Below are 207,622 nucleotides of genomic sequence, written 5' to 3'. Positions count from 1 at the left end.
GTTTACCACTTCTTTTTTTTTAATACCGGCAATAATTTGAGTTCTTTGGACAGTAAGTAGAGAGGGAGGGATCTCACTGTAGAAGGTGTGAGGGCAACTCTCAGTTATTAGCTAAGTGTGAATAAATAAATTTGACTTCTGCAGCTGTGCCATACTGTCAGTATGGAATCACAGCAGGACTAAACTAATCAGTTTTCCAGAAGCCAGCAGCACTTTTTCCCCAGTTCTTCACTACTGAAGCAGCGTACCATGAGGAAACCTCCCAGATTTCTCTCAAACAAGTGCCTTCTCCAGCATGTTGGTAAACTCATTAAATACAACATTTCTTTCTTAACTAGAGGATGCAGAAGCCTCAGAACTCTGGCAAACAACATCTGTCCCTTCCAGTAACAGACCTCTGGAAAGTGGACTCTCTGGGAGCACATCATAAGGAGAGAGATGTCCTTTGAACAGGCCACTCAAATAATTTACAGCTTTATTAATGACATCCAAGATGCTGAAGCACACCAACCTGTATGCTGGACCTGAAATTCCTCAAGTGGCAAAACTTGCAGGAGTTGGTGGAGGCACCTTTATTTCAAAGTATAACAAAACATGGGGAAAATCCACTAAAGAGACACAAAGTGGGGACAAAATCTGAAGGATCAAGGCCACAAAGCAGTTTTGTGAAGTGCTCGAGACCCCTTGCTCGTTCAACACAAGCCACTCTGGAGGCACCTGGTGGGGACGGCAAAGCCCAACGACACTGAGGGGCTGCTACCGCCTCTGGCAGCGGGAGCGAGGGGAAGGGCGATACCGGGAAGCTTCTCGTTCCTGCTGATGCGGCCACCTGCCCGCGGCTGCTCCGAACTTGTGCGGGGCACAGGAGAGGGGAGAGCGCGACTTCAGAGGGCGAAAATCACAGAGCACGTGGGTGAGTTGATTTCCAGCCGGCAGCGCGGGGATCCCCACCCCGCGGGGCTCCTTCCCACCGTGTCCACTGCCTCCCGCCGCCGCCATTGCAGGTGCGGCTCCCTCGGGCACCGCGCCCCGCGGCGCTCCCGGCTCTGAGGGTTCCGCCTCCCTGCCCGCCCTCGTCGTTCATTGGCAGGAATGCCCGTGGGGGCGGGGCCTCCGCGCAGAAGTTCACCGCCCATTGGCTGGCGGAGAGGAAGTGGGCGTGGCCCTCGGCTCCCCCGGCCCGGCCCGCCTTTCCCCGCCGCCTGTCATTGGCTGCCGAAGCGCTCCTGGGCGGGCGATCCCGGCTGCTCCCGCGTTCCCATTGGCGCCGGGCGCCAGTTCCGCCACGCTCTTCCCGGCTTCCGGCTTGCGGGGCGGGTGAGAGAGCCGGTCGGGACGCGGAGGAGGCCGGTGCTGCCCGTGCCTGTGGTTCTCCGAGCCGCCCAGCATGGGATGCGCGTGAGCCGCGGGTCTCTCTTCCTATGGGCGGCGGCGCCTGTGCCCGGGGCGGCCGCAGGTGCGTGCGCGGGGCTGGGGAGGGGTGGAACCGGGCACAGCGAGGCCGCGGCGTGAAGCCGCGCTCCCTCCCGGGCGGGTCTGGGGCAGCGGCCGCCGGCTGGGCAGCTCCTAGCGCCACGCGGCAAGTTCCCGGGAGAAGCCGTGTCTAGGGCTGAGGGCAGGTCCTGCTTTTGGCCTCGGGAGAGAGGAGTCACGAGCCCTCGTGTCACGGGCTTCCTCATTTCTGTGACCGCGCACTGGAACAGATTGCCGGGGGAGGTTGTGGAGTCTCCCTCACTGGAGCTATTCCAGAACCGTCTGGACACAACCCTGTGCCGTGTGCTCTAGGATGACCCTGCTTGGGCAGGGAAGCTGGACCAAGTGACCCACTGTGGTCCCATTCAGCCTTACCCATTCTGTGATTTCTGCGTTTCTAACCTTGTTTTGGTGCCCCGTGGCGAGCAGAGCCCCAGCTTAGCAGCTGTGAGCTGTCGCGGTGGACTCTGCAGGGCTGTGGGGAAATCATTAGGTTGAGTCAAATGTGTGTCTGTGTCCGCTCTGCAGGCAGGTGCTTATTTAATGGAGGGTCTGCCTTCCACCGGCGTCTGGAGCTTTACCAAAATCTGCAGCGCAAGAAGGCAGAGGGAAATTGTTGCACTGCTCTATTTGGCTAGTTTCATATGTGATTTTAGCATGAACCTGAAAGCCATATCTTACAGATTATTGTTGTTGTTGTTATTATTATCATCTTCATTACTGCCTCGTTGGTTGGATCTTACATAGGATGCCTCACTTTCCTCCTTCCCTCATGTAAAGGAAAGGAAGAAAGAAACTGTTCTCTGAAGTTGTGGTTTAGCATTATTAATGTCTTTCAGATTTTCAGCTAAAGGAGTACTGGAAAGATTATTATTAAGATTAAGGCGCTTGAACAAAGAGAGCCTGACTAATCCAGTGCCTCTTTCCTGCGAGCTCTTTGCATGAGAGCTGCAAAGATGATTGATTAGAGGCCTGATAAATAATTTTCTGCTGACTGGCTTCTCAGTGCAATGCAATAACAAACAGTGGATTATGTCTGAAGTTTACTCCAGAATTCAGCTCTGGCAACTAATTAATGTGCTCAGCAGCAAAACTTTTTGTGGTCTCAAGGTAAATTCAAAAAAGAGCCCCAAATTGGCCCAGTAAATGGTCTTTGGCTGTGCAAGAAATTCAGATTTAGTGTGTCTCTTGTGAACTGTGAGTTGTTTCTAGATTTCGACTTCTCCTTTTTGCAGTCAGGACTGAGGAAGTGGCTAATCATTGACTCCATGACCCTGAAGTTAGTTTGCAGGGGGCTGAAACAGTTAATCCTCCATGTTCTCTGTGGCATGTGTCCAGGATGTCACCACCTTGCCATACATCTGCCTTGCTGCTGGTCTTTATGGCCCTGGCTGTAGCGGGAGCTGAGCAGTCAGAAGAGAGGAGCTGTGATGTGATTGGTGATGAGAGCACTGAGTCACAGATGGAGAGAGCCCTGCTGAAGAAACTGGAGCCCCTGAGCCACATGAGGTACAGCACAACACCCTGCAGGCCTCGGGGCTGCACAGTGGGCCAAGGGGAGGGAAGGATTTGGGTCAGACTGCAGAATGGGCTCCCCTTTTAGTATTGTCTCTGACTGGCTTCCAGGTCTGAAGTGCTCACTGCTCTGGGTGTTCTTTGTAATCCACTGGGCTGTCTCTTCTGTCCTCTCCCTGCTGCAGGTTTAACGTGACTGTGGAGAAAGGCAAAACGGAAAACTACATCTACCATTTCAGGGTGTGCAGGGAGGTCAACAGCACCTCGCACGATTTTGGTGGCCTGGTGCAAACAGATAGACAGAATGGAAAGACCACAGTGATAGGAAGAATCAATGAAACCCAAGTCTTCAATGGAAGTATGATTCCACTCAATACTTTGCTTACTCAGTAGCTGCCTTTCGCCTCCTGATCTGGATTTGTAGCCTATATTGCTTCTCTCCTGGCAGGTGACTGGATCATGCTGATTTATAAAGGAGGTGATTCATATGGCAGGCACTGCAGTGGTGAGAAGAGGCGAGCTGTGATAATGATTTCTTGCAAGCGGGGAGTTACAGCGGTGAGTGACACCTGGGGTGAGAGAGCGTCATCAGGAGGCTGCCAGACCGATGGTTGGTTGTGAGCAGTTTGAGGGGGCAGCGAGCTGGCTTCCAGTGTCTGGTGCCCAGCTGCACCAACAGTGATAAAGCTGTCTCCTGGTCAAGTTCAGTGCATGTGGGCATGTTTTCACATGACTTCACTTTTCCAAAATTGCAGAGTTCATTCAGCATTATTTCTGAAGAGCGGGAAAAGGAGCAGGAGTGTTTCTACCTCTTTGAAATGGACAGTAGTGTGGCTTGTCCAGCTGAGAATTCCCACCTCAGTGTTGGCTCCATTCTACTGATCACGTGAGTCATTGTAAGAGCTGTTTGTGCCTGAGTCATAATCTCCAGTGCTATTTAGAAACATAGCAAATGCTATAGTAAGACTAAATAACCGCAGTATACTTTCCCATAGCCACCATTAGATGTTACTGGGCCTCTGAGCTTTTTGGACAAAAGCTCTTGCTCAAGGCATGATGCAGGGCTGGTCTGTTCCCAGAAAACGTTTTCCTTCATAGCTTACAGACAAGTGCACTGAAACATGGGGGATTTGACTTCCTAAAATTGTGTGATGGCTCTTTGCCAGAGCTGGGAACTCAGACCAGGAGTCTTGACTCATTTTCTGTGTTTGTGCTTAGAGGCACTACTTCACATAATGCTGCTAAAAGATTTATACAAGCAGATTGATAACTTGGGGACCTTTTATGGTCTGGTTTCTGTTTATAGCTCTGTTCTTGAGTGGTGTTCAGCTACTTGTTCCGATGCTAATATGAGGCAGGTAGCTGGCTCAGAAAAGACTAGCTATAGGATTTCCTCAGCTTTGATTTTCCTTTTTGGTTTTTTTTTTTTAAATTCTGCCTTCTAGGTTTGTGTCACTGATTGCAGTCTACATCATTGGTGGGTTCCTCTACCAGCGCCTTGTCGTGGGAGCAAAGGGCATGGAGCAGATTCCTCACTTTGCCTTCTGGCAAGATCTGGGCAATTTGGTGGCAGTGAGTGAAAATCCTTATATATTCTCAGCCTGGCCCATGTTAGGAGAAAATGGCATTGACTCTGTGTTTTGGGTAGACCTACCACCAGGGTGGAGTACCTTGAAGCAGAAAAAGAGGGTATCTGTTTCATTTTTCTTGAGTATTCCATTTTTGAATCCTTGCTGAGACCAATTCCCGACCTCTGTCCTGCAACTGCTACATAACAAACTAGAACATGTGCTCCTCAGGAGTTAGCACTTTCCAGGTAGAAATGTTCACCTGGGGACTGTGAAATGCTTACGTCTGACTGTGAAATCTTTCCTTGGTCAGTGCAGGCAATGCTATTTATCCTTCATACTTGCCTTGGCCTGATGTTGCTCCATACTGTTAATCAGTATGCCCAGAGCTTTCAAGACTGAGTAGGATGTTTTTATGCCAAGTTTTGGGGAGATGATTCAGGTAGCACAGGGATAGGCATAATCCCTTAGCAAAAGAGAAATCGCAGGAGCTGCTTTGCTTTGGATGCTGAGTCAACTGCAAACTGTTTGATGCTGGTGCCTGTGTCCTGTGCTCGTAGGATGGCTGTGACTTTGTGTGCCGATCCAAGCCTCGGAACGCACCAGCCGCGTACCGCGGCGTGGGGGATGACCAGTTGGGAGAGGAGTCAGAAGAACGGGATGACCACTTGCTGCCCATGTGATAGGCTTTCCACACCGAGATCTTTTCTCCCCGTCTCCCCAGTGCTTCTTTAGCCGGGTGCCTCCCAGCCAGTTCTCCTTCTCTCACTTCTGATTTTCTTTACACTGTTTGCTTCCGCTGTCTCCAGTGTGTCAAGTCCCATGGATGCCTCTGGATGTGAACAGCACTGGTTCCTAATGGCATGTCTTAGAAATATAATGCTGGCTTAGGTTTTAAAACTGCAGCAGAGCTGAGGGGAGAAGTGTTGACAGTTGAGCAGAAAACAGCAATATGAATGTTCAGCACTGAGCAGGAATTGGAGATGAATCACTAAGAGGAAAAAAGGGGCATGGATGGGTGCAGAAAGGGAAAAAGGCTATGGGTTAAAACATCTGACACTGTAAAAGGGATATTTTGTGTCTTTTTTTTTTTTTTTTTCCTAGGGTTTACAGAATCTGTAAGACACTGGAATATTTTTTCTTTGAATACATTTTCAGCTTTTCTAGTTTCTGCACTGCTATACAATTTCTGCCAGCATAACTGGCACAGAATGCTCTATGCCAGACTCTGGTGGTGAAGAGGCATTAGCACCTTTGCAGCCTTTTGTTTCCCTAATGGCAGGGCGGTGTGTATTTCTCAACAGTTTCCTTCAACAGCTGTAAAGGGATGCATGCCATCCTCTCAGACTGGAGAGGGGCAATGCTAAAAATCTATAGGAGTTAAATGGAGTCTCATGATTTCAGTCAAAATATTGACTCAGTCTTCTCAATCAGTGAGAAGCAAAAGGAAACTATTTTGCTGCTAAGGAAAAGGAACATTTGCTGAAACTGAAAGTGACATCAAGACAAAATGAGACAGGTAGCTGCCACTTGAGTTCTGACACAAGCTTCCAGCGGTGACTGCCCACACACCTCAGTCACTGTCAGCATTGTGATTTCATGCTCCAGAAGTTCCTTGTTTTGCAGAGGGTTTTCCTACGAAGTCGTCAGAATTTATTTTTATATCAAAGGAACCATGGAAGCCCGGGTTAAGAATGCTAACACATTAAGAACTGCATAAGGGACTCTTCCATGGTCAGCTTTCATAGATAACTGTCCCCTTAAGCATGGTGCAGGCCAGTCTTAAGACACTTGCCCTGTGCAGATGGTACTTAACATACTGCCACTGGCTGGGAGTGAGAAAGACCTTCTCTTTGGGCCCTGGTGAAAAGCAGGTACAGTTGAGTTGTAGACTTAATGGGAACCTTCAGGAACTTGGCACCGTGATTCTAAATTGCTTATTTGAGAGGCTAGACTGAGCAATCCCATTCTACCCTACTGTAAACCGGCAGAGAACTGCCCTCAGCCTGGGGGGCAGAGACTGTGAATAAGCAAGCCACTACTGTGTTAACAGCAGAGTACAGACAAGGTTCATGTATTCTTAAAACAGTGAGAGAAAAGGGGTGGCCCTGCTTTCTTTCTGGGTTTGGAGTGGGCAAGCAATTCCTGCTTTCTTTGACTTTTGTTACAGTCTCAAGCTTTCTCATAACATGGGAAAAGTAGGAAGTAAGTCTGTTTTTCATGGTGGTGTCTAAGGTAATTTTTTTTTGTACAAAATACAACTTTCAAAAATAAAGTGACCAAAAAAACTGGTGAAGTGTTGTGCTGATGTAACAAGAGCTTGCTTTGGAACCAGAGCATCTTTCTTACCCAAAAGTAAAACGTCCTTAATGCGTGGTGCCTTGTGCCTGAACTCGTGCCAGTGATGAACATGCTATTATTAGTTCATGGGTTTTGCTGCTACCTTGTTTCACTCCAGGTCCTCTAGGGCGTACAAGGGAAGGCTATCCACATCTTTCAAAACTGAAACTTCAGAAGCTCAGGTAGTTAGGGATGGATGGATTATACTCTAATTTTTGGAGCAGTGACAGAAGTAGCTTCGTGGTGAAGTTTGTACTTTCCAAACACTTGGTTGAAGTTTGGGTTCAGGACAGGGGTTAAAAAGCAGCCAGACCTGCAAAGCCTGATCAAGCATTTTTTTATTAAGAACACTGAACATGAAACGAAGAAGTGAAACCTTCCAATTTGACTGAAATAAAATCCAGTCCTCAGGAGTAACTGGTAACAGTGGCAGGCTACCTGCCTGCCTACCCTGCCAAGGGTCAAACTAAACAGGAGTTTTATCACACCCAGCCTGCTAAGGATAAAATGGTTTAAGGGCAGCCTTCCTCTGCTCATTTTTGATTCTAACCTCCTCCTCCCCTGCCCCCAGATTACATCAGACCAAACCGTGGTACCAGGGTACAAGTGAGCGTGGGCAGCTTCCTTTGGGCCTATTTGCATTCACAAAGCCTCAGAAGTCTTCTCAGATGAACAAGGGTGTCACAAAAGTGAGATTCAACAGTGCCCTTAAGACTAGGAAGCTGCTGCCACATTTTATCCATCTACTAAGCACTTTCCTTCCTCTTTTTCTAACGGGTCAATAAAGAGCCCATTTCAAAGATCTCTAATGTTTTCCTACCTATGCTATTAGGCTTTCTCCCATGCCACTACAGCTTTTCTGCAACAGTATGTGCTTAACACACAGAACCATCTTATGTTTCACTCAAATATTCATGTGAAACTTCTGAAAACAGAAAAGCTGAGATACATGGTTTATAACACCATCTTGCTTTCAGGTATTTGGCTCTACAGGGCACTTACCTCTTCACAGTTTGTGTAACTCCTTCAGGTATTTTGCCTGTTTGTTTGAAGCAGAGCTGCTTCTGGAAGAGAATAATTCTGCCCAGGTTTTCACCTTTGGCAATTTGGCTACAAAACTTCAGAATACCACATTTGGTCCTTAAAATAAAAAAAACCAAAAACCAACCAAAGAACCCCCAACCAAACCTGGAGGGGCTGAGTAGGAGAAACTCAGCCTGTAACATAAATTCTACGCTTTAGAAATGAGAAGTCACATTAAAAAATCAGTATTGAGTTGTTCTAGGGTGTGTGTTTGGTTCCTTGTAACTGAGAAAGAGAAATACTCGTTTTACAACACAACACAAAAAAAAAGCCTGAGGCAAGCAGTACAATCCTGCCAGCCTAAATTTTGTCCCATAAGCTCTCCTGAGGATAATGAAGACAGACACAAAAAGAAAATACAAACTGGTAAGAAAACACACAAAACAAAACTCCAGCCCCTTTCATGAAGAGCCTTGGTGCTTCTGGAGACTGCTTTGGATCTGTAAATTATGCTCTAGCACAATGGGAAGACAAACCTAGTGCTGCAAGGTTCCCTAATGTAAGACAATCCCCCTCCCCTTTGAGTTTCCCATCACTTTGTCATAAGTACTCAGGAAAAATCCTCTGGTTCTGAGAGGAGCACCTGGAGTGAATAGCTGCCACAACACTTTAGCTTTGCTGTCTCCTGTAGACATGCAGAGTGAAGACAAGACAGCTCCTATTGCCACAGGCCTTCAAGTTTGGTATGCATGCTGGAATGGCTATTAAACCAAGTTCATGAGCAGCCTAGGTACTTTTAAAAGTGGAAAAGCAGCAGCCCCTTTTGCTCAAATTCTTGTTTGTCACCTCTGTCACTTGTAATTTGCTAGTTCCCCTTCATAAAAGCCCCAAGCACAGGTGCTCCCAATGTCTACGTGGGGCCAGCTCTTCCTATGCCTTGAATTCTGGCAATGATATTCAAAGCTAAGATCTAGCAGACCTGCTGTGGCAAAAAGGGGTGAGGGCAGTTCCCTTTCAGCAGTCTTTTAAGACAGAGAGAGATCCCCTTAGTATCTTTATGTGGTATACAGGGGAGGCATATTCAAAATCAGGAAGAAGGAAAGTTGTTTAAAGGCCCCAGGTGGCAGTTTTCCTCAACCTTACTGTAGCACCATTAAGAGACCAAGAGATGGGCTTGTGCGTGGCAGTTTCAATCAGTTAAATTCCTTCTCATTCTTCTTGAATGCAAGACCACAGGGGACTGTCCCATTCTTCCCTACCCCAACAGGATGCTCCAAAACTGGCAGCTGCCCTGGGGTCAGAGCAAAAGTGAGACCTCTGGCTTCAGAGTTCTTAGGTCTCCTTGAGAACATTGATCTTGGCACAGATCTTGAGAGCTGGTCCCAGCTTGATGTTCATGGCACTCATGAGATGTTCCTCCTTCAGAAGCAACAGGGCCTGACCATCAATTTCCTGTGACCGAAATTCCTCAGCAATTTCCTGGCACCCTGTGAAGAAAACAAAAAAAAAAAAAAGCAGTGAGAAACACATATGCATTGGGCAGTCCCCTCATTCCTAATCTTTGCACCTCTGGCAGGTACAGAAAAGCAAGCTAGGACTCTAACCAACCCCTTTCCCCACTCTGGTCCACAGTCTCCTTGAGCACACAGGCTACTTGAGAATCCATCTCTATGATCTACCCCAATTCAGAAACATGTTCAAAAGCAGTAGGCACCACTGACACCATATTCTTCCCAGTCTCCCCATGCTACTGGATCACAGGAGTGTGCAGGAGAGGATCTTAACTTCACCTTGCAATGATGCAATGAACTCATACACTTCCTCCACACTCCAACGACTAGGATTGCTGGACAGGAAGACTGGGTTGATGCCATGTAGATCAGGGGTAGGTGGGGCCATATTAGAGTTAGCCAGGTCCCTCTCTCCATGACTGGCCCTTACTGACAGGGGTCCGGGAGATGTAGGGGACAGAGCTTCATCATAGCTGGAGTTATCAGAGCCTCGACTTGAGTCTTCCTGGCCCTACAAGCCCAAAAGAAAGAAAGAAAACAAAAGGGGTTTTGTCAGAAAGTCACAATTACAAGCTGCAAAACAAGACACTGGGAGCAGCAGAAGTTGTCCCCAACAGTCTGAAACAACTGTCTCGGCTGTTGGTTCAGGGGCAGCTGACACAAGAGCTCCCTCTCTTCCTCACATCAGAACCACAGCTCATTCAGTTCTTCCATAACCCAATTCAAGTCATTCCTGTGGAGGACTGCTAATCAAATGGGAAAAGTGGATTGTTTCCTGCCAAGGCTGTCAGTTGATCTCACTCACTGAGACCTTCAGGATGCACACAGGAGCGAACACAGAGTGCACAGAACAAGTACAAACGTAAATACACTTTTCCTGCACTCCAGGAGTGATGAGAACAGCTCCCTGTGCCTTGCGTATCAAGTGTGTCAGTGCGCACTTGGCACATCCTGCACGACTGCATCCACTGTGACAAAGTGGTACAGCCAGCAGGGACAAATTCTGCACAGACCTGCCTTGACAGGTCTGTGTCCTTACCCTGTGGCGCTTGCCCTGGATCTTTGTTCGAGCGATTTCGGAGCTGCTGCGCCGTGGTCCCCGCCGGCGCACACGGGCGTAGTTGGCTTCCTGGAATTCCTTCATCTTCTTTCTCTGCAGCCGAAACTGATGGCTGCAGCTGACATTGTACCTCAAGTAAGCAGAAGCAGAGCAGCAGTTAGAAAGTGGCAACTATCTAAACCTACTACTTCTCCTTGCTCTAGATGGGAGTAAGACTCCTTTTTACCATCAGGTTCTGTTCCTCCTCCTTCTAAGACTTCCCCTTGGAAGGAACCAGTCCAGACTTCTGACACAAGCAATATTTGGACATCAGAGTCTTGATCTAACATCTGAAGGGTCAATTAAGTCATTCCCCTGAGGGAAAAGAGACCCATAACAAGCACTCTGCTATCAACAGGAGGCAGCAATGACTAGCCTAACTTCTCCCCAGTTTTTTCCTCAATGCTCCCATGTGTCTTTGTCTAGTATGAATGCATCAGACAGCTACCAGTATGCATTTATTTAGTCAGTCAAATGTACATTTCTCTGAAGAGAGGTTCTTTACAGCCCCAGAATTTCCCCCTCCACACTTCATTTTCTGAGCAAGCCAGAAATCCTGTTTATACTCAGCATCACATCCACCTCTCCAGATCGAGAAGCATTTACAGATCATTTAGAGTGCTAAAGGATCTTTGTGGCCAGTACATGCCACAGAGGGAGGATCAGATGCACTGAAGTGTGGTACACTACTTGGAGAAGGGGCACATGCCCAGTTCCAGCAAATGTGTAGTCAGAGATAAGGAATATTACATCTTGCTGTTATTACCTTTTAGCACAGGTCATGGAACAAAACCTCTTGGAGCCACGGAACTGGGTTGCCGGGGCGTACTTCCCACAATATTCACACTTCAACAAGTTTGCCTTCTTGTCAAGCTCTAGTGAGATACAGAGACACACACCACTTGATGATCTGAACTGAAGCAGATCACACACCCCGTGATTCCCCATTGCACTGCTCTTCCTCTGAGCAGACAGATTCCAAGCACTATTTTCTACTGAATCTAGTAAGTAGTTAGCTTGGGGAAGAAACTGGGAAAAGCAAAGCACAAGCTCTGCTAATTAGGACCCCAGGATATTAAACAGAGCAGGTTTTTTTCCTGGTCAGTACCACTTCATGGAACAAGCAAAACATAGTGTATTCCTCACATTCTACAAGGCTGTGGGGGAAACCTCCACCACTGCACTCTCTGCTCTGTCCACACAGCCTTCACAGCCTTCAGTCATTACAGACAGGTACAGTTCAGAATCTCCTGCTTACTACTGATACAGGATGTGTTAGATGACATTTACAACAACAAAAAAAGCATTGTCGGTCTGCTGGCGCTCAAAAAAAGCCAGACCCTTGTTCCGCAGCTTGAGTCTCCAAGGAATTAGCAGGAAGAGATACAAGTCCATAATGTATAAAGTAAGTAATACAGAGCAGAAACTTTCAGTAACACTAGCTAGTCCTCCTGGTGCTGAAACTCACCCACGGAAGCACTATCCTCTCCCAGAGAATTGCTAGACAGGTTTTCATTCTGGCCAGAAGGAGCCTCTCCCTGCAGTGGTTTTTCAGATTCTTTCAGCAGCTGAGAACAACCCACCTGGATAGGGAGAGAATGAGTTGGACTCACTAGTAAAGGATTCCCTGTGTCCACCACCCTCTGCCAAGGAATGTGCAGCTCAAAATACAGCTCAGAAGAATCTTTCTGCCTAATAGGGAAGGAGAGATACTGAAAAAAGTCATTACAGCTTCCTGACTCACAGGCTTGGTGGTTCATTTAAAGATCCCCAAGCAGTATCTGCCTTGAATAACATCCAATTCCATGTGACTCCATTTCCCCTTATTTACTTCAACTTCACTTGCTGCCTGTTCAAAATGCATCTTTCCCTCAGAGAGAGGAGAGCCTCCTTACAATTCCTGCATTAATTATTGCTTTGGTGACTACTGGAGTAAGCAGTTGCTGTTGCTGTACTTGTTTTACTCCTTCAAACCCCTTCTCTTTAATGACACCTCTTAATGTCTTGCTTCATTCATGACACCTCCCTCCCCCCCTCCCTTCCTCTTCACTGTCTGTGTCTCAGGCTAAAAATGCTGAATTGGAATATGGGGAAAGATACTCCTATGCAAAGATGGAAGTACACCACCCTCCCAAGAAAGTGCTACACCACCTTCCCCCACAACAAAAAAATCCCTACTGGAAAGGGCTCTGCTCCCTCCTGGATGACAAAGCCTTCAATGATGTGTGTGAGGATCTGGGGCTTGACAATGGCTTGAGGAGGTTTGGAGTCTCCCATCTGACGTGACACCATTGCCAGGTTTGGGGTGGAAGCAGAGGTGGGGGTGACTGAGGCTCCTTCACTTGATGAGGCATTGGGAGTTGCAACGGCAGCAGTATCAGAATTATCTGGAAAGTTAACAGCACAGGAGTCAGTTACCTTTGCTCTGCCTACTGCAAATGAAATTCAAGATCAGGTCAATAGCACACACAATCAGAGCTCTCCTCTGTACCTCACCTCCAAGGCCACTCTTCTCCTCCATGTTTTTGGGGCTGTCTGTTACGGGAGAGGACCTGGCAGGCAGGAGTGCAGTGACACTGGGCGACTCCTCCTTCTCCTCCTCTGACTCTGCCTTGCGCTTTACTGCCAACGTCTGAGATTTGCCCTGCATGAATAAAGAGGAACACGTAAGCAGATAGAAAGCTCCAAAGCAAAGAACAAGCCAGATCAAAAACAAAAAAAAAAAAGATTCATCCTGCTCCATCATACTTGATTTCCAGCCTGGTTTCTTCTGGAGATGCCTCTAGCTCCTTCAGTACATACCTCAACTTGGGAGCATTTGCCTAGCAAGGAACAAAGCTTGAGAAGACTCACTACCACGCCACAGACTAGGATCTGGTGTCCCAAGCCATGTTGATACGTTGGCATAATACAAGGACACTGTGTAAACCTCAATGGATTATTGCAGGAAGAAATGGAATAGCATTCACCCAGCAGTTTCCAGGCTTTTGGATAAATCAGATCAGTTTCAATGGAGAGTCGATAGAGTAGGGCACACACATTCACCAAGAGCAGAACTGTCCTCCCGCTCTAAAAATCAGACAAATCCTGTGACACCTTCCTGAAGAAGCAGAGAGAATTTAGAAAGAGTCTCAGCAGCTGGCTAAGGAGGTGTTCAAGGCAAGGCTGGATGGAGCAACCCAGTCTACTGAAAAGGTGGTCCTGCCCATGGCAGGCATGTTGGAATTATATGATCTTTAAGGTTCTTTTTAATTCCAATTATTTATGACTCCATGATCTGAGCTGGCGAAGTGCTCTCCTCCCAGGGATTTAGGCCCTAGCTGGACAATTCATAACAGCATGGACAAGGCCTATAGAACATGAATTTCCTCTGCGTAGCCTGTTGCTAGAGGATCCTCTGAGGCCTAGAGTCAGTGGCTGGTACAACACACCAAGGGATCTGTAACCCAGAAGTACCCACACTGCAGCAGTTCATGAAAAACTGCAGCCTGTGGGAAAGACCCACACTGAAGAAAGACTTTATGAAGGACTGTATTCTTTGTGAAGGACTGTATCCCATGGGAGGGATTCCCCCATGCTAAAGCAAGGGAAATGCATGAGAGAGACACAAAACCTTATGAGCTGACCACAAATCCCATTTCCTGTCCTCCTGAACCATTCAGAGGGAGGAGGCAGATGAGTCAGGAGTGAAACTGAGCCTGTGAAAAAGGGGGGAGGTGTTTTTTGGATTTGTTCTTATTTCCAATTATCCTACACTAAATTGGCAGCAAATTAAATTAATTTCCATAACTGAGTTTGTTTTGCCCATGATGGTAATTGGCAAGCAATCACCACATCTTTATCTCAACCCACAAGCTTTTCACTGTATTTTTCTCCTCCTGTTGTGTTGTAAAGGGGGAGTAATAGAGCAGCAACTTGGTGGTCACCCAGCAGCCAGCCAAGGTCAACCCAACCCCACTGTTAAATGTGATACTCATGAGTATGTGATGTGGACACCTACTCCATTTGGGGCAGGCTCTGAGTCTCACCTATTAACTTCATGCAAGCCTTTGAATGATAATGTGTAAAAGAAATGCTTGTAGTCAGTAACCCCAGGGGTTGGATTGGAATTAGTGGTTTTGAGGGTAAAAAAGTCTCCACATCCCTTTCCCCAAACCCCTTACCCATCCCATCCCACTGACCTGGGCCTGGACTGCGATTGGTGTCCTAGGAATGAACAAAGAGAATCCATATGCTATTCTCCTTCTCAATGGTATCACTTACTGGCAACTGGACAGACTGCATGTAGAATGCTGCTGGCATCTGAGCCACAACTGGAGAGGAAGCTGGGCTCTTCACCATGTGGGCTGTGCCTTGAACTTGTGCCAAATTCACCCCTGTGGTGAGAGGGGGAGCTTCCTGTGAGGATGCTGGAGCTGAAGATGATGATGGGGAAGCAGCATGGGTTTGGGAAACAGGCTGGACTACAGCCGGCATTCCACGGGATGTGGGCACTGCTGCAGCGATCTGAGCCAAGCCCAGTGCTTGGGCCTGGCCTGAGCCCTGCTGCCGAGTGCCCACTACCTGCACGGGGATGTGTGGCGGAGGCTGCTGTGCTGCTGACATTTTGGCAGGCCCAAGCTGAGGGGGTTTGATGGGGGTGACCAGAGATTTTGACTGAATAGGAACAGGTGACTTGGTGGCTGGCTGGCACGGACTGTCCTGCTGGAGCTGTAAATGCTGTGGCTGGGACTGCAACATAGGTTGCACCACAAGGGTCTGTGCCTGCTGCTGGTTTTGGGGGGGAGCCTGCTGCTGCGGAGGCTGAGCTTGCTGCTGCTGCTGGGTCAGAGATGCTGCTTGCTGCTGTTGCTGCTGTTGAGCCAGCTGGAGATGGGTGGCTGTGTGGAGCAGCTGGGACTGGCGGTGCTGGAACTGCTGCTGGTGATGAATGGCTATCTGCTGCTGGATCACCACCTGCTTCTGCAGATGGATCTGCTGCTGCTGTTGGATCAGTGAGTGTGGCTGGATCTGCGTATATGTTGCTATACAAACACAGAGTAAGAAAAAACAGAGCATAAAAGTTAGCAACAGTGCAGCTGAGAACAACAACAAAAATAAGGCAGCCACTGCACTGGTTTGAGACATTAAACTACAAAATGACTGACAGCTTACTGGCAGAGGACATGAGGGACTAAATCAACTTCTTGTGCTAATAGAAAGGGATAACCCCTTGAGACAAGTGTCTGAGAGGACAGAAGCTGGGAGATGTGTTGGAAAACCTTTTACCACCAGGCTTTCAGATACCATTCTTGTGAAAGCCCAATGGTTTTGAAGGGAAAAAAAACAGGTGAGCGCTTACCTGAGCTGATCAGCGTCTGGCTGGGTGCTGGGGTAGCAGTCCTGGTGAGGTTCATGCCCACCGTTTGCTGTCCACCACTGTCCGTGTCACCCTTCTTTGCGGCTGCATTCTCTGTCTCCGTCTGGCTCCCCTGGCTGACAGTCACGGCCTGGGCAGCCGCCACTGGCAATGGCTGAACCACCCCTGTGCCTTTCCTCTGGCAACTGCCAGCGGCACCTGCCACGGAGCTCTGGCTCAATCCCATGGAGGGCTGGCTCCCACCACTGGCCACCACACCCCCGGAGACACCATTGCTGCCTGCTGCTCCCTGGCTCAGGTTGAGGGACTGGCCCGGCCCGCTGGAGGAGGCCTGGGCCACGGCCATGGTCTGGCCCGTGCTGGTGGCCTGCGGTAGGCCCGAAGCCTGGGAGCTTCCTGGCAGGGCTGTCTTCTGAGCAGAGCCTTGGAGCTGGGCATTAGTGGCAGAGGTCTGCTGGCTCCTCACAGCCAAGTTCTGCACCTAGAGACACACACACCAAACAGAATCCACTCGCTTTGTACACGGTACTTGCTGGGAGTGTGACCAAGTACGCGTAAGCAACATACTGCTGGGATGCAGGCTGAGTTGATGCCTCAAGTCTCATGTGAGGAGCTGCTAACACTACAGAGAAAAGCTCAGGCACAGCCCTCCCCAGGAAGCACATTATCCTGAACTCTCTCCTGCCTAATCTCAGATGGAAATTAAAGATCTCACGGCACTTGGTAAACAGGATTTGGGGACACAGTCTTTCTCCAAGGCATGAGACAGCCTCCTGACCCAGGCATTAATAGGACCCATCTTAGCATGGCTCTAAAAGCACTGAGATACCCCTTTAAAGACCAGTCATTCGTTTCCAATTTGTGTGCACCTGCCTCCCCCAGGCCCATGGATCTACCCCTTCCAATTTCACCAGTTCCTCTGTGTTTTGGTGCTGCCATCCTCTGTATTTACTTCACAACAATGAACCAACTGGATGAAGGAATACTACCTCTGGCAAAGACTCTTAATTGCAGAGTGACTGAAAACTACACAGAACTCAAGAGTTCTTTTCGCACAAGCACAACCAAGAAACTGTGAAGGTGGGACTGATCCAGCCTGTGCCCACCTCAGAAATTTCAAGCAGAAATTAATCTCATCTCTGGAGGCAAAAAACAAGCATGAAAACATGGTGGCAAAATCTCCTGCCTGCACAGGGACACAGGCTGGGGATAAAATAGCTCTAATCTGCTATACAGGGACAGTTTGAGACAAAGACAAGAGTGTGGTGTGGCAGAAGCAGGGGAAAGGGAGGACTCTGGGAGGGGAATCACTCACCTGGTCTGTGTCTGCATGGACCCCAGGAGACTGAGTGGGTGGCACCTCCTGCTGGACAGCAGCCACAGCCCCATTGGGCATCAGGATGAGTTGGGAGGCAAGAGGCACATTGCGGCCCAAGGTCCGGTTCACCTGCAACAGGTTCCCCAGCTGTGGCTGTTGAGGATAAGGTGATGTGGAATGAAAGGAATGAAGGTAGAAGAGAAAAAGAAAGACAAAAAAAACCACAAGCAAAGAGATTACAAAGGAACATTGGGCTGCAATGTCACACACTGCAAAGCCATCAACCCTCCCTGTACTGTAACACTGAACATAACCCTCCGAAGCAGGAAACAAGCACTCCTCTATCAAACATAGGCCTGGGCTAACTCTTCACAGACTGCCCAAGGCTGTATAACCAGAACTGGCTGAAAAACAGTGATAAAAGAACGTACATCCAAGATTAGTGCTGCTTAAAAAGAAGGGTATTAAAATCTGTATCTGAAGTCAACTGAAAAACAGAAAATATTTTGCAAGTAGGTAACCAAACCCCAGACTAACTCCATTGTCAAGCTTAACGCTTTCTACCTAGGTGCACTTCAAAGCAATTAAAAGGGTGACATTTGTTCACATTGACTTATTTCTCTAGGCTTACTTGAATTCTGATTTACACCGCTGAGCTCAGCAAGCAGTAGGAGAGTAACTTACCACATATCTGTTCCAGCACTGAACCAGAAGAGTAGCTTTATTTCTGTGAGCTACATTCAAGTCTAGGACATATATTTCACATTTACACTCTAGTGAGAAGTGCTATGGAACCTTTAACATCTATGCAGAGCAGAGACACACATGGTTGTTAACATTCTCACCTGAGCCACACAATACAACGCTCATCTACCTCAAAAGCTGAGCCCAGAGTCAAACTTGTGGTTTCAGGAATGAGAGCTTCCCCATCCCATTTTTAAATATACTGCAACATCCTTAATGCTAGGTTAGTCCGTAAGTGTTGGTAATCCCAAGCAGTGAAATTCGGTAGTGGCTGGTAAGTGGGGCCCATGGTCAGGACACGTTTTGATGCACATGGCTTACCCGAAGGTACATCTGTGCCTGTGACTGGTTGAGAGGCGGTGAGGTGGTGTTCCCGAGGAGCACAGACTGTGTCAGCGTGGTGGCGCTGGGGGAGCTCACGCTCTGGGACCGACTGATCAGCTGAGCAGCTGAGGTGGTGGCAAGGTTGATCTTAGAAGAGAAAAAAGCTTCAAATCACATATAAAGAGATGGAGGCCAAGAAATAAGTACAAATACACTTAGCGGGGTACAGTCAGAACAGACATTTTAGTTTTTTCCTGTATCCCACAGGGGACCAAGAAGAAGAAAGTTCTTCTCTTAGACGGCTTGTCCTAAAGGCTACACAATCTAAATTAGCCAAAGCCCTGGATACTGACCTCATTTGTATGCTGAGCTTGAGAATCACTGTTAGCATGCAACTGCAATAAGAGATCCAAAAAAATACATCATTTTCTCCAGCCTCCCAAGTAAAGGTAAAAAAACCCACAAAACCTTCTCTACCAACTCATCTACTCTCTGACCAAATCCAAGCTCCTCAACACTCACTACAAAACCAGACATCCTCTCAATCAACAAACTACTACTCTGCCTAAGACAAAAAGAACATTCCTTTTTGTCTCAAACCAGGACACTTTTCAAGCTGCTCACGACTCCTTCTTAGAAGTCCTGATCCTTTTCTAATCCATGACAACGTATCCCCAAAAGCCTCAGCAAACAGAGATCCATGTCTTCCTTTCCAGCTAAGAGGCCTCTCGCACTCAAAAACCTTATCTGGTAATGACAGCACCCCAAATCCTCAAAGTTGTCTGCATCTTGTTGTTTCCCAGCATTCTTAGAAGTCGTGTGCATCTTAAAAAGACAAGCAGGAGACAGAACAAGGTGGGGAGTGGGAGGGAGGCTTTGATATGTGTGTGAGGGAGCAGTTTTACTTACAGAAGCCTGCGTGGTGGTGGTCTGTTGCGAGGTGCTAGTGTTGGGGGAGCTGGCCTGTCTACTGGCCGCAATTGTAGCCTGCAAGAGAGATTGACAGGAAAATGAGTGCCTGAACAAACTTTTCAATCCAGCTCAATTATTTGGCTCTGTCAGAACACCTAGTCCCTTACCATCAGAGTGTATGATCTCCAGTCCTTCCACCCATGGGTACATGCACTACTCTTGCCCAGCTTATCATACTACACACTACAACCCTCACCCTGATGCCAAAATTCACTGTTAACACCCAGACGTTCCCTGCAATATTAGTAATTTGTTGGGCTAATTAGGCAGTTTAGTAGCAATGCAATGATAGCACTCCAAGTAACAAAATTCAGATTACAGAGCATATGGTTTGTGGAAGAACATAAATATTGAAAATTTCTTTATTTCCTCCTCTCTGCTGCCATGGGAATTCCCCTGCATGAGTTTAGTTGGTTTTGTAGCTAAGATTTGTGCAAAACCGATGAGAGGATTCTATTCCTTCTATACTATAAGACTGCAGTCAGGGATTTAGAGAACGATCACAATGCTAAGGAGTACAGCTACTGAGATACTGCTACACAAACAGAATGTATTCATGTCAAACATAATCCATTTTAAACTGATAATTAAGTCTAGTAGGTGAGCAAAGTTGACAAAGAAAAATAAATCACTCAACAATTATAGATCATAAAATACATTGATTTATATTGATCTGTATATGTCTCAATTAGAGACAACCTCCTGGTTGGACAGGTTTACCCTCTTGCTGGTGAAGAAAACATGAGCTACTAAGTTCCAAGTCAGAAATTTCAGAGAATGCTGCCTGAAATTTCATGCAAACACAGCCATTTATTCTCAGAGAAGTAACAACTCACTGTTCCCTTTAATCTAGTTTTTAAACACTACTGCATCCACTGCTGATTTAATCACACATCTTTTATTTAAAGAAGGTGCAGGGGGCAGTCACAGGCCCTGAAGTGCAAGTTCCTTGATGGGGATGCCAAATTTTATGTTCCCCTGCTCTGCACCTGAAAAACAAATGAATCTTCGCTTCAGGCTTCCAGCTGAGTAGCTGTTGGTATTAACTCTGAACAATGTGTTTAGGGACTCATTGTCTCATCTGGGATCAGGATGACTTGGTGCACAAGGCACTGTATAGAAAGAGAACCTCTGGATCTTCCCCAGAGAATGATCCAACTCCTCTCCTTCTGCCTCTTGGCAACTCACCTGCTGGACAGCAGCCAGGCTGTGAAGTTGGGCACTGTTAAACTGCTGCTGGAGCATAAACTGATGGAAGTACTGGGCTGCATTGGGCTGTCTCTGGAGTGCCTGCAGGGCCTAGATAAAGAAGAAAACCCAATTGTCAAAAATTGCATGCCGTTGAAATGTGATTGAAGAGAGCAATGAAGAAACAAGTAACAGCCATGAGAACATCCCCAGACCACATGAAAAAGCAGGCAGCAGATTAGCACATCCAAATCCGTAGTACAGTTACAAATTTGGCAACATACTGAATAACAGGTGTATTCCAGGACAGTGGGAATCACACTTGCAAGACTTTAATAAACTTCAGGAATCTGGGGATGGGCATGCTCACACAGGCAGACAAGTGTTCCCGTGTAGTTTGTGTATGGAGGGCATAGAGGAACTGGGATGGCAAACTGACTTACTCTACAACAGCAGGCTAAAACCAGTCTATTGGATCACAGTACAGATTAAATCTAGGAGGCTGGACGCTGAAAGAGTAACATATAAAACATGAAGCCTCAGCCTACAAGAACTAAACATCAGGTCTAGCGTGAAAATTTCTAAATCTGAAAACATAACAATCTTCTGAGCACGATCCCACCTTGACACACAACAACTCAGAGGAACAGAAAAGGGCTCACCACCACCTTCCAGTGATGCACTGCCATCCCAGAGCATACCCGTGTCTCACCTGTACTGCCTGTCGCTCATAGAGAGACATCTGTGAGATCTGAGGACGGGTGCTTCCTCCAGAACTGGAGCTCCCGCTGGTGGAGTTGGAGTTCTGCTCACTTTCGGTCTCCATGGCGACACGATCCCAGGAGCTCAGGCTGAGATGGACTCCAGATCCACACTGAAAGAATTGGAAACTAAGTCAGGCTACAGAAAGAACCGAACTGTATTTCACTACATTACACAGCTTTTGTACTAGAATATCTCAATACCAGGCTCCCTACACAGCTCTGCTACATGGCAGGGACCAGGGAAGCCAGGATTCTGAAATCACCCAGAAATCATACTCACAGTTTACATCTTTTATTACCACCATCAGGAATGTAATGCACATGGTCTCATATTTTTATTGCTATGCGATAGTTGGAAGCTACAGCATCCTGAACTCTTAAAAAGGTAGTGGAGTGAAGGACCAGCTGCAGCTCATTGAAACAATTCTGGTTACAGACCTGACTGCCACTCCTTTCAAGAGAGACTAGTGAATTGAGGCAAATTGCACTGTGCTTCCAGTCCTCCAATGCACTTTGGCAATTTCTGATCCTCTCTTCCTCCAGTCGCTCAGCTCCAATGCCCTACTGATACCACCTCGGTCCCTCTTCCTCCCAGTTTAGCCCCCAGCCCTCAACTCTTTCTTCTTCTGATCACACAAACCTTCCAGCTACTTGTTGCTCCCGACAGATCTTAACTTGAATATTAGACTAGAAACTGGCATCTGTGGTGGCAAGTTCCTTTCAGGAGGAACAGAATCAGAAGCAGAGCGGATGAAGTGTTCACTGGCAACAGTTGTGAGGCAAAAGCTGCTGAAGAGGCCATGCAGAACCAGGGAGATCTTCCAGCAGCAGAAAGATGAGTTGCAGTGAATTGCAGGACTGAGAAAGGACTGGAGAAGGCTTTCATCAGCCAAGAGGAAGAGAAGTGAGACTGAAGAGAGTGCTTAGCAGAAGAGTAACACATTGAGATGATCAGGGAGTTTCCTGCAGCAACATGAGCTACACAGAGAGTAGCAGCAGGAAGGGCTAGAGTCAGAAAAGGGAGCAAAAGTGATTATTCAACAGAATTCCACTGGAAAAAAACCCAAACAACCTGATCTTTTTAGAAGATTAAAACTCCATGTAAGATTTTAAAAAAAAATATTTCTGATAATCTTACTACCACTGACAGCCTATTTGTTTCCAAAGTACCGGCTGGTTCCCCTGTAGTGTATCTGAGACCTCTAAATGATACCCCTCTAAATGAGCTTCCAGGAGCTTGAGCGCCAGCACAGCCCCTTTATCTAGCCTAGCCCTTTTTAAATCCAGAGATTCTGAGCTTCATAGCCTTCACCAAACATTTTCCTGGCATATAAGTAAACAGACCAGTGCAGCAGAAAAGGAGGTGCAACAATAGGCTCAGCCAGACTACTTTATACATTCTGAAATGGTGTTAAGGGCAGCAGATGACTTTAAAGTAGGGCAACAGCATTAACACTGCAGAGAATGGGTTGCTAAATGAGGAACTGCTGCTTCAAACCTACTCCTCAAACTCTGGAAAACTCTTTAACTGGTAAGCAGAGTGCTGCTGCTCCAGTCTGGTCTTCCACATCCATCTGCCCTCAAGTCCTGCCCAGGCATCTCCCTGCTGATCCAAAACTGGCTTCCTGCACTGCTTCAGCAGTGGCCACCTTCTCCTCAACTGAGACACACCTCCTCCTAACTGGCCACTGCTGTCTTCAGGTACAACTCTATTTCAGCTAGAAACAGCTAGTCAATAAACCTACTTAGAATATAAAGCTCTTGGAAAAGCAACTGCCTCAAGGATCTTACCCCAGAGGGGAAAAATTAAATGAAGCCTGAAAATACACAAACTGAGAAGGGAGAGAATATAGACTTTTTGAGAGAAGGAAACTCTGGTGGATAAATAAAGCAGTTTGGGTGGGGTTAAAATGCATGTGATGCTCCACACATTACACCAAGTTCTCTACTAGCTCAGACGCCATCAGGTGACAATTTCCCTTGTCGACCCTCAACCTCCCCACGCAGATCCTCCTCATTCACCTCGCTTCTGGTGCTCATTAGATCAACTTGCTAACCGCAGAAAAGGTACCCTAAAACCCCATCTTCTCCCAGATCAGTGAGTTGAATTACCTTACTTCTAATGCCACAAGTGCCAGTGAGAGAGGGAAGGATATAACTAATGTTCACCTTAGCTACAGCAAATACCCTTACCCTCGACAGCTTCACCAGGAGAAACCAGGCTTCTGCCTTGGTGCTCTGCTCCACAACTAATCTGTGTTTCCTCAGCACCACCGATTCCTAAGATTTCCAGCATTTTTGAAAGCTCCATATTGAGCTAGATCTTGTTAAAATCAGGTCCTAGCACAAAGGGAATCTTACTGAAACACCTCAGGCATGAAGCATCGGAAAATTTTGGTCTCTGTGTAGGCAGAAAACCTTTTGGAGACACGGATAGAGAAGCGTACACTCCCTTTGCAGAAGGGCAGTAAGAATTTTAAGTCACTCACAGCAAGGAGAGTTATCCAGCAAAACCCTTTCCAAACACAAAAGCAAAAAAGGCACAGCATTTCCCCAAGCAAGTTCATCTAAGGATCTAAGTTCCATGTTAGTGTAATCCGATCCAAACACAGGCCATTTCCACACAAAATAGCAGAATTATACCCTTTCCCCTCCTCCAGCTGCATCTCCAAGCACCTTCCTCTTACAAAAATCTAGTGATCACTGGGCTATCACATCACTTGACTCAGCTCGCTGCTCCATGAGATGGATAACCTACTAAAAATTATTAAACCATGGATTTTCCAAACAAAAAAAAAAACCAACCCAGAGTTACAACATGGCCATTACGGGAAATTAACCTTCGAACAACAGTTAGAACTGCACTCCTAAAAGGCAGACACAGAAGGATACAAAAGCTTTTTAGCACCATGGCAGGAATGACCACACAGCAGAAAGGACGGGAAGGAGAAGGGAGAAAACTGGCTCAGGCAGCAGTACAAGCATGAGAACGTGGGCCAGTCCAGAGCCTAACCCACACTGCTGATCTCAGCACACACCGAGAACACCACAGATGCCCCATCTACAAGCTCCTGACCTTTCTCAAGCACAAGGACAGACAAGAGTCAAGCCAAACATTACTCTAATCACTGAGCACTAGGTAGGAGGTAGAAAAGTTTTACTTGCTCACCCCATCCATTCCCTCCGGGACACGACTGCTGCCTGCAGAACATTTCCTAACTTTTTAAGTGGTTTTGTCACTTCATCCTTGAGAAACTAAGTTAGGCAACACGTAAGATTTGCACGGGTTTACGTCACAGGTTTGGGGGAGAAAAATTAGCACCCGGGACTACAGCATACTCGCTGCTGTTACTATATGTTTCTACAACAGTTTCCAAGCCACACAAGCAGAGGTGTGGAACTGCCGGGACACGCTGACTCTGCTCTGGGATGCTCTGGAAGCAGCAGTGGGTGCGACGCTGGAGCACTGCAGGACCCGCGCACCACCTGGTCCCCACCCCTCGGTGCCCAGCCCGCCTTTCCCCGCCAAGCGCCTCGCCCGGCCGCCGGCGGGAGAGACGGAGGGAAGGATGGAAGAAGGGAAGGATGGAAGCGGACAGCACGGCGGCAGCCACCCAGGCCGCCGGCAACTCCGGCAGCAAAGTTCATCCGACACGGCGTGCGGGCGCCCTGCCCGCCCGTGCAGTGCCGTGCCGTGCCCGCAGCCCCGCCGCGGCGGGAGGCGGGATGCGCCGCAGGATGCCTGAAGCCGGGCGGCGGCTGCCCGGGCGCGGGAGCGGGGCTGCGCGGGGGAGCTGCCCGGGGCCGGGCCGGGCCGGGCAGACAATGGCTGCTCCGCCGCCGCTGTCAACTTCCATCCCGCGCCGGCCCCGGAGAACTCTCCCCGCCGCGGCCGCCCGCGCCCCGGGCCCCGCCTCACCTGCAGCCGCCACGGCTCTGCCCCGCTCCGCTCCGCTCCGCCGCCCCCCGCCCGCCCGCGGGACCCGCGCTGCCGCCGCACCGGAGCCCCCGCGCCGCCGCCGCCGCCGCCACCGCGCCCGACACGCCCCCCGCGCGCGGGCAGCCGGGCCCGGCCGAGCGGGCGGGGCGGGGCGGCAGCTCCGGTGTCGGGGCGGGCGGGGCCGGGGGCGGGACCTGGCGGCGGCTCCGGCGGGGCCGCGGTCTGGCGGGGCGGCCCCGGGGGGCGGGACTCGCGCCCGCTCCGCCCGCCCCCTCCGTATCCCTCTTTTTGGTCCCTTTTTTCCTTTTTTTGTTTTGATTTTTTTGTTGTTGGTTTTTTTTTTGGTTTTCTTTTTTAAATCTCGGCCTCCGGGGCTCCCCCGGCGCTCCGTCACTTCCTCCCTCGAGGCGCTTCCGGGCACGTGGTGCCTTCCCTGGGCGCCGCTTGCCCGTTGCCCTGGTGACGGGAGCGGGAGCCTGGCGGGACGCGGTCCGGAGCGGCGGGAACAGCGGGAGCGGCCGCCCCGCCCTGCTGGGCCTGCGGGGCGGGCACCGAGGCATCGCGGTGCTGATGAGAATCGCAGCCCGGGTGTTCGGCGGCCGCAGAGCGCTCTTCGCCAGCCTGAGCGTGTGTCCCCGGTGCCGGGGCTCGCTTCACCGTCCGTCCTTCTGGTGACTGATTAACCTTGTTAAACGTTAGTCGTTTTATGTATCACAGAATCAGTTAGGTTGGAAAAGACCTCTAAGATCATCGAGTCCAAGCTGTGACCGAACACCACCATGGCAACTAGACCATGGCACCGAGTGCCACATCCAGTCTTTCCTTAAACACGTCCAGGGACGGTGACTCCACCACCTCCGAGGGCAGCCCATTCCAATGTCTAATCACCCTTTCTATGAAGAAATTCCTCCTGTTGTCCAGCTTACACCTCCCCTGGCACAGCTAAAGACTATTGTCTTCTTGTCCTGTTCTAGTTGCCGGGGAGAAGAATGTAGGTTGTAAACTGTTTGTGTTGGTACCTGGAACAAGCTTTGATGAACAAACAGGACACAGCAGGAGGTTTTTCTGCCTTCATCGTGTAGAGAACATGTAGAGGTGCACAGTGGAAACCTTCATGAACAGGGTAAAGAAACCACAGTGCTAGAGCTTGCTGGCAACTGTTAGAAGAGAATCTGTGCTGTGTAGGCACTTGGACCTTGCTTCTCTTGATTACTCTCAAAGAGCATCCCTTTGTTGCCTGTCAGTTGCCTGGCTTAGGGTAAGAGTGGTTGATTATGGTAAACTTACGAATTTTTAACTGTAATGTCATTGTTAGATGTTAAGTGGAAAGGAACTATGTATGCACATAGTGACAGGACAAGGGGCAATGGCTCCAAAATGAAAAAGAGCAGGTTTATATGAGGTATTAGAAAGAAATTCTTTACTGTGAGGGTGGTGAGGCACTGGCACAGGTTGCCCAGAGAAGCTACGGATGTCCCATCCCTGGAGGTGTTCAAGTGCAGGTTGGATGGGGCTTTGATCCATCTGGTCTAGTGGAAGGCGTCCCTGTCCATGAGCTTAGGGTTTGGGACTAGATCATCTTTAATGTTCCTTCCAACCCAAAGCATTCTGTAATTTTATGATCAACGTATTTGTTTCTAAGAAAATGAGAAATGCCCATCGGGTCAGACCAGTGGCTCATCTTGCTGAGAGCAGGTGAGTTTCCTTTCAGAATGCCATCACGTGCATCAAGGACCAGCGGGATGAAGCAAAAGACAAACAGGAATGAGTCACACTCCATCTGCATGTACAGAGTGCAGAAGCTCAAGCACCACTGAGGCTATGAGCAGCATCAATACTCCTGCAAATGGCATTTTTGAGCTTCATGTTGCGAGAACGTTGCGTTCTGGCTCTGTAAGGACAGTGCTGGGCTATCAGTTCGCAGGAGAAAATTCCCATTATGAATTGCAGTCAATTCCCATTGACTTAGAATCACAGAATAATATTTGTTGCTGCCTGAAAAGCAGCAAAACACACCGAGGAGGGCATTTGGGCTGTTACCAAACATACTTGCTCTAAATACTGAGGGTTCTTTTTCAATTCAGATGGAAAACTGTCTGGCTGATTTTCAAGGAGATATTTAAGGTTATTCAAAACAAAAGGTCAGACAGGGAACAAAGAAACAATGACAAGGCAGGAAACCCAGCAAACAGTAATCCCTGTGAATCAACCACGCCTAAAAGCCACAACAACTGGATGAACGACTAAGCCATTTGTCCCTATTGCAAAACCCACTGAAGTGGATTCAAAGGAGGAAACTCTCTGGAATGTATGCAAACGAAGGGTAGTTACTGCAATAGGACTAGGGGAAAATACTGCAATAAAGAGGCTTTACAGGGGAGTACTTAGCAACTATAGGGGGATGTTGGAACCGATAAAGAGAATTTTAGGGTTTTCAAAACTGCACTGGTATGCTTGGGGTAAAAATCACAGGAGGGGAAATGGAGGGATCAAGGCGGATAAAACGGAGAGAAGGTAGGGATAAACAAAGCCAGTCAAATGCAATCAGTATGTTTGCACAAGTTTTGTATCTGATCATCACAGCCTGCATGACATTTTTAATAAATTATTTTAATTGTTTCCCGAGTTAGTATGCTCTTTGTTGTGTCCATGTGGTCTGTCTAGTCAGCAAGCAGGATGAAAGGTTTATAGGGCCAAAAACCCGAGACCTATGAAAGTGCATTTCTCTGAGTGCTGACCCTTAGGAACAGGGATCCTTAGACTCAGGCCACTGACACTGTGATTGTTGGCTATCTCTAAAGAATTGTCTCCCGTCAGCATCAACCTGTGCATGCATCTCCGCTGTGGACTCTCACACCACTCTGCTACTGCTGGGATGTGAAACAAGAAAGCTCTCATTCATCTCCATCTCATTCATGACCCAGGAAGAAAGGAAGCCACTGGACCTTTCAGTCCACCAGATTTATCCACCCTTAATACTTTTCAGGGAAAGCAGGTGCACCTGGCCAATATCTAAAGTCCATTCCCCTTGTTCTAATCCCACATCCAAGCACAGTAGTAGAAATGGTGGAGAATACCCCACAACCTGTTCCCTTTGGTATAGATTGGCTTTCCATTAGTTTGTCTATGAGCTTTTTGAACCTGATGACATTTTCGGCTTCCATAACTCCTGTAGCAGTAGGTTCTTATAGTATAAGGTACCTTTTTTATTTGTTTTAAATTGATTGCCAACTAGTTTTATCCCATGTGCCCAGTCTGCCATGGAAGGATTTGCTGAAGAGCATTCACTTTATCCATCACCTTCATTATTTTGGTAAATATGAGTATTTCATCTTCTCAACAAATTCTGCTCATCCTCACACCAAATGATGGGATTCCAGCCTTTTTAGTGTTTCCTGGTAAAGCACTTGTTCAATCCCATAATTGTTGCCACTGAGGATCATGCTGTGAATTGTAAGACTGGCTTAGAGGGTCTGGCTGGAAACCTGACAAATGCTTTGCCTATATATAAGGCAGAATTCATTTCATAGATGGCTCACACTTTAGGTGCAGATCTTCCACGCTCTGGGAAGAAGCAAGAAGCAGCCCATTTTCAATCCAATGATTTTTTTTTCCCCCCTATTCAAGCCCCTTTTAGAAAAGGTTAATTCCCTGGAGAAACGGCGTCTTGCAGAGCAAGCCACGGAGCGATGGTGACACTCAGTGGCCCTGCCAGAAAAATGCACCTTCCGAGTTCACGGGTTTTTTTCCAATTTATCGGGAAGACAGTGGTAGTAAATGAACCTTTTACACAGGTGAATAAACAGCACGTGGCATAAGCATGAGCCTGCATACTGTGCCGTACAGATTCACATAGTACAGGCATATAAACAGACATCTAGCCTATGTAACTGCACTTTCCTTCTTTCCCTTTCCCACACTCATTTACTCGCTTCAGTCTGGAAGTGAGACCATCACCTTCAGGTACCTCAGAAGGAAAACCCCATCTCTTGTGGTGGACTGTTCATTGTACAGACTACCTTTTTCATATATGGGTTTAAAATATGCCATTTATTTTTTATAAGAGTGCCCTAATAAGGTCAGAATCCATTTGGGGCCATCTTGTATGCTTACAGTCGTCCTCCTTTTAAAGGGGCCTACTTCCCACTCCTTTTAGGAGTTTCTCTTTGCAGAAGAATCCCTTTCTGTCTGAGATGCTGGTTACCAGATTGCCTGTTAGCTGTCTCCTGTACAATGCTCTTCTGGACTTTCTTTTTTTACAGGCTGAAGCAGCAAAACTTTGCAGGAAATTTCCCAGTTGCCTCCAGACCATTTGGGCAACCAAGACCCACACAGCAATTGTGGTGAGGTGGTGGAAGGAAGTCTCCTGGCCACCAGCCCTACCTTTCCTTACACATTGCAAAGGTTCCTTTCTTGCACTGGAAGGTATTTCTTATGAATGTCACCAAGAACAGGGAGCACTTTTCGACAGCCAGCAGAACTGAGCAAGCATCAGATTGCCCATCCAGCACAGACTAGCCACGTAATGCATTCCCTAATACTTAATTCAAGAGGCAAAGACCTCACTGACTTCTATTGTACATTTCTATCTTAAGGGAGCTTGCCACACAGCAGCTTTTTTTCAGCTCTCTGCTTTGCCAGCTTCCTCAGTCCCTCTCATCTGCATTTGAATAACATCAATCTGATTTGAAACCACAGCCTGGAAATATCTGTTTGTATTCATATTTCACACACTTGTTTTTCTCACTTATTTACCCCACACAGGTACAAGGTGCTGAGACTTCCTATCATCAGAAGCAGAGGAATCTTGGTGGGCCTGCTTCTATTGAGATCTAATTTCATGGCAATCTGATCCTATAAACTGTAAAGCAGACCCTTGGCACACATCCATTTAGATTTGGGAGAGCCCGGCTTATGGGCACAATGAGCACGCTGGGTTACAGGCATCAGGTTTTATTTACAGCCTCCCTATCTGAAGTTCAATAGATCAGAGGGCTTTGACCCAAAAGCTCTTTCAGTCCAGCCCAAATATCCAGAGGAAGAGACTTATCAGGAAAGCAACCAGGACAGGCAACAGCTCCCACTTTGCTCCCTTCGCAGAGCACCATCGAACAATCTCTTTTGACTCCTAAAATACCTTGGGAAGGGGCAATGCTAGGGGAACAATCCTTGGAGGCCTGCTCAGTCCCTTCTTATTTTTGCTTCCTTTAATTCAACCCTGTCCTCCTTTTTGTATCTGTTGCCCACAGAATGTATCACTTGGTTTCTCAGGTTTTCTACCTTCCCTAAATGCTTGTTAAGCACTGCTGGGAGACTTTTATTTTCCTTTTTTCCCTGTGTGGAAGAGCTGATTCTGCCTACTTTATGGACCAATTGTTCTGAATGGTCAGAGAAAAAATATATTTACTGTCTTTTTGCAAGCTGTGTTGATCAAGCAAAGGGCTACTACACAGGGATAACCCAAGCAATCCTTGTCACATGACCTGCTTCAATTTGTTCCTTTTTCCCCTTTTTTTCTTCCAAAGTACTTCCTCTTTAGAAGCATCATCATTGCTTCCCAAATTCCCAGCTCATCTTGTTCACTTTTTTCCATAGCCCCTGGGCTTGACTTCATACCTTACTTCATATTTTTGGCATGACTGTCCTGGTAATTTCTCTTTTGGCAATCAGCTCTGCAAAACTAGTACCCATTTTTTCTTATCTAGTATCCCCCTTTTCACAAGCGCTATCTTCCTAATGGCACTGCATATCCCGCTGAGCCATCTGCATACACTCTGTTGTCTTGTTGCATGTGTTGCATCCTGAAATTCCTCAGATTGTTGTCTTTTTTCAGTAGTGCCACAGGTAAGGATTAGTCATTTGGGTTAATGCCTTGACAGGATGGGGCTGGGTGTTGTTAAAGTCTAAATATGCAGTGAATTTGGAGGGACTGTTATATCGGTTTCATGCCCTCCCTTCAGAAGACTTTGCTGTACAGTCCCTTTCTGTCTGAATGAACTGGTCAAGTATTTCTTCCTTAGCATTCTCTTGCCTGTCCCTACTCTTTGGTTGTGACAGAAAAATGATTCACAGGGTCAGGTAGTAAACCAGATCAGGGTTAAAAGAGAGGGGGGTTTTTTGTGTGGAGATTGGTTGCAGATCAACTATTGTGTTAATTTAATTGAAAAGGGAGCTCAGAGATGGGACTTGGGGAAGAGAGAGAGTATAACCACTATGGTGACCAAATGCAAAGTATGTAACCGTGATGTGCGCAATGTTTCCCTCTTTTTCATGCACTGAAATCTTCATCGACTGTCAAGTCACTGCCTTCTTTCCAGGCTCCACATACTTTATTTCACTTGCTCCCAAACTAATGTGTATTAAGCCAGTTTTCACATAGAAACATAGGGCAAAGGAAATAGGGTGTTTCCAACACAGCAGGGAAGAGGAGAGCTGGAGCAGTGAAGTTTTCCCTATGGAGGCAGAAAATTCAGGTTGCAGAGGCAGAGCATACTAGGAGGAAACCTTCTTTGAGGCATCTGTGGTAAGAAAGAGGAAAGAAAAGGCAAAGTGCCTGATGAATTTTTAGGAAGGTGTCTGTGGACTGAGAGATCTTACGTGATGAGTTGCAACATCTTTTTATCATTGACACAGCCATTTCCAGTTGTACTTAGGTTTGGGATGCTGCAAGGACTGTATGGAAATGAAATAAAAGTAGATCATTTTAACCTTCCATGGTATGCTCAAGGCTTAGCCTACCTTGAGATTAACACCTGGGCTAGAAACTGTGCTTACAAGTAGTAAGTAGATCCCAATTCAACCTGCAGTCCAAGAAGGCTCTACATCACATGACAGGATTAAATGCAGAGCAGAGGTAGGATGCTTTGCCTGCTTACCACCAGTCCTCTGCTCTGTTCCAGCTGGAAGCCTGTTAACACTAACCTGAACTGCAAGGGAAAGCATATTCTCTTGCTGTGCGGTCATCTGTAGAAACAAAAGAGAAGGTAGGGCTGCATGGTAGGGTAGTGCCAAACTTCTTTCTCTGTAGCACAGCCATCCCACTACCTTAATGTTTCACTCTTCAGACTGTGAATGCAGGAACAAAGAAAGGTCTGTAGTGAGTCAGGCCAGCAATCTGCCTCCCCAACATGTATCCCATACAGCTATAAAAGACCACCTTATGCATTGTGATACCTTCTAAGGCAAGTACACTTTTTGTAAATAAAAAACCTTTCAGGAGCGTGTCCTGATAGCCTTGCCTATTTAGTGATAATCAGTATGTTCATGTCAGATAACATGTATGTACTAAGCACAAAAATTCTTGTACAGGATGAAATAGCAGAGGAAGAGCATATTAGGTGACAATATTTAGCTCTGTAATAGCTGGATTGAAAAGTGTCCTCCTTGCTATGGTGTGGAAGGGGCAACAAGAACAGAATTTAGTATACAACATATAGTGCTGCTTTCTAAATCGCCAGCAGCAGTTTTTCCATTTTGTTCTCAAATTTTAAAAATAAATAATTCTTAATGTTCCATCTGCTGTTTTGTCTCATACTGAGCACAGAATAATAAGAGAGGCTCAAAATATCATCAAGATCTCTCTTCTTTGTGCTGATAATTCACTTAGAGCTTTAAAGTGTAACAAATTATTTTCCTATTATTCTCTGAGACATGGCAGGACACAATGGATGGTAGGATTATTACACTATACATGAAATGCATACAACTAAATTCTGCCTTCTAGTGGCTCAGGGTAGCACTATGTAATACTGATTTCAAATAAATTCCTAACTATTCTCAAGAGAGCTAAAAAGCTGGAGAGAGAGCATGGCAAATTATCAGAGAATTCTTCTAGCTTGAAGCTAGAGGAAGAAAACAAACACAGTCGTTTGGAACACATAACACCCCACAACATAATCATAGTGCCAGGCAGCCTTGTCTCAAAAACTTTTCTAAACTGGTGGCTATTTGAATGTTGAACTTTTGAAGAGGAAACCCAAGCTTGAAGTGGCTGGAGGAAGTGCACTGGAATAAGGGAGTTAAGGGAATTAGGGTTACAGAATTATATCTGAGTAGGGGGTAAAATAGTTATTTTATGTCAATGTCAGTGAAATCTCACCTGGCTTATAGTAGTCATAGACATGCACTGTTGCAGCTTTCAGATTCTGCACTTCAATATCTTGTTCCACTGAGATGTTAAGCTTCAAAGAACTCTCACCCAGCTGGAGAGAAGAATGGAAGTGAGCAGAAATGCACTGATCATCTCAAAATCACCTGTATACTAACTTTACTCTTTCTGCATCAGAGGGTTTTTTTCCTATGTTTCTAGGTTCTTCCACCCTCTTCTTCTGTGAAAAGTTTAGCCTGCTTGACCAGCCTAGAGATTTGTATTTCTGGTCTGCGAAAGTCCCCATGCAAAACACTTCAGTTGCTACTACTTAAATGGGCAGTTCCCTCTGGTCTTCCTCTTACCTCCTCCAAGTAGATTGTGATTTTGTCTGGTTTTATCTCTGTCTTTTTCACGAGGGGTGCCTTCTCCAGCTGTATAGGAAGGCAAGAGATGAGCTTGGTTAACACCAGCTTATTTGCCTTCCCTGTTTCACAGCAGGTTTGGTATTTGTCAGTGAGCTACTGTTGTCAAAAGCACTTAGCCTAGTCTGGGGACTAGTCAGGTCTGCCTTCCTCAGCACTGAGGTTGTTGGGAGCACATCAAACCTTAGAAAATATTTTTCAGTTTTGTTACAAGTGTCCTTGGGCTGTGTTCCTACTTCCATCACTTGTAGGAAAGGGAAAACTTGTTGGTAGGAGGCTATGCTGGATCTTTCCAGCTATTGCGTGGAACACTGGAGCATGTCATTGTACAACTCCATGGGATTCAACACCACTTTATGGAATATCCCTAAAAATGGCACTGGTAACTGCAAAGGGGCCCAGTGCACCCCAGGTGATTCTAACTCGGTGCTTTTTCATCTTCTCTCTAATGTCTTACTGTGTATGCAATCCTCACTATGAACATGAAAAACTGCACAACCACTTGTGCAAGTGGAAAGTTGCCTTGTGAAATAGCCTGTTATATCTGCACTTGTAGTTACCATTCTCCATTCTCCAACAGTTCTTAAATGTTTGGATATTTCTGAGTGAGCTACATCTGGAAAATAGATTTTGATATCCTTAAGGAAAGCTGAAGGAAAAGTCTTACCTCTTTCACAGAGCTCTGCACAGGAATGAACCCTGACAGCATTTCAACCTCCACCAGGGCCATGTTACTCGTCCCACGGTCCCCTACATAACTGAAGGGGGTCAGGAGAGAAGCACATTAGATGTAGAAGGCAGCACAGCATTTCTAGGAGATACTAATGGACACTTCCAAACTTTGCCCTGCCCTACAGTGATAAGAAAGCTCAGCAGCATGCCTAACTGGTAGGACAAAGGGACAAAAAATGGTCCCCATCTACTCACTCAGTATGGAGACAGATTGTGCAGCAAATGTGTTACGGTTAATGTGGAAATAATATGCCTTCATGTTGCCCTCTGCTGTGGAAATTACCTTTGTTGTTACAGGCTGAGTGGCAACGTTGGTATTGTTCTCTTTCAGTAAGGACAGTAAGTCATGCAGAATATGGATCAAGACTCCCATCCTAGACAAATGCAGGCAAGTGAAATATGGATAGGGACTGGAGTTTCTGCTGTCTAGTTCCAGCAGAGGTTCACACTACAGAGGATGCATCTCAGGGCTGGTTTAGCCCATGATGCCAAGAGTCTCCCAACAAGGGAGCTCAGGTGCTGGTGCTCTGGGGACTGCTGAGCTTTTCTGTGCTGCCTGAGATAGTTGCTGTGGTTCTGCAAGACACTGGCAGCACATTGCCATGCTTCTCCAGGCCTTAATTTTCAGTTAACAATCTCCTTGGGATGTATAGAGAAGAAGAGAGTCATCCCTGTGTCTCTGATTCTACAGACAGGAGGCTTTCATGGGGTTCTAGTCATACAACTGGGTTCACACTTTTTTCCACTGAAGAAAGAGCCTCAAGGGATCCCATACCTGACAGACACATGGATATCAAACTCTTTCCTGACACCATCACATTCTCTTGGTACAGTTTCCACATCCAGGACAAAGACCTCTTCTGTTTTTGGTGGTGGGATGTTATAATACAAAGTGGTCTGGTGAGGGAGAAAACATCTCTGTGAAGTGCGCCAGAGTTCCCCTGAGTAAAGGACTACCTGTGCCTCCAGCTTTTAACAGATTGGTATCCAGTGCCTAACACAGTTGGACCCAAATGCACTTTCTGTTCAGAGATGTGCTGTTTAGCACATTGCATCAGATACACCTGCCAAATGCAACCCAAAACCTGGAGACTTAGCTATCTGTGATTCAAGGCCTCACTCAGTCTCATAAAAAAAAAGTTACTGTTAAGGTTCAAGGAAGCACATTAGCTAAAACACTGCCCCACAAGGAGAAAGAAGTCTAACTGTTATCCCTTGACATGCTAATAGTCAGTAGTTCTATGTGTCAAGGGGAAAATACTGGTAAAACAATTACAAACCCCTTAAGAATAAAAAATTAGAAGAAGACAAGTCAGCAGGAGGATGATCACACTCATCCAAAGAGCAGCGTAGGCCAATCTTCCTCCACCTGCCTGGTGACTGACTGCCTCCCCAGTGTGTGTTCATCAGATATCTTACGCTCTTTGACTACATGCAAGTGTAGCCAAGCAATATGGTTCTAGTTACCTCCTACATGCATTAACAATTAATAATTGTTGTGTCCCCTTTACTAGACACTGCTTGCAGATTCTCTGAACTGAAGTGATCCAGCAAAAGAGGTTTTCATAGGGAGTAATTTGAGTTCTTTGCTGCATGGATGGCTTACAAGTAGACCACTACCAAAACTGCCAGAAAAATAAGATGTATCCTCCTGACGGACCAGTTGTGTTGGTGTACTGGAATAAGAAGACCTTCTAATCTCTGCATGGGATAACAACCCCAAGAATGTTGTGTCAGAAGATATGCAGTGTCCAGCTGCTGTAGCAGTGACATCAACAACACACATTCAAAATAGAAGCATGTACTCCTGTGTCTCATTACTCCTGACTTCAGATCTACTTGTCTCTTAATAATGACAAGACTCTGTAGGATGGGACAGCAAAGCTGAGACATTTCTGAGAAGATACCAGAGATGGTTGCATGATACCAAGTCAACAAAGTACACCTGAGTACCTTCAAGTTTGACATGATTCTGCCTAGAAGGCAAAATCCTGCTCAGAACTTGAGGCTATATTGCGTGCTTAAAGCCAAACCTCACTTCAGTAGTCGGAGGCAAAACCTGAGAGGTCTGTTCCTTACCCATACACACCTGGACATAAACGCAGCCACTGCCCGTCGCTTGCACTGTGTAGGTCCCTGTGTCTGCAGGGAGAGATGCCTGATGCAGGACCAACTTGTTGTTCCTGAGCACATGGAACTCCAGTGGAGAAGCCCCCTTGCCTTTCACTACCACCTTGACATCTCTGATCTCCTGAGGAATCAGGGCTGCATACTGAGCGAGGGCCTGCAGGCTGACAACCGTGTCCTGAAGGGAGAGAGAGAGCCACTTTGCTGTGGGGCCATGCAGGACAAGACCCAGCACGCTTGTTCAGGGCCTGCAGAGAGAGCCACACTCCTCATGGCCCTGGTTCACCCTCTGACACAGGCAGGCTCTATCCCACTAAGTGCATAGGTAGGGTTTATGCCACAGGCAGCAGGATGATTTCTGTTCTTGCGAAGGCTGGGCTTAGCAGTGCCAGACAACCCTGGGTAACCCCAATTACACTACACTGACAAGAGTTTCTCCTGTTTCCCCAGAGCTCATATACCTTTGTCTGCAAAGGATGGGTCTAGAGTGACATGCACATGAGAGGTGCACATCACACCAGGCACAACATCCTTCTCTTTCCCCCATGATTTTCCCTGGTTTGTTACCTGTGTGGAAGCAAATCCTCCAAAGGCATTTCTTTGTCCACTGAGCCAGCGCACAAGCTTGCTCACCGAGGCTTCATTGAGTGACAAGTCTGGTTTGGAGATATGAGCCAGGATGATGTAGGCTACTGTCTCAATCATGGAAGAAGACTTTTCATCAGCAGATTGTGATGTCAGTAGCTGTGCTGATGGGAGAAGAAATATGTGGAAGAGAAGAACTGTAGATCCCTGTGTATATTCAAAGTTATGTGTCCAAGATTCAGCATTTTTGCTGTTTCTGCATTTGCCTAGCATAGAGTTTTCTGTATTTGCCTAGCATAGAATACCAGCCCCCTATGCTGAAAAGCTCTAGGACTCATTTCCAGTCACTTGTACCTATTGTACGAGAACTGCTCAGTCTTCGAGGGAGAATTGCAGTCAGGCTACTGGAGGAGAAAGACTACCCAACTTACTTTGCTGGCATCCTCACTGTGCAGTGCATAGTGAAGGGCAATTTAAGCAAGACCTGGGCTCCTACCTCAGGTCCAAGCTCACAAGCACTGAATACATCTGAGTCCAGCTGAATATTTTGCTGCACTGGTAGCAGAGGACTAACAAAAATTCAGCTAAGAATTTAGCTTAATTGTGCCAGGCTTAATTGTGTAGGCATCGTCTGCAATGGTACAAATGTGAAAACCTGAAATGCTTTTAAATTCAAAGTCAGTTTTCAGAACCTTCACTTTTGAAAGAAGAACCACCAATTCACTTGTTTGCATAATACCAGCCTCAAGACTTCAGAATTTAGCTAAGGTCCTCTACGGAGAACCTTCACTATGTTTATCACAGTGGAAAGTTTTTTCCTTGTTCCATGTGTATTATCATGGAGGCAGCTCTGAACAAGTACTGCACTCAATGTGTGCAATTCTACTCCTTCCAGTTTGCCCACTGGCTGTCCTGTGAAGCCAGCTAGCAGCTTGAGTGGCTATGCAGTGAGCAGCACTCAGCACTGGTAGCTGGTCAGGCTGGAAAATCCTCTCTCCCTTTGGTTTTTTTATGTTATTTTTCAGCCCCCAGTGTAGTTCACCATACTGCCAGAGAAGCAAATGTGGGGAAGAACTTACTTAAACCAACTTAGGTAATATTACCAACTGTTTAACCATAGGCTTAGGTGCTTTGAACACCCAGCCCAGCATCCTTACTCAGGACAGAAGTCCATTTTTTTCCCCAAGCTAATGAGACAAAAGGAAAAACCAAGCTCAGCAACACAGCAGTAAAGGTCCACCCACCCAAGGGCCCTGAGCTGAGTAGAGCAGCAATGGGGAAGCAGTCAAAAGGTTTGAATATTTCAAGTAAATGTCCTGACCAGCAGCTGAACAGACACGGTGAAACAAGTTTCCTCTGCAAGATCTGTTGTACTATGTACAGAATGCTGAAGAATTACAGGAACACCACGACACAAATAAGCATTTTAGCTGCACAAATTAAGCATGGATCACCTCTGCTGCTTTTGTTTAGAAATTGTTTCCTGGGTCTGAGAAAACTAGAGATTCTCAGAGCTGCAATAAATTATGATTTTCTGACACAAAAGCATATTTGAGAATAGCTAGATTTCCCAGAATACTGCAATTAAGTGCTATAGATATCAGACCTTGAACACAGTCATTATCTCTAGGACCCCAAAGCAACAACCTACCAGTTTCCTTCTCTACCATATCCAGGAGCTGCTTTCTCATCTCCATGTCCTTACTTAGTGTGAAGACATAAGACATCAAGGCCTTGACATAAAGGCTTGTCTCATCAAGTGTTACATTCCTAAGGCAATGTAAGGCATTATCCAACATGGTGTCCTGAAAAAGGAATCCAAACCAAGTGAATTTCCTCTGACCAAACAACATGTTGTTGTGAGCATCTGTCCCAGACACATCCTTGATGTATTTTAGTGCTAGCGTCTCTCCCAGGGCTGTGGAGCGCGAAGTAGAGTGATCAAAGCATCACTGACTGTGGGTTGAAAGCAAAGGTGTGCTGGACATATCATTGGGATAGGGGATTGCTAATACACTGGAGAATCCAGCTGTAGGAAGTGTCTGGTAACACACTGGCTCAGAACTGTCAGACCCGCGTGCTGTAGGTCTCGGATCCTGAAGGGTATGATGCTGCTTTTAGAACTGTACCATTAAGCCTGGAATATCAGTTCTCCTTTGCTAGAACAGTCTACACTTGTCTTGAAGATCATTGCTTTTATCTGGGGGGAGGGGGAGGCAGGACGATGCATACCTGAAAAGTAGTCTTTTTTTCCTCCTTTAGCTCTGTTTATCAGTTTAATGAAAACTATTGCCTCTCTCTGCAAGCCCTTTGTTATTTTCAGAGACAGTTGTTTCTCCTGAGATCAGCTGGGAAAAGCTAGTGCTCTGCTTTGCTGTAAATCAGGCCATTTATATTAAGAACTCCTCGCCGAGTTAAAAATTGCCGATTGAGCTTATTGTGTACCAAGGTGGGAATGACAGAATCCTTCACCAGCTCAAGCTGGGTACTCCCTGAAGCCCCCAGCCAGGGAAGAAATGAATGGTGGAGCATGCTCCCAAGCCCTGCAGGAGTTCAGGTGTGACTTACATTTCTCTCCAGATGGAGTTCCACCAGTGCAGCAGCAATATAGGCTGTTAATGAGATGGTATCATCCACACCGCCCTGCAGGCACACAGACCAGTCATCAGAAAAGGGCAAACCCAACCACTGCTTGCCTGTCATTGTACAGCCACTAAAACTGCATCTGAGAGAGTACAGCAACATGCTTCTAGGCATTCTTGGACAGGAAAGCACTCCAGGCTCACTTGCTGAATATTATGAAAGTTTGGTGTTGAGGGCAGTCTCAGCCATGTTGTTCACACAGCCTAGACATCCCTTCTCATAGAAGTGCATGAAGCAAACTGTTAAGCAGTTTATTTTATTAAATATGTTACAACTGTACTCTCGAACAAAGTTTTTATGATGCAGGATTTGCATACAAGAAGTTGTGCAAGTTTACATGTAATTCATCTGATTTTGAGAAACTACAGGTTGATATGTGTTAAACAGGCTTTCAGGAGCCTCTTTTCACCTCACCACATTCTTGGGGAAGTTCTGCTTACATCCTTAGATATGAGACAAGAATACATCTAAAATGAGAGGGGGAAATTGGGCTAAGATGCTAAGAAGCATCGTTCACACTGAATAGAGGAACCTTTGTAAGTGTGAGGCAGGTGGAGGTGCAAAACCTATTCCAAAAAGTTCTGTTCAGATAGAAAGCTTGAGCTGGGAAATCAGTGAGTCAGACAAGGATGAACAGTCCACATGTACAATCTGGTTTTATTTTGTACTGCATCCAAATTTTAGGAAAAAGATGTGTAACCCTTTGCTTTACTAATGTAGCAGCCTGGTTTTTTCATAAATCTGCCTTGTATTTAATGTGGGCAATTTTGCAATCTGACCAGTGTGGATTACTTGTACCTTTACAAAGGCAATGAACCCAAGTATGGCCATACTGCACACGCACTGCTCAGTACCTAGGGCATGTTCACCAAGAGTTTGGTGCATTTCCAGCTACACTGCAGGGATCATTTGGGGAATGCCAAGCTCCAGGAGAAGTCATTTTTGGGGCAGGGGAGGGACAACTGTGTCTTCAGACAATCCTATATTAGAGCACATAGAGTATTTTGCAGTGTAAAGAGAAAAGGGAGAATCCAGACAGGGTATTCTAGACAAGCACTAAAATATAAAAGTATTTCTCATTTCCCTGTGCCCTTGTAGAGCCTTGGCACAATTAGCTGTGTTGTCTTTTGTCTAGAGTAAAAATTAAGAAAGCCCAGCAGTGTCTAAAACCTCACACAGAGGAAATGACCGCTGATTTAGGCCATGTTCTTCATTCTGCTCTGGGAAGATGCCTTAGCTGTGCTAGGCCATGGGGACATTGCTTTGTGCAGTGGAAAAGCCTGAGGAAGCAACCCTATGCCTCACATTGTATTCCTCCTGCCCTCACTCCCATGTCTGGCAGCCATACCTTCAGGTCATTGTTGAAGAGCTTCCCCACACTCTGGAAGCAGCCACTGGGCAGCTGGTGCTTCTGCAGCCAGAGCAGAGCACTGTGCACGTGGTCCTTATCGATGTAAATGTGAGAGCTGGCTTGTCCAAAGGACCTGGCTACAAAAGCTGTCAGCCTGTGAGCAGAGCACAGAGGAATCCCATGTTACAGCCAGGAGATGGACCAGCAAGGATGACAGGTTTAGGATGGCAATAGCAATTCTGGTCACTCACCACGTGTTGCCCTGCTCATCACCTTTCCCAAAGGCGCTGTAGGAGCCATCGTCGTGTTTGTAGAGCAGCTGACGCTGGTAACCTGTGGCAACAGGATGTGGCTGACTGTGAGGACCTGTAGCATCTCAAACTGTATCCTTGCCACGGGAAGATGACTTCACAGCAAGAGGCTTTGCCAGGTCCTACAGTCAGAGCTGCTGAGACAAGCACACCACCCCCAGTTCCCCCTGCATCCCACAGCATCAGTGTGACAAGAAGCAGTTGAACAGCACCGCTGAAGTGTCCATGTGGCTGCTCTGCATTACTGGAGCTGTTTGGAGCAAGTGCTGTGGCTACCTGCCCTGCTGTTTGGCACAACGGCTACGTGCTCAGCCACCTCATGGCTCCCCATGTGCCAGGGAGCCCTCAGGGGTCTTGCCGGGAATAAAAAGAGCTGTAGGAGTGAGGAGCAAGGTTTTTCCTAGAGGGAACACAAATGAAACCCTGTTTGCTTTTCAGCTCTTCTCCTAGCCCTGTTGAGACTAAACAAAGCACTTTTTATGGGATGTACAGGAAGCAACAAGGACATGCCTTTGAACTCTGAGGGCAGAATGCTGTTAGCTCTCCCTCACCCCCCTCACGGCCTTACTGTTTACCCTTTGTCTTTCCTCTCTGCCACCACCATTCTCTTGGGTAGGCACCCCTCTTTCCAGATACATGTATCTGTTCTCAGTACATGCTTGCAGTACCAGAGAAAAAGTGGGAAAGAAAAGCAGTCAAATCCTGTCCAGGCAAGGAGGCTAGAAGGCTGAAATATGAGGCACATTGCAACATGAGACACAGACACTGGCACTATATTAAATTCAGATTACACTGGAGAGAATTGACATGCTCCCAAAATATGTTTTCTAAAACATGGGGAAACACTAAGCTACTGAACGCCTATCTATTCCCAAAGGCCACTCTTTATTCCATGTAACAGCAGCTGACGCCCTATTTTCACAAGGTGCTTCTGTCAGCCTTGGACTGATAAGGGAACAAACAGGCATCACATAACGATGGAAATCACTAATTATCTACGCCTTTCTCAGAAAAGCAGACTTAGTACCTCAATTATTGGCAGAGACAGAAGCCGTGCTTTCTTCAGAAACACACTTTTCTTTCCATGAGAAATTTCCCTTTCCTCTGTGATACCTTCCTTTGTCACAGCTCTGACAGTTGCTCCCACTCCTGCCCTTCAGCTCCCCACCAGACCCATGCCCCACACTCTTGATTTATAGCAGCTTCATTTTGCAGCAGAAGGAAGAAGGACAATGCTTACCTGTTGTCAGAAATTTCAGTGCTTTATTCTTAATTTCTGGGTTCAGTTGTTTAGTCTTATTCAGGTACTGGAGTATGAAGATGTTTGGTGCAAACTGGACCATGTTCTGTTCACCACAGCCAAAGGGCAATCTTAGCAGCTGGTCTAAATTTTGAAGTGCTGGACCCATGATGTCACCTTATATTTGAGAGGAGAGATGGGAGAAAGGAAAAGCACAGATGCCAAGCAGTGTGAAACAAAAGGACTGTTGCCTTCTCTAGACTCTACTGGGATCCTAAAAAAGAGCTAGTCCCTGACTGAACAGACCTGACTGAGATTTCTGGTGACTCCTCCTACATTAGGCCAGCACAGAAAGGGAAGCCATCGTGGTTTTGGGAGGAGAAAGGGGAGCTTGAGGGGGTCTGAAGAAAGGTAAAGAGAGCTGTCATTCCTGAGTGGGTACTAAGGTGGGAAAGGAATTGCAGAAGCAAAGTAGGTGGAAATCTGCAGGGATGGTTTTGGTTCACTTAGGCGGATGGCAGTGACAGAAGTCAGAGAGGATAACATGTTTTGTGCCTTCTCCTCCAGGCACTTGGGGATCACCTGGAATCATTCCTTATGCAAGGAATAAATATTGGAAAAGATTACTTGATCTACATTCCTGAGGCAAACATCACACCCCTTAGAGATGATCTCATGAGGAGCTGGGTCAATGCATCAGTAAGGCCGAAGTTTTGTGCAAGTTGTTTTCACTACAGACTCAAGAGCAGGGAAAGCCTTTCTCACCAATCACAGAGAACGTGACTCGGGCAGATCCCTCCAGCACTTCTGCAGGCAGAGTCAGGGAGAACTCCTCAGAGATGGTGTTATCTGAGGAAGGCAGAACCCAGGCATTTATCCCATGGAAGAAGCCATTCAGACAAGTGTAACATCCAAGACGACCCAGGCGAACCATAATGTGACATCAAATCACAGGAGCCACGACTTGCAAACAAATGCTTCAATACAGGAAATTTTGCCAGGTAAAACATTGACATGGACAAATTATAATGGTTGTTCTCCCAGACAGGGAGGGTACCACCAGTGCTTGCTCTCTGATTAATTCCCCCCCACTTCTGGGTATTTGCAGTAACCCTGTCCCTTCCATCCTGGTCTCATGATCAATGGCAGTCAGGAACTTTTGTCCCCTACCTGCAGGACAGAGAAAGATATTTTGGGTCTTCTCTTGTAGGACACCTCCTGGCTGCAGACAAGAGAAAGAGTAGTTCAGATAGGGACGACAGGAAAGGAAGTCACCCTGCCTTAGCAAGTTTGTCTGATGTCCAAGGAGGGGCTAAGCTTCCACTTAGCATCTTGCTGACTGCCCCAGGGGACAAACCCCTGTCCCCAGGGGTTCTCTACCCTGAGATGTGACCAACCTTCACGAGCAGAGGTTTTATCACGGCGTCTCTCCCTCCTTGCAAAGGTGTCACAGCAATCCTGTTACCACACAGACTGTGTGATTCTTCCGCCACGCTGCTCACGGTGACGTTCACTCTGCCTGCAGGGAGCACAAGGGCACATTGCTGAGCACTCGCAGCAGACAGCTGTATGTACGAGCATTAGGTCCAGACATGCAGACGCAGGCAGATTCCACCCCTCTTCCCAGGAGCTGCCACACATCCCTCTGCCCAGCCTCACCCAGCCTGGTCGCAGTCACGTTCCATACAAAGGTTTTTGCTTCATTGGCACAGAGGCAGCTGGTGAACTGGCAGCTTGGACAGGCATCCACCTTTAGTTCTGGGGTCTCTGTGAGGGTGGTGTGGACCTGAGTGTGGTTGGATGTACAAGCACACATTGGGTTCGTGTTAGTAACAGGCACTGCACCAAGCAGCAAATACCCTGGGTCATAAAATGCAAGAGGTTGTGCTTTAAGGCCCAGATGCCAGAATCTAGGGCTGCTGAGGAGCTCAGAGCTTGCCTTTGGGCTCAAGTTTTTGTTCTGACAGAGGCCATGTAACTGCGGGAACTCACTGGGGGGACCTCACCTGGATACAGTCCTTGAGGTAGTTGAAGACAGTGGCTTTTAGGCCGAAAGTCTCTCCTTGGATCACAGAGTATGGCAGAGATACATCCACAAAGAAAGGCTGGAAGACCCTAAGAGAGGTCAGAGGTGAGAAACCAAAGCCAGTATTGGCAACACAGAAGGTGTTGGCATTCCATTCTGTGATGGTGTCAGGTACAGCAACTTGGAGAGACGCTTGCCCATTGCCCCTACAGCAGGAAGAAGAAGAGGAGAACTTGCTCAGGAGCAGTCAGAATACTCCAGGAGTGTCCCTGGGGAAGGAAGGCAGAGGCTGTTACCAACCCGACAGAGACCAAATCCCAAATCCAGGTCTCTGGGAAAAGTGTCCGTGGTTTTGGCTTCTCCTTGTCAGCAGAGTGAGGTTCAGAATCGGCATGGATAGCACGGCCGCCTGGTAGAAATCAAGTGATACCTCAGAAAACAGCTTGTATAGCTACAGGTGAAACTAGCTCTTCATTCACAGGCAATCTAACACAAACCACAAATGTTTTGTGACACAGAACAAGAGTGGACAGGGCTGGTGTTTCAATGAGGATCAGTGTGGGTGTCTTTGGGGAACACAGATTTAGGGACACAGAGTTGGATAGAGTTTAGCCCCAGGCTCAGTCTGATGGATCCAAATTTGGCCTGGATCCAGGGGAGAGAGCATGCTAAAATGGAGTCACACTCCTTTAAATAATCTGTGAAAGTGCTAGCAGAGAGCACACTACATTTTCTATGAAAAACACTGAACACAGGGACACCAAGAAAACATGGAGATTTGAGCTTCTATCTGAGATTCATAAATCAGGTCCATTGAAATGGACACAAGCTTAGTTGTGTCCATACACTGACAAGAAATGCAGCAGGATGGGGGTCAGTTGTCTCAGCTGCAGGCTGGCCAGAACTGGGAGAGGGGAGCCCCTTCACTCAAGGAGATGGGCATGTCTGTTCCTTACCAACCAAATTGTCTTTTCTTAGATACATCTTTTTCTCAAAGTCTGGACGCACACAGGAAACAGGTTTCTTGATTCTAGTGTTGGTAAATATTTTCATGAGCAGTTTCTGGGAAAATAGTACAGACAGCAAATCATTGATAAATAAAAGGGAACAAGGAATGCTGAAACTATCTCATGATCATGGGTATCAAATGGGGGCTGGTGGCCAGTGGCAAAACACTTTTAAATGCTGCTTGTTTATATCTATATCCATAAACTTACAGACTCAGACTCTGACCAGTGCATAAGGAATGGAAACCAGATTCTGAGGAATACTGGGACCACTATTACTTCTCATACAAGTAGATTTCAACTAGATCTGCACTTCATAAGTCTGACCCTAGCAATGAGACATAATCTAAGGAATAACCATCAAGGAGACAGCACAGTAACTTGCCTTTTGAAGGGAATCAGGGCCTGTATCTGTATGGTAGAGTTCCATCAACTTAAGAAACCCATGCAATTCAGATTACACATTGGGTTGTTTTCAGTGTGTTGTTACTCTCTTGTCCTATTTTGAGGTGCTTCTACTTCCATATATTTTTTTAGAGAGCATTCTGCCAGAAGCAGCACTTCTTGCATTTCAGTTAGCAGACATGTTAACACTTTTCTGGCTATTGTGTTTGTTAGCACATTAGTTTATTTTGTTGTTTCTCTTGACAGTTAGGTATAAAGTCAAACTGTGAAAGACTTCCTTTTATTAAAACTGCTTTGAGGATGAGTAAGAAGACATTCAATGAAACACAGAGTAAAGTAGTTTGTAAATACAATAACAGCCAAGTGGTGATTGGTCAGAATACGGTGAGGTGCTCAGGTATTACTGCTATGTTCTTGCCACTCCCCCTTTGTAGTTACGGTAGCCTAAAGTAAATGTGTTCATTTTTACACTGTCTATCTTTGTCACATCAGGCGGTTTGTACTGTGCTTACTCAGCTTTCCCCATAGTCCCCAAATAAGCGTGGCTACACTGAACAACAAGGAACAGATGACTTCTTGTAGGCATTCAGGACGGCACATTGGAACTCACTAGCTCAGGAAAAGTTTAGAGGAGGTGTAGGCACTCACCTTAAACAGATTATAGACATCAGCCTCGCTTTGGTACCATGGTGCACCCATCCGAGCCTTTTTGTGGGGGCTGGGCTGCTGGGGCAGACAGGGATATGCCTCAAAGTCCTCCAAGTGGTAAGGCAAGCCTCGTCCTCCAACCGTGAAGCTGTCTTCAAAGACTTCCATATACAACTGCAATGGAGAAACAGAGGTCTTCAAAAGGAGCTGGCCAACAAGCATGTGTGGGGGTCAAACTGTTGGGTTGTAGCCCTCTATTACATATTGTAGAACTTTGCAGCTGAGGGAGTTGGCAGTGGCACAGCTTATACTAAAGGACATAACATAAAGGACATATACAGGCTAATATATACTAAAGGACATATATCCAAGGAATGGATGCAGACAAGCAGCTTTTAGTCTCCAAGACAGTTCAAGCCTTTCAACACTAGGGTGCAAAATTAGGATAAAATTGCATTGGCACATCTGACCCACATATTTAAGGATTACTACTTTAAATACCTGTCAGTAGATGATGCAAGTGCTCTGCACTAGGACAGCATCCCTATGAAAGGGAACACCAGATCACACTGTGGGCCTTATCAACAGGTGTAGTGTGTCCCCCTGGATTTGGTGAAGCTTCTTTGTAACATGCTGGACTGCTATAATTTAGCTTACAACTTTGCAGGGGCCATATACCTGTTTTATTATCTCTGGTACACATTGTGGATTTATGTTAGGATTTTCAATTTTTGCAGTATTTTTGCTCCAAGGTTTTAATTCATTCCTCTGAAACATACAGCTGCTTTAAGGTAAGTGCCTCCAACCCTTCTGATTCTCAGAATCCCCTTGGGTGCTGACAAAATACTGACCACTTTTCACCAGCCACTGTGTGCTCTGAGTGCTCTTCTCTAGCTACTGTTTTCTAAAGAACTTCTCAGAACCATTGATTATGGTTATAATTCAGCAGTGGTTGGGGCAGAGGGATAGGAGGACCCTGCCAGGGCAAAATTCCATTTTAAAGGCTTAACCTCGCTGGTTGGTGGAAGATGGTAGAGCAGAGATGTGGATGTGAGGAAAGCTGCTAAGCACCCTCTCTCCAAGCAGAAAGCACCAGCATCTCTTTGAAGCAGCTCTCCCTGCCTACCCCTGCAGTGCCGTGTAGCATCCACCACCCTTCAGGCAGAGGCTTACAGCACAGAGCCGATGATGAGGAGCATGACCACCCCGTAACTGCTCAGAAGAGGCTGAGGAAGGGGAATGGCAGGGCAGCCACCTAACACTGCAGCTGTCCTGGCATGTACTGTGGGCTTTCTCCCACCCATGCATGGAGGCAGAAGGCAGGCAGACATTAGGGGGTTGGACATGGCAGGCTGCACTGACTCTGTCTGCTGTTAGGGTTTGGTTGTTCTCCAGGAGGATGCTCTTGTCAACAGCTTGCACAGAGCACAGGGACCCTGGAGCAGCCTTGAGGTTGAGTCTGACTTTGGATCCCGGGACTTCCTCCTTGTGTGAGAATTCCAGCACCACCTGCAAAAGAAGACAGGATCTGGGGGCTTAGCCTTGGAAAGTGGGACCCTGAGACTCTTATATGTCTGGGTAGCAGAGGGAAAGACTTTGAATAAGGTAGGGAAGGGGGATGAGGTGCTGAATCAGGCCATCCTGGAAATCTTTTGGGAAGGTTGAAGAGGCTGCAGTGCACACAGCCCTAGTCAGAATTCCTCTACCACCACACATCCACCACCCTCTGATCCAGAACTACCACGGGGAGCTAAGCAGACAGGCTTCTCTTCTGTGTTAGGGAGTGTATGAGGGACAGTGTGTTCCCACGTCAGTAATGGAGAATGGGGGGAGGAAAGAGTTCAAATGGGACGTGGTTTAGTCCTTGAGCAAAGCTTGCCAGTTGGTGATGTGCAGAGCAGGACTAGGAATTCAAGGAGAAGGAGGTTATCTCTCTTGTTTCCCAGCCAAAAATACTGGGCATCTGGTTTTGCCAGCTTACACCATTTGGATGAGGATAAAACAGGACCAGGAACCACAGCAGACCATAGCATATCAATGATGCTATCACATTCCTTGTGTGATTTCTGCTCACCTTATGTCTAAAGCACTTTTCTACTTCAAACTGCTCCACATCAGCCACCACCTCTCCATCCGAGAAGATCGCATACACCAGAAGCTTGATGTCAGGCAGGAAGTCATTGCCAACAGGCAGAGTCAATGAGAAGGAGCCCTGCAGATCTGCACAAGGTAGCAGCAAGGAAGAGAGGGGCAACATCCGAACAAATCAGCTCATTGGAGTGGGACACATGTTAAGAATCAAAAGAGGAGACTTAATAATTTCTACCTGCAGGTAAGAACACCCCACACAGACAATGTCACAAATTAACAATAAAGCAAGCATACCACCCATTTCTTTCTCCAAAGGTACAAGTTAGCAGCAAAGTCCTAAGATTGGATATTAGATCAATTAGACAAGACAGAAGGAGGACAGTTGCCTAGAAAGACACTGAATTGAGAGGAGATTGTGTTGGTCTTAGGAGAAGGATCACCACTAAGAACTCAGTTCAACATTTCCCACCTGTGGATAAGAGTAACACCTGTAGACAGAGTCACTGGAGAGCGGTCAGTTTTCTGGGGTGTGTTATGGGGCACTTAATTTCTCATGTTTTTACTCACTCTCATGGTGGGTAATTGGCACCTTCTTCTCTCTGCTGAAAAGGATCTTGCCTTTTGCTATCACCTGAAGAGCAAAGAGAAACCCCATTCAAGGGTCTGAATTCTGAGAGCATGAGAAGAGTGTGAAAAGAATACAAGAAGAGAGAATGATGTCTGACAAATGTTGCCCCAGAAGTTCCTCCATCAGAGCATGATTTCCAGAGCTCTGCAGCAGAGATGGTGATGGTATAGCTGGGTAGGACTTGAGACGTGTTGGCTAGGCCATGAGAAGGTGTGGCTGCTTGGAAAGCCAGAGGTACATCTGAAGCTACAGGCAGCTGCTCTTAAGACCCAGCGAACTCAGATCTTTGCATTACTAGGATAGAGAACTTTTTGATTGTATGAGTGAATACAGTTCAGTAACCAAGATAGTCATAATCTCTTGGCTAGGCTGTAGTCCCACCCTTGCTATGACTCACTTTCTTGAAAGTGGACTTCATCAAAACACTATTACATAGCTCTGGTGTGCATCAAGGCCCTGTGCAAGGGCCTTTCAAGCTTTTCCCTGCACAGATACAGGTGGGGGGATGTCAGCTGCCCCAGAGATTGCCTCTTAGTTCTTAGACAGATTGCCCCAGACAGAGATGGACATCTGGGTCACACCTTCTGGGCAGAGTTCAGGCTAGCCCTCCACTGTCATCCACGTGAACATAAAGTAGGGCAAATGGCAGCCATCTATCGCCCAAGCTTAGGTCAAGACATGGATAACAAAGCAACACAGCTGGGGGCTACAAGCAGGTCCTGGAACTGGAAAGCAGGTGAAGGTTTAGGCAGAACAGAAGTCATAAACTGACTGTCTAGGAGTAGCTTTGCCCTTCCTTTGAGTATCTCTGTGCTCTGAGAAAAGGGTAAAATGCCAGTAAGCATAACCTTGCCCTGAGAATCAGCTCTCCTCTGTGCTCACCAAGTAGTAGAAATCAATGTGGTCTTCTCCAGGGCGGAGTTTATTCTGGGAAAGGATATAATCCACGTGCACTTCCTGCTCTTGATCACAGGACATCACATCATTCTTGGCCTTGATCTCAAGGAAGCTGTTGCTCTCAGAGTAAAAAGGTTTCAGCCAGTGGAAGCTGTCCTCTATTTTACTTTCAGGAGAAAATGGACTATCTTCAGTTGGAGGGGTGTAGGTACCCTTCAAGCACATAAACACAAGGTGGCAATAAAATTAGTATCAAGTGATGCAAGGGAACTTGTACACCTGCTGAAACCCTGTTATCACCTGAGCTGATGGCAGACTGCACACCTGTAGGCTAAAAGTCTCTTACAAGATTTTCTCTTACGAAGTTTTAGCAAAAATCTAAGCCTAGTAGATTTGACCACAATCTCATTTTTCCTCTTTTATCTTTTCATGGGACACACCCCACACCAGACAAAAGATTTTCAGTGGCTGATACTCACCCTCAGAGAAACCATCGTGCTGTTCCAGCTGGTGGTATCCAGTGTGAAGTGAGCTTCCCCCTTCTCATCTGTGAGGAGTGACAGACATGTCTCCTCATCATTGACGTCAATTATTAGATGGACTGTTTCATTTCTGAGGGGAGAATTTGCACTGTGGCAGAACATCTGTAAGGAAGAGGAGGAAGTAAATACCCTGTTGTGCCAGACTGAGGCATTGCCAGTGCTTAATATTAATTGCTTCTATCACTGGGTTCCCTCAGCCTTTCTAGCTTTCAGACCAGTTGGAAGGATCCAAATAAAAGTCCAATAAATACACAAAACCAACAATTTGAAGCTGTTCAGGACTTGAACAAAATGGTAATAGAGGCAAATGAGACACCTCTGTTGGGGGAAAAGGTGAATTCCTCAGATGCTGAGCTGCTTCTTGGACAATGCTGCAGGATCTTTGATGATCAGAAAGAGATTTTTCCCCAACAACTTAACACTTGCTGTTCCTTGTCCTCCATGCTGGGGTCAGTACTGGCCCAGGTGAAAGTGTTTCTAGCCCCAGGACAGCAGTCCTAGCATCACCCAGGGGACCTGAGTCAGAAATGACTGCCAGTGAACTGATATGCAAGTCTTTCGAGATTTCTGCCAAGTTACCATGAGCATTTATCCAAAGGGAATGTTACGTGCCTGCTGACGCCACCCCCGTCCCATATGCACAGACTAGATCCAGAAGCTGCTCCTGGGGAAGCCTCCAGAAACTGCAGCTGGCCCCAGAATTCCAGCCCAGGAAATACACTATGATAGGATGGGGAGAAAAAAATTTCTTCTACAGGAGGCTTCACTCCTAGTTTCTGGGTGCCAGCAGAGCAGCATTTACTTTCCTGGAGACTGTTGCTTTCTGCCTGCGAAAGGTTATATCTATGATGTATTCTCAGCAGAGAAGGGATCCATGAGTGTTACCTTCCCTGTGTATGGTATCCCACGTTTGTAGAATGGATGGAGGTTGATAAACTCTATAGATTTCATTATTGTTGCAACAGGAATTAGAACATTCTCCACAGAATGTGCTCCTGGGTGGGGAGATGAAAAATCTGTTGAATCCTAAGTAGTACTCTTAGGGAAGCAGAAGACAAAAAGGCACTTCAACACTACCTACAACATCTACAAGCTCTAAAATTAGGAGAGAAAATACATTCTTCTAGGATACGATTCCCTCAAGCTTTCTGGGCTTCCTCCTTCATGACATGACGCATTGTAGCCTATAAGTATTTATTTATATGTTTATTTGTTTATGTTTTTTGAAGATAAGGGGAAACTAGATGACTGTTTAGTTATAAACAGTCCGGCACCCTGGTGTCCAGGCAATCACTGAAAAGTTATACTCATGCTAAGGGAGGTGAACGGTGGAGAGGATTAGGAAATCTGGTGAAAACAGATGGAAGAGGTACTAGAATAGAGATTATTACCGTGACAGATTTGGGAACCTTCGAATTACTTTTTCAAAAGAAATTCCACTGCCACAGAAAGACCAAAACCAAAAATGTTGCCTGTGAAGAAGAGAATGCTCCACATATTATCCAGTACCTGTTCCATTTTCCACCAGTTTTCCTACTGCAATTACATGGCTGTCAGCTTCATTTATTTCCAGAGCTTCTGTCTTCACTGTGAAAGTAGCGCAGCCATCCTTATTTGTCTGCAGAGAGAGAGGAGAACAGAGAGAAAGAGCATGGTGTGAAGGAAGAGAAACTATTCCATAGATGCCAGGCAATCCTAAAGAAGTATTTCCAGATATTTTCGGAACAGAGGAAAGCTCACAAATCCTAACTGCAGAAACCCACCATGGATAGCTTAGGCAGAAAAGAAAATCAATATGCTTGGATTAAACAGTCACCAAAAAAAGTGGCAAAAAAAAAAAAAGTACTTAAGGCAAATCACATAAGGGTTAATTATGTCACAGACAAACTCAGGGGACTGGATTCAGCCCAAATCCCATAGCTGAGAGAGCATGAATTTCATTATGTGAGCTAAAGGTCTCCCTGAAATACTATGGCCCTGATGAATAAAGCCTGACAGTGTGGCTTTCCAGACATGACCATTCCTGTGACATGGCCATATTAAACACGGGCATCCTGCCAGGTACAGATGGTAAGAGCTTTGCCAAGCATTGAGGCAGAGCCCGGGTACAGGCAGTGCTTCTAGCCAGGCCTGTGAAGTGCTCCTCAGAACCTTCCAGGGCCTCTTACATGCCATGTGGAGCTGGCATTCAGCTGGTGTTTTGCACAGCTAAGACTGTACAGCATTCCAGCTGGAGTGCATTTTAAAAGATGTGGAGATCCAGCTAGATTTTTATATTCTGGCTCATTGCTGGCTGGTCTGACATTTAGAAATATTTTCCTGTGGCTCTCAGGCCAAAAGAGCTGCATCTGAAACCCGTGGGAAAAAAACAAATGTGAAGCTTAACCACAAATATATAATGGACACAGATGGGAAGAAAGTGTAACCAGCAGTGGACATAATTTCAGACCAGACACTAGCAAGCTTAAGGTGACCCATTGTGCAGGGATACAGCAAGAAACAGGGCATGGATCCACAGCCCATGTGATGCTCTGGTAGCCTGCTTATTGGTGGGAGTGGTCACAGGGCTGAATAGGCCAGTGATCTGAATAGCCCTCACCTGATGGAGTGATCTGAGTGCATCCAATATGATACAGACCCTTGGAAAAGGTGCCAGGCATCACTGCTTCCCATAGCTTACACCTTGTCCCAAAGTACAGAGTCAGGTATGCGCAGCTAGAGCAGTAAATCAAGCAACAGGGTTCCGGGAGGAGGAATCAATGGATCATGTCCAGCAACTGGGAAGACACCAGACTAAACAGGCTGGTGCCCATCTGAGGTGTATTGAGGCAGGTTAAGGGGGCAGAAACAATCCCAGCACATGGTACTCATTACTCTCCTATTTGTTCACCTACCCAGCTGTTTTGCTTCTGAATCGCAGAACTTCTAGCACTGTCTTCCATGGCCTGGGAGAATGTCATAACAGTAATTTCTACTTTCCCTTCAACAGGCTTCCCATAAGTATACCTATGTCAAAAGAGAGAAACATTCACCAAAAGACAGTCTGCTGATTGTCAGCAGAAATAGTGATCTAGGACACCTCCTATCCTCATCAGGGGAAGTGGAGCCTGGAGAGCTTTGAATTGTACCTTGTTTGCTCATGCTTTAAAATCATTTTGCATCCCTCTCCATCCACTATACCCAGCATCCTTAGTGTCCTTGAGTCTCACAGTAAGTGACCAGGTGTGAGAAGGAGCCCATTCCAGAGAGTGATCTGCCTCCCCAAGACACAGGATAATGCAAAAAGATCATACTGATGAGTGGAAGACCACTTCTAGTTTATGAGCACTCTGGAGGTGACGGTGGAGTCAAAGGGCAGAGATCACAACAGTATCATGTACTCACTTGCCACAGACCTCCAGCTGAAATTCCTCATCTGCTGTAGTGATATGTGGAGGGTGCTCAATCTTCATCTCAAATTTTTTCAGCACTGTATGGAAGAGAGTAAGATAAGGATGGAGGAAAAAAAGAATGGATGGTATAGATGAGTACGGACACTGACAGAAGTTGTGTTACATCTGCAGTCCAGATGAGGGAAAGACAGTGATGTCCCCAGTTCTTCATCACCATGCTGCAGTAGGGTTCCTCCCCCCAGCCACACCAGGCTGTGTGTGCTGCTACAACTGCATGTGGGACTGCTTTCTACTCCAGCTCAGTTAAGATTAAACACTTAAATGGCACACGGTTTTGTCTTTACCAATGCCAGTTAATGGGACCAATACATGATCCCACTTCCCATTATAGCAGCTGACTGGAATGGATGGCAAACCTGGCCTAGAAAAGGGTGACACAGACCCATCCATCCTTGTCCCCACTCTGTTGTTCTCCCAAGGCAAAAGGTGGGATGAACACGGCTGCATCACCCTGCTCTCTCCTCCAGCTACCCACACTGCTTTTCCCTCCCCTCTGATGTTCAAGCCTCACCGTATTCCTTAACAAAAAAGGTTTTTTGAGCCATGTGCTGCTGCACTGAGATGGTGTACTTCCCAAGGGATGCTTCGGAGGCCAGGGGGAAGGATAGATCCACAATGCCATGATTTGACTTTACATTCAGCCACTCAGCAATACGGTTGTATTCAGGATCCTGTTTGGGAAAGGACACGCAGAGCCACCAAGTCACGTTGGGAGCACATGTACCTGGCAGGTCCAGCCATACTCAGGCACAAGGAGGCACTACAAGGGCTTTACCTTGACCCAGTAGAGAGGACTCCAGATCACCAGGAGAGATACCTTCACTTCCCTCCAGTATTATTTTAGTAAGCTTTGGAATTACAAAGGCTGCCAACAACAGTAAAGCTACTGGGAAGTGACAACATCATAACAACCATGGGAAGGAGAAGCAGCTGTGCTGCATCTATTGAGTGCTTGTCCCTGTCTTCTGTGCTCTGTGCAGACAGGGCATTGGGCAAAGGTTCAGTACTGCCCTGTCTTTTGCTGAGCTACGTGCACCACAGAGCTACTGGTTTGAATGAAGAACCCAGGCTGACCATGTAGAAAAACCTTTGGCTGAACCTGAACTATAATCATATCCTTATGAATTTGCAGCACAACTCTGGGAGTGAAAGATCACAGTAGAAGAGACAGACATATCCCTTTGGTCACTTCTTTGTCACTTACTTGCAGCCATATCTGGGAATACTGTAAAAACAAGAAAAACACAACCTTAGTTTTGTAAAACACCATCCATGTGAACCAGTATAAAGAACTCTGCCTGACATGGGTCCCTGACCAGAAATGTCTGCCCCATCCAGACCCCGCAGTATGTCTCCTCCTCCCTCTGTGCCAGCTTACACTGGTCTTTCTCCAAATGACCAGTGATTAAGTGGTTTCCTCCAAAGATAATTTGTTCTTATGGTTTAACAGGCATGAAGGGAGATGTCTCTTTCATGAGCCTCTCAATGTGTCTCATGTTGAAGTTCCTACTTCCAGAAAGGCACAAGGTGATACTCACCTCATTTTTAATGACCTTAAGGTTCTCATTAAGGTTCACAATTCGAAATTTCACTGTAGATATGAAGAAAAACATAGTAAAGTATTCTGGCTGCAGCATGTCCTTCCACAAACCTCTTTCTCCTTTTCTGTGCTCCAGTATTCATGTCTCTCTGTTTACCTCAGAGATAGTCAGGTCTTTTCCTAAACAGCCTTCCCCAGCATCTCCCACCCCAGAGGGCTTTGTTTGGGAGGCTTATATGCAGCTGTGTGCTACAGAAACTCACTGCCTGTACGAGGAAAGATTACAAAGTTGGGGTAGACAGTGGGGTTGTCTGTAGTGGGGTCTGTCTGCAGTCCATAATATCGTGAAGACTGTGGGGTAATTCTCTGTAATTTTACAGCTTAGAACTGTCACTCTAGGTTTTACTCAAATATGAATGACAATCTTCAAAAAACAACTTGTCCAGTGTCCTGGAGAGTCCTGGCTTTCCCTTTAGGAGTCATTAGAGATATGACACCAAAACAACACCCAGGAGCAGGGGGCTGGGAATTTGGTGTAGCACAGCTTGGAGGGGAACATCCTGATTCAGAGTGTTCCTAGAAACATTGGATAATAGAGATCTGCTTTCTTCCATGTCCAACAACCTTAGCTTTCTGCACTCAGTGAAATCTTCCCACCAGGTGTGGCTGCTACCCTGGCCCTTCCCTCCCCATTTCCATATGCTGCCTTCTTGCCCTACCTGTTTCTCCAGGTTTGTATAAGCCCTTGTCTGTCTCTATCAGAGTTATATTCTTCTGAGGCTTGACCAGAACTTTCTTGTGACCCTCAAAGAGCACATTGTCTCCACTGTGGATCAGGACATGCAGAAAAACCACCTCCTCTGGCTGTCAGGTTAAAAAAAACCAACAAATTACCTCAGACTACAAAGAGCTTGAAAGACAACCAGAGGCACTTGTCCTTCCAAAACCTCCAGTGTCCCCCTCCTCCTTTCATCTCCTGTGATTTAAGTCTCCCATTTCCCTAGTCATAGTCTTCTTTTTGTTGTCCAGCTTCTTCATTCTTTTTTCTCTGCCTTTCTGCTTGTCGTATTTGCCTCTTTGTACGTTTCTTTTTCCTCTCTACTATCTTTCCCACCCTGCATCTCCAATATTAACATGGCTCAGGCACAGGAGAGGCTGAAGCCCTCTAATCTGTAAGAGGAGAGGCAGACAAGAGACATATCCTACCTGTGTCTTGGAATCATCTGTTTTCTTGGGAATTAGCATGAGGTCTGGCACCTAGGTTGATTGACACAAGGAAATGGAAAAAAATTCATCAGAGACTTTGCATCTTATCCCAGATATAAGACATCATCTCACTGTTAAAAAATCCCCAAACTTCAGAGTCCAAATTCTTCTGTATGATTCTGTAACCCACTTGTGATTCTAGGGAGAAGCAGCCACTGCCTTGTTCATGAACTTAGGAGTGAACTGACTGACATGTAATTCTCCCAGGTAACATAAATGTGAGAGTTTTATGGAACCAGGTAAGACCATAGGAAACTCAGATCTGGAGTAATGGGAGGTAGGATACTGATCAGGCAAACACAAGACATCTCAGCATCAGAAAGACTGAGCTCAGCAGGAGAAGGATTTTTGGGTGGTTTTTATTTTTTGCCAACAGCAGACTTCCTTGGCTTTCCAGAATCAGGACTTGCTCTCTCCTAAGGGCTGGCACCAAACTCTTGGTTAATCATTGTCATGCTGATGTAAAACCCAAAAGCTCCTACAGCCCCTCCTTGAATCCTGCTGAGTCTGCAGGACAGTCAGGGCATAGGCACAGTGACTTTGTGCAGTGCTGAGGAAGACAGGGGCAGTTTGTAGAGCCTCAGCACCACACACATCTCCATGGCTCTCCAGAAATGTAGCTGAGGGTTCTGTAGTCAGTGTGTCCAGATAAGCTAACTAGAGCCGTTAGCAATGCAGGAACTCAAGCCACTCCAGAAATACCCAGACTGTCTCAGTGAAATTCGGTTCATTGTGGGTTCAGCGCTGTCACAGCTAAATTCAAGCAAGCTCAATGTCTATGCAGACTGCAACTACATCTGGCAACGTAGATGCAGCTTTAGAGCAGAATGGTCCTCTTGGAGCCGAAGGGGAAAGCTCCTGAGGAAACAAGGATGAAAAGAAGGTACTCCCAATGCACTGACTTTTGCTGTGATATACAAGCATCTTTGGGGACAAAAAACTGAGTAAACTGAAAGTAAGTGTTCAGCACCATGCTTTAAATAGGATGAAATGCACTGATACAGATCAAAAGAAGAGATTTTTTTCTACACAGGAAAGATTCCCTACTTTCCTAGACTCCAGGACACTGTTGTATTTTGCCTGGCACTGGTAGGGAAATATACTTTACCTGCTTGGAACCTATGGCAAGGAAAAAGACAATGTACCCAGAGAAGTGCTGTGCTCTTGTATGAAGTGAAGGTGAAAGCATCCACTGCCAAATCAGTAGCCACATCTACACTCACCTGGAAAGTGATGCTCTGAAAAGTGCCTGGCTTCTCCACATCCTGCTCCACCAGTGTGTGATTCCGGGTTTCTGTCTGCAAGGTGACAGCCAGGTGGATGGCCTCAGTTAGGGAGCTGAAGTGAATGTAGAGCTTCTCCTCGTGGGACTGCTGAATGATAGCAGGGAACACCACCATATAGTGACTAGAAGAGAGCAGTACATGTTCAAAAACAAGTCAGAGGGCTGAGGTGGACAGGCCAGAATCCATCTCTGCTGCTTTCATGAAGAGGCAGACCAAGGACCTGAAGTGTCTGGAGGACTGCATTGAAGGAAGTTTAGCACTTTTAAGCTGCTTTCTAAACCAGAAAGGAGGAATATGCCCAGTGTGAACTCCCAATTTCTCTGTGTCACCACCTTGCCACCAGCCAGGATACAGCTGCCCATGCACAATGCTCCAGTTGCAAGTACACAGAGCAAGGCTGTGTGAGGAATGAAGCCAAAGACTCAATGGCTGAGGCATAAGGCTTCAGTCCTCACACAAGATTTCACCCCCACCAGCACCAGATGAACAGAGGCAAAACTCCTGTGGCCTCTGTAGCTCTGGGGTGTGTGCAGTGCAGTGCCTGCACAAGTCAGCACCAGGGGCTGCCCCTGCAGCGGTGCTCAATGCCCAGGACTCTGCAGGAGCTGCTTCTGCTCAGCCTCCCTGGGAACCAGGCCCCCACCATCCAGCTCTGTGATGCCAAAGAGTGCAGCCTATCAGCACCACCCTTCAATGACAGACCCTTCCACCAAGCCCCCCAAAATCAAAAGGAGAGAGCCTCACGGTTCCAGGCTTGCTGCAGCTGCCACTGGGAATAGGGCCAGGGCTAAGAGGAGCACTGGTGCTCCCATTGCTTGGGCTGGGACAGACAACTGACGAGATCACACTGGAGGAGAGGACTGCATGTACTGATGGGTTGGAGCAGTCCTAAATACCCCCCTCAGATACTCCTAGGTTCAAAGAGTAGGGGAGTTAACATCTGGAGAGAATATCTTTTCTAGGCTAATGACATTAGCTAATATTTACTTGCTCCCACCAGCAGCAGAGTGAAGGCCACATAGCACAGTTTTCCACCCACATTTACATTCAGGTGGTATTCCAGGTGCCAGGACACTGAGAAGGAATATATGGGAATACTTATCTCTAACTCAGGCTGAAGGGGACTTGGGAGAATCTCATCTCATCTGTGGCTGGTCTAGACCCTGGCTGTAGTATCTGATGAGAGCCAAATCTGCACATGAGCTATTGTTCTCAGCTTGTAAAAAGCAGCATTAGTGATCTTCCCCTCATCCAGTTGTTACTCAGAGCTTGGATTAAAAACCTTTCAAATCACCTCCATTCCATGCATCACTACCTCTGTCCACCCATCCATCCCAGCCATGTCTGGTCCTCCTGGGTACAGAATCTTTTCCAGGGCAGTTCCTGCTACTTACGCCAACTCCCCTCATAGTTCCACTGTAAGGCCTTTCCAAAGAAAGCATGACATTTTCAGTCCACACATATTTTATCAAATCTCTACTTTACATGTGCCCAAGCTGGATGCCCAGTCTTCTGACAGATTTCCCCAGCCATAAGGTGATTCTACACTGACATCACCCCCCCATCTCCTCCAGACTCTTCCTGGGCACTGCACCCTTGTGTTTCCATCTCCTGAGGGGCAGCAGTGAAGTGCACAGGGCTTGGATGAATTTGCCCTCTAGTTACAACCTCACTTGAAGGTGGATGTCCTCATTCTGTCCTGGCCCCAGCTGTGTTTTAGCAGAGCACAACCAAACGTACACAGCATAGAGAGAATTTGCCATCCACCCATGCCCTGCTCCCAGCTGAAGCAATCCCCTGGATTTACTTTGGCACAGTCTCCATGTGTGTGCTTAGCACCCACTCTCTCAGAGCACAGTCCGATGGAACAGGGGCACACCAGCCTTTAACCTAGCACTGACATTGCAGATAAACCTCAGGTTTAAAGCACTGCATGTCACTGATCTGGGAGCACATTTGATTCTCCAAAATTAAAATGGGGTTTAAGTTCAAGTCTAAACTAGTGAGACAAAAACCAGAAAGACAACTAAAAGATAATAAAATGCTAGGGAGGAATTCCAGGGAGGAATGGAGACACTGGCAGAGCTGCACGTGAAGCCCTGGACTGGTCCAGATGGAGGCTGCAGGTCAGGAGTGAAATATCAGTAAGAAGCAAATAATACCTAAGAAGATGTTCTGCAGAAGAAGAGCCATGGACAAAAATCCACTGACGTCACAACGAATTAATTTGTATCCAGAAGCTTCTGATGACATCCCAGTAAAGACACTTTTAAAAAAAATCGGGCCCCTGCACCAAATACAGTAACTAAGCACTCCTGCTCCCAGGGGTGCTGCATAGGGCAGACAAGCCCTCTCCCAGAGAAACACCAACAAGCCTTACAAAGTCTCGAGGCAGCTGCCTCTGGTTTGTAGGCAGTAAACACTGTCGCCACCCTTTTCTCCCGCCCACATTCCAGCCACGAGCAGCCTGATTTCCACCTTGGATTTGAAGCCAAGGGAGGAACGGGAGTCCAGTCACGGCAGGAGCTGCGTGCTCCTTCAGCTCCGGATGAGGGGAAGAAGGAAGACAGCAGAAGCAGGGGCGAATGGAGTACTGAGGAGTGGCTAAGCTTTCCTTGGAGGAATTCAGCCTGCAATCAGCTATGTGGAGGATCATTTTCCTGTGGGGCAGCATCCTTCTCCTGCCTAGCACGGCTGGAATGCCTGCAACGCTGTAAGAACTTCACTGCTTTGCAAATGTGCTCTGGTCTATAAAGGGATCCTGGTGGGGGGGCAGGTGGCAATATGACAGAAATGGGACAGAATCTTAAGGTGGGGCATGTTTTTCCAGAGGGGCATAATTTCTCATGTTCCCAAGGTTTCACTTGGTTTCCATGTGCCCTTTCCCCACATTGTCCCTGCTAACTGGCTCTTCCTTTAGTGCCTTTGATGTAGACCATGTATTTCAGCAAGGACTCAGGCGGAACAACTCTGCCAGCTTTCTGCATCAGCTTAATTCTGACCTGCCAATATCTCGTGTCTCCTACTGTGTTGCAGAATATGCTTCCTTTGGGCTAAGCTTTTCTTCCCAGAGTCATAGGTCACCATTTGATAGTTTAGCCAGCAAAGCTGAGTGCCTTTACAAACTGAGCAAGCATGAGCCCAAGTATCTGATAAGGATGCTTTTGGTAGAGCAGTGTGTTCGTTCAGGCTTGGCTGGCCATCTGCTCCCACCATGCCTTTTCTCAGACCTCTGGCACGGACAATTCCCAGCACAGCTTCTCTTCATATACTTTGTCAGGAATGCAGCTCCTGTTCCAGCAGGCACTGCTGTGATATCCTGGCTTGTGAACTTGTTCTTGCTTTTCTGAAGGCGTTTGCTTTTGCAGCCATGGCACAAGTGCAAACAGAAGCATGACTGTGCTTGAACAGTAGATGTTACAGTGAGAAATATGTCAGTGGGTTGTAGCTGGGTTCCCTCCTGCTGCATGTGGTGTGGCATGCACAAGCCTAGCTTTACAAAACTTATCCAGTGGGAGTATTTCCTCTAGGACATATTCCCGAGGCTGACAAGCTCCCACGCAAAGGATGCGCTTTGCTGCTGCCTGATCGCCACTTTTACCTTCAGCGTGAAGCTTTGCTTTATGGAAATACCACTTGCTTCAAAAGGTTGTCTGCTGTATTCCAATGTTTTTGTAGATTCATGATCCAGCCTGCATCTTGGGACCCTTGGATGACAGCCTCAGAGATGCTCTTTATTACTTTTATAGCTCAGAAGGCAAGGGCAAGGGATGAATTTTTAAAGGGGTGTAAGAAAATGTTCCAGAGTAAAGGATCATTAGGAGCAAGGGAGGTATGGGAGGTTCAAGCAGTGAGTTTTTAGTGCTCATCCCATCCTTTGGCGCAAGTGGCAGGAGGGAGGTGTCATGAGTCAGCTCAAATAGGAAAAACAAAATGTTGTTGGTACGTGTTTTGAGATCCTCAAGGCAGCTTGGCAGCACTCAAGTGTGACAGCACCCAGAGGCTCCTGGCCAGCAGGACTTTGGCTCCCTCTCGCCAGGGTGCTGAACTCCAGCTGAGAACTGCCAGCAGGTCACCTCCCTTCCTCCTGCTGTTCTCATCTTTCCAGGCCCTGTCCTCTGCTTCCGGCAAAACATGCTGCTGGCTGAGCCTGTCCAGAGGCAGTGAGTGGGAGGAGTCACTGATAAGAGTTTTGAAATGTGCTTGAATGTTGGCTTTTTGTTGGTCCTAGATGCTGCACTGCAGTAAAAGATGAAAACCACCAAACTGTGAACAGCTTTTCGGTGTTATGGACGCAGCTCAGAGTAGATGCAGAGATGGGAGAGCAAAGAGGACAAGAGTGTGAGCAGCTGAAGTGAAGGTGCTCACAAGTCTCTGTGTCTGGAAGATGAAGCTGGGACAGTGGGTCCCTCACATAGGGCATTGCTTCTGAGCCCAAGAGTAGGAGGAAAACCAGCCAACAAAATTGATGGTGATACATAGTTGTTCAGTGAAAATGCTGAAGACTCGGTGTAGTGGTTTGGTCCAAAATACTCATTACTGTTTATCTGCTGTGAGATAAGAATTAGGAGAAATGCAAAGCAGGCACCAAACTTGAAAGAATATAAAGAAGTTTATTAACAAACCTAAAAGAGAGAAAAAAAAAAAAATACCACCTTCAGAACTCTCCTCCTCCCCCCACCTTCCTCCCTTCTCCCACTGACAATGTAAAAAGACAACCCTTAAGATGTTCAGTCTGTTTACCACTTCCATAATAACTTTGTTCAGTCCATTTAGAAAGAGAAGTCTCTTCTTGCTCGTGCTATGAGAACATTATCACAACGAGACAGCCGCCCACTTCCAAATATCGTTCAGTCCATTTAGGAAGAGGAGTCTCTCTGCCTGCGTGTGAGTCCCTTCCCCCGACTTGCAGCTTTTCCCGCAACTGCTTTCGAGGATCCACTCTTGAAGTTTTTTGGGGTACAATTTTAAGGTTGAGCCCTTCAGAAACAAAAACAGAGGCCCTTCTCCTTCCCTGGGAGCAAAGGGTCTTCGTCATCTTCATCTTTAGGACTATCTCTGGGAGCATCTCTAGGGACTGAGGTTTTCTCCTTTCCCATTTGGAGCAAAAGTCCTCATCTGGTCCATCTCTCCCTGTCCAAACTTCTCATGAAATTACAGCTGCGTCAGCATCTGCCTATCTCAGCGCAGGTGCTTTTGCTTACGAGTTGAACACTCCACCCCCCATATCTTCATGAAATTACAATGGGATACTCTGATATATCATAGCTTCACAACAGAATTTCAGCTTTAAGCATCTCCTCTCTCTCTCTTCCCTCAGGTTTTCAGCTCTTCACAGCAGTAAAGGGGTTAATCTCACCTCAGCCTTGCAGCTTTGCAGCTGGAATGTTGAATTTTTCTTATCGAAGTGGAGAGGGGGGAGAGCCGAGCCGCTCCGGCTGCCCACGGCAAGGCAGTGGGGGGGGTTCCACGGCTGGAACAGGTCCATCGGCTCCAGGATGGCCGTGGCCCGGCCCGGCCTGGCCCAAGCAGGGGCCGGGCCCATTGGCCCCCGCACGGGGCCCGCAGCCACCTGTCCCAGCGCCAGAAACGAGAGAGAGCTTGGAGGGGGAGTTTGCCTATTCCTAAATGTGGATCACAGAGGTGATCACAACTTTAAGTGGCTTAGAGAATTGTCCATATTCAAACTGGCCAGCTGATAGGTTCTATCAGTTCCCAGAGGAAACTGTAAGCACCCCTTAGCAAGGACATCCCTTCCGGGACTATGCTTGCTAACCTATGACACTCGGGAAACCTGCAAGAGAGCCAAGCTGTTGCTGATCCCTTGGGTGATGTGGGGAGATCCCTTCACCTTATTTTCACTTTCAGTTTGTAAGGCAGTGACTTTATCTTTTCATACGTTCATGCAGCATACAGTGCCACGTCAGTGTTAATGTCTGCAGTACCCATAGATGAGAATGGTGTCACGTCCCACTGGTGTCATGACAGTGGAATGAAGAGACCAGAAGTCTCCTAGGAAGTACCTAAATACAGGTGAAAACCTGTCCTCTTAGAAAGTCAGTTTAACCTGATCTTTTTCTTTCTTTCTTTCTTTTTCAACAGAAACTATGTTGTGGCAATACCATCTCAGCTCTACTACCCCTTCTCAGAGACAGTGTGTCTCCAGCTCAGCAGAGAGCAAGCAGTCCCGATCCATGTGTCGGTCACCTTGCAAAGCAGAGCTGGGAATGAGACTCTGATCACTCAGTCCATCTCTCAGCTCCCCTTCTTTCATTGCACAAGCTTCCAGGTGAGGAATATGCTTTCAAGGGTTCTCACTAGGGTGGATATTGCATGAGTTCTGTTCTTGCTGGTCAGGAATGCAAAGGATTGTGTCTTCCCACGAGGATATCTTAATTAGCCAGTGAATCTTCTGCTTCAGCCTGCATAGGTCTGCCAATGTCTTTCCTGCTGTGTAGCCCCACTAATATTTTACTCTTCTAGAAAACTTTTTGAAATGTTCTGTGAAGTCTTTCAGGGCAAGAAGAACTGGAGCAACGCAAAAGTAATAACCTAATTGTTATTACAAAAACCCTGGGAATGAGATCCACCCTGAATGATGGTTGTAACTATACCTGCAGGTCCCTCCTCCTGTTGGAAACCCTGATGAAGTGGCTTTTGTTGTTATCACAGTTGTGGAAGGCAACTCAGAGTTCCAGAAGAAACAGAAAGTCCTAATCAAGCATGCAGACAAGAAGACTTTTATCCAGACAGACAAACCAGTGTACAAACCTGGACAGATTGGTATGGACAGAATGCCATGTCTTGTGAGAGAGAGTGGTCCTCAGGCCACAAAATGTGGGGTACTCTCTAGTCCTCTGAGCAGGACCTGCTCAGGGAGGGAGATGGGCCACAGGCTTCATCTTCCTTTTAGGCTTTGAGAGGTTTGGGAATATCTCTCTCCTATGTCAGCATGATGCATGCCACTGTGAACAGGAGTTGTGTGTTTTCCTTGATGTGTGAGAAAAGGTTTAGAAGCCACAGTGTTATACTCATGATTGTTCCAGTCAAAGCCATGACTCTCTGTCAGGGCCCTAAATCCCTCCCTTCCCCACAGACTTCCTCAGGTGAGGACTGCAGTCCTACAGGTCCCACCACTGCCCTGGCACAGCTCAGATCACCACAGGGTACATCTGTTTGCCCCATGCCTCTCCACACTTTCCCCTAGGATGACCTTCACTGCAGGCAAGACTGAGGGGCCCACCACAGGTCCACTGTCCAGAAAAATGCTGTTTCTCACCAGCACAGCCAGCCTTCCCGGAAAGCACCACACTGCCTCTCCTAACACTTTTTCTCTAGCAGGCTGCCAGCTCCTAGCAGGGCTTTGGGCATAGCCTAGGAGTGGATGGCTCTATCTGCTGCCCAAATCCTCTCAGTGAAGCACGTGTGCACATCTTTCTTAGCTATCTGTTCTTGTTATTTACTATAGAGAGACTTGATCTCATTTCAGCCAGTCCTGTTTTCCTTTTGCTTTATAGTCAAGCTGCGGATTGTGACCTTGGATCAGAACTTTATTGCCAGCAGTGAAACAGTAAGTCAAGAGGGAAGACACCTGAAGTCTGGAAATGTTATGGGCTGCCTGCATGTCTTCTAGATCAGTGCTTGGCCCAGCCAGGTTATGTGTACAGCTGGTCTCAGTGTTGCTTTTGGTGCTTACAAACAGAGCTCGGCACCACCTGCAACACAGGAGCTGCTCGTGATGTTGGGTTATGGGCAGTCCTGGGAATTGCTTAGAGAAGACTGATGGATGGTTGGGGGAAATAAAGAATACCAAGGAGGTGGATGGTAACTTACCTGAAAGCATCCCACCAGTAACTGTTTTTTCCTCCCCGCAGCAGCGCCTGGTGGAACTGAAGGTAAAGCTCCTACTTTATTGAAAGTGGTGAATTCTTCTCACCTTGGGGAAGACACAGGTTTGGAGATGGTGGTGGGGAAATATGGATGCAGAAAGTCAGTTACCTCAGAATGAATAGGAACAGTCCTTGGCTGCTTGCCTTTCCTTCCATGTCCAGAAAAGTTTGGCAGAGCAGTGTCACAACACTGATCACACAGGGATCCCTGCAGTAAATGATGGGTGCCACTGAAAACCAGTAAACCTTCCTAGAGTGGTCATTGGACTTATAGTCCCTGTAGCCTATGAATTGAAGACTTGTGAAGATCCTGAAGTTTCCTTAAGGAGACTTTTATATTTAGCATACAAAAACCAAAAGTTTGACCAGTTAGTGTTATGACTGTACAGCTAGAAACACTTCCTAAAGCAGCTTTCAGGCTGTTATTCTTAAAATCTGTTTGTCCAGTGTAATCACTGTGCTGAGGAAAGACACCTGATAGTGATGGTGGGGTTTGTAGTACCCATGCAGAGAAGTCAGAGTCCCAGCTAGCAATGGGCAGTAGTTAATGTATGGTGTGCATGCCATACCCAGCAAGGGATCATTATGTAAACACACGGTTTGTGAGACAGCTATGCAATACCTTGTGCCAACTTATGCAAACATAGCACTCTGATCCAGCTTCACCTTTTCAAACAGCAGTGCCCACTTGTCCCACATGAAGCACCCATCAACCCATGACAAAGCCCTTACTGGGCAGTGTGGCTGTACCCAGAGTTTTGCATCCTGCCCTCCCCAGAGCCAGCAGTGGGAGAACACTTTCCTTCATGACTGGGCCTCGGTGGTTCCCCTGCATGGAGTCCTGGCCTCATTTCCCCAGTTTTCCCTGGGGATTCAAGATATCAGTCCCTAGAAATCACTCCCCAGTAGCTTGTGCCTTAGGCAGAGTGTCTCCACAGTGACCTTGGAGGCTGTGCCAGCTTAGGTGACAACAGAGGTCTCTAAGAAGGACCACTTCTCTGTCTTAGTGAGACAGGCAGGCAGTAAACTACGGTTTTGCAGCAGTCAGAGATGGCAATGCCACCAGAGAACAATAATATGATGGATTTACTTTGTCAGTGAGACCAGGAGGAAAGTCCTTTCCTCATTGAGCTTGGACTCACCTGAGCACTGTAGCTGTGCCATAGACCTAGGCTCTCAGGACAAGAGAATATGTGGTCAGACCACACCCTGGTATCTTGGACATCCTTCAAAAGAGTGTTTTTGCACTGGAAAATAACTGCTCTCTACTCCCCCTGTGCAGGACCCCAAAGGGAACCGAATTGCACAGTGGCTGGATGTCACACCTGTGGGAGGCATTGTGGATCTGTCCTTCCCACTGGCTGCAGAAGCACCGGTTGGAGAGTACACCATCAAAATGCCTGACCTCACACGCACCTTCAGGGTAGAGGAGTATGGTAAGAGCCTCAGGAAGCTGATGGCAGCACAGAAAGGTGTATTTCCAGCCTCCAGGCCCCCCCTCACACAGAGCTGAGTGGGCCATGCAGCTGTGCTGATTGTGCTATCTCCTGGGAAGTGCAAGTGCCTGCCCATAGGGGTAACCATCGACCTTCACCCAGGCCCACCGGCTTTCTCCTCCCCCGTGTCCTGAGGATGGACTGAGGCAGTGTCCCACAGCTGTGTTCTGGGGAGGACACTCAAGCTGCTTACTCCCATCCCATTCTCCTGGCTGGGCTGCTGGTGTGTTCCTACCAGGCCCTGTGCTGGTAGTCACGGAACAAAAGCAGAGATTTTTTCTTTCTGCAAAAAAACACTTAGGAAGGATTGGAACAAATGAACTCTTTCTATTCTCACTGAATTATATTTCTCTTGCTTTCACACAGCGCTGCCCAAGTTCAGTGTTTCCATCCAGATGCCTCGGGTCATCACTATCCTAGAGGAAAACTTCCGTCTCCACGTCTGTGGCATGTGAGCTGACTTATCGTGGCAGAAGGTGCATTTTTACTGGTTTGGAAAATGCACAGCCATCAATCACTGAGCTCAAAATGGTCTCTGCCAACCCTATCTCCACCCCAAGAGCTGGTACCCTGGCATCCATTGCTAAGTAATTCTCCTGGACTCTCACCTTTGTCCGTATTCTCTCTCCCTACTGTCTCTGTGAGTCTGAAAGTGTGGTGGTGCATGTTCTCTACAGTACAGCACCTCTGCTGCATTTATTAGCGGCAGTGTTGTAGGAATCATGGCTCAGCTTGTGGCCAACACAATGTCCCCTAGCCCTGCCTGGTGGGACTAGTGTTGACTTGAAGAGAACTCGCCCACCGCTGCCCTCTGTCTCAATCTGATGAGGTCACTTGTATTTCTTGGCCTCCTCTTCTGCGCTGATGATCCATGGATAGTCTGCAGGCTGCTGGGCTGTACAGCTGCATACCACAGGCTAAAGCTGACCTTAGTCACTCTTGAGCCAGTGTTTTTGTGTGTGAATCCTCTGTGCTCCCTCTGCCAGGTACACCTATGGGAAAGCAGTCCAGGGTAGCGTGAAGGCTGTGGTGTGCCGGAAGCATATCCGCTATAGCCGGAAGTCTTCCAAAGCCAAGCGCAGTATTTGTAAGGATTACACTGGAGAGGTGAGCACGGGAGACACCCACTCCTCTTGCCAAAGGGAGGAACGAGGGCAAAGAGACTGTTTTGCCTTCACGGTTGCTTAACAAACACAATTTCACATTCCCAGACAGATGAGGATGGCTGCTTTTCCACTGAAGTGAATACTAAGATTTTCCACCGGAAGCATGGTGATAACTATGATTTCAACCTGGAGGCTGAGGCTTTCCTGAAAGAAAGTGGAACAGGTAGAAAAAAACTGATTCTATGCTTTGTGGAAAATCTTTTATTTTACACTCATAAAATATACTTGTCTTTGGGTTTTTAGCTGTAAGATCCCTTATGGATCTTTGTGTCTTCCCATCAAACCACTGGAGCTTTCAGCACTGGCTCCCATGAGGCCTAATGTTTGGAGGGCTGTGTCTTCCCTGGGAGCACCATGACAACATGAATGTTTTTAAGTATCATAACATGGGACATGTGAGTTCTCCCAGTTGCAGGATGGGCTTTACCAGTGTGCTTGCTCCTCTACAAGTTGCTGTGGACAGTCCAGCTCTGGCAGTCACTTTGTTTTGACAGAGATGGGCAAGAGCTGCTTTTTTTTGTGTTCTCATCACATTAAAAATGTGTACAGAGGTGGGCCATGCCAGGTTCTCTTGTTCTTAAACCATATTTTAGGACAGTCCATTGGAATGAGGAGTTTCTCAGAGCAAGTAGGGATAACCAAGGTCCTGACTGTCTACTGTTATTAGCTCCTCATTAGTTTTATCTCCACATCCCAGATAGGGAGATAAAGTTTCCTGTAAGGTTCCCTCTCTCACAAAATTCTGCAAAGCCTTCCTCACAAGAAAATGTTTTGCAGCCCCTTGCCAGAAGCAGTGACACACATTCTCTTAACAAGCAACTGCAGTGATTTCAGATGGGCACACAGGACAAGACAGCAGACTGCAAACTGACAGGGGAAAGGCAAGGAAAAATGTTGCCTTCTAGTGACTGCTGTGAGGAGGGAAGAAGACAAGAAGAGGACAATTACGAGTAGGACCATCTTAAAGTGGAAAAGTGTGTTTGAGAACTGTCTGACAGAGACCTCCTGACAGACTGCTGTCATTCTCTCATGTCAGAATGTAGGAGGCCCTATAGCTGAGTGTGTGTGTGTGTGTTAAATGACTCCTGAAGTTGCATGGAGAAACTACAATCCCCTGTGAGTGATAGTCCACCCCCTAACTGAGTTCATCCAATCTTGATGCCTGCTTGGACACATGGTACTCACCTGCATGTGCCTCCTCTCTTTCCCAGGGGTGGAGTTCAACACCACCGAAAACTGCAAGGTCACTTTTGATGTCACAACTCTCCAGTTCTGGGGGACAAGCAACTACTATCAGCAAGGAGCTCCCTATTATGGAAATGTGAGTGAAAAGGAAAGAAACATGGAAAACCCAGCAGCTGGGCCTAAGCAGGTTGTAGGCACAGAAGTGCCCAGAGGTCCCCTTGTTCTGAGCTGCCCAAAGCTGCCAGCACAATCCTCTGTCTCAGTCCCTCCTTTGACTTGTTTACCAAGAGGTTATCCAGATGAGATGGCTGCCGCATAAATGGGGAAGGGTTGGGGAAGTTAAAATTCACACTGAGAGTCCCTTTGTGGAGAGGGGGACTGGGACTCCTCCTGGGAGGTAGATTTTCAATCCTGTGGCCTCCAATTCTCAGACTGTTCTCTGCATCATTACAGCTGGAACTCAAAAGTGCCAATGGGACACACCTGAAGGGCAAGAAGGTGATTCTTACAGTGTCCTATGGGAGCAGGAAGCAGACCAAGACCTACCTCACAGATGACACTGGGATGGCCTCCTTTGTCTTAGAGACATCAGCATGGGACAACAGCAGTAAAGTTATACTGCAGGTTAGGAGCTGCTTACTGCAAACCAATCTGCTGCTAAGCAGGTAACTAGAATGTAAGGAGCTAAATAGGAATGTCACAGAGAGGGAATTGACAGAGAAAATTTGCCTCTGCTTTCCCATGAACAAAGAAGACTCTCTTGTCTGATTGTAGTGCTAGGTTTCTAATGCCTGTCCTGTCTAACTTGGAGGTCAAAGCACTTTGAGGCAAGCCCTGTCTCTGATATTACCAGAGGTATCTTGGATGATGGATTTTGACCTTGCTGTAAGTTCAAAAGATGTTAATGTTATACTCTAAGTACAGATAGGTCATATGTCAAAGTTGAGTAAGGCTACTGATCTTCAGTTGTCCCCTGCCACCTCTACGCTATGGATCAGGGAAAGTGCTGAAAGAAATACAGAACAGCATTGATGAGTGAAATACATCATCAGGGCAGATCCATTCTAATACTTTATCCACATATTCCATACAGAAGCAGAGTTGAAAGGTTTGATCCAGGGGCTAATAAGCCACTCTACACAGTCTAATGACCTGGCTTGCTCCCAGGGTAGCAGCAGCATTGCAGAATTTCAGACTTCAGCCAAAGCCCTAGTAGTATACAGCTCCCTGCTCCTGTTTAGACACCAGTTATCCCAGAGGGTGGTACAGCAGGCAGTGCCAAGCTCCACAGACAGAGACTGAACTTGGCATAGGTGGAAATAGACACTTTACCCTGAGATAGTTCAGAGCCCACTGCTCAGTCAGTCTTGGTTTTGGCATAGGGAGAGCTGCAAGAAATCCTCAGGCATTTTTTTCTGTGCCACAGGCAAAGTCCCAGCCGGAGGACTCGAGCGGTCGAAACGTGAAGGTGTCTTACGGCACTGCATCGCTCCCACTGAGGGCCTTCTACTCCTCCAGCCGCAGCTCTGTGAGGATCCAGCCGGTGCAGGCAGTGCCAGCCTGTGGGGACGTGCAGCAGGTCACCGTGCACTACCATGTACTCGCCACAGAGCTGGCCCACGGGGCTACCAGAGCACGCTTCTACCACCTGGTGAGTGCAGGGCAGCGCCAGCGAGGTCAGCTCTGCGCCGGGTCTGTGTCAGTACAACACCCTTTGCTGGCCCACAAACAGGGAGCAGAAGCACTCTCAACTCTTTGTTCTCTTCATTACCCTGTAGGTTATGGCCAGAGGGTCCCTTGTGCATCATGGCCAAACAACAGTGCTTCTTGATCCACCATCAGGTAAGAGCATCTAACTACCAGGAACAAATTAAGCACCTAACAAGAAAGTCCTTCCAGCCTAGATGGAGAATGAGAGAAAAGACATCTGAGACCAACAGAAAACCACAGAGCTGGCACAAAAACCCTATAGGAGATATGCTATCTTTTTTGTCTCTTAATTTCCTTTGGTTTTTTCCCTTCTGATCAAATGATGAAACTGTCAGAGTTGATCTGCCAAGCAGGAAACTATCAGAGACCTCCAAGGTAACTTACGGAATCTTTTTTTCTGGGCTCAAGCGGAAAGTCATTTCTCTTCCAAGCGCTCACTTTTGCCAAGACCCATTATGATGTCAAGTCACTGCTATAAAATGGTACTAACCTACATCCTGGTCTAGCTGTGGCCTCCCCAGAAGCAAGGCAGAATAGTTTTATCCAAGAAACTGTACAGAAGTATTACAGAGGAAGAGCATGTTCCTGCTGTAATCCTTGGATTGCAGACTTCCTCACATCTTCCTATATTTCTTCAATTTTTCCTTCTTCCTTCAGGTCAGTACAGTGGGGCTTTCAACATCACTCTGCCCATTGACCTCATTTCATCCATGGCTACCCTCTTTGTTTACATTGCCTTCCCTGAGGGACAAGTGGCAGCTGACACCTTTCGCCTGAAAGTCTCCAGCTGCTTCAGGAACCATGTAAGCAGTGCACAAAACATAAAGGGGCAGGTTGGCTGGAGGGTGGCTAATTATCTGCAAACTGGCAATAGATATCCAGCAGAATCCAATAACCACAGTTTCCCCTTTCCTTCATCTGTCAGTGCCTTCAGTTCCTCTTTCTTCTGCTGTTGCAGGTGAAGCTTGGCTTCTCAGATGCAGTGGCTCTCCCAGGATCGACTGTCCGTCTCCATTTGCAGGCTGCTCCAGGCTCCCTGTGCAGCATCCGCGCAGTAGATGAAAGTGTCCTGCTCCTGAGGCCAGAGGCTGAGCTGTCCAGGGATAGTGTGAGTCATTTCAGTGCTGACCCTTGCTGATTAATAAGGCATGGTGGATATACCAACAGGTACTCAAATGGGGACACAGCACAGCTTAATGAGAAAAAATGAAGGCCAACATCAAACACCAGCCAAAATTTCCAGTGTCTACAGAGGGATCTAATAGAATAAACCACTGTCATCCCCAGCTACAGCCCAAAGTCACATCCTTGTTAAACTTACAGTGCTTTGCCACAGTGGCAAGCAGAAGGCAAGAGACATCCACCTCCTGAACTGATTCATGATAGTGCTCTAAAAAAAGTCGTGTTAAAAAAAATGCCGAATGTGGGATAGGCTCCTCTTTGTTCCACACTTTGTTCCAGCTCACGTGAACCAGACAGTCCTTCCATTCACAGAGTGGACTCTAAGTGGTGTATTGGCAGTGGAAGGGTCCCATTTCTCCTCTAGACCTGGGTCTATGGACACCTGAATTGCTTCTTGAGACTGTCTTGGTGGATCCAGGATGTGCCTTCAGTGAGACAAGGAGCTGTCCAATGATTCATGCAGGGAAGGTGTCCTTAGTGTGTGCATTGAGTTCACAGGTACAGTTATTAAGCTAGAAGTGCCACAGCTATGCAGCCATACCCCAGAGTGGCTCATGTTCTTCTCTGGTGCTACGCATCCAAAATTTGGAGAGGCTCTCCATAAAACTCAAAACCCCTTGGGGCTGGGTTTTTGTGACAGGTGGGATCCAAGCTCGGCCTCTGAGGTCATAGGAAACATCTGGATAGAAATTAAAATCTCTCCACCTCTCATACTGACCTGTACTGTTTTCATTCTCTGTCTACAGGTGTATAATATGTTCAGCTATGCTCAGGAGCAGCTCAGCACCCTCACAGATGTCTACAGTGACTACTGCACTATCCACAAGGGCCCAGGAATCACTGATGCCTCTCAGACCACCCTTTCACCAGGAGCAAAGTCACCATTCATGTACAACAGATACTCTTATGCAGTGTCCCAGCCAGATGTTTATGAACTTCTGAAGGTAAATCTAATTTCCAGAAAGCCTGAAATACCGGAGCCGAGCACTGGGTAGCTTCACAGATTGTCTTTCCTATAAACTTCATGATCTGAATTTGCCAAACTTCTGAACTAAGAGGTCAATGACACTCTATGCTCCCAGCATGATAAATTCCCACTGATCAGGGAGATTCCTAGAACCCAGCTCCCCATTAGTCCCCTTTAGACTTTCTAGGGATTGGAAGCAGAGTGGATTATCAGCCTGTGTCAGAGAAGATTGGAGGTTGGAAAAGCAAAGCACCTGAGAGAAAAGGGGGACCTAGGGAAATGAGGGAAAGAATAGTAGAAAGGAATGGCAGTGAAGGATGAGAAAAGTCTGGGTCGGGGTGGGCATCAAACTGTGGTGCCAAAATAATGACTTTGTGTGCAGGCATGCACATGCAAGTGGTCACCCCCACAATCCTTTGGAACGAGGACCAGGCTCTGGGAGCAGGACAGTTCTGCATTCTCTCCCTGTATAAATTTGCAGGTTATGCTGAGGTGCAACAACACCCGTGGCTGATTTGGCAGAAGAGACAGACACACCACCCCCTCCACAAAATATACCTTCATTTCTTTCCCTTCTTTCCTCCAGAATGCAGGTCTAACATTTTTAACCAGCCTTAAAATCAAGTCTCCAATTGAGTGCCACACCCAGACCACTTTTGACTTCGACTACATGTGTACATCTCGATTTTTCCTGTTTCTTTGGAGATCACGGGTAACATATAGGCTGCACATGGGCAGCTGAACATGCAGCGTACTTAGGAGCTGGGGATGGCTTACAGACATGAGTGGGAGGTTGCACAGATGTGCTCCACAGGGAGAGGAGAGAGGCCCTGGCATGTGTGTGTGTCCAGTGCACTGGAGGGGCAGAGGGGTGGCTGCGGGGAAACAACCTGCTTGGAAGCTTCAGCTGGTGAGCAGGAATATGGTTAAGGGGGGAAATGGGGCATCTGTCTCAGAAAAGAAAATCCGTTTGTAAGACTAGGAAAGGTCTTTCTGGAAACCAGAGAGTGAGCCAAGATTGGCATTGGGCAGTATCTAGGCTTTCCTGCAGGGAGTGAGAGCAAAACTGTGAGCAGGTAAAATGTCTCATGGGGGAGAACACACATGCTGGAATCCCCCTGGTCTCCTGGGTTGTCTTGTGGAAGACAATAGTGAAGTAAGTTGAGGGCATCTGGGAGAGGATGAGGGGGTTTGGGGCGGGAGTGGGAGGGATGGAGAACTGGGCTTTTCCTGGCTGAACTCCTTCCTGGTTTCACAGTTGCTCTGCTTTGAATGAATGCTTGTATTCCCAATAGCTTTCGATGAGCTGGCAGTCTCAGAGAGCTTGTATCCAGAACTAGATGCTGCTGTTGAAGCTGCTGAGGCTGAGCACACTGAGCTGGGCAGCGAGTCAGCACCAGCACGTACCTGGTTCCCAGAGACATTCATCTGGACTCTGGTTCCCATCAAGTGAGTAATCATGGGCTGTGGCTCCACAGGCATACTGACTTTCTACCAGACACAGCAGAGGGAATGGGCAGGAGCAGAGACAGAGCATTATTGCCTTCTGTGCGTGAAAGAAAAGAGGGAGCTATGAAGAAGTGGATAAGGACAACAGAGTTTTGGTACAGTTCCTGTCTCTGCTTGAGATTTTCCAAATGCTTCTAGGAATTTAGCATCACAGACTCTTGCAGGATGTGAGAGGCCTCCACAGATCCATAGCTCAGCATTCTACACAAGGCAGGTCTGGTTAGATCAAGTTGTAGTTGCGCACTCTGTATCCCCAAGGATGGAGATTCCTCAAACTGTGTTTCAGTGTTTGACCATCCTCATGGTATTTTCTTAGGCCAGGTCAGAATCTCCCATGTTCCTACTGTATGTTACCTTTTATCCTATCAATATGCACCTCAGAAGAGACATGTTCCATTGTCCCCACACCTTCCCAATAGGAAATGTCACACTATGCTCCATGGCACAGAGCGGGTGTATAACGCAGACCCCTGTGAGCCCTGTGTGCTCACACAAAAGAAAAATTTCAGGTGCAACACTGCTCAGAAGCAAATTTTGGGTCGCATTTTCCTCTCAGTCATTCCTTGTCCACCTATTTGCTATCCTTCCCATACCTCTGTCCTACTTGCCAGGAATCCCCACACCTTCACACGCACTTCCATTTCATAGTCTGAATTTCTGCATTTTTCTTCCCAAGGGAAATCTTCCCAGGGTGTGAAAAAATTCTACTCTGTTTTCTCCTCAGTGATTCAGGGGCTGCTGAGCTAGCTGTCACAGTACCTGACAGTATCACAGACTGGAGAGCCATGACCTTCTGCACCTCGGAGAGCCATGGGTTGGGAATCTCAGAGCCCACCAGCCTGCGGAGCTTCAAGCCCTTCTTCGTGGAACCCACTTTGCCCTACTCTGTTTTCCATGGAGAGTCATTTCTCCTGAAAGTCAAAGTCTTCAGCTACCTGAAGCAGTGCATGGCGGTGAGTGACTCCCTCCAGGATGGTTTGGAACAGAGGAATGTGTGGAAACTACTTTACTAATAGAGCTCCAAACGAAGGGGCTGCCTTCTTAGGTATTGGAAAAGACACCAAAGAAGCTGTTCAATTTAATTCCACACAGAGCCATCACTGGCCAGTTTATCCCTCCCCAGAAGCTAAACCTTACATGATTGCATGTCCATGGGACACTGCTGGTGTCCCACAGATACTGCAAGAGGCCATCATCATACTCACCCCTGGCTTCTGGGATTGATTGTTATTTGAATCAAGGACCTGAATGGAAAAACGCAGCAGCAGCAGCTCTGTAACCTGAACCCCCTTTTGTTTCACCTCTAGCTCCAGCTTAGCCTAATGGACTCCAGGGATTTTGAATTTCTGCATGAAAATGTCAGATTCACTCTTTGCCTGTGCCCTGATTCAGCAAAAACATTTTCCTGGGATGTGAAGGCTACAAAATTAGGTAAGGGGTCAAGGGAGGAGCAGGAGTGGGAGGCACTGGCAGAGCTACTTGAGGAAGCTAGAGCTGGGCTGGAAGGGAGATGGCCTACTCTGCAAAACATGAGTGAGCAGCCCTAGGCTGAGCAAACTCAAATGTAGGCATAGATGTGCCAACCGGCCCCTTGATGCTTTGTTTTTTAGGGAAGGTGAATTTCACTGTCACTGCTGAGGTGATGGAGCGGGAAGATGTTTGCATGGAGCGTACAGCTGTTGTGCCAGAGTCTGGAGGGAAGGACACAGTGGTTAAACACCTGCTGGTGAAGGTCAGGCTGCACTGCAGGGTTCTGCTGAGGTTGGAGCTGGGTCAGGCTCAAAACTGGGTGGCTCTGGAAAGGAAGAATCAGCTGGGGAGGTGGGCACAATTCTCAGCAAGGCTGGTCAAGGAGTGATTCTAAGGGTAGATTGGACTGGAGCATGATCTCCTCCACTGGATGGGACAGAAATGTCAGAACTGCTTGCTGTCAGGGCAATGGGGTCAAAAGCCATCTAGCAGCCTAGAAACCTGCTTCCCAGTACAACTTCACTGTTGGCACAGATACCTCTGCTGTCTGTGTGAAGCCCTTTGCCATGGCCCACGAGGATGGGAAAGGTGCTTGCAGGAAGGTGGGGTGCTGCACAGCTGCTCTCTGATTTTACTGCTCTCTCTTCTAAGCTGACCAGCCTTTTCCCCACCAGGCAGAGGGGCAGATGGAGGAAAAGACCCACACCTCACTCCTGTGCCCTGAAGGTAGGTGCAGAGACTCCAGATACTGTCGTACTACCGAGGCCGTGCTTGTGCACAGAACGAGGAGATCAGATGGAAGCAGTGTGGTGTCTGAACAACTCTAGGACTATCTGGAGGAGTGTAGGGAGCAGAAAGTCAGGGATTTTGGAGCTTTTATGGGTAGGTAAAGCCATTCAGCCCTACCCAGTACTAAAAGCTCCTAGCTACATCAAGCCACAGTCTAACCGCATCACAGATCCTCATCAGTGGGTGGCTAGATGTCCATGTCATCCTCTCTTCTGAATGCTGATTCCACCCACTGATGAGGTGATCCCAGCCTTGTTTACACCACCTCCTGGCCTGTGACTCTGCCATCTCCCTTATGCCTGTTGTTCTGATGTTTTTGCCGTTTGCAGGAACTTCAGCTTCAGAGACAATCTCTTTCACTATGCCAGAGAACATCGTCCTTGGGTCAGAGAGAGCCCACATCTCTTTCTTAGGTGAGTTTTTAGAAGAGTCTTGGGAAGTAATACTTTTCCCTGCAGGACACATCTCTTCTGGTGCCACTGTGTCTTCTTTAGCAAACAGAGTAATAAGAGGGAATATGTACAGCAATACTGTCTTCCAGAGCAGTATCCCATCTCTCCTATACAAGTGGCACTGGATGGATGTATAATTTCACCAAGCCAAGGGAAAGACAGCCATGTACCATATCACTGTTCCTAGAGTCTGTAGACATCATGTGAGCAGTGGTGAACTGAGATCAGTCTTAGGAGGTTATCCAGAGAATCTGTGAGACCAGAATTGTTTTACATGCAAGAATATGTATGGCTCCCAAAGCCGTGGTTCTGTCTTACAGGTGACATTATGGGAACAGCACTGGACAACATAGATGAGCTTCTCCAGATGTCCAGTGGCTGTGGTGAGCAGAACATGGTTCATTTTGCCCCAAATGTCTTTATCACACGATACCTTGAAGAAACAGGACAGCTGACTCCAGAAATCAAACAGAAGGCAATTGGCTATCTGGAAAGCGGTGAGTGGATTTCTACTCGTTAAGCTGGTGATGTCCACGACAGTACTTGTGTGGTAGGAGCCTCAGCAGAGGCCTGGTGCTGAGCAGGATTTGTGCAGCATCACTTGCCTGACACCATGGTGATTACAGCAGTGTAAATCAGGCTACTGCGTGTCAGAGGAACAAGTGGTACATGGCACCCCTCTGCTAAATTCCTCAGAGATAATGCTCTCTGTAATGATCAGCAGGATTGGTGGGGCAGGTTGGCACCTGGAGAACATGACAGGCACACAGTATCTTCACTACCCCCAGCCTCTTCCCGCAGGATATCAGCGACAGCTCCTGTACAAGCACACGGATGGCTCATACAGTGCCTTTGGGGAAGGAAGTGAGCCAGGAAACACTTGGTAAGCAGCAATATCCAGACATGACTGGGCAACAACAGTGTGAATTGGTCAGGCTTGAGCTGGCTTGGATTTTGGTCTGGGGAAACTGAGGCGGTCTGAAGCTGTGGAGTTTTGAGCAGAAATTGCTCCTGAGACCTTTTGGAAAGTGTCGTGGTTTAAGCCCAGGTGGAAATTAAGCACCACACAGCTGCTTGCTCAACACCATTCTCATTCCAAATCCAAAACATGGCACTGGAACAGCTACTGGGAAGAAATTAACTCCACCCTAGCTGAAACCAGAGCAATATCCACCTCTTTTTCCATAACATTTATGTCATGCCAGGTTTCACACTCCCCAATATGCCATCACTTTCCCTATTTATCTGTTTCGATATGTATACATATCCTCTTAGTCTATGGAACACCTCTGCCAAATGTGACAATGAACTAACTTGAAGTACCCCTGTTGGATTGTTTGCGCTTGAGCACCCCAAACAAGATTGATTCTGAAAACTCAGCAGCAAAAGCACCTTCTTTACAGGTTTTTCAGAATGCTTTATGCCCGAACAGGGTGGGGAATGGGTCTGAGTGATCTCACTAAATGTCAACCCTCCAGGGCAACAAAGCATCCTGTTGAAATTAGCAGAGCTCTGAGGGGCTGGAGAATTGAATTTTTTCTCTCCTGCTGCAGATGGCTCTGAGCTCAAGCTTCATGAGCATCTAACTCATGTGCATTGCTTCCAGTTCTCCATCTGCACAGGGGCTTTGGCCTGCTGGTATTTCTACATGGATGATGTAGGAGAAGACACAGAGACTCCTGTCTCCTCTGGGAAACGTGCATCAAGCGGCAGTTCAGTTCTATTTCCTTCTTCCTTCCTTGGCTTTAGGCTTACTGCTCTTGTCCTGAAGACCTTCAGCCAAGCCCAGCACTTCATCCACATAGATGAACAAAATATAAAGGATGCTGCCAGTGCCCTGATTAAAAGTCAGACTCCATCTGGCTGCTTCAAGAGTGTGGGGAAACTCTTCAACAATGGTCTGATGGTATGACATGTCCTGGTGGTTCATTAGGTACCTCAGAGCTCCGTCGCTTTCTGGTCCAGCTTGGGTGCCAAGAACAAATGAACTCTGCTGCAGGAGGAAGGCTCTGAAGAGCCTTGGTGACACTCAGGGTTGCCTAGTTGTGGTGGCACTTTTACAAGTTATGAATGATGAAGGTTTGCATTTGACGATGTGCACATGGGAACTGAAGCAGTGCCTGCCCTACCTCAATCTCAAAAGCTAACACATGCCACCTTGCAGTGGGGTTGTGGGAACATCACTTTCTTCTGGCATTGAAATCCGCTACTGAAAATCTTACATTTGGGAGGGGAAAGGGGAATGTGCTCAGCAGAGGGAAGCAATCAGCTACCCAGAGGAGATTGGGAAACCCCGGCAGAGAAGTGCTCTGGTAAGCAGGACCTTTAAAAGTGGATACCAGTCCTGTCACTTCCTTAGGAGAAGGAATAGGACCAGCACTGTTGCCTGTGCTGGCTTTTACTAGGGGAGCAGAAGGCACTGGAAGATTTTCCCCTCTTCCTTCTCACAGCAGCCCTCTTCTGTGTTTTGTGGTGGCTGCAGGGTGCAGTGGAGGAAGGCCTGGGGCTGAGCTCTGTGATCGTGACAGCTCTCATACACTCAGGGATGCCTCACTCCGTGAGTATTGGCAGTAGGAGCGGGCTGTGTGCGCAGCCTCTCGCAGACAGTGCCTCCTGGGCTCTGCCTTTGTGCACTTGGGGGTTGTTATCCGTCATGTCCCTTTGTGTGCTGTCCCTCTTCCCACCCTCCTCTGCACGTGTGAAATCTGCATTCCCTTCCCAAACACCCTCCCCATAACAAGTGTGCTTTCAATTTTATCCTAGGACCCAGTTGTGGGGAAAGCTCTGAAATGTATAAGGGACCTGGTCAGTGCTGATACTGGCAGTCCCAACCTCTACAGCCTGGCACTGGCTGCAAATGCCTTTGCAGTGGCAGGTGACAAGGCGCTCAGGCAGAAAATCCTCAAAAGATTGGATAAGGCTGCCATAATATCAGGTACCAAAGACTCTGGGGCAGGAGGGAGGGCCACGGCAGAACTTTGTGGAAATCCCTGGGTTGAACAACCATGGGAATGGAGGGCAGGAGTTGGGGGGGTACTGCCAGAGCTTTGTGGGGAGTCCAAGGCTTGGCTGTCCAAGCCTCAGTTTGCCAAGGTGTCCCAGGTTATATCCACACTATGAGACTGTCTCTATGGATGATCTCACAGTCCTGGTGTCTGGCCTCACAGTCATCCAAACCATGGATTGGATATTTCATGGATATTATGGAGCTCCTCCCCAGCAGGCCTAGGGTTTTACTGGGAAAAGCAGGGTGTGGGGAGCAAATAGGGAGCTATGCACCCATGTATCATCCAACTGTATTGTGTCCAATGTACATGTTCATTTAGTGCCTATATACAGGGGCTAAGTAGAACTCCAGGGTCACTAGATACAGCTACATGCTCCATAAATGTTCCCACTCCACCTCTAGATGACCAAATATTCTGGAGTCAACAGTCCAAACAGGAAGAAGATTCCCTATCTTGGTATCGAGCTCCATCCGTTGATGTGGAATTGACATCTAGTATCCTCATGGCTCACCTTACAAAGTCAAGTTTGTCATCAGATGAAATCAAAAAGGCATCCCAGATTGTGTCTTGGCTCACTAAGCAGCAAAACCCATATGGAGGCTTTGCTTCAACGCAGGTAACCCCCTCGAGCCATCATCATCTTCAAATTGGATGCTAGTTTTTTGAGAGCAATGGGTTCTAACAGCCCATAGTAAAAAAAGAGTAAATTAGAAGAGGATGTATGGATTTACATGTCCTGGGAGTTATGGATAAGCCCACGCTAAAAGCCAAAGGGAAAAGCTCAACCCTTATTGTGCTATAGCTGCAGTATGAGGGAGGGAAAGACTAAGGACTGGGCATGCATAGGAAGCAGGAATCCTACTTTTCCTGATGTTTTTTCTCTTTCCTCAGGACACAGTTGTTGCTCTGGAAGCCCTAGCCCTGTATGCAACCACCATCTTCAGCAAGGATAGCCCTGATCTTCAGGTTTCTCTCACTTCCAAGGGGTTCAGCCAAAACTTCAGAGTAGACAAAAGCAATCGCCTCCTGCTACAGACAGTGGAGCTGCCAGCCATTGCCCAAGATTATACCCTGCGTGTGCAGGGCCACGGGTGTCTTTTCCTGCAGGTAAGTCCAGCCAGGAAGAAAAAGTTTGTCTGGTGAAAAGCCTTGAAAGCCAGTGGACATCTTACCTTGCTACTTAGCCAACAGTGAAAACAACCTGCTGCAATAACATGCAAGAATCTGGGCTTCAAAGCTGGTGGGGGTAACTGTGATCCAACAGGAAGGTAACAGCTATTCCCCAAATGAAGTCTGAGTCATCTCCACCTAGCCACAGCAGCTCCTCTCCTCCAAGAAATCCATCAGGAGCAGTGCACTCCTAGCAGAACCTCTGCTTCTGCTGCATAGTTTTCTCTTACACCAATACAAGACAGCAAACAGCAGCTTAGTCTAGATGAGGATACTCTCCAGCAAAAAAACCCTGCTATTCTCTGCCATCCAGCCTCTTTCTGTCCTGGCAGGCCGCCCTGAGGTACCACATCCCTCCCGTGAGGAGTGAGGCCACCTTTGCCATATCTGTGCAGACGGAGTGCACCGCACCCGACGCCACTCGGTTCCCTGTCACCATTCGTGCTCGGTAGGAGACACTCAGTTGCCCCTTTCCTCCCCTGTGCTGAGAGGCTTCTGGCACCACCAATCTCTTGATGGCAGGATTCCCCTTCACATGTGGGGTCCAAGTGCTGAGGTGACCCCACTCATTTTACTGTGCTCTCCCCAGCTGGGTGAGAGGCACAAGGCCCCAGAGGGGTGGCTCAGGCTGCAGTCCTGTCTTGTACCATGCCACTCACCACAAGTTCTCCCAAGGTCTGTGGGTCTCACCCCCTCCTAGGGTAAGGTCTCAAAACACTAATGATGTGAAGGTCCTGTGGGATGGACACATATTCCTAAGTGTTCCCTCCTCTGCTCCTGGTTGACTGTCACACCACTCTCCTGTGCTGTACTCCTGCCTGGCTTGGGACAGAACTGCCAAGAGAACAGGCATAGGATGTGATATTCCCTGCCATGCTTAAAGAAGGTAACACCAGGAGGCTTCCAAGGAACTTACTCTCCTTGGCTCAGCACAATTAAAAGCGAGATCAAGGGAAGCACAAAGATTTATTACTGTACAGAAACAGGTATGCTTGCAGGAGAAACACTGGAAAGAAAGGCACATTCCTCCACCTGAGTACCAAAGCTGGGCTGGAGTATCTGGAGATCATGGCTCAGAAAGTAACATTAGTGCTGTCCCCTGGGTTCCTGCTGCAGCTACACAGGGAACCGTGTGTCCACCAACATGGTCCTGATCCAAGTGGAGCTGCTGTCTGGATACAGCCCCGTGGCAGGTTCACTGGAAGAGGTGAGACCGTGAATTTGTGTCCAGCTGGGATGGGAACAGTGATGGATGTCCATCATGCAGGACTGTATGCTGCAATGTGATCATTCCTGTGGGCAGAGAAACAGGGTTATTTTCCTCCTAAGAAACCTTTATACCCAAAGTCTCTTCCAAGCTGCACCTTGCCTTTCCCTACATCAACAGATTCCCTGGCCGTGTAAATATTTTGCCCATACTCTCACAAGGACAAATGCCTCTGAATATTTCTGCTTTGTATTAAAGCCTTTCTGATCTTTCCCCCCTGTTTTCAGCTAAAGAAAATGCCTTTAGTGAAGAAAGTTGAAAGCAAAGCTGACCAAGTTGTTCTCTACCTGGAGGAAGTGAGTGTAATTTGGGCTAACGTCGTCATTAAAGGGGCTATGGACTGACAGATAGCTTTTACTCTTGTTTACTGGTTTCATTACTGTTTTAACTATCCAGAGCTGTTGTTCCTGCATACCAGCCACATTTGCTGATCTGGAGAAGTGTCAGTCTGCAGTTGTTCATCTGTAGAGCCACTTACCGGGCCACTTAACTTGAGTGAAACAAGACAAACTCTGATGTTAAGCCTACATCTGTTGGCACTGTTCAGAGACTATTAAAAGTCCATATATATGGTGCCTGATCAGGACTGGGGAGTAGTAATAAGATCCATCTAGTAAATCCAAGCAAGTCTGAAATCTTAGAAAGCTCTTAAGCAACCTGAATGCAGCAGGGGGCATACAAGATTGCTCCTGGATTTTGCTAAGATCATTTGAAACGAAACCAGATGGTTGTGTGAACAGAAGTGCTCACTTCACAGCCTCACGAATCAACAGATTAACGATCAGCTCTTTTTTGGTTCCCTGAATAGCTAAACAGCACCAGAAATGAGACCTGGAGTGTATTTAAAACTTCAGCATTTCTAAGGAGCGTTCCTGTGATTGTTCACCCTCAGTTTCTGTCAGCAAGCTGAGCTAAGCTGGCCCCATAGGGAGTGGGTTAGTGTCACGTGGATGCATTAGGCTAGCAGAGATGCTGCTTTCTCTATGTCTACAGCACAGAGCAGAAAGGCAATACAGAGAAATATTTCAGCTCAGGCTGCCAGGTAGCACAAGGTGCACCCCAGTCAACAGCAGGTCATGTAACTACTCCCCTGCAGCAGATGTTCATCCACAGCTTGTATTTGTCTGGTTCATGATGAGGGTTATGTGAGACTGGACAATAAGAGCTGATGTCACTGTGAATAAGAAAGAAGCCACTGAGGCAAGATGCATGAAGGAGCTCAGAGCAGATCGGGATGGGAAGGTGGGACTGGTGGGGAACACTAGCGCTCCTTTTAGGTACTTAATGCACACTGACTCTGTAGGTTTGAAGTTCCTCATGAGCAGAGTTAAATTTGTTGACCAAAAAGAGGAGATAGTCACATAATGGGAAGTAAAAGATATTTCTGAGATGTTCTAGAAAGCAGAACAGATCTGTTGCAGTGGTGAGGTCTCCAAAGAGCCTGAGTGCAATCAGGTGAAAGGGGTTGACTTACAGGACTTTATTTCTGTTTCTAATCTTTGCATTTCTTGGTCTTAGCTGACTAGACAGCCTCAAACCTACACTTTCCTGGTGGAGCAGGACATGCAAGTGAAGGATCATAAACCAGCTAATATCAAGATCTATGATTACTACATGCCAGGTGAGCTCAGATGCTGTACTGCAAAAACCACCCAAATGTACTTCTGGAAAGAAAATTTCTTTATTTCGTTGAGTCTAAGACAATACCATCCCTGACATGGTTATCTGACTGTTCCTTAGAAGCTCTGTAGGCATGAACTTAACCTGTTGGTTTTCAAAATGGTGGGTCCTTCTCTCTGAAGCTGGCATGTAGAACCACTCAAGGTCTGGCTCTCCCAATAAGAGTGGAGCAAGGAGCTGTCCTTTTGAACACTTACCTTGTGGGAGACAGCAAAGGCAGAAGAACCATAGCGAGGGGATGACTCAGAAGAGTAAGGGCCCCCTCAGAAGAATGACACCAAAACCAACTTGTCCTCTCTTCTGTGGGGTCCCAAGTGGGAAGAAAGGCTAGACACGTGTCAGGGATTGCTATTCCTTCAGAAAGTGAGGAATTCATAACCGTGATGGAGCTTTTTGGGACTTATGGCCTCCTGCCTTGGGTGAATCCTGACAAGCTGCAGAGTCATGGGCACACACCAGTGGTTTCATGTGTCAAGCAGGGGGGAGTTGTAGCCTGTAAACTTTGGGAACACCTCTCCTAGGAACAGTGGCACAATGCTGGATTGCTTTAGTAGGTTTTCGTCAACGTATCTCACTAGCACTTTTTTTCTTGTCTTCCAGAAGAAACTGCAGTGATGAGCTACAGTGTCCCGTGTGAGTGAGGTGAGGGCCCAACACCTCTTTTGTTATCACAGACATGGTCCTGAAGAATATAGAAAGGGAGGGAGATGCAGGCAAAGGCCCTTGGTCAAGAAACTTGCCAGACTGCAGGTCCAGGGTAGAAAGCAATTTGCAATGCCAAGCAAGGGTGAGTTCCTGTATCCCAGTGGTTAAACTGAGGGAGAGAGAACTGAAGTAGAAGATTTGATGTGACAAGATCATGACAGAGTTGGAGATACGTTCCAGAAAACAAGGGCTGCATATACCAAGCGCTATCACCAGACAGTGCTGGCACTTTGCATCAAATACACTTTATTCACATCACCACAGTTCCTTTTCCTGGCACTTTCCCTGTCGTTTCACATCCCTGCAGCCCTGTGCACACAACATGCCATGCTCACCCTTACTGCAGGGCCTGACTCCCTTTCAGTGCCAAGCCTTTGTCCATCTCAGCCTGGCTTCTGATCCACACTACGGAATGGACACCTGCCCATCCTCTTTCCAGGCTGAGCAAAGGCAAAGCTTAAGCTTGGCCAATGCCTGCCCCTGCTCCAAACTTTCCTTGCACCTGTGTGCTTTCCTGCCCACAGCCCACAAGACTGAGGAAAGCACCTGCTCCATTAATCACCTGTAGGGAGGCACACAGCCCTGTCTTCAGATGCCTGCCACAAGCCCCCACCTCAGTGGAGGTTCTGACATGGGCTTTGTATAGGTAAAGTGAGAGAGAACCTTAGGATCATAAAATATTCTGAGTTGGAAGGGACCTACAAGGATCATGGAGTCCAGCTCCTGTGCCTGCACAGGACACCTCAGAGTCACACCATGTGCCTGAGAGCATTGTCCAAATGCTTCTTGAACTCCATCAGGCTTGGTGCTGGGACCACTTCCTGGGGAAACCTGTTCCAGTGCCCAGCAACCCTCTGGGTGATAAGAGGCCTGACAGTACCATTTGGTCACAAGGTGCACAAAATGCCCCTGAGTTCCCAGTGGTTACTTTTAATACTTCAAGAACAAAGATTTTTTTTTTTTTTTTTTTTTTTTTTTTTTTTTTTTTTTATCCTTTGTTGTCTTCACAGGAACAGGGATAGATCCCTCCTCTGCAGTCTCTGTCCATCAGTCCTTTGTTACCCCTGCCAGCTGTCACCACATGGAGATATGAAGACAAGAGAAAATGCTTGGAATTTCCTGTTAGTTTCTGGAAGGCTCAGACTGTGCGTGGCATCTTATTAAAAGTAGGAGACTAGAACTGTCTGACTGAATGACTATTCAGGTTTACTGTTTTTCTCCTAAACCAGGAAAATTGCTTTTAAGAGCAGCTGGGAAAAATAAGTTCTCCACCTCTGCTCATGTGCAAATCTCTGCCCCTCCAGTTGAAGACATGCACAGGAGGAGGTAGAGCATCCACCACTGCTTCAAAAGAGAACTGCTCCATAGACCTAGACACAGATACTTCCTGTTTCTAGCTGGGCACATGCTCCCCACTGCTTACCATTCCCCTTCCTGTCTTTGCTTATATTCTGTATTTCCCACCCAAGACCCACCATTTCCTGATGCCATTGTTGGTATCACACAGGAACTTGCTGCCTACCTCAATTACAGACAGCTCTGTATTCAGCCAAGGCTCGCTCCTCTGCAAAAGGAAACGAGGAAGGTGATTGCACATGGATGCTCACAGAGAAGACCGCATGTCTTTTCCCAGCCAGAGAACCAGGAACTCAGCTCCCAACACCAGAGTAGCAGGAAATCTGCAACCCACCTGGCTGGTAGTAATCATAGATTTTGATGCTGGCTGGTTTCAGGTTCTTCACCCGAATTACTTGTTCCAGTTGCAGAATGAAAGTCTGAGATTCATCGTTGAGCTAGTGGAGATGGAAGGAAATTAGCAAGGAAGGAGAGAAAGAAGTCATAGCATCTTCATCTTCCCAGATTTGAATGTTTTCCTGAACTACATTTCTCTAATCCATTAGAGATTCTGGACTTTAAAATCGAGTATTGTGTGAGAAATAGCACTACTCTAATCCAATAACAATGAAACTGGGCAAGCTTCCTCTGCCCCCAATTCTACCAGTGCTCTTTTCTTACCTAGACCAGCCTCAGGCTTCTCACACAGCTCCTTGTCTTCTGATCTCTTGCTCTCACTGTGCCACACCAAATGCTTTTGTTCTCACTTACCTTCTCCAGATAAATGTAGACCACATTAGCTTTCACTTCTATTTTCTTAACAATGGTTCTGTTCTCCAGCTAGGATAGGAAAGAATGATAGAAGGAAATTTGTGAGGATTTTCTGTAAGGTTTCCTGACCTGAGGGACCCACTGTTTTAGTGAAAGGAAGGTGTAGAGCTGGGCTCCATGTGGAACTGTGCCTTTCTCATGCCTAAGGGCTTGAGTGGTTATGTCTTTGCTAGCCCCTCTTGGACATCCCTTGTGAGCATCTCAGGTGTGAACCACACTGACTCTGCCCAGGGCAGAGGAATCTCCCCCTCTGGGGACCAGAGGCTGTGTGGGTAGTACATATGACTGATACGTTGGTCAGCAAATGGGTGCAGGCACCAGTAGAGATTCTTGTTATTTCATCTCACTGAGTGTTCGACTGCTTTTAAACACCTGCATTGGGGCTGTGCAAATAATTAATCTTTCTGGTTTATGGTTTAATTGAAAAACAAAAAGAATCTTTTTAGCTAGAGCTAGAGTGTCTCTGAGAAATCCTGTCTGAGAATTTCTGACAAAGAAATCCTGGTGTTAGCACACCCAGCAGTACACTTTGTTTCTAGCTCAAGTCCAAATACTGTCAGTGGGAGAAGCTGAACCACCTCTGATCTCCTTTGTGGTGGCTGTAGGAAAACAACGAGTTTTGGTGCAATTGCAACAACAAAGGTCCCCTGCAAATTTAGCTCCTCCCAGCCTGAAATGATCAATTCCCAACAGGAGTAAGCAGGCAGGATCCATTTACCTGGGTAGTGCTGGGTTTTTTTATTCCAAAGTCCTTACCAGTATTCTGGATCTGGAAGTCATGATGAATCCAGACAGCAGGGAGACCTCTATGATCACCATGTTGGATGTGACTCTGCTCCCGATGTAGCTGGAAAAGAAAAAACAGACAGAGACTCGCTGAGGATAATGCCCTCTGAGCACCCCTTCCCTCCCCCACCACACCCTGAGCCAGGTACCCATCTGGGACTGAGGACACAGCAGCCACTGCTCCCTCTCGCAGGAGTTAGCCAGCACCTTCCCCCTCCAAGCCTTCCACCTGTCCGATTCACCCTCTGTCCTGTTCACCCCAAGGGTCAGGTCCCTCCATCAGAGCCCTGACACTCTTCTGGCTGCTGTCCCCAAGCTCACTCCATCTTGCTGGAGGAGGAAACAGCCCTTGGGGTCACCTGGCGAGGATGCGGACGGTGAGGACGCGCGGATTTGCCCGGCTACAATTGGTCAACTCTGTGCTGACACGCAGTGTGAAGATCAGAGCAGTCCATGGGGAAGGCTCGTGGTACCTCAGCACTGCCTGCAGGATAAGGGCCAGGAGCAGAACAGACAGGCCAGGCATGATCTCATGCAGGAGAAAAGAGGCAGAGTCCTCCTCTCTCTGCACTCATCCCCCCTGCTCACCTGAGCCAAGACACAGCTGCTGCCGTGGGCCTGCACCAGGAACTGTCCCGGGATCTCCACCAGTGCTGCCTGCTGCACCAGCAGCCGCTTCTGGCGGCTCACCTGGAAAGCCTTCCCAAAGGCCCTCTGGGACCTCACCCTCACGACTGCCTGGCCTGATGTGCTGAACGTCCTTGCTGCGTATTTCGCTAAGGCTTGCAAGGCAACAACTGTGTCCTAGAGAGGGAGAGACAGTCACTCCTCTGAAAGCATCAGCTGTAATGAACTGGCTTGGAACAGGAAGACCTCAAGAGGACTTGTGCTGCCAACCTAGGGTACAAAAGGATCCACTGCTTACCTGGGTGGAGGCAAAACCCCCGTAGGCATTTTGCTGCCGTATCAGCCATGCCACAATGGCAGCTGAAGTTGTCATGTCACCTGCGTGCACCCGTGGCTTGGAGAGGTATGCCAGGAGCACGTAGGCTGTCAGTTCTATGTCCACTGACTGAGTACCGGGCCAGAAGTCTGTTGAAGCTGGAGAGCTTGGCTTGGGACTCCAGTGGATTTGTCCTCCTGCAGAAGGAAAAGGAGCATGAAGGCTATTTAAGGAGGATGTCATTTGGGTTTCAGAGGAAACAAACCCCACAGTGCTTTCAGGGCTCTTTCAGTTCATTCCCTGTGCTCAGGCCAGGATTGCTTTCTTGAACTTATTCTCCAGGGCTTCAACTTGTTTTAGCTCACAGATTCCTACCTACTCCCTCAAAGGGATCTTGAAATCCTCCAGTCTGAGGAAACTATTTCTGATAAGCCATCCTCACACCTTGTGAAATAACTTATTGTGTTTTCAGTCACATAATGCAGTTACTGCACAAATACAAGGACTATGTATGAATACATATATCATTTTTGACTGCTGTGGCTGGGCATACATTAGTCCAGAATCCCAGCAGGCAGCACCTGATTTGATGGCCTGTTCCTCCAGTTTGTACAGCAGCTCCTGGGTTGTCTCATAGTCTCCAGCCAGGGCAAAGGCATAGGCCAGCAAAGCTTCTGTGTAGATGTTGGTGATGTTGGGAACCACCTTCTGCAGGCAGCGGAGAGTAGTCTGCATCAGCTTGCTCTGTGTTGGGAGGAGACACGTGCCAGACTCTGACAGGGGTGAAATAGGGGGCTGGGGAACTCATTCCAGGGAGCCACACTATGTCTTCCTGGTGTAGCTCCAGAGGAACCCCTTAAATTACAGACTGTTTTCAGAAAACAGGCAGTGCAGCCCCGGTGTGCACAGGGAGCCATTGCCACCAAGCACTACTGCACCAGGCCACTTTCACAGCACTCGCTCTTGCGAGGAATGACTTCATCATTTGGCCAAACATTGGCTCATTCCCAGAAGTTCCCTCCCTGTTTGTGGCCTGGAGAACACCAGAAACAAGCTGGTGTGTCCCCATGGTGGTGCCCAGGAGAGCAGGAGGGAGCAGGAGGGAGCTGAGCATGCTCACCTGCAGTGGCAGACCCATCTCGAGCAGTGCTGCAGCGACGTAGGCCCCCAGAGAGATTTCATCATCCGTGCTGCCCTGTGAAGGGAACGCATCTTTCACTTTTAAGGGGTGCTAGGAGGGCATACTCCTCAGAAGGAGAAGCATTCCTCTCATGTTTTCCCTCTCTTCAGGGCTGCAGAATCCAGTTGCACAGGTTGCAGAATGACTTTCTAGGATCCTTTGGGATCCCACAATCTTTTGCTGTCACAAATCTGTCCAGTCATTTCCCAGCAGCGCCACCTGCCCTGGCCCACCTTTACCTTTAGGGAGGAGTGAAAAAAGTTCCCTTTGGTGGCAAAGCAGCCACTGGGGAGCTGGTTTTGCTCTAGCCAGCGTAGGGCATCCCGGATGTTCTTGTGATCTACATAGATGTATTTTCTGGCTTGGCCAAAATTCTTGAGTACAAAAGCTGTCAACCTAGGAATAAAATGAGTTGTGAGAAAAAGAGGCAAACAAAAAAAAAGAGAAAGTCAGAAGTCTCCTGGTACTTGTCCCTGAAGTAGTGACATAGTGGGGGTGCAAAAAAGAGTAATTTTCATAAAGAAAGTCAATCTAAAAGTGGAAATGGCTCCTCTCCCTACCCCTGTCTCCACAGATATACTACTTATATACAACTTATGTACCTTACCCCATCATCTCACAGGTGAAAAACCTCCTACTCCTTCTATTTTTACCTGTTCCACTCCATCTCCCCCAAATAACTAGAAGTAATCTGTAATTCCCCATTTTCTTCCTCCCTTCCTTTCTCCATTCATCTCAGCCAGGCACCACAGGTACAAGCTGTGCCAAGGCAGCTCCTCTCCACTCACTGAGGAGAGGATTTTTTATTGCTCTCACCTGATTTTTTTCCAGCCATGTGTACCCATCTTGGCTGCCAGGTTACCAGCAGTGCAACCTGGTGTTGTCTGTGGGCCAACAGCAAGGGCATAGAGACAAACAAAAGACTTTTCATCCCCTGGGACCACATCTTTGCAGTTCCACTTTCCCAGAAACTCTGCTGCCCTGTCTGACTGCTTTTTCAAGTGGCTCAAGTACCTGAGACTCTCCCTGTTAGAGAGTTCCTGCTGTCTCAATCCAAAAGAGGGAACAAACATCCTGTCAGCTTTCTCAGGCAGTTTAGGTGCTCTGACCCAGACAGGAAAAATCAGAAATGAGGAATGTTTGCAGTGCTTACCAAGTGTTTCCTTCTCCATCGTTCTGCCCAAAGAAACTATAGGAGCCATCTCTGTGCCTATAAAGAAGCTGTGTCTGATACCCTGGGAGATGGGAACAGTGATTAATATGGCACAGGAACACAGATGCTGATGGAGTGAGTGCAAGGGCAAGAGTTACTGGTGTGTTGGACACAGAGGAAGGCAGAGGGGCAAGGTGGGTCTGTGGTACTCACCACTGCGCAGGAATCCTGTAGCCCTGTCCTTGATCTCAGGGCTCAGCTGCCTCGTCTTCTCCAGGTACTGCAGCACATAGACAACGGGGGCAAACAGCACCATGTTCTGCTCCCCACAGCCGTGGGGCATCTGCACCAGGTGGCCCAGGTTCTGCAGTGCCATCCCCATGAGGTCCCCTGTGCAAAGGTGTAAGAAACAAAGAAAGTCTGAGTATGATTTGAGGTGCCTTTTCAGCCAGGCAGGGGATAATAGTGCTTCATCTCAGCACAGGAGGAAGGCACTGGAGAAAGGAGGAAAGAGGACTAAACAACAGAGTGCAAGATGGAGAGTGGTGACTGTTTTGCCTCTTCCCAGCTTGGCATCATGACTTCGCTATGGAGTCTCTGCAGAACTTCCCCTTATCAGCTTTTGCATTCTAAAGAGCTCTAACTATAGCAAATACTGTTTGTAAAAGACTATGAGCAGAACTGCACCGGCTCAGTCTGTGTGATATAGACAAGCAAATATAACAGCACTCAGGGAAAGGTTGAAATGCTTCTGGTCTTTAGCCAGGCCTGTTCTACCTGGCCATATGTCAAGCATCAAAATGTGAGGAAGCCAGCAGAGGTGCTAGTCAGACAGTGTGAAGGTGTCCATATGTCCTCCAGCCAGTCAGAAAAGCCTTGTATTGTTTCCTCTGCTGGGGTTCTGTTGCACAATATTCATGGCTACTTGTGCCAGGCCTGGCTTCATACCAGCGCTGGCCTGCAATGCCAATAGGTTTATTTAATGGTAGGTATGGCCAGTCCCAGTCCCCTCTCCAAAGTGTTCTTTTGCAACTTTATAATGCTGGGAAAGATTTCTTCTCTCCAGGAGCTTCTGCTGTAGCAGTGAAATTTAACAGGGAGGCAAGATGGTTTTGAGCTTTACTGTTGGTATCTACACAGAAATAGCCAAGGTCCTAAAGTCCCAGTAAAAGTAAAGGCCTAGAGTCTTGGCTCCAAAGTCTAGGCTAGAAAAAGAAGGATTATCTCCTCAGCAGATTACTTTTACCATGAAAGCCTAAGTGCTAATCCAAAGTTCTGAAAGCTTGGTGTTTGCAGAGAACAGAAACACAGCATCCTCTCTTTTAGGCAGTTCCATGTCAAGTGGATCCTCTGACACCAGGTTAAGCCTTGCTCTTTGGTAACAGCAGTCTGTGAGCCCAGAGTAGAAGTCACTTACCTGTGATGGAAATGGAAGCTCTGGCAGATCCCTTTACTACATTGTCAGGGAGGCGAAGGGACAGGGGTTCTTCAGCCATGTTTCCTGGTAACAGTAGGATAAAAGGCGTAGCATGAAAAACCAAGCCAAAAGCTTCTAACTGGAGGGACAAGACTGGCCCAGGTACAGGGGACCCTGCCTACATCCTGCTCACACCCACTGTCCTGGTCATTGCACCAAGCTGCATTGCCTGGAAACTTTTCCGATTAGGACATACATGAGAGCTGCTGGTGGGGCTGAGGGCTCACCAAGCTTCACTTCAGCTCAATTCACTACCCTTCACAAGGCTCACAAGAATCACAGCTGGACGTCACTCAACAGGGGAACATCCTGGAGACACTTGCAATGCTGCAGGGACAGGATGAGAGGGCTGGAGCAGCTCTCACTGGTGCCTACCAAGCCCCAGGAACATCCAGAGACTGCAGTGTGGGAAGGAGGCTACAGAGCAGGATTTTGCCACTGATACTCAGTGGCAAATTCAGTAGGACAGCGCATGTGGGAGTAATATTTCTTGTTCTTTCCTGTCTAATAGGAAGTGAAATTTCCTATGTGAAAAATAATTTCAAAACTTTCTTTCATCAGACTTCCCACAGTTTAGTTCTACTCTCAGGTGTAGTTATTTCAGGCTGCAGAACCCATTCAGGCTGTGCACATACCTTGTCTCGGGCACATACCTCCTCTTGGGCACAGACGGGAGCTGTGAGACTTCTCCACTAACACACCCTCTGGCTGCCAGGGCAGAAATATGAACGTGGGACAGGAGAAACAAGAACACACATAAAATTCCCAAATGACAGCAACGTTTCAGAGCAAGTTCAAGTGTGAATTCAGAGGTCAGGGACTCCACCCTCCTCATTTTTGGCAGATCTGCCTGCTTCACTGCTCAAAGGATCAAGAGTAAGCCCGAGGGACAGGGCTCTCTGGCCAGTGAGCACATACAAAAGCTCAGGTACAGCATGAAAAGCAGGGAAAGGTACAGGGAGAAACACAGACGTGGGAATGCAGCTCTGAAAAAGAGTACTGCAAGAAAGGAACAGGCTTGGCTAGCTCCTGGGAGAAACAAAGTGAACTAAGCCACAGCTTTGGTATGCTATTTCTGGCCAAAATCTGAAGTGATAAAACCATTTAGCCCACCTCAGTCTGCCTTCCCCCTGGGGCAGGGATATCACAGACAGAGGTGAGCCTGTTCTCATACTGACCTGGACCAGCAAGCGTTTCGTCAGCGTGTGCCTCCCCCTCACAGCAGCTGGCAAGGGCTTCCTGCCCCCACACCGTGATGTGCTGTCCAGTACCTCTGTCCTCACTGTGATATTCAGAGTCCCTAGCAAATAAATTCCTTTTAGAATAGAGTCCTTTTCTGAAACCTGTGGCCAAACGGAGTAAACTTGCTTTAACCAACAGTGGTCTGAGATGCTTTGGGTTGTTGGTCTTCATGGCCTTGGTGGTTTGGCCAGTAAAGGTGAGCCAGCCAGTGCTGACTGCTTGTTCAGGCACCCTGAGCATGAAGGAACTTGGTACTGCCTCACCTGCAGTGACTTCACTGCACTGCAACATGACTGGAACAACAGAGGGTCCAGCAGCCCTCGGACCCAGCATACCCTTCCCATTGCATATGAAGCACAGGACCAGCAATACAAAGTTCCCCCACCCACATCCATGCAGCCTCTTCCTCCCCAGCTGACCCCACAGCCCTCTCTTCAGGAGTCCCCCATGCCACCCTTTCAGTTCCTGCCCCCTCTGATGAGTCTGTCTAAGAAGAGAGAAACAAAGCAAACATGATGGATTGCATGTTTGAACCATTAAGGTCAAACTTCAGGATTCAGAGGAGACACGGCTCTGCCAGCTTCTCTGGACCTCTCACTCTCTTTCACCTCAGTTTTAGGGTTCCCCATCACCAGTCCCTTTTTGCTGCCATACCCAGCTGGACTGCTGTCACATTCCACATGAAGGTCTTGGACTCCTCTGCACACAGACACTCCTTGTCCCTGCAAGTCTGACATGGCTCCACCTGGAAGTCTGAGGATTTAGCCAGGGCCACATGGATCTGAGGGAATGATAGATGCAGGTGAGTGACTGGGCAACTCAGGTGAGATGGCTTGGCACAACAAGCTCTAAAATTGGAGGGCACGGCCGGCCTGTCCCACACACAGAGGCACACACCTGTATGCACTGCTGCAGGTAGCTGAAGACAGTGGCCTTCATCAGGAAGGTCTCTCCAGGGATGACGGAATATGGCAGCATCACATCCACAAAGAAGGGCTGAACTGTTCTGAGGCTCATGGTCGGGGCAAGGCCAAAGCCCCTCCCAGCCAAGCAGAACATCTTGACTTTCCACTCTGCAGCAGCAGCAGGCGCTGTGACCAAGACATTCCTGCTGCCATTGGAGCTGAGAGGAAGAAAGAACTTGCATGAAGAGATTCATCTGCTAGTGGAGAGGGAAGGAGATGCAATGAGGAGTGCTCATGGCCCTGCTGAGGGAGGTGACACAGGTCCTCATGCTTGGATCAACCTCTGCTGTACTACCAAAGACTTTTGCTCCAGTGGCTCACAGCAAGGCAGCTCTCAGCAATTTCTTCCCTAGAGCCATAAACCCTCTTTAAATGCCATCAGTAATGGCTTTATGTCCTTCTCCTGAGCAAGACACTTGCCAAGCATTCCAGCTCTGTAAATTCACTCAATGCTCTGGAAAAGCAGCAGCACCATATCCCCCTGCATGCTGATTCATCAGTCTTAACCCAAGCACTGTGGCAACAAGGGCTACAGGTTTAGCTGGTGCACCCACCAAAATGAGAAGTTGGTAGGGTATACTCCAATGTGTGGTGGCTTGGTCTGGAAGTGTACAGCTGTTCTCTAAATCTGTGTACACTTCAGTTCTGCACCTCAAAGTCCTTCAGTGTGACATACTACAGATGCAGGGAAGAGCCACAGAATTCCCATGCAGAGGTCTCTTTACACCTATTTTACACAAACTCAAGTCAGCCAAGACTATATAACAAAGGGTCAGCCTTCTGTCCATTTGTAAAGTCGGGAATCACTTACCCAACAGAGTACACATTCCAGATCCAAGTTTCAGGGAAATAGTGGTGAAATCTTCTGTGAGTTGTGAATTGGGGTTGTTCCTCAGTGATTCTTTGGTCTTCTATCGAAGGCACCCCTGAAAGAAAGAATAAGGAGTCTCACCAGAGTGGGAGAGGTGAACCTTGCCAACCACAGACAGCCTAGCACTGGGACTGGAGGAAAAGCAAGCAGTGAGGGAGACATGAGAAGATTCTGGCAGAGGAAAGCACAAAGGAGTGGACTGATTCCACGGGAGAGATTAAAAATGAAGGGAAAAGAGAGTTGCAGCAGGAGAAGCAGCTTGCAGCGAGCCAGTTGCAAGGTTTCCAAGATTTGGTTAGACACAGCCCCTTCCTGACCTGACCCAGAGTTGTTGCTTAAGAGACTAAGGACCTTCAGAGAGCTGTTTCAACCAACACTTCTATAATTCTGTGAGTAATCATACTGTTTGCTTGCTGCACAAAACTCCCATTCCACTGCAAGCAATGGTTTCAATACAGGCTGGCGTGTGAGCCAGCTTAGTATTGATTATCGAGTGCAAACTGAGACATAGAGGAAGAACATGACTGTCTCTGTGGCCACAAGTGGGGATAGAAGCTGGGTCTGAGCACAGCCTGGGGAATGGGAATAGACACCGGGAGACAGATCCTGGCCCACACTTGGATTTGTCCATGAGAAAAGGGAGGGCCATCCTTTAATGTCAGGGAACATCCAGGTAGTGACATTCTTCATAGTGCTTTTTTACAGGGACTGGGTCACTCCTACTGTGTCTGGTGGACTGGGCAGATAGACTGTGACAGCAGCATCTGAAACTCCTAAGAGAGACAATATCCACCACCAGCAAACCCCAAAGATCAGAGGGCTCTGCCACCTGATGTGATCTCATGTCCCAGGTAGGCTCAAAGTGCAGCTCACCCATGATTGGTTTCCTATCCGCCCGACGAGAGCACTGAGAGGGCTTCTTGATTACAAGGTTTGAGAAGACTTTCAGTCCCATGTTCTGTTAGGAAAAGAGGGAGAGCAGGGAAGGCACAAGAGTGTCTGTGAGTGGGGAAGATTGACAACTGCTCTTCAAAATTACTCTGAAAACCATTGGGTTCAGGACAACCCAGTGCCCAGGCAGCCCAGAGCAGCACTGGCCCACACAGACACGGTGCTGAGGGAAGCATGGAGGAGATCTGCCCTAAAGACACCAAGGGGTCTGCCTGGGAACTGCCCAAAACAGAGGCAAAGAGCAGGCTAACAACTAAGCCATATCAAAGATCTGTGGTCTAATGTTTGGGATCATTCCCACATCTTTTCTCTAATACTGTAGACAGTACACAGCCCAGGACCTCATTCCTTGTCCCCATTCAAGTCTGAAAGAATGGAGCTTGATGGTCCAGGATTTCATCACCTTGCTTTGTGCATATGTGGAGGGAAATACACATATTCCTACTCATAATGGGATTGTACATCTCTTGAAACAACACAGCTCAGTTCAGGGCAGACAGCAGGGTCTGTCAGGAGGAGGCAAGGCCTTCTCAGACTGGAGAGAAAATATCTCAGATGCTCATAATTGCAACAGCTCTGGGAAACTTCATTAAGTGATTACCCGGAAGAGGTTAAAGATGTCAGGCTGGAAGGAATTCTGTGGCCTCCCTCGTAGCAGAGATGATGAGGACTGGGGCTGCACGCAGCGATCTGAATGCTCTTCTACTTGGGCAGGGTATCCACGTTGGTAGGCAGCAGGGAACAAACCATAGACCTAGGGAAACTCACAGGCAGGGAGGGATTGGGCAAGGAGCAGATACCTGCAGATGCTTCACTCCATCCTCTCCTAGCACACACATCAGTTCCTGTCCTCCCTAGGCAGGCCCTGCTTTCTCCTTCACACACAGACCTCCTCATTCATTGGCCTCCAGCTCCCCTTGCCACAGCCCCTGCCTGCCTCGCCCAGCTCACCCATCACTCCTGAGGCTTTGCCTGGTTGCACAGACACTCACCATTTGGCTGGTCAGCTCACTGTCTGGTCTGGTGAAGAATATGTTTTCATCCACTGCCAGGACTGCACACAGGGATCCAGGCACCGCCTGCAGCTGGAGCTGCACTGCTGACCCTGCGTGGGCTTCTTTATCTGGGAATCCTACCTTGACCTTCAGCAACACACCAGGAAAGGAATATGAAAGAGGTGTGAGGAGGCTGACAGACAGGTAACAGACAGAAAGAAGGAGGCCAGCTGGGGTCTCCCCTGCTCAGCCACTGCTATGAACAGAAGTCCCTGCTGAAGCTTTCCTGGTCCCTGGGCACTGTGCCGCAGATATCTCTTTCATCTCTTCTGCCCAGTTCTCTCTTGGAAGGATCTGAGGGTCTCCTTCCCCCAGGCCTCCTGACTCCTGCTCATCAGCTCTCCCCCAGCCACAGAGGTGTCTCACCTGGTTTTGGAAGCACAAGGCAACATCAAAACGGATGCTGTCAGCTGTGACCCCTCCGTTGGGGAAGATGGCATACACCACTAAGGAAGGCGATGGAGACAAGTCAGCAGTGAAAGTCAAAGGGATGGAGAACGAGCCCTTCAGCACTGGGGAAGGAAAGGCAAAGTGTTTTCATCATAGGCCCACCGAGACCTCCTGCCCTTCTTCTTTTTGTGCTGTATAATCGCACAATGTCAAACCAACTGCTGCTGCTGCACTGTCTGCCCTCTCTCTCCATTCTCTGATCCTATGTACTCCATCTTCCCCTACATCCTCCCCATCTCTCTTTCCATCATTGTTTCATTCTGTTCTTTTGCCCTCTTCCAGCTGCCACAATTGCTTCCTCAGCCTCCCTCCGTCCTGTTTGCTGACTGGTCTGGACCTATAGATTGAGGAAACTTTGGAGAAACTCCAGCAACTCTCATATTCAACCTAGAACCCAACTGGGTGCAACTTCTCTGCTAGGTTTCCCCTTCTCTGCTACGACTTACTGTTCAGTTTCCCAATCTGGATATTCCTCTGGCCCCTGACAACAATTCCAGACTTGCCAGTGACCTGCAGGAGGAGGGACATGGGATGAGCAGACTGCTGTTTGCCACCAGAGTGCATCCACACTTACCAATGTGCATCTTGCTCTCAAAAACAAAATAAAACCCCTGAAATTAACTGTGGGCTCAATCCAACCCCAGACTTCAGGAGATTTGCAGACACCACAGCTGGGAGGAGAAGCTTTAACACAGGAGATTCTGGTCTAGTCTGTTCATGAGGGCAATGGATGGGTAGTGGGTTCACTACAGATTTGTGAGTGACAGCTAAAATGTTTCTCATCTAGTAGGCTGGCCTCCAGACCAGACCAAAATCCATTTCCACTGAGCAGCTCTTTGATAACCAGAGTGAAAAAGGGATACCCCACCCAGTTTTAAAGGGAGAAGACATTTCCAGCTGCAGCCTTGGCAGAGGCTAAGGGGTGATGGGCTACGAAGACAGAAACCTCCTCCCATCCTTGGAGGTGACTGGACCCCCAGCACCAGCATCATGGTGTGGCTAGGCTGAGCCTTAGTGGGTGTAGCATCCACCCAGTTCCCTGAGAACAAGGTTTAGCTGTCAGCCCTCCAGGGATGACCTAAATTATATCCTCAAATTTTCATTGGGGTCTGGTCCTGTCAGTACAGCCCTTCCCCGCAGGTTATCTACTACCCTCACTCACATAATATGCAAAACTTATACGGCTGGTGTCTTCTCCCAGGTCATCCCTGCTGAGTGTGAAGGTCACCTGGACATTCTGCTTGAGCCCACAAGGCAGTGTTTCCGTGGGTGGGTGTATGTCCAGGAAGCTCTTGGTTGTGACATGGAAGGGCTGCAGGTGATGGTAAGCAGGTGAGTAACTGAAGTCAGTCCTTCGAGCAGTGCGCATGAGCTCCTCCAGTGTGAACCTCCCCTGAAAGGGCACCAGAGACACACAGAAATGAAGAGTTTCATGCTTCAGTGCTTTGTTAGGCTGTCATCAGCTTGGTTTGGGAAAGGCTGTTGGCTTGGTGCCTTCCAGCTGGCTCTGCGCAGAGCTGTGTGGTGAGCCCAGGCCTGTGCTGGCAGGGGGCTGCAGGGCAGGACCAGGGAGCAGAGGTAGAGCTCAAGGACTCGCACTTTCCCATATGCAGAGGTGGTGTTTACCTCCAAAGAGACTGATGAGCTGTTCCAGGCAGTTGTGTCGAGGTTGAATGATGCTATTCCACTGTCATCTGTGATGTACGTTTTGATAAACCGACGCCTCATGACCCTTATCACAAGAAAAACCTTCCTGTTTTTCATACCAGTTCCATAGTGATCCTGAACCTTAATCTGGTGACAACAGGGTGAGGCAGGAAAGCCAAAATCAGATATTTCTTCCAATGTCATACCCAAACCCTTCCTTTCTGACCAACATAGACCTTCCTGTGTAGGTCACCTACAGACTTCCGTCTGGCCCCAAGAAGACAGGAGAACTGTACAACTCCCCCATCTCCGAAGTGAAGCTGAGCATGGTTAAAATCTGTCTGCTCCAAAAGGTGTGTGTGACTAGAACACAAGGAACTTCTCTCCTAGCCAACAGCTGAGGCATCCTTGCATCCCAGCATCCCTACTGAGACACCACTCACTGCTCTCAGCAGATGCTGGAGCTGTAAACACAACAGGGAATCTGAAATGCAGCCACTGTAGCCACACTGTCAAGCAATGTGACACAGTGCAAGGAAAAGTACTCTGAGGAGCAGGAAATGCTTTGGGTCAGCTAGATTTACCAGATGCTATATTCCTTGGCAAATGACGGGGAGCAAAAAAGCAAGGGAAGAAAATCACCTTCCCCCTGTATGGTACTCCAGGGATGTAATATTCATTGGGTGTCTCAAATACTGCCCTTGCAGCTGTCCTGGAGATGAGGATTTGGCTGGAGGTGTTGATCTGCACCCCTGTTGGAATGCAGAGTGCAAGGGAAGCAGGATCAGTACCAGAGGTGAATACTGCACTCTAGTTTAATCTCACTTTGTTATTCCCAACCCCTTTTAGCAGAGTGTCTGAAACTTCCTTCCTAACACCAGCATTCTTCAAGGTTTGGAGGCTGCTGCTGTGGCAGCTCCTTCTTTAGTTAAGCTGTCTGCCAGCCTCTTTGTAGCGTCCTGGACCCAACACCACTCATCCAGCTCCCAGCCACTCCTCATCCTCCTGCTGCTGGCAGAGTAGCTCTCCATGCCCTGTGATGATCCCAGCAGCAGGAAGGAGGAGAGGGGGTGGTGTGCCCTCTCTGATCCTCAAACCCCTAGAACAGTTCCTCTTGCCCTTGTACCTTCCCTGCTGAGCCCCTGAGTACCTGTGCCCATCTCCAGGAGAGAGGCTTCTGCCTGAAGCTTGTTGTCTTCCTCGCTGGGAGTCAGATTGAAGACTGATGTGCTGACAGAAGGGGTGAAACATCCGTTGCTCGCTGTCTGCAGTAGGGAGTATAAGGTATTATTTGGGGCTCAGGAGAAGGGAAGGGCCAGAAGCATAAGGAATTAGTCATTCATAACTATCAGCTACAAATAATAATGCAGAACTCATAAAACACTGGAACATGTTCCCCAGGGAGGTGGTGGATGCTTCATCCCCAGAAACATTCAAGGTCAGACCGGACAGGGCTCTGAGCAGTTCATTCTGTTCACTCAGCCCCTGACACTCCACCCTGTGTGGTGCTTCTTTACTGCCCATATACCTTCCAGGATTTTACTCACAGGACCGCTGTATTCCCTACAGATGTCCTTGCTGGCATTCTGGGGCCACCTCCTTGCTTTCTGGCACACAGTGACACGCACGCTTCCTCGCACAGCTTTCCCATAGCTGTATCTGCAGGGAGAACACCAGGGGAGTCCCTGGACAGAAGCACTGTGTGCTTTGTCCAGCACATTGCTCCACACAGGTGCCTTTCATGATGAAGGTCTTAATGCAGCTGGCAAGCAGGCAGGCACAAATTAAAATACAGCACTTTGAGTGCTTGGGGAGTGCAATAGCGTGGTCTGACATCGAACAGATGCAGAAACAAAGCACAGACAGGAACAGACCCACACCCTCTGGACCTCTCCCACTTCTGGGCACTTGCTGTCCTGGAACTGTGAGCAGACTCAGAGAGTGGACATGATTTATCCACTCCGTGAAGATATTAGTTCAGGGGGAAAGCAGCAGAAACGTGTGTCCCTGCAGACAGCAACAGCAAATTGCAGTAACAGAGCCACAGAGTGACCTCAGACGTGCCTCGCTATGGGCTTATCTCATGATCAGGGCTCTTGTTTCCATCATCAGACCTGATCTGCTGATTTTTAGGTATTTCCTCTGCCTGCTTTGCTGCCTTTCCTTGCTTTGACTCCTCTCTGACTTGCCCTTTGAAGCAATGCTCTTGATGATATAAGTAAAAAGATTACATCTATGACCCATCCTGGTGATTCAGAGTGGTGTACTATTTGCTACTACAACCTCATATGATGTAATTGTAACTGCCCCAATTAATGAGAAATTATGTCAGACCAATCCATGGCAAAAGAGACACCAAAAGTCTCCACAGAATTCAGCCCCAAATACAAATGAGCTCACATGCTTTTGAGTGCTTTTGAGCTCATTGTCCTCCCTTCGCTGTGTTTACACTGTCAGAGGTCCTGCCCTCCTTCCCACCCTTATCTGCCCATTTTTTTGCTGATAACCACATAAGTAGAGAAATCTGTCTACTGCTTCTTAGAAGGCAGTAAGTTCAGTAGCATGTAAGTGAGAAGGAAAGGCATAAACTCCTAAAGAAATTCCAGCTCCTGCTCCTTTACCTCAGCAGATCTGTCCCATATCTGGTGTTTTTCCCCACATAAGATCTTTCAATGCTAGATAGACACAGCTTCCAAAGGAGGGTATCTCTTGCCTTGGACAAGTCTCCCTATAGCTGGATGTTCTCTCTCATGTGTGGCTCATGTACCTTTTCCACAAGGAGGAACCTATCAGTTTGACTCTTGAACTATTTGGGATTCTTCTAAAGGAACGGCCCTGTTTGACCCTTCTTGAGCCATCTCTCTTTGATAGAATGAAGACATATGGAAGGAGAGACAGAGTTTTGATGAGATCCTTCCTTTCCCCTGGACATTCTCCTTACCTGCCACACACTCGCAGGGGGAAGGTTTTGTCTGAAGCATAAATCTGAGCCGGTCCCTCGAAGAAAACGTCAAACTTTTGCAACACTGGAACAAAAACCTCAGAGTTATTCCATCAAGGGCAAAAGGCCACCTGGACACAGAAACACGAAAGGGAAGAGTGTGTTCCCATGAAGAAACACGTGAAACCAAAGAAAGAATTCCCCTTTTTTTTTCCCCCAATAGTCTTGCAGAGGTCTTTAGTGTATTCTAACTCTGTGCCAGAAGACACCCTCTCCAGGAATCTCCAGCATAACCTCCCTTGTGCTCATTTCTGATATTGCCCATAGATTTGTATTCAGTCGTAGCTCTCAGGCAGTAAATCCTATTTTACAGTATTTGACTGTACATTGTTATACAGACAGGCAAGCAACAAACAAGCAACTTCTTCCATCCCTTTCTTCATTCTCCTTACCACGTTCCTCCACCTTAAAGGTACTGGACTGGACTGAACCGGACTTAGAGGACTGGGCACTGATGGTGTAAGTCCCCAGGGAGAGCTCATCAGCCAACTGGAATGAGAGATCTGCAATGCCCTGTTTTGGTCTCACATCCAGCCACTGGCCAATGCGGTTTTGTTCTGGGTCCTGCAGTGCAAGGGAAGGAAAGAAGAGGCAGTCATCAGCAATGCCTGCTATTGTCTACCCAGAGCCCACTGGATTCAAAGGCATTTCAGAGATTTCAGAGGCTTTCACAGGCTGCTGCTGGTTTTAACCCAGATGGTGATGCTGGAGCACCAACAGAGGTGAACCCAACCCACCCAGGTTTACTCTGCTCTGTACAGCCATGGAAAAAGAAGGTATGGAAGGTCCTGACATTTAGACTCTCCAGTCTCCAGTAAAGATGAACTGTAAGAATTAGCTAAAGCCTGGCTGGCATTCCTGAATGTAGAAATGGATGAAGTTGAACCATTTGTATCACCAAGACTTGTTAACAAGAAGCATTTGGACAGAGAATGTGCATGCATAGAGCCTAAGAAAAGTAACTTGAACCAGTAAGGCAGCATCCTAGGTACTATCCATACTGAAATACCTTTCCTCATAACATCTGAGGAGTCTGGAACACCCACCTGGATTTCCACCATGGAGTACTGCAAAGCAAACAGACGGCACTGTCAAAAACTGGCATGACGTAGCAACCTGCAGGTAAACTTCTCCTACCCACCCAGCCCCTCTACTGTGACAAACATTATGGTACAAGAGGCTTGATCCTACTGAAAGGAGGACAATTGCTTTGAGATAGTAAGGGAAATGAGTAGCACAGAAATCTATGTTGTTTTGATTTGTTTTTTGATCCCTGAATTTTTAAGACGCGCTTTGATAGGTATCCTTTGATAGGTATTCTACAACCATGAAAGCTAGAATTCGCTATAACAAAATGGGCAAGAGTAGGAAGACTCTCAAATACCACCATCCCAAGTTCACAAACATTAAATGGCCTCAGTTTTGTAACATATATCCCAATAATTAGCAAAACTGCATCACCTATAGGAAGAATACTCCCCACACATTCTTTTAAAATCCCTGGCGTAGGAGGTAAGGCTGGGAGTTATGAATTAATGCTGACTGCAGCTGACAGTGACAGGGAGGGACAAGGAGGACACACTTCAGCCCTTCTAGGCCCATTAGTTCTCTGTTTGCTCTTATATCACTGCACATACCATCCAGGAGGCAGTACTGGTGAAGAACCCCTAATTTGGGAGCACAAAGCATAAGGAGACAGGAGCAAGGCTTGGGAGAGTAACCAGACTGTAAACATGCAATTGACATGTAATTTACATTATTCATCATTCTAAGCTTTCATACAAGTTATCAGAAGCAACTGTTTTCATTGAAATAAAAAAAAAAAAAAAAGAGTGCAGGTTAACCTGCTGGTGAACAGCATCAATATTAAATTCAACTCATCTAATTTACTAACTAGATATTATAGCTTTAATGCTGCAGTGCACTCAAGCCTTTATAATAGCTTTGGCTAAACATGACCTCTTTGAATTTTCATGACAGCATAATTAACAGTTACAATGTTGATTTGCTTATACTTACACACAGACATCAAGTATTTATGGTCAAATATGTACATGAACCAATTGTGTGGCAAGAGAGTAAATGTATGGTTTATACTCTATTATCTAATTAATATATTTGTATATTAATATACATATTCTTCCCTTGGGAGAGAAGAAGGGAGTGTTTGATCCTCAGACCTCACCAATAGCCCAAAAAAGAGGAAATTAAGTCAGCAATAAAGAAGCTGGAAGGATCTCTCCCTTTATTTTAGTCTAGAAGGATTTGATCCAACTCCCCTCATGCATGCCCCTCAGTATTTAATTGTCATGGCATGAGTTCCTGTTGGCTCTCCTTAAATTGCTTGAGGACTGAGGAGTGAAATAGCTATAGCTGCTGGCTGCAGATATAATTGCTTACTGGAGAATGGCACTAGCCTTGCAGTTTCCTGGCCACCACATATGCAAGTCTCTGGCAACTTCTCCCTCCCTTGACACGGGGACAAGGAGCTGCTGCCAGCAGCAAGTCAGTATAATTTGGTCATACTGTTTTCTCTCTTTTTTGTATGATCACTTCCTGTGTATCTTTCCCCACACTAATTAATTTTTCTCAAAATTTTGCAGCTCGCTTCAGGCTCTCCTGCCACCCTCAGGTGCCACACATTGCACAAGTCGCTGAGCTTTCCAGGGCTGCGGGAGGGGATCTTTGAGTCCGGTGAGGTCTGTACACAACTTTGTCTGATAATTATGCCCATGGCCAGCAACCCACAGACTGCTCCCCAGAAGCCCTGCCTGCTTTTTTGGCAAGGGCAGGAGCACTCAGCTAACTCAGCTAGCTGGGAATGCTGGCACACTCCCCAAATAGTGTCCAACCCTCCCATCAGCCAGAAGCCGTCCTATGAGAGCGACAGCAGAGCCATCAGCCAACAGGAATTGTTGTTCAAATTTGGTGCACTCGAGGGTTGGCATTGGCCACCCTGGGTGCTGGGAGACTGTCCCAGCCTCCCTGGCATGGGGCTGGTAGAGGAAGCAGAACCATCTGAAGCCTGGAGATTTCCTTGCCTCCACTTAGACAGGCTTTACCTTGCTGTTAACAGGAACAAAATCTTCAGTCAATGTCACAATCCTGAATTTCACTGGAGGGAGAAAATGGAGTAAAGCACATTACAGACAGAGCGCATTTGGGAACGGACTTGCTCCGTGCTTGTCTCACCCCAGAATCATAGCTCCACACCCAGCCCTAGTGGCAGCAGCCCCATGCCTGCTCTGCAGCCCCTCTTACCCTTTGCTCAGCCCTGCTCACCTCTGCTTGCCCCAAACGTGTGACAGCAGCACAGCTGCTTCACAATTTAGGGGTTTTCCCATGGGCTACACCCAGGGTTACCCTTACATTTCCTTATCTGCAGTGTAGGCAGACCAGTCCTACCTGGCCCCGGCCTGGAAGGCCATGTTCAGGTCTGCTCTCTCTTCCAAGCCAGCTCTGCTCCTAAACCATGTGAGAGCTCCCCTCCCAGTCCTCTCCTGCTGCTAAACCATGGGTCATGGATACCTCACTGCAGAAGGCAGAACTCCCCCGCTGTCCCCAAGGAGGCCACATAGCACAGAGCACCCAGCACAGCACAGGAAAGTGGGAACAAAGTCTGGGAGGGTCAAGGCAGGGCCACTGTCAGGGTGCTCCATGCTTTGCTCACCTGTCTGTCCTGGATTATAGATGGGTTTATCCACCTGAATGAAGGTGCCAGTTCCAGCCCTGCGGATAAGGACTTTCTTCTCTTCACTTGCACTGAAGTAGTGGCCATTGGAGATGTGCAGGTGCACAGTGGCCACCTCCTGGCTGCCTGCAGGTCGGGGCACCTAGGACACAAAAGAGGAGAGCCACTAGGTTAGCAGGCATCAGAGCAGTGCTGTCCTCGCTTTGACTGCCCTGCAAGGCCAGGCTCTTTGCCGTCTTACTCTGGAGGCCAGCACAGGGTGTCCCCTCAGTGGCTGAAGGCTGTGTCTGTGGAAGTGCAGGGAACAACACTTAGCAATTGGGATAGATCTTGGACAAGAGAAAAAATGAGTCTGTTCTGACACTGAAATTGTGCTTACTCCTTCATGGGGCCACTGTCAGAATCTGCATGGAGCAAGATGGAGAAGACTTAACTCAATGGAAGAAAAGGTCCATGGTGATGAGAAATCTGTTTCCTAGAGTGTGTGGGTCACAGAGACTTTGAAATCCCCTCTTATTCATCAGTGCAAACTAAGAAAATAAGGATCATGAGTTTGGCAAATCAGAAAGATTTGTGCTAAGCTTCTGTGCACACCCACCCATGTCTTTCTTAGTCCTCCAGCACATTTTCAAGCCCTTAAAGAAAATCTTGGAAGGAAGCAGACATGAGGGAAGCTGTCTGAGATGGGAGGTCTGACTCTTTCTGCATCACAGATCCACAAACAACATGCTGTGACAGTGCATCCTCCCCAGGGGAGAGAAAGAGCTGCACAACTGCCATTTGGGTGCTTCCAAGCTATCCATCCTCCTCAGATCTTTGGTGCCTGGCCAGGCAGCCTTCCCTCAGTGTGCCACCAAGATATCCCACAGGAAGAGTACCATGTGGACAGAAAAAGACAAGGAGCAAAGACACTGGGCTGCCACTAAACACTCCTCACTGATTTTGCATTCACTCCTTCCCATGCCCTCTTATCTTCTGTCTTCCTCATTCTCTATTTCTTTGGTGAGAGGCAAATGAGCACTCTGGGAGCTGCCAGCTAGGGGTCCCTGCCAAGAATGACTCTGACCTGAAATCTGGTGCACTCGAAGATCCAGTTGTTCCGGATGACCTTGCGGTAGAGGCTGAGGTTGCCAGATGGGTGCACAAGAGTTAAGCCCACACGAATTGGCTTTTCAACCCCACGGAGGTCCAAGCACACCCTCTGGGATGAGGGGTAGGGAAGGGCAGCTGGAATGATGATCAAGTACCTCCTGCAGTGGGGAAAAAAGATATCATCACATCCTGGGAGCCACCTCATCCACTCTGGGCACTAAAAGGCTGGCCTGAGAAAACAGGAGAGTTTGCCATCTCTCTGGGGCTAGGAGGTGCTGCTCTTCTTGAGTGACAGGGACAGATTACCAGAGTGAGAACCTTGCACAGGGGCGATGGAAGGCATAGAGTTCATTTCAGATAAATACAAAAGGAATACTTTCAGGTGGCAGAACAGGATTTGCCCTTCTTGCTTTGACATGGCTCCTCAACTGCCTTGACAGCAGACTGGTTCCTGCTCAACCACCCCTAGCCCTGCAGCCCTTTTCATTTGCCCTTCACTTTATCCTACACCTTTCCCTTCATCCTGCCTCATACTGCAGTCCCTCACTCTTCTTGTTCCCACCACCAGTGCTCACCTAATTCTTGTACTGCAGTGAGATCCATGAGAGAGGTTCCCATCTTCAGGAGGGCCCTGCATTCACAACAAGGCTTTGCACCCCACCCCATGTCCAGCCCTTCCAGGACGTGACTCACAGGGTCCCACACTCTCTCCCTGCTATCTTGGCCCCTCTCTCAGCATTCACAACTATCAATCACTAGGTTTTTAAATGGCACTTACGGTTGTGCCACTATCGCCAGGGTGTAGAGCAGGCAGCTCAGGAGGAAGGGAGTCCACATTTTCATGGGAGAACTCCAAAGGGGTGGATTCCTCTAGAGGGCTGGTCAGGAGAGAATGTAGGGTGCTGCTTCTCTCCTTCCAAAGTCTCCAGGACTCCTGCTGTTGTTGCTGTTTCTCCTAGGAAGCAGACAAGAAGCCCCAAGGTTTCCTTCCCTCCACTTCATTCCTACATTTATAGTGCCACAGGCACAGGGTTGTACCATCTAGGATATTCCCCAGCCAATCCAAGTCCTTTTGGACTCCAGCCTCACTGCTCTCCTGCTCCCCTGTGGATGGACCAGCATCATTCAGACAAATGTGCCTTTTATTTTGCTAACCAGCTGCCTGTTTCCTGTTCACTGCACTGCCCCTGCTCCTTGTGCCAGCTGCAGCCCAAGTCCCATTGTTTTGCCTCTGGCTGGATTGTCCCATGACCCCTTGGCGTGCGCACCCAGCTGGAGCTCACTGTGAACTCTTGTGGTCATACTGTCCCCAGGCTTTCTGAGCCTGCAGCACCCAAGGCAGGCCTCAGTCCTGAAATGGAGACTAGGCTTTGTACAAATTCAATGTGTATGCATAGTTCTCTGCTCCTTTGCAGAAGAGGAAAGCACAAGGAGCAGACAGAGCTAAAGTCCTCACCTTGCCTCTGCCCTACAGGTACTTCAGTTTGAAGAGAAAATTGAACAGCTGCAACTCACCCCAGCTGTATCACATTGCTCTGTGCTCCAGTTCAAGGCCAACCTGCTCACCCCCTCGCCAATGGAGGAAATGAGGGCTGAACATGGGTCAGGCAGGTCAAAATCTGCATGGCTGAAGTCCTACAGGATCTTCTCTAGCTACCAAAAGGCTGTGCTCGAGCCCTGGGTAATGGGAACATACACGATCTGGCTTGGGGTCTCCTCGTGCTAATTTTATCCTTGTTAGTCCACTGATTGCACTGAACTATTCCCTGAGTATCTTACCATAACTGAAAAGAAAATCTGGTTCTTGAAACTACTTATTCTCAAAATAAGTTCCTCTATTTTAGTATCAAGGACATTTCATATCAAAATGTGCCACTAACTTATTCTTCAGTACCAAACTGAACTCTTAAACATTTAGGGCCTAGTAATATTTTCCTTTGCTTTAGTACAGACTGACCATAACAGGAAAGTAGGCTTTGGGGCTTTCTTTTACCCATTTATGCACACACATACGTAACAGGCAGATACAAATCCTCCCTGTCTTTTCCCTCTCCCTGGGTTTTGTTCAGCTCAGAGCTGCTGGTGCCAGCAGTTGGGAGAAATGTGTACGTGCACCTGGACAAACAAGCAAGCGGGAACCGGAGCAAGAATGTGAATCATTCTCTGGCACCAAGCTGCCCTTCTTTCTCTCCATGGGTCTCAAAAAGTACAGGCAGTGCCTGTTGAACAATCCCAGCTGACATTTGTTTGTTCACAGTATATCCACAGCAGTGCCAGGGGACAGCCAGATCCCTCACAACAGCACAGGGGCTCACAATGGCAAAGGTATTGAGCATCCTGACTCCTACTGACTCCAGCAGCTGTTTTGTGAGAGCAGACATTTAAACACCTCTGAAGTTCTGGACTTAGCACTGATTGGAAAGCTACACCTTGAGCACTCAATCCAGTCTGACTCCCAGTGAAACAGAATTAAATAAATGTAGGAGCAACAGAAACACCGTGGCAGGCTTGGTGTGTGTGATTCATCTGCCTCAGTCCTATCTCCATCTCCCACTACCAGCACAGTGACCAGGAGGCACTGGGGAAGGGAGCACCTCTTAGTAGGGCTCTGCATCCCCTAGGACTTGTGACAGGGCACACAGTACCTGGCTGCTGTCCTGTACTAAGATGTTCCCCAGCCCACACGCCCATTCATCACCTGGCCCAGAGACAGGCAGGAGGCACATCAGTAGTGGATTTGTGTCCCCAGAGCCTGGCAGTTCTCAGTGCTCAAGCAGTGAGCTGATCATGAGCTAAACGGAAGGATGCACACCACCAAGCTCCAGGGTGAATCACCACAACCACTCGATTTTGTGAAGGATAAAAAATGACTGGGATGTTTGACATCTGCTGCTCGAAGCAGAGAAGGGGAAGTTTAGGCCAGAGAGAAATCAATGTGTTTTGTACAAAAATGTTTTTTTCCCCTGTCTTTAAATTCTCTTGGAAGACAGCCACCTCCTTCCAAATGCTCTCCAGTAGCCAGACATCACAGGTACTGCCATTTAAATCTCATAAAGAACATTTTGAAGGACACAGAAGAGGTGTTAAGAAAGTGGAATAGAAATTACAATGGATATTGAGTCCAAAGTGACACTGTGTAATTTTTACACAGTGTGTGTGTACACATACGCATAGGAGAAGCGAGGAGTTGTGTGTGAACTCCTTCTGCAACAATGGGCTCATGCATAAGCTACCCCTCATGGTGTCAGTAAGGGGTAGGTTGGATTCCCGTGTGTGTATGACCACCACAGCAGTTGTTTTCCCAATAAACCTCTGTTCTGGGGATTTTTCTCAGACTTGTGCTTTGCTAAGCCCTGCAAAACAGATTATAATAACATGGTGGCATTGGCAGTGATAGGTGGAGTCCCTCCCTCTTTGCTAGACTCCAAGCTCTAGCCAGTGGTGCTCTCCAAGTACCAGTACCAGCTGCAGGCCTAACTGGCTCCAGTTCTGCTTTTTGATATTAGCAAAGACAGACTTCACCAGAGGTAAAGGCAAGGGAGAGAGAAGACATTTGCAAAGGAAGCGGAAATATTTGCAGAGTGTTTTTAAAAAGTTTCAAAGAAAGTAATAAATATTCTGTTCTGCAGAGTTGAGACCTGCATTGCTCATGGACTACTGAGGAAATTGAATAAAGGGGGAGAGCTCCTTTTTAAACAAAGATGCAAGAGGAGAAAGTGACACCTGCAACGTCAGCTCAGCCACTTCTGGTGCTGCACAAGGTATTGCTACCACCCAACTGCTGTGCTGAGCTCATGCTTTCATTCTGGCCCTGTTAAACTGCACATGAAGCACAGGGCAGGCTGTCAGCAGCCTGTCTTGCTGGCAGATCTCCTCGGTGTGTTCACTCCAAACCAAAAGAACTTGAAATGCTCTTATCTTTGTCTCATGGACAGGACTTGTTGAGTCTTCAAGGTTACCCTGGAGCTTCATAGTTAGAATTTAAACACGTTTTCCAAATCCTTCCCTTTAAACCATCACAAATCCCACCCTTGTTGCAGATTATGGAGAGCTTTCAGGGCTGTAACCAAACTCTGACCCTCAACCTTCACCTGTCTTCCACACCTTCCACTCTAAAGCCTGCCTTTGTGCTTAACCATTGCACGCTTACAGCCAGCTCTAAGTCTGTGGAGATCTACCTGTTTAGACAGAGATATGTCACTGTCAAGCTAAAAGATCCATGATCACCACCACCTAAATCATGAGGTCTGATTTTAAAAAGCAATGATAGATGTTGAATTATCACATACCCTTTGATTGTTGAATTGCCTGTCCAGCTCCTTGTAATGTGACAAAGACCCTGCTCACTCGCTCATCAGCAGGGGATTCAACCCCAGGGCACCACCCCTTCCTGACAACTCATGTTTGAACTGTCCTGTGCAAGATCCAGCTCCACAGGAGGTGCAGAAACTAAAATCACTCCCTTTCTGCATTCTATGCCAGAAGGACAGAGCCAGTCTGTGAGATACACAGCAGGGTAGATTTACGTCCACATAAAGTGCACAGTCAGCCAAGACCTTATGGCTCAGCTACACCTGTGTGCAGTAGATGATGCTCAGAGGAATCAGTCTCCATGCAGGGCTCTGAGTTCTCACCCCATACTGGTGATGGCACAATGCTGCTGGAGGACAATCCAGTGCTGGAGGAAAGGAATGCCAGTGACACAGCTCAGATACAGAGTTTGCTTCTGCTCACTCCTCCCAGGTGAATGCTGTCACAGAGTCCAAACACACATCACAGTACCCAGATTTGTGATTTGTACTTTATTTTCATTCTTTTTACAAGCAAGAAAATACCTGGATTAAAACAATCAGAATTAATCAGACACCCCAAAGAATTCACCAGGTAATGGCTGTCAGGATGAGAAGCAGAGGTTAAGCTGGAGGTAGTCCTGAAATCCAATCTGAGACATGTCCCAGCACCAGTATCCCGAGCACTGAGATGTGACTTTCCAGGTGACACATCTCATTACACCAGGAGCAATAATACAGCACTCCCCCTGTCCAAGGGCATCTTGCACTAGTGGGATCCCTGTGAGCTGAAGCAGTGGACAGGAAGGAAGCAGTCCAAGTTCCTGGAGAAATGAGAGCAGAAGAGAGAGTAACCCAGAGAGCAAATAATATGACCCAAATTAGTAACTTTGGTATGCTAACAGCTAGGGAGCACAGGCTCTCAGTAAGGGCTCTAAAGGAAAGGGTTTCTCTGGTTTGATCCAGTATCCTCATTTTACCTCAGCCCCTCCCCAGAAAGAGAAACTCTCCATTCCCAAACATAGTAAGCTGAAACTAGTACCATGAATTCTGCTTAGGGAGTTTCAGATACAGTCCTAGATGAAGGGAACATGCTGAATCAGAGATACATAGGGCTCCAGGGGGACAGAGAGAGGTGGCTGGGGTGCAGAGGAAGCACACAAGGCTGCTGTATGGGGTCTGTACAGGGGGCTGAAGCAGGGATTTGCACCTACCTCAGACGCAGAAGACATTATAGTCAGCCAGGGCCTGCTCCTCTGCAACAGAACAGGACAGATCTAAGTTATCCTTGCACAGAGCCAAGTGCAAACACCCAGGCAGCCCTGGCACCCCATGGCTCCACACTGACCTGGGTTGTAGTAGTCATAGACCCTGACATGGCCTGGCTTCAGGTTGGTCACCTCAATCTCCTGCTCCAGATGCAGGACATAAGTGTCAGAGATATGGCTCAGCTGGGAAAGAAAATAAATGACAGTTCACTTATGAGCTGTTCTTTTTATTCCCCACCTGAATTTGATCCTACTAAATGACAATAATAATTCTGTAGACTCAAACACTGGACTTCAAGATGAATCTTGAGTATCCTGCTCTGCTAGCTCTGGTCCTGGATTCTCCCAACAACTCTGGCAGTGACCTCCACTCCTGCAGCTTCTCTAGCAGCACAGACATTACCTTGTCCAAGTAGATGGCAACACCTCCTTGTGTTTTCTCAGTTCTTCTCACAGAGTGCCCATGCTGCAGCTAGGACAGGAGAGCAGAGGAAGCAATTTAGTTTTGTCTTTTGAAAGGTAAGTGTGAGACATCCTGACAAGGTTTATCTAAGTTTAAGTGAGCAGATTCTCCTTCACTCACTTCCAAATGCATTTTGGACTCTTATCCCTTCAGGCTGATTTCCCTGCAGGGCCACTCAGCTCCTGCAAACCCCAAGGACAGGAGCCTAGGCTACTTAGCTGACAGGGACATGCTGAGCAGATTGGGCCAGCAGTATCACCATCCTCAAGACCCAAAGAAAGAGCCAACAGTATGTGTTCAAGTTTGTTGTGTGGCAGAGGGGAAGGGATGGTGAGATTGCTCAAGAGAGAGACAGGCAACACCTTCCTATGCAACCTTCCCCTCTCCTGGGGCATGGATGGTCCCACTGACACCACACCCCCATCCTGATTCCACACTTCTTACAGACATCCCGGATCCCGGAGCCAGGGTAAATCCAGTCAGTAGGGACACCTCCAGAATCACCATGTTGGAAGTGGATTTCTTCCCATTGTACCTGGGGGAGAAGATTAAAAAAATAGTCTCTCCCAGCTTCCCCTTCCCTCCACCACCATCCCCTCTGTGCAGTGCCCTGAGCCAGGCAGCCCAGCCAGGGGCCCAGGCAGTCACTGCTCCCTCTCACAGGGGCAGAGGATGGCTGCACTGCACTAAGCATCCCCAGTCTGAGCTGACTACTGCACTCCTCTCTCCAGCAGGAACTAAGGCTCTCCATCTGGCCCTCCTGCTGAAACTGCTGGTGCCTCCACTGCAGCCAAGAAGCACCCCGGGCTCTCCAGCCATGCCCAGCTTTCCTTCCCAAGTGGGACGAGATCTTTAGAGTCACCTGACATCAACATGCACAGTAACAGAGAGTGTATTGTCCTTGGTGCAATTGACTGGCTCAGTTTTCACTTGCAAGACAAAGGATGTTGAGTCTTGTGGAGAGGGTGTGTTGTACCTCAGCACCATCTGCAGGGAGAGACAAAAAGACAGACTAAGACAGGGATAATTAGTTCAATATAATCTATCACCGTTTTTTCCACTGGCTACTCTACTCCTCAAGATTGGAACGGACAAATGCACACTCATCCCAGTACCCCAAATAAAGGTCATTCAGATTGCAATCCTTCCATGGGCTCCTTCTCAAACTTTCAATTGTGACTGTGCAAGTCAGGCACACAGCAGTAAGGCCACTACAAAACATCTTCATCTTCCAGGACTCTTGAAAGCCGTGGAAGCATCATTGTCCTCATATTTGGACAGGTTCTGTCTCTGTTTCCTCCCACACACAGGGTTATTGCATTGGCACCAGGCTGAGATCAAAGCACACTTCCTTCCACAGAGGTGCAACAGAGAGTTTTGGTTTTTCCAAGATGAGGAGAGGAGGGTGGTCACAGCAGAGTGTGTGGGAACCTACCCGAGTAAAGACACAACAGCTGCCGTGGGCCTGCACCAAGAACTTGCCCGGAACCTCTGTCAGTGCCGCCTCCTGTACCAGCAGCCGGTTCCGGTAGGAGACTTGGAACTTCTTCCCAAAGCCTCCATGGGACCTCACCCTCACTTCTGCATCCCCTTGCGTGCTGTATGTCAGTGCTGCATACTTAGCCAATGCCTGCAAGGCCACTACTGTGTCCTGAAAAGGAAAACGCAATTACATGTGCAGCTCTGACATCCAAAGACACCTGAAATCGGCGTCCTGAGGACCTCCATATCCAAGGGCTCCTCTCCCCAAAGCATTTACACTCTCATACATTGTGTGCAGATCTCGCAGAGGTTCTTCCTCAAGAAACATCCCCTTCCCTGGCCATGAGTTACCTGTGTTGAGGCAAAGCCTCCATAGGCATTCTGCTGCCTGGTGAGCCAGGCCACGATGCCAGAGGCCGTGGTGAGGTCAGACTCTGTGACATTTGGCTTGGAGAGCAGGGCCTGGAGGATGTAGGCTGTCAGCTCCACATCCACAGACACAGGCTGTGACCAAGGGCTGGTGCTGGTTCTGGGCTTGGATGAGGTCTGACTCCAGTGAATCTGCCCATCTGGGAAAGGAAGGTAGTAGAGGGAATCTTGAGGGATATCAGGAAAGAAATCCTGTGGCCTAGCCGCCTAGACACAGTGGCTTGTATCTGCAGAGACCATTGGGTAAACACCTTTTGGCTGGGTCATCACATCACTGGGTCAGCTGAAAACCGATGTATTTTGCAATACCCAGCACTCCATATTCCACACCAAGGTGACATACAAAAACTAATACGCCAATAATCTGCATATGCATTACCTCCCAGTTGTCCAAATTCTGCATTGTCCTGTTTGCCAGGTCCACTTAACTACCTGATACTAGCTAGCTGTCCACTGGCCAGCCCTGAGGGTCAGAGACATGGGGCAGCTTGCTTTCCTCTCTGACATTTTACAGTCCCGCGCAGGAAAGCCCAGGTCTCCCAAACCCCAACCTCCACTTCAGGTACTGGAAAAGGGTAAGAGATTTGAAGGAAATCAGCACCCACCCCACAGTGCTGCCAGCACACGCCATGAGCTCATACACTGGATGTCTAAAAACTCTCTTTGGTGAAAGGCCTAGAGGGTAAGGCTCTGCTCCTCCCAAGCTGCAGGCAACAAAGCGCTCAGAAAGGTCACCAGTCCCTTCTCTGACGTTCCCCTGGCACTGAGGTCCCCGTACCTGCTCTGATCGCCTTTCGCTCAAGCACATCAAGGAGCTCTTGGGCGCGCTGAGAGTCCTTAGCCAGGGCGAAGGTGTAGGCCAGCAGGGCCTGGGTGTAAGTGCTGGCAGCCTTGGGGAGGGCAGGAGCGAGGCAGCCCAGAGCCCTGCGCACCACCGGGCTCTGCAGGAGAGAGGCACATGCTGCTGGTCACACACAAGCCCCTGCGAGGCAGGCAGACACTGCGACACCGAGAGAAGCATGCACTGGCACGTGCCAGCACGGAGAGCACCCCGCTCATTCACTCAGGGGACTCTGTGCACAGAGCTGCACTCTCTGCACCCATGCAGCACCACCAGCAGCATCTCCAGCCCTTGGTGCAAGGTGCTTGACAGACCTCCCCCCTGAGCTGGGTTTGGGCTTCAGCAAAGAGAGAGCATTTCAGTGCTCTCTCACTGAAATGAACACCTTTGCTGCTGGAATAGCATCGCCACGTCTTACTTTCCCAGTCCAAACACAACAGCGAAACCACACAACTGCAAGTGCGTACACACAGCCTGCTGAGCAGGGTGACTGTGTTTAATTCACCTTCACGGTGAATAATTGCACTAATGGTGAAAAAAAGGCCACCTGAAGGACAGCTATTGCCAGAAAGAAGGTTAATTTCCACCTGTCTTCCTTTTCTTGCCTAAGCGCACTGCTTTCAGTTCCACTGAAAAGCACTGCTTTTTCACTTTTCTGATTTCCAGAGAACTTCACTTCTTAGTGTCTACAACTGTGTTTCTCCATCAAGTTAATTGGTGTTTTACTTGCCAGTACCACAGCCTAGTAACTAGCTACAATCCTTAGCACTTGTAAGAGCTCCTTCTTGTTATTACCTAAGCGTGCAGATCCAGCTGCCCTACAGCACTGCTTTCCCAGACTTCTGCTTTTTTTGTGAAGCTAAACCCTCTTAGGAGTTACATTATGTCTATTTACTTGACGATTTACATGAGAGCAGCTCCACCCACCTCACAATCAGCCTTCAGCTGTGCGGGACCGGCAAGGGGATGGGAGGTGAGGGGAGCAGGAATGGACAGCTAATTCCTGGGAAATGGCCAACACAGTATCGAGCCGTGAAGTCCAATGGTCCCCAGCAGTTTAACCTCACCTTCTCCCCGGCAGCAATGTCCTCCTCAAGAGAGTGTTCTTCCTGAGAAGTTGTAAAATCTTCCTCACCCACTCTATTACTTTGCCCACAAGTCCCTCCAAGGTGCTCTGTTGCCTCCCCCAGTGTTACCACTAAGCTCTTTAGGATTCCGATCTTAAGGCAAGAGCATGGCAAAGAATCCCAGTATTTACCTCTGGTGTTTCTCCTGCCTCCAAGTATGCAGCAGTGATGTAGGCAGCCAAGGGGACTTCTCCATCTATGCCTCCCTAAAAAAAGCATAGACATCCAAAAAGCTGGGAAAGTTAAATAGGCAAATACTGAAGCTTTTTAGGAGAGGTCTCACCTATCCCAGGCTTGCTCCCTCACAAGAAAGCACAACAACATAGGAAAGTGAATTTAAACAATTACCAGCACATTTGGAAAGAACTGCTTGGTGTTGTCCTCCAAGGTGCACTGGCTCCTACCTTCATGTATGTGTGGAAAAGTTGGCCCACATTTTTGAAGCAACCACTGGGCAGCTGGTGGAATTCCAGCCAGGTGAGAGCAGCTTGGATAATCCGGTTGTCCAGATAAATGTATGGCTTAGCTTGGACAAAGCATTTAACCACAAATGCAGTCAGCCTGATTGAGAACAGAAAAAAAAGGCATGAAAGAAGGAAGAGAGAATCAGAGAGAGATCATGAAAGAGCAGGAAGAACGAGTGGAAAGAAAGAATCTAAGCAGAAGTTGAGGAAAAAGAAAAAAAGTGGGAGTTTGAAGCTGGTGGGTCTCTCTTTACCTATTGTGCTGTTTCTAATGTGCTGGTCCGAGGTCAGTTCATCCCAAGGACAGCTGCCTACCCATGGGATGCCCTAGTCCACAAAGCTTCTGGAACACTTTGGATCCAATAGGACAGCAAGGGTTTAATGCTGGAAGCAGAAAGCTGCCCACCTCCTGGCTGTCAGAGAGCAGGTAGACAGCAGGGAGAGAGCCCACAGCTTACCAAGTATTGCCATACTCATCCTTGATACCAAATTCACTATAGGAGCCATCAGGGTGCTGATACTGCAGCTGTATCTGGTACCCTGGGAAGCGGGATAGGACATGAGTGCTCACAGTGGTATTTGCAATGAAATCACTGTGAAGGAATGGGGTGGTTGAGTGCTCCAGGTGGAAGGGGAGTAGGCACCTGGGACTGTTGGACACAGAGGAAGGCAGAGGGGCAAGGTGGGTCTGTGGTACTCACCACTGCGCAGGAATCCTGTAGCCCTGTCCTTGATCTCAGGGCTCAGCTGCCTTGTCTTCTCCAGGTACTGCAGCACATAGACAACGGGGGCAAACAGCACCATGTTCTGCTCCCCACAGCCGTGGGGCATCTGCACCAGGTGGCCCAGGTTCTGCAGTGCCGTCCCCATGAGGTCCCCTGAGACAAAACGTAAGCACCCTGACCACCTCCTGGGCAGTAGGATTCACCTCCTCCTACCTGTGACCAGTTCCCAGCAGTGCACCAAGCTAGGTAGGCCCCAGCACAGCAGTGCGGGGACACCTCTGTCCTGCCACCTTACCAGTTCCACTGTGCCTCTCATATGAACTGTACCCATTCCCACCCTGGCAGGGAAGCTCATTAACACAACACTCTCTCCCTTGCTGAATGTTTTAGGTTGTCAGTAATCAGGAAACACAGCCACACGCATGGGAAGAGCATGGCAGTGGAGCCTTGGAAATCTCAGAAGGAGTGTGGGGGAGTTTGGGTTTGGGCTTTCCTAGGGCTAAACTCAGAGATATGGGATTTGCAAAGGTACTACCATAGCTTCATTCCTTACCGGTGACCGAGACGGTGGCTCTGACTGAACCTTCAACCACATTTACAGGCAGCACCAGGGACACAGACTCCTGTGCTGGACTCCCTGACACCAGTTGGATAAGATGTGGAGAGGACAAAAAGAAAGAGATTCTGATTAAAACAGCTTTCAAAATCCCCAGAAACTGTTCAAGGCTTCTGTGATAACTTCCCATTTTCCCGTCACAGAGGCTGTACATCACTTCAAAATCCATGTCCCGTTCCACCCTTAGCTTCCTCCATCCACCTCACGGTGACTGTGCTGTCCTAACAGCCTTCTTTATAAAGAAGATTTACTCCTGGAAACCCTCAGGGATCAAAGCCACCTGTTCTTCTCTACAGAAGTTACTCCATCTCGTTTTAGATTTCAGTTGCAGGCTTGTGTTCTCAATGCACCTCATGCTCTCAAAATCATCTGATGGCCCCATCATACACCATGAAATTCAATACAGGAACAGCAATCCTAAGCCATGTCCTCCAGCCTCACCATGTTCAGTAGTGTGGTTTTATTTCCACAGGTGAAAAAGGCCTCAAGCTGTCACATTAGCGCCAGGGATGTTGATGGAAAAAGACCAGACCTCCCCCCATCTTTGCCTAGGGAAAAGCCCTAGCTGGTACCACAATTGGAGTATGCTTCTGTAGCTTCATCATGTGGACAGAGAAAATAGTTCAACAAGTGGAAATACCCAGAAGGTGGTTAGGCAGGAAGAGGGGGATGAACAGGGTGAAAGAAGAAAACAATCCATCTACCTTTTTCAGGACACAGGATGGAGCTGTGAGCCTTTTCTACCAACACTCCCTCTGGCTGTTGGAGCACATAAAAGTAGCATTGTAATGAGCACCCAGGAGAGAAACGGGATTACAAGTGGATTAGAAGAAGGTATGTTCAGAATCCTGGTTTGGGGTGGACAGTCAACTGGAGTATCATCATTATCACACAAAAATGCAAATCATTTTCACTTCAGATCAGAAACCAGCATGCATTTTCAGAATATCCTAACTTCTGAATGCCTGTGAAAATGGTGCTGTAAGATTCATCAGAGAACTCAGGAGGCAAGGACATAAAAGAGTGTTTAAAGTTTTCTATGGTATGAAGTGGAGGACACCCCTCTACCTCTTATGTCCATCAGCTCTCACGGTCTGGCCCAGCTCAGGCCCTGAGATGATAATTACACATTTTGAATAGCAAGGGGTAACTCCCAAAATTAACATGCACAAAATTTGGGCTTTGCACAAAGCCTACTTTGAGGCTTAAGTAACAGAACAGCTTGACTGACCCGGACTTGAATGAGTTTGATGATTGTGTCTTTCTGTCCTTGTTTTGGGACGAATGGTATCTCTTCACCACAGAGCTCTTTGGTGGCCACAGCCTCTGTGCTAAGGCTGATGTTCATGAGCCCTGAAAATAACACACATTTAGGTGCATGACACCCTCTGAGGAAACACTTCCCATTAATACAACAGACATCACCTGCTGACAAGAAGAAATTGGATCACAGCCTTATACGTTCCTGTGCCTCCTAGCACAGGCTTGTGAGTAACCATGACCACAGGAAAAGTGCAAAGAAGTACTCTCTGGGTAACAGAGCTAACAGCTCCTCACTCTATGTCAGCCCTTACAAAACATCCCCACCTTGGTCCCACCCCTTCCCAGTTCCACCACCCCACCTTCCTGTGCTTCTCACCCAGTTGCTCAGCTGTGATATTCCACTGGAAGGTCTTGGCTTCCCCAGCACACAAGCAGCTGCTGTAGACACAGTCTTTGCATGGCTCCAGCTGGAAGTGTGCAAACTCCTCCAGGGTCACTTGGATCTGAAGGGGCAGCAGGGATGGCAATAAATAAACATGAACAACACAAAAAGGAAGCCTACTGAGGGTGGAAGCAGGGGCACAGCCTGAGGGGAATACACACAGATTGTTTGAACAGACAGGGATCAGGCTGGAAAAGCCAAAGCCCTGGCAACCTGGCCAGGGTTATCAAGGGCAACAAGTGTGTCTGTGTTTGTGCTTGGGATTGCCCCAACCCAGGTGCAGGACCTTGCACTTGGCCTTGCTGAACTTCATGGGGTTTGCACAGGCCCAGCTGTCAAGCCTGCCAAAGGTGCTTCCTTATTTCCCTTTTTAAAAATGGGGGTTATGTTTTCCCTTTTCCAGTCAGCGGGAATGTCACTGGACTGCCATGACTTCTGAAAGGGGATTTGGAACTGGATGATCTTTAAGGCCCCTTCCCCTGTAATTCTATGATCACAGGCCACAGGTGTCAGCCATGTCCCACTCTTCTTGCAGAGGCCATCAGGGCTCACCTACCTTCATGCATTGCTGCAGGTTGTTGAAGACTGTGGCCTTCAAGTTGAAGGTCTCACCCTGGACCACAGAAGATGGCAGTGGGAGCTCCACAAGAAAGGGCTTGGAAACAATCAGCCGGGAGGCTGGAGCAAATCCAAAGCCATTATGTCCTGTGCAGAACATTCCTGCTTTCCATTCTGTGATGGTGTCAGGCACAGTGACAGTGACACTCTTGTTCCCACTGGGACTGCAGAGAAGTAGATGGCGACAGAAGCGTTTAACTGAATGATGCTGTTCCACACCGGGTGACCTGCTCTGTGTCCTTCTCTGCAGAGCACCCCATCCCCTCACCTCAGCCTAACCCCTACTGAACTTACAGCCCTTTAGGGTTGCCAGAAAGTCCTTGTGGGGCAGGGACCCCTGCCTCAGGTGCTCATATCGACAGAACACTTGGGTCAATAGGTCACATGGCTGCAAGATGCCATCAATCACAGACAGCACTTGCCCTTTGCACGTCTAAAAATGGCTTACAGGTATCAGCAGTTTTATTCCTCTTGGCCTAGAGATGGAGAACCAGAAACCAGAAGAGCAACAGGACTAGCAGCAGTAGGGCTTAACAGATGAGGCTGATCCAGCCATTCACTGTCCTGTGAGACACTGACAGCTTAAAGCCCAACATGAGGGCAGGGCAGAGACTTGTCCTGTGCACATGTCACAGCTTTTGAGTGGAGCAGACTGTTCTGCAGCTGCCACCACACCCGACATAAAAAGCAGCCTTAGCTAAAGATACTGGTACTATTTGGCTTATTTTGTCATGCATGTACAGGAAGGCAATATACACAACACAGAAACCTTTTGGTGGCTCAGATCAGCCTGGTGAACAAGTCACAGAGGAAATAGCTGCTGCTGGGGATGAAGAGATGGATGTATTTGTGAGGACAGTGGAGGTGGGAGAGGGCAGATGTGGGAGGATCTGGCCTGAGCATTTCAGTCTTAAGAGAACAGACAAGAAAATCTTGAAGTCTCAGATGAAAAATCTCCAAAAGCTCTCTCAGCAGACCCTGTGTACACACTGAGCCTTTCTCACAGGACACAATTTTCAGTCCTATGAAGGACTTCTATGGACATCAGCTTCCCCTGGATACCATGATACATCTGTGAGCGCATTTGGGGAAATGCAAGCCCACAGGGCTACCAAAACCAGAGTGTAGGCAGTAAACTAAGCTGTTTTGCTGCACCTCACCAGCTTTCCTATCTTTCTATGCCAGACACCTCTCATGGACGGCCACCACTTCTAGTAGAAGCAAATGCCTTAAATGCATACATCAGCTCCAGTAACGAACAGCCTGACAGGTGTGAGCCCATGACATATGTCCTTAAGTTTCTTGCACAGATGCCTATGATCTAAACTCAATTGCCCCTGCTGCCACTCCCAGCCACACAAAATGACCCAGACTAAAGCCCCACTGCTCAGTTTACTCACCCCACAGAATACAAATCCCATAGCCAAGTTTGGGGGAAATGCTTGTGTACTTTCTCTTCAGCTGAAGAAAAAGGTGGAAACATAGTGGGCTGAAAGGTTGATGTCAGGTGCTCTGTTGGAAACAGCAAAGACCTAGTCACCACAGTGTCCTCGGGTCCTGGTTAAGAGCAGAGGAGCTCCAGCACAGCTCAGGCTGCAGCAAATTGAGTCAGCTCTTGGGAAGCATGGCAACAGAACAAAGGGTGCTGTCCCAAATTTTAAAATCTCTGGCCTCATTTCAAATGTCAGAGGTGCTTTGGGCTTTACTTGCATGTGGAGGCACCATGGGACAGGCAACCTTTCCCTCACTTCAGAGATAAAACCTGGGATCCAGACATCCCACTAACAGCCCTCACATCAGCCCAACAGGTTTAGGGACAGGAAACCTTCTTTCTCCTCCATTTGCACTTACAGCAAGCGCTGCCTCTTGGCTCAAACCCAGGACTGCTTTCACATGAAAGACTAAGCCTCCCATGTAAGAAGAAACAGCTGGCAAATGCTTACTGTTATACACTTTATGGGGCTGGGCAAACATCAACATGGGCCTGGAAATAAACATTCCTGTTTCCCGCAGCACAGTTGTCAGTGCAGTGGTTGGACACACTCTGGGTTTCTTGATATTGGTGTTGGACATAATTTTCAACCCCATTTCCTGTAGGAAAAAATTAATCACCAGAAGATTGTCCTCTCCTCTCTGCCCTCTGCCCTTGTGCCTTCCTGTCCCCTCACACAGTGGGGGCTTGGCTGTCCTCTGTGTTCTCTTGCTTCATTTTAAGAGGGAATAATTCAGATCCCCAGCAATGGGCAAACAAGGTCTTCTAAGGTAACTCATCTGGTCTGAGTCAGCCAAATATAGTCCTTTTCAAACACATGGTCATTTGGGTACTATGCCTTCTCAGCTTGCAGGGTGCAATTGCTCATGCTATGAAGATTAAACAATTTGTGTGAAATCCAATTAAAGTAATGAATAATCCTTGGCATCCTGAGTCATGCAACCCAAGTGTGGCAACCACACAAAGATTTTTCCTTATACATTTCAAGTCACTTATTCAAATAACAAGTGAGTTACAAGAGCCTAAACTGCACCTGTTCGCTATCCTATCTGCAGTGGCATCCCTTGGATATTGGTAAAGTCAGGGGCCACACTTCCCTCATGAATTATCTCAACCCACCCAATCAACCATTTTTACCCGGAATGCCGTAAACACATCAGGCTCATCAGAATTTAGGAACCTGCATGAACGATCATCTTCAGACACTTGGTGAGGATACCTGGAGTTATAAACAGATGAGAACAGCCCATAGATCTGGGAAAGCAAGAAAAAGAAAAAAAAAAAAAATCAGTGCAAATTAAACCTGGCATTCCCTTCCTCTCACACATCCAAGGGCTGTTTGAGTTGCCTCTGGCTACTGTGTATGAACATGTGCCAGAAAGCCCAGGATCGCTGACAGTCTTCCCAGGCCCTCCTCTGATAGTGCCCGCACAGAAGCTGTTTTACCACTGAGTGATGCTCAACCTCTTCCTCAGTCCCTAATCCCTGCCCATCCACACTGGGAGCGCTGCTGATCCCTCCGGGCCAGCCGTGCTTTGAGTTTCCTGGAGGTAAGCTCTGCACAGGTGCAGTGGCCTCCTTCCTGCCTCATTTTCAGTAGTGGAGGGAAGAATTCAGAGCAAGCTCACTCACCGAGTGGCTGCTCAGTTCTCTTCCTGGCTTCACCCAAAAGGCGCTTGGATCAGCAGCCCAGACAGCACACGTGGACCCAGGAGCTGCCTGCAGGCGAAGGCCGACCTGTGAGCCAGGAAGAGTCTCCAGCGCTGAGAAGCCGAGCTCCACCTGCATGGGAAGAATGCAGGCAATGCCTGAGTGACATTTCTGAGGGTGGCCCCCCTACCACTTCCCGAGCAGGGAAGGGACCTACATGAAGAGAGTTTCCAAAGACCTGCCTTGGACAGAGACCCAAGGAACCTCCCAAGGACCCCGAGAAGGTATTTTAAAACCACACAGAGGTTCTAACAGGAAAGATGGCAGAGGGGGAGCCATCAGTGTGCACATGGAGACATTCTCATGTCAGAGTGCTGTTCTCTCTTCTTTACCAGCAAACCAGCCAGCCATGGTCACACACCTCACACTTATGGAGCCCCTTCTTCCAGAGCCCCAGATCAAAAATAAGCCTAGTGCTTATCTCCAGGCTCTTTGTGGGATTGGACCCAGTTTCCTGAAACTCTTCCTGTTCTTGCTTGAATCTGACTGTCTGTGGCAGACGAACAGCTGTGGAGCTGTGAAACAGGGGTAATGCCCTCTCTGAAGTTCAACTTTGGAGTGCAAGACACAGCCAAGAAAGCAGATTCCCAGGGATGCCACAATGACCAGATGCACTCAGCCCTTTCTGGATGGCAGGTAAAATCCACTTCTTCCATCATCCACTTCCAGATGTCATCCCAACACCACATACTAACAATTCTAAGTGTCTGCTGCAGCACAACTGCAGCCCTGAGCTCTCCTGAGAACCACACGAATGACCTGTGCTGGGCTGGATTATCTCTGATCCTACCAGGCTGCAGTTGCCTATGGAGACAGACAGCAATTCTCTGCCTTTCCGAAACATTGCAGCAGCCCCCACAATGCTGAGCACACACTTGCTCCAAACAGCCCAGCACAGCTCACCAATCACAAACTGCAGCTCATGTGACAGCATCCCACACAGGATCAGCTGCACACAGCTACACAGCTCTCCTGTGTTGCAGCAGACACATTCAGGCACAGCCTCAGACACAAACCCTACCTTGTTTCTGAAACACTCCGAGATGCTGAAGATGGCAGAATCAGCAATGATTTTTCCGTTGCGGAAGATAACATAAACAACAAGTCTTGGAGCTGGGGCATAGGTCAAGCTGAACGTAAGAGGGATGGAGAAGAAGCCCTCCAGCACTAGATGGAGAAGAGAGGGAATAAGAGGAAGTAGATTTGGTAGTGAAAATAGAGTCTGATCAGCTTTGCCATTCTGCATGTGCCTGTTGAAATCCTTTCCTCCTTTACTGAAGTCTTTCAAGACCAAAGAGATTTCTGGAGACTACTGAAACAATCAATATATCTCTGGATCTGGATCCAAGACCAGCAAAAGAATTTTCTGTTTATTGCCTTGAGGACACAAAACAGTACTTTGGAGCTCAAGCTTGGCTCCACTAAGAGTGAGAGTGTCAGATGTCTTTCAAAGCCTCCTCTCACCCAACATCTCCCATCCCATCACCAGCAAAGAGGTGACCTTGTGCCAAAACACTTATAATTCAGGTTTTAAAAAACAAGAGCTGGAGAATTAGGCAACAGTGGGTGAACAGACATCAAAATTATAAGCTGTGGCATCCTAATGACCCACATTATTTGTAGACACAGCTGCATGGAAGGTAAGGCTACAGTTTCATGCTGCTTGCAGGAGCAGAAACAAAAGGAGACTTTGAAGACAACAGAGGATGAGTCTATGGGCTAGGAAATGCTGAATATTCTTCTCTTGGTACAGAGCAGGAGGGCAAAGGGAGCATAAAATCTGGAAAGGCACAGTGCTCTGAGGCAGCACACAAGTGGTGAGCCACCCCTATGTTGCAGGGAGGCTTATGCCACTTATCCAAATAAGAGTGGATGCCACAGACCACTGAGTTCTTGCTAGACATGGCACTGGGGAGTGCACTTACGCTGTGGCGGCCCAGCCCAAACAGTCTGCTGACCTGCGTGGACTATCCCTCTTTTCCCTGTGACCTAGGGAAGAGCACAGAAAGGGATAGTCACATAGCCTTTGAGATCACTATGATGATCAAAGTAACCCTGAACTTAAATGGGGAGATTAAATGGGGGTGGGGCAAGGGATATTGGCTTTATTTGCTCTCAGCTAGTAAGGAGAGCACAGGGATGCAGTGATGTGGGGGAGGACAGGTAAGGCCAGTACCTGCCCTGCACTTGTGCAGAGCCTAAAAGAAAGGTTCTGCCTTCCTTGCTATTACTGCAGTCCCAGAATTGAAATTGGGATCCAGCCCCATGGTGACTGGATGAACTCCCCATCCTGGCCTGAGCCAAATCTATTAAATATCAGGCTTGAACCTCTAAGAGATGCCGATTTGGGCCTTCAGCTGTCACCCACTAGCACTTCCCCAGAAACTCACAAAGTAGGAGAATATGACACGCTTGGGCCCATGTTCCAGGTCTTCCTCATAAATTCTGAAGTCCACCTGGACAGACTGCTTTTTGCCACAGGGCATCGTTTCTGGCACACGGGCAATAGAGAGGAAGCTCCTGCTGGTGCTGTAGAATGGACGTATGAAAAAAGAGGCTCTCTGGTAACTTAAATCAACTGTCCCAGGCTCTCTATCCGAATCTTGATGTAGGACACTTGCCTGGTGAGACAAAAAAACCAAACCAGTTAATTTCTCTAGTTAAGCAAGTCAGCTGCAAATCACTTTGGTACGATGATGTGAACAACACCAAAGGACAGGTCTCTGTGTGGAGGGCTCATGAGGAAAGCAACTGGGACCTGGAGAATGAGCTCTCAGAGGGAGACAAGATCCAGGACATGCTGAAGTTTTTTAGGTTTGAGTTACTGTCCCTCAGGAAGGAACAAGGAAGATGTCTGTGGGGCAGTAAATGGCTCTGACACGCACGCATACCCTTGCCACAAGACACACCCTTCCTCACTTACCTCCAGGGAGGCCAAGGTTCTATTCCAGGCAGATGTATCCAGGCTAAATGAAGCTGTCCCAGAGTCCCCAGTGATGTACTTCTGCCTAAATTGGTGCTCACCACAGTTTACTAAGAGGAGGACTTCTTTGTTCTTCAGTGCCTTGCCTTGGTAATCAATTACTTTCATCTGAGAACATCATGAGGAGCAAGAGAGGTACAGAAGAGTCCAATCAGCAGACAGAATTTCTGGCTTCCCCAATTCAGGGGCAGTGTTTCCAAGGACAAGATCACTCTTTCAGTCACTAACAATTTTATCAGCACTGCTACTGGTCCTGCCATATTACCACTTGCACTGCCATGTTCATTCACAGAATCACAGAATCACAGAATGGGTAAGGTTGGAAGGGGTCACAGTGGGTCATGTGGTCCACTCCACAGCAGGAGGCATCCTGGCTGCTGAAATTCCAAATGTTTGGGTTTGTGCCCCACATATTAATGCCTATAGCTGCTCCCCCTCATGGGTTATTTGGTAAATGGCAGTCTTGGGTGTTAATCTCACATCTTGCAATTCAAGAGTTTTGTGTCTGGGAGTCATTTGTGCCCTCCCAAGCCTCTGGCTAGAGACGAGGTCAGAAAAGACAGTAGGTAGCAATCACTGTGAAAGTATTGCTTACGCTCTCCCCTTCAAAGGACTGAAACTGGGAATTACCTTTCCTCTGTACATCTGTCCAGGGTGGTAGTAAGAATTCACATCATCAAACAAGGCCATCCCACCAATCCTGGAGATGAGTAATTTGTGGGAAGCATTGACCTGTATCTCTGAATGAAAGCAGCGAGACAGAAACATGAGAGAGGGAGCAAGAAAACCAAGCAGTCCTCAGCAATTTCCCTGCAGAGTGACCCCCTGGTAATACTGATGGACATGTTCAGCTGCACACACATTTCACATCACAATGGTGACCTGCCCAAGACTCTGGGTATCTGGTTTTCCTCCCACTTAACTTCTGGCTTTTAGAGAGCTTCATCATCTGACACCGCAGGCACTCTGAGTGAGTGTGTCATGCCATCAGGAGCTTCTGGCTCTGTCTCTATCTGTGAAGTTAGATAGCAGGCCCCAATGGGCTCAGAAGGCTCAGGTCCCTTGCTAGCCTGAAAGTCTCCAGTGCTTTTGGTAAGATTAGCACATCTTCACATGCCTCTTTCCAGGCATCAGAAATTCCAGAGTTACCTGTGGCATCCTCTACCAGCGAGGCCTCTGCAACTATGCTGTCCCGATAGTACCGAAAGTCTTGGCTGAAGGAGGACAGGCTCACATTTGTGAAGAAGCAGCCTGCCTCATCTGTCTGAAAGTACAAAGGGAAGAAACAAGGTGAGGCACTTGGGTTAGAAGTTACAGAAGTAGCACAGGAACAGTGGTGCAAAACCCCTGCTCTCAGAGAGCTTTGCCTTTTGGCATCGCAGCTCAGGATGTGGAGCAGGCACAGGATAAGAGGCCCAGTCACAATCATCAGACACAGCTGCTGAGAGGCAGCACCAGTAGCAGTGGCCAAGCAGCCAAATCAATGGGTTAACATCGCTATTATTTCAGCTAAATCACCCAGCAGCCTTGTCTTACCCTGAGGCTGAGCACAAATATCTCTGAATATGGTTCAGCTCTTCCTAAGCACCTCACCTGGTTGCTGAATTTGTGACAGAGATCAGGTTTGGAAGCACTGGGCAGGAACGGGGCTATCTTCTGACAAAGGCTCACGTGAACCATCCCCTGGACGCTTTTCCCACGGGTGTATCTGTTTGGGGGAGCAGAGAAAGGCAGAGACAGTCACACACAGTAGGAGAACTCATGGATTGTTTTGCACAGCCCCAGAGACCACTCACTGCCAGATAGTCACAGTATAGCACAAGAGTGGCAGCCATACAGCAGGCCCAGGAGTCCTGACCCAGTAAGCAGGGTCAAGCCAGGGCTCTGCAGTGATGGGGGATGATGGGAGATCTGATATCATTAGCACCAAACTAAATTATTTGAGGTAACTAGAGTGTTGCAGGTTCTGACTGCACTATACATCAGCATCACCTGCAATACACCCAGGATGTGCTGGAGGCATTCATCATCTTATTAGCAGAAACATGGGTGATTAAGAAAGTACCTTTTATTAAGAAATCACCTTTACATGGGGCTGCCTCTAGTGTTGTCCTTGGACTACACCTGAGGCAATTCCTTTTTGCCTCCCTCTAGTTTCCATTTGAACATAATCAGGAAAAGCTTCCCTTCATTTCCCATGAGCTTGTTCTTCAGGGAGATGAACACCAATTATCTGCCATGTCCTGTCCCACAAATGGGTGCTTGTCAAAGGGTAGGCTGTTCCCCCAGGTTTTGTTTGTAGAGGTTTGTGGAGTGTTTTTAGAAAAGAGTAGAGTATCAGAATGATAGTTACAGGAATGTTTTGTGTTGCCCCAGGGTGCAGACAGCTGCCATGGAAGATTCTGCCTTCCTGTACTGAAGTGTAGCAAACTTGCCCTTAGCTTCTCATGGTTACCCAGCCAGCCTGTGCACTTCAGGCCAGAAATTAACACATGGCCGTCCCTCCAGTCAGAGTCCTCACCTGCCACATACCCGGAGCGGGAAGGTTGTATCTAGTGCATAAATCTGATTTGGTGCCTCAAAGATCACTTCAAATTTTGGCAGCACTGGAAGAGAAAAACAGAGAACTGTAGGAAACACAGGCCAGGGACAGCCTTCACAGAGAATTAACATGAAGGCAGACTATGGTGGAATAAGGTGCAGGAAATAGAGAAGGAAGGTGGTGAGAAGGGGAAAGGGAAAATTTTCCATGTATCTTTAACAGATTTGTGTGTAGGCCCTGGATGATTTGCTCCTTCCCAAACTAAAACCAAACATGCCCATGTCCCTGCACTTTTGACAGCTGTTTTCAGAAGACTGGCCTCCCAACACAATTGATTAGGTAATAAAATTGAGGTGAGAGGGCACCAGACTTCATATTCTCTGGAAAAGTCCATCCTAAATTGCCTTGTTTTATCTGACTCCGAGATCCATAGGAATCAGCTGTGTCAAAGGTCTGGGGCCATGCACAACACTCTTCCCACACAGTGAGCCCAGGTCTCAAAATGGTCTCCTCTCCAGAGCTCAGCTCAGACTCTTTTCTATGACAGATGCTACTACTTTTCCCATTTGCTCCTAGGATGGCTAGCAAGGAATAAACACCCTGCTTCCTGGACCAGGAGTGCAAGGTCCTCTCTGCAGCTCAGACAAACCCCCACGTGCTCATACCATGCTCCTTAACAGAGAAGCTGCCGTAGGCTCTGGCACTGGTCACGTTGATGACGTACATTCCCAGCAGGGGCTCGTCACTCAGCTGGAAAGACAGGTCTGCAATGCCATCCTGAGGCACCACATTCTGCCACCGCTCTATCTGGTTGTTCTTAGGGTCCTGCACCCACAAGAAAGAAAGGGTTGCTCCAGCATCTCACTGATCCACATCCCATGGAAACTGAGCTTCAGGATTTCAGTGTTGTAGGCTACCAGGTTCTACAGCAAAGGAGTGAGGTTTGGTATAGACTGATCAGGAAATTTTGAAGACATGATAAGTGCTCGGATTCTGCTCCCAGCATCTGAGCCTTCTTCTGCACTTATTTAAATTCTGATCTTAAGGAAAGATTCTTCACAGTTCTAACTTTCTTTCATAAGTGTCTAAGTTATCTATTTATACTCTTGCAAGTCTAGAACAACAGATTTCTACTGAAATACCTGGGAGCATAACCTTAAGTAAGTGCATAAAAAAGAAGCTGAAAGCAGTATGTTAGTTTAAGAATCTAACATCTAACAACAAAAAAAGAAGGGCTACTATTCCTCTCAGAGGTCTGTAAAATCTACTGGAAATTGAATATGAACAGCTCAGTGAAGTGACTGCCATCACCATTACTCTAACATGAGATTTCAGCATCACTCACCTGGAGAAAAAGGGAAATCTGGGGAAGAAAAAAGGAAAAAAACATTAGAAGAGAGAAACACATGCCAGCACCACACACAAGGTTCTTCAGACTCAGAGCCCTCTCTGAAGGGTGTACAACTGGTAACTTGGAAACTTAAGAGCACTGACAACAATACAAAGTAAAACAAATGCCACTAAAAAGGAGAAATACCTGATGGGTTCATTACAGTAAGGTCTGAAGAAAGGGAAAGGAAAAACCAGTCTGGAGGTCACACAGCACTTGCTAATGACTTCCTGACAGAAAAACTCAGAAGTCACCACCCAAACACACCTAGCTCTGGTTCAGCTGCAGTCTTAAAGGGGTTACAGAGGTATAGGATCCCTTAATTTGGAAAGAACCTCTGAATCCAACATTCTGCTGAAACATGTCTTCCTGAGCAGATTGCTCATAGCCTTCTCCAGCAGGGTTCTGAACATGTCCAATGATGAAAATGCCTTCTCTGGACATGTTCCCATATTTTTGCAATGAACAGGTTAGTCCTAATGTCTAAGCAGCATTCCAGCTTGTTGGGGGCAGATTAAAAGCACCCTTCTCCACAAGAAGGAAAACCCGATTTACAAACTATTCACTCCCCCATGACACCATCACATCAGGAATCAATATGTCCCCTACTTGCAGCTGCGTGGCCATTCTACCAGGATGAGCAAGAGACATGCACACTTCTGCCACCGTCCTGAGCTGCCAGCTTTTACTGGAGTTACTGCTCCCCTCTGCATACTCATAAAGCCTACCAGGGATGAATGTGAAAAACTTGGAGCTTTGGCAGATGAGCAGGGTAGAAAGGAGGTAGGATCCGCGCATGGTCCAAGGCAGCCTCTTGCACAGCCCCCCAGGACTCGCTTACCGAATCATTGAGTGCGAGGAATTCCTCATCCAGAGTCACAATGCGAAATCTCACTGAAGGCAAGGAAATCAGGGAATATATTATCAGATCTCAGTTTTTCCCTACAGACCCCTTCTCGTCTGTTTCCCCAGCTCCTGTCTCCATCCTAGACACTCTTGTGGTAACATCTGACACGAACAATCCCACATGTAAGGTACCGTGGACATGGTTATCATTGCCTACTGCCTCCTGCAACTCCACAGCCATCACAAGCTGGACATTGCAAACACTGAAAACACCACTCAGCAAGAGACGTGGTCTCAAAGCCTTCCACGAGGACTGTTCATGCATTTCAGGGTATCACAGTCTTTCCATACAGTGCAGAAAGCCTGGGACCCACAGTGGCTCCCATTTGCATCTCACCTGTCTGCCCTGGTTCATAGATGGGCTTGTCTGTTTGGATGATGGTGCCATTCCTGGCCTTGCAGATCAGGACCTTTTTCTGCTCCTCGACATTGACCCCATCTCCTGTGATGGTCAGTTTGACAGTGGCAATCTCCTCTGTGCCATCAGCTGGAGGGGCAACCTGTACAGACAGAGAGAGCACACAGGCCCCAGGTAATCTTCTGAGAGTAAAGTGGAAGAGTTAACGAGTTTCTTCCCGCTATGCCAGGATGCTCCCAACAATCTCTGAAACCAGATCATACCCAGATCTCACACAGTCCTACATGAACAGCAGGAGGCCCTGCATGTCATGGAATCTGTCCTTTTTCCCACTGGTGACAAGCAAGCGCCTGACGCTTTTGAGTCTTCAGACTTGTTCAGGAAAATGGGCAGATGACAAGAAGGTGGGAGATGGTAGAGAGAATCAAAAGAGAGAGACTGAGCAGGAGACAGCCTCAAATGCTAGGCCTTCACAACGACCCAGCACTTAGAAGCAAGAAATCCAAAGTAGAAAACACAACCAGAAAGACTCTGGAAGCCAGAGACCCCAGCAGCCTCAGCACAGAATATACAATATAACAGATGGGATACTGCTTAGACATGTCTGCCTTATCCCAGATCTTTGCTAAGTTCTCACCAGCAATAAATAACCTCTAAGATGCTGTTTATGAACAACAAGCACATCCATTTCCATCCAACTAGTCTTCAGTAGCTCCCAAGAGCTGAGTTGCTGCCTGACTTCAGGTACTACAGAAACTGCAGTATGTCCTGCAAGACACCATTTCCCCAAGCTTTAGCTGTGAACCTGCAAAAGTCCTTCAGGAAGAGCTAAATCTGTTTCATCTGGTCTATAATGGAGGAGAAGGACACAGGTGGTATCCAGAACTCTGGTAGATTTTAACGAATGTAAATTCCATTTAAAAATTAGATTCAGAAAGGAAATTCAGTGCTAACCAACAGATACTGTGCTGGGCTATGCATCCCTAGGCACCACCCATTCCCCTTCCTGAAAGGCTCACACCAAGACAAAGTAGACACTATCCATGTCAGCCCTGGCTAGGGAGGAACACAAGCGTTTTCCTGAAGGGAAAATCAGCGATGGCATTAGCCTGGGGTGGCTCACCCAGAACTTAGTGCACAGGAAAGTCTTCTTCTTCTGGATGGTTTCTTGCATTAAGAGCTCCCATCCTGCAGAGCGCTGCAAGGCCAGATTCACTTGAATCTTTACGTCATGGCAGGTGATATGGAGGCAGGCAACCTGGGTGGATGGGTACCGGAGAGCTGCAGGGATCACCACCAGGTAATGTCTGTGGCACGGGATGACAGCAAAGGTGGTGTCAGTTTGAGGTCTCAAGAGGTGCAAGAAAGCTTCCCTGCCGTGGCCCACTACTGCAGAATCCCTCAGCAATGTGCCATGGCTTCCACCAACATTCAAAAGCAACAGTGAGCCCAGAAAAGTGGTTGCTTCGCTGAAACCTGAGAAGCAGTTTCTACTTGATTAGGTTAAATATAGCCCTATAATCTTTTTCAAACCCCTTACTCCAGTAATCTCCTGAACTCTCCAAAAACATCCCATGCAGCCTTCGGAAGAAGTGGTTTCATAACCTGGCAGTCTAGACACCAGTGATCTGATTTGGCATAGCAAGTGCTGAGCAAACACCTCTGGGCCTAAAAAGTCTCTTCTCTGACCTGGCAGTCCCCCAAAAAGCTGACTTGTATTGACCTGCAGGAGTCAAACTAAGGCACGGGAGGCAAAGTATATGACTCAGCTACTCCTTGGGGTGACCTGATAGAGCAGGAAGCATGAGAGCTGATGGCATGGGATGCGGTCCATCTAGCTAGTCTGATGCCTTCATGAAAGAGACTGAAACAGGAGTTCAGCATCACTCACAGTTGGTGAGAAGCAGCTGCAGCATGGAACAGAAGGCTCAGGAGGATGGCTATCCTCATCCTGGGGATTCTTGCTGCCCAGTCTCAAATGGCTCTCTTCCTCTGAAACATCTGAGGCTGTTTATGGGGGAGTAATTTCTTTCTAGAACAGCCTAAATGAAGAGGTGGGATGTGGGGAGGAACCAGCCTGTCCCCACCTCTCCCTCTCTCCTGAGATTCCACACAGGCAGCTGTAAGGATAAATATACTATGCCAAGTGCCCCTTAGCCAATAGCAGCCACTTTGGCTGCCATCCACCAGTTCAGGACATCCCCTCCTGCAAGGCTGCCATGGAGACACCTGACCAAATGGACTTCTCATGGCAAAAAAAACAGTGAGAACTTTGCTGATCAGTGACCCAGGCCAGGTCCTGATCACTTGTCACTTGCATCCCTTTGTTTCAGCTGGAGATGGATTGCTGCTGTGCAGCCTGCAGCAAGAGCTGCCCCCTGCACAGAGCAGTGTCCTCATTCGGGACAGAGCTCAGGAGCTCTGGATCAGATTAGGGGGATGTGGATCTCCTTAGGCTGCTTGGCTTGAGAATGGAGCGAATCCTTCTGAGTGTGTAAGGAAGTGCTGTAGCAACACAGCCACCAACCACTAATGAGCTGATGACTTTGCCTTGTGCTTCCCTGCATACAGTGAGAAAAATGGAAACAAATACTGGCCCACAGAGGTCTCCACCAGTGCCCCACAACACCCATTAGCCACAGCACCATCTGCAAGGAGGAGGCCTCAGGAATTGCTTCCAGTTCTTCATTATTCACGTCTGGGTGTAAAAGGTCTGGCATACAGGGATACGGCCTTTTGGTTCTGCTTTTGAACCTGAGGGTTGGGTTAAAACTTGCAAATTAAATATGTGGGACATTTTCTAAGCACTGATGGCAGACTGTACAGTGGGTAGACAATTGTCCTGTTTAACCAGTTTGGCCTTCAGAAAAGCACAGTCACCACATAAACTGCCTGCTGTGAGCAGTCCACGCACTACGTCTGAGTCTTGCATGAGACAGCATTAGTTAGCCTGGGCTGAAAAGTACGAGGGACTGTCCTAATAATACAGACAGCTACAGTTCTGTGCCTGGAAATATTTCCCAGTGCTGTTTAATAGTGCCAATGCAGCCTAAGCTTTCCATACCTGGGTCCCAACATGGTGTTACTCAAGCAGGCAGCCGGGATCTCTTAATCTGGCAAAAACAGCAGGATGCACAGAAATGTTCAGGTAATTCAGGATCCCTGTTCCCAGGGCTCTCCATAGTCTGTTCCCAGATGGAGTTGGGAAGACTGACATGCATCATGGGGGCTGCACATTATGTACAGGATGTTAGTGCTAGCTAGGACTGCCTTTGTCTCAAGCGAGCATCTCACTGCTCAGCTAATTGAGATAACTGTCTGGAGGCTGATAGAAATCAGTTCTGAGTTGGTCTAAATCACTGTTAGGCTCCCAGGCAAGGGAAACTAGACACTTTTTATTTCGATGAACACATTCTCCCCGTTCTTGTCTCTTTGCATCCTCCTCAAAGAAAGAGGTCAGGTTACTGAGAATGACGCTCACAGAACCACAGAATGGGTCACACTGGAAGGTACCACAGTGGATCATCTGGTCCAACCTCCCTGCTGAAGCTGATTCATCCCAGAGCACATGGCACAGGATTGTGTCCAGACAGTTCTCAAATACCTCCAGTGAGGGAGAATCCACAACTTCTCTGGGCAGCCTGTTCCAGTGCTCGGTCACCTGCACAGTGAAGAAGTTATTCCTCATATTCAGGTGGAACTTCCTGTGCATCAGTTTCTGCCCATTGCCTCGTGTCTTATTGCTCAGCACCACTGAAAAGACTCTGCCAGGCCAACTTACAATTTTTTTGTATAAAACCAGATTTCCCTGCAAAAAGCGTGAGCCAGATCTATCAGAAATCACAGCCAGAGAGGTCCAGATGCTGGCAGATTTCTGGCAGGAGCTGCACCTACTGGGCCAGCACCGGGGAGATCTCCCTGACCCTGTCCCACCATGCCCTCCTACCGTGTTTGCCCAGGTGTGCTCCCTATTCCTTGTTTAGCTTTGGCAAACCTGGCTTTTGGTCACATGAACATACATTTGAAGGATCTGCATCGAAGGAAGTGACTGACAGCTGCACAGGTGTCACAAACCCAGACAAAATCTCTGCAACAGAGAAAGCAAAGCAAGGTTGTGCAGCATTTCTAGCTCTTCATTTTCTTTGTCTAAATAGACTCCAAGAAGGCCTTTGTGACAGTGTTGAGCCAAGAGACCCGTGGGGAGTAAGGGATTTGCTCCTCCTGAAAACACACTTCAGCTGGAGCAAAGGACATAGTGCACGCTGGCAATGCAAAACCATACAGATACCTCTTCTCCACAGTTAAAACCTGAACCAAAAACTGAAAAGGAAGCAGAGAAGTCTTAGTAAAGGTCACACATACGATGAATGGATGACATTGTCTGTGATTCAGAATGAGGACAAGGACCGTGGAAATCACTCCTGTGTTTTAATATCTTTGAAGAAAATAAAAAGGCAGTAGTCTCAATGAACTTCATGAGAACAGTACCGGAGAAGTACCGATGTCTGCAGAGCACTTTGACGGGAACAGAGAGGAGGAAGTCCTCACTTTCTTTGAAGAATCACATCTGTTAGAGAGCCTGTAGTGCAGAGTAATTCATCAAAGCAACTGAATCACTCTTCATTCTCCTCTAGACACTCATCATGAACTTCATACAGGCCTTGGGCCTCGTCTGTTGTTGCCTTCTTTCCTTTCCAATCACAAACTTCATGCTCCTAATCACTGACACTTCCAGCTTGCCTCTTACACACACCTACACCCACTCTGTAGCTGCTGTGTAGCATTTTCAAACACAGTGAGATTTGTTATCCTTGTGTTCTGAAGTAAACCTTTACATTAGCAATATTTCATAGTCCATGTAAGGTTCATTAAAAATCTGTCAGGCCCTAGTGATTCTGCAACCTGACTAGCATCTATAACATAATGGAATCCCTTTAAAGAATCTCTCTACAATGGCAAAGTAGACTGCTGCACCCTCTTTCTGCTGCCTTGACAGCAGATTTGTCCATTGCACCAAAACCAAGCAAGGAGTTGAGAACACACCTGGACAAACACAGCAGAAGGAGCAGGAACTGACTGGGTCAGAAAGTTTGAAGGAAACATAGTGTAAACTGTTCTATGCCTCTCTCAATGCTTGGCCCCTACACCAAGATCATTCAAAGAGCTGCAAATCTTACTAATTTTTTTTCCCAGCCTTTAGACTGTAGGCTTTAATTTCTTTAGCTGGAATTCAGATTGGGCAAACTTCAAAATGATGCCCAAGGAAGTTTGGAAACTGTCATAAGAAGGTGCTCAAACCACAGGCAAGCCATGGATCTCTCTTCAAAGGACACATGTGAACCCTGAGACCTGTAACTTTGCACACTTCTCACAAAAGGGCTCAATAACTAGTGCACCAGCTAACACTCAGAAAATCCTCACATGCCATTGGAAGAGTCTATCCTCTTCTGAGCCTTCTCGGCCCAATACCAAACCCCTGGCTCTCACTTCACCTCTCTTACTCACCCCACCAAACAGAGGAAATCTCAGCAGCACTCCGGGCATAGTGACTTCTCTTAACCATGACATCCTGACTTGTAAATTCAAATCTCATCATCAAGTAGATAAGCACTCATAGAAGTTGAAAACTGTTTACAAATTGATAAACTGCCTCAACCAAAACCACAAAGATTTCCAGATCTGAACACAGTGGCTTAGGAATAATCTCTAGCGTTAACAAAGAATCAAAACCCAAACCAGAGCCAAGTGGTAAAGTTTGGGGTCCTGCATAAAGCCAGTTCCACCTTGAATAACTGTGGTGATGCTTTACCTGTAGTGTATTTGTGGGCACATTTGTCAAGTCTTAGGCTAGATTCTTAATTTTGACCAAGCCATTTACTTTCTCAGTTAAGTGGCAACTTTGATTACAACCAAGGAACTCCTTCTCAGTGGAAGAACCAAACAAAACTCATTTTCTGTGGGAATAGTTCTAGCAATCTGAGCTGAGACATTGCACAGAAGAAACCAGACCCCAGGATAAAGGTCTGCAGGACTAAAGATTAAATGCAATTAAATGCAACTAAAAATGCAATTTTACAAGCTCAGATTCAGACCTTAGAACCAGTTTTCCATGTTCACTTGCATTATTCACTACCCTGGTGACACCTAGTGACACCCCACCTGGAGTGCTGCATCCAGTTCTGGGGCCACTGGTACAGGAATGCCATTCATCTCTTGGTGTGAGTCCAGAGGAGGCCACCTGGTTGTCCAGAGGACTGGAGCACCTCTCCTGTGCAGACAGGCTGAGAGAGTTGGGGATGTTCAGCCTGGAGAAGAGAAGGCTCCAGAGAGACCTTAGAGCAGCCTCCCAGTACGTAACTGGAGCTTATAAGAAAGGTGGAGAGAGACTTTCTAGCAGGGCCTGGAGTGGCAGCCTGTCATGGGTTAGCTACACAGCCCTAGGGGCAAAGTTTTAAACTGAAAGACGGTAGATTTAGTTTGGATATAAGGAATAAATTATTTACCATGCGGGTGGTGAGACACTGTTTCCTTTTAGAATACAGTCAAGTAATTACAGTAAAAAGGTTAATAAAGCCCTACATGTTTACTACAAGGTCTTATATATAGACTAGTGAGCAAGTAAAAGTCAGTGGTGAATGTCCAGAAGTTACAAAAGTGTTCAGCCAGTTTTTAACAAGAGAGGTCTGTACATGCCTCCACAGAATATTTCCTTTTTTTTCCTGTCTATTCACCTGGTTCGAAGTACTGACTAGCTTATTCAAACTGAAAAAACCTTTGGGGACTGCAAAAGCATGGAAATTGCTTTTGCCCTCCATATCTGCAAATAGGAACTGGTTGTGAGGAGCTAAGCTCTATGATTTCTGAAACACTGAGGAACACATTGACCAGAAAAAGAGAGAGAAAAAAATCAATCAGTTAATTATTTTTTGAGAGATAAATCTTGCCTTGTTTAAATTGAATCCATGTAAATGTCAAATATGTTTAGACAAGCTTACTTTCAATGAATCCAAAACATCCAAGGTAGCTTTACTTAATGACAAATTTTAGGTGCTGGGGGATTTGTGCAGTAATTGAAGTCTAGATTCCATTAATCTGTACAGGAATGAATTGTGGAATGAAGAAACAATTATATTTATCTCATTATATTCTTGTCATGAAAAACTACAAAAAGTGAATACTCTAGAACATTAACCTGGCAGGGCTGATCAAACATGCACAGCCACAGCACACACTTCTGGATAGCAAAAATAGGTTTAAAAAGCAACGTTGACAATATTTGCTCAGTGTATACTGGTTACCAGCTCAAAAGAAGATGGAATTGATTAAATAAAGGCGTCTTTATTTGTTCATTGAAATCTATTTAATCAAATAATTTGTAGCACTTCAATTGGCATCAGTTGACCTCGGAAACATTGCAGTTGTGACTCCAGCTCTTTTCCCAGCACTGAGACCTGCTGTCTGTTGGTGAGGGACTTGGAACAGAGTAAGAAGAGGAAAGAGGGATGGAGAGAAAGAACTTCAGGGCTAGGGCAAAGAGAGGAGGAAGTCAGAGGCTAATCAGCCAGATCTAACATTATTCCCTCCTAGAGTCCTTCCCCAGATTCCTCAGTTATGCCCTCTAATTTGGAGGCATTCCTGCATTCAAAAGGATGCAGTGTCCTTTACTTTAGAAGCAACTTTCCATACTTCCAACATCCTTCTCAAGGTCAGCGAGTTTCTGAAGATCTACAACAAGCTTGTCATTCCCACTACTTGGAAAAGAAGTGCAGTACGTGTTCAGTTGAAAACTCCCCTCATTGAAAATCTTTCACATTCCTTCATCCTCTATTAATGCCATGAAAAACACAACGAGATCAGACAGCAAGAACTGAAGTAGCAGAGAAATGCGCCTGGGGATGAGTGCAAAGGTCACAGCTAGTTACTATGCCTGGAAGAAAAGGAGAACCAACAGCACAAAGGGGTGGAGAGATGCTGTGGAACAGGAGGACAGTTGCCTATATCCAATGACCACCTCCAGGGCTGTCTGAACTAATCACAGAGCACAAAAGCTGCAGTCAAGACCAGTTTTGCCATTGCCCACAGCATCTTGGCTTTGGCCACCACTGCCTCATGCACAAGTCCCCCACACACTTCTCACAAAGAAGTGATCCACAGGGTCAGTGTTATAATCCATCCACACCCCCTTCTCTGGCACAGGCCAGCACCCAATGCAGGCCCCTGGCTTTGAGGTATCTCCTGGGGTGCTGCACTATGTCTGTTGGTGTAAATAGCTCCTCTGGTAGTAGGGACTGATTGTCCCCAGCTCATACACATGATCCTTATGTGCAAACTCCTCTTGAAAATTAAATAGAGGAAAAGAAATAAAGACAGATACACCACTATGCAGAGAGAGCTTGACTTACTCAGTGTGAGATTCATCTTGGCCATCTCTAAGCATGTAATTCTGAACTAATTCTTTAGGTTCCCTTTTCAGTTAGTGGGGAGAGACACACAGAGTCCATTTCTAGAGTGAGATGACTCAACTCTGAAGATAACCTTCCAGGTCCACAGGCTGGCTTCTCATCCGAACCTTGGATTTGCCTTCTCAGGTGTCAAAGGGACCCAGCAAGGTTTGTGGGCTCCAGCATTAGCATTTGGGAATACAGAGGAAATGGCCCAGGAAAGTGCAGAGACTGAGGCAGTAAGCGCTTGGGGATGTGCCCTGCACAGGGTAGGAAGAATAGACACTCAGTACCCCACCTGTCAGTCAGAAGAGCCCCTTAGCTGCTCCCCCGTGACATCGGGATTGTTTCTCTGCCACCCAGTAGCAATGCCATGGAAACAACGTCTCCACTGAGGTACCACACCTGTGTCACCTTTCTGCCTGGGCCACCATCCTTCATCACCACTGTGCCTCTGAGCAGGGAGGCCTGGAAAGAGACAGAGAGGTGAGAGGGGGGAACCATCCCCCCAGGGCACCTGTCTACACATGCTCCGGTCCTTGGCCTTCTGTGACACTATGGCAGTGACTAGCTATTCCTTGTAGGCAAAAACCCATGGCAAATGGAATGAGAGGAGGAGGCTTTTGCTCCCCCTCTCCTCTGTTTCTACCTTACGAAGAACAGGAAAGAGAGGGTGAAACTGGAGAGGGAAAAGCGTATCTACTGGAGTAGTTCTATCAAAAGGTTCTCAGCACAAGACTGGTTGTGGCTTTTCAAAACCCCTGCTACCGTCCCCCCCCAAAAGTCATACGAAATCACAAAAATGTCCAGCTTTTCTCTCCTTTAGTCCCTTTGGCTACAGTACCCATGGAGGGAAAGCCCATGGTTTTTGTGGTTCCCATATCACATTATAACCACATACCTACACCCACAGGGCACCCACTGTATCCTCAGCCGCTGAACTGAAGAACAATACGTGATCACTCAAACCAAGCTGCCAGCCTCCTTCCCTGCCTCCTCCCGCTGTATTCCCTATGCCTTTGCTACACTTTTGCCATCAGACCTTTCATCCAACATCTATCCAAAGCTGTAAAGTACTTGAGGTAGGAAAAATTCCTGAATCTCACCAGGTAGGTGCTCTCAGCAGACCAAGCTCTGTCTAAAACTCACCAGCGCAGTAGAACAGCTCCTGTGCTGTGGCTGCTGTCCCCACTGAGCCTGAAGCAGCAGAAGATCACAGGTGTCAGGTTTGATAGTTCATTTACTCGAGATTTAACAGACAGCTCAAAGGTACTGATTGCCTCACCTAGGAAACATGGTTACAAGATCCCTCACAGCACAATGCCCTGGGATCTCTCCCAGGTACCTGGATTTGAGGGAAAGCAGATTGTCACCAGGAATCAATTCGATCTGGCCTTACAGCTCCAACTTTGCAAGTATGCCAGTTTGATCGTGGAGAAGCCAGGGCACAGTTTGCACAGTTTTTTGTCACTTTTAGGCCCCGCGTGGGGCAGGAGTGAGACAGACTGAAGCCTTTTCAGATGCTAATCGCTCCCACAAAGGCAGCAAGATAACAGGGGAAGAAAACAGTAAACAGTGAAGCAGCTGGATGAACAGCTCTTTTAGCCAGAGGAAAGCAGTTACGGGAATGAGGCTGTTCAAAGGGGAGGCTGCAAAAAGTTGAGAGGGAACAGAGGAAACAATTCTCCACTGCTCACAAAGAGCCTTTGCTGAAGATTATCTACAGATTTAAATTTTGAAAGGTCTACTGCTTGCTGAGATTCAGATAGTAAAAGTAAAATTCTGTTTTATCGGTGCGTGAAGGTTATTTTCTATTCATCTGCATTATGGTAGGTGTTACAGTAGCCTGGAAGCTCCAGGAGTCCAGCAAAAGTTGTTTATGTCCCTCTTTTGGCATGCTGAATGTATGCATATGCTTAGACCTAAGATTTCCTTTGTGGCTTTTTTTAAGTCTTCTTGCATATTTGCACAGCACTGTAACCTTAAACTACCACTACTGCAATTTTCCAGTCGCAAATATTTGGAAATCAAGATGTTGGAGTTAATAACAGGGAAGCTCCTCTTTCAACACACTTTGCCCACAGCGAATGAACCAAGGAACACAAGTTTCAGGAATGTTATATTTCTATGTATTGATAAGCCCATACCAACATACTTTGCTTTTCCTGACCTTGCATATAGGTAGAGTGATTTCTGGGAAGTAGCTCAAGAACCAGTTTTTAGTCCCACTGCAAGGCTGACAGACACAGTCCCCACCAGCTGTTGGATGTTGGGGGTTTGTATAAAAAAAAAAGCTTACAAATAGTTATATGAGACTTTCTCTTTACTTTTTAGCTACTCCTACTAGATTCTCTCAGCCAAACAAACCTCTGAAAATGGTTGTACTCTCCTCACTGGCATCCTAATTCCATACTGTGTTCCCAGTGTGTCTCCAGGCATCTTGTAAAATACCAAGAATGTCTGTCTAGCCTAAATGATCTCTTTTGTTTCAACTCGGTGTACAGGGACGTGGCATTCAGGCCCTTAGGACATTAGAGTTGCCATGAAACCACATTTCACAATATAATTTATTTTAACATGCAAGCAGCTCTGGCAGAGCTGCCTGAGGATTTCCAGTTTAAAGTGAGGAAGGACAGTGAGGAGCACAGATAAAAATCAGAAAGGCTAGAGAGGGAAAGATGAAGATTATACCTATTTACAACACATTTGTCTTTTGTTTGCCTTGACATGATTATACCTTCATAAAAAGAACATGAATTTCAAGGACAGGGAAGCAGAATCACAACCTAGAAAATGTATGAAAGTTGTTAAAATCAAGGCAGCAGAAAAATGTTTAGAGTAAAGCTGAACAGGCAGAGTAGGTAAAGCTGAAGGATGATGGCAAGTTCAGGCAGAACAACAAGAAGTCCTATTTAAGGATAGGACTTCTTAGCAATACTGGTAAGAGCAATAAAAGCCATTAAGAAAACTGCCCCTTCATTATCTGAGAAGCAGACCCTATCCTGAAGTTTTTGAAAAACATTTGAGTCGAAGTGTGGTCCACTCAAAGAACCTCATGTGGTTTATGACAGGTCCCCAAGCCCACATACCAGGAGCAGTAGATGGGATGTTTTGCTTACAGCATAACCCATACACTCTGCTCTTTGCACATCTTCTTCCCTGATCTGCCTTTTCTCGTTCTCTAATGTTTTACCCTTTGCCTTCTCTGTCTCCAGATCTCCTTAGGAGACAAATCTGGCAGGCAACAGGTAGAATAAAGTTTCTGACAAACTGGGATTCCAAGAACCTCCACTGAGGACTTAATCTCATATTTTAAGGCAAGAGTCCCACAATGACTGCAAATAAACTCTGGGACCTTGATATCAATTTCCCAGGGCTTTTCCAGCATATGCAGGGAACTGTGGCTCAGTGACAGATATCTGGTCTTACATGTTCAGTCCCCAGCATCTCCAGGTGGTCTTTGCTCTGAAGCTCTGTTCACAGCAATTGTAATGGCCATAGGAGAGAGCTGGAAGTGCTTAAACTCTTGGCTATTTGCATTTAACACCTTGTCTCCACAAAGTAAAACACCCAAAAAGGGGAGGGAAAAAGGCCACACTGACCCTTCTAAGAGATCTTTCATATATACTTACCTGCCTTCAGTCATAGGTAAAAGACAGAGTTTCGTTACTGCCATGGTACTTGTAACTGGCATCACTGTCCTCCCTTGTGATGTCTAAAAGCTGAATATTCCTAAGGACAGGTAATTTCTTGAGTAGTTTTCCTTAATTCAGAGAACCTAAGTTCATTGCTTTTCATTCAAAACTTTGTCTGGAACTAACTATTGCTCATTTTACAGTTTAATTTCAGTTGGGACTTAGAAATTACAAAGGCGTGCTCAGAAATTGCAGACAACAGATTTGGAAGACAGACAACTCTGAAGGCAAAGCACTTCTCTGCCTCAAAGCAAAATGAGATCAGCTGCAGACAAATAATGAGATGTTGAATCAATTAACAAGAACAAAAGATGTTTTTGAAGTCAGACAACAACATCAGATAATAAAAAGCAAGGGAGCATTTTACTATAGAAATCTTTACTAGGCTTTTAGAATCCTCTTTCTCCTCGTCTATGGCCTAAGCAAAATACCTGGCACTTGGGATTTCTGCCCAGAGCTGGCTCCACTCAAATTCTGAAATGTGGATAACCTGGAACTGTTGGGCAGTTTGCTCCCTAGGAAACATCTGCTTTCCAGAGCAAAGGAATGTCACTAATATAGTTATGCCTTACAGGCAAACATGCCCTCTTTCTCAAGGGCTGAGCAGTTACTTCTTCAGAAGGGATTACCTAAGCAGGCCATGATTGTGGCTGCAACGTTTGCTTCTGGGTAAACTTGGGGTTCATTCCACATGTGCAATAACCATAAAGTGTGTTTGCACACATGCAGGCCATGCAAAACCTGTTTCTTACACAGGCCAGAAATGACTTGAGAATCCAGGTTAACTCTAAGCAAAACTGTAGCACCTCATTAAGGGTCATTCTCTTCACTGTAACCAGCTGGTTTCAGCTGCAGTTACTGGTCCTGGGTTACATTCTCCAGGGCTGAGTATTCCTTCCACCAAATACTTTGAATGCTTCTGCCACAAAGTGCACACTTTCCCAAGCAGGAATGTAGGGAACTGTAATGTTGAATTTCAGCATCAAAATTTTCTGGTGATCCTTCTTTATACCTGGCTCCCATTGGAACTGCAGCTTGGAAACAAGCACAGGCTCACTCAGAACGTGCTGGAGTTTAAGAGGTTGCTGAAGCCCCTCTGCTAGTGCTGACTAACCCACCACATGTACCATCCCCACACAGCAACTTGGCAAATTCCTTCCTAGCGCTCCAAAAGTGAGGACAGATGTAGCTTCAACAACAAGAAGCAAATGCTTGCGCTGAGACAGGTATTGGCCTTGTCTGCTCACAACATTCACTTCCTTCCCTGTGTTACCATTCAGTAAGTGAAAGGCAAATGATGCCTAGCTGCAGAAGTGCCAAAAGCAGCACCCAGAGGCACACAAAAGGGATGGATGACTGCAGGACGGCCTGCAAGCAGTGACTGTGAATGGCCAGACTTGGCCACAGAACTCTCTAAGAACCAGAACCAGCAGGAGTGAGACTGCAGGGAAAGCAGGGAAATAAATTATTGGGAAGTTCATATATACAGCTAGAAGCCAAGAAAGAGAAAACCATTCGAAGGTGGGGGACAAGGTGGAATATGGCAGAGCTCTCAGCCCAGAAACCAGTGAGAATAGGGAAATAATCACTCAGAACCACTTCTATGTTCAGCTACAAGTTCTCAAGCATCTGCAGATACACAGGAGCTGCACACACAGCAGCTTAGATATATTTCTGCATCAAGGATAATGTGTACCCAACATACTTTTGTGTCCCACTCCCAAGCAGTAAGTGTTGGGGAAGTAACCTACAGTAAGGAGCAGAATAACCCCTTCTGTCTTCACTTAATTTCTTATTTTTCTAGAATATTAAAGTCACAGGCAAAGTATAAGAAGATGTGTCAAGGGATTTTCACTTGCCAAAAACCAGTAACAGATCAGTAAGTCTTGGAATTCAAAAACAAAACTTTTTTTTTTTTTTTTGTGGATCCCACTTACAGTAATGAGCTAGAGCCTGGGTTTGGCAGTGCACTGAGTTGGGAGATCACCTGAATACCACTCTCCCTACAACTAGTAGGTAAATGCTTGCAGCAGCTGTGGAAACTGCTTAGGGGGCCATGCTGTGGAAAATTCAGCTTGCTTATAGCATAAGCTATTCCAACTGAATCTGTCTGTTGGCCTTTGATCCAAATTTTCTGTGCTGTCAAAAGAAGGTATAATCAAAGAACCTGCTAAGGGATCTCATTTTGTTTGAGTCTTTGGGCTTAGAATGTCAATTTACAACGGTGTGACACTTTTGCTTAATTTCAGGATAATTAAGCTCATTGGAAAAAAACTCAACTAAAGAAAACAAACTCAAAAGCAAAGGCATTCCTAAGTCTTGATCATCATAAACGTCTGGCACCATTTTTTTTAGATAAATGTGGGTTTATGTTTCATGGCTCTGAATGGAATACTTTGGAAACTTTGATTTTGACATACAGTTTGTAACTTTGCAAGCTGAAATAATAGTCACTAAAAAGTCATATTCATTAATAAATAATAGACTGAAGAAGAAAATAGCAGTTTGAACAATGGTTTTGTGAAGGGTTGAAAGACCTGAAGTGCTACAGGGATGAAATTTTCCTGGCTTGGTCTGAGACACTGGATTCATATTGCACTGGTAAGCAGCAGGCAGATATTGCTATCAAATGCAACTCTCTCCTACTGTAAAATAGGTTCGAACAATGACAAACACTCTGAAGCAACTGAATGTGAAGATTGTCTAAAGCACTTTCTTTTTCAGCTTTGAAAAATATTTCCACTTAACAGTTCTGGCAGAGAAGAGCTCTGCTGTTTACATTCTCTAAGTATCTGTAAAACAATCTTGTTTTCATAGATGGCACTCAGGAATACTCCACACTGCCAGCTGAGGAATACCAGTCTTGATGGAACAGTAATTCTAAATTCTGCAACACATTATCATTTTGAGTAGCAGTAATGACTCCTGGTGATTGTGTGGACAGAGAACACAGGGTGGTATGGACAGGCTCTCAGGGTAAAACTGAAATTGATACCACTGAGCACTGTCTTCTCTACTCTTTCCCTGAACCTCACTTATACTGAGAGATGCTGTGTATCAGCTAAGGAAACCTCTGAAGTATTGCTATTGAGCTATTCTGTTAAGGAGAACAAAAGGAAGGCAATCTGCGTTGTCTTTGGTCACACGGAGGCCCACCTTGGAGGAGGTAAGTATTTATGGAATACTCAGGATATTATAGGTGCTTTAGGATCCACTTCGAAAACCATCTCAAATTAATCTCAGGTTGTACTGTTGCTGAATTTGTAGAATTAACCTTTTCAGCAAGGGCATGATCTTAGATAACCTAAAGCTGATGATCAAAATACACCTGCAGAGATGATTGGTGGAATACGCAGGCTGTCTTGCTTAGATGGTCTGCCAACAGCCTGCCCGCCCTGCAGAGATGCACAGCCAGTGAATTTCCTGGATCTATGATATTCAGATCTCAAAACACATTAGCTCCCTAACTTAGATAGTTTAATTCCCTGTGCTTGCTTGATGCTGTCAGATAGTCCAGGCTCTTACACACAGTGGGGTTTGTTTTTTCAGAAAGCCATCTGTATTCTGGGCTGCACTGCAAAAGCAGTGTGGGCAGCAGGTCGAGTGAGTAGATTCTCCCCCTCTACTCCACTCTTATGAAACCCCACCTGGAGTGCTGCATCCATCTCTGGTACCCCCAGCATAAGAAGGATGTGCACCTCCTAGTCCAGAGTCCAAAGAAGGCCACAAAGCTGATCAGGGGTCTTGAGAACCTCTGCTATGAAGACAGGCCAAGAGAGTTTGGATTGTTCAGCCTGGAGAATAAAAGGCTCCAAAGAGACCTTAGAGCCCCCTCCAGTACCTAGCAGTGCCACAAGAGAGCTAGAGAGGAACTTTTTACAAGTGATAGTATACAGTGACAGCACAAGAGGGAATGGCTTTAAACCAAAAGAGATCAGGTTTAGATTAAATATTAGGAAGAAACTATTTACTGTGAGTATGGTGAGACACTGGAAGAGGACAAGGGTCAAAGTTTTAAACTGAAATAGGGTAGATTTAAATTGGATATAAGGAATAAAATCTTCATGATGAGGACAAGTCTAAATGTTTCTTGGGATTATGAGGAAGCAGCAGCTTCAGAAGCTTGGTTTTGAGGAAAAAAACTATCAGCAGTATTAACTCCACACCAGCAGAGGGAAACACAGCCTCAAGAAAACTAACTCACCCTCTTGGGAGATTTTTCCACCCATCACATCCACTGAAATGGACTGATTTAGCGAGGGATAAATTAGACCCGTTGTAACGTGGTAGATATGCCATCTTGTTTCCTGTATTTACTATGTACACCAACAGAAATAAGTAAAACAGATCTCTGCTTTGAGATGTATCTGTTAATGTGTGATTCAGTCATCTTAGGCTTGGTTTTTTCCATGTTCGTGTTTCCTACTCTCCGTTAAGTCCAAAGCGCACTTGGCAAAATAAGATCGAAGTCCAGCACGGTTAGAAGTGACTTAGGGATGTTGGAATTCACCTCTTTCACCTTGGCAGATGTCATTCGAACACCAGTCATTGGTAGGTGCCTGTGACAAAACCACATCTGGAAACGGACATGATTGGCAGCTCTTCTGACACACCAGTGAGAAAAACAAACCCTTGTGGCCCACACCCTCTCTATGCCAAAGACAAGTGCAGGGTTAGGATAGGTTTTATCAGAAGTTCAGTGACAGGGGAGCATTGCTGTCCTGAGGAGGTGTATCCAAAACTCTGGGAGGGTTTCCAAAACTAATGGGGAAGATAGGAATTGTAGAAAAAGCTTCCAAGAGTAGGATTGCATATGAGAATGAATTTCACCTCTCTGAAAGCGCTTCACCATTCTGGGCTCACAACATCTGCTTCCAAATCCCTCCAAACCAGCTTGCTTCTCATAATCACTGTTCCAGCTCCTAAGGGTTACATCTGTTAAAGGACACTTCCAAAAACATGTAATTAAAAGATGCTGAACTCCTCCAGGCAACCAAAGCAACACATTATTACCTGCTTGCCAACTCTATACAAACAAAACAAGGCACCACAGTGTGTTCTGCTCCAAGGGACACTGAATGCAGTGACATTAAACACCGACCATGTGGGCTAAAGGAAAGAGATGGAAATTTAATCAAAAGTTGATGGCTGTGACTAGTAATTCTGCAAGATTTGGATGCCTTAAGAACATGTTCAAAAATGGGTCTGCACAGTGTCCTCAATGCTAAATTCCTGTGGCTGCATCCTTGCTTTTGTTGCTGGCATCTTCAGCTGCACACAGCTCACTGGGGGCTCCCTATGTGACAAACAAAACTGCACCTAAGCCTGGGCAGGTGGGTCCCTGCTGCCCTTCCTGTCAGTGCACAGTTGTTTGAGAACAAACATTTCTACCTGCAAATGTGGTGTAACACTGGCAGTAATTCCCAACAAGAAGGTGAAAAACAGGATGCATGCAAAGAATAGTGGCCAGCCAACAGACAGAACCTTGGTTGTTTTTCATCTCTTTCCATCCAATGGACTCTGCAGCATAATGGACAGCTGTCACTGCACCACAGATGCGTTACAACTAGTAGCTACTGACATGCTCTTTTCCTGTGTCCTGTCACCTTGTCATTTCCTTTGGCTATTTGCCTTCCAGAGTTGGCTCATCTTTTGGTACAGTCTACAGCAACACATGTTCAATGCCACCTTCATCTCAATGAGTGACTAAACTTCCAACGAAACACAGCTAACTCAGATGGTGTAAAAATCAGCAGGGGCTCCACACCAGTGATGCCAAACTGCCTTGCACAAAGGGACATTAACCACAGCCCATGAAACTGAGCAGAAAAATGCAATTCTGTGCCCCCTCCCCATCGTTCCAGGCAACATAACAGACACACAGATATCTTAAAAACAATGGCCAATCTCAAGACCCCAATTTGGTTGCAGGAGAGAAATCTGTAACAGTTAAAAGTGGTCGACCTTGGAAATAAAAGCAAAAAAGCCACCTACCAAATCACAATGCAAAAGGGTGTATCAGTAGAGCAATGGGAAGAATAGGAATAGAGTTTAGAGAGGAAAGCATCATTAGGAACCCCTCTTATCCTTTTGCTACTACACCAAACAGTCATCTGTATCTAACCAAGGCTGTTAGACTCCTTTAACATCTCCCACCCAAAGTGACTCCATGTGACAACTGATGATATCAGAACCAGTGGTGTTATAACACAAAGTTACACACACAACCCTAACTAAATCTGGAAATTTAGATATTGAAAACGCTTTTCTTTCCCTCCCTCTACTGGGCCTCCTCTCCTGTTGCAGGGGATGCTTGTTCCAGAGTGAAGTCTCACAACTGGGCTGCAATTCTTCATTTCCACTCACTGCTCACAAACTAAGCTGTTTTCAAAATACATGAGCTGTTAATAAGACTGGGCTAAGACGAGAGATCCCCAATCCAAGCCACAGAAATATTCAAGCTGCAGAGAGCACTTTGAACGATTTTGAGAGGACGTCTTCCCTCAATCTTACCTTGCATATAGGACCACAGAAAGCTGTGCAGAGGCATGTTACCAGGAAGATTAAGCGCATATTCTCCCCTGGAACACAGCACTGTCCACAAGGCTGGAAAGAAGGACTAGAAAACCGTGGAGGTTGGTTTTTCATTTCTCCAAAAGCCCAACTTCTTCACACTGCCTCATCCCCATGGAGATGTCACCTCGTGTCCATTAGTGACATCACAGCTGTAAGGAATACTGTCCCTTCCTTCCCTGCTTCCTCCTGCTTCATACTGTTAGAGACAAGTGCTATTACTGCTAAGCTGCTGAACATGGATGGTTATCAGAGATGCTAGAGAGCAATCCCAATCTTTTCCCTTGGAAGATCACTATCTCTTTCTTTTTCTCCTGAATCTTGAGGGCTGTAGGGAAGAAGCAGCAGGTATATTACAGACAGCTCTGGCAGCTGCTATATATGTTCTCTAGGAAGAAAAAGATGGGCAGAACTAGAAGGAAGACTTTTGCCTTCATTAGAAATCATCAGAAGTGTGGTTATAAAAAATACAAATCATTTTTTAAATTAAAATGCTGAGAAAAATATGGAGGCGTACTTCATTTCTGACAGAAACTCTTCCTAATGTGTTTAACAGGATTTTGGACCCCAGTACTACTTACTCAACTCCCTTCCACCAACTGGGATAGTAGATGCAAAGCAGATCAGGGCAAACATTCAGGAGACCAAGGAGTTTGCCTGAATCTCAGCACCAGGCATGTAAAAAGCACAGAAGAGCACAGCAGCAGTGACCCAGTGATCGTCAATCTCCCTGACTGGCCCATGTCTAGGCTGAAGTGCTCAAGCCAGGAAGCAGTGTAGGGCTGAGCTTATCAGCCTGTGCTATGCTGACTGGCCTGGGCACCACCAGCTAAACTAAGGGGGTCAGTGCAGGAGAAAGAAGCCCACAGTGACAGCCTCTCTCCCAAGGATTCCACCCTTGAGGCTTTTGAAGTGACCTGGTTGTTGCACTGCATGCTCTCCCTTCTCAACATTACTATGGCAGCAGGGCAGCCTCCAAAGCACTGTGTCTGGAAAAATACTGAAGCGATGACAACACGGGATGAGGGAATCACAGAGATGATGATGTGATGTCTGGTTCCAAACCTAGATTTTGCAGAACACCTAGAGGTAAATGCACAGTGATAAACCAAGTTGTCTAGACAGGGAAAGAGTGGATTGGAGAAGCAACTAAGGTGATACGGCGAAATATAAGGAAAATGACCCAGAAAAATAAAAAGACAGTGGTCAAGACATAGCTCTCTGTTTACATCATGCACAACTGGGAATGCAGGCCAGACAAGTTACAGAGGTTTTCCAGATCTAATGCTGAACAAAATTACAACCTCTCTCCAAGTTTGGCCTCAATACAAATATACCCCACCCCAAGATCTCATCACACTAAGCAAAGCAGAGTTTCAAGTACTGTTTCTGTAGCTGGCACAACAGTGCAATTCCAATTAATAGGAAATGCAGGCATGCAAAAGGAACTGTTTATACTCTGTAATCATCACAGCACAGGTCAGTATTATCACCGCAAAACTATTATTACTCTGTTTTCACTATACTGTACAATACCAAAATTGTGTATGAATATCCAATTACTATTTAATTGTTGATACCCACTATTTAAATTCAAAAGAAGATAAGAAAGACAAAGGAAAGCAAAACTTAACATGACACCAACAGATTCTTGACCACAGCTCTTGAATTTAAGTGAGGTACATGAAGAGATGGATTGCAGAACCAATCCCTCTCAACAAAGACAGTTAAATGAGTGCAAAAGCCAGGAACTGTCTCCTCAGTATTGCAATTTGCTAACTTTCACTCACTACAAAGATGTTACACAGTGACAAACTTCTTTTAATTTCTATTTTACTTCTAACACATTTAGGGCCGAGAAATACCAAAAAGAAACGTAGCAACAGAACGTTTCTCACTCTGAAAAAAGGAAAACACACTTTTAGAGTAATACAAAGAATGGTTATCTTTAATAGACACTGAGTAAGAAATATTCTTAGGGTACCATATGCGTGTGTGCTTGGGACAAGGACAAGTAGGGCCTGTTAAGAGCAAAAACAAGACCAGGGAAAAAAAAAAGAAAAAAGACTATGAAGGCATGAGGAGCAAACTTGAGGAAGCAGAACAGAGAACACTGCTGAACACCCACAGAAAAAAAAAGAGAACTGAAATACAGACAGGGCCTGGAAGCAGCTTAGCACGATGGGATATATGAAACTAAGGAATTTAGAAAGTTCTCAGCTATTCTACTTTTTAAACATGAAATATTAAGGCAGAGAAGCACTTAGGGAAGCATCAGCATGTGCATCAGCGCACGAACAAGCACTGAACCACAAGAGATGAAATGGCCACTACTGTGTGGGGACAGCCTGCTTACAGAGGTACCAGAGGCACCGTGTGACACACAGATCTGCAAAAAAACCAACCATAAACTGCAGCTATGGGAGCAAAGGCATAGCTGCAGACAGGCTACCAGCCACATTCCTCAGTTACATTCACATGTAAATTACTAGAACAAGCACAAAGAAAACAGGAATCAAAATTTACATGAAATTAATATCCATGAAATGAACAGGAAGAATGACAAGGATAAGAGGTGTTTAGTGATAATATACCAACTCAGCATCTTGCTTCTCTTTTTTGCTTCACTTTTGTAAATTTGTACAAATTTCAAGTAGGCACATTATGGAAATACCATCAGTATGTGTCTAATTCTTTACAGTGCTTCACTAACAACAAACCAAGAGAGCCATGTGCAAGATCTATAACCTAGGTTTTAAAGACTAGCTCTCTTCAGAAAAAATAGACAGGAAGAATGCACATCCCCATGTCTGTAACAAGTCTTGCCACTATGGCTTCAAAATCCAAAGGCGCATTATCTCTGATAGGTCAACCAAGTTGCATCTCTTTCTCTAGCAGTCACCAAAGTGACTATGAAGTATAGCATGATCAGTATGGTGATTTCACTTTTAAAACTCAGGAGACTTGTATCGTCAGTGACTCAGATGAACTCATAACATGACTGATAAAACCAAAGGCCTGATGCTAAAGTTTACAAGGAATTTGGGAAGATTATTCATGTCAATATAAAGCATTTAGAACTCTTAGGAATTAAATTCCTGGAGGGAAAAAACAGGTTAACAAAGTGAAAAATATCCAGCAGCTTTGGCTTAATATCTTAATATCTTCTGGCTTAGCTGCAGCTTTGACACAAGATCAACAGGCTTCTGAAGTTCACCAGCCCCTCAAGAAAGGGGAGATGGTGCAAAAGGTACCAAAAAGAATCTCACACTCTCATGAATAACAATTCAACTCTTTTATTCAATTCTCCAAGTTAGTAGGACAGGGATCATGACTATTAAGGCCACATGTGGACATCACTCCATTGCACATCATTGCTGATCCATCCTTTCTTCCCTTCATTGCGAAGGAGGCATTATCAAAACGCTAAGTGTTCCCATGAGAAGCAAGAGAAGACCTCCTGCTGCTGTAGAAAAACCTAAAGAAATAAACCATTGAAGAAGTTAGTCTTTGCTCTAAAATACGAACATCAGAAATGCAAGCAGGTATCATAAAAAAAGATCTCTGTATCCACCACCTATCTGGCTTCCTTGATAGCTGCATCACAGACACACCAAGGACTGAGCCATGAGTACCAAACTCCTCTTCTGACCTTGGAAAAGGCCTTTCCAGGTCAAGGAGTGAGATGCAGTGAAGGTTGTGTTCTAAAAATAAAATCTAATTCCTGTTACCTTTCCAGTGGATAGAGTCAATCTCTGCACCTGGTGATCCAGCATCTTTCACACGCATTAGATTCCTGTGGAAATATTTCATGTGGAGGAAAAATTGTGTAAAAGTTTAGCAAAGTCAAACTGCAGACTTTTCCTGCCTAGTTCTCCCACTGACAAAGCTTCAGTATTTGCCATCCAGTAAGACAAGCACTCCTAAATCACATTCCAACTGCACTACCCCTCCCATATAATGTTGTAAAGATGGGTGGGCAGGGTAACCATAACATTTGTGGTGTTTCTCTTGCCTTGTGTTTGTCAGATGCATGGGAAAATATATACACAAGCACACCAAGCTTCCCCCTAAAACTCACGAAATACAAGTTTCAGGCATAATGCACAATACCACTGAACAGAAAGAATCCAGAGAATAAAGACTACCAGGCAGCGCTTTGCACAGTAGCAGTGAGGAGGGAAAACTGCCCACACCCTCTTGGACAAACCACGCTTCTTATAAATGAAATATTTAGAGATATGAAATATATACAGTTGCACAGTCAGTGTGACATTCCCATTCTTCATCAAGGTACACTGAAACATTCATCTGGACTCCTGGCCTCCCACTACATTGGTATGACAGAACCGAAAGGATACCTGTGCATACAGCTACTGCTTAGTCTTCTTTCTCTGCTTCAGAGCACCTTCCTGTTCAGTCCATGTAACACCACGGACAGTTTTCACCTCTCCAGTTCCTCTCTCCCCAAAATGTAAGTATTTTATGACACAGATAAACTAAGCACCACAGAAGCTCAGCAGTGTCACTGCTTCCAGGAAATCTGCATAGAAGAAATGCATGACTGGCAAAAGAGGTAGCAACAACTGGGTTACTGGCTTATGTAAGATGGATCTTTCCACCCTCTCTATCAAGAAATGCTAATTTGAACAAGAGGGACTGTCCTGATAAATTCTAGAAATCAGCATGTATGCCTGGAAATTTACAAATATGATAAATTGTTTATTATTTAATTTTATATATTACAACAATGAATAAGATTCAGGTTGGACATGAGGAATTTCTTCACAGAAGGGTTGTCAAGCATTGGAACGGGCCACCCACAGAGGTGGTGGAGTCACCATCCCTGGAGATGTTTAAGGGAAGACTGGATGTGGCTCTCAGTGCCATGGTCTACCTGACAAGATGGTGCTCGTTCAAAGGTTGGGACCTGATGATCTCAGAGGTCTGTTCCAACCTAAATGATACTGATTCTGTCAAATTAGGTTTTTGCTGTTAGAACACTTTATTGAAAAAAAATTCCAATGGCCTCTAGTAAAACATTTCTTTTTCATTCCTGTATTAAAAACCTCAATTATATTGCAATTTGTCTAACACAAAAATGCTTTCTTAGCTATTGTACTTCCTACAGAAATGGATAACAGAATGATACATTTAACTGCCCAAACACACTTCCCTCCTTCCAAATAAACAAAAAATATCTATTACCCTAAGACAGAATACTGTACATAGATGCATACAGCAACCTGCCTCCAAATAAAAAAGCAGACACACAGAAATTCACATAAATCTTTTATATGCCCTCCATGCACAGACTTGGCAGAGCTTAATACACTGACATATTACTATGCAGACTCTGTATATTCTAGTAACACTTGTACTGTTTCTAAAGGGAACAAAGGAGGGATGCAGAAATACCTTGAAAATGCCTTGCATGGGTGCAATGTGAATGTTAACTTTTTTATCAGCCTAATCCATCACCTACTATTCACTCAGCATGAGGAACCTGTCCATTCCCCCCTTTCATAAACACATCACCCCTTGCCTGCCCATGGAAGTCTATGACAAGAATGGAAAATAATCTGCCTTCTTCAAATCTCTACCACATCAAAGTTGCAGAAAACAGGATGCTTTGGTATGTCACATCTAAAAGAAAAAAAAACAAAACCAAAACTCTTTTGTACTGACAGCCACATGGAGAACCATGGAGGATCTGAAAGTGTTCTAAATGCCTTCTTGTCCATAACAAAGAAAAATAAAATTCTTTCCTGACCAGTTGACTAAGTCACCTTGGTCTCTAGTTGTTAAAAAAAGCTCACATACATTTATATGCCTCTATCTCCTACCATGCTGAGAAGCAGCAGTTAGAGGTGTATTGGGGCAAACAAGCCCATGCTCAGGGCCAGAGGAACACTCTTCCTCCCAAATGTTACTGTCATGTAAACTCAGCGCAGTAACTCTTTTAATCCACATGACCACCCGTTCAAGTAGGCAGGTGCTACAGTTAGTGTATCAGTGGAACTTACAGGTCTCCTCCCTGAGATCCAGTTTGCAAAGGCATATATTATGTGCAGAAAGTCTGCTGAGATTCCTCCTTACAGCAACAGTTGGGAATGCTCAAGATCAGCAGAAGCTGTTTTCCTGTCTCATCTCTTGTCTCTGATGACAGACTGACATAGGCTTCAGACTCCTTTGCCTCTACTATCAGAAATTATTTCTCTTCATTACATCTCCAGCCTGACTGGATTGAAAACCCTTTCTCTGTGAGCTTCATCTCACATACAGGTTTTGCTCATTATTATATTTAACAAGATTCTAATCAATTCTCCATCCAAAATATTTTCCACTTTGCACATGCTGTCATACAGTGAATGCATTTCATGCATTCATTCCTTTCAGTTTGTAAAAATTCAGTTCTGGGATTTCCAGCCTGTGGTCCACAGAATACTTTCAAAGGCTGTATGATAACTAAGAAGCTAATGAGAAAAGCACACCAGTTGTCCACAGGCCTAAGTGGTACCTGATGTGCACTGGAGACTATTTAGTTGCCTGGATATCAAAATTCAGATCCAGCTTAGTTCCTGTATGTAAGTGTTGTTCCTGATTTCAATTTGGAATTTATCAACTAATACCTAGCTGTAAATGAAGTAGAAACATTTGTGAAAATACAAAAGCTACCACTGTATTCTTCATATCGGTATATATTCTGACACAATTTCTTCTTCCCAATTCACTTGGACATGTTTCTCCCTATTTTCAGCTGATCCAGATTCAAACTTCTCCTATGTCAAACAGTTTGTCAGTGCTTCCATATCCTGCTGTTCTCTCCTCTTATTTTCTTTTCAGAAGGAGAAGTCATCCTACTAGAGAGTCAGCATTTTCATCTCTAGTAGAATTACTTAAAATGGAGGTTTTGTTACGGTGGAACATCCTGATGACATCTGCAAGAATAAGTATTTATGGTGTCTACATCTGTGGTCTCCAAAGGGGAGCCCACGTTCCCCAGGGAACATTGCAACACAATCCATAAGGCTGCAGGGTGAAAATGGTTTTTTCACTGTTAATAAATACAGTTAAGTAAGTGTTTCAAAAATAGTCTTCATTTCATCTTTTTCTGATCCTTTTTTAACTTCTTGAGTTTATGTAAGTTTTACAATGTACGTAGTAATACACATATGTAACTTGTAAAAAATATTTATTGGGGTGTACGCTCAAAATGTTTTTTTCTGATAGGGATGTGCAATCAAAGAAGTTTTAGAGCCATTTGTCTAGAGAACTGAAGAGGTGGCTAAAACTACCAACTCTTAACCACTAAGTCAGAAACATATAATTTGTATTTCCCACTTCCAAAAATTATTTTAACTGTGGTGATTTGCATGTTTTTTCCTACCTTGAGATTTAGGAAATCTCCATAAATAACACTGTTCTTTATCATCATGGCATTTCTAAGGCATATATATATATATATGTTTCTCTTGAAGTAGAAAAAAAAGCAGTTGGGCTCTCAGCCTATAAGGCTGATCACTGGCTGACAGTAAGGATGCTTTTTACCTTCATAAAATAAAATTCCATAGGACTGCAGAATCTTCCTCATTTACTTCTTGGTTTTTAAGTTAGGTGACAATAAACATTTCACCAATGGCACAACTATGATCAGTCTTCCTGTGGAGCAGAGAATGATTGGGCTAGATAAATTCCTTTCAGCCTTATTTCCCAGTACTCTCAGTATGTGGCAATTTTGGTGAACTCTAATTTTTAAGATACGTACTGTGCCTTATAAAGGCAGAGGGGAAACTGGAATGTTGAATTAATGATAAGAATTAGGACATCAGGCAACCAAACACCAACTGAGATAGATCAATGTGCCTCTTGTATTAAAGGCTGTCTTTCGATGGTCAGAATTCTGTAAATCAGACTCACCATTCAAAGGGACAGTTCAGGGACTCTGCCTCTCTTCTCCGTTCCCCTTACTCCAGTTAGTATTTTGCAATCCATTTCTCCCCGTACTGGAGGTTTCTCAGGTCACAGTCATGAGTTTCTTCTGCTGCTGCTGCTGCTGCTGCCACCTACCAGTTTAATTACTCTGTTGCAGCAGAAGGGCATATAGAAGAAGTTCTTGTTCAGCATGCACATAATCATCATCCCTTGTCTAAGAAGTCATGGCCTATTCAAGTTCTACATTTCCCCATACACTAGGCAAAGCACTGGGCACAACCAAGATCAATACAAGGCTTTGAAAGCCATTCCATAAAGAGGAAAGACCATGATCTGTAAAACCACCTTTCAAGCAACACTAAATATTAAAACATTAACTACTGCAGAATGCAGTAAATTTTGGTCAACTCTCCCCACCAAAGATCAATTGCAGACTCTGCAAAGAACTAGTACTGTATTTCTTTCAAGAAAATCTTAATAGAATATGTATCTAAAATCAGGTTAGAAATGCAAAACTGTGATCCAACACAAATTAATTAATAAATCTGAGGAAAAGAAATTCTTATTTTTGGACATTATTACAAACCCCAAAGACACCCAACCACATGCCTGAAAGTGTAACACCCGTGTCCTATAGCAGCTGATGCACAAAAATATACACAAATAAAGGAATAGGCCTGCCCAATGCTGAGACGCAAGAAGTGGGTGTGTCTGAAAGGAAAAAGCATTGGAAACATAAGTATAACAGGTTTGTAAAATTACCTTGCAAGTAAAATTTAAGACACAAATTATACACTCAATTATACCAGTGAAATTGGATATCACTCCACTGACTTTCACAGAGTGATTCCAGGTTTATCTCAGTGTAATTGAGAGCAAAATTTGGCTCTATAATTATTCCCTCCCACCTTAATTTGAGCTGCAATTTATTATATTGCTGGTAATATCTGGTAATATAAACTGAGACTATGAAAATAGACTATTTTATGATGGTATAGAGGAGTAATTCATGTACACAGAGAAATAATCTGAAACAAGTGCTAATTCTTTACAGATGTCATGGGAAATATAATACTGCATCAGGAAACTTGGAAGCCTGTTTGTAGGCTCACATTCTTCAACTTGGAATGGTATTCCAATTGTCTGATATTTTACCTCTGAGTAAAATACAAGATTCTCCCCCTTATATTAAGTAAAAAAATATTAAGTACCCAGTACTTTCACATTGTTTGAGATTAAGGGAGAGAGTTACCAGAGAAGGATAAAATGTACAAGTGCTTTGATATAGCAGTAAGGGCAAGATAAAATGTGTCACCCCATCCTCCACCAACAGAAATAATCAGCCCAACAGTCTTTTTCTTCAGCACACTTATTCGTCCATCTGTCCTCTTTACAAGATCCTGCTCTATTGAATTTTAATAGATTTAACATTCTTAGTACTAGTTTTTCACTCCTATCAACTACTTGCTTCTGCAGTTATATTTTATGTTCACTTAGCAAATGGAAAGTAACATATCTTTCAAAAATCTAAGCTAAAATAGTACACTTGAAGACAAACTATCTAGAATTGATAGAGGAAGTGGAATTAATGTATTACAAATCTATCCCTCATACAGTTGCACGGGGGACTCACTTTTCTCTCACCTGAGTAAAGCAAAGCACAATGACAGTTTTCTTAAAGTCAACAAGTATAAGGAAGGGAAATAAGGAAGTAAAGCAGGATTTTCTCTAAATCCGGTTAAAGAAATCATTCAACAAGTATCACCAAAATGAACTGATGGGAAGAAAGGAAGGCAGACAAGTTAGCAAACTTACAAAGGTTAGAGTAAGAGCAGAAAAGTGTCAATTTACCTGACAACAGGTCGGGTTTGGATGTCACCAAACTGCTGCGTTTACCATTTTACCCGCTTGCATTACTGGGGGGAAAAGTTTAGGAAGGAACATTCGCAAGGATTTTTCATAAGCTCTCACTCGTGCCATCGGAAAGGGGAGAAGGGGTTTTCTCTGCATTGTTTGACTTTTTTGGCTCCTGAAAAGTTTTGCAAAGAACAGTAACAAAGTGTGAACTGTTAGAACACATTTCTGTAAAAAAAGGGAGAATAAGTCACCCAAAATAGCGCAACAACAAATCCCACCCGAAATCCGCGCATCTAATTTGTGTCATTGTTTTAAACAAATAAACAAAACAAAAGCTTTTCAACTCAAATTAGAAACATGAAAGGCTTGGAGACTTCCAACAGCAGGCCAAGATCCACCATCAGAATGCTCCAAAAGTCACCCTCAAAGGTTAAGAAAGATTTAAAGAAATAAAACAAAGGAAAAGGCAGCAAACACCTGGTTATAAATCCTGCAGTGTTCAGTTTAAAACAATTCCTAGAACAGTGAAAAACTTAAAAATTAAAAAAGACAGTAGCAACAGAAGTTACCTGTCCGAGCACCTACTATTCCATAGAGAGAACAGGAGTGGGTCGTGTGTCTCACACCAGCCATAAAGCCCATAAACCTTCTCAAAAAGAGTGAGCCATGAGAAAGATACTGTACATGCGATCTGTTTTCAAAGTCCCTCTAAGCCCTTACGGTCCCTTATGTATTTAACTGACAGATTTTTGCAATGAGGGAATTTAGCAAGCGTCACTGGTTTCATTTGTTGGATTTTGTAGTCCGGTATAACATCTGAAGAAGTATCTCCTTTGCGTCTGACATACCCAGATGTTCCAGAGGTTATTTCCTGAGTAAATATCACATGGCAAAGATAGCACACGATGTGGGAGAAAATGCTTCAAGAGTGACCGTCAGCTCAGAACAAAAAACGTAACAGTCAATGTAAGCATCAAGCATTGACACTGTTTTACAGATGAGGTGTTGTAACATTAAAAGAAAAGATTTTATAAAACACATTAAAGCATTAAATACAAGGATTAAGATACAATCCATACATTGACAGCAAGACATCAATTACAAACACAGTAAGTTGAACAGAAGAAAATCTCCAGTGTTACAAAGAACAAAATTTCATCAGGTGTAGCTTAAGAAACTTACTCTTGCAAACAAGAGTTTCTAACTGGCTCTTTCAAACTTTAAAATACACAAAAATAGTTGTATCACCATCAGCTGTACTGGCACTACTGTAATCCACCACTATGTTGACCATTTTTCCAGCACATGCTTCCAAACCCACATATGGAGGTAGTGTTAGTGAAACTGTATGGAAGTTTAGCATGTGATTTTCAGCAGAAGGAACTGAAGAAAATAAAGTGTATACAGCTGACATCTGCGGAGTTCACCTTCAATGGGAAACACTGCCATGGGCTAGCTTTGTTGGTGTTTTTTCCTTTAAGTAAAAACAAGACACCTCCTTTGCATCCCCAGGCCATTCTTTGCATTTCACTCTTCCAGGAGCAATGGGTAAGTAGGGAGTAAATAAAATGAGACAAGTGTGCCCGTTTGTACAAATGAACCCTCAAGCAAGGTTTTCATGCAGCATCAGTACCCAATGTCCAAACAAACGTACATGATGTTTCAAATCCTGTCTCCCTCTGTGACCACTATGCATAGACTTATCTCCAAACTAGTAATGGAAGAACCAAGCAGAGGAGCAACTTATCAGAAGGGAGTCAAACTGCAAATCTCTCAATCCACTTCATCTTTTAAAAAAATCTTATGTTTACTTCACAAATTTTTCAACTGTGAGGTGTTACCTAGACATTCTCAAAGGGTGCTAGAAATGTAAGATTCCTGTGAGCTACAAGATACTATGGGGACTCAAAAAACAATCCAGAACATTCAGTTAACAACTCTTTCCTCTAAAAGATGTTTCCTGTGATAGAAACGCAAAGGCCCCAGTATACCAACCAGCACATGTTTACTCCCTGCTGTTATTCCACATGTGCTCAATGTATGTCACAGCTAAAAAGGGAAGGATTGATCCTATCAGCCTCTCAAGGAGTGCAGGCACCTACCAGTAAACAGGAAGAGACAAAAAAAGAATAAACAAAAAAAAAAAAAAAAAAAAAGAGCCACCCTCCACCCCAAATTCCCCTTGGATAAACAAGCAAGGGAATTAGAGCTCTTAGAAGATACAGTTTACTGCTCAGTGACTAGAGAATTAGGTTACTTTCATGTTCTGTTGTTCTGTAACTCTTCATGGAAGTTGAAGACCTTTATATTCTTCAGGTATAACCTGTGCGCTTGAAGGCTCAGTAAGAAGGATTTGAAAATACCTTTACTGCTGAAGATCCTTTTTTTGCTGGACCAGCTGGTCCACTCTCCTGCTTAACACCAACAGTCAACCTTTCACTTGATTTTAATAATAATATTTAATTCTACAAAAAAAAAAAAAAGCCATTTTATTACATTCCTTTTAAAATAAAAAAACCAAACTGTACAAAGAAGCATGATCAAACCTCCATAAAGCAGGTTAATACTGTTCTGTTTATTGCCTCTTGAAGACTCTCTGCATAGTGTCCGTGAGTTGTGTTTAAGGTCCAAGTGAAGGTAAAACAGCAGAGCAGCAGAGAGGTGAGGAAGGGCCACAGAGGTGGGCAGTGCAGAACCTCAGAGGGTACATGGGACATGCTCCATTAAAGTATCCAGAAAACAGCAGCATTGCACACACACAACCCCCCTCCAAACAAACCTATTTTCACAAGATGATTTTTCAGTTGTAAACGTTTTACTTTTTGTTTTTAAAAAAGAGGCTTATCTTTATATATATATTTATATATATATATATAGTTCCAGGGCTTTATGAACCCCGAGAATAAGAGGGGAATGAAAAGGGAGAAGGAGGAGGAAAAGGAGGAGGAAGACAGGGACTGAAAAATGGACTCAGTATCTGTTTTGGTTATCTGTTTTCCAAACCAGCTCAAGTCTAATGAGAAAATGCACAGCCAGAAGGATTAAGGAAAATCAGGAAGTCTGGAAAAAAATTAGGAGCTAAACAGCCAACACCCTCAAAAAAATAAAGCAAAACAATTGCGCACACACAAACACACACGAGTGTGTGCACTCACACCAAAAACATGTAAGGGTCCAGGATCAATCCCTTAATTGTTTGTGGAGCTAGGTTATTTTTTTTTCTTCTTCTTTTTTTTTGACTCTGGCTGAGCTTTTTTTTTTTTCCTTCTTTTTTTCTTTTTTTTTGTCTTTTTTAAATCTGCCACGTTTCCCAAAGCTAAGAACCGAGTATTTCTCCCCAGTTGTACTCTTTGGATTTATGCCAACATCGGTTTTTATGTTCAGTGGGGAAAAAGTAAGCCTGGTAAGTATTGTATGAACTGCAGCTTTATTCTAAAGTTCCTCTGGATGACTAATCACTTTTAACCAGCTCTTCCCTCCTCCACACCTTACCACATTCCTCCCTCCAAAAAAGGCAAAAAATAAAAACAAACAAACAACCCCCCCACCAATGTACAGGCTATAACTCAGTGTTTTCTTAACAAACAGTCTGCGGTGTTTTCACTTTGGCCACTGTTAAAGATGCAGGCATAGAGAAGGGAGTGTTGGACTAGCATGTATTAAAGAAAAAGGAACATTAACATTGCAGATCTCTCTCAGAAAGACTAAAACACTAACAAATACAAGTCGATGCACGTTTGCTTTAAACTAGTGTAATTCTTTTTCACATTAGATTAAACATCATTTTGTATACCAAACATTACAGTGCTGTTTATCTCCTCCAACCATGCAAAAAATAGTTAAAAACGTGCCACTTCTGCCCACAAATAGAGTATGACCAATTCCCCTACATACCCTCTAAAAGCAGCATTTGAAATGAGAAAAACAGAAGTACTAATATCCTCCTTTAAAAGCTTGATAAAGAAATTTAGACAAAGCTGCCACTTAATACAAAGGTGGTACAATTTACAGATTTTTACAGAAAGTTCACATTAAGTCAACTGACAGTTCTCTCAGCCTCATCATTTGAAAGGCCATATCCTGCAAGGTCAGAAAGTGATGACTTTAAAAGGATCCTGAACTTACAGCTCCCATCTACAAGAGCAGGAACAGTAGGTGTCCAGGAATTTTGAAATACTTGGTATTTAACACCTTCAACTCACATAAAGAATTTGAGGCACTCAGCAATTTACAGGATCAAGCCTTACAGAGGTAGAAGAGACTTAACTGGTGCAGTAATTCACAGAAGTTTCTAGAGAGCTGCCAGACAACTTTCTGAAAATCTTCAAGTGTGAATCACGTTTCAATGCTTGCCTGTGAAGACACATGAACTGCAGTATATCTGGGGACCAAAGCAGCATCCAAATAAAATTGCCGCTTGGTTGTGAACTTGTGAGCATCTCCACTGTAAAACTGATGAAGAATGAAGACAATTTAACATTCCGCAAAAGATTAGGGACAGCAATCACAGCACGTGTGCTTTTTACTTTTGCTCTCTTGACTGACACACTCACCCCCCTTTCCTCATTCCTCTGAGCGTCTCTGATAAACAGCATTGCAAGTTGGTTTAAAAAAAAAATTTACAAGAGAGAGTTCTGTTGGTCACCTATTTACACGTGGCATCACTCCACAAGGAGCTTGATCTCATTGGCTAATAGCTGGTTCATGTTGAAGAGAGCCCCCGGGAGCTTGGTGAGCAACTCTCTCTCCGTGGTCTCAGGGTCGCTGTCGACAGAGCTGGAGCTAGCACTCATGTTGTCGACAGCGGCCCCAGCTGGAGGGCCCAGCTCTGGCTCGCTAGTCTCGCTGGCCGTGGACACCACGGAGAGCAAGGACATGCGCCGCGTCAAGCGGCCGGGGGCCAGCAGGGAAGCGGCATAGTCCGCTATGATACCAGCTACGTCTAAATTACAAGCCTTGTCAAAGGCAATGAAACCTACATTTGCATTGGCCTCGCAGACGTAGAATGAACCGTCGTCCTTCATCAGCAGGTCAATGCCGCACACGTCCATCCCCAGGATGTTTGACACTTGGACTGCCAACTGCTTGCCTTGTTCGCTCAGCGAGCACATCATTCCTACACCACCTGGAAAAAGTGAAAACAACTTGCTGTCTGCACTCAGGTCACAGGTGACTGACATCCTTCTCCATTGGTCAGTGCTTTTCAGTTAGGAAGCTTCAAAGTCAGCCTGCGAGCACACTGCTGATGACTTAGACAGGAGCCTCCTTTCCACAGTGACTACTAATGAACTTGATGCCACACCAGGATTTCAAAAGATTCTGACCTGCTTTTGGCAGGTCAAGATTATGACTTGTTTAAAAACAGTTAAGCAATGACTTTTTAGTCAAGAAAAAATACACATTTTTATGATCCCAGGATATTAAAAAAATAAACTAACAAACCACCCTTGCTCCTTCTCAGGTAGAGGCTTTCCTTACATGCTTGTAGGTGATCACAAGAAATATTTCAGCAAAACTAAACCTAGAGCTCTTGATAAGATTACAGCTCTAACTGTAGATATAATTGAGGGGGATGGGGATTAAGACATCATCTGCTCACATCCCTCTCAACTTGCTATCACAGGTTACTGTCTCTAAAGCAAGAATTAGGGAACATTTGTCTCTGAACCTCATCAGGTCAGGTTCACAGTTCATCATCTAGGTATTAACAGGCTCACACTTCATCTATCACAATACTTAAGTTTAAAAATAACCCATGCAATAACAAACAAAAAAAAAACCATTTAGCAGAAAAATCTTTCAGGCTGTATTTCCTCTGCATCAAGTAGTAACTAAAACCTCTTAGGCATTTTGACTAACCAAAACTGCATTACACATGAACACTTTTATCCCATCCCTGCTCAGGTTCAGTGTAGTTTCAGCCAGGCACCCTCAAGCGTCCTTCCTCCTTTTACCCTCAGAAACCCTCATGGTCCAACACCCAAAGCTACGCAGGATCTCAGTTCTCAGTAACCTCCTCTTTCTCCCAGATATGGGCTTTGGGGGAAGAGGTAGCAGGGAGGAACCTGACACACTTAAGGCAGCACAGAAGATGCACAGTGCAATGCAACCATTTACTGCCTTCAACAGTTTCCTCTCTTAACATTTTTTCTACCCTCTTGCCAACTGACTGCCTCCTCCACCTCCCGTAAGTCTTGCTTTCTGTCTTCCTTCATTTTCTGTTCCTCTTAACAGGATGAAACAAACGATAACATGGCATTAGCATCAAACTGCCATTACCACATCAGATGCTCCATTTGTGTTCTAGAACTTTCCCCTGCTTGTCATCCATCCTATCCACCTAACACTGTGAACAGAGATTGCCTCTCCTGTGTTTGCTCAACATGCTTCTTACTTAATCCTTATTCTCGTGTTTCCCCTTTAAACCCCTAGCAGTAAGCACAACTAACACAAAGTAACACCTGCAGCTTATTTCATTTGGCTTTGTGATTTTTCAACTGGATTGAAAAATTCTGGTCAGAACTATGAGCAATGCTTTTCCTACCAAGTGAGCAGTTACTCTGCATCCTCCCATCTGTCGAGCAGCGGAGCATGGTGCCCACCACACGGCCTCCCACTACGATGACGCGCACATCCTTGCCATGGGACTCCTTAACGTATTTTTGAAATAAGTAAGGGGCATCATGACGGATCAAATGGCTTAGGTCTGCCAAATGGTGTTTGTCTCGTGCCAGGAACACAGCTTTACCTGTATGGAGGAAAGAAATCGGCATGTTGAAAGCAGCAACCCATCTGAGCTGCATCAATGATTCAGCACATGAAAGTAAAACCTCTGACCAGCACGCTGCCCATTCTCACAGGCCCCATCTGCAGTTTATACCCATTTACAAATTCTTCCATGGACAACAGTGTTCCACTGATTCAGTGCTTTTAAGTGTTCAAGTACTGACAGAGCTGAGGAGATGTGAGTTGAAAAAAAAAAGAAAAAGAAAGAAGCAAGGAGAAAGAGAAAATCTTTAGATAAAGGAGGTGGTCTTGCAGTTTCAACTTCTTTTGGTACAAGCCCTTAGTGAGAGAAAAAAAGGAAGAAATACTTAAAGAGCAGCAGACATTTAATTAAAAGCAATTTTGTTCATTCAAGAGGACAGGACCCACAGCCTACGGCTTTGACACACAGGAACAAACAACATGAAACTGTTAAACACTGGGCAACTAAGAACTCTGAAGTCTCTCGTGTGTCACTGCAGAACCACCCACTTCTCCGTTAGGAAGTTCCTGAGAGCTGCTCTTCCCAATACTTAAAAGGACTCACAATTCAAGAATGAGGCTTGCAGTGGAACAACTACACTCAGAGGAAAATGTTCCACTCCACAGTACCCAAGACAATTTAGCAGAAGATTCCACAAGACATTAAATGAATGGAATATCCTACAACTGAAAAAAAACTTCTTTATAAATCACTAGCTTTTCTGCAAGCAAACATCTCTAGGACTTGGATTTTTTAACCTAAAGTAAGTCATTTTATTCCACTTCATTTCTAGACCACACCAAAGACTTCTTTGTTCTTTTCCAATTGTATTAATACTGGTTAAAGTCATTCCTAAAACAGACTCTACCACTTTCTATCTAATTTTTAGTCTCACAAGACTGCATCCCTTTCCGTCTTGATGTATCTACATTTCCCAACTCTTTTTCCCCTTTCTTAAGGGCTCTATGTCATATTAGATTTATGTTTTGCAATAAAGCTGCACACTTTCTCTTGGGGCAGAACTGTCATTCAATTATGTTATGATGTTAACAGAGTACAAAAATAAATTGATAAACTGCCCTCCTTAAGTAAGGGAACAGAAATGCAGCAGAAGCAGAACTAGGATAAATAATGTGTAAAAAATTTCAACAACTGCTCCTAAGCCCAACTACAGCAGCATCTGCTTAGAGAGGATTTAAGGTCTCCACAACACAACACACTGCTTGAGGAACATGGAATTTCTCATTACAGAGAAATGAGAATGTAAGCTTAAAATTCATGACAAGAAAAAAAACTCCATGTCCTTTCTCCCACTCCAAACTTCATCTCTCCTACAGGCAATTAATCCTACTGTATTCCTGAAATGGAATAGGAAGAATGATGCCTTGGAGGGGAACTACTTAGTTCTTGGGAATTATGCAACATCATGACATCTTGGCAAAACCAGGATTGGCCCATTTGCTGCAGCAGCAAACTGCGCAGAAAATGGGCCTAGAAAAGTATGACTTTTATTCATCAGCTAGTACCTATGACCATGTTTGCAAATTTATTTTAAATATAATCTTCCAATGGCTGCTCTTCAATTAATTTGAAAAAGTTTCCCCAACTCTCTTGATGCAAAAAGATATGTACTTTGCATAAATGCGCATTAAAATGCCTGGAATTTAAAGTGCTCTAAAGCAAACCTTGTACACAGATTTACAGGAATCCTGGCTAAAAAAGGGAGAAGGAAGCCAATAGCTGTAACTCTAAAATTATTCAGTAGATCTTCACAAGAGGCAGTGTCAAGTCAAATCTACTGTCTCAAATATTCCACAGCTGTCACATTCATCTTGCTGCAACATCAAACTCCACCTTGGCTTTAGAGCTCCACCCACACTTTAAAACCACAGTAACAGGTATTGCCGCCAACAGAAGCAGGTCTGATCTTCCTTAGCCCCAGCATTTTGCTCTCTTCCATTATATCACCACAAGCACTTGTGCAAGTAAGTGCTGAGTCATGTCAGGAATTAATCTGAGTAAAAATAATTTATCTAGATCCACTCAACATCAGTTCCTGAATCCATTTACTGCATGGGTACAGAAGTACTCATGCCAGCAGAACAGAAGCACCAGAGCAGTACAGAGTGGGAGCAAACCAATGGACAGAAAGAAGGAAGAAGTGGTGTCTTTTAGCTATGATTTTGTTTAAAGTAACTCCTGGTTTTGTACTTTAACTTCATTTTTAGTCTCTGTATTTCTAGTATTTATTAAATCGGTTTTAAAGCAGATTAAAACCAGAGCAACTTCCTCTGCAAATAACCTCTGAAATTGATTTAAACCTGGTTTCCTTTAGTAACCACTATCTAACAATAAATGAAGTTGATGTTTGTTTCATATTCAACACCTAAAACAAAAGACTAATAACAGAACAATTTAATGTGTAGCTGTGGTAATACCACTGACACTGTCAGAGGTATTTTTCTGAAAAACAGAGACCCAGTTTGACAAACAATACATAAAATTTTATTTAAATCAGAATCCTAATTATAGACAAAGTAGAGTAGGAAAAAGGTCACTGAATGAACTGAGATTTCATTTCTTACGCCTATTTAGAAACATCCCTAAAATCCATGTAGGCTTCTTTCAACTTCACGAAGGCCAGCCCATTATTCCAGTTCAAAGCTTTCCTCATATAAGTCACCAAAGCACCATAATTTTGAACTCTTTCCCCCCTACCTTTGCAAGACTGGGCTCTATTAAAACTGTTTCCCAGTGCTGCAGTCTATTCAACGTTCAGAATTCAAAGGGTGGCAGAATTTAGATGTATTGGAAAGAAGTCCAACACCCAACAGAAGACTTTCTTAACTATCAGTCCTTGATGAGACAAAATCTTGGAGTGCTGCTCAGAATACTCCTTGCCCTTGCCCCTGACCTCACACCCACCTCGATGACCCCGCGTGTTCTTCACCACCATAGGGAACTCCAGCACTTCCGCCTCATCAATCATTTTGGAAAAATTCTCATGACCACCTGGCAAAAAGAAAACCAACAACATTATGTGCCACCAGTCTGGTGTGGCCAAATTGGGGATGTAATTGCCATACATTCCTCCCACCCTTAGAGCTTAGATAATGCAGAAAAAACTATCAGTTAAGAGGACCTTGGTCATGGAGCATGATCAGACTTTGAAGGTGTTTGTGATGTATGGGATACTAACTCCTACTTCCTTTGGAATTGAAGACACAAGTTGACAAAGGCCTCTTGATCACAACCCGAGAAGGCTCAGTCTAATCTTCCAAATCCGAATGCCCCAATTCTACCATCTTGTTCCAGTTTATCCGTTTTACTTTATCAACTCCCATCTTTTCAAATGCCCAACAGGAAAATAGCAGACACATAACACTAGTAACAGCTCCATCCAAACTACTAACCAGGAAAGCAACATAGAATACAATTACAAGGCATAATCCAGAGAGCAGCAACAGACCTTGTCAGTCCACCTCCCCCCTTTTGAAGGCTTAAGTCTCCTGTATCTCATTCTCCCTATACCCTGAAGTAGTACTTCAACCTTTTAATCTCATTGCATCTGTAAGGACCTTAGAGAGTAGCTTTTAATGGCCACTCACACAATTATGGTTGATACTTCAAGGTTACTTGAGTTCAATTCAAAGAAGGCTGACCACAGCACAAGAAATACAGAAGAGAAAAGTCAGCAGACAAAGGAACGAGCCCCCTCTAACACATCGTGCAGTAAAGTGCAGAAGTCAAGCCAGGACTCTGGTCACAAAGCCAGCAGCAGCCATCACGACCCTGCCATGGAGTTTAATGCATGTCATGGAGTAACATGTCATTCAGCACATCCGGCTTTACTTGGCAAAGTCAGCTCTCACCGACAACTTGATACTAGTGGTTTAAAATAAACAAAAAGAAAAAAGAAAAAAAGAAAAGAAACTCATGTTTCTGTCAAATTCCAAAGGCAGGCACTAACAGAAGTGGGAGGGAGTTATAATCAAACAGGTATGTTCTGCAATTATTCAGCATCATTCATGGTCTCCCCTTCCCCCAAAAAATTAAAAACTCATTCCTTACTCAACGAGTTAGAGCAACCACATGTATAAAGAAAGGGTATGTTTCTTCTCAAATGCGTTTTCACGGTAATTGATAGTAATAGTAATTCATAGTAATTGATAGAAAGCCATGTTTTTGTTTTTGTCTATTTTTTTCTCATTTTGTCAAGTTCCCATTACGAAAGCCTATTGATGCAATCACACGAAGGGGAGAAAAGCACTGGTATTTTCCCAGAAGGAAAGGAAGGTTGAGAGGTATCTTCAGTTCTTTAATAGATTGTAATTAAAAGCAGAAATAGCATCAGGTTAGAAATACCATCAGACAAATGGTTCCTCTAATCTAGCACTCTGTCAGGAACCAGTGATACCAGAGATTCCAGAGGCAAGCACAATAAGCAATAATTAACTGTTTTTGTGGGAAACAAAGCCCAAACTATTGTCAAAAGGTGAACACAAGGGCTTGTACTCTTTGCTACTCTTGTCTTTTCACAGAAACTAGTGTATTTGTAGACCCTTTTATTCATATAAGAGTTTAATCTACTTTCAGGTTGTACCACAGTCTAGTTCTCTGTAATACCCATGACATTTAGTACCCCAAGCTCTTGTCTGTTGATTTGGGCAATTGGAAAAGAACAGAAAGTATTATAGCACTAATTGCCAAAGTCAGTTGCTTGGAAGGATGGGGTACAGTTCAAGTACTCTTTTCAAAGCATCACATGCTGATCGACAAAGATAAAACCAGAATCTGGGTGTCACAACTTTAACTTCCTTTTCTGGTTACCCAACACTTAGCTGTGGAACTGGCCTCATGCTACTTAAATTTCTATGGATTTCCAAAACTTGACTCATATCTTTCGCACTGCAAAAGCATAAGCTGTCTAGGCAACTATGCTATCCTTTTGATCCAACAGCCTTACCATATGAAAAAGTGTCTGGAAGAGGCACACCATGGCCAGCAAGTTCTTGAAACGTCCAGAACTTGTTGACACAGTTGAGGATGGCTTGAGGACGATTCATCAATCGACAGCCCATCTTCTCTAGGTGGCGAAGGACTGTGATGTCGCTGTCACTCTGGACCCAAGGTGTTGGGACACGCACAACCACCACTTGTGGGTAAGCAGTAATGAGCTCCCCTTTCACCCGGAGACCTAAAGAAGGAAGAGAAAAACATCCCAGTCTTAAGTCATAAGGTCTCCAGGAGAAGGTAAACAGGCAAAGAAATACTGCACTATCTGTGATCACAGAGATACCAGACTTCAACAGTGAGTGTTAAAGCAGCACAACTCTCCCTAGCATGCATCTTGTCAGCTGTACTGTTTCATACATGTCACTCTTAACTCACCTAAAGGACTAAGGAAAAACCAGACTTAATCAGGGCACATCAGTCTTGGGCTCCTTCCCAGGGTGAAGGACATTTTTTTATAGATTGACACACCTTCCTTTCTACGGGTGTAAGATGCACACTACACTCACATCAGCTGTATCAATAGCTCAGGAGGTTCCTGCCTCCCACCGCTGGTTCTTGCCTACAGGATGCAGTTCATACCTTTCCCAGTCCCAGCGGTATTGATCCCTCTGTTTGTGGTATCACGTTACACAAATATTGCCAAAGTAACAGAGACTAGATACGATCCTTAAAAAAACACAAAAAACCAGCAGTATTTTTAACAGGTAATTTCAACAATCTGATTTATATTAAATAACTACTCAGAAATAACTTTATCAGCTAACAGGGAAGCACCCTGTGACAAAGGCAGGAACTAGAAGAAAGCCAGCTTTGTCACCAAGATCAATATATTACTTAATCATGACCTATAGTTTTACAGGCTAATTCTCTGAAAAAGAAACACTGAAAGACAAGCTGCAGGAATAGGAATATGACAGGATTGGACGGGAAGGCATCAAGCTCAATGGAGACAGTCTGGCATCTGAGGATGGGAAAAGACAAACAAGATTTGATATTCACTTTATTTGCCTTATGTTCAAAGCAAAACTTTATGACTTCAGCATAAAATTCTCAGCTCACACTGCTGTCAGCACCTTAAGGGTTACAAAACAAAAGGTGAGCTGAGAAATCACAGTGCATCTGCATTTTGTGCCTACCAAAGGCCAGTTGTAACTATTGAGATCTATCCAAATTTTATTACCTGATAACTCTATTTCAAAGACGTTACTTTACAAATACGGACTTGTATCTACTCTACCTAGAGGCACAGACTGCCAGGCAATATATGTCATTTCAAGGTGCATTAGAATTAATTGGGGGGGAGTTGGAAAGGAAGGGGGTGAGAAGAAGGGGTGGTTTCCCCTCTCTGTACTTCCTTTTTTTCTTTTTTTCTCCCAACCTGTTCAAGTACTTCAAAATACAAGGATATATTTTAGAGCTTGCATTAAATATAATGAAGCAACCACCTAACTCCCAAAATGGAAGTTGAAATGTGCTGCCCAGTCCTCAGGAGAACACAGAACCACGCTCTGGAAAGGCCAAAACAGAGCCATATCCAATACAAATCCCTTTTTCCAATCCCCACAGCCATAATTGCACAGAGATGAGCAAACATAAGCAGACGGGTGCTCTGGCTGCTCACCTCATTAGCACCAAGCACTGCCGCATTGCAGCTGACATGACTCGCGTGTTTAAGCAAGCAGGCTTCAGACACACACACACACCCCATTTTAGAGAGGCATCTCAAGCAAGATTAAAAACAAGACACTGCTACAAACCTAAGCAGACTGTGAACAGCACAAAATGGACTACCATCTCCTTTAGCCAAAAAAGGAGTACAGATTCAGCAAGCAAAAGATTTTTTACTCATTAGTCAGATTCCACCTTACACATGTATTTTTCCATTTAGGTGCATGCCCAATTACACCCACTTTTTGCCAATGTAATTGCATGCATGTCCTGATCCACGTGCAAGCTGTGCAACAATCATTTTAAAAAGGACTGCATTTTCTACACAGCCCCAAAATTGCCACCGTTATCTGTGTTGTGAACCAAAACGACACAGTTTTCCAATTCATAATCTCTCAGTCTATTCTGTTGTTTTGCTTTAAAGTCACGCCACATGCTGAAGTTTTGCACCATGGAGTCTGAAAAAGAAAAACAGCAGTTTGAGGAGATGTGTTTGCCTCACCTGGAATTCTCCTGAATACCTGTGCTAGACTTGACTATCAGACTGGTGTAAATTTAGTCAGGCCACCATCCCCCTTGAAGTGACTTTGGAAGTACAATGATTTATCAACAGAACAGTCTGAGCTTTTGTTCCAGATTCAGTCATATTCTCTGGTCTGGATACTGTTCTCCCCAGAACAAAAAAATATTCTCTCCCCTTACAGAAGGCAGTTTACAAACAAAAAGAAGAGCTACTCAATGAAATGTATAATTTGAACCACTACTACTGACATGCGCCATAAAAATTAGCTGCAGTCTCCCAGCAACACAGTGCTGCAAACAGAAGCAGCTTTATTACAGTAAAAAGGAGAGGCAGATTCTGCCATTTTGGAACAAGCATGCATTCAGCATTCCATCTGAGACCCATCAGTTAACAATCAGGTTAATGGTCACTACTGCCAAGTGGGCTGATAAAATAATATTTATTCACTATCATGCACTGAAAGCAGTAACACAGAAGATATTAATGCATATGGTTAATTTTTTTCCAAAGAATCGATTCATGAATGCAAAGAGGAATAAGGGGAAAAAAGACTACGGAGATGTCACTTAAAGAGTGGTTAAGAGGTAATCCTTTTTTTTTTTTTAACCATAGATAGCGCTAAGTTGAAAGAGACCCACAAGGCTCATCATGTCCAACTCCTAGCGCTGCACAGAACACCCCAATAATCACACCATGTATCCAAGAGCATTGTCCAAATACTTTCTGAACTCTGTCAGGCTTGGTGATGTGACCACTTTCTTGGGGAGCTTGTTCCAGTGACCAACCATCCTCTGGGTGAAGAACCTTCTTCTAATATCCAACCTAAACCTCCCCTGACTCAGCTTCAGGCCATTTCCTCAGGTCCTGTCACTGGTCACAAGAGAGAAGAGAGCCTGGCCCTCTGCTTCCCCTCATGAGGAAGCTACAGACCACTCAAGGTCTTCCCTCAGCCTCCTCTTCTCCAGGCTGAACAAACCAAGTGACCTTTTTCACAGTATGGCACACAAAACTGCAGACAGCTGAGATGAACCCTCTTTTCTTTGCAGTAATAGAGCCTGATCCCAAAACAGTAATAGCAGGTTACACTCACGCCCGTGGACAATGAACCGACCTCACAAACACACAGCAGGCAGACGCTCAGATCATACACAAATACCCTGACAAATTACAAGCTGGTCCATTTGTTGGCTTTTTCAGTGGATACCCACGACATTGCAGACACAGCAAAGAGACAGCTAAACAGTCCTTTGAAGTATCAATACTATAAGCCAGGAAAGGGACATTTCAAGCTTATCCAATACTACCAACTTTCTCATCATGTAACAACCATTTTACCAGTGCCTGAGGAACAATTTCTTAAGTTAGCATAAAATATTTGGGTATTCTTTGGTTCTATGATGTAAAGACTCCTGAGTTGGAACATCACACAATAAAAACAGATGTAAACCCTGCTCTTGAACAAGACCTATTCTTTCACTCCGTTCCAGCTGTCTTTGTTCTTCCTCTGCAAGACAAAATTCTCCAAAATGGAACATGGTACATCTGTAACATTATACACCAATCATCCCAGTATTCAGACAAAGTACAAATGGAATTTTTGCAACGTGAATTGTAATCACCTGGGAATTAACTTGACCAGTTACGCCATATCCGTCAAAGTCAAGTTTCTCCCAAAAACAGCTCAAAGTAGCACATGATAGAACTGAGTGGGTACATGCATGATTATTCATCAGTTGGCCCAACCAGTCCTCCTGCTTTTCACTCCCAAAGAACAGCAGGCAAACTTAAAATGCAAAGCAGCTGGTCTCTGCTAAAAAGGATTATTTTGACCCAAACAGGTAGAAGCCATCACACAGACCTGTGAAAACCACAGAAAACAGACAGAGGATTAAACTGTACCGAAGACAGAAGAAAGAGGCAGAGATGATTTACTGCTGTTACCTGTAAGATCAGAAGATACATATCTATACCCTTATAAAGTTCCTGAGACACTAACCTCCAACATGGAAGAGCCTATTTTCATAGTAAGGCACTAAGGATGACAGCTGCCTCTCAGAAACCTGATTTAGTACAAATTTAGGGTGGACGCACATACTTTGGAAAAAAACCCACAATGATGCCATTATGGATGGCTAAAAAGGATCAAGATTTCAAGCAACTATGTGTGGCTTCTGAACATTTTAATTCACATTCAAGCAGTATTTTAAATTGCTTACATTTTTGAAACTCATTATATTCAGTTTTCAGCCTACACAAATCCCTTCCAATCTCTAGAAGAATCATTCATCAGCAGATTAGTAACTACTGCAAAGCAATATCTCATGTCCAGTTTGCATGTTACAAACAACTGTACTTTTAGCTGAAACAACGCAAATGTTTTCACAGAAAGAACGTAGTTTCAGAAGGTAAGTCTAAAAACTCAAAGACTGCAAGGACATAAAAAATAATTTCAGATGCTTTATATATCTTGATTTAGCAAACATCAGACACTTTTAACAAAAGATTAAACCTTAGTAATATTAAATAAGTTTGTAAAAGACCAAGCTTTTCACTGTGCCTGAAGACAGCTGGTAAACTGCCTTGCTACTCATGGAAGCTCACGACCTATCAAGCAACATTTCTGATCAAACAGATCAAAAAAGCAGGAATGATGCACAAAAGGTGGGTTTGCCAAAACTCCCTATGCAGTGCTGCCATGCATTCAGTAACCTAAAACATTCCAGTCATTGCCTTCTTTCAAATTGACTTCCAAATGTATACATTTCACAGAATTTGTCTCAGAACCGTGTGACTATGAGAAGTGCCCAAATACGACAACAAAGTTAATTATTCCAGGTACAACATGGGTAACTATGCAAAGAATCCTCACTGTGTGGCCTCAGCTGCCACAGGCTGCCATTTCATCTTCAGTGACTACCTCTGTCTTTAGCGAAACGCCTAATAAATACCAGCTCTCTGAAATACATAAGTAAAACAAAGCAGGAAAAAAGTGTTTCAGTATTCAGCCAGATCCTGTATGTGGAGCACTTTTTCTAACAGGCATTCCAACATATAAGTGGAATAACAGTTGGTCATTGTGCATGCAGCATTACAAAAAATAAAATCTGAACCAAATTTCACAAGCACAAAATATACACCAGCTCCCACCACATTCCCAACAGGAGCTAGCAGGGTCTGGGAACTTCTAGATATATTTCTAGATATATTACCCAGATTTTTCCTCAGAGATCTGTATGCTACCCTGAAAGTCTCCAGCTCTCAGAACTTTGTTACACAAATTTATTCATCCACCCATCCATGGAGTTGCTAACGTTTCCCAAATGAACAGTCACTCAGCAAGCAGGCTATAATGAATTCAACTCAGTCAGCTGGGAAAAGCAGGCAAGACTTCTATCACACAAACCTTTCCTCGTATTTTGACGACATTACATCCTGCTACTTGCTCTTCACAATTCATCAGTTGTTCTCACAGGCATCACTGAATTTTGATACAAGCCTGGACTCACTCCTGGTCTCAAATCAGTGCATTCCTATTTCTGGTTCATTTGTCCTTCCAATATCTGTCACCCACAAGACACTGCATAATATTTGCATTAAATCATTATAAAGTGTTTAATAATTACTTACAGTTTACTTGCAGGGAATTAAATGTGTTTCGCCCTAATTGCCATGTAAAAGCAAGCTTACAGCTCAAAAGGGAGGTATCCCAAACTTTAATAGCAGATTACTGCAATAACAAGTTATACATTCTCTCACCAAACTCAACCACAACTAAATCTCTAAAATTTTTAAAACTCAGCATACTTCAAACATACATTCTGCCAAGACTGTGGCAGAATTTAGGAATAATTAACAGAAGTAGAATTAACATTAACCAAATACTACTCTATACCTCAAAAGCTTGCTCCTATATTGATTTATGTATCTATCTTATAACCCAACTCTAAATAACATAAAATTCCCTGAAACTGGGTGATAAACATTTTTTTTTCAACTTCCTTTTTCAAACCTTGTTTGAAAAATGTAACTTCATTGAAATATGTAAGTATTTTGGAGCAATTGGCAGTTCCTGGGGGTTTTGCCAAAGACAGAGGTAGTCACTAAAGTTAAATTCCTCTTCTGAGAAGTGGCTTCTTGTGGCAGCTGTATGCTAGATAAAGTATCACACTTTAAATGCAATTTTATTTGAACCAGAACTTAACCTCTGAAAAGCAGCTAAGCACTGAAATTTTAGAGAACCACCAATTTATTAACACAAAACTGAACTTCCCCCTTTGAAGTTGCCCAGGAATTTTCTCTGTACCACTTATCACCTGACAGCCACAGTTTATTAGTCTGAACATTAAGTTGTCAAAATTCTCAAAAATTTCACTGCCATGTAAAAGTCTCTTTGATATCTAGTATTACCAAGCTATTTTTTACTCTAGTGCCCACAGAAACAGACTGCTACAATAGTTCTTGCTGGGTGTTTTAAGTTCGTATTCTCTCCCTTCCTATCCTACTCACTAGTTTTTTCAAATCCAATTAAGAAGTGCTAACATTCAACTCCTTGTGCTTAATATGACCTCACTCCTCCCTACAGAAACTTAACCAGAAAGGCTTTCCCACCAAAATACACTTCCATAGCTCAGCAATTCCAAGGAAATCGCACAGAGCAGAGACAAAACTGATCTCTCTAGAACAGTACTATGCCACCATATTCTGAAAAAAAAGTATTTTGGAAACCAGGAGCTGTATATTTAGCAAGGCCTTATGATGAAACCTTTATCTAAAACCACTGCTCAGCACAGATCACACTTCAAAAGCAGACATCCGTTTATAATCCAGACATCATATTTTTGTTTCTATGTGGTTTAGGTGAGGCCTGTTGTATCTCATTAGGATTTTTGTACAACAGTTCCACCAGGTGATCTCAGAACATTCCTGGGTCAACTAAGTATGCCTGACAGTGTTTTAGAAGTCTAAAGCATCCTCAACTGAGAAAACACCCACTTGTAGCAGGTATCTGTCCTGCATCATCTATCCAGAGCTCACCAACACTGAGAGCCTTAGAAATAACAAGTTCTGGAATCTCCTTCCCAACTCAAATGCCGAAAGTCATAAACAATCCCATCCTAAAAAGCAACTCTTCAGTGTTACAGAACAAGAACAGAATCAAAAAATCATTAAGGCTGTAAAAATCCTCTAAGATCAAGTCCAACCATTAACCTAACATTGCTAAATATATGTAAACAAACCTTACTGTAAACTTACTCCACTCTTAACACTCACTCAGTCTTTCCCATGTTTTACATGCGCTGTTTCTGCTCATTTTGAATAGCAGGTGAAGAAAAAAAGTTAAGGATACACCTGAAAAACAAAAGCGTGATTGGAAAGATCTTTCCAAAAGTAGAAAGAAATCCCAAGGAAGATTTCAAGCAACACAAAACGGGTTCTCCTCCCATCTGAGAAGAATCTACATTTTTTCATGTACTATCAAAAAACTACTAAATACCTTTAAAATGCCTAACATAAAGCACCTCATCTCTCTCTGCTACCAAACAATACCTTCTTACATCAGGAGATGCCCTTTTTTTACTTAAGCAAAGTGCTGAAGCAAAGTGGACAAGTATCCAACATGAGTTTTCAATTTGTAATGAAGGCACAGATTATTCATAGCTGTCTCCCATAACAGAAAAGACACCTAGAAGAATATCTTCACTGTCAGAAACTTTTAATAAATTATATCAAACTCCCTGTCCTTTCCAATTTTTCCTAAATATGTTTAGCTGAGCCTGAATTCTGGGGAATGGAAAGATCCTCTCAGTTTATTGTTTTGACCTGTCACTGCAGTCTAAGGCCTTCCTAGTCAAAACTGCATCAAATTTATGAATTGGAAGCACTTATTTTGGAAACAAATGCATCCTTCTTAAAGGAAGGAATTTAGCTGTAGTATTTTGGGAAAAAAATTGCATTAAAACCGACTCTAAAGGTTGCAGAGATAACATCAATTCCTGCCAACTGGGAGAGTCTGTTTCTGTGGGAGTTTTTTAGTGTGTCAGAGAAAAACTTGTACTTGACTTGGACATGTAGTATACAACAGTGTCAAGTGTTATCATGAGTACAGTATTTTCCTACACAAACATCTTCACCCCCCTAAAAAAGCTGTTCTAGACCAAAAGCTATAACCCAAAATGTCTTAGTTTTGACAGACATTAACACAAAACCATACACAAATCAAAGCTAGAGAAGAAAGAATTCCATTTTTCCCACACTTCTGTAAGCACACTCACTGAGTATGTCTCCTCTTTCTGGCTTTAGAGGGTTAAAACTGCACTGCAGTAGCTGTACACATGCTTCATGACCACACTGTTATGAAAATACAGATATAACACCACAGTATTATTTCTCACCTGATCTGGATGGACAAGCTTCCACCTAGTCACAAAAACATGTCAACTAATTAAGATACTTACTTAGTATCCCTAATTAATACACTCCATACAATCTATAACTTCCTTCTTAAAAGAAAATGTTCCTCACTATTACACAGGTACACAGTCCTTCCAACCAGTCCAGTCAAATAAAAATATCATGTAGTGGTAGTACTGTACTCACAGATAGCTGGCTAAAGCAAGTAGAACGGACATCCCCCCCTGTCAGCTTGTTCTGACCTTTGAAGGCAACACATTTAAGAGATCAGACAATCTAGATCTAGACTGCAAGGGTAATTCTGAGTTTACCAATCCCTGCAAGCTTTCTTTATAAAGTATCTTTATAAACACTTACTCTACACTACAAATTCTAAAGCTCTCTTGCCTTTCCTGAAATAATCACCCGCCCAATTTACAAAGAAACAAAAATCACTAAAGGGCTACAGTTCTCATCACAAACAAGTCAATGGCAGAGAAGAGAAACAAAAGCTTTTTTACTGCTTCGGGTATGACAAGTCTCCTTAGTTCATTTATCTCTTCCACAGCTTCCTCGAAGAATCCCCTTTAAATATTTGCAGATTACATTTTTCTTCAAGTTCTTCCACTTTACAGCAACGCAATCACAGAATTTCATTACCAAATGCTACTCTTGATCTGTTCTTAGTAACTGAATTGCAATTTACATTCATTCCTAGACTCTGCCTCTAACAACTTAAAAAGATTAAAAACTATGAAAGGAAAAGGTTTAACAGCATGATATGAACCTTGGAAGACTCAAGCAAGAAAGAGGAAGAAATGAGTGCCTCTTTAGAAATTCCTGTGTTGGAAAAAGCACTCGCATAAGGTTGTGATTCTAAGGCAATTTAAGTCACTGTTGCTGCCAACAGTTTTACTCTCCAGCTCCATGCAATCCTATGGTGGCATGCAGTGCCACCCACTCCCTGTCACTCATACACAGACCCACTGGTGAGCTGGTAAGCTTCCTACACCAGCAGGAAACTCTTCTGTTCTGTTGTGGAATTCAATTTCTGCAGGTATTGCAAGCTGAACAAGCTCACTGTAGGATCTGATCAATCCAGGTGTCAACTGCAACAGAGAAACCTGGATCACAGCAATGACAGCAAGGATCTGAACAGTTTAAACTGTCAGGATAGTGATGTTTTGAGACTGTAGAATTCTCTATAGTGAGGTGGGTGTGTTTCTGCATTTACAACTCGATGGTCACTATGCTAGCCCAGCCTCCAACTTTGTAAAAACAAACCAATCAGACCAATTTCTGTTTCTCCAACTCCGGTCCTCCTGACCTATGCAGATAATACATTCTCCAGTGGCTTCCACTCTCTCAGGCTAAGAAAAATTTGCAGCAAAACTGCTACAAAGGCCCAGCTGCCAGAGTTGTTCAAGCAGGACTAACAATTACAAGCAATAAGACATGCAGTTTACATGTACAGTATCCTTTTTGCCTGCAACCACTGAACTTACTCAACTCAAAGCATCCACAAAGGGCATGCACTTTCAGAATCCTGCCTCACCTTTAGTCCCAAGTATGTAAGGAGGAGTGCACAAAGAACCATTTCAGTCTTAGGCCAGAATGATCCTGGGAAGACTGACAGAAAAATCAAAAGGAAGCACGATATGAACACACACATCTCACAAATTTCCAGTCAATACTAAGATATTTCTACCTTTTTACCTGCACTTACACCATGACTTCAATGCATAATCTCTCCTCAGTTGGCAGCTGGATAGTTTGCATGCCTGAGGTACTGTGGTGAATGGATAAAGGCTCCTTTAGAAGGACGGGCTGTGAATATGAGAAGGGTTTGTGCTCCACACAAGGGAGGAGATCACAGGCATACAGCTCTGCTTCGGAGCGCACAGAGCAAGACAAGAGCCCAGGAACTGATACAGCATGCTAACACATTGTGACCATGTATTTGGACCACCCACTCCATGAGGGTGGTCTAACTTTGTGTCAGACTGCCCTGAGAGGCTGTGGAAGCTTCATCCTTGGAGATATTCAAAACCTGACTTGATATACCCCAAGCAACCTGATCTAACTTCAGAGCTGGATCCAGCTTTCAAGTTGGCCGCGTGACTAGAAGGTTGGTCCAGATGGCTTTTAAAGATCCCTTTGAAACTCAATTATCCCTGTGATTCTCTGGGGCCTTCTCCTGCAGTATGCCTGGCTTCTTAAATTATTTATTGTTATGCCTGGCTGTAACAATAGGTTGCTTGCTCCACAATGTCCTGTTTCACAACTCAGACTAGATCTGTGTGTTCACTGGGCAACATCCTTCCTTTTTTTCACATTATCAAGATCATCTGACAAGTTCTTACAGTCATCAAAAATTAAAAATCAAGTTCTTCATGACGGAAGTGGAAAGTGCTTTTATAGGTTTGACGGTTGCAGCAGGGAGACAGGATCCAAGGCCTGATTCCCTGACCACAAGGAAACTTGGGAAGAGATCAAAGAAGAAATTTAATATATGGTAAAGGCAAACCCTGTCTGGAAAGCAAAGTAACAAAGGGGGAAAAGAAGTTGTGAAGCTTTTAATGTTAAGCTCTAAAGAAACAATTGAAGAGCCATCGCACACCATCATTTCATTTTCTTGGTGGAAGTAGTCATCCAACAAGACAGGGCTTCACAGAAAGATGTAGGTGCAGAAAATCATCAGGGGCACAAAGGGTAGTCCCCTTTAGGTCCTGAGTTAAGTTTGAATCTAGTTTTGTGGAACAAAAGCTACTTCAAACCTTTAAATGATTTTCAAGGTACTTACCAAAAGTCTGTCACACTGGGAATAAGCAGAGATGGACTGCACTCCAAACAAAAGAGAGTTAAACCTTTAAGCTGAACCTACAGGATATTCCTGAATGTTGCCTGAGTCAGGGAAACAAAGACACATAGTAACACTAGCAGAACACGGTAGGGCCTCTTCTGATATTAACAACCACCTTCACTCTGAAGAAAAAGGCATGATATAGGAAAGAAAGCTGCCCCACAACATGGAGAGACAAGATTTGCATGGCTCTGCTTTCTAATACAGTGTGGTTGGTGCAGGGAATCCTGAAGCTCCCAAAAAATAATTTGATGATCATAACAAGCAGCTGCCTCTGCTGTGGCAGGCTCAGCCAGGCTCACTAGTGCTCCCTTCATACTTCCTATTAAGAAAAGTCTCAACTCAAAGCAGGGCATCCTGCCTGACCACAGAACTAAGAATGTAGCTCACCCTGGGACGTCTGTTCTTCATCCAGGAACAGAAAGCCCAACACTTCATGTTGATATCCAAAAGTAATATATTACTTTTTTAATATATATGAATATATCCTTAACCATGAAAAACAGCCTGCAAGGCACCTCATAAAATATGAAATATAAACACTGAAAGCGGTGCTGTCAAAAGAACCCAAACTGAATTCCAAGAATGGAATAAGCCAATTTCCAAAGTAGCTGAGAAGTACAATAACAATGGGGACACGCCAATTTACATATACATGAAACAAGTATGAGGGAGAACAAGGTACAAGAGCAAACCCCTCAGGTACTTAGACAGGTAAAATTCCTCAGTCTCACTGACAGAATACATATGATCTTGAATATAAATGTATCCATGGACTACTACTCAAAGACGAGTATTAGATTACCCAAGTAATTAGTTATCATTCCAGCACTCCTGTTTTCCCCTACATCTACATTTTTCAAAACCTGGATTGTAAACAGAGTTGATACATCCAGCACAATCCCTATGCGCATATACTTTATTTACAAAGAATGTAGGCATTCAATATTACATTCAAAAGCTACATTAAGAGGAAACTATTGCAGCCACAAAGTCAAGCACATAAAGGTTAGAAAAAGCCACAACTAAGGATGTCTATAGCGCTGATCTACTACCCCACACATATACTGTCTTCAATTACACAAACATGTATTTTTCCCCACAGCAGATACCTAATGTGCACAGAAGGTACAGCACCCATTAAACATGCAGCTACTGAGGACTGTATTTTCTTTTACATTGCTTAGTGTGTAATCCATGGATTGGTATACTGAAATGCTTGCTTGAAACACACCACTATTAATTTCTTCTTGAGTTTTATTTATTGTGCTTATTGCAGTAATATCGAAGTTCTTCACAATCATAATTAATTTTGTTAACACCACAGGATATCAGTGAATATTCTACTGATCTCCCATATGTGGGAGGGAAACCCAGAGGTAAGTGTTGATGAAGGAATTCTAGATGCCACATTTGGGAGACCATGATTTCTCAGTTGCTTATGCTGTTCTGATTGACTTTATTTGTGGATCTAAGTATTCAGCACTTTCACAAAGCTGATCCTAGTATCCAAAGTCTGGGCACTCAGAAAATGCAAAAACATGCAATTAAAGGCAATTTCTGAGCAGTTTAATTTAAATCACTAGACTAACATTTTTCTTCCAGCTATGTTCTGCTTCAATTGTCACAAATTCTTGCAATCACAAAAAAGGCATCCTACAAATTGTCCTCTCCACCATACTGCAAGTTACATTTCCAGAGCAGAACAAACACCCTGTACTTTGAAGGAGGCTGATGAAAAAGTAGTAAGTAATTAAGTAATTTAAAATGTAGTAGCTGAAAACAAATACACAACAAAGAAGACAAAATTCCAAAATTTTCCAATTTCTAAGTTTTGGTCATTTGCTGTTGCTACTCATAACAATATTTTATCTTCATACTTGCAGATAATCAAAAGCAAACTTAATCCCTTGGCATCTAAGTAACATCTGACACTGCGGAAGAGCACCTGAGGGTGAGCCCAGTTTCACCTCCCACAGAGGCTCTGAGACCCAAGCTGGCAGCTAAGTGCCAGCAGCCTCTCTGTGGCCCAGCACTTCAGATGAACGGGCTCCCACCTCAGTAAGTAATTATGTAACCAATTGGCAGAGGAATGTTTCCCTGCAGGAGAGAAAGTCTCCAAAAGGTCTGATCCCACTCCAGGCACTGGAAGTCAGCAACTACTGCAAGCAGCTGGCTTTGCCCCACATTCTCACTCCCCACTCAGCCCCCCATAGCATTCCCCCTAGACATAACACCTGTGCTTCCACTGCCTTGCTGTCCCACTTTGATTCTGTACTCCTTATTTTTCCAGGTAATTTCCAAACCACGGATTTCTCCTACTGTCATGCAGTTTCTTTGCCTGTAATTTTGAATACCACTGTAACCACTCAATTGCCTGCCTTGCCTTCAGACTAGTTTTCCATTTGAGGCTCCTTATTCGGTTTGCAAGTTTCAACACACATCCCATGCTCCCACCAGTTTCAATCTCCAATTTCCTTCATGAGGGAAGCAGCTCCTTATCTAGCACAGGTTTCTCTGCAATCACTTCCTGTTACCGTTTCTTTTTCCAGCACGTTTGCCAAGTACACTGCCTTCACACCAGATTTTTCTCCACTGGCACCTTAGTCCCCAGTCCCTTACCACTTTCAATCATCTTGTCTCCACTGCATTTGAATGGACCATTCAGGTCTTTGTGTCAGTGAGAAGAGGTATAACCAATACGAAAGAAGATCTCTATTTTAAATTGTGTGCTCAGACCAAACCGTATGTCCCATCCCACAGCAGACAGAAGGCCACAACACCAGAGGTCCTTTCTTTTGCATAATACAGGACTATGTTTCAAGTGTTTTAGCTGTGAAGCTTAAAACAAGTCTCTAAGATGCTTAACAGATTATTTTTTGAAATGGCAGTAATTTGGGACAAATTTTTGTCTACTTTCACTAGCAAAAGCCACTTCAGTCAAATGGAGTTCCTGTTCCAAGCTAGTCCTTCCAAAAACATCCTTACAGACTTGGGGAAAAACATTCCTTTTTCCTTGAAGTGCCCTACTTCCACTGAATGACTTGGCAAAAAATTTGCAAACTCCCTCAAAGAGACATTTAAGAGTCAGATGTATATTAATAAGGAAGGACAAATTCTAAGCAATAGAAATCTGATGCAAAGGTTTAGCCCACTGTAATGTTAAGATGGGTGATATGAGACCCATCTGCAATGTCAAAAAAACCCTCATTCAATGTTTTATCAGATATAAATACATCACTTAAAACAGAATCAGTACTAAAACTCGAAATTTCCTTACCCGAACTAAGCAAAGTAGCAGTTTTGTACCAGTGTCACTTGTCTGGCCAACAGATGAAACCATGTTTTTATTTTGTTTCATACATAAGACAGAAAGCAAAACAATATGCTCTTCTTACTGGAAAGCAAGGAAGAAGGCATTACAAATTAGGACATCTCATCCATTTGCCATCTTGAGTGTCTCAAATTATACTTTTAAATAAATCCTGACTTTACCAGGAAGTAAGCATAATGTCAGGACATCAGCAATTTCAGCAGTTAGGTCAACCATTCAGATGTCAAAGCAAGTAACTTTTATTGGGGGTAGGGAAAACAAAAGAATCTCTTCATTAATTCAAGACCTTCACAGTACTGTCTGGAGCGTAACAAGAAACTTGGAAGAAGCAGCTTGACTTTTCACACTAGGTTCACAAAGGGATTCTGGCACTTTTCACAGTAAGCATTTTGTGGTGGTGAAGATACCCTTTTACCTCATGATTCAAGGACAGTTACTTGGACATGGAACCCAAATATTGACACAGTCATCAGAACACAGAGTCTTCCTAAGTTGGTGTCTCTCTGTATCATATCAATCTGTTTGTGTTACATAAACATACATCTACCAGGTCAAAGATGAAAATATTCCATCTCTAAGGTCAGGGCATGAACCTGGGAAGAATTACACTCCATTACTATCTCAACCAAAGACAGATGTTAGACAAGACTCTTAACAAGTCCCTTACATCCATGCAAATGCCCCAAACTCCAGATTCTATGCACTCACAGCTCTTTTCTCCATGTGATGGATCAGTAAACTCCTGAGAAGGCTCAGCAGAGATGAGCAAATACGATGTGCCCATGAAGCTCTGGGAAAATATGGGAAGTGACTGACCACAGCTGTGGCTAGGAAAGTTGACCTTATCATATGACAAGGTGACTAGAGGGGCAGAGTACCCCTTCCACAACGAAAGGCTGAGAGAATTGGGAATGTTCAGCCCAGAGAAGATGTTGGGGTGACCTAATTGCCTCCTTTTAGTACCTGAAAGGGACTAAAAGAAAGATGTTGGAGTATTTACAAGGGCACATAGTGACAGGACAAGGGAGAAGGGCTTTAAGCTGAAAGAGGGTGGGTTTAGATTAGGTATTAGGAAGAAATTCTTGACTGTGAGGTGCTGAAGCATTGGTACGGGTTGCCCAAGGAAGTTGTGGCTGCCCCTGGATCCCTGGCAGTGTCCCAGGCCAGGCTGGACAGGGCTTTGAGCAGCCTGGTCAAGCAGAAGGTGTCCCTGCCCATGGCAAGGAGGGTGAGACTAGATGATCTTTAATGTCCCTTCCAACTCAAACCATTCTATGACAAAAGAGACTGCAAGGTGGCTTTTAAGATAAAGGTTTGTAAGTTAGGAGATTGTCTGACTCTCAGCTGAGTGAATCAATTGTATGTGTAAATGTTTGTCCACAAGAGCAGTAAGGGCCTGAATGTCTTCCCAAGGTAACTAGACCAGCGTGGGGGAGTGTATCCAGGGCTCAGCCCAACCTAGAGGATAAAAACAGAATGATTAGCCAAAAGAGTTTTGAAGAGAGCAATGGGCTTGAGTTGACTTAAACCCCCTTATGCCTTCCCAGGGACTGCCTGTTGTGATGGTGAGTATATCAATGGGACCCATAACGAGAATCACCTCTGTGTTGTGCTCCAACAGCTCTGTCTATGCTCTATTTCTAAATTGCTTGTCAAACAATTAATAGCTGTATATTTTGAACACCTAAAGAGAACATTTACACAGCTTTTTACAAAAGACTTCTTCTTCCGTCCTTGCAAAAATTTAAAACTTAAATTAAAAGGAAATCATCCCCCTCAAATTTCCCCAGTGTTGTACCAACACAACAAGACAACTGACATGATACCTAGAGGATACTTTCAAATAAAGTTCTTAGAACTCAAGGGAAATATTTATTGATCTTCTGACTGCTGTGTTTCCTTACCAGATCTAATTATTCTTTAGACAGAAACTGCCAAGAAACAGGATTTGATAGCATGGATTTTGAGCATATTATTTCATGGGTGTTACATTACAACTGTTATAGTGAACAAAATCTTTTGCCCTAATAACTGTGTCAGTGCAGTCCAATCTCCTTCTCAGCTAAAAAATCAAGAGCATTGGCATACCTAGTCTTTTTACTTCACACCTTGACAAAATGCATCAAATCACTAGTGTGCCTCTTCCAGTATCTGCTCTTCTATGTTTTACTCACAGATGCGTCAAGATGAGTAACAAGCACAGCAAGACAGTCCCCAGCTCAATACCTGCCCTATATGGAAGTATAGAGCAAGAAAGCCTTTCTGTATAATAGGAAAGGTTTTCTACAAGTTAACACAGTTAATTAATTAATTAGTGTAATTCTAGCACGGTTTCTCTGACAACATAAGCAGAATACCTTTGTTGTCAGATATTCTGCTCAAGTTGTCAGAGCACATGTAACACATTCTGCTTCAACTTGCTTAAACTTTTGACAAATAAAAAAGCATTTTATCACACTTTTAATCCTAAAATGGACTAGACCTTTAGAGAGATGGAAATCATGTAAGCTTTACCATTCAAAGAACAATCATTATAAGGACACCAGTACAGATTTTTGTGACATTGTAAATGATAATTATTTACAATATAAGGAAATAAAAAATAATTGATCGTTTCAGTAGTGGCATTCTTTTTGTTGTTGTTCTGCTCTTCGTCCCACTCTTTCCATGCAGCAAAGGGAAAGATAGAAGATAGAAAAGGAAACTGTAATTCTTAAAACTAGTATTTCACCACATTTTACATGTAAGAGTTTATAAAAATAAGAAAATAAAGGGACTTGCCCATGGACACTGGTACTCCTAAAAGACCATATCAATCTAAACACAGGTCTGCACACTGGAAGACCATCTCAATACTGGTCAAACTTCAGCAGTACCAGTCTCTCTCATATTCCCAGTCACTGAGAATCAACTGCCCATCATTCACAAATGGAGAATCACCAGACTTGAAAAAAGGTGGACAAAGCCAAAGCTACTATCATTGCTCAAAAAGCAGGTGATAGAGTACTTCTCTGATCACAAATCTGGGAAAGTAAGCACTGCCATCAGTTCCATAAGATCAAGTTTTTCACATCAATACTTGTACTATCTTCTAATCTCTCACACTCCAACACACAATTTGCCCTTCTGATTTAAGTGCTGAAGGACTGTTTGTGCAGCCATGCTGTTCCCTGACTCAGAGGACTGATGAAGTCTAAAAAAAACACCTGCCACCAAGAACAGACTGGCTTAAAACTACATCAGTATGCAGACCCGGTTCACAATACAACTGCTCAGACAAATGTGCCAGCAAAACTTGCTTAGGTGACACAGCACTGCAACAGGGATTGTTGGAAACGCAACACAGAAACCCCCAGCCAGTTAAAGACTGTCTTGTGAAATGTTAGGCTAATTTTCATTTCTTGACTAGGATGTATGGAAACACTTCTTTCATCTTGCTTTTGTCCTTTTTTACATTGTTTATTATCCAGATGGCCACTCCTGAGAATTCTTACAACAATTAAAAATCTGGCAATGCTTTCTGGCATTTTCAGATACGATGACATGCACGTATGTTCAAGATGATGTGCCCTACAAGTCTGATTTTCCTGGCTGCCTGTTCTAGAACACATGCAAATGAAAAACTTCAGACCTTAACACAGCCCTCTGAAATTAACATAATAATGTATTCCCATGCAGAAACATTTCTACCCCTCCACCTTGCCAAGGTGGCTTTGGACTGAGCCCATATCTACCACTGATGACATACTGAAGATCAAATTCATTGTTAGCCTTTGTTATTTTAGAATCAGTTTAAGATGACAATCAGTCACATAAGAATAGAAATCCTGGATAGGAAGGAAGAAAACTACAAGAACACCCAGGATGGTTACAGAGTATAAATCCCTTCTTTCTACATGCATTAAAAGAAAGTTGTCTTCGGTATCACAGTTCTGAAAAAAAAGAAACCAATTCTTCTTAAAATATGTGGCAGCTGTTGAAATGCACTGTTATTAAAATACGATAATAAAGCAAATGTTGGACAGTTTTTTATTAGAGATGCATTTGTCTTGGGTATCTAATATTGGGGTGTCACATAGTGGATCACACCCACCTCTAAATACAGCTACCATTCCAAAATCCCCTCTATATAGTCCATAGCTGCCTAGTAGTAACGCTTATGGCTTTAACATCAATCAGACTGGAAAATGATCAATTTCCACAGTGAAAGAACTTCAGAAACAGTTTCAAGTGATTCTGAGCCCAGCACTTTCCACAGCACAAAATCCACTTCATGTCTAACCACCTTCCAGTCCTTTGCACACAATGCAGTTCCTTCTCCAGCTCTCACTTGAGTCACAAACCAATTTCCCAACTCTGCAGAGGAAGCAATGGCTGCTCTGGCTGCAGTTAATAGCAGGAAACAGGCCAACTCTGCAGTGCTCAAAAAGGCACCTTGCCAAGGCCGCTTGCCTCTGTTCCATCACTCCCAAAGCCACTGCTGCACACTGCAGGAAAAACTCTTACATTAAGGTACACTGCTGGACTAACAAGTGTCAGGGGACTACTGAAACAGCCAGAAGGGAGGCGACTATGTTCCCTGCTGTGTGATAGAAGACAGTCTTTAGGTGACTTACAGATGATTCAAAAATGTTAAGAGTTTTGGTATTTTGATATGGAAACCATGCCATATATGGAAAAGACCTCCCTTACCATGAATCTAGCTCATTCAAAGTGTTTTTCTTACTATTACATGAAAACACAGGAATTTTTAATCCACCCTTACCTTTTTTCCCCAGCTTTCTATACTTTACAGAAATCTTTCAACTATGCCAATTCTTCCATGTTTATTTCCAGTGATGTCTAATCCAGTGTGAGAAAAAAAATCAAAGATCACAACTACTTATGACTATTTCAAACTAAATAAGAAATGAAGGACAGATCATATGAAACAAAATCACATCTTGCAAGATGAAAGACTTAAACAAAACATCAGCTTCTACTGCAAAATTCAGGACCACACTGGAAACCCAGATGCCTAAATCAGCACACCCATCTCTACCAAATTAAAATAATCTATCTTCTAAATACTTCCTCTGCAGAAAAAATGAAGGTAAGAGATCTGTTTCCAGATGCTGCCCATCTGACTCAAGAAAAGCCAGCTGACTGTGCACAATGTATTACTGTTTTAGAATACATGACTATTATGCCCTTTTTATTCCTCACCTAAGCTGATCACCTGGTTTCACATTCCCAAAGGAAAAGCCAAGAAAGTCTTACAAAAAGTTAATACTTTGTTTTATAATTTGGCCACTCCAGCATCTTTAACAGTTCAAAGTTCATGAAAGCAACTTTCCTTAAAACTATTTTCCTTCACAGGACAGTATTAAAAAATATGGAGATTCCAAAAATCTACAATAAAGGTATTGGTAAGTTGCTGACTCAGTGAATTCCAATTTCTGCTGTTCTGGTAGCAAAGAATTTTAATGAAGATACTATTGTATATCATTTTAATTAAGGAAGGATCCAAATTTCCCTAACATGTTCTACACCAAAGTATAGCTCTTGAACTGTGTGGCCCTACAGGTAACGTGTGCAGCCTGTGGGGAAAGGTACTCCTCAGTCCTAGACACAGGGAAGAAGAAAGAATATTCAGAATGAGGAGACAACCCATGGGTATGTTTTGTCTCTTGTCCACAAAGTGCCCCCTACAGGGTAGGATTTTCCTACCAGCTTCCTCCATTTCCACCTCATCCCACACCACACACCCTGCTCACAAGCTTTAATTTGTTTAGCTGCAAATTCCTCAAGCCTGTTACATCACTGCATTAGCAAACTTAGACATATAGTTTAAAAGCACACATTTTGACAGGACTCACTGCTAAGACTTCAGAAAAATGTCTAAAAAATGTCCTGCAGAGTTTTGTTACATTACTTGCTATGTATTTCAAATGAGAATAGGAATTGCCAAACTAGATTAGAAAACTAGACATTCCAGTTTGTAATCCTTCCAGCAGTAAATACCAGATGCCATACACAAACAAAATAATCCTAAAGCTGACACTATCAGACATCCCAACCACAAGAAAACTCCTGCTTTAAAGTATTTTTGGAGCTATAACTAAAACAACATAAATACAAGCCATTCCCTGAAAGAACAACCCCATTCTTCCTCGCCTGTGTGTACCAGCGCTAGGAACTCTGTGACCACAAAATAGGTTGGTGCAGCAATCTACTCCAACAGAAAACTTATTTATTTGGTGGAGTTAGCCTTCCACTGGGTTGGCCAACTCAACTCACACAAATGCCAGATCCTACGAAGTAGCAGATAATTTGGTAAGCCTTTTTTTTTTTTTAATTAGCTTAGGTACAACATAAAAGCAAGCCAAGAGAGACATGAAGTAAGTCCTTTACAAGACAAGCAGCAATAGCAATGCTGGAAAGGGACAAGAGGAACACGGCTGTTCCACTCAGCAGCAAATTGTACTAGACTGGTTTAGCTTGAAGAATTTAGCTCTTAAGAAACTTAGGCTACAGCTACACTGAGCCAGTTTAAATCAAAACAGCCCAGGATCAGCCTCCGCTTTTTTCCAAACATGCATTCTTGTCCATTCCTGTGCAACAATGTTCTGCATGTCTGATTCAGTAACCATCTCACCAAGTTCAGTCCACCATAGAAGCAGAAAAAACCTATTGATACACCTCTTTTTTTTTTTTTATCTCAGCTTTTGCCTTGGAAATCTACAGAGTAGTACTGCCACTGTGCAAAAGAAAAAGGAGTGCATGGCTTGGGTAAGCAGACACCTATTTAAGTAAGGCACAGTTGATTTCAAAATATAGTTAATAGTTAATTTCAAAAAATATTTGTTGAACTTATTTCCAAAACTGTTTAAGCATAGATCAGTTTAAGAATTTCCTTTTAGACTAAAAAGGAAAAACTTTAATTCTACATCTCTTAACTTGCTTTTACAATCACTTTTGGACTCATGCTGTGTTGAGGTATCTAATATGGATCTTGAGCTGCTTGCAGGTTCATCATCTGGCCAGTGATACTGGAGCTGAGTGGGATGCTTAGGATTTTGGGTCATCCTGAGTTTCAGCTGCGAAAGAAAAGGAACCAGCAGAGACTGCTGGGCCTACACTGTTGGTTTGCCTTGGGAATCCAGCCACACTTCCCATCCAGCCCTGCAGTACAGCAGAATCCTGCCCCAAGGACTGGCTGCTGCTGAATCCACTGAGTGAAACAACTCCCTCTCTTTCCCTTTGGCCATGGCAAATCTTACCATTTCTGACAGACCCGAATTTTGTACATCTCAGCATCACAAAAGCTTTACACATCTGTCTTTGGCCAGGGCATCAGTGATACTTGCATCAGTGTGCTCTACTGTCAAGGTACAAGCCATGTGGTTTGTGGAAGGGACAACTTTCACTTGTATCCTACCATTCTGCTCAATTTTCCTAAGTTTAGAAGTGTCTTTTCCACTCTATCCCTGTGAGGTAAATAATTTTAAGCTTTTTAATATCCTATGCTGAATTTTTGGTCTCTGAAGTCTCCAGCCATATTCCTGACAGTTAGTAAGTCCGCAAGAAGGATTACTGACTCTATCATCTACAGAAATACCACATTTTTGAGGTTTTAAATAGCATCCTGTAATATTCAACTTGACTGTGTAAATTTAACATTCTTCTAACAATCTACTTAAGAAATTGCCTTGGTTTTAAAGGACAAAAAAAGCTCTAATCAAAGTGTGAATACGTGAAAAAAAACCCAACTATTACTTCCTTCAATATCATGTATTACCTTCAGAGTTTAAGCCTTGAATTGCTAAGCTTTCAAGACAAATAATGATAGAAAAGGGTGCAAAAGCACATTATTATCCACTGAAGATACCCTCTCTTCATCACCTCCTCTATGTCGTAGAAAATTTTCCTCAACCTGGATCACTCACACAGCAGTAGATAACAAAAAGGGTACAGAATGCACTACCTCCTGGATTTTGTTCCAGGACACCTTTTCCTAGGCCAACTGAGGATCTTAACAAGGAAAATGAAACACAAAGCTTTTGATTGTGTCCTCCAACAGAAATCTTTATCAAAGCATGTGCAAAGCTCTAGAAAAAACAGAACTGGAAAATTAAGAGGGAAGATTTTTCATCTCTCTCCACGAGAAAGAATTGTTTGACACAAGACAATTCCCACCCCTCAGAAAAAAAATGAAACAAACTCACAATTAGATAGTCCAGACTGTTTATAACAAAATTTCTATCCACAATCTTTCAGCATTTTTATCTCACTCCTTTTCAAATGGTCAGTTATTTACAACATATTGAATGAACACTTTGTATGAGAATAATTTCCCTTTTCTTGCATTTTTTTCTAGTAATTTTCTTGATTTTTCTCATCCTTGCACTATAATTTCCTCAATATTAGTTTTCCAACTTGCACTACTTGTATCTTTTTCCTTGCAATAGACACAGTGCTAGAAGACATTAGACAGAAGAGACCAGAAAGGTCCACAATTTACACTTGCCCTATTTAATTCCCCAAAAATAGACAGAAGACAGGAAAGAAGAAATCACCAAGAAATAAAAACAGTACTGAAATGCTGAAGGACTAATTATGCATCTCAGAGACTGCAGCTACAGTCCAGGATGGCTGCGTTCCCATGACACGCTGTCCAAAGGAAAGCACGCTCAGAGCTCAGATTTTCTGACAAGAAGTCACCTTGATTTGAAGACATCCAACAGAATTTCAATCTGTGATAAAAATCATAAGACTCCTCAAATTAAAAGACAAAATAGTTAAACAGAAGTTCAGTAATACCAGAATAAAAAATACAGGGTTTACCATTCATATGTTTTATACTTGATTGATTCATGCAAAAGAGGGTATAAATTCTGACCAAAGTTCTTCCCCAGAGTCAGTTTTATGATTCCCTTCCTACGTATGATTTCCCAAAGATGAACAAGGTACACATAGCAGCCTCTTCTTCACAGCTGAAGGTACTTTTGTATTTTCTTCCCACAGAGAATTACTCTAACACAACTTTCAGAAATGTAATTCTGTCCTGGGTCTCCAGTGATACATTTTTTGGCTGATAAAAGGGAAAGAGGAATGAAAGAGTTAAAGGTAAAGAAATAACACTGCAGTCTCCCTGCTTTAGGAAATCCAAACTAAAAAATGCTGAAACAAAAATAAATTGTAAGTGTTACACAGCTTGACATTGGTGGTATTAGTATCTTCCTATCACATAAGCTTACTAGCTATGGAATCCTTTTACTTAACATTTCTAATGCAACTTAACATCTTGGTTTTCCTTTTTAATCACCACAGGGGGAAAAAAAAAGCTTATAGGAAAATAGAACAGAAATCTTACCATTTAGTTTTAAACACTGTAAATTGTAGTAACAGTTCAAATTACGTGATGCACATACTTTGTTTATCAGCACTGTTCCTTTTTGGAATTCACATAACTCCACATCTGTACAGCAGCGTGCTTTAGTTACATCACATTATAACCTCTAGTTCCATGACACTTTGTACTGTTCATTGAAAATTCCTTTTAGATTATTTCCAGTGTTTTCTATTTTGGAGCCAGAACACAAACAGAAGAAAAAAGTCCCTCTGAAACTCTTAAATGTGACCCACAACGTTCAAGGAGTGAAGCAAAAATTAAGCTCCATGATTTCTTATTCATTCAGAGGTCCTATAGTCCCTATCTTGGACTCACCAAAATGAAACAACCCTCCTCTCTTTTCTGCAGAGGGAAGGCAAAAATGGTTCTAATGCAAATGAGCAAATCGAACAATTATATTTGATTAACATAATAAATTCTTTAAAAAATGGTACGATGTACATCTACATGACTTAGACGATGAATGGTAGGTAGTCTGAAATACATGGAATTCATTATTAAATAGTACAGATGCTTCATTTTACAACCTTTTTCCAAGTACCCTTTCAGCACACTCCGAGCCTTAGCTCATTCTTACCAAGATTTCCATCCTCAATGGTCAGCACCACTTCATCCATCACCAAGGCCCGGAAATCCAGCTCCTCTTCACAGCACTTGGCCTTCAGTGCTCTCAGGATCTCCTGCTGAGGGTAATCTTCTCTGATGCGACGGTCTGTTAAGAACCACAGCCTGGGAGCAACTGAACTGCACATCTTGGACTTGTCTTGCAACCTTCAAGGTCTCCTTCCAATGGAACTGCTGGACAGTGGAGAAGATGAGACTCTGTTAGAGTACATAGGCTCTTATCTTCATGATCCCAGCTGTACTAAGTCCCACTTCCTCTGCACAAGTCAGTCCATTTCAACAGACTGCAACTTCCAACCTCCAAGAAGCAAAATAATGTCTACACACGTTCTGCAACCAAAAGTACCAACAACAGAAACAAATCCATTTACATTCCATGGAATGTTAAATGCTGGAAATTAGGTCTTGGTCCTCATCCCAAGTTTCTCCTCGAGAAGTACACAAAGATATAACTACTGGTACTGGCAGCAGCATTCTTCTTTCTTGACAGTACTAAGAAGCATGCAAAGAACAGAAAACAATCTGAATGGCCATGTCTGAAGGCCAGAATTTCAACTTCATGATTGGCATAATTCCTTCAACTGAAATAACTCCGCCCTTCTCCTAAAACACCCAGTGACAGACTTGATTTGTCTCTTTCCACCACATATGGGAGAGAGTAGAGTGTGACAAACTCTTTATGATAAAAAGCAGACCAGAAGAACAGAAATTAATTACCACAGAATCTTCCAGATAACTATTTAGGTCTGATTTGGTCTTACAAATATTTCACATCTCCTGTAAGATATACCTAGAAATATATCTAGTAGTATCCAGAACACATAATAATGGAAAAACCAATGGAACAAGGAGCACCAACAAAATGTCAGGAATACAGAACATTAACACATGTAAAATACAGCAAAATCAAGGCCAGAATTTCAGTGCTAGCCCTTTCTCGGTTCAAATAATTTTTTTTTATATCGCCTTTATTCATAAACAGCACTAATGAATTCAGGACTAAGAAGAGAAAACACGGTTCAAATTGAAAAAGTTCAGTGGGGTTACAACTAATAACAGCACGGTACTGCTCCTTTTTGCTTTGAATACAGAGGACTTGGGCTATCTTTGACTGAATACATTTTTACTGAAATATTTTAAAAGCTGTAAAACAATCACAGGTACATTAATGGACTACTCCTTTACATTCAAGAAAGACAAGCATGGTGTAAGGAGTAAGAATTCTGGAGAAAACCAGAACGGTTTTCTGTGTCACCATTAAACTTTCCTATTAAAATAAAGAGGCAGAAATCATCATTTTCACCAATATAACTGACATGAGTTCCTAGTAGAACTGAACTCTGAGATAGAAACAGGAGTTTTGCCTGGTAGTCCTAATGACTGCTGCCAGCAGGCAATGTAAATAAAAAAACCACCTTTAGTATATAATTGTTATTGCTTGATATTACAAAGAATTTTAGTTTCTGCAGCAGGTCTTGGGACAAAAGGATTGTTTAGTTACAACCATAAGAACCAGCTAGGTTTCTCTAGAATTAAAAAACATTTTTCTTTTCTACTAGTACAGCTTTTTCTTAACAAGAAGACAAAATTTTAAGTGCACATTTTTATTCCTGGTACTGAGAACCATAGTAACAACAAGCAGAGACTGTGACTTTTTCTCCATTGATTTGGTAAGTGAGGTGCAACAATAAAGCCACGGACTACAGTTCTTCATACTAATAGACTGAAAAAAAGCAGAAGCTAGGGAAAGACAATCACAGATCCAAACCAGTCCTTGACAGCAGTCAAGATGTTCAAGGTAAAGCAGGAAAAAGGGTGTTTGCTCCGTGCAGAAAAATGGGTGTGGGAGGTTATAAGGAGTATCTTTTGATCTCTCAAAGAACCTCTTTGTTCTTCAAAGCAGCTCGAAGTGAAAAGGGTAAGATGAGGCTTGGGCTGGCAATGGCTGACATCTATCAGATCCTGCCCCACTTCTGTCTCCCTCAACAATGGATTCCTGGACGCGGTAGTTTACACGGAACTTCCTGGAACAACATCCTGGGCTAGGCAGCGGGACAGGCTGCGTTTGGCAGGAATGCCCCCGCTGCACGCCCATTCCAGAGGCCGCGGGCACTGCCCCTCGAGAGGGGCCGGCGAGGCCGAGCAGCGCCACCTGCCGCCCCTCCCGGGCAGCGCCGCTCTGCCCCGGCCCCGACGGGCGCATCCCAGAGAACAGCCGGAGAACGCCGAGGGCATGGAAAAACACACCACACACACTTCCTCGGCGATAAAAAAAAAAACATAAATCAGAAACCATCACGTCTTTCCAGCCTGCTTGGAGTTTTACTTCGGCTTTTTGTGGTTTGAGGCTTTTTCCCCCTCAGTACTGGTTCGAACGCGGATATAAGAACCAAGTACTTTCTCCCCATTTTTGCTTTTTTTGCCAATCTGCTTCAATTTTCCTCAAACCTGTTCTCTACGTGACCCCACCTTCACCCCCCTAAATACGCCATCATGTCTCCCTGTCATTTCAGCACTTAATTTCTTAAAAATCAGCAAAGGGTCAAAGAAGAAAGAAAAAAAGGTATATCCTTCTCTTTCCTCCATCTTCTACTTTTGAAAGAAGTTACAACATCATCAAGAAGGGCCATCCATATATATCAATGGGCACATTAGACCAGCATGTGTACAAAAATGCCTTGGTTATGACTATTCATCTCCCTCCTAATACTGCATCTCGTTTGCTCATAATCTTAATGGTTTTATAAATCTATATCCAAAAGCTCCCATCTTACCATAAGAAAGGCAGGTAACAATCTGAAGTCTGGAAGTAAAGACTAAGAAGCTCACTTTAGAACAAGCTACAAGCCAGCAGCAGAGGCAGAAACCAGCAATCCTAACTCTTGGATCCTTTGCCTCCAACCCAATACCATACTTTTCTTCCGCCCAAAAGAATTTCTTTTCCACACTAACATTCTGCTCCCAAAACCAGAATATATTCATCAGTTCCAGCCTCACCTTATAATCTACTTTGATTGTGTAAGAAGTCTCACATAACAGAACTTGCAATTTACCCTATTAACCTAAACATCTTAAAAATCCCTCCCATATTCTCAAGAAAATGGTTTGTAGGAGGAAAGCTGGCCTGGCAGTCAGATGCACAAAAGCATTAAGCTCTGAAGTTGAATATTATTGCCAGAACTCTTCCCTGAAAACCAACTCCACCCATTTCAATCTAAAAGACACAGCCTCAGACAATGCTGGGTGTGCATAGAATACTTCCTAACCCGTGAGAGCATCTCTTGCAAAGTAACTATGGTATATATAAGGGGAAGAGCAGATGTTTAAATAACTTCAAGATGGCCACTTCAAGTGCAGTTTTCACTCAAAGTCACTACAATCAAAGTAAGTACAATCTTTCAATAACTACTTCACAGATTTATGGAATTAGACAGCAAAAACTAACCATAAACTTAACTGCATGTAACAGGCTGGGAGAGGGAAAAAGGGTGGTATCAAAGGAAAAGGTCTGTGGTAAAAATCAAACTGCGTGTCATGCCAGCCGAGCAGACACTGCCACAACTGCTTCAGGAAGACACTGCGTGGAACAGATTCCAGAGGGAATGAACTCTCACCTCAACTTTCAGCTGTGGCACCCTCGTAATTGCTTAAGCCAGGCCTTACTCCAGCAATCACACAGCAGCTTCCTTCCCTCCCCGGCACATGCAAACCTATTTCCTCCCACATTCCTTCAATTTGCAGTACACCTCTAGCAGCTGTTCTAACAAAAGCACTCACTGTGCTCCTTTTTGACTTTACATCATACATGAATATGTTTTATTGAAATAACAGGGAATTCAGCCAATCAGATCAGCTGCCTAGAGAGATCTGGAAATCTTCTCTGAAGACCACTTTTTGCCTTGAAGGAGGTGTTCTCTTCAGAGAGAAGATTAGACACCTCACTCAGCCTCCAGGAATGGGAGATTGGTCTCCATGGCTCATTTACTCATTCTCCCCATTTCAACACCCAAAAGTAGAAGAAAAATAGACTAGTTTCTTTTTCTTTTTCATCATGATGCATTTACCTTAAGATGAAACAAGAAACCCAATATCAGGATATACTAATCAATTTATGTATTTTTGATAAATGTGTAAGATAAAAGGTATCTAGTATGCAAAAAAAAAAGCCCAGTATTCTTTTTATTCAGAATGCAACTACTCAATGCTTTTGTAAACTAAAAAGTCTAGGTCGTGTCTTCCCTATAGGAATGCTGAATGGAATTCCAGATGTTTCATAGCACCAACGATCAACGTGATCTAGCTATTTCACCTGCTTGACCTGTGTTCTGATGTTGCAGCACACACCCACTGACTACAGCGGGATCTGGGAAACAAGTTAGTGGAACAGTTATTACCAGCAGCCCCTCCCAGAATCACCCCTTTTTTAGAGCTTGGCTCAGACTCTCAGTTACAGCACTGTTCAGATAACACAAACTCCACAGATTGCAGTGGTTAACAGAGATGTAAAACCTAATCTTAGTTTTAGCATATCTCTAGGCATGTTTAATCCCTACAGCTGAGATATTGACAATAAAAATCTCAGGGAAGGGAGAAGGAATGAGCAAGAGACTGACAGTCACAACTGCCACGGGAAATGGAGAACTAGGAAAAACAGTGCTCCAAGCACTTGCCTCACTATGAGTAACACCAACAACATCATTAATGCTTATCCCTTAATACTTATTTTCAGAACAGTGCTATTCAAGCTGGAAAAGGTATTTTGACTTCCTTTTCATCACTAATTAGCTAAGGCTTGAAACTGAGCAAATATTTCCAACAAACCAATCGTCTCTACCACTACAGCAGTTTCTAGAATGGCAGGAAGGCCACATTTCTAGACAGCGAAGACCTAAGAATGGTTGGCAGATGTTTGCAAGTTATATCCTTCAGGAGACACCTCAAGGCAGATCTGAATTATAAAGTCAATTTCAGATAGCAGACCAGTTACACAGCTAATGAACAGTCATCCAGCACATGACCCAGCATGTAATCCATCATACACTGCCATGGAAGTCTCTGTCTCACCTTAATGAGAAGAAAGCAGTATTTGAAACATCCCAGAAATAGGACTTTCTATGTCATAGGGAGACCAGGTCTGCACACAGCTGTTTCGAGCATAAAGCACAAGTGATTCTTTTTTCCACACAAAGATACCAGAATGATAATCATCTAAAGAAAATGTTAAGGAAATATGTATGGATGGTGAATATATCACATGGTGATAGAGAAAAGAACTGACATCTTTAGAAAAATAAATCCAAGATAAATCAACTCGTTCCTGACAATGCTGCTTCATGGTGATGCTTAAGGCCAACATCAAGAAAAATTCCTCTTTTACGTACCAGAAACTAGTTTTCCTAAGACTGTCACATAACTGTTTGAGAATCTTTGGAAAGAACACATTTTTAAAAGCTGAAGAATCTGAAAAATTAAAATTTTTATTTAAATGCATTTTATATAATATATTGAAAAGCTGCAGCGCAATCTGTCCACTGCTGCTGCATTATCATCCACCCCCTACACATGCATCTGAGAATTGAAAGTCTCTGCGGGCAGGTGAACCCCAAGCACACCTCTTTGAAAGCACATCACAGTATTCACCTCCTTTTCCCTTTGAGATTCATAGACTGCAACAGCCAAAGGATATGGGAATACATTAATTGTTCCCATTCATTCCCACCCCTGCAGATGGGCAACTACACTCCCCATGATGGCTTTCATCTCCTTGTCTCCACCTTAGCACCGAGTGATGTTCAAGATGCTAGCAGCAATCCTCCAGGCACAGCTGCCTCTGAAAGGCGGACATCCACACCCCCCATCCTTCCTTCTCTGTGTTCATGCTTGCAGGTAGAAGGCAAGATTCCTCATTCACACACCCCACTTCATCACCACCAAATAATCCATTCTCTTTCCTCCCTGCAACATGAGCCCAATACTGGTCAGCATCAGCCACCCTTCTACTTCGGTCTTGGTATTTTTTCCAACAACAGGCTCTCAGCTTTTTCACGCCCCTCCACTGTCCCTGTGTGCGCACGCACAGCCGTGTACAAATAAAACACACCATTTCCTCCCACATCGGCTGCTTTTCCACCTGTGCCAGGTTCCCCCGCAGTGTGGTACAATACCCCCTCTCCTCCCCGATCCGTGTGTACACAGCCAGTTTTCCCTCCTCCCTTCCCCCACCCCACAGTCTCTGTGCATGCCTCTCCCAGCGCATGGAGTGGGGGAAGGGAAACATGCATTGCGTGAATGAATGGGCTGAAGAGGCTTACCAGAAATTTGGTGAGGAAGGAGTGGAAGACGAAAAAGACACTAAAGATGGGTGTTTCCTTCAGCGTGCCAAGTGCTGCTTCAGTTCTGGCTCCCTTAAGGAGGTCACGTGTCTTGCTAGGTACCCCTTTTCCTGGATCCTCTACTAACCAAAAAGGGTGGCCAGGAAATCTGGATGCCTCTCTGCACTACACCCCAAAGGAGGGAAGGGTACTACTGCAGCTCCCAAAGCAAGCAAGCGATGATAATGTTCTCCTGGTCCTGTCAGGCACTGTCTAGCGAATGCCTTTGGGACCAGGGTAGGTTTCTGAGGGAGGGAAGGGGGAGTAAATGAATGTTTAAAATAATTCTCAAATTGTTCTCCCCTACGGAGCAGGGAAGGATGGGAAGGAGTAAAAAGAGTACTGGTGAACAGCTGTAGCTTTCTATGTAAAAGAAACTCAATCCTTGTGTCTCTGCTTCCTCAGAACTAAACCCCTAAATGACTGAAGTCACCAACACCTAGAGGAAAAAGAAAAAAGAAGAAACATCCCTATTAGATATAAACATACAAAGGTATGAAATAAAGATAAATTAAATCCCAAAGGAAGAAAAGGTGCTATTCAAAACAGTAAGCAAAGTCAAAAGAAAATGATGGCATGAACATAATTAGGGGAAATGTGCAACTTTAAATATTTTACACAAATACACTATCACAGAAACCAATTTTAAGGGGAAGAAACCCATAAGGCTAAGCAGTTTGTTCTTTTACTTAAGAATGTGCGTTCAGTGCATAGATAAATCCGTACCTACACGGGAACATATGAGGAAATTAAGTTTCTAAACCTAGAAAAACTATTCCTATTTATTTGTGAGTCTTTAAACCTTTAAACCTCTCCCCCAGAATAACCCTTAGGATTCAGATGAGACTGGAGAAAAGTACGTTTCAGTTCAGAAGCGCGTATTTCTATGCATTAGGAGCATGTATTCCTATGCATTAGAACCCACTCCACCACGGAAAATAAACAGCGGTTTATAAACGGCGACCAGAAAAAGAAAAAACAAAAAAACCCAAACCAAAATAACATGTCTAGAGGATGCTTGCTTAAATGATGGAATCAATCCAAGATTAACAGTGGCACACTTGGAAAACGGAGCCCCTGGTAAGATCCCAGGCAGTAAAGTCACCGATGTGCCACCAGCTCTTTTTTAAACACCGGAAAACAAAAGGGGAGAGGAAACCTAGTTGAGAAGATCTTGCTGCCAGACCCAACGCCAGCCACACACACCCCTGGCTCCATCACGTGAAGATCAGCCCCCACAGCCACCGCCGATCACCACGGACCTGTGCGGGGACGCGGCCGCCGCGCGAGCCCGCGGGGCGGCGGCCCCCTCCCCGCGCTCGCAGCGCGACCGACCTGTCCGCGGAACGCGGGTCCCGGACCGGGGCCGCGCCCCCCCCGCCCCTCCCGCCCCTCTCCCCGCGCACAACGAGCGGCCGCCGCAGCCGCTCCCCCTCCGCCACCCACCTGGGCGCCCCGGCGGGGAGGCGCGGGCAGCTCGCCCCGCTCCGCGCGCGGGGGATGCAGCACAATCACCATGGGCGCAGCGCGGCGGGGCGGGACGGCTGTGAGGGGACGGTCCCAACCACCCCCCCGCCCGCCCCCTCCCCGGGCACGGCGGACCCCACCCCCGCGGGCTCGCGCCCGCTCAGCCCGACATCTCACCCGCCCCGGGCACCGCCGAGCCTGAGGGGACCCGCGGGGCGCCCACCCCCACCCCCTCCGGCACCGGGCCTGGGAAGAGAGGGCGCGGGGCGACGAAGGCTCCGGGGAGACGCGCCCCTTCCTCCCCGCCGGCGGCGCGGTCCTAGAGGGAAGCGAGCGACGCGACGCGACGCTCTGCTCGTCCCCCCCACCACCACCCCGCCTTCCCCCCTCCTCGGTGTCCCTCCTCCCCGCGGCTGAGGCGAGGAGGCCGCGGCTGTTCCCTGCACCGAGCCCCCCGCCCGCCGCCGCCTCCCGCGCTCGCTCCCGCCGCCTCACAGCGAAGCGGCGACGGTGCTGTAACGGCCGGGCCCGGCCTGGCACGCGCGGGGCGGGCGCGGGGGAGCGCGAGGGCGGC

At 45.5% G+C, this 207,622-nt stretch overlaps 7 protein-coding genes across 29 annotated transcripts; 2 read left to right on the top strand and 5 right to left on the bottom strand.

Annotated features, from left to right (window-relative positions):
* Positions 1-1,284: 1,284 nt before the first annotated feature.
* M6PR (mannose-6-phosphate receptor, cation dependent) lies at positions 1,285-6,852 on the top strand. The gene is given in 8 exon segments (XM_048294307.1): positions 1,285-1,414; positions 1,417-1,456; positions 2,812-2,982; positions 3,174-3,346; positions 3,437-3,546; positions 3,744-3,874; positions 4,434-4,560; positions 5,117-6,852. Coding segments are annotated over 8 exon segments (897 nt in total). The 5' UTR covers positions 1,285-1,392; the 3' UTR covers positions 5,240-6,852.
* Positions 6,853-7,216: 364 nt separating this feature from the next.
* Positions 7,217-25,188, bottom strand: PHC1 (polyhomeotic homolog 1). 4 transcript variants are annotated; one of them, XM_048294302.1, is made up of 16 exons: positions 25,118-25,188; positions 21,147-21,308; positions 20,435-20,545; positions 19,184-19,261; positions 18,628-18,669; positions 18,272-18,421; positions 17,204-17,359; positions 15,871-16,369; positions 14,793-15,553; positions 13,026-13,173; positions 12,708-12,916; positions 11,998-12,112; positions 11,296-11,404; positions 10,470-10,620; positions 9,710-9,941; positions 7,217-9,406 (listed from the first exon to the last, which is right to left on the bottom strand). In XM_048294302.1, exons 2-16 carry the CDS (start codon positions 21,258-21,260, stop codon positions 9,252-9,254), a joined length of 3,030 nt encoding a protein of 1,009 aa, XP_048150259.1. In that variant the 5' UTR covers positions 21,261-21,308; positions 25,118-25,188; the 3' UTR covers positions 7,217-9,251. The 4 variants fall into 4 exon arrangements, with proteins under 4 accessions (XP_048150259.1, XP_048150260.1, XP_048150261.1 ...); XM_048294303.1 differs by lacking the exon at positions 25,118-25,188 and adding an exon at positions 21,839-24,743; XM_048294304.1 differs by lacking the exon at positions 18,628-18,669.
* A 6,244-nt stretch (positions 25,189-31,432) lies between these two features.
* On the bottom strand, positions 31,433-59,308 carry LOC125321440 (alpha-2-macroglobulin-like protein 1). Of its 3 annotated transcripts, none has more exons than XM_048294294.1 (37): positions 59,171-59,308; positions 58,364-58,547; positions 57,081-57,131; positions 56,594-56,738; positions 55,873-55,925; positions 55,539-55,559; positions 54,846-55,005; positions 54,267-54,351; positions 53,777-53,888; positions 52,392-52,500; positions 51,768-51,877; positions 50,820-50,984; positions 50,326-50,553; positions 49,383-49,446; positions 48,799-48,944; positions 48,087-48,233; positions 46,725-46,898; positions 45,621-45,726; positions 44,965-45,073; positions 44,645-44,870; positions 44,298-44,424; positions 44,036-44,157; positions 43,809-43,860; positions 43,404-43,487; positions 42,639-42,815; positions 41,339-41,420; positions 41,085-41,241; positions 39,662-39,736; positions 38,745-38,898; positions 37,076-37,257; positions 36,471-36,686; positions 35,157-35,278; positions 34,317-34,407; positions 33,590-33,658; positions 33,237-33,339; positions 32,060-32,101; positions 31,433-31,810 (listed from the first exon to the last, which is right to left on the bottom strand). In XM_048294294.1, exons 1-37 carry the CDS (start codon positions 59,236-59,238, stop codon positions 31,788-31,790), a joined length of 4,341 nt encoding a protein of 1,446 aa, XP_048150251.1. In that variant the 5' UTR covers positions 59,239-59,308; the 3' UTR covers positions 31,433-31,787. The 3 variants fall into 3 exon arrangements, with proteins under 3 accessions (XP_048150251.1, XP_048150250.1, XP_048150252.1); XM_048294293.1 differs by having other exon boundaries at positions 31,433-31,656; XM_048294295.1 differs by lacking the exons at positions 54,267-54,351; positions 54,846-55,005; positions 55,539-55,559; ... (3 more) ...; positions 58,364-58,547; positions 59,171-59,308 and adding an exon at positions 54,011-54,105 and having other exon boundaries at positions 31,433-31,656.
* A 1,587-nt stretch (positions 59,309-60,895) lies between these two features.
* LOC125321438 (alpha-2-macroglobulin-like protein 1) lies at positions 60,896-87,256 on the top strand. 3 transcript variants are annotated; one of them, XM_048294290.1, is made up of 36 exons: positions 60,896-61,139; positions 64,529-64,715; positions 65,047-65,209; positions 65,944-65,996; positions 66,304-66,321; positions 67,598-67,751; positions 68,178-68,262; positions 68,798-68,918; positions 69,023-69,140; positions 70,189-70,298; positions 70,616-70,786; positions 71,589-71,813; positions 71,941-72,004; positions 72,530-72,675; positions 72,831-72,980; positions 73,801-73,998; positions 74,608-74,695; positions 75,317-75,470; positions 76,255-76,483; positions 76,838-76,961; positions 77,141-77,262; positions 77,675-77,726; positions 78,119-78,202; positions 78,562-78,738; positions 79,043-79,124; positions 79,991-80,147; positions 80,724-80,798; positions 81,005-81,176; positions 81,651-81,865; positions 82,141-82,356; positions 82,749-82,867; positions 83,536-83,626; positions 83,914-83,982; positions 85,205-85,307; positions 85,967-86,008; positions 87,082-87,256. In XM_048294290.1, exons 1-35 carry the CDS (start codon positions 61,069-61,071, stop codon positions 86,005-86,007), a joined length of 4,404 nt encoding a protein of 1,467 aa, XP_048150247.1. In that variant the 5' UTR covers positions 60,896-61,068; the 3' UTR covers position 86,008; positions 87,082-87,256. The 3 variants fall into 3 exon arrangements, with proteins under 3 accessions (XP_048150247.1, XP_048150245.1, XP_048150246.1); XM_048294288.1 differs by having other exon boundaries at positions 66,301-66,321; XM_048294289.1 differs by having other exon boundaries at positions 60,897-61,139; positions 66,301-66,321; positions 82,752-82,867.
* LOC125321441 (alpha-2-macroglobulin-like protein 1) lies at positions 83,626-109,756 on the bottom strand. Of its 4 annotated transcripts, XM_048294297.1 has the most exons (36): positions 109,520-109,756; positions 108,716-108,899; positions 107,629-107,791; positions 107,021-107,073; positions 105,005-105,025; positions 104,351-104,522; positions 103,899-103,983; positions 102,505-102,616; positions 102,108-102,222; positions 101,600-101,709; positions 100,937-101,104; positions 100,473-100,703; positions 99,757-99,820; positions 99,227-99,372; positions 98,798-98,947; positions 98,407-98,559; positions 97,728-97,812; positions 96,795-96,909; positions 95,916-96,141; positions 95,673-95,799; positions 94,955-95,076; positions 94,430-94,484; positions 93,717-93,800; positions 92,513-92,689; positions 92,300-92,381; positions 91,386-91,542; positions 91,087-91,161; positions 90,548-90,710; positions 89,949-90,163; positions 89,612-89,827; positions 89,383-89,507; positions 88,994-89,084; positions 88,178-88,246; positions 87,762-87,864; positions 87,594-87,635; positions 83,626-83,712 (listed from the first exon to the last, which is right to left on the bottom strand). In XM_048294297.1, exons 1-35 carry the CDS (start codon positions 109,582-109,584, stop codon positions 87,595-87,597), a joined length of 4,320 nt encoding a protein of 1,439 aa, XP_048150254.1. In that variant the 5' UTR covers positions 109,585-109,756; the 3' UTR covers positions 83,626-83,712; position 87,594. The 4 variants fall into 4 exon arrangements, with proteins under 4 accessions (XP_048150254.1, XP_048150256.1, XP_048150255.1 ...); XM_048294299.1 differs by lacking the exons at positions 83,626-83,712; positions 87,594-87,635; positions 89,383-89,507; positions 89,612-89,827 and having other exon boundaries at positions 87,776-87,864; XM_048294298.1 differs by lacking the exons at positions 83,626-83,712; positions 87,594-87,635; positions 87,762-87,864; positions 89,383-89,507; positions 89,612-89,827 and having other exon boundaries at positions 88,154-89,084.
* Positions 109,757-113,523: 3,767 nt separating this feature from the next.
* Positions 113,524-136,099, bottom strand: LOC125321152 (alpha-2-macroglobulin-like protein 1). Its single transcript, XM_048293546.1, has 36 exons — positions 136,041-136,099; positions 135,273-135,639; positions 134,129-134,291; positions 133,727-133,779; positions 132,841-132,858; positions 132,161-132,320; positions 131,475-131,559; positions 130,547-130,661; positions 130,103-130,217; positions 129,584-129,693; positions 128,894-129,061; positions 128,361-128,591; positions 127,896-127,959; positions 126,992-127,137; positions 125,893-126,042; positions 125,398-125,514; positions 124,712-124,859; positions 124,169-124,280; positions 122,707-122,932; positions 122,085-122,211; positions 121,677-121,798; positions 121,150-121,204; positions 120,383-120,466; positions 119,806-119,982; positions 119,563-119,644; positions 119,045-119,201; positions 118,772-118,846; positions 117,451-117,613; positions 116,595-116,812; positions 116,197-116,412; positions 115,624-115,748; positions 115,206-115,296; positions 114,702-114,770; positions 114,379-114,481; positions 114,245-114,286; positions 113,524-113,854 (listed from the first exon to the last, which is right to left on the bottom strand). Exons 1-35 carry the CDS (start codon positions 136,097-136,099, stop codon positions 114,246-114,248), a joined length of 4,512 nt encoding a protein of 1,503 aa, XP_048149503.1. The 3' UTR covers positions 113,524-113,854; position 114,245.
* A 20,039-nt stretch (positions 136,100-156,138) lies between these two features.
* RIMKLB (ribosomal modification protein rimK like family member B) lies at positions 156,139-207,392 on the bottom strand. 13 transcript variants are annotated; one of them, XR_007201546.1, is made up of 13 exons: positions 207,028-207,156; positions 205,522-206,020; positions 199,164-199,384; positions 176,427-176,540; positions 174,365-174,595; positions 172,324-172,410; positions 169,195-169,398; positions 167,630-167,775; positions 160,779-162,822; positions 160,410-160,520; positions 157,220-157,401; positions 156,590-156,654; positions 156,139-156,336 (listed from the first exon to the last, which is right to left on the bottom strand). XR_007201546.1 is itself a non-coding variant. In XM_048294274.1 (8 exons), the coding sequence occupies exons 3-8, from the start codon at positions 199,336-199,338 to the stop codon at positions 167,312-167,314; spliced, it is 1,275 nt and encodes a 424-aa protein (XP_048150231.1). In that variant the 5' UTR covers positions 199,339-199,384; positions 205,522-206,020; positions 207,226-207,391; the 3' UTR covers positions 165,206-167,311. The 13 variants fall into 13 exon arrangements, 7 of the variants coding, with proteins under 7 accessions (XP_048150231.1, XP_048150230.1, XP_048150233.1 ...); XR_007201544.1 differs by lacking the exon at positions 160,410-160,520 and having other exon boundaries at positions 160,779-160,941; positions 162,645-162,822; XR_007201548.1 differs by lacking the exon at positions 160,410-160,520 and having other exon boundaries at positions 160,779-165,115.
* Between the last annotated feature and the right edge of the window lie 230 nt (positions 207,393-207,622).

Source organism: Corvus hawaiiensis, chromosome 2 (genome assembly GCF_020740725.1).
Source record: "Corvus hawaiiensis isolate bCorHaw1 chromosome 2, bCorHaw1.pri.cur, whole genome shotgun sequence".
NCBI classification, from domain to species: Eukaryota; Metazoa; Chordata; class Aves; order Passeriformes; family Corvidae; genus Corvus; species Corvus hawaiiensis.
This window is presented reverse-complemented; position numbering and strand designations above follow the sequence as displayed.

Bases quoted from the DNA above. Each gene is read 5' to 3' on its own strand.
- PHC1 (XM_048294302.1), bottom strand. From the start codon at position 21,260: ATGGAGACCGAAAGTGAGCAGAACTCCAACTCCACCAGCGGGAGCTCC. The intron at 17,360-18,271 runs GTAAGCCATGTG...TATCCTCAACAG, and splicing joins AGGCACAGATGTACCTTCGG to CCACAGCTGGGGAACCTGTT. The intron at 12,113-12,707 runs GTAGGGATTTTT...CTCCCTATCCAG, and splicing joins AGGGAGCAGAGCCCTTTCCA to GTGGGTTGTTCTCAGCTGCT.
- LOC125321440 (XM_048294293.1), bottom strand. From the start codon at position 59,238: ATGGGAGCACCAGTGCTCCTCTTAGCCCTGGCCCTATTCCCAGTGGCA. The intron at 51,878-52,391 runs GTACTGGATAAT...CTCCCCACCCAG, and splicing joins ACTGGTGGAAAATGGAACAG to GAGCACATTCTGTGGAGAAT. The intron at 45,074-45,620 runs GTAAGGAACAGA...GATTTCTACCAG, and splicing joins AAGAAAAGACAATTTGGTTG to GCGGCCGTGCTATCCATGCC.
- LOC125321438 (XM_048294288.1), top strand. From the start codon at position 61,069: ATGTGGAGGATCATTTTCCTGTGGGGCAGCATCCTTCTCCTGCCTAGC. The intron at 72,005-72,529 runs GTAAGAGCATCT...TTCTTCCTTCAG, and splicing joins GCTTCTTGATCCACCATCAG to GTCAGTACAGTGGGGCTTTC. The intron at 79,125-79,990 runs GTAAGCAGCAAT...CCTTGGCTTTAG, and splicing joins AGTGAGCCAGGAAACACTTG to GCTTACTGCTCTTGTCCTGA.
- LOC125321441 (XM_048294297.1), bottom strand. From the start codon at position 109,584: ATGAAAATGTGGACTCCCTTCCTCCTGAGCTGCCTGCTCTACACCCTG. The intron at 98,948-99,226 runs GTGAGACACCTC...GTGTTGCTGAAG, and splicing joins CCTTGTGCTTCCAAAACCAG to GTCAAGGTAGGATTCCCAGA. The intron at 98,560-98,797 runs GTGAGTGTCTGT...GAGTTTCCCTAG, and splicing joins GTGAGCTGACCAGCCAAATG to GTCTATGGTTTGTTCCCTGC.
- LOC125321152 (XM_048293546.1), bottom strand. From the start codon at position 136,099: ATGAGGATAGCCATCCTCCTGAGCCTTCTGTTCCATGCTGCAGCTGCT. The intron at 124,860-125,397 runs GTAAAAATGGTT...TTTTTCCTACAG, and splicing joins ATGTGTTTACGGCATTCCGG to GAAATGGGGTTGAAAATTAT. The intron at 118,847-119,044 runs GTAGGAGCCAGT...TGCTTTTTTTAG, and splicing joins TTTTCCACACATACATGAAG to GGAGGCATAGATGGAGAAGT.
- RIMKLB (XM_048294277.1), bottom strand. From the start codon at position 199,338: ATGTGCAGTTCAGTTGCTCCCAGGCTGTGGTTCTTAACAGACCGTCGC. The intron at 174,596-176,426 runs GTGGCAATTTTG...TTCCTTCTTTAG, and splicing joins GGTTCACAACACAGATAACG to GTCTCCGGGTGAAAGGGGAG. The intron at 172,411-174,364 runs GTAAGGCTGTTG...TCTTTTTGCCAG, and splicing joins TCCAGACACTTTTTCATATG to GTGGTCATGAGAATTTTTCC.